A 288,358-nucleotide genomic window follows, 5' to 3' on the forward strand; every position below is an offset into this window, starting at 1 on the left:
CAGTTTCACCTTTCACTTTCTTGCATTGGAGAAGGAAGTGGCAACCCACTCCAGTATTCTTGCCTGGAGAATCCCAGGGATGGGGGAGCCTGGTGGGCTGCCGTCTATGGGGTCACACAGAGTCGTGCACGACTGAAGTGACTTAGCAGCAGCAGCAGCACCACCAGGGAAGTCCTGTTTTTGTATTCCCATACAGCACTACCCCTTGAAGCTCTTATTACCGTACATAATAATAGGACGTTATTCAGTGTAGGTGGAAAGGTTGTGTATTTCAGAATCTCCCTCCCAAAAAAGAAAAGGTGTAAGACTGGACTCCCTGCCAAGTGGCTTAGTGGGATTATCTCTTATATTGTACAGAGTCTTTGTTTCCTTAGGGAAGGTAGAACTTAAGACATTAATTCAAACAGTGACATTAAAAAAAGAGTGACTGGATCCTGTTCTGATACTAATGCCTGTGATTAGGAAGATTTAGGGGCTGTCTAGAATTGGTAATGTGAGGTCTGATTTTTGTTAGTCTCCCTAAACTCAGGGCAACCTGTCAACCTTCATGCATGATTGCAGAATAATCGGGATTAGATGATGCATTTGCAGGTGGACCTCTGGTTCTGCAAAATCCCAGCTTCCTGTTCAGCTGGATCCACCCAGGCCTGAGGCAAGTGGGACCTCTCAGATGGTACTGATTCTTGGCTCTGCTGAGTCTGGGAGGTTTATATGAAGCTCCTTTCCTTCAGTTTAAAGAGACTGGTCCCTCTTGCCTTCTTTTCCTTTAATTTTTTCTCCCAGGCTGTGAACTTACACACACACATACACACATAGACACTTCCACCCACCCAGAGTACAGGTGACTTTTTAAAAAGTCTAAGGAGATTGAAATCAAGACTGATGAGCAAAGCAGGTATTAGATAGCAGAGGGCTCCTGTGTGTTGATTGACCCAAGGCTGCTTTTTAGAGGCAGGTAAACTGGCCCTTCCTGTGCCATCTTCCTTGGGGTGCCCCTTCAGATTATGTTGTGTTTCCTCCCCCACCCCCACCCTCTTCTTTAGCAAGAGATGTTCTACTTTCAGGGCAGTTCAAGATTCAAATTGATCTTGGAATCCAATATGTAGGGAAAGGGAGTAACCTCTGTATTTGGAGAGTTTACTAAAAACTGGCTCCCCTTATCAGAAGTTGACCATCAGGAAGTCAGGATGGAGTCCGTGAGTTAGTGGATGATGGAAATATTCGGGATCCAGGATGGTGTATCTGGTAACACTTTGGTCTCCTAGGCTGAGGTTGATGGGAGAGCCACTCCCTCCAGAGCATAGCAGCTGGCAGAACAGAGATTCTGCCCCTGCTGCCCCTGCTTCAGGGACAGTGCCCGCCCGCCAGAGGCCACAGCTCCCCACTGCTCTGTGTCCTGGGCCATCTGAAGGGAAGCCTGCGCCATCACCAACATCCTGGCCCTTCTGTCCAGTAGGTGCCCTTTGGCAACCAGCAGCAGTGGATTATCTAGACTAATCTCTGCTGCCTCATGTCAGGTAGTTGGAAGGATTCAACTCGAGGATTCCACCAGACTGACTAGCTAGTCTTCCTCTGAAATGTCCGTGGGAGAATGGACAGCAAACTTCCTAGGTCCCTGTTTGTTTTTAATTGAGGTATTTGTTTATTAAGTACATAATTGAAGGATTGATTTTAATTGAAGTATTTGTTTTTAATTGAAGTGTTTATTTATAAGCTCCTAGTTTCTTCCTTTTTATTTAGTTGTATTAGTTTTAGGTGTGCAGCAAAGTGATTCAGTTATACATACATATATATCTATGTATTTTTTCAGATTCTTTTTCCTCATAGGTTATTACAAAATATTGACTATAGTTTCCTGTGCTAAAACGTTAGGTCTTTGCTGGTAATGTATTTTATATGTAGTACTGTGTATATGTTGGGCTTCCCTGGTGGTTCACATGGTAAAGAATCAGTCTGAAATGTGGGAGACCTGGGTTTGATCCCTGGGTTGGGAAGATCCCCTGGAGGAGGGCATGGCAACCCTGGAGAATCCCCATGGACAGAGTAGCCTGGCGTGCTACAGTCCATGGGGTCACAAAGAGTTGGCCCTTCTCCAGGGGATCTTGCTGACCCAGGGATCGAACCTGTGTCTCCTGTAGCTCCTGCATTGCAGGCAGATTCTTTGAGGCTGAGCCACCAGGGTAGTAAGAGCACTGCTGCTGCTGCTGCTGCTGCTGCTGCTGCTGCTGCTGCTGCTGCTGCTGCTGCTGCTGCTGCTGCTGCTGCTGCTGCTGCTGCTGCTGCTGCTGCTGCTGCTGCTGCTAAGCCGTTTCAGTCGTGCACAGTAAGCGGTAATTACGGTCTGGGGGCGGGGCCAACGCCCGGGAGGGGAGGGCTCTGCCACACTTTGCGCATGCGCAACCCCTGGAGTCCGCGCCTCAGGTAAGGTACTTGTGCTGGCCTCTTGCTAGACTTTTGGCTGTAGCTCTTCGTGCCTGACAGGGTCTCCCCAGAGTGAGGAGGAGGGCTGAGGTTTGTAGGGACCACGGCAGAGTTCTGGTATCACAAAGAGGACATTCCTTGACTGTGTTGGTCTGCACGAGGGGCGGACCCGAGTGTTTCCGGGTCGCTCGGTGACCTTGGTCCGGCGACCGGTCAGTGTTCCTTCCGCTGAGCGTGCGTGTGGGCACCTGGCCGGGCCGGAGTGTGCTGGGAGTCCCGGCGGGTCGGGAAGAACCCGGGAGCTGGGAAGATGGCAGGAGCCCAGGCACCGGGGATGCGGGGGCCGCCAGGGGCTGAGGATCCCTGGTAGCCATCCTGAGACCACGCTTGGGGGCCTTGTTGGTTGCTTGGCTCTTGACACTGAAAACCTGGAAAAACTGCTTTTGTTCATTGAACTCAGGGTCGGAGCTGGGAAGCCTTGTTGTTTACAGTGGAAGGAAAGACGTTGCTGTTTGAAATGTTGCCTGGAGATGCTGAGCAGTGTCCGTAGCCGGCTATGGTGCACAGCTGAGGTTTTTTGGAGGCAACATGCGTATTTGTCTTAAGCTTGTGCATCCTGAGTCAGCGTCTCAGCCCAGTGTGATGTTACCCTCATGACACACAGCCCTGCTTTTTTCCCAGCCCACCTGAGGATTGCTTTATTATTTATTTATTTTTGGCTTTGCCCTGCTTGCCAGATCTCAGTCACAGGGATTAAACCCCTGCCACAACACTGAAAGTTCGGAATCCTAACCACTAGACCACCAGGGAACTCTCAGGACTGATTTATTTTAAATGTCACCTAAATTCCACCATTATCCAAAAATCTTGTCTAATCTTATTCCATCTCCACCAGTTAGTAACCTGTTGTGGAATGGTATGCCTTTGGTGTTCATTAAATTGGTTTTATCAGTTGTTATAAACACCTTTTCTGAAGCTGAGGGACTTGGAATGTGAAATGTACATATATCTGTTTTTAAGAAAGGTAAATGTTTTTTACAGTGTTATTTGAACTTTACTTTTTCCCTAGTCTTTTAAAAATTTGCTTTATTTATGGACTTTACTTTTTTGAACCTTTTTCCTTGCTTTCCTAACAAAACAGAATTCTACTTGAATTCCTTACTCTCTGGATCTGCCTGTAAGGCTGGCTTTATGGTGTGTTTGTTTGTTTGTTTGTTTTTTCAGCACTTGAACATTAAAAAATAACCCCAAGATAGCTCTTGTACTGGTTATGGCTTATTTCCTGGCAGTAAATGTGCTTAGTCATGTCCAACTCTTCGGGATCACATGGACTGCAGGGTACCCCCCAGCCCCAGGCTCCTGTCCATGGGGATTCTCCAGGCAAGAATACTGGAGTGGGTTGCCATGCTCTCCTCCAGGGGATCTTCCCAACCCAGGGATCAAACCCAGATCTCCCACATTGGAAGCAGATTCTTTACAGTCTGAGCCACCAGGGAAGCCCAAGAATACTGGAGTGGGTAGTCTAGCCCATCTCCAGTTGATCTTCCCAACCCAGGAATCAAACTGGGATCTCCCACATGGCAGGTGGATTTTTTACCAGCTGAGCTACCCAGGGAAACCTATAATGTACAGCCTATAATGTAATGTCTAGCAGTACACAAAGGAAAACAAATCTTCCTTCCTACTCCCTCACTGCCTCTTAGTTATGTGTAAGTTTTAAACTTTTCTGCTTCATTTCACTTAGGCATGAATAATAAAGTCTTAATCTTTTAGGCCTCAGGGTGATCACATTATCAAAAGGAGAGAAGGGATCTTGGGGGTGGGGTGGGAGGGACACCTGGTAAGGATATTAGTAGGATAATCCTACCAAAGTATTTAATTACCCCCACCCTCAGACTGTTGAAAAGAAGCTAAAATTGAGTGGAATGAGAGGAGAGCTGGGTAGAGTATTACAGGCTGTGCCATTTCACACAGATAATGGAACAGAATGACAAATCATATACAGGACAATGCTGAAATCCTGAGTTTAAAAACCACTGGTTCTCCTGGCCTTCTTGACTTTGAGGCAGAGTAAAAACTTTGGTCTATATTTCATTTATTCAGTTAGAGTCAGATATGCTAGTTTCTTGTTATATAGATCTTCCCTTGTTAGCTTTTACCTTCATGAAAGAGAATAAAGACTCAAGCACTTTCTTCTGATGGGCTTTTATAATACAGGGAGAGAATCAAGAGTTGAAGTCGTCTTGCCACTTAGTGGGTGATTATGGTCAGTGTTTCCCCTCACGTGGTCCAGGAGCCTCTTGTATAAAAGTCACTTGGAGTTGTCTGTAAAAGGGCAGATTACGGGGTGCCAACTCTGGACTTGCTGAATCAGATTTGGGGATTGGGGAATTGCCCGTTGAGGCCCAAGAATATGCTTTTTTTTTTTTTTTGGCTTTGCCTTGTGGCACGTATCTTAGTTCCCCAACCAATTATTGAACCTGCTTCCTTCCCCTGCACTGGAAGCATGGCGTCTTAACCACTGGACTGCCAGGGAAGTCAACAAAGAATGTGCATTTTTAACAAGGCTTTTGGGTGATGTGATTAGTTTGAAAAAACTTAGAATAGCAACTCCTTAGGAGCAAGAACCAGTTTATTGCTCATCTTTATAGAAAATGCTATGAACTATGGCACATACTTCAATATATTACATAAATGAAAACTTCCAGCTATAAAACACATATTGATATAACCACTTACAGAATAATCTTGCTTTTGTAGGCTACTTCATGAAGAACTCCACATATCATACTCATTAGAACATATCTTAATTCCTAGTTTAGCTGAAACTAGGAATTTCTAGTTTCAGCTCCCTATCTCCCACCATTCTATATTCTTAGGCAGTTTAGAAATCTTAGTTCCATAAGTTGTTAGTTTTCACAGTGCCTTCAATTTTGTCTCCTCTCTGCTTTCTCTAATCATGTCTCTGGTTCATTGTGCACCTTAGGCATGGAGATTGAAAACTAGGAAAGTGAGACATGTCTAATACAATTTGCATACACTAACTTTGGGGTTTTATTCCTATGTAATCACTCAAACTATTGAAATGTACTGAAGTTCAATGTTATTAAGTTTGAATATGTTTATTCAGGTTTACATTTATTTGTTAAACTTAGGATGTCCCGTTCTATGGATCCACTGGCAAAGAAGATCTTTAAAGGAGTGTTAGTAGCTGAACTTATGGGCATTTTTGGAGCGTATTTTTTGTTTAATAAGATGAACACAAGCCAAGGTAATCATAATTCAGAAATTACAGTGTTTTTTAGGGGGGTGTACAGTTCACTAACACATTTTAGGTTAAATGGCTTTTTTGGAGAAACTGCTTCTTCAGTCAATGTATTAGGCATTTTATGGGCACAAGGGGAAGAAGCTAGGTGTTAATTATTGGTATTATAGAATAAATGACTGACTTCTCCCCAACCACCAAAAGTTAAATGTCTGTAGACTAAGGAAAATGTTTCATACTTACATGGATTTTCCTAATGGGAAGCATAGAGTAGGTGTCCTTGGTCTGGCTTAGTTTGGGAGTATAGATGGAAAAAATCCGGCCTGTCCCTTACATCTCATTGTTTGACAAACTGAGAAAACAAGTAGCATAGCTGAATTGTCAAGTAACCAGTTGCTCAGGTTAGAGTTCTTCCTCTTCTTCAGCATTAGACACTAACAGCCTTTCTCATGCCACTGGCCATCAAAATCAGGAAGTGCTACTTTCCCTTTCTCTAAAGCAGGGAGTAGTCGTCCTGGGGTGGTGGCCATCTTTGAAACTTGTCATTTATCTTAAAGGATGTAAGGGTATAAAAGAAAACATACAAATGGTATTTAAAAGCAAACTAAGGTTTAAGGTCAACTTTAAAAATTGGGTGTAGTACAGTCTTATTTCTAATTCTCTAGCAAGGTAAAATGGCATCCATAAAACAGTTCATAAAATTACACAAGGGAATTTCACATTAACACTGAAAATCTGCTTTTAAAATACCATTTTGAAATAAATCATATATATATAGGTCAAATCCTAAAAACTCCAAAAATAGCTATGGAAGACTACCTGTAAGTGCAGTTTTGACCCTATTTTAAAAAGATAGTTTCCCTAATTTATAGGATTCCTGTCTTATAGACCCTAAGGCTAGCACTAAATTATGGCTCCACGTGTTAATACAGTGAATTTCTAATCATGCCTAATTTTAAAACTTTTTTTTTCATTAGATTTCAGGCATACAATGAGCAAAAAATTCCCCTTCATCTTAGAAGGTATGTTTTTCCTTAAGTAAAATTTGTGTGTACAAAGCAAGTTCTTCAGGTAAACTTTATAAATTATTTATGACCAATTAAGGGTTAAATCACTTTTTAATTTTTTGATGTCCGTTTCCAAAAATACTGTATATCTCTACTTTCACTCCTTTTGAAGAACACAGTGGAGAAAATTCTCATCGCAGTTACCCAATGAGTTAATCCCAGTGATGGGCTGGATTCTTAATTCTTCCAGTGGGTTAAGAATGTAGACTTTGGAATGAGACTTATCTGAGGGTGATGGCAATCAAATCACTGCTTGAAACTCAAAACTCATGTCTGGTTTGCTACTTTCTTGGAGCTTTTTCTTTCTCCATCAAGTAGAGATAATGCCCATCTCATGAATTGTTATAAGGATTAAAAAAGATAACATTATGTAATTACTTCAAACAGTATCTGGTATAAAGTAATGCTTAGTTAATAGTATTCCTTACAAGGATTAGTAGAGATTAGAGATGCTAGAGCTTACACACAACATATGTATCCTGTCGTCTTTTTCATTTTAGTGTGCAGAAATAAAGGGGAACAGCTGGATTTTTTTTCTCAGTATAGTTTAATTTTAACACTTTTACATGATTTTATAAATGACAGATATTTTTATTTATAGTGTATTACAAATCCATTGAACAGTCTGGAATGTATGGAATCAGAGAGCAAGATCAAGAAAAATGGCTGAGCAATAAAAATTAGGAGTAAGTGGAATTTTACTTTGTAATTTATTTAGAAAACACTGATTTTCTTTGCTTTTTCATTTTTTGAGTGGTTCTTGGCCTCTTTCTGAAATTTTTCTTCCTCTTGATGATGCTTTTCACATCTCTGTTGTGTAACCAGTCATCACGTTCAGCCTCCCATCTAAGCTGTTTGAGACCTTTGCGGGGGAGAAGAAAGATGAGTGCACGGTAGATTCTTGGGGCTCCAGAGAACACCCTGAGTGACAGGAGCTTCCAGTCTGCCATGGCCTATAGTCACTTCCCATCTGCTGCACAAACCCCTGCTTGTTTGCTGCTTTCCTTCTGTATTTATCATCAAAGATTTACTTACAAATAAACAACTAGGACAGGAAAGGAACAAATGCTCTAAAGATTTTCTTTTCTCTGAACACTCACTGGTGAAAGAAGAGCAGCCAGTTAACTATCAATATCAGAAATAATTAAAAGATGTATAAAATATTTATAAGGTTACTTAGCAAATTTATACTTTATAAAAATAGCCTGCCTCCATTAAAAAAAAAAAGTAGTTTCTGTAGGCTGTAGTCTTTTTTGCTGTAGTGTACTTTTTAATCCCATATGCTCTGCAGACAGAAGTGAAAAAGTCATTCCTTCCAGGTTGTAAGGAATCATTTTTCCCTTCTTACTATCAAAAGGTCCTCCAAAAATATTTAGATCTTCAGAAATTATAACTTAAGACTATTTTAAAACCTCAATAAAAATTCAAGTTACTTACTTGCATTATCTTTGTTAGCCATGGCATTCATGCCAATGTTATCAAACTTGGATCCCATATTTTCATCCAATAGGTGGCCAAACTTAAAAAGAAGAGTGGGGGGGGGGGCGGTGCGGAGAATACATTTATTAGAAAACTTAAAAAACAACGTACAACAGTAAGTGCTTAAAACAATATGTTAGCCTTACCTCTTCAGCAGATACAAATAAATTGGAGTCATCAAAGTCTCTTTTCTTTTTTTTTCTCGGTCCTAAAAAAAGTATAAGCCTACATTATTAAGTTGTAAATCCAATAATTTTGTAGAAGTAAGATCTTCAATGTAGTTTTGTTAATATATATTTATTTGGCTTAAAACACGCAGTTATAATTATCTTCTATGAGCATCATTAGGCAGCTGGCATTTAAAGACAGAAAAATAACTTGAGTTAGTATACAGTTTTTTAAGTTAATATCCTAATAGAGCTGTTCAGGTGACAATAGTGTCTTCTTGTCTTTCAGATCTGACCATCAATCAAAGTTTGATTTCAAAGTATTTCAAAGTATCAGGCAAGATTAAAATTCTGAAATTGACGAGGGTGTATTTTAAATATTTAAGGTTAACTGTAAATTTTAACTAAGTAAGAGGTTTTGTTCCTTGGAGTAACTGTGAAGAAGTGATGGAGGGTTTCTTTATTGTGTTATAACTAGAGTTTTGTTTACTACTTGAAATAAAGTGGTTCTTTAAAAAAACCTCCCCTGTAATTCTAAATATGTAAACCTTTCAAAACAGAAGAAATAATAAAACATTTTTAATATATGTTACATTTTTTCATTTCCATTACAGTTTATTACAAGCTATTGAATATATAGTATTCTGTGCTGTACAGCAGGACCTTGTTTCTTATTTATCCCCCACTTCTTTCCTCCTTGGTAACCACAAGTTGTTTTCTGTGTCTGTGAGTCTGTTTTTTAAATAAGTTCACTAATATTTATTACATTTTAACTCACATTTAAAAGCATTATCTAAAACTATAATAATTCAGAGTATTGCTTTTACCCATTTTCACTTTACCTGAAACAATATTCAAACTCTATTATCAATGTTTCTGGTACTAACAGCCACTTAAATATCCCTGGTGCCCATTTGCAGTCCCATGCTCCCTTCCATGGAAGGCTTCGCTTTTTCTGGCTATTTCATGTAAATGGGATCATGTGATATGTGGTTTTCAGCGACTGGCCTCTTTTACTTAGCATAACTTTTTTTTACCTGGCTGTGCTGCGTGGCTTGTGGTAGCTTCCCAACCAGGGATTGAATCCAGGCCCCTGGTAGTGAAAGCCTGGAGTCCTAACTACTGGACCGCCAGGGAATTCCCAGCAAAACATTTTTAAGGCTCATTCACCTTATAGCATGTATCAATATTTCATTCCATTTTATTGCGGAACAATATTATATGGGCTTCATCTATTTTTTGCTTGTACATTCAACAGACATTTGGTTGTTCCTACTTTTTGGCTATTATGAATATTGCTGCTATGAACAGTCATGTACATGTCTCTGTATGGATATACCAGAGCCATTTTTGATAGAAGTTTCTAGAGCATTTCATCTTCCAAAGTGAAATGTGTATTATTTCAGAATTGTGCATAATGCTATTTTTCTCCTAAACTAAAATTTCCACTTGTATAGTATTAGGAAAGGTCTTGGTTTTCATTCATCCTACAGGCATATATCTAAAGCTTCAATTAGCAAGTACTTCTGCTGAACTGCTTCCTTCAAGTTTATTCTTTTTTTAAAAGATTTATTCTTAGACTAGCCAACATTAGCAAATGCAGGGTGAATTCCCCCACCCTCATCAATTCATCTGTTTGCTGCTTCTTTCCTTTTTAAATCCCTTTGTTTCTTTTTAAAAAAAATTAATTCTGTCACATCCTTTAATCTGTATCCAAAACTATTATCCACTGAGATTTGATGTCTTTTCAGGCTAATATCTTCTGAAATGGCACTTTATTAAAAATAAGGTCAATGAGAGAGCATCTTTTAATACAACAGGCTCAGTAGGATTTAAAGCAACATATCTTTTCTGAGAGACTTTGAGGAAAACTGCCTTATGGGCAAATGCTACTATTAAAAGTGTGACCTTCTATCATTCAATGAAAGACAAATTCTGAATGGTAACACATTATGATGTAAACATGCATCAGGTAAATCTAAGAGAACTGTGATGTTAGCAGTATTTAAACTTTGTAGGCATCAACGTCTCTGAGGGACTATTACCCACCCAGAGTTACTGTTGATATTTACTGTCAAAAAGTTTTGTATTATTTAACAAAATATTGTCAAGCGTTTTAAACTTCGCAGGTCTATTTTTATTCATTAGCATTTACAGCTGACCCTTGAACAATGTGTAGGTTAGGGGCATCAACCTCTGTGCAGCCAAAAACAGGAATATACCTTAACCTCAGCCTTCCGCATCCTCAGATTCAACCACTGAGGACCATGTAGCACTGCGGTACGTGTTTATTGGTCCTGTACCAACGGACCCATTCAGTTTAAACTCATGTTATTTAAGGGTCAAATGTACCATAGTACTAGTAAGCAGAAATAAAGAGGCATTATAATCAAAGTTTTTGTTTTGTTTTTTTAAAGGTAGGTGTGTGTGTGAATTTATCCACAAATTAAGGAATATTTGTATTTATTATAGTGCTTTCTACAATTTTATCAAAAAATATTATCACCTGATATATATATAGTGCTTTTTTCCTTTTATTAGTACCGTAGAAGTATTACACTAAAAGGCATAATCTGTTAGGATATACTTTAAAAAATATGAGAGAACAAATTAGCAGAAATGAAAACTCTCATTTTACATATTTTTGAGATCAGAATCATTTTGTCATGGCAGTTCTCATTAAAAAAAGAAAATGATGTTAATAAAGAGCATGGGTTTTTAAATAGATGGATCAGATGGGAAGGTAAGAGTTGATAAAAGGAAAAATGCAACAGGTGTCTATGAAAATCCTGGGCTTACATTATTATTGAAGGTTTAAACATTCATGAAAAGATGATCCAGAGGTATTTAAATAAGAGGAGTGAATTCAGGAAAGAAAATAATTGGAGGATGTGAAAAACAACAATATTTATATATTAAAAATTCATAAAACTTATTACCCAATAGAACAGTTAATTTCCCAAAATGATAATGAACAACAGCTTTCACATGCAGTGCTTAGGTGCAGAAGAGACTAAATACATTTTCTTACCTTGAAATGACCCAGCAAAGTCAAAATCATTTGCACTTTTTCTCTTGTTTTTCTTATTATTGACTTTGAGTCTGACCTCATCCTCAACTTCTGTTACCAAAAACAAAAACATAAAAACTCTGTTGTTATTAAGCAATTTTAAAAAACTGCTGCAGAACTACTATGATGAATATAGATTAACATTATTGCAAATTATCAATCCAGTATTTTTAAAAGGCAGTATAACACGACAGGTCAAGAGGAATAGCATAGACAGCCTCAATGTTGATTAAATAGAAGTCCAAAACAGAACTCAGCTGGTTAAAAACCCAAAACTTCAGTGTCAAGTGAGATGGGAAGATCTTAAATTTCTGGCTGATTTGAGTATAAATCTGAATACAAGATAATATTAAAAAACCTTTAAGAGAAAAACTAGCCTCTGCTAAGGCAGAAAGTTTGTTTAAAGGTTTACCTGGAATGCCCTCATTCTCATCATCTAACACATCCATGAATGTTCCTCCATCTTCCTCAATTTCAGCGAATTCTTCATTCATACTTCCTAAGGAAACTTCATCATCATCCAAATTATCAAGGTCGTCATCTTCTGAATCTTCATCTTCTGAGTCATCCTTAGCTCCTTTTGCTTTCTTCTTCATGTTGCTGAAGAAAAATAACAATTAGTAAAGTAAATGAGGACTCTGTTTTCTAAAGTATGTGTTGGTGACCAGCAGGGTATTAGGCTATTAACAGAATTCAAAGGAAAATTACAGACAGCTCAGAGCCTTTATTTAACATACTAACAAGCATTATAAAAGTCCAAAAATGAAAGTACTATATTTATTTCCCAAAATTCAATACCTTTCTCCTATATAACACATAGTCCTGTGCTCCACTGTTCTGAAAGACAGTAATTTGAGAAATGCTGGGAAAAAAGTTAAAAAAAAAATTTAAGGAAAGCATATTACCTAGCGAAATCAAGGTCATCCTTTCCAGAGGTGAAACAATTATCATCTTCAAATGTGTCTGCCAGAGAGCAATATACAAATTGTGAGATATAGCAAGAAATAACAAATGACACGTCTTATACTAAAATCAACACATATGACTGTTGTTTGTGATATGTAAACACCAAAATGATATACATCTGACACTGCTGGTATTTTATTAATCTACACAAATCCATGTACTATGCTGGCCTTAATTAAATCCCTAAACTAAATGGGTTCTGGTTAATTTTAGCTTCTTTCTACAGTTCTTTTATTCAATGAGGGAAAATGTCAAATAAAAGAGTATTTAGCAATTGCAGTCCTTTTTACTCCATTAGAACTATTTAAGTGCTTATTTTTAGTAGGTGTGATACAATATGCAACAAGTGAGCTCAATGTAAACTTTTCTAATTTCCCAATTTTTGCTTCAGTCTAAATTTCAATAAAAATTTTCAAGCTCTGTGGATTATAAAGGTAAACAAATTACCAATCATCTTTTCAAATTCCTCATCGTCCACATCTTCTATACTTTCTTCATCTTCGTTCCGTTTTTGTTTCACTTTAACATTGGTAACTTTTTTATAATACCTAAAATAAAATGCATGTTATACATTGACATTTGATGATTTTATCAAAGGGCCTGTTGTTCTATGATCATCAAAAGACTTACGGTCAATGCCACAAACAAGTGTAAAAGCTGTCAACTCAGCTGGCATATAAATGACTAAAATTTGTATTATAGAAAAAAGTTTTAAATTCAAAACAGTTGGAAACGTTTGAAATGGGAAGGATATAAATTTCAATGATTTAGGCTTGGTTCTTCATAAAAACACCATAAGTCATCTTAATTAAATGGCACAGTAAAAGGTTATTTTAGTATCAACACTAAATGGTACAAGTATTCTAATGTTAGAAACTGGCTCTAAATGACCTCTAATCTCAATATTTTGTCAGTTCAACCCATTCTATCAAGGACAATGAAACTTAGCATTCTGCTGATGGGATCATACCCTCAAAATTCTTTACACAAAATGTATTTACAAAGCAAATCAAATCAAACCAAATTAACCAATCACCCAGATGAGATAACAGTTCCTTTACTAGGCAAAGAATCAGTAGTAATAACTCTTAATAGTAGGTTTAGGACTTATCTCCATAGTGCAAAAGTGTCTGACTCTTTTCGAGCCTATGGACTGTAGCCCTCCAGGCTCCTCTGTCCATGGGATTCTCTAGGCAAGAATACTGGAGTGGGTTGCCATGCCCTCCTCCAGGGGATCTTCCCAACCCAGGGATAGAAGCTGTGTCTCTTACATCTCTGGCATCGGCAGGTGGTTCTCTACCACTAGCACCACCTGGGAAGCCCTATCTCCACAGTAGTGCAATGAATTTTGCTAATTTTCCTTAGAGCCATGTTTTAGACAAATAACTTATGAGTTATTTATCATTATATTAGATTGATACAGATTTAAGACTTTAAGAAAACTAATATACTAAAACTGAAGATTAAATTTCCCAAGATTCTTAAAATGTGTGCTAAATTGTTAAAAAACAAAACCCTCAAATTTACTTGTTTTAGTTTCATTTAGATATCTTAACATTTAGCAAACTGAACATTTCTAAATTCCTCTAACAAAAATGGAGTGACATATCCTTCAATTTGTCCATAACAGGCCTATGTTAACAAAGCATTTATGAAATCTAAAAATTTTAAATTTAACAGCTCTTCAAATGAACCAGTGAACCAGTATATTACGTATATTACCTGTAGAAAAACACTTCATCTACTGGTATCTGGCTTTCTTCTTTTGCAAGGAACTCCTTACTGTTAACTAGGAAAACAAGTTAAAAATTTTAAGGAATTCTTTTTATGTTCTTCAAGCTTTTAAGACTAAGTACACAATACCTATAAATCTAAAGTCTCAAAATGTAAGGAAGTTGGAAAGAAGTCGTCTTATAATGTGAAGGACAGTCTGGAAAAGTCTGTGTGGAGGAAACCCAACATCTGAAATTTTATCAGCTACAATCATTTGTAGCCAACAGTGATCACAGTGAAAGAGCAGGGTTCTCTTGTCCTCCAACTGCATCCAGGATCCAAACTTTAAGAGAAAAAAAATTAATAATCACTTTTACTGTTTCCTTATCAGCATAAAAATATTCAGAATCATCTTGATTAAAAAGGGTATTTGGCTTCTCTAATTCCAACCCTAACTTTGGTTAAGTCTTTTTATGTCTCTGGACCTCTGTGAGATGTCAATTAAAATTAAATGATTTATAAGCTGTACTTGAACAAAGCTAGTGGAGGTGACGGAATTCCAGTTGAGCTATTTCAAATCCTGAAAGATGCTGCTGTGAAAGTGCTGCACTCAATATGCCAGCAAATTTGGAAAATTCAGTGGCCACAGGACTGGAAAAGGTCAGTTTTCATTCCAATCCCAAAGAAAGGCAATGCCAAAGAATGCTCAAACTACCGCACAATTGCACTCATCTCACACACTAGTCAAGTAATGCTCAAAATTCTCCAAGCCAGGCTTCAGCACTATGTGAACCGTGAACTTCCTGATGTTCAAGCTGGTTTTAGAAAAGGCAGAGGAACCAGAGATCAAATTGCCAACATCCGCTGGATCATGGAAAAAGCAAGAGAGTTCCAGAAAACCATCTATTTCTGCTTTATTGACTATGCCAAAGCCTTTGACTGTGTGGATCACAATAAACTGTGGAAACTTCTTCAAGAGATGGGAATACCAGACCACCTGATCTGCCTCTTGAGAAACCTGTACGCAGGTCAGGAAGCAACAGTTAGAACTGGACATGGAACAAGAGACTGGTTCCAAATAGGAAAAGGAGTGCATCAAGGCTGTATATTGTCACCCTGCTTATTTAACTTATATGCAGAGTACATCATGAGAAACGCTGGACTGGAAGAAACACAAGCTGGAATCAAGATTACCAGGAGAAATATCAATAACCTCAGATATGCAGATGACACCACCCTTATGGCAGAAAGGGAAGAGGAACTCAAAAGCCTCTTCATGAAAGTGAAAGTGGAGAGTGAAAAAGTTGGCTCAAAGCTCAACATTAAGAAAATGAAGATCATGGCATCCGGTCCCATCACTTCATGGGAAATAGATGGGGAAACAGTGGAAACAGTGTCAGACTTTATTTTTTTGGGCTCCAAAATCACTGCAGATGGTGACTGCAGCCATGAAATTAAAAGACGCTTACTCCTTGGAAGGAAAGTTATAACCAACCTAGATAGCACATTCAAAAGCAGAGACATTACTTTGCCAACAAAGGTCCGTCTAGTCAAGGCTATGGTTTTTCCTGTGGTCATGTATGGATGTGAGAATTGGACTGTGAAGAAGGCTGAGTGCCGAAGAATTGATGCTTTTGAACTGTGGTGTTGGAGAAGACTCTTGAGAGTCCCTTGGACTGCAAGGAGATCCAACCAGTCCATTCTGAAGGAGATCAGCCCTGGGATTTCTTTGGAAGGAATGATGCTCAAGCTGAAACTCCAGTACTTTGGCCACCTCATGCGAAGTGTTGACTCATTGGAAAAGACTCTGATGCTGGGAGGGATTGGGGGCAGGAGGAGAAGGGGACGACAGAGGATGAGATGGCTGGATGGTATCACTGACTCGATGGACGTGAATCTGGGTAAACTCCGGGAGTTGGTGATGGACAGGGAGGCCTGGCGTGCTGCGATTCATGGGGTCACAAAGAGTCGGACACGACTGAGCGACTGAACTGAACTGAACTGAACTGAATCTTAGACTCTGAACAAAAAGGAACTGGGATCTAATATGTAAATAAATGTCTGCTGTGAATACAAAGAGAATTAGATTCACAGGATGAGTACTAAATACCCATAGAAATAAGTTTAAAATAACGCTCAGTGACAAAAATCTGTTGTAGTTATTCTGCCAAGCCCATATTAGAGAGCTTAAGATGGTCTGAACTATAAAAGATAATTATATATGGGGGGTGGGGTTGATGTCAGTGACAGAGCTATAGCTTTACCTATGGATGATACAAGAATAGCAAAATGTTAATTGTTAAAAGATGGGTGATGGTTACAAAGGTGGGGTGGGGTGGGGGGGAAGGTCTATCATACCACTTGTGTATATACTTTGGATATGTTTGAAATATTTTGTAATTAAAAAGAAAAAAGGCCCAGTCACAGTAAACTTGAAAATGTATACATTCTTGAACACAAAGATGGATACTATCTGTGGTGCTTAGGTTTTACCCTGATAAGCAGAGCAAAGACTAACACAACCTGTGTGCTACTAACCTGCACTACTGTCAGTTTCAACTGTCCAGGCTTTATACTTACCAGCAAGACTACGAATGTCCTTCATAAAATGTTTTCTTTTTGGCTGCATCACAACACTGTCTGTGTTTTCTGAAATGTAAAATCAAGACAGTGTAATGTAAAACCTAGTTATATATGCTCATGTTGTTTATTAAATATCAACAGTGAAAACGGAAAAGTTCATCAAACAGAAGTATACCTTTGCCTTTATGTGGCTTTGGATTTCGATATACAAATCGATCCAAGAACCTCATTAGTGTGAAATCCTGCAGTGGATCCCCTGAATACTCAATATAATTTCCCTGAAAGATGAGGGGAGGGCATTAAGATCTTAACTTGAAATATATATATATACTCACAACACACACACACACACAGAAGAACAAGAAAAAGACAAGCATCTACTACATTGCTTCAAAGGCACAAATGTGCAATAAAATACCCTTCAAATATCCCTCACATGCACATTATTCTTTCCTTGAAGAAATTAAGCACACACGCATACATATTCTATAATGCACTGCTGATTTTATGAATAGGCAAACAGTATTAATACTGTAGGTCATCTAACCATGAACCAGGAATCAACGCTGAGTGAAAAAAATGGCAAAAGGGAAAGGGGAGGGTAGCCTTTCTCCAGGAGCAATAAATAATCAGGATGTAATAAATAACTGTTGTGGTTCTATAATATACATGTATTTCCACTCATCTCAGAGTGGGAGGAATTATCTGTTGCTCTTTATCAAACAAATCATTGCTCCTTTACAACAGCAGAAAAACATACACAATTCTATCCAGTAGAGAAAACGCTGACCAGTTAGTGACTACTTCAAACAGGATTACTTATTTTCTTTAATTTCTTGTCTTCTGAATATTTGAGACTTACCTGAAGAATGGTCTTTGCAAAAAGGGCCACAGAAGGATGAAAATGCTCAGATAGCTGGAAAGAAATATGTGAAATAAGGTCAACTACCAAAACTGCAGGTTATTTAAGAAAATCCCCCAAACTGAAACTGAAGCCAATACATGAGAAGAGTGACTCTCAACATTCTGGTCTCAGGAACACTCTGTATACTTCAAAATCAAGGACCTTAAGAGCTTCTGTGAGTTAAGTGGGATATATCTACTGATACTTAACTTTATTAGAAATTACAACAAAAGAAAATCTGAACACTTACAGTTCATTTAAAATTAACAATAAACCTATTACATATTAATATAAACAATAACATGTAGAATGAAAAATAACTTTCAAAACAAACATTAGTGGTAAGCGCAGCATTATTTTACAGCTTTGCAAATCTAATGTCTGGTTTAAGAGAAGCCAGCAGATTCTCATATCTACTTCTGTAGTCCATGTTATTTTAGTTCACGTGTGTTTAGGAAATTTGGCCACACACAGATATATACTTGGAAAAAATGGGGGATTAACTAATGGTCTTTCACATAAATGTGGATTTTTTTCCTTTGATACTATACCAAAGATGAGCTGCAATATGGAGTCTGAAACCCTATCAACTTTTGGTATTTGCTACTTAAAATTAACTGGTCTACAGTGGATGAATCTTTTATTCATGTTTGACTTTTAACACTGTGCACTGGTCATTTATAAAATACTGATTTTGTGAATTATGCAATTCTTCAAAATGTTGCTGACATTTAATTAAACATCACAAAAACCATAGTATCACCATGAATTTCATTAGAAAAGATACCAAGAAACTGTTAAGCTTAAGATGGTGGTTATAGGAGTTCTAAAATTTTAACCAAAGCTTGAATTTCATCACTGATAACAGATACTGTCAGCTGTTTCATTTGAAGTAAAAGATTTACTTCATTCATTTTCAAGAAATATCTCCCAAATACAAAAGCATGACCAGTCTGTCAGCCAGTCTTTCATGAAAAAAGTAGCTAGCTGCATTTCCAACAATTATATAGGCACTTTTCCTTGAGATGTGAGAAAACTCTCATATTTAGGTATTCTGGGGTTAAAATAATAAAATCAACAATTTTCCTTGCTTCATCATACTTGTGTGATACTGGCTTTCCTCCTCCCTTTCAAGTATATGGCAATGAAGAATATAATGGCCATCAGTACAGCTTGGTACTACTGTTTTTATTTCTGCTAAAGTCACCAGCAGTTTAGCCATCATTTCTTTAATACCACCAGTGCATCAACAGTGACAAAGGCAAATAATATCTTGGTATCACTTTCAAAGTAGTTGTGACCTTACAGATTCACTAACAAGGTGTCAGGGACCCACAGGAGTCTGCCTAGGAAGACACTTGCGTTAGCAAAACTCCAGAAAGGTTATTAGAAATGAGTTCCTCTTATACATTTACAAGGTAACTTTGCTTGCAAACAGTTCTACTACCACAAAATTTTTCAGAGATACCCAATTGCGGTAATATGGTTGCTAAGTTGTGTCCAACTCTTTGTGATCCCACGGACTGTAGCCCGCCACTCTCCTCTGTCCATGGAATCTTCCCAGCCCAGGGATTGGACCCGCATCTCTTGCATTGGCAGGCGGGTTCACCACCAAGCCACCAGGGAAGCCCTGAGATATCCAATGCGTAAAGCAAAATGTATCCATTTTACAGAGCCATTATATACAACAGCATACTTAGGAAAAGCAAAATTTATTTATAGCCATGAATAATAACCTTATTTTGTACCCACGTTATTTAAGATTTTCTACATATGAATGCAGAAATGTGTAAATTTAATGTTTATTACAGGCAACAGAAATATGGGTTATAAGGCATTACAGCCAGGTGACATATTTCAAATTGCTTATGCTGACTAATTTCTAAATAACTCCTCTATTTATCATTTACAAGAAAAATGGAAAAGAAACTATTAAATCCATGGGGGCAAATATATGGCACAGATGAATTAGGAGACAATTTGGAATTACTTTACCTTTTTGAGTTCCCAGAGACTTGTATTTTCAGCTCCACAGTACAAAGGGTTTCTACTGAATGGATCATATGTGTTTAACTGTTTGCCACCTGTGAACAAAAATAGAGTATTTCTCAAATGCTCTGGTCCTAGCCCAAGTGGTCACTAACCCACCAGGATTAATGCTGTCACCAACAGCGCTCTTAGTTTCTTTTAGGTCAGTTAGATCCTAAGTGTTAAGATGACAAAGGACCTGAAGATGAAACAGGTCTAAATTCTTTTGGAACTTTAGAGTGCAGTGAATATTTGTCATTAAATTATGCCTAGAAGTAAGTATCACTTGGAACAGGTTTCATATTATCTTCTTCATGTTTTTAGCAATTCTGCATTACAAAATTTACAATAAGGAACCTTTAGAACACAGAAGGAACTGTCTACTTCACAATGTACATACTGGTCATCCTTCTAAAGGATTATTCCTAGGTTAGCCCTCTGATGGATTCTTTAAAAAACTTTCCTGGTGGCTACCATACTTTTCTTGTACACTTTACAGGCTAAGGTTCAGACAGGTGAACTACTCTGACCAAGAGTTCCACAAATTTGAAAAATGGGTCTGGCAACTTTTTAAAATATGTATTTTAATTGAAGGATAATTACTTTACAATCTTGTGGTGGTTTTTGTTACACATTGACATAAATCAGCCATGGGTGCACATGTGTCCCCATGCACATGTGTTCATGCACATGCTGAACCCCCCTCCTACCTCCCTCCCAACCCCATCCCTCTGGGTTGTCCCAGAGCACTGGCTTTGAGTGCCCTGCTTCATGCATCAAACTTGGACTGGTCATCTATTTCACATATGGTAACAATATATATGTTTCAATGTTATTCTCTCAATTCATCCCACCCTTGCCTTCTCCCAGGTAGTCCAAAAGTCTGTTCTTCACATCTGTGTCTCTTTTGCTGCTTTGCATATAGGGTCATCGTTAGCATCTTTCTAAATTCCATATATATGCATTAATACACTGTATTGGTGTTTCTCTATCTGACTTATGTCACTCTGTATAACAGGCTCCAGTTTCATCCACCTCATTAGAACTGACTCAAATCTGTTCCTTTTTATAGCTGAGTAATACTCCATTGTTAATACTTCCTTATCCATTCATTTGCAGATGGACATTTAGGTTGCTTCCATGTCCTAGCTATTGTAAACAGCTGGCACCTTTCTTGATCCTCAAGGCTAGTGTGTTTTTCTTTTAGCCTTAAATGAAGAGGCTGCATTTCTACAATTTCTTTTGGCTCTAATATTCTGTTAATAGATTCAATTCAGTTGATGTGTGTATGGAACGCCTAAGTTTCTATTTGAGTTGGCCAAAAGGTTCCTTCCACTTTTTCTGCAACATTGTATGGAAAAACTCAAAGGAACGTTTTGGCCAACCCAACATACCAAAAAGAGTTTTCAATTCTCAAACATTTCTTTAAGGAACTACAGAGGGTAAATATGATGCTCAAACAAAATAACCACAAGTTTTATACTTCATGTGTGTGTTAGTCGCTCAGTCGTATCTGACTCTTTGCAACCCCGTGGACTGTAGCCTGCCAGGCTCCTTTGTCCATGGGATTCTCCAGGCAAGAACACTGGAGTGGGTTGCCATTTCTTTCTCCAATTATACTTCATAATATGTAACAAATACTTTTGTTTGTAAGTCAAACTTTTGTATACACGTGTTTTTTTCATATATGTTCCATTAGGAAGCCTTTACATCTAAAGATCAAGAAACTAAACTTGTTCAAAGGTATAAACTGACTACATTTACAGCTGAAGAAAGAGAGATCTATTGTGCATTTAACATGACCACAGTTTTCTCACTAAATCTTCACAACTCTAAAAGGTATCTGCTTTAATTTCTAGAATTTAATTTAAAAATATGTACTTATTATCTGTGGTTTAGACGCTAAATTGTGTCCGACTCCTGCAACCCTATGGACTGCAGTCTGCCAGGCTCCTCTTTCTATGGGATTCTCCAGGCAAGAATACTAGGGAGGGTTGCCATTTCCTTCTCCAGGGGATCTTCCCAACCCAGGAATCAAACCTGGGTCTCCTGCATTGCAGGCAGATTCATTACTGAGTATGCTACTTATTATCTGTAGTACTGTTCATAAGTAAATCAATGATTCATTATGTTAAAAATTTTAGTTCTAAGACCTAAATATACCTAGTGATGAGAGCTCCCATCTAAAAGAAAACAATATTGAGAACTTCTAAAGTGCATAATGTTAATTTCTATTAAGATCGAAAGGGAATCCTAAGATTCAAGAGAAAACTTTAAAGATTTTAGAAACTCACCTTTTAAATTATCAAAGTGCACCCAAGAAGCAGACTCTACCTTTTTGGTTCCCACATGACTTTCAGACTCAGTTTCTTCCATCTCAGCTTTTTTCACGGTATCTGTTTCTGTTTCTTTATCTACATCAGTGAATTTTTCTGCTTCTTCATCATCTGCTATGTCAATAAAATTTTCTTCCTCATCAGACTCCTAAAAAAATGGTTTAATGAATCTGGTTTAATCAACTGGAAGTCCACATTCAATTATGTGAGGTGGTTTTGAAGAAGACTCGCTTATTGCAATTCTGATGAAACATGAAAGTTCCAAAAATGAAATTTAGATGAGAGGAGATCATATTCTTATTGCTAAATGGAATAAAGTTTTGAATCAAGAATCCATGAGACTTTGAAAGCATTCAGCCCTCAAATAAATTTTTGACTTGTTATAAATTATAAGGCAGGTGATATTATGTCCATTTCACAACTGAGAGACAGGTTTAAGAGATCTACTAGTTCTAAACCCTCTCTGCTGTTGTTGTTCAGTGGCTAAGTCCTGTCCAACTCTTTGCAACCCCATTGACTGCCGCATGCCAAGCTTCCCTGTCCTTCATTATCTCCCAGAATTTGGTCAAACTCATGTCCATTGAGTCAGTGATGCAATCTAACCATCTTATCCTCTGTTGACCCCTTCTCCTCCTGCCATCAGTCTTTCACAGAATCCCACTTTATGGTAGTTTATTACCAGTAAAGGGTCAAGCAATATGCCCACCGAGTTGACTTTACACCAGGGACTAAAATCCAGGTCAGTCTGATTCCAGGTCTCACACTCTGCATGCTCCAGAGAACTGAGTATGTTACTGTCATCATAGCAAAGAAAAATACCAAATACAGTTCAGAACCCACTGGATTTAAAAAGCAGTTGTAAAGTATACCGGATGATCATCCAGTTGACTTCTTAAACCTGGTTTTGCTTTGAGGATCTCAGATACAAGATACAAAGCTCCACATATAAATGGTGGCATCTGTTCACAAGTGACTTGAAGTAACCTCTTCACAAAAGCCTTCACCCTCCGCAACACAATGTCAGCTTTCAGAGACTTGTAGACAAGGTTAAGAAACATGGCTTGCTTAGAACACAACATCAACCCCGGATCCAGCATCTTCCTGCAAAACAGAAACAAGAGCACATGTTTATTTATAAAACATCCCCAAACCCAGCGACTGATAAATATCCTCATCTTAGTTAGGGATAGCCTTCCCACTATTTTAGAACAAGAGATCATTTCTGTCCTAAGAAGTAAGATGGAAGTGAATAACCAGAACAGGAAGAATGATGATAGTACCAGAGGGAAAAACTCCACAGGAGCAGGAAACTTTTCTGGGGTTTCTTTTCTCTTTTCCAAATGGTTTTCCATTCTCTAGACCAACAGGGCACCTCCCTAACAGTATAATTTTCATGGAAGGCTAATCCAAAACCAAACAATGAAAACTGCCCTTTGAAAGCAGTGGACTAGACCAGCGTTCTTATCCTTGCATCACTGCCTACTAGCTGGGTGACCAGAGGCTGCCTCCACACGGTTTGGGTGAAGACCATACATGCGTAGTAGAAAACTGAACTGTGAGACTCCCTTTGAATGTACTAACTGTATAAATCCTTCCTATATGCACTCAAAGAGAGTGCATTATTGCAGATTCTTTACCATTTGAGCTACCATGAAGATCCAATCTCTGATAAAGGGTTAATATAAAAAACACGTAAGGAACCTCATCATAACAGCAAAAATCTCCCAAAAAATCCAACTAAAAAATGGGCAAAGGATCTGAATAGACATTTTTCCAAAGAAGAAATACAAATGGCCAAAAGGTACATGAAACAGGTGCTCAACACCACTAACCATCAGGGTAATCAAAACCACACTGAGATACCAACTGACACCTGTTAGGATGGCTATTATAAAAAAGGCAAGAGATAACATTGAAAAGCACATGGAAAAAATGGAATCCATATACACTGGTGGTAGGAATATAAATTGGCACAACCATTATGGAAAGCTGTAAAGCAGTTCCTCAACAAATTAAAAATAGAATTACCATATAACCCAGCAACTCCACTTCTGGGCATATACCAAAGAAAATGAAATCAGTCTGTCAAGGGATATCTGCACTCCCACATTCACTGTATTATTCACAACAGCTGAAGTATGGAAACAACCTGTGCGTGTGTTAGCAGATGAATGGATGATGAAGATGTGTTATATACACACAATGATTATTCAGCCATGAGAAAGAAGGAAATCCCACTTGTGACATGTATAAACCTGGAGAGCATTATGCCTAATGAAGTCAGTCAGAAAGACTACTACTCTGATTTCATGGATGAACAGAATCTTAAAAAAAAAAAAAATCAAATTCATAGAAAACAGAGAAAAGACTGGTATTTGCCAGCGGTAGGGGGTGGGGAGTAGGGAATAGGGAGATGTTGGTCAAAGGGTGCAAACTTCCAGCTTCATGGTGAATATTTAATGATACTGTACTGTAGACTTGAAATTTGCTGAGAATAGATCTTTAGCGCTCTAACCCCTCCAAGGAGTAACTATGTAACCACATGAAGTAATGGAGGTGTTAATGAACTTGAAAATGGTAAACATCACAATGTATACATGTATCAAATCTTCACTCTGTGTGCTTTAAATAATACAATTTTATGGGTCAATAAATTGGTTACACAACAAAGTAACCTAAGTATACTTTTACAGCCTTTCAAATACTTGACCCTTTACTATAGCTATTATTTGTCCATCCCCCACCCCCCACCCCTTTGGCAGGCTGCTGAACTATTATCTCATGTAACTTCTAAATTCTCTTTTTATCCTGTTTGTTGAATCCTAGAGATGCTCCAATTGGTCTGGACCCCCAGATATTAGGAAACCCAGAATAAACACAATCCTCCAAATATCTACTCCAAAAGCAGAATCATCACTTTTGTTCTAAGAACTTTTATTTTTTTTACTAACACTAGAAATGAAAATATTTAACTTTGTGAAGCATATTTTCGTATTCTTCACCTATCTAGTTTTCCCCATTTTGTCAATTCCACAATTCTAGTACATACTGATGATATTCTGAGATAGTCAATGTCATTCAAATAATGTTTTATTTTTGGCTGTACCACATGGCATGTGGGTACTTCCCTGACCAGGAATGGAACCTGGGGGCTCCTAAGTGGAAGTGCAGAGTCCTAATCATTGGATTGCCTGAGAATTCCCCAAATAAACTTTGATAGTCCAGTTTTTTCTCATTTAAATTTTTTAAGACTTCCATCCGTTCTGCCATTCATTTTTAATAAGTTCCATTACACATCAATAGAAACATTTGAGAATTTACAGGGATGTGTCTCTACCATTTGACAGAGAGTATGTTCCTGAAGTTTTTGATAAATTATGTTTTTGTAAACCAAATCATCTCTTCATTTCTTTTATCCGTCAATTAATAGCACGGAATTTTTACTTAAAGTATTTTTAATACAATCAAGAGAAAATACATACTTTAAAAAACCTTAAAAGGCCTTTGAAGTAATCCATCTGTGAGATCTCTTGGCAAGCAATAATTTGAAGAGTTTAAGAATGCACTCCTCAGACATGTTAGACCCCTGTGTTCAACACTGAGATATTAAATGGATATTAGAAAAATACGTTTTCCAGTAGATTTCAAACTTTCCAAAAACTAGAAATTCTTATGACCCTCAAAAGTTGCTAAAGAACCTAACTCTGAAACCTCTACACTTTCAGCCTTGGAAGTCTTTCCAAACTAAAAAATTAAGGATTTATTACTTAAAATTTTTTTAAAATTTTTCATTTCTGGCTGTGCCTCATGGCTTACAGGATCCTCATTTTCCAACCAGAGGTTGAACTTGGGCCACAGCAGTGAAAGTGCTGAGACGAAACCACTGGACCACCAGGGAATTAGGGCTAGAGTACTTAGACTCTTCAAATTCAAGTTTTATTTTTTGGAACTTTATGGAATTTTTCCCCAAAATATTTTCCATCACCTTCAATTGGCTGAATCCACAGATGTAGAACCTGCTAATAAAAAGGCTAACTGTAAAAAAAAAAAAAAAAAAAAAGAATTATGGAAAGAATTCTGAGATCTTTTTTAATGTATAAGCCCAATTAGTACCATGAAACACCATGAACTCCAAGTCACTAGGCCTGGATTTGCCACCTAAGTTGACTTCATGCTGTGTGTGTGACCTTGCACAAATTATTGTACCTCACAGACTAGAGAGCTTGTAAAAGGATTAAATTAAAGAAATGTAAATGAGCAGTAATAGCAGCCAGCACTTACAGAGCACTGAACTATGTGTTGGGCTGTGTTAAAAGCATAGCTGCTGCTGCTGCTGCTAAGACACTTCAGTTGTGTCCAACTCTGTGCAACCCCACAGACAGCAGCCCACGAGGCTTCCCTGTCCCCGGGATTCTCCAGGCAAGAACACTGGAGTGGGTTGCCATTTCCTTCTCCAGTGCATGAAAGTGAACAGTGAAAGTGAAGTACAGCATACACTGACAATCACATGGGTTTACAAATACAGTAACTCACTATGGCTGATTCATGTTAACATTTGGCAGAAACCAACACTGTGCTGTAAAGCAATTATCCTTCACTTAAAAATTAAATTAATTAAAAAGTACATTAACTCATTAATCTTATTAAAACCTCAGCTCTATCATTGCTTAGCTGTGTAGCTGTGCATAAGTTTCATAATCTTCATTAAAAAACCTATGAGATAGGTGCTTTCCTTTTCATTTTACAGACAAATAAAAGCACAGTACAACGGGATCAATCATGTTTACCAATAGGGATTTAATGAAAATTAAAGCAATTTGTCCTTTGGATAAACTATATAAGTCAAATCTAGGTTTAGATCTAAGATATTAACCAATATATTATGTTTCTTGCAAGCTGTATGTACATAAAATTAGAAAAATGAATTAGAAATAGTTTACTGTACTTCAATACTTTCCAAGTATACAAACTTCAAAATATCTGCCCTGAATGGGTGCATTGCAGGACAGTTGCAAATTCAGTAATTCTAGTACCAAAATCTTAATACTAACATTTTAAAATATATTCCAAAACCGCAATGCTCCTCCTCAACCTTTCTATGTACAAACTTTGTTTACCATTTATTTGTCTTCCCCAACATGAATGAAAGTATTTTAGAGGTGGGAAATTTGTTCACTGTGCTATATCCTGAGTTCTTGAATAGTACCCAGCACGTAGCTGACACTCAAAAAATTCTTGTTGAATGAACAACTAAATGGCAGTGTGAAGGACAGAAGGAAAGAAATATAGGATCAAGGATGGGGACTTCTCAAAACAAAAAAATAATAAATGACATATTCAAAGCATATTAATACAGATGCCCAACAGGGAACTAAAGATTAAGTGACTCAAAAGCTGGTGAAGAGCAAGTTACCAAGGAGTGCCAAAAACCCTACTTTCTTTCTACTGCCCCCGAGACGGACACTGCAGTATATTATACCACATTTTTCTCATTCACGTATTACAATGCTAAGTACTTACCGATACAATGCTGCATAATATCGATCTGATATTGTCTGCTGAGAATTCATGACTTGGAAGAGTAACATTAAAGCCTGCACACTGGTATTAAAATTTACAACATGCAGCACTTTGAACAGCGTATCAACCTGCTCCCTCACTTTGTCATCAGCAGTCTGGGCATAGGGGTATGCCCTATTCACTCCTGTTAAAAGGGCACTGAGCATTTTTGATTCAATATCTTTTTTCTTGATGCAAGTCCGAAAAAAACAAAAATAAAGAGTTATTAATTTGTTAGCTAGTTCACTTTCTTCATGAGAGAGGACCATTTGATTTAAAAAGCAAATTGCATAATACTGGGCTTTGGAGCTGATATTTGAGCGGAACAGCAGTCTCTCTACTTCACCACACACAACTCCTTTCATGTTGGGATGTTTACAAAGCAGTGTCTCCAACAGATGGGAGGCTTTGGTGGCTATTCTGTTCTGAGGATCTCCCAGTTTATTTACCACCTGCACAAGAAAGGCCTTTTCTTCCTCAGGTTTGTTACAAAGAAGCTCGTGAGCCACCACGAGGGCTCGAGTTTTGGTGGCTACTAATGAATCATGACTTAAAGTTTCTAAGACTTGCACAAATTCAGCCACTAAGTGTTTCAGCTGGTGTTCAAAATACCATAATATGAGTCTTCTGTCTCTGGAGTCCCTGTTGCCACTGGACAACTGCTCTAGTTTGTTGAAAGGATGCTGGCTGAAAACCCGTAGCTTTCGATTATCCGGCAAAAGGTCTGTAATGAGTAACTCTTTGAAAGTATCCAAAGCCATGAGGCACTGCTGTTTGCTGCCCTTCTTTTTAACAAGGTTCACGAGAGTTTCCACAAACTGGAGTGTGTGAATAGCATCATCCTGAATAAGAAGAATCATGGCTGCCATTCTGTCACCTAGAGTCCCTGATGATACAATCGCCTTCATCCAGGTAGAAGAGGCTCCCTTTTGGTTATTCGTCTTATTTTTGAATAAATTGATTTCATGTTCATACAACTTCTGAGCCAAGGCTTTGTACTTGGACACAACATCCCGAGGCTGGGGTTCCAAACAATATTCATCGCTATACTCCATATCATACCATTTGCCGCCAGACTTAAGTAACAAAGTCTGTCTCTCAAAAAATTCAAAGATGTCCTGTTGCTTATCTTTCTTTGCTTTTGTTATGGCACTGTTGTTCTCATCAGAATGCTGTTCTGGCCTCTTCTTATTTTTCACCTTACTTTCACTTTCTGCTGCTTTTTGCTTTTTACTATCCACTTTAGATACTCTTGATTCCTTCTTGCTATCATCTTCTTTTTTAGCTGGTTGATCTTCTTCAATTAAGAAACCTTTTGCGTACTTGGCCAAACTAAGATTCTGAATAAATGCTTCCAATTCACCTTGCTGAAAATCATCAATTGCTCCTTTTTTGCCTCCATCCACAACTTCCTCATTCTCATCCAAAGCAGCCAACATAAGATAATCTTGCTGCATAGAAACATATGAAAAGTTAAAAATAAATTACAAATCTAACAGTTTCATTAAAACTTCAAAAGTTAATGATATTTATATTGCTGAAATCAATTATCCATGAAATTTAGTTATAGTACTGCCTGGGCTCCCTTCCACACCCAAAGTACTTGATAAAGCAAAGATTTAAATGCAAAGGGAATTTTCTGGCAGTCCAGTGGTTAGGACTCTGTGCTTTCACTGCCTTGGGCCAAGGTTCAAACCCTGGTCAGGGAACTAAGACCCTGCAGGTCAAGTGGCACAGCCCTACCCCCCCGCCCCCCCAAACAATAAATGTGAAAAACAAAACTATAGAGTAACAGGAGAAACCACAACATTAGGAAAAAAAAAAAAAAAACCAGGGTAGGGAAAAATTCTAAATATGACATAAAACTCAGGTCCCATATGGAAAAGAATGGATAAATTTACCATTCTCTCATATACACAAAACATATACAAAAATCAGAAGACAGATAAGTTGGAAAAAAACAGTAACTGGCAACTTATATCAAAGTAATCTAGCTTAATATTTAATATAAAAGTTCCTCTGCATCAGTTAAGGAAGTGACAATCTGACAGAAAGATGTGCAAGTATATAAATAAATAAGAGGTTTTTAAAAAAAATGAAAAGATGCCTAACCTCACTCACATTGAAAGAAGTCCAAATTAAAATCACAATGATATATCCATTTTTAAACACGTCAGACAAGCAGAGATGACACTAAGACAGGTGGTGCTGGGGAGAGGGTGAAGGAAAAAAGCACTTTCCCATACTGTTGATGCAAGTTCCCTATAGAAAGCAATTTGCCAACTTCAATCAAAATACCTGACAGACATCCTTTGACTGAGTCAAAGTTCCATTTCTATAAATCTAGGTGTATATACATCCACTTACTAATGTGGGTAAAGATATACATACTCAAGGCTATTTACTGAAGCATTATTTAAAATAGCAAAAGACTGACAAATATCCGCAATCAATGGCTGGTTAGATAAACTAACGATTTATGCTGACATAAAACCAATGACAGAACTTTATATACCGATATGGAAGCATCAAATAGTGTAGATATACTACACCTTTTGTGTAAAAAATAACACATACAGGGGTGTGTGTATTTGTTTGAAAGATATAAAAGACACTAAAATGACTGCTTCCTGAAGAGGAAACTGCATGGCTGGAGATTAAAGTGAGAAAGAAGACCTTTCATTATGCACTTGCCCCTTTAAAATGCAACCCAAGTACAGACTAAACTGTCAGTCTGCCCAGGGAAACTGCATTTCTCCTGCCTCTAATCACTGACCCCACTCCGCCCTCTCCCACACTGCTCAGAAAAGTCTACCCTCAAAACAATTAATACAAAGCCGAACTGTCACATATTTGCTCCGAATCTTCTAAAGGTTTCCCATAAAATGAGAGCATAAGTCCACCCTCTTATGTCTCTGACCTCATTTCTTACCGCTCTTCTCTCACTTCACTTGACCTCAGCTGCACTATTTTACTGTTCCTGGGACAACAAAACCAAAAGGGCTCACTCCTTTCTTCCCTCCAGTTTTCTGCTCACTCGCTGGTGGATTCCCCAATCACCTAGTTTAAAACTTTAAGTCCTTTCCCACTCATTATCCTCTCTCGTTTTAGCTTTCGTCATAGCTCTTACTTAGCGTTAGATACACTGTGTATTTCAAAGTTTGGTTACCGTTTCATTAATATGTAAATTCCAAGAACGCAGAAAGATTCTTGGGCGTAAAGTGAGCAAGTGTGTGTACTTAAGATTCTAACACCAGTGGGATCCCAAACACGGATGTCAAGAGGTCGGAACAACAAACAGTCCTCTCCGACCTGATGGAGTGCCATTTATACACTACGTCAATAAAAAGAGAAGATAACCTACATTTTAAGAAAAGACACGGCAAAAAAAAAGTTCAATTCTAAACGACGTTTTTCTTGCAATATTACGGGAAAGAAGTGCAGGAAACGCGCAGAGTACATTTCGAAGCTGGAGTCTGAGCTGTGAGCTCCTGCTCCGCAGCTCGGGGGCTGCTGGGCCACTTAACCCGCTACTCGCGGGGCAATTCCACTCGCGACCCCTCCACACGCCTGTCGCCTTTCTTCGGGAGCCCGCGGCCATTACCTTGGTGCCTCCGAGCCGTAACACTTCCTGAAGGGAGAACGCATCCTCGGTTTCATCGTTATCATCCTCTTCGTCTTCGTCCGGATCTTCTAGCCCTTTCTCCGGGCCCCAGGGCCTCTTGGCATGGAACTCCAAAGGTTTCTCGGCTGCCGCCATAGCAAGCGAAGCACGCGCGCAAGGGCCCTAGCTTTCTTCCGCTAGGCCGAGTGACGTACTTCCTGTAAGGGGCGTGGCCCTCACTGGAAACAGACGCAATCCCCACTTCCGGGCGGAGCTTTACTGCAGGCGAAGTTAGGGATGAACTTCTTGGCGGCAGCCGGCGTTAGGCGGCTGTGCGCAATGCGCGCAGGTAAGAGATTGCGGTGCTCAAAGCCTTGTTGCCTTGGAAACCGTCCGGGACGCCTTCCTCAGTTGAGAGGACTCTGGGGCGCTCTGGGCTGCAGACTGGAGTCCAGCCTAAGACATGGAATGGCTGTGTGGTCTTGGGCCGATTGTGGCCCGAGACCGCTTTCCTGGCTTTGGCTAAGTGAAAGGTTGACGAAGCCGCCTTGAAATCACTCAGGCTGCTGTGTCAACACTTAAGATTTCTAATGAGTTCCGGTTAATGGTTTTTTGTTTTTTTTTTTGCAGTCCTTCCTTGCCTTTGGAGAGGAAAGTACTTCAGCTCTGGGAATGAGCCTGCAGAAAACAATACTGTGACCCCCATGCTGAGGCATCTTATATACAAAATCAAGTCTACTGGTCCCATCACTGTGGCCGAGTACATGAAGGAGGTCTTGACGAACCCAGCCAAGGTATGGGTCGGGGCACCAGGCCACCAGGCCCACTCGAGCAGCGCTGTCAGGTGTGAAACAGGAGGATGTGCGCAGAGGAGCCCGAGGGCCCTCAGCCCTAGCGGGAGCCTCCCAGGGCAAAAGTCAGGCTTGAAAACCTTTAGTTCAGTTCAGTCGCTCAGTCGTGTCCGACTCTTTGCGACTTCATGGACTGCAGCACGCCAGGTTTCCCTATCCATCATCAACTCCTGGAGCTTGCTCAAACCCATGTCCATTGAGTTGGTGATGCCATCCAACCATCTCATCCTCTGTCGTCCCCTTCTCCTCCTGTCTTCAGTCTTTCCCAGCATCAGGGTCTTTTCCAATGAGTCAGTTCTTTGCATCAGCTGACCAAAGTATTGAAGACCTTGGGACAGATAAATCAATCTGTCAATTGGTCAGAGCTGGGTGAAGTCAGCGGCAGTGTCATTAAAGAGAGGACACGTTCCAAAGATGTTAAGGAGACAATGTAACCAATTGGATTTATGAGATGAGGAAGGATGACTTCCCTACTTGGGTTTATGGTAGTTGTTGGAGTTATTTTTCAGGAAGAAGAGAATACAGGAGTAGGAAGAGGTAGGACAGAGTTGAGTTCAGTGGATGAATTTGAAGTGTTTGTGGGACTCAGGTGGCATGTGCAGTAGGCAACAGGAAGTATGGATTTGGTGCTTGGAAAGCTGTGTTGTGAAGGCATCAGCAGGCACTGGAAGCATATTCCATTGAGAATGGGAAGTCTGGACCTTTATGTTACAGCATTAGGCATTGTTACAGCTTTCTGACTTTCGTTTCCTTTCTGCTGTACAGAGCCACTTGGTGAAAGCCTGTGGTTCTTTTATTTCAGTGTTTCACTTTTTGTTGGGTTGAATTATGAGATCTGTGGAATCCCAGGGTTCATCTTCCTTTTGCTTTTGGATGTAGTGGAATGACTCAGGGTCCAGAGGTTTAGTAAAAGAAGGGATCCTTTAATGCCTGTATACAGTGCTACAGTGTACCAAAATTTCAGGTAAGGAGAAACTTTAAAACACGCTTACCTGGGTTAGAGTTGAGATCTGCTCTTCATTTATCCATTTGTTGAGGCACCAACTATGGTGCACACTGTTTCAGCCTCTGCAAATACTGCAGTGGACAGTGGAGCACCGCACTTATGTTCTGGTGAGAAAATGAGCCATAAACAAGGAAGCAAATAATTGCACAAGATCACTGTGGATTGTTTTAATTAATTCTGAGGGTGAAAAAGACAAAACCCAGATTGATAGGGATTGGAAGCAAATAGTGTGGTAGGAATAGGGGTTGTGGAAGTGCCTTAGTTATGTTTTTCTAACAGTTCTGCAAAATGACTGTTACTTTGTAAAATCTAGGTAAAGACACTGTTTATTTTGCTTATTTAGAAGAGAGAACTTTCTTATGAAATACTTGTTTTTCTAGTTGTATACGTTATATAAGATTTTGGAGGGGTGTTTTAAAAAGCTTATTTGAAAATTAATGTTTTCTCCATTTTTTTCTTCTTACGTAGGGCTATTACATGAACCGTGACATGCTAGGAGAAGAAGGAGATTTCATTACTTCACCTGAAATAAGTCAGATGTTTGGGGAGGTAATATTCAATGTAAACTATAGAAGAAACTAATTATTACAAACATTTGAGAAAAAAATCAAGTAGTATTATTCTACAGTAGTGTTTTATAAGTTTTGTTTTTTGTGATTCATGAAGTTTTAATTTTTTAGTGGTTTATATACTGAAAGAGAATAATAGAGGTATATAGAGGACATTTAAAAGGTTTATACTTCATGTAGAAAAGGAAATGTAGTCATATGAAGAACAAAAGGAAAGAGAAAGAAAAGAGACAGAAGGTGAGGCATTCGAAAAGAGGAGAACCAGATGAAAAATGAGAGTGGAAGGATGGAGAGAGACAACAGGTGAGGTGTAAAAGGAAGTTGGGAGTACCCAAGAAGGAAGAGAGAAAAGATTAAAAAAAACACTGAGGAATCAGTGGGATCAAGATGTGTGCTAAAGCCCCTATTTCTTATTTAGCTGTATTTATAGTAGATGTCTCCCTTGAGGAAACTTTGAATTCTTTTCAGGAATTCTAGTTCATTTATTTCCTTATATAATCTTGGATCAATTTAGAAATAGGAAATAGTACACAAAAGGAAGAAGAATCTAGGCATTAAAAAATATTAACTATCACTTAAAGCCATGTAATTATTGAAATTGCATGAATATGAAGAAATGGCCTAATCATACTTCATATGTCTGTTCGCTTTCAAGTACCAGTACCTTTCAGTATGTGTCATGAGACCTTTTATAATGGAGGCTGCCTTTTAGCTAGGTGTTTTCTTCTGTGACTAAGCATCGTAAGTGGTATGTGTTGTACTGCGAAGTTCCTATGTGTGTATACATATATGAACTTGTTGAATAACATGTATAGTTGTTTGCAAACATTTTGCTTTCTGGTATAAAGTCTGTTTACATAGTTTTATATCCTGGTATCCTTTTATGCTTTATAATGCTCAAATGTAGTTCTTTCCTTCTCACAGCTCCTAGGGATATGGTTCATCAGTGAATGGATAGCCGCTGGAAAAAATGCAGCTTTCCAACTGGTGGAACTAGGCCCAGGCAAGGGAACCCTCTTGGGAGATATTTTGAGGGTAAGTAACAAAGTCTCATGTACCTGAATCTTGTTATCTGTTTTAAAAATTAGTTTCATTTATTTTTAACGTGCATGGGCTTTCTCTAGTTACAGCAAATGGGGGCGACTCTCTAGTTGTGGTGCGAGGCCTTCTCACTGCAGTGACTTCTCTTGTTACAGAGCACAAGGTCCAGGGTGCATGGGCTTCAGTATGTCGCGGGGCGCAGGCTCTGGAGTACAGGCTGAGTAGCTGTGGCTCAGGGCCTAAGTTGCCCCACATCATGTGGAATCTTCCTAGACCAGGGTTGAACCTGCGTCCCCTTCATTGGAGGTGGATTCTTAACCACTGGACCACCAAGAAAGTCCAGAATCTTGTTACTTTTAACCGAGGTGAAAACTTTGTTGATTTCCTTGGCTTTCAGCCTTACTTCCTTCTCTCATATTTCTCAGCTAAAATATAATGTCAAGGTAATATAATGAATCATTACTTATTATCTGTTTGTAATCTTAAAAAGTGGGGGTTTGGGGAGAATGTGAGTTAAAAAGTATAAGACATTTAGAAGACATTATGGAAGAATGTATTCATCTTTTGAGTAGGGAGTTTTTAAAATTGATGTAAAAAAGCAGAAGCCACAAAGAAAAAGATTAATAATTTCCATTATGTTAAAATTAAGAACTTTTTTGTTCTTTAAAAAAACTAGGAACTTTTTGTTCTTCAAAGATACCGTAAAGTGACAAGACAAAGCACAAAGTGGGAGGAGTTATTTTTAACACATACAACTAACAAGGAACTGACGTTAGAATACAGAAAAAACTCCTTTAAATCCATAAGAAAGTGACAGAGAACTCAACAGAAGGGCCAAGCCAAAGATGTAAACAGACCTGTCATAGAAGAGGAAATCCATATGATCAACAAATACAAAAAGATGCTCAGACTCATTGGTAGTCAGAGAAATGAAAGTTAAAATCACAGTGAGAAACCATTCTGCTCAAAATTAGAAAGACTTGGTGAGGATGAGGAGCAAGGGGACTCTCACATGCTGCTTATAAGTATAATTTGGTGTAACTCCTGTGACTAGCTATTGGACATTATCTGTTAACATCAAAGTCACTCATATTGTGTGACCCAAAATAAATTGTGAGTTTATTTTGCATGTACGTGACAATTTATGTAAAAAAGAAAAAAAAAAAACACCCATTCAGTTTCGAGAAATTAAAATTTCCTGATGTTATGTAATTTCTGCTTGAAATTAGGAATTGAAATTTTTTTTAAATTTACAATTGTCTAATGAAGAAGAATCATTATATTGTATGGCTCGGAGTGGAAAAGACCTACTGACTTACGTTTTCAGGGGTCAATTTTGTATCTTTTTAAATTGACAAAGTCATTTGAATATAAAATAATAAAATTCTCAAACAATATTGTGTCTCAAGCACCTTAAAAATTAAGCCCACAGGTATTTTTCTTGACATTTTTTTTTATTGAAGTATAGTTGATTGACAGTGTTTCAGGTTATAGCAAAGTGATTATATATATTTATTTTCAGATTATTTTCAATTCTAGGTTATTATAAGATACTAAATATAGTTCCTTGTTGTTCACCTGTTTTATGGTTCTTGCTGGTCCTTGTTGTTCACCTGTTTTATATATATGGTAGAGTGTATGTGTTAATACCACGTCCTTCATCCTTGCCTCCCTCTAATCCAACTGTGAGGTTTGTTTTTTGGAAAGAAAATGTTTGGCTTTATCAATTGCCCTGCCTACGCGTCTTCAGTAGCTACCCTCTGACCAATACAAGATATTCACAACCATTTGCCATACCCTAAATGCTGTGCTCCAAACTATATGCACCAAACTACCCACAGGTCTTAAAAATGTCTTGAGGATGCTTCCCTATTTCAAGTTCTAAGAACTCTGAAACAGCCAAAGAATATAAGGAAAAATAGCCAAAGGTATAATTACAGATGTTTTATTTTTGATCAGATTTCTGAAGGATATTTCTCTTCGCTTCAGTTCAGTTGCTCAGTTGTGTCTGACTCTTTGTGACCCCATGAACTACAGCATGCCAGGCCTCCCTGTCCATCACCAACTCCCAGGGTCTACCCAAACCTATGTCCATTGAGTCGGTGATGGCATTCAACCATGTCATCCTCTGACGTCCCCTTCTCCTCCACCCTCAATCCTTCCCAAATCAGGGTCTTTTCAAATGAGTCAGCTCTTCGCATTAGGTGGCCAAAGTATTGGAGTTTCAGTGTCAACATCAGTCCTTCCAATAAACACTCAGGACTGATCTCTTTTAGCATGGACTGGTTGGATCTCCTAGGAGTCCAAGGGACTCTCAAGAGTCTTCTCCAACACCACAGTTCAAAAGCATCAATTCTTCAGAGCTCAGATTTCTTTATAGTTCAACTCTCAAATTTTTCTGTTAGGAAGAAGTTTTCCATATGTAGTTTCATCTCAAAACTGAATTTGAAAAAGTCGTCTTGTCCTTATCAGTCTGCATCTGCATATACAGATCTCAAAAGTACGATGCATATCACCAGTGAATATTAAATTCAAGTGAAAAAAAATTGATGTACTTACACAGTTAGCATTGAATATTTTGCATTAATGTGTATTGATAAAACATTAGTATATTTGGTTTTTTTCTCCTTATGTTTACAATGGCAAAAAAAACAAAGTATATGTAGCTAAGGAAAAATTGAAATGGAAAGAATCTCAAAGTTAAACTGTGAAGTTATTCAGTTCAGTTCAGTTCAGTTGCTCAGTCGTGTCTGACTCTTTGTGACCCCATGAATTGCAACACGCCAGGCCTCCCTGTCCATCACCAACTCCCGGAGTTCACTCAAACTCATGTCCATCGAGTTGGTGATGCCATCCAGCCATCTCATTCTCTGTCCTCCCCTTCTCCTCCTGCCCCCAATCCCTCCCAGCATCACAGTCTTTTCCAATGAGTCAACTCGTCACAGGAGGTGGCCAAAGTACTGGAGTTTCAGCTTTAGCATCATTGCTTCCAAAGAATACCCAGGGCTGATCTCCTCCAGAATGGACTGGTGGGATCTCCTTGTAGTCCAAGGGACTCTCAAGAGTCTTCTCCAACACCACAGTTCAAAAGCATCAATTCTTCGGTGCTCAGCTGTCTTCACAGTCCAACTCTCACATCCATACATAGGGACCATTGGAAAAACCATAGCCTTGACTAGACGGACCTTTGTTGGCAAAGTAATGTCTCTGCTTTTGAATATGCTATCTAGGTTGGTCATAACTTTCCTTCCAAGGAGTAAGCATCTTTTAATTTCATGGCTGCAGTCACCATCTGTAGTGAATTTGGAGCCCCCAAAAATAAAGTCTGACACTGCTTCCACTGTTTCCCCATCCATTTCCCATGAAGTGGTGGGACCGGATGCCATGATCTTTGTTTTCTGAATGTTGAGCTTTGAGCCAACTTTTTCACTCTCCACTTTCACTTTCATCAAGAGGCTTTTGAGTTCTTCTTCACTTTCTGCCATAAGGGTGGTGTCATCTGCATATCTGAGGTTATTGATATTTCTCCTGGCAGTCTTGATTCCAGTTTGTGCTTCTTCCAGCCCAGCGTTTCTCATGATGTACTCTGCATGTAAGTTAAATAAGCAGGGTGACAATATACAGCCTTGATGTACTCCTTTTCCTATTTGGAACCAGTCTGTTGTTCCATGTCCAGTTCTAACTGTTGCTTCCTGACCTGCATATAGGTTTCTCAAGAGGCAGGTCAGGTGGTCTGGTATTCCCATCTCTTTCAGAATTTTCCACAGTTTATTGTGATCCACACAGTCAAAGGCTTTGGCATAGTCAATAAAGCAGAAATAGATGTTTTTCTGGAACTCTCTTGCTTTTTCCATGATCCAGAGGATGTTGGCAATTTGATCTCTGGTTCCTCTGCCTTTTCTAAAACCAGTGTGAACATCTGGAAGTTCATGGTTCACGTATTGCTGAAGCCTGGCTTGGAGAATTTTGAGCATTACTTTACTAGCGTGTGAGATGAGTGCAATTGTGTGGTAGTTTGAGCATTCTTTGGCATTGCCTTTCTTTGGGATTGGAATGAAAACTGACCTTTTCCAGTCCTGTGGCCACTGCTGAGTTTTCCAAATTTGCTGGCGTATTGAGTGCAGCACTTTCACAGCATCATCTTCCAGGATTTGAAATAGCTCAACTGGAATTCCATCACCTCCACTAGCTTTGTTTGTAGTGATGCTTTCTAAGGCCCACTTGACTTCACATTCCAAGTTGTCTGGTCTAGGTGAGTGATCACACCATCATGATTATCTTGGTCGTGAAGATCTTTTTTGTACAGTTCTTCTGTGTGTTCTTGCCACCTCTTCTTAATATCTTCTGCTTCTGTTAGGTCCATACCATTTCTGTCCTTTATCGAGCCCATCTTTGCATGAAACGTTCCCTTGATATCTCTAATGTTCTTGAAGAGATCCCTAGTCTTTCCCATTCTGTTGTTTTCCTCTGTTTCTTTGCATTGATCTCTGAGGAAGGCTTTCTTATCTCTTCTTGCTATTTGGAACTCTGCATTCAGATGCTTATGTCTTTCCTTTTTCCTTTGCTTTTCACTTCTTTTCACAGCTATTTGTAAGCCCTCCCCAGACAGCTATTTTGCTTTTTTGCATTTCTTTTCCATGGGGATGGTCTTGATCCCTGTCTCCTGTACAGTGTCATGAACCTCTGTCCATAGTTCATCAGGCACTAAGTCTATCAGATTCAGTCCCTTAAATCTATTTCTCACTTCCACTGTATAATCATAAGGGATTTGATTTAGGTCATACCTGAATGGTCTAGTGGTTTTCCCTACTTTCTTCAATTTAAGTCTGAATTTGGCAATAAGGAGTTCATGGTCTGAGCCACAGTCAGCTCCTGGTCTTGTTTTTGCTGACTGTATAGAGCTTCTCCATCTTTGGCTGCAAAGAATATAATCAATCTGATTTCAGTGTTGGCCATCTGGTGATGTCCATGTGTAGAGTCTTCTCTTGTGTTTTTGGAAGAGGGTGTTTGCTATGACCAGTGCGTTCTCTTGGCAAAATCTATTAGCCTTTGCCCTGCTTCATTCTGTATTCCAAGGCCAAATTTGCCTGTTATTCCAGGTGTTCCTTGACTTCCTACTTTGCATTCCAGTCCCCTATAATGAAAAGGACATTTTTTTTGGGGTGTTAGTTCTAGAAGGTCTTGTAGGTCTTCATAGAACCGTTCAACTTCAGCTTCTTCAGCGTTACTGGTTGGGGCATAGGCTTGGATTACCGTGATATTGAATGGTTTGCCTTGGAAATGAACAAAGATCATTCTGTCTTTTTTGAGATTGCATCTAAGTACTGCATTTCGGACTCTTGTTGACCGTGATGGCTACTCCATTTCTTCTAAGGGATTCCTGCCCACAGTAGTAGATATAATGGTCATCTGAGTTAAATTCACCCATTCCAGTCCATTTTAGTTCGCTGATTCCTAGAATGTCGACGTTCACTCTTGCCATCTCCTGTTTGACCACTTCCAATTTGCCTTGATTCATGGACCTGACAGTCCAGGTTCCTGTGCAGTATTGCTCTTTACAGCATCGGAACTTGCTTCTATCACCAGTCACATCCACAACTGAGTGTTGTTTTTGCTTTGGCTCCATCTCTTCATTCTTTCTTGTGTTATTTCTCCACTGATCTCCAGTAGCATATCAGGCACTACCCACCTGGGGAGTTCATCTTTCAGTGTCCTAACTTTTTGGCTTTTCATACTGTTTATGGGGTTCTCAAGGCTAGAATACTGAAGTGGTTTGCCATTCCATTCTCCAGTGGACCACATTCTGTCAGACCTCTCCACCATGACCCGTATGTCTTGGGTGGCCCCACACGGCATGGCTTAGTTTCATTGAGTTAGACAAGGCTGTGGTCCGTGTGATCAGATTGACTAGTTTTCTGTGATTGTGGTTTCAGTGTGTCTGCCCTCTGATGCCCTCTCACAACACCTACCATCTTACTTGGGTTTCTCTTACCTTGGACGTGGGGTATCTCTTCACGGCTGCTGCAGCAAAGCACAGCCACTGCTCCTTACCTTGGACAAGGGGTATCTCCTCACGGTTGCCCCTCCTGACCTTGAACATGGAATAGCTCCTCTCTGCCCTCCTGCACCCACGCAGCTGGTACTCCTTGGACGTGGGGTTGCTTCACTAATAATGTGAGGTTATTAGTGCTGTTCAAATCCGATTTCTTGTGGATACATTCTGATCATCTCGGTGAGACTGTTTTATAGACAGGGAAGCTTTTTAAAATCAAGCCTAGCTCTCTGTCCATGAACATGCTATGTGGCACCAGGTGTCACATATTCAATTTCCAGGTCTTACAAGTAATAAATCTCCATTTTTTCAAAGTTAAAATCAAGGCCATATAAATTTTATTTCCTTGGTCTTTTTTAGACTCCCTAATCTGGATAATTGTTTTTATTGGATGCTAAAGCTTTTATTTTCATTTGTCAGTCATAATTCTAATTTTTATCAGTAGGAAAGCAAATGGTACTGTAGACTGTTCATTTCTCATATAGACTATGTTTAATAACTCCAATAAGTTTTGGTTCTTACAGACTGCTGGAGAGTGACCTGTGTGAAGAAGAAATTTCTCTGAAACCAGCTATTACTTCTACTCTGATACTGACAAATTATTGAAATAAATGGCTAGAAAAACCTAAAATCTATTCAACAGTCTGTATTTTGCCAATTTCTTCTTTTTATATTTAGGTATTTAGTCAGCTTGGGTCTTTGCTGAAAAACTGTGACATTTCACTACATCTGGTAGAGGTGAGCCAGAAATTAAGTGAGATTCAAGCATTAACGTTGACTGAAGAGAAGGTCCCATTAGAGCGAAATGCTGAATCCCCAGTATATATGAAAGGTGTCACTAAATCTGGAATTCCAGTTTCCTGGTACCGAGATCTTCAAGATGTTCCAAAAGGTAATTATTTTACTTTGATTAATGAAAGAATTTTGATCACAGCCCCTCACAGTGATATGTGAGCACAACCTTGTTTTGCAATATAATAGACTGAGTTAGTGCTGCCAATTCCCTTACTTATAGAGATTAACAAACATTTTTTTTCTGGAGAAGAGCATTGTGTTAGAAAATAAAATCACCTAACATTGAGAAGCAGTGAATTTCATGCAGTGTTGCAAAAACCAGACAAAACCAAAATAGGGATCTCTGTTGTATACTTCAGTTTTTCCCGACCCCCTAAGATAGTACTGATGATGAAGCAGCCCAAGGCAGTCGGGCTGAAGGAAGCAATGTTAGGAAATTAGTTTACTTTTTTAGTTAAAAATTATTTATTTGGCCACACTGGGTCTTAGTTGCGGCTCATGGGAACTTCCATCTTTGTTGCGGCATGTAGAATCTGTTATTAATAGTTACAGCATATGGGATCTAGTTCCCTAAACAGGAATTGACCCAGGTACCCTGCATTGGGAGCATGGAGTCTTAGCCACTGGACCACCAGGAAGTCCCTTAGATGAGTTTAATATTGTCGTCTTTGGATTATCCTTACTTGTAAAGGGTGGTGGAGAAATCCTAGTATTCCTCAAGAATGTTATATTGACGAGCCCCAGGTCAAACCTAAAGTGGTATCGCCTGACTCTGGCCAAGGTGCCACAGCCGTTCCTGGCCTTCACCATCTCATTTGATTTTAGGAAATTCAAATCCTCTTCTAGCTAACAGATTTGAGTTCTGATTCATTTCATTCTTAGTGATGCATTAAAGATTAAACTGATGATTGGGATCCTCTGTGTGGACAGTGAGAATAGTGATAGTTCCTCCTGTGTAAGTTCTGCACCGTAGGTTTCCTGTGAAGAGGTGGATGATTCTGTGAAAGTGGTAATTACGCAAGCACCACAACTCCCCATATGAAGAACTATGCATTCTCTTTTTGCTAATGTCCAAAAGAACCAATTTATTGCCTTGAAAATGCTGAAGTGTTAATTTCTCTCTTCTGTTTTTAAATAGAGTACAGCTTTTATCTCGCACATGAATTTTTCGATGTTCTTCCTGTGCATAAGTTTCAGGTACTGATGGGAAAGAAGTCACATTTATAATTGAATAACAAAGGGCCTTTTGTTGTAAGAATAAACATTTATGGTGTTTAATTTTTACTGTTTGAAGCTAGCTATATTTGGAAGTTTGATGACTATAAATAATTGAAAATAATTGAAATGCAAAAGTGAAATATTAAGGATTCTTAATTCTCTTAGGATAATTATTAAGAATTCTTAATTCTTCTGGGATAAAGATGTATGGGAATATGAGATGGTAAATGATTATAGTACAATGAAGGATAACTTTTTTAGGAAATATTTTTAAATTCTAAGAATTAAAATTTTTCTTCATTCTTTCTGTGAGGAAATTTAAAATTTGGTAGCAGTGCATGTGTACTGGTAACTTCTAGGGCTAAGAGTATATGTTAATATTATTATGTAGCAATTTGTTGGTGAAGCTTCTGATTAGTCCTTCTAAGTCTGTTTTCTGTTTTGGGGGCACTTACCATGTTGCTTACTTTCTCCTCCACTTCTTATCTAAGCAACATTAATAGTTTGCATCTGTCAGTCTACTCATATTATTCAAAGGAAATGAAGTAATGCCTTTAAATAATTTCAAGTGGTAAAGTGTTCTGTAAATGTTATTTATCTAGCTTATATATGATAAGAAGAGAAGATTTGCTATTTTGATAAAAGCAGTTTTGAGAACAGACTTGCAGAAATTTCTTTTTTTGTTATTTGTGTTTAGAAAACCCCACACGGATGGCGAGAAGTACTTGTTGATATTGACCCACAGGTTTCTGATAAACTGAGATTTGTTTTGGCGCCATGTGCCACCCCAGCAGAAGCGTTCATACAAGTAGGAATAAGTTTTTTTTTTTTTCGTAAGTTTATTGCCAACCCAATCTTCGGTCTTATTTTCTGAGTTCCTATTTTAGAGTTCCTTGTCACATTTAAGAGCTTTTTATTGATAGTGGAAATCCATAGGATCTGTCAGAATGGGTTCAAGTCATTCCTTGGCTGTGTGAGCTTCATGTAATAAGAATTTAAGTGCTTACCCAGCAAGTTCTGGGTCTGTCTGTCTCCCGCAGTTCTCCATCAAATGGTGACAATATTGTTTACTTGACAGGAAGTTATGTGTCTGTGAAAACAGTGTTGTACAGTGTATAGTAAAGTAGCAATAACAATATTTGTTAAATACCTTGTATTACTCTAGTTTCTCATTCAATTCTCAAAACTACCCTTAGGTCAGTTTTATTATCACTCTCTTTGGGCTACTGTTGGAGCATGCATTTTTTCTCAAATCTAAATTTGGGTGAAAGAGAAAAAAGGCATGCTTCAACAGTATGGCACATGATTCTAGTCTGATTTTAGTCTGCCAAATGGTGGATGTACTGCTGCATAATCTCAAGAGGCTACAGATCTTAGGTTTGGGTTTAATGATTCAAAAATCCTTTACTTCCCAGGCATGTTTGGGCTTTAGATTGCCTGTTTTATCCCACCCACCTCCCCTTTTTTGAGCTGAGAAAAAAAGGATTACTTTCTAGACCATAACTAAGGATTTCTGCCTCAGAAGTTATTGATTTTACAAGCTTTTAAACATAAACCTGTGAATTAAGTTTTCTTTGCAAAGCATAGATTTAAAATATCAGCCTAAGTGTTTGTGAACATTTCTGTGTTTTCATATTGTGGCTACCTAATTTTACCTGAGTGAGAATCAAATTCATAAAGCTTCCAGAAGCTGACCCTCTGAGAGTTGATTGTTGTTAGTTCTTCACTTGAACAGTGTACACTTCGGAGAGATGGGGTGATGACTTCTCCCTCTCATTTGGACGGAGCAAATGGGAATGGAAATCTGTTGTCCTGAAGAGCAAGCAGTGTAGGATGTAAAGAATGCCAGCACAGAACGCTGAGGCCTGTCAGCTTATGCTTGAAACTGGTCCTGTGATTTATGTAGTCACACCACGGAATTTATCAAATAGCATGGGGGGCTTACTTGGTAAAGCCAACTAAGTTAGGATTCCCTGGCAGCTCAGTTGGTAAACAATTTACCTGCAGTGCAGGAGACCTGGGTTTGATCCCTGGGTGGGAAAGATCCCCTGGAGAAGTGAATGGCAACCCACTCCAGTGTTCTTGCCTGGAGAATTCCAGGGACAGAGGAGCCTTGTGGGCTACAGTCCATGGGGTCGCAAAGAGTCCGACATGACTGAGTGACCAACATACACTGGGGGCTTAGTGGTTTATTATTTCATTTAATCCTCACAGTAAGGCTAGAATATGTACTGAGGAACTAGACTGTGAAAGGTGAAGTAACTTGTCTCTAGTAAGCAGTGGATGAGCTGAGACTCACGGGCTGAGTCTGCCTGACTCTATACCTCTTAGACCTGTGCTATTATAGGCAGAGACTTTCTGTTGTTTAGTCACTAAGTCATGTCTGACTATTTGTGACCCCATGAACTGCAGCACGCCAGACTTCCCTGTCCTTCTCCATCTCCCAGAGTTTGCTCAGATTTATGTCCATTGAGTTGGTGATGCCATCTAACCATCTCATCCTCTGCCACCTCAGGGTCTTTTCTAATAGGTGTTAAGAGGGAGCAAAAGTTAATGTATAGTTGCATAATGAAGAAAAAATTTGGTTCAGTAACAGGAATTAGTCAAATTTAATATATACTAATCCAGTTGGCAAGTATTATTATTTATTGTTCATATACTTTCTAAGCCAATATGTACTTCTTGAAGACCCTTAACAGTTGAACATCTTGGGAAATAAGGGCTTCAGGTACATTGACACTGGTTTATAAGCTGGTATTAACTTACAATGTTTAGGGTATATCAGTGGGGTACCTTTTGCCCCCAAAGAAAGCAGATATACTTAATAGGCTCTGTTTTGTTATATTGGATTTATTTCATTTGTTCTTCCAGAACAAGTTTTTAGTGTCTTTTATGTGCCAGACACTGTTCCAGGCAGGCAAAAATCCCTTTCCCATGGTTTCAGCCCAGTGGAATATATTTATATGAATTATGATATAGAAGTAAAATCACTGTAAATAAAATGATAATGTACTTAGCCATCTGGAGGGTTGGGAGGACTTATGGCTTTTTATAAAAGGCATCAAAATAAAATGTGTTTGTAAACTGAGTGGATGGCATCAGAGAACCAAGGAGTTCTATATAATAAAAAGGGTGTCATGTGAAAAGTTGAGTGTAGACAACATATTCATATTGAGAAGGAATTTGTTTTTGTTATAACTGAGAAATGCTCATTGTAGGAAAACCCTAAGGAAACAAGTTTTTTGAATGATGTATTTTGATTCAACTATTCCCTTACTAGAATGATGAAACAAGGGATCATGTGGAAGTGTGTCCTGAGGCTGGTGTTGTTATTCAGGAACTTTCTCAACGCATTTCACTAACTGGAGGTGCTGCCCTGATCGCGGATTATGGTCATGACGGGACTAAGACAGACACCTTCAGAGTATGTATAATCCAGTCACATGATTTATCAGAATTTAACTGGTACAGTTGACGTAGTTGTCATATGTTAGGGTTGAAGTTCATTGAAGATATGTATCTCATTTTGGTTTCTACAGTGTCTGTCCTTGCTGCATTACATATTTTATAATTAATCTATGTTGTTATAATCACCCTTAACCCGGTATTTTACTGTCTACCTTTCCTTTGAACAGGGTCTAGATTGTCTACATTATTCCTTAAGTTGCAGAACCTAGGTTTGCATAGATTCTAGTAAACATCTGAATAATTCAAGTGGGAATTTTCTTAAAAGTTCTTAAAAATTTCTCCTCCCTTCAGTAAAAAAAAAAAAAAAAAGTTTAACTTTATTATTATTTATTTTTTTAAAAGAAAAACCTGGAGAGTTTTTTTTAAAACACTGTTCTCTAGATTTACCTCCAGGATTCTGATTTGCTAGGTCTGGGAAGAGTCCAGTAACGTGTTCTCAGGTGATTACGATGCATATAGCTGATGGATACACTTTGTAAAACACCGTCTCAGTTCTGTTAACCTGAGTTCATCTGGAGAATTCTCTCTTTATCACCATGGGCATTAATGAAAATTTTCAACAGATGTCAAAGGCAGCATGTCCAGGCACTACAACACAGTACTTCATAGTGGGTTTTCCGCATAGTATCTCGTTTGAAGAAAGGGTGCTATGTTGTAAGAGTCTGTAAACCCCTGATGTAGGCCATATATTCCTTTTTAACAGTTATGTAAAGTGGACTACATGATAGCATTTCTTTAATCTTGATGATGATAACCGTAAAAGTACAAAAACTCATCATTTAAAAATTATGTTCAAGGGGTTTTGTGGCCACAGGCTTCATGATGTCCTAACTGCCCCGGGAACAGCAGACCTAACAGCTGACGTGGACTTCAGTTACTTGCGTAGAATGTCCCAGGGGAAAGTAGCTTCCCTGGGTCCAGTAGAACAGCAAACTTTTTTAAGAAATATGGGCATTGACGTCCGGCTGAAGGTAATGATTTATCTTATTTCACTATTACTAACTAGTTTAATTTCATAGTATTTCAATAAGTACTGTAAGTAGTGAGTTCACGTGGTCTCGGTGCTCTTATAGTCCGATGCATGGTGTTGTGGTCTTTTCAGCAGTGTGGGGTTCAGTGTAACCAGACCACTTGAGGGTAGAGCAGATTGTAAGTTTCACGCATCTCTGTAAGACTTCCAAATAGTGTTAATGTTTGTTAAGAAAACTTAACTGCCTGTATGGGTATGAATTTTAGAACTGTCTTAAAGACAGCTTAACACTTCAGCGTAGATCAAACCACCTGGGAATGTTTGTTAAACATACAAATCTGTAGGTTTGAGTCACAGCAACCTATGTCTTTAATAAACAGGCCATGATTCTGAGGTAGAGGCTCAAAATCACATTTTTAAGCAGTTTTAATGAATAGTTAATAGTCATTGTATTACTACATATACCTAGGAATTGTTTCTTCTGGTTATTTTTACTAAGACATTTTTTCTTTTCAGATTCTTTTAGATAAAACAGATGACCCATCATTGAGGCAGCAGTTACTTCAGGGGTATAATATGTTAATGAATCCTATGAAGATGGGAGAAAGATTCAACTTTCTTGCCTTGGTACCTCATCAGAGACTTCATGGTAGAAATCATCAGACGAATGCACGTCAGTCAAAACCCTCTCCATCACCTGTAGCTGGGTTTGGTGAACTTGCTTGGCAGTGATATTTCAGTTTGGACTTTTCACCCCCAAGTTGGCCTAAGAAACCAGAATAAAGGGAACATATTTTATATATCACAGGTAAAATTAAGTATTAAAATATTTTCTCTCTTCATAGCCAATAAAAATAAACCATACAGTACCACTGGAAGTTGATCTTTTAAGGTTGTATTTGATTCTTGGTACAAATGTTTGTTCTCAATTTAATGAAACAAATTATTGAGTATCCTCTAATTAATAAAGCTGGTTGTTATAAAGTGTAAACATGAATACTGATTGGTTTAATAACAACTGGAAACAACTGGCCATTCACAGGGGGCTGATTAAATAGAACTAGTTGCTCCGTGGCATGTGAAAATCTTCTGGACCAGGATCGAACCCGTCCCCTGCATCGGTAGGCAGATTCTTATCCACTGTACCACCAGAGAAGTCCGAAAGTGAAAGAAAAAGGAGTTGTTCAGTTGTGTCTGACATTGTGATCCCATGGACTGTATTCCTCCAGGCTTCTCTGTCCATGGAATTCTCCAGGCAGGAGTACTGGAGTGGGTTTGCCTGTTCCCTTCTCCAGGGAATCTTCCCAACCCAGGGAATCGAACCCAGGTCTCCTGCGTGGCAGGCAAATTCTTTACTGTCTGTGCCACCAGGGAAATCCAAGTATGATGTTAAATGGCCTTTATTATATTGAGATAAGTTCCTTCTGTATCAGCTTTGTTGAGTTTTATCATGAATGACTGTTGAGTATTGTTACTTTTTTCTGTCTGTTGAAATGACTGTGTGATTTTAATCCTTTTATTAACGTTGATCACACTGAATGATCTGCAGATAATGTGTCCCTGGAATATATCCCACTTGATCATGGTATATTGTTGAGTTCAGCTTGCTACTTTATGCGGATTTTTGTGTCTTTATTCATCAGAGATACTGGCCTGTAATTTTCTTTTGTAGTCTTTATCTGGTTTTGGTACAAGGGAAATCGTGGCCTTGTAGAATCAATCTGGGAGTGTTCCATTCTCAGTTACTGGAATAGTTTGAGAATAGGTATTAGCTTTTCTTTATATGTTTAGAATTCCTCTGTGAAGCCTGGAGTTTTGGTTTGCTGGTTTTTTTTATTAATTACAAAGTCAATTTCACCACCAGTGATTGGTCTGTTCAGGTTGTCTTGATTCAGTCTTGGTGGGGTAAGTTTCTAAAAATTTGTGCATTTCTTCTAGGTTGATTTGTTGGCATGTAACTATTCATGGTATTCTATTTTTTTGGTATCTTTAGTATTATTTCTCCTCTTTCATTTATTCTGTTTGGGTCCTCTCTTCTCAGTGAGCCTGGCTAAAGACATATCAATTTTATCTTTTCAAAAAACAAGTGCTTGGTTCATTGACGTTTTCTATTGTTGTCTGGACTTTATATTTCCTCTCTTCCTTCCTTCCATATGCTAAGTTTGGGCTTTGTTCTTTTTCTAATTCCTTTAGATGGTAGATTAGGTTGTTTACTTGAAACTTTTTTTTCTTGAGGTAGGCCTTATATTTGCTATGAACTCCCAGTAATCACTATGAAATTTGCCAGTCTGGTTTGAGGGGTGAGAAGTCTTTTTTAATTTGTCCTCCTTTTTGGTATTTGAATTTTTTACAATATGCTTCTGTGAATTTTATAATTAAAACCAAAATTTGATTAAAAAAATTTTAAAGTCACAGTAAAACCAATCAACCTGACATGTACTTAAAACATGAATGAGAGTAAATGCAGACTTAGGAGAAATAATTTTCTAAAATTAGTTAATTCTCTCATTTCCAGATAACTGTCAAGATTTATTTCTGTAAGTTCCCATTCTTTTGGTTCACAGAACTTTTTAATAATACCAGACATGGACTTTCTGAAGAATTATAGTAATAGCCACACAAATTTGAGAGATTAAAAGAATGTTAGCTGTATATCTTCAATTTATAGCTTAACTATATTGGAAGTTCACTGGCAGAGTGTTCAATGAAAATGTCCATAGTTGGCCCTTCCCAATTATTTAATAGTTTTCATGATTAAGGGGAAAGAGTTAGCCAGTGCTTCTTAAAACCTAGAAAAACATAAATTAACTTACTTAAGTCTTTTGGCAGTTGCAATAGTTGAATATTTAATGGTAGTTTCTGAAAAACTTTTAATTATTCCAAACTTTTAAGAAATGAGACCTTGAGGTAATAACCTCAAATTTTGTATAAAATTGTAATAATGAGTTGTTTTTTATTTTAGTCAGATAAAAAAAATCTGTGTTCTTAAATATAGCATTAGTTTCATTTACAAATACTATTTCCAAAACAGTTCTCTTACTAAAGCCTGGGAAAATAACACAACCAAATACAATTTTCTCTGGATACCTCTACTAGCTCAGGTTTCCACATGGAAAAGTACAGTGATATGGAAATACATTTTATTATCAAACTTCAAGGATATTTACAAAAAGTGGGATATAATTAAAAATGTACTAAACAATGTCATTACAGACTTTGTATACATTATCAAATGTTTCTAACAGTTATTTCTTATACAAACATGATGACTTCAAGACAAAAAAGGTTATGCAGGTTATACAGTAACTGGAGAAAATTACTCAATTCCAAATTATCTGACAGTGCCTTTACAGTTTTTTCTAAGAAAACTTCTCAATAACAAAAACAAAGAGTGCAATTAATTTTATGGCTTTTAAAGTTTTATTATATAAGTATAGCAAACAGCATTCCAGTTAATTTTCATCTTACACAGTAAAACCACAATAGGGTGCCTAGGACTCAGAAATTACTTCATTTGAGCACACTGATTGTATAAACAGACTTAGAGAAATTAGGGGAAGTTACCTCCTATCACAGGGAAAATACATTTCCCAAAGGTTTTACATAATTAATTTGCTTTTAGTTTTTTAAATTCCTGTATGAGAATGAAATAGTGAGAGACACTGTGGAATGTCTTCTGGGAATATCTAACGGTAGGCAGTATAGCAGAATGGTTAGCAATAAGGACTCTGGAGACACACTGCCCGGATTCAAACCCACATCCTAACTGTGTGACCTTAGGCAGCTAGTTAATTTTCCTGTGCCTCACTTTCCTTATCTGTGAGACAAAGTTCGATGACTTATCCATGTCTCCTGTGAGGGAAAAACATGTAAAGAGCTCAGAACAGAGGAGCACTGGTGTTTGCTTCCATTCTCTCAAGGGTATTTTTAGCCCTACACAAGGGAGCAGCTTCAGGGATCTCTGAAGGCCCTCTCATTCTGTTCACAAGAACATTCTTTTGCTATCTCAGATTCCATGGGAAATGACAGTTAACACTTTTATAACTTTTAGCTTATAAATATCTGATCTTCACAACAACATTAAGGAAGACAGAGGCAGGAATTATAATCTTTATTTTATAGATTGAGGAGCTCAAAGCTCAGCCAGGTTGTCACCTGCCGAGGTCAACACAGCTTAAGAGTGGAGCCAGATTTTTGGGCTTCACATCTTTTGTTCTTTTTGGAGGGGGAAAAAAAACATTCACAGTGATTATTTAGGAATCAAGAAACACAAAGCCCCTAGATTTTTTATAAGTGGATAGTCCTAGATCTTTAACTTTTTTGGGGGAAACTATTAGTAACTTTTAAAAGCTATGAAAAAATCTAACCTCTTAAATATGATGTTAGGGTACAAAAACTGTCTTTAGCTGGCTGCTGGAGCTGCAGTGTTTTTAAAAATACTTCATTCTTTCATTTGCTCAGCTGATAATACAGCCCTACTCTTTATAAACTGTTTCATGCTCTACCCCACCCACTCCCCTAAACTGCTGAAAATAATTGATTTAAAAACATTCCAGATATCTGTAAAGCCTTCCAATAAGCTAAGGGAAGAAAAAAAGAATATTGTTTGTTATTCTTTCCTGTAGCATCAACTAACCCTGCACTGTCCCTACTTTTGGCATGTATTTAATTTTCTTCCTCAAATTATACAGTCCCATGTAAAGAGAAATTGTGTGATTAGAGTTCAGATCTGTACCCATTAAATGTTGGAATCTAATGGTGACATCACAACAGCATCAATGGGAATGTGATTATTTAGCAGCAGAGTTGAACTACAGGAAGACGTATGTAACAACTCAGCACTTAGACCAGCAGTTCCTACTCCTGCTTTTGTGTATCAGTTGTCCCAAATAATCTTAGGGGCTGTTGCAACATACAAACAAAAGGTGACAACTTTTCATGTTAAGAGCATATTCAGAATTTCAACCCCAAAGAAATTAGAGCAATACTATTATTTTGGAGTTTAACTGACCTAAAAGAGAAGGGTAAACCAGTTCAGCACTCCCTTTCTAGGCATCTAGGAAAAACCCCTCAGTGCCTCTGTGGTCAGTTAAACAAATGTTTAAAGTCTATAGGAAATGGCATGTTGGTAGCCTCTCAGTTATCTCATAAATGCAAATCTGTTTAGTTATAAACTGTGTAATAACTCTTGTATGATTTGATCAAGCTATGCAATAACTGGACTCTGGCTTGCCTTTTTTCTCCTTTTAAAAAAAATGATGTAAGAACAAGAAAGGAAGATAAATTAAGTGCCACTATTGTACTAAAATGAGCGCTTAGGGAAAAACACAAAAACCAGTTATTGCTTACGTTGTAAAGGTTTATGAAAAGCTTCATCTTGGATTCCATTATGTTTTTATGACTCAGTTTCCCCTCTTGTACCTACTCAGTATGAACTACAGTATCGGTGTCACTGATTCCTTATATTTTCCATATCTTTGCATCCTTTCAGATGACAGCATACAAAGAACAACAGTTACGCAGCAAAACACCAGTCCATGACATGACATGCTTCCTTACTGAAGTTAGCTCACTGATAACTAAGGATCTTCTTCCATGTCGTCTGGATTGGGAGCCATAATGAAGTGCTTTGGGTATACAAGGTTGTGTGTGTATGCATGTATTTCCCAGCGGGCATCGTCACTTTCGTGTGTAATGTAACGTTCACCAATGCGAGTTTCAAATTCTCTAAGGTCAAGCCAAGTCTGATAGTCCTAGGGGAAAAAAAATGAAGATTATGAACAGTAAAAGAAACAAAATACTGTTAACTTGTTTTTTTGCTTAGCACCCTAGTTATGTAATTGACAACCCCTACCCCCTGCTGCTGCTGCTGCTAAGTTGCTTTAGTCATGTCCTATTCTGTGCGACCCCATAGATGGCAGCCCACCAGGCTCCCATGTCCCTGGGATTCTCCAGGCAAGAATACTGGAATGGGTTGCCATTTCAAATACTAGCTATACAATAAGTTCCATTTGTAATACTTTAGGTTAGCAATGTTATACTTTTTCAGATTTAGTCTCTCTCATGAAGGAAGTAACTCTTCTAAAATTAAAAAAAAAAAAAAAAATACTGCCTCAGCCCTCTGAGGTGGTTAATAATAACTATTAATCTGATTACACCTTACTCCTCAAAACAGGGGAAACGTGCTTAGACTCTGTTGTCAGGATAATTTAACAGTTGCTGAGATTAATTATGATTACATCTGTTCTAAAGTTACTTATATCCCTCATTCCCTTTACAGTAATTGTTCTAAAGCTTCTCTCTAGTCTGAAGTTTGGGGGTATCTTTTGATAAATCTATGCAATGGCTTTTAGGGGAATTAAACCAAACATTTAAAATGGCGTATCTGATCTTTTCAATACAAAATATAAACCTTTTGGTGGACATTTTAAAAATAAAATATATTTGACAATATAATGTGTTATGCTCACCTTACAAAAAGGTGAAATAAACACCATAAGGCCCTAAGACATGTAGAATCTGATGATCTATTAAGAGTGGTTTCATTAAGTAAGACAAATCACCACAAACTGCTCAAATGAAGATTGCTAAAGAGAAATACATTGCTTTTACCTGCAGCCAGGGATGACTAAGAGATTTGTCTACGCTGTAACGTTTTCTCATCTTCACTTGAAGTAGGTTGTTTATCAAATCAATTGCTAAGGGAAAAGACAAAATAAGCTATGTGAATCTGAGCACTGACCACCCCAAACCTGTGACTCTGCCCGGAAGGCAGTTCAATCCACAGAAATACACAGTTCAAGATATTTGCTTCTCAAGGACATAGCCTTTAAGCTAACATGTTAGTGACTGATAAATATTTATTGAATTCAGTATACCTGGTTTATTAAGGAGACAGTACAGAATACAAGTTAAAAGTATAGACTGGAGCCCGCCCGCTTGAGCCCAAGTTGTAACTGTGTGTGACATGGGGTCAGTTACTAACTGCACTGTGCCTGTTTGCTCATCTGTAAAATAAGGTTGTTGAGAAGATGAAATAAACTTAATACACACAAAGGGCTCAGAATGATGCTTTTATGTGCTAAGAATTAACCATTACTTTTAAAAATGAATAAAACAGACTCTCTGTACAGTCTGATTTTGTTTTTTTTTTCCCTCCACAATGATGCTATGCTAGTTTTGGGCTTGGAATGGAAAAGAGCCAAAGCCATTCATTGCCTTGCTTCTGCAGATGTAGTTATAGTGAGGTAATAACTTCTTACCAAAAGTTCGTACTTAACAGGTTTTAACAAATAAGTTCATGGTATTTTGGTGTATGTGGTGAGATCTTAGCATGCATATTTTATCCAATTATTTGGAGATGTGGGCTAACTATAAAACCAAAGCAACCATGTAACTACACACTGACAAAATCCTTATGTAACAAGGCCATTGTTACTAAGGTCTGCATCCAGGGATGAGCCACACTAAGGACTATCCTATACTATTTCTAGTTCTATATACTGTCATACCAGTCAAGATTTTCCAGATTTTTTTCCACCCTGTTTTTTCCCCCCAAATTAGTTTAAGTACTAGTTTCTCTATATTCTAAATATCCATTGTTCCTTAAATGGCAGTCTGCTATGTGCATCAGGATCATTCAGTGTGTTTACTAAAATGCATTCCTGAGTAGCAGTACAGCTGGTGAGTCTGAGTCTTAGGGACAGAGCCAGAAGGTCTTTTTAATAACCTCACCAAGTGATTCTGATGTAAGAGGTCTATAGACCACACTGTCCAAGGGGCTCTAAGGTGACTTTGGCAACATCCCCAAACCCTCATATATACTTCTTCCATCGGATCTCTTCATTAACAAGTAAGCCTACTATTTACTATGTTGTCCCTCAAACTTTACCCAGTTGTATTAATCCCTATGATTAGGTCTCATACTGGGCAGAATTTTTAAAAATGTTTTAAGTGGTGTATAAAGAACCTGATTTAGTTCTGAAGGTAAGAAAAGTGACTGTGAAAAGATAGATTACTTCAGGAAAAATATGCCCAACCAGTAGCCTAAGTAGATCATACAGTTTGGAGGGGTTCAGGGAAGACTTCACAGATGAGCCACAAGATCAGGGATCTCTGAAGGGCTGGAAGGGTTTCGACAGCAAGGAGGAGAGCAGGCAGGGGAAAGGTCTAAAGCAAAATGCAGCAAATGACTGAAAGCAGCTTGTGTAGGGCAGCAGTAGCAGAGGAGACCAGAAGGTGAGAACCTGGGCCGCGTCACAGAGACCTACAGCTGCAGCCTGGTTCCAGGGAGGCTGAGGTGTCTGGGAGCACAGTAAGACGAAAGCAGCATTTCCAGGAGACGGACTTGGCACCGGTGACTGGGGAGCACAATTACAAAGCTGTTTCAGTAGTTTCAAAATGAGGCAGTTGGGACCTGGATTAGTGCCCTGCCTGGAAACTTAGGAAGATAAAGAAACCATATATAAAAGGAAGTATTCTTCAAACAATGGTAAATAGCTGAATTTGGAAGATGAATGGGAAATATTAAAAAGAGATGTCAAAACAGGGTGATGTGGAATCATGAAGGTTTTTAAACTAAGAGGCACAGACCAAAAATTTAATTTTTTTTTTTTTTTACCTTCACCAGAAATTTCTCTCCATGGATTTGGTGGGTACATAAATGCAGCATTCTGGATTTGGTCATTTATATCTTCATCTTCATTAAAAGGGAATGTGCCACTGAGGCTCACATAGACGATAACTCCCACTGACCACATATCTAGAGAACGGTTGTAACCTTTGCTCCTGAGAACTTCAGGGGCCAAGTATGCTGGAGTTCCCACCACAGATCTCCTGAATGACTTTTCACCAATGATGCGTGCAAACCCAAAGTCACACAGCTTCACCTGGAAATAAGGATGATGTTAATTTTATATTATTGATATACAGATAAAATATATATCAATTTATTTATAACTACCTGTCCCTAAATATGATATGGAATCATTTAAACACATTTGCCAACTGTATTATGAATGCCAAAAGATTATACATACGGAAATTGTAAAATATCCTTTTCCCAAAAGGAAGATACATTTATAACTCTATGTTCCATTACTAACAGTATGAAGAACTTTGCTAAGAGCTTGTTTCAAACAATCACTTTTGAAGTGTAGCTTCCAGAATGCCAAATACCAGAATGGTGTTATGAGTGCTCATCATTTTTGATGAAATGGAAGGTGCTGATCTTTTATAATTTGGCTTGGAGACCCCTTTCTATCATCTATAAGCAGGAACTGTTTCATTTTTAAATCCATAGTGGCCTCACAGTGCCTGTATAAAGATACTCAAGTGTTTGCTGAATGAAAAATAAGTTATGATATTTAAAAACTTACCCTTTATTTTACTTAATCCTAGAATCTCTCTTCCCAAGGTCACTATATATTGGCAAGTATATATACACACCAGTCCAGGTGTGTTAAAAGGTAACTATTAATGTGGCCAGTAAAAGAGTAATACTAGAGATTGCTTGAAAGAATTAAGAGTAGCTTTTCTATGACTATGGAACAAAATATTGCCAGTTAGATGTTTAGATTTGAAAAGAGTTATGTCTGAGGGTAGCCATAGTCACTACCATGCTCTTTTGGAAAGAAAGCTCTGGAAATGTAATGAGCTTGCTGCCTATCCTCTAGCAGAGGTTCAAATTCTGGTGATTAAGGATACATCCATGCTGAGCAGCAAATGCCAAGTACTTCCCTGAGGGAAATGCCCAGATTCACAAAATGTCTTCACTAAAAACGTTAAGATGAGTTGAGAGATGAGGGATTTGGCCTCTAAAAACCAGTGATATACATAATGACTGGAAAGCAAAGATGGACCTTCATACGTGTTTTTATGATGTTTGTTTTGTGTCATTACTGAATTTGGCTACTTCCTCTGAGATTCAAATCCTATTTGAAGAACAGGATTATCAACCATGAAGAAATGTGAACTCTTTTCCCCCTCATTAAATGCCATATTTCAGCTAACATTTTGATAAAGATGACTTGGCAGTTTGGCAACTGAAAAAAGAGTGGCCATGCCTAGCATTTGATGAAAAAAAAAAAGAGTATCAAATAAATGACATTATTTTCCCTTTGATCCTAATGGAGGTTAGAAGGTTCGAGTTTTAACCTTAGCTGGAGGGGTGTGCATCCTTTGCCCATACTCCTTTGAAGATAAAATGAAATAATATATTGAAGCACTTTATTTAAAATATAGCATCATTAATTAATATTCAATAATTAATATATTGAATTAATAATTGAATAATTAATATTCAAAACAGCACCAGGCATACAGGGATTCACTATTGAATTCTATCAAACTAAAAAAAATAAAATAAAATATAGCATCAATGCTCATGGCACCTTTTTGATCTCATAAAGACAGGGGATTACTTTTATTCTCATATGCATTCTAAGAGGAATATGATTACTTCCTTAAATGTAAAAAGAGTTGAATAATTTTTTAAAATATATCTTTTTCTTTGAAGGACAATCTAAGTTGTATTTACCAACAGAATAGTCATCTGTTGCCCTCTTGTCTAATTGTTTTTTAAATAAATGCACATAAACAATAACTTGGAAATAAATTATTCGAGTTGATGACAGTCATGAGAAACATTCATAGGCAACACTAACGTACAGTCCTTAGGATAAATGATTCAGACTTTGGGTTAAGAACCATTTTTAGGTTATGAGATAAATCTGAATCAAGATGAACACGTTTTAATGAAATAAAATTTAACCAAGTGAAAAACAAAATGAGTATATCACATGCAGGAGACACATTATCAACATACGTATGTGAGCCCCGGTGGTGATGGGAAATGTAATTCTTCCATGGGTTTTGTCGAGAATGTTTGAAATACAGTACTCTAAAGAGGAAGAGTTGGCTGCCTGCCTCAGCCAAAATCTTGTCTTCCCATTTCAGGGTTATCCCTCAGTTTATTTCATAGGGAATTTGTCCTGAGGACCAAGCACCAACCAAGGCTACCTCTTCCTACTATATTCCCAAACTACAGGGGAGTGGTGAACTGTGCACAAATCACAAAAAAATTACTCCTTAAGAACTGGTCTAAAAAGTTATTAGGTGTAAAAAGTCTTCATGAACACAAACAATATATCAATAATTAGTAAAATCTCAATTCAAATTATTCAGGTATAAATCCTCCCTGGTAGTTACAAGCTAAAAACTTTATTTCTGTAGATAGTTATGAACTGAATCTACAGCACTGCCTTTCATTACATGTGTGCTTCACAATGTTGTCACACAGATATTTACAACCATACTTTAAAAAGGTTCTGGAGAATATCTCACCTGAGGAAATGGCTCTGCTGATGCGAGTAGCACATTTTCTGGCTTTAAATCACAGTGCACAATATTCTTAAAATGTAGATTCCTCAAAGCAACAAGTATCTGTTATTGAAGAAGAGAGAATTTTTTCTGTTCCTGGAAAAGTCACAGCTAAATCCTAATTGGACCCCCCTGAACAGTATAATAATTTGGAAAGTCCATTACAGTTCATCAAGATTTAACTCCAAGTGTTATTGTCTTCTTCAAAGTAACAACACCCACAATATCCTGATATGTGAAAAACACTACTATTTCCCATAGTCCTTAATTTTTCTCTAGTTTCAAAAAAAAAAAAAGTTTAAAATACCTGTGTGACCATGAATTTAGTTATTCGTTCTGGAAGTCGACTTTTCTCACTAGATAAAATCATTTCCAGCATATCTCCATGTAGCTTTTCCATCACTACAAAAACTCTTTCCGGGGTTTCGAACATACATTCCAGGTTTACAATCCCAGGATGGTGCAAATTCTGAAGAGTTGCAGAATATTAGGTGACCAACTTGAGTAAAGTTTTACTATGCAAGTATCTAACAATGTACTGCAGTTAACTGTATGGAATAATGGCACAAAAGATAGCTCAGAAAAATAAAAGCAAACAAAAAGGATCATGGAGTTTGATTTTCAAAGTTCTGTACTGAAGAGAAGATGCACGGGAAGGGAAAGAATGTCTCCCCACTTTGATTATATAACTGCCCTTGTCCATTACTGCTTTTCCTTCTTTGTCATCTTTTTAATCTTCTGATGGTACTCTAACTTTATGCTATCCACAAATAGGCACCAACTACCAAAGTTTTAGCCAATTACACAGCTTTGGTTCTTCAGGGCTGTTTGTAAAGGTCTTGGCTCAACAGGTGGCTTTGTCTTGAAGGTAGTCATTTAAGTCCTGATCTCATATTATATCTTGATTTGGTCTTCCCTCTTTCAGGTTCAGCATCTCTACCACCATCACCCCATTTTTCTTAAGCACTATTAGGCGCACAGGTTGGGGCTTCCCTGATAGCTCAGTTGGTAAAGAATCCACCTGCAATGTAGGAGAGCCCAGTTTGATTCCTGGGTTAGGAAGATCTGCTGGAGAAGAGATAGGCTACCCACTCCAGTATTCTTAGGCTTCCCTTGTGGCTCAGCTCATAAAGAATTCATCTGCAATACAGGAGATCTGGGTTGGGAAGATCCGCTGGAGAAGGGAAAGGCTACCCACTCCAGTATTCTGGCCTGGAGAATTCCATGGACTGTGTAGTCCGTGGGGTCACAAAGAGTTGGACACGACTTAGTGACTTTCACTTTCAGGCTCACAAGTTGGAAAAATACAAAGCTGAATGTGATACTGTTTTTTTTTTTTTTTTTAAAGCAAACTATCTTACTGGTATTAAAAACAAAACTTCCTCAAAAGTGAATTTGAGAAACCAGCGATACTCAAAAACATTTAATGGTTCTTTATGGACATAAATCTAAATTTCTGGATGAATTTTAGTATCTTCAATAACCTGGTTTCATTTTTCTTATTCAAACTTAAATATGTTCTTAAATACTGGCCCAAGTGATTAAATGTTTTAATCCTCATTAACAGAAATAGTTTTTTCTTATGCTTTTTTTCTCACACTATGGATATCTAATTACACCAAGAGGGCAAACTTTTTTCCAGCCTGTGTGAAGTTGGGCTCCATGTCTAAAATGTGTTTTGAATCCACCATCATTCTCAGTTCCCACCGTAATGCCTTAATTTTCGCTCACACTACCTCTCCCCTGGACTACTGCAGCAGTTGCCCCTGCACTCTCCATGCAGTGGTACTTATCCCACAGTACTGAATTACATGTATACATATCTTACTCTCTAGTACAGTACTGACAGCAGAGACCGTGTCTTAGTCATTTTTAGCTTAACTTCTGAATCATGGTTGGTGTTTTAAAACTGTTTAGAAAATGCACAGCAAGCACAAAGTAAATATTATTTATAATCAGCTTAAAATAATTTAATGATGGTGTTCCAGGTGGCAAAATAAAAAGTGATACAATCTTAATAGTAGATAAAGTGAAATACCCCAGTTGTGGGGCGTGATAATGGCAGTAAGCAGAGTCAAAACGTCCTAACTCTGATCAATTTAGAGCTATAAGTGTGGCCAGCTGTCCCCTATACACCAAATTACCTCTCAAGTTTCTCACCCCCAACCCCTGCCATCCTTGAGAACATATGCATGAACACACCAAAACAGAAGTATGCTGTAACATAATTCTTATTAACAACGTCTTCTATTTATTTAATGTCCCATTTCCTCTGGAGTCTGTTTTGGTAAATTATAGTTTCATAGAGAATTAATCATCTTCTCCAGGCTTTCAAGTTTACCTAGTAGAGTTGCACAATATAGTATCTTAGTGAGTGAGAGTCGCTCAGTCGTGTCCAACTCTTTGTGACCCCATGGACTATACAGTCCACCGAATTCTCCAGGCCAGAATACTGGAGTGGGTAGCCATGCCCTCCTCCAGGGGATCTTCCCAACCCAGGGATCGAACCCAGGTCTCCTGCATTGCACGCGGTTCTTTACCAGCTGAGCCACCAAGATAGTATCTTAAGATTCCCTTAATTTTTTTCAGTATTTGTGATCATCCTCCCAAAATGTTTTTGTTTTCTTATATTTTGATTCACTTATTTTGTTGTTATCCCACCCACATAGCTAACCAGCTTTTGGATTTACTGTACTAAATTTATTAACTTCCAGTTTTATCTTTGTTAATTCTGTTTTCCTCAGGTTGACTGTTCCTCCTTTAACTTGAGTTGGACTCAATTCATTATTTTCATTCCTTCCTCATTAAGTATTTGACATTTCTATGAGTAGTAGTTTAAAAGCTCTGATAAACAGTATTTTCATAATTATTTTCTAAATACGTGGGTCATGATTTTACTCTCTGATTCAAGAATTAAGACTTTAAAAGTTTTTTTTCAGATGGTGGGAGATTTCTTTTCCCCAATTTTATAATTTATTTGCAGTTTTAGTACATTAAGATAAAAAACTGTTTTTTAGCTAATAAAGTATTTATTTATTTGTGGGTACAGAGTTCAATATAAACTGGTTATATCTACCTTATAATGTTTAGGCCTCTTCTGTTCTTACTTAGCTTTGTCTACTTCATCTGTCATGGACATCTGTGTATTTGTCTGTTCTTCCCTGTATGGTCACTGCTGCTGCTGCTGCTAAGTCGCTTCAGCCGTGTCCGACTCTGTGCGACCCTATAGACGGCAGCCCACCAGGCTCCCCCGTCCCTGGGATTCTCCAGGAAAGAACACTGGAGTGGGTTGCCATTTCCTTCTCCAGTGCGTGAAAGTGAAGTCGCTCAGTTGTGTCCAACTCTTAGCGACCCCATGGACTGGCAGCCCACCAGGCTCCTCTGTCCATGGGATTGTCCAGGCAAGAGTGCTGGAGTGGGGTGCCACTGCCTTCTCTAGTATGGTCACTAGTTTTCCTTTAAAGTTATTGACGTCATTTGGTTTAACGTGATTTGCACTCTTCCACTGAGTGCGCCCTTCTTAATTCACTTCATGTTTTTTCTTGAATTAAATCTTACTAGGTCATGATGCCCCTTCACTTTCTTCTATCTGAGAGAAACCCAGAGAGGCTGTCATGACTGTAGACCTCAGAAAGAGCCAGCAAAACCAGTTCTTGTTGTGATGCCTCTTTGTACATTTGCCCGGTCCATCTCCACTGTTTTTGGAAAAACTTCTACCTATTTTGTATATCTGAACTTTCTATCTATATTAGAGTATGCTTTTCTGTTTATCATTTTTCGTGTACCTTCTGGGTAATTTCCAAGAAGAGAAGGGGAAAATACTGAATTTCCTATTTACATAGGGAGCCAGGAGAGCACTTCATCTTTTCTCCCACTACTCTACTACCCTCTTCAGGCAATAACAAAAGATTTTACATTACCACATTGTTATGAAATGAAAGGAACAAAATCCCCCATACTACAATTATTTAATTCTGTTCCCAGTCAGGCAATATCAATGAAAAGAACCAGAGTGATATAATAATAAAGTGTTTACATTGTATATTACCTGCAAATTCCTAAACTTAGTTTTATTAACATCTGCAGTTGGTAACATGGGAGATATAAGCTTCACTATTTAGTTCAGAACTGTATTTGTGATCAAAGTTACAAGGAGAACTTATATCTGGAATCTAAAGTCTGACACAAATGAACATTTCTATGAAACAGACACAGACTCACAGAAATAAAGAACAGACTGGGGGGAAGGGGTGGGGGAAGGATGGATTAGGAGTTTGGGATCAGCAGATGCAAACCAGTACACACAGGATGGATAAGCATCAAGGTCCTACTGTACAGCACAGGAACTATACTCATTATCCTATGATAAACCATAATGGAGGAGAATATATATGTATGTGTGTGTGTGTGTGTGTGAGTTACTTTGTTGTATAGCAGAAATTAACACAACATTGTAAATCAACTACAATAAAACTTTAAAAAGTGACAAGGAGAAATCAAGTCTTATGAATAAATCCTTAATATTTATTTTTTGCATAAAAACTGGATATTGAGAAAGAGTCCAAAATTAGATATGAAAAAAGATCTCTAACAATATTTTCAAACCCTAATGCAGAGTCTGAATGCTACTATTCAGACTATTTTAAAGGTAGCTTCATAGGAGGAGGCAGCCTTGAAGTGACCACACAGGTAGCTTGTAGACCACCATCTTTTGATCATCTGGGAAAAAGTGAGGCAGGTGTTAGTAACAGTGACCAGTAATGTAATAAATGTAAACTTAATTACATGTTTACAACTTTCTTACCTTCTTCTCCAAAGAAGCACCAAGTTCAATAGGCTGGGTCTTCTTGAACTTCACCCACAAGCAAATAGGGCTCTGACAGCATTAACTATTAACATTTTCTTAAATACCATGCAAAAGCTACACAATGAATCAATAAACATTTGCATATTATAAATTAAATGTATTCAGAAAAATAAAGCTAACTTTTAATCTTCTAGATGACTTCCAAAATAGATAAACATGTTACATGAGAATAAAAACTCATAGTAATTTATTTTATGGAATTTAACTCACTGCCAATATATCTTTAAAAGTATAGCTTGATGGATTAAACTGTTATAATGAAATCCGGTGGTAGAAGTATCAAAGTGTTTTTTATAGTTCATGGAGTGATGAGTTAAGAATGAAATTTGAGCTTTTTAAATTTAACACTTTACTTATGAAAACGTGTTCCCAATAACCTACTACCATAATGTCAGTCCTTTTAACTCCTAGATTACTGTAACGTAATTTTGCCCTTTTTTAAAAAAAGGGAGTTAATTCAGAAGCTCACTGGCCTCTCACTGAGCCAAAATGTTATAAGATGCGAAGAAAGAAAACAAAAACCAAATCTTGCTGGTTCAAAATGAAAACCAATACAAAGCAACTTTTTACCTGTAAAATAGCCACTTCATTACGGAGCTGACTTTCCTGTTTTGTGGGGAATCTCATCTTATCAATTACTTTAATAGCCACATCCCTTCCAGTCTTTCTGTGTTTTCCTATTTTTCAAAAAAGTTCAGGTAAGAAAGAAGATGCAAATTGATGTCACATACAATACAGAAGTTTCATTAGGAAGTCGTCCACAAACTGAAATTGATATGTATTTACTTTTGTATTTCTTTTAGGGGGCAGGCTCATTTTGTTCTTTCTCCATCACTCATCTATAATTACTATAATTTTCCCTTATAGTAACTGCCTCTAATAAAGGCTGTTTTGTTATTTGAAATAGCAGGGAATTTGAATGAACCTGTCTGCTGAAAAATAATCCACCTTATTAAATAAATGAAAATTAACTATGTGACTTAGTCTTCAGAAATTCTGTCAAGATAGAAACACTGTACCATGGAATTCATTTTATTCTAGGTTCTTTGCAGAGTGATTTAACTATATATTAGGGTAAATCTTCAAGCAGAAAGGCCAACTAGTTGTGGTAAGGAATGCAAATGGTTTAACATTACTTTTCTACCTTGCATCATAGCTTGTAAAGTAGCTTTACATACATTAATGAATACAGGCTAGGCTGTATAAGCCCCATTAAACTGATGAAGATACTGAGGCACAGTGAGGTTAAAAGGCTTCGGCAATGTAAGTCAGAGTGAGGTAAGATTTCAGGTGTTAGACCTGATAAATCATGTGTGCCAACCGCAGACAAACGGGCAACTGTGTGGGAAAACCAGTGGGGCACATACTTCAGTAAATGAACTCTCAGAGTCCAACACAAACTTCAAGCCACACAAAGATCTTTCTGTGTAAGCTACAAGAAACGACGAAAACTACTGTGAATTTTCGGATTCTCTGTTTCTTTTTAAAGTTTTCAATTTAAATTAAGAAATTAATACTAAGTTATAGTGAAAAGGACTTATCTAAAACTATGCAGATTAATCTCTGAGGAAGAAACCACTTGCAAAATTGTGAAAACATGCTAACAACTGGCAGATGATTTTTAGATTTCCTAATTTTATACATTATCTACAATATGCAAAAGGCTGCAACTGCTTACTTACCTCCATAGACGATACCAAACTGGCCTGAACCAAGTACCTCATCTGCAAAGATCTGGTAAACGGTACTGATGTCCTATTTGGGAAAGAATAAGTGTTATTAGTTCCATGAAACCATGTCCATATCTCTGATTCTTTTCATTCAAATACTTACATACATTTCAGTTTTTAATGGTTGAGGGATTTCTTTTTCACAAAATACTTTATGAAATACTGACATTCTCTGTCCTAAAAAAGACCAACTTTACTATGACTCTTAATGTACAACTATAATGTATTCTGTAAGACCACCACTGGGGGAAAAATGATTTGAATTAAAAAATATATTTATTAAGTAGTGATCTATAAAAAGTAAATTAACATAAAAATTAAGAAGAAAGTTTTACCAACTTTACTATTAAAGAGATTTGCTATTTTTGACTTCAAAGAAAAACTCAAAGTTTTGTATTTTTGAGATTTGTATTTTTGAGACTTATTTTGAAAGACTGATGAAATATGTGTAACTCATATCCACTCCTCAATCTTCTTCCTTCCCTTTCCTCTTTTTTTCCCATTAGTGGCTGCTGCTGTCAGAATATTCTTAGAAAGCATTCTCCAATCCTTTCCACAGATCCTCAGTCAAGGTCTCATTTGGGTATGTGCTACAGTCTCCAAGACGCCAGGGACTACACTTATTTTGTTCAGTGTTACATTCCCAGACAGTGCTTTCTCATGGTAGTCACTGGATTGAATAAACCAGGCCTCATTCCCTCATTAGTAAAGCAAATATAATAACATCTATCTTACTGGATTTTTAAGTGAATTAAATGAAGATATATAAAGTGTCAAGTCTAGTGCCTGGCATATAAAAATCAGTACTTCCACAAACCCCTCATTTCCACTTAAATTAGGTAATCTTAAATAAGCTGAATTCCCTGGGACTTGGTCTTTTCATCTGTAAAAATGAAATGAGAAAACTTCTTTCTCTCCCCAGTACTCTGGTTCCTTTGCTACCTACCAACCCACTCCAATATTCTTGCCTGGAGAATCCCAGGGACAGAGAAGCCTGCTAGGCTGCTGTCCACAGGGTTGGACACGACTGAAGCGACTGCACATGCACACATGCTGCCTGGACAAGAGACACACAGATCAAACCTCCCTGAAACCCTCCATCCCCCACAACACTACTGGATATCCAGTTTCTATACAATCTTAGAAAACCCAATGATTATGTGTTACTGAACAGTAACAGCTGGATGCCCCAAGTTGAAGAGTAAGAGAGATTTGAATCAAATAAATTTATATACAGCTTTTGGGCTTCTTTTTCTAGCCTTTTTTCTAACTAATCCAGGAGCTGGCAAACTAGGCTTGTGGGCCAAATCCAGCCTGCTGCCTCTTTCTGTATGGCTTCTGAACTAAGAACAGTTTACATTTTTAAATGGTTGAAAAAAAAATCACAATAATGTCATCTTGTAAAACATGAAATTATATGAAATTCAAATATAAGTGTTCACAAAAAAACTTATACTGGAAAACACTCAAGCTCATTCCTGTATGTACTGACTATGGCTTTCTCACAATGGCAGCAGAGTTGAGTTTATAACTGTATATAGTCTGCAAAGCCTAAAATATTTACTTCCATCCCCTTATAGAAAGTATGCTGACCCCTAATGTAAACCCCCACGTGTACCAGCTCAACTGAGTCCTCACTCTGCCTTAAAATCCTGCATTTTCTGCTTCTCTGTACTTTCATGAAATTTTCTCTCACTGCCATCCTCTCAGCACTCGTGTCAAAACTCTTTTTAAGTATATTTCAAGTTCTACTTCCTTTAGGAAGTTTTCCCTGCTCTGACCCAGCAAGTAGCCTCTCTCTTCTCTTTGAACTAGTCTATCACTCTGTAATATACTAATGCCACTTATGAAAAAGTTAACTTTATTTTTATAATTTAAAAGGAAACTGCCTCAGTTTCCTTCATAAAGCAGAACTCCTCCAGGAAGTTACCACCCACACAGTTCAGTCTAGTGTCTTCAGGCAAACTGCACAGTACTCTGGGTTATAAACTTATTTTCTTTCTTTTTTTTTTAAACTTATTTTCTAGTAAGACTTTCACATTTTATTTTCCTTAATTACCCAATCTTCATATTTCAGCTGTAATATTTACTTACCACATTCTCTTGGATCTGACAATTAGATACAGAGATACTGGTAGACAAATCTTCTGTAAAATGAATGATAATATGGGGAAAAAAACTTAGTATATAACTTAGTAATACTAATATTTACTGACATGTGAATGCTTACAGTACATTAAATTTTAAAAACTAGCTAACATACAGATAATAGCATTACATTAAAACAAAATTTATCCCTAAACAATACTGATCCATCAACAGGAAACTGGTAAAATAGAATACACATCCATACAAAAGAATTCTATCTACACATTTAAGGATGCAGGGCTGTAAGTACTGAGTCAGAAAGCTATTTATATTATTAAGTTAAAAAGGTATGTTTCAGGGTAGTGGCATATGAAAAGCAAACAAAATATGATCACTTCTGGTGAGGGAGAGAGATGGGGTTGAGGAACAAAGATTTTTTTATATGCTTCTAGACTGTTTAAAAAATGTATAGAAAGTATGCATTATTGTCATAAAACATTAAAATTATATAAACATATAATTCTGAAATATGACATTAAATAGTTCATAAAATCAAGTTGTAAAAAGATCATACATCTTTTACAACAAACATGACTTTTATGAAAATAAAAATATAACAAGACCGTACAAATAGAATAGACTTCCCTCTTCCCAAGCCACCCCCAAAAGAAATATACACCAAACTATTAATAATGGTTTTCTGAGGGGGGAGATATACAACTGGGAATAGGGGGACACGTCACATGCATATAGGGAAGACATTCTCATTTTATATTACATATTTCTATAAAGTTTAAATGTCTATATTACTTTGGTAAGCAAAGGAAGTAACTGACAAGAAAATTAGAAATGAGAAAAGTAAAGCAAGAGACTAGTTCTCAAACATCTAGAATCTCAGTGATAAAGAAAAAGGTAAGAAATTTCTTTTATAATCCCAAATATAAAAACATAAAACTTCATTAAGAAGAAAATGTAAGCAACTATACATCAAAAAATAAGTAAATGACTGTGGAAACTCCATTTTAAAATATTGTCAATTTAAAAATATTAAGTCAACTTTAAATAACCCCAAAAATCAAATATTAATGCAAGAGACCAAAAAAGCACAGCATCAATAAAATGAATGAGCCTAAAACTCTGCTTTTCAGTAGTTCCAGTTTTCTAGTTTAAGTTAATATTTATTATGTTTCAAAGGCCTCCACTGTCTTAACTCCATCCAGTTTTCATTTCTATCACTTCCCAGGAGAACTCTGCTCCAGACTGGTTGTTATAAGGACAGCAGCAACAGCAGCAGCTGCACAGTAAGAGTGCCACAACTAGGTCAGGAATGGTGCTAAGTGCATCATATGCAATTATTATATCATTCTCCCTTTAGATGAGAGAACTGAAGAAGCCAAGACCATGAAGCTAGCAAAGTGGCAGAACTGGGCTTTCATTCTCCCTTAGCCCTTTTGCAGTCTGTCCTTAGGGGCTTATAATCCTAGGAAGAGTCCATGGATGGGCTTGAGAAGGATCCTAAATCCAATTATATATAAAATTTGTGTTCTGTATCTGCATTATTTTCTGGGGTGAAAGGTCCAACTGAATATCAGACAGTTCTAAAATCCCCTCAAATTTAAGAAACATTGTGATTATCCATTTTATTCATCCTTTCAGAATCAATATTCAACACCAGACATTTTCATGGTCATTACCCTCATGCCTTTGATCACAGGTCCCCTTAATTCCACGCACACCCCTAGGTTGGCTCTGCCTATCCTAACTTATGTGAGATCCAAGGTCAAGGTCCAAATCAGGCTTCTCTATCATGAAGTCTCCACTTACCTTCCTATCTGTATCTGAGTCCTTGAGAAATGCACTGCTCCTTTTTGCACTCTACTGCTTTATGTACCTATTTCCCTGCCTATCTTTAAAAAAATCTCTGTATTTCTTTTGTATTCTAGCTCAGGGCCTAGCATAATGCCAAGATGAGGTATACTAAGCAGCATAGCTTAACTGAAATAAAAGGCATACAGAAACTGGTTGAGGGAATTCCCTGTCCATCCAGGGGTTAGGACTCGGTGCTTTCACTGCTGGGCTCAGTCCCTGGTCGGGGAACTAAGATCCCACAAGCTGTGCAGTGCAGCTAGAAAAGAAAAGAGGCTGACATCTCTTTCAATTTAAATGTATTTGCCTGATGAATGAAAGCTGTTTCACCATAAATGACGTAATGTCAATGGGGGGGTGGGTGCAGGGAAGTGATATTTTACTATGGCTTTGTGATTAAGTATTCACTTGAAACTTAAAACAAATTTAGGTTTTATTTTATAAATTTTGTTGGTGCAAAGCACATGTGTTTCAATATATTTTTTTAATGTTTCTGAATGTTTTAATTCAGTTAAAACGAATGCAGCACTTCTGACTTCATACATTTTATAAGTACTATGTGAACTGCAACGCTTTACAGACTGAAAATCCCACCATGAAGCACCATCCTAATACTATTAGCTTACTTAACCCCTTCTGGTTCTCTTTCATTTAATGCTGACAACTCTATACAGCAGGTTCGTTACAGAAAAGGAAAGTACTTGCCAAGATCACATAACAGGTCAGCAGAGCCAAGATTTAAATGCAGGCAGACTTGACTCTGGAGCCTCGCTCTGGGGACTGCAAGCACATACTATGACCAACATAATTTTATAAAGCAATTGACTAACGGTATTGATTCTAAAAATGAGGCTTAAAATAAATACAGAAACACAACTGCACCCACAAAACACTTAAGAACCAAATGGGGAAAAAGTCATCAAGAAGCTTATTGCTTACTGTGATCTTTCCCTTGGCCTGGAGAAGTACAGACACTGGCTTGAGGCGTCACAGGCATGAGAGCTTGGCGAATTGCTTTTTCCCAGCTCTGTGCTACATCAAGTCCCACTCCAGTGGCAGCAAGAACAGGATTGTGAGAGCTGTCCCCATTGTTCTCACCAACAAAGTATACCATAGTATCAGTGATGATTTCAAAACAGTGTGGGTTGCTGCCTTGTGAAATGCTTGTGAAATCTTGTGGTGAAGATATGCGGAGAATTTCTGAAAGTGGAATTTCCTGAAGTAAAGAACTAAGCGTTAGGAAACATGAATATGTGGGCTTTTTTTCAAATACACTAAACAATCAAAGATATGCATTTCTAATGAATACCACTAAAGACAAACACAAGTATGTGAATGTGGCACATGGACACACAGTCAAGTCTTACGAGGGTATCTGCTCTGAATGATCTGCATGTCCATCAAGGACAAAGGCAGAGAGCATGGAGTATAATAACCAAGCTAGTAATTCAGGCCTGTAGCAGATCATTAGAAAGAAAGGATTTAGAAGGGCGGTTGCTGCTATAGCCAACACCTGCCATATCCCAGCTGTCAGGAAGTCATCTCAACAACAACTCTACTGGCTGCCATCTGCAAGATATGGCCCCAAAGGAGAACGAGAAAGAAATAACAGCAGCAAAGGAGTATGTCAGAATAAGTGTAAGTGCTCTATTCTGGTTCTGTCCATAACTTTAACAATCATTTATGTTTAGTCTACTTCCTAAAGTAGAAAACTTCTTTAGAAAAACCCAACCAATTCAAAGCAATTCATTAGTCTCTATTTTCTTTCTTCCTGATACAATCACTATACTAACAATTTTATCTGGTGTCAACTGGTGACATGGCAAAATGTGGAGCAAGTTGAGCAAAGAGAATTATATAAAAAAGAGCCAAAAGAAGCATCTGGGAATTGGGGTCTAAGGTAAAATGGAAAATGGAAGAAATGCTGAATACCACAATGGCTTCTTCTGATCAGCAATAATCACAGGACTTCTCATAGTCTAATCTAAATCACAGTCTAGTTGTCTTTTCGTATGCAAGGGTCAAGTCCCCTATATAAAATGGCTAGACATCCACTGATACGGAGGACCACCTGGTACCCAGAAGGAAAACAGCAGCAACCTCATAGGCCAGAAAAAAAGAATCGCACAACAACAAAAAAAACTTCGGCAGCAAGGCTGTTGCAAGGGATGAGATGGAGGGGTAGAGGATACTTGCTTTTACAAGGATCTTAACAGTGACTTCTAGAAACTATATTAGGCAGAGCTGTAATCCAATATAACAACTAATAAATATTACTTGGATATATTTGGAAAACACACAGTATTTTAATGTACATATTTTTAAAAGATGTGAAATTTTTACCTTATAATACTTTGATCCAGATTCGTTTTGAAACAGTGTAAGACATTTGCTGTCCAGTCTCCAATAATGCCTTTTTCTCTACAAAGAGCACAAAACTGTAAGGTTCAAAAGTAATGATTCCTCCAAAGTGTCTGAACTCTCCATTCCCTCTCATCTCTTATCTATAAGTTTGTACTGGTATAAAATTCATGAGCTTCAAAATTTGAAAAATTAAAAAGATAGTGAAAAGTATACTTCCATCATCACCCCTATCTCACTCCCACCTTTACTCAAGGCAAACAATGTTACTACATTTTGGAGGTTTCTTTTCAGGAATCTTATGCATGCACACACAAATACTTAATTTATCCGTGGACTAAATTTCTAAAGTATGCCTTACTGGATCAAAAGATAAATGCATATGTAATTTTTCTTGACAGTGTTAAGTTATTCCTCTATTTCTGGATCCAACTTATAGTCTCATCAGTAACATGAGGGTGTTATTTACTCAAACCTTCACTAATACAGCTTATTACTAACCCTTTTCATCCTGTGCTACACTGATAAATAAAAACTAGTATTTTCGTAACATTTTCTAAAATTTATTTAATTGAAAGGTAATTGCTTTACAGGGTTTTGTTGCTTTCTGTCAAACCTCAACATGAATCAGCCATAGGTGTATATATATGTATCTCCTCCCTTCTGAACCTCCCTCCCATCTACCTTCCTATCCCACCCATCCAGGTTGATAAAGAGCCCATTTGAGTTTCTTGAGACATACAGCAAATTCCCATTGGCTATTTTACATATGGTAATGTAAACTTCCATGCTACTCTCTCCATACATCTCACCCTCTCCTCCTCTCTCCCCATGTCCGTAAGTCTCTTTCCATGTCTGTTCCTCCACTGCTACCCTGCAAATAAATTCTTCAGTATCATTTTTCTACATTCTGTGTATGTGTTTAGTTCAGTTCAGTTGCTCAGTCGTGTCTGACTTTGTGATCCCATAGACTGCATCATGCCAGGCCTCCCTGTCCATCACCAACTCCCAGAGCCTACTCAACTCATGTCCATCGCGTTAGCGATGCCATCCAACCATCTCATCTCCTGTCGTCCCCTTCTCCTCCGGCCTTCAATCTTTCCCAGCATCAGGGTCTTTTCCACTGAGTTGGTTCTTCACATTAGGTGGCCAAAGTATTGGAGTTTCAGCTTCAGCATCAGTCCCTCCAATGAATATTCAGGACTGATTTCCTTTAGGATGGACTGGTTGGATCACCCTGCAGTCCAAGGGCCTCTCAAGAGTCTTCTCCAACACCACAGTTCAAAAGCATCAATTCTTAGGCACTCAGTTTTGTTTATAGTCCAACTCTCTCATCCATACATGACTACTGGAAAAACCATCACTTTAACTAGATGGACCTTCGTTGGCAAAGTAATGTCTCTGCTTTTTAATACGCTGTCTAGTTTGGTCATAGCGTTTCTTCCAAGGAGCAAGCGTCTTTATTGTAAAGCTATAGTCACCATCGGCAGTGATTTTGGAGCCCCCCAAAATAAAAGTCTCGCACTCTTTCCATTGTTTCCCCATCTATTTGCCATGAAGTGATGGGACTGGATGCCATGATCTTCGTTTTCTGATCTTCGTTTTCTGAATGTTGAGTTTTAAGCCTACTTTTTCACTCCTCTTTCACATTCATCAAGAGAATGTTCAGTTCTTCGCTTTCTGCCATGAGGGTGGTCTCATCTGCATATCTGAGATTATAGATATTCCTCCCAGCCATCATGATTCCAGCTTGTGCTTCATCCAGTCTGGCATTTCGCACGATGTACTCTGCATGTAAGTTAAATAAGCAGGGTGACTACAGCCTTTCCCGATTTGGAACCAGACGCATTCCTTTCCCGATTTGCTACCAGTCTGTTGTTCCATGTCCAGTTCTAACTGTTGCTTCTTGACCTGCATACAGATTTCTCAGGAGGCAGGTCAGGTGGTCTAGTAACCCCATCTTTTCAAGAATTTTCCACAGTTTGTTGTGATCCACACAGTCAGAGGATTTGGCATAGTCAACAAAGCAGAAGTAGATGTTTTCCTGGAACTCTTGCTTTTTTGATGATCCAACGGATGTTGGCAATTTGATCTCTGGTTCCTCTGTCTTTTCTAAATCCACTTTGAATGTCTGGAAGTTCACGGTTCACGTACTGTTAAAGCCTGGCTTGGAGAATTTTGAGCATTATTTTGTTAGTGTGTGAGATGAGTGCAATTGTATGGTAGTTTGAGCATTCTTTGGCATTGCCTTGCTTTGGGATTGGAATGAAAACTGACCTTTTCCAGTCCTGTGGCCACTGCTGAGTTTCCCAAATTTGCTGGCATATTGAGTGCAACACTTTCACAGCATCATCTTTCAGGATTTGAAATAGCTCAACTGGAATTCCATCACCTCCACTCAGATCAGATCAGATCAGTCGCTCAGTCGTGTCCGACTCTTTGCGACCCCGTGAATCGCAGCACGCCAGGCCTCCCTGTCCATCACCAACTCCCAGAGTTCACTGAGACTCACGTCCATCGAGTCGGTGATGCCATCCAGCCATCTCATCCTCTGTCGTCCCCTTCTCCTCTTACCCCCAATCCCTCCCAGCATCAGAGTCTTTTCCAATGAGTCAACTCTTCGCATGAGGTGGCCAAAGGACTGGAGTTTCAGCTTCAGCATCATTCCCTCCAAAGAAATCCCAGGGCTGATCTCCTTCAGAATGGACTGGTTGGATCTCCTTGCAGTCCAAGGGACTCTCAAGAGTCTTCTCCAACACCACAGTTCAAAAGCATCAATTCTTCAGTGCTCAGCCTTCTTCACAGTCCAACTCTCACATCCATACATGACCACAGGAAAAACCATAGCCTTGACTAGATGAACCTTTGTTGGCAAAGTAATGTCTCTGCTTTTGAATGTGCTATCTAGGCTGGTCGTAACTTTCCTTCCTAGGAGTAAGCGTCTTCTAATTTCATGGCTGCAGTCACCATCTGCAGTGATTTTGGAGCCCCGAAAAATAAAGTCTGACACTGTTTCCACTGTTTCCCCATCTATTTCCCATGAAGTGATGGGACCAGATGCCATGATCTTTGTTTTCTGAATGTTGAGCTTTAAGCCAACTTTTTCACTCTCCACTTTCACTTTCATCAAGAGGCTTTTGAGTTCCTCTTCACTTCACAGTGATGCTTCCTAAGGCCCACTTGACCTCACATTCCAGGATGTCTGGCTCTAGGTGAGTGATCACACCATCGTGGTTATCTGGGTCATGAAGATCTTTTCTGTATAGTTCTTTTTTTTTTTTTTTCTGTATAGTTCTTCTGTGTATTCTTGCTGCCTCTTCTTATCCTCTGCTTCTATCAGGTCCATATCATTTGTGTCCTTTATTGTGCCCATCTTTGCATGAAATGTTCCCTTGGTATCTCTAATTTTCTTGAAGAGATCACTAATCTTTTCCCATTCTATTGTTTTCCTCTATTTCTTTGCACTAATCACTGAGGAAGGCTTTCTTCTCTCTCCTTGCTGTTCTTTGGAACTCTGCATTCAAATGGGTATATATTTCCCTTTCTCCTTTGCCTTTCACTTCTCTTCTTTTCTCAGCTATTTGTAAGGCTTCATCAAACAACCATTTGGCCTTTTTGCATTTCTTTTTCTTGGGGATGGTCTTGATCACTGCCTCTTGTACAAAGTCACGAATCTCCATCCATAGTTCTTCAGGCACTCTATCAGATCTAATCCCTTGGATCTAATTGTCACTTCCACTGTATAAGGGATTTGATTTAGGTCATACCTGAATGATCTAGTGGTTTTTCCTACTTTCTTCAATTTAAGTCTGAATTTGGCAATAAGGAGTTCATGATCTGAGCCACAGTCAGCTCCCGGTCTTGTTTTTGCTGACTGTATAGAGCTTCTCCATCTTTGGCTGCAAAGAATATAATCAATCAATCTGATTTCAGTGTTGGACATCTGGTGATATCCATGTGTACAGTCTTCTCTTGTGTTGTTGGAAGAGGGCGTTTGCTACGACCAGTGTGTTTTCTTTGCAAACTCTGTTAGCCTTCACCCTGCTTTGTTTTGTACTCCAAGGCCACATATGCCTGTTACTCCAGGTATCTCTTGACTTCCTACTTTTGCATTCCAGTCCCCTATAATGAAAATGACACCTTTTTTGGGTATTAGTTCTAGAAGGTCTTGTAGGTCCTTCACAGAACTGTTCAGCTTCTTCAGCATTATTGGTCAGGGCATAGACTTGGATTACTGTGATAATGCATGGTGCCTTGGAAATGAACAGAGATTATTCTGTCATTTTTGAGATTGCATCCAAGTACTGCATTTTGGACTCTTGTTGACTATGATGGGTACTCCATTTCTTCTAAGGGATTCATCCCCACAGTAGCAGATATAATGGTCATCTGAATTAAATTCACCCATTCCAGTCCATTTTAGGTCACTGATTCCTAAAATGTCGATGTTCACCCTTGCCATCTCCTGTTTGACCACTTCCAATTTGCCTTGAGTCATGGACTTAACATTCCAGGTTCCTATGCAATATTGCTCTCTACAGCATCGGACTTTACTACCATCACCTGTCACATCCACAACTGGGTGTTTTTGCTCTAGCAGTACACCTGGGAAACCGAGTGGCCGGGACGAGGAGGTCATTAAGGCACATGGCCCACCTGGGACAGTGCAATCTCCAAGCAGTTGGTCACCTGAGCTGCTCAGACCTGGGAAGGTCACAAAATGCACACCCAACCCACAAAGACTGATCCAGAACTATGTCTGAGTGTCACCTGTGGAGGTACGGGTCAGCAGTGGCCTGCTGGAGGGGCTCTGGGGGCAGCAGACCTGGGTATGGCATAAGCCCTCTTGGAGGAGGTCACCATTAACCCCACCATAGAACCACCAGAACTTACACAGGAACTGAGGAAACAGATTCTTGGAGGGTACAAACAAAACCTTGTGTGCACCAGGTCCCAGGAGAAAGGAGCAGTGACCCCACAAGAAACTGACCCAGACATGTCCATGAGTACCCAGGAGTCTCTGGCAGAGGTGTGGGTCGGCGGTGGCCTGCTACAGGGTTGGGGGCACTGAGTGCAGCAGTGCGTGCATGGACCTTTTGAAGGAGGTCGCTATCATCTTCACTACCTCCACCACAGTTTGGCCTCAGGTTAAGCAACAGGGAGGGAACACAGCCCTGCCCATCAATAGAAAATTGGATTAAAGATTTATCTGAAAATGGCCTGGACCATCAGAACAAGACCCAGTTTCCCCCTCAGTCAGGCTCTCCCATCAGGAAGCTTCCATAAGCCTCTTATTCTTATCCATCATAGGGCAGACAGAATGAAAACCACAATCACAGAAAACTAACCAATCTCATCACATGGACCACAGCCTTGTCTAGCTCAAGCAAACTATGAGCCATGCCTCGTAGGGCCACCAATGACAGAGGGGTCATGGCAGAGAGTTCTGACAAAACGTGGTCCACTGGAGAAGGGAATGGCAAACCACTTCAGTATTCCTGCCTGAGAACCCCATGAACAGTATGAATAGGCAAAAAGGTATGACACTGAAAGATAAACTCCCCAAGTTGGTAGGTGCCCAATATGCTACTGGAGAAGAGTGGAGAAATATGCATTAGTATATGATATTCATCTTTCTCTTTCTGACTTACTTCACTCTGTGTAATAGGTTCTAGGTTCATCCACCTCATTAGAACTGACTCAAATGCATTCCTTTTTATGACTAATATTCCATTGTGTATATGTACCGCAACTTCATCCATTAATCTGTTGATGGACATCTAGGTTGCTTCCATGTTCTAGCTATTGTAAATAGTGCTGCAATGAACAATGGGATACACGTGTCTTTTTCAACTTCAGGGTTTATTCAGGAGTGGGATTGCTGGGTCATATGGTAGTTTTATTCCTAGTTTTTTAAGGAATCTCCATACTGTCTTCCATAAAGGAATCTCCATACCGTCTTCCATAGTGGCTGTATCAATTTATATTCCCACCAACAGTGCAAGAGCGTTCCCTTTTCTTCACACCCTCTAAAGCATTTTTGTTTGTAGACTTTTTGATGATGGTCATTCTGAGCGGTGTGAGGTGATATCTCATGGTGGTTTTGATTTGCATTTCTCTAATAATGAGCGATGTTGAGCATCTTTTCATGTGTTTGTTAGCTATCTGTATATCTTCTTTGGAGAAATGTCTGTTTAGGTCTTTCCCCCACTTTTTGATTGGGTTGTTTGTTTTTCTGGTACTGAGTTGTATGAGCTGCTTGTATATTTTGGAAATTAATCCTTGTCAGTTGTTTCATTTGCTATTATTTTCTCCCGTTCTGAGGGATGTCTTTTCACCTTGCTTATAGTTACCTTTGCTGTGCAAAAGCTTTGAAGTTTAATCAGGTCCCACTTGTTTACTTTTATTTCCATTACTCTAGGGGGTGGGTCATAGAGGATCTTGCTTTAGGTCATCGAGTGTTCTGCCTATGTTTTCCTCTAAGAGTTTTATAGTTTCTCGTCTTACATTTAGGTCTTTAATCCATTTTGAGTTTATCTTTGTGTATGGTGTTTGGAAGTGTTCTAATTTCATTCTTTTACATGTAGCTGTCCAGTTTTCCCAGCACCATTTATCAAAGAGGCTGTCTTTGCCCCATTGTATATTTTTGCCTCCTCTGTCAAAAATAAAGTACCCACAGGTGCATGGGTTTATTTCTGGGCTTTCTATCTTGTTCCATTGGTCTATATTTCTGTTTTTGTGCCAGTACCATATCATCTTGATGACTGCAGCTTTGTAGTATAATCTGAAGTCAGGAAGGTTGATTCCTCCAGCTCCATTCTTTCTCAAGACTGCTTTGGCTATTCAATTAGCATACTATTTGGCTAGTATTTTCGTAACGTTTTAAACTGTATTTTTTTTAATTAAAAATGAGATCAAGATCTTATGTTTAAGAGTAATTTGCATTTCCTTGTCTGAGACCTGTCTGTTCAGATTCATTGCCTTTTTTTCTATTGTGTTCTGGGTTGAAAAAAAACTTTTTCCAGTTTGTTGTTTGTCTTTGTTTCTGTTCTTTGCCATGCAGCATTTGTTTTTTAAACATGTGTCTATAAACAATTTTTTAAAATTAATACTTTACTTTTTGGGAACCATTTAAGGTTCATCGCAAATTAAGGGGAAGGGGCAGAAATTTCCCATATATACTTCCTGTCCCTAGGCATGTATAACCCCAGACCCCATCATCAACACCCTTAACAGAGTGGTACAATGGTTACAACTGGTGAACCTACATTTGACACATCATAATCATAAACGTCCATAGGTTATATAACTCAGCTCACTCTTGGTGCTGTGCATTCTATGCGTTTGGACAAATGCATAATGTCAAGTACCTATCATTGCGGTATTACATAGAGTATTTTCACTGCCCTAAAAGTTCTGTGTTCTACCTATTCATTCCTACTTGTCCCCACCCTGTACCCTCCACAGGTCTGCCTTTTCTGGAAAATAATATAGTTGGAAGCATATAGTATGTAATCTTCCTACATTGGTTTCTTTCATGTAGCAATATAGACTTAAGATTGCTCCAAGTCTTTTCATGGCTTAACAGCTCATTGCTTTTTAGTGCTGAATAACATTCCACTGTCTTTAGAACAGTTTGTTTACCCATTTACCTACTGAAGGAGATCTATTATTTCCAGGTTTTTGGCAATTATGAATAAACCCATTATAAATATCCATATGCAGGTTTCCATGTGAATGTAAGTTTTTATTTCCTTTGGGTAAACAGCAAAGAGTACGACTGCTAGATCATCTGGTAAAAGCATTTTAGGTTTGCATGAAACTACTAAACTGTCTTCAAATGTTAGCAATACCATTTTGCATTCCTACCAGCAATCAAAGAAAGCTCTCGTTGCTCTACATCTTGTCAGAATTTGGTGTTCTCAGTGTTTATGATTTTGGCTGTTCTAACAGATGGGCAGCAGTATCTCACTGTTTAATTTGCATTTGCCCTATGACATAAGATGTGGCGCATCATTTCATATGCTTATGTGCTATCTAGGTATCTTCTTTGGTGAGGTACATGTTAAGGTCTTCAGCACATTGTTTAATCAGATTATTAAGTTTTCTTACTGTTGAATTTTAAGAGTTCTTTGTATATTTTGGAGAAGAGTCTTTTACAGATATCTTTTTTGTAAATATTTCTTCCAAGTCTGTGGCTTGTCATCTCAATCTTTTAATACTGTCTTTTGCAGAGCAGAAGTTTGTGAAGTGAAAGTCGCTTAGTTGTGTTCGACTCTTTTCGACTCCATGGACTGTAACCCACCAGGCTCCTCTGTCCCTGGGATTCTCTAGGCAAGAATACTGGAGTGGGTTGCCATTCCCTTTTCCAGGAGATCTTCCTGACCCACGGATTGAACCTGGGTCTCCTGCATTGCAGACAGATTCTTAACCATGTAAGCCACCAGGGAATACCAATTCTTTCTTTCAGAGATTGTGCATTTGGTGGTGTACCATCAGACTTGCTTTGACTCTGTACTGTTCTACCAATCTATAAAAATAGTACATTAAATAGTCCACCTTTTAAATATTCCTAACATCCTAAATATAAAGATGGTTCTGGTGTACTATGATGTCTTAATATATATCTCATTCTCATTTGGACTTAAAAAACGCACGAAGTAAAGCACATAACAGAGTTTCACTACCATAATAAGATGCCTGTGATTACTGACCAGGGTGTCCCTGCTGGTGTAATGGACCATCCACCCTTCCTTCACCATTGTGCTGCTCTTCCTCTTTGTGTGCTTGATGGACTGGACGACCCTCATCAGCGGAATGTTATTGCTCGTTGATGGACTACAAAATATTTTAAATTTATGACAAATATTTATAATGTTAACTTAAAAGATCATCAATACAGTAAAATCAAACCCTTTTAAAGATAATTAAACTAAAATTCTTCAAAATATCTTACGAAGACAATGGCTTAAGAGGAAAAAGATAAATTAATCCTGTTATGATGATACACAGTTAATTTATAAAAGACAAAGATGATACTGTTAGGGGAAGCATACTGACTGAAACCGCCCACCCTGGTCAGGCTCTCTAGTAACCATTTGCATGAGTTGTTTTACAACAGGAGGTCCTGGTAAGGCATATGGAACTAATAAGCCACTACCAACCAAAAGAGTTCGGGAAAGGTCAAAAGGAGACACCACGTGTCCACCCACTTCCCAGAATCCCTCTCGCTAGCATCCATCTTTGCTGAGCAATGCATGTGGCACCAGGAAGGACTCTGAATCAGAATGATTGGCCAAAGACAACCTGGAAACTAATCTCATCACCATAAAATCTGAGACTACGAGCCACATGGCAGAGCTGTTCTCCTGGGTTCCCTTTACTGCTCTCCACCCGGGTGCCCTTTCCCAATAAAATCTCTTGCTTTGTCAGCACGTGTCTCCTCCGACAGTTCTTTTCTGAGTGTTAGACAAGAGCCCGCTCTTGGGGCCCTGGAGTGGGGTCCCCCCCTTCCTACAACAATACTGTAAATCATCATTATTTGTCATGAATATTTCTGGAGGGCCACAGGACATACGAAAACAATAAACAGAGCAGAAAGAATCCTCTCCGGTTGGCAAATCTGGAGCCTGGGAGAGGGTCTCATTTGGGATTGCTACTAGAAATCATACCCTAGATAACATGACAAATTAATAAATTCATAACAGGACAAAATTCAAATATCAAAGTCCATTATTCATGTTGTCAGCAACAATTACTTACAGAAGACACTGAAAGAAAAATGATTTACAGGTATTAAGAAAGTAAAAATAATAAATAATGAAATGAGTCACATCAGGTAATACTGAAACACAGGTCAGTAACAGTGTAGCTGGAGAGAAAGAGCACCTTGGCAGAAGTGTGTGAAAAATACACTGTTTTTCAATTGAGTCTCAAACAGTTAAATACTTGCTCTTAAACTGTGAAGTATCCATGATTAGGAAACAAGCTTAGTTCTCTTAAGTCTCCAATTTGGGCAAACATTTAGTTAATAATGATAATGATAATAATAGCTATAATTTATTTATTATTTTTTTTAAATTTTATTTTTAAACTTTACATAATTGTATTAGTTTTGCCAAATATCGAAATGAATCTGCCACAGGTATACATGTGTTCCCCATCCTGAACCCTCCTCCCTCCTCCCTCCCCATACCATCCCTCTGGGTCGTCCCAGTGCACTAGCCCCAAGCATCCAGTATCATGCATCAAACCTGGACTGGCTATAATTTAATGATAAGACAAACTGAATAAATGACTCAGCCATATGAGACTGACATATGATGAATTTTCTCTAAACACCTATTTGCTGCCAATGAAAAACAAAACCTGCTTAAAATGTTAACACTGTATCACAAAGTAGTATATCTTATAGGCTATATCTAAAAAAACTGAATTTCTATAAATATAGGAGGATATATAAGTCTCATAATCCAGGAGCATTTTTACAAAGAGCTAATAGATGAATTGCAATATGAAAACTGCCCCCAAATTCATCACCATCATCTCTGTACAACATTCTCAGGTATAGATTCTTACTGGGGTTTGCAACATTAGCTAATATGCCTGTGTAAAGAAACTGGTTGCTTTACCTGAAGTCCAATGCTGGCACTTTGTGAAAGACTGCTACACAGCTAGGTATTTAAATACAGTATTTAAATAAAGCATTTTTCTTTTTAAGAAAACGGGATTCTCATACCTTCTCATCTTGAGTGGACAGCAAGAGGAATATAATTTATTTCAGAAAAATAAATGTACATGTGGTACATGTAAAAGCATTAGCCACAATTTAATTGATTTTAAATTACATTTTAGGGGGTGGAAGGAATTGGGAGATTGGGATCGACAAGCATGTAGTACTGTATATGAAATAGATAACTAATGAGAACCTACTGTAGAGCACAAGGAACTCTAATCAATGCTCTATAGTGATCTAAATGAGAAGGAAATCTAAAAAAAGAGGGATATATGTTTATGTATAACTGATTCACTTTGCTGTACAGCAGAAACTAACACGACATTGTAAAGCAACTATACTTCAAGAAAAAAAAATTTCTTTTTATAATTACATTTCTAGGTTCCACTTAAAGAGATATGATTTGTTATTTTTTAACAGAACTCCTGGACTGACCTTGCATTTGGAAATATCTTGTAGTCCATACCCACGCATTACCTGATTGTTTTAACAGCTTCTTCGTCTCTTTCCACATCAAGATCAGATGGATCCAAGAAAAACATTTTATCTTCTGGAGGAGATGGTTCTTCTGTGTCATCCAAGCCCCGACTACCATCACTGTTCATGTCACTACTGTCAATATCCATTGGTATATCTGTATCTGTTCCCAAAGTAGATGGCTCTGGCAAAGTTTTAAATGAATTCAGAATTTTACATTAATGGAATATCAATACACCTAAATAGAGACAGTACATCAAATGTGAAAACCATTTTTAAAATTCTTAAATGAAATTACAGAAAAATATTTTTATGATTCAAGTTAAAGAAATATTTCTTAGGATGATATAAGTATAAAAATCATAAGGCAGAAAATTAACTTGATTGCATCAGAATTTTAAATTTTGATATGACAAAAGATACTAGAAGCAAAGTAAAAGGTTAGCCACTATATTATAGACCTGGTCAGCTCATTTTCCACAAGTGTCTAAGACAATACAATGAAAAAAGAACATTCTGTTCAATGTATGGTCATAGGACAAATGGATATTTATATGCAAAAAAGAAAAAAAGGAAATTGGGAAGATTTCCTTAAATCAATTACAAAAATTAACTTAAAGTAGATCACAGACCTAAATAATCTATAACACTCTTAGAAGAAAGCATAGGAGTAAGCTTTGGGATTGTGAGTTAGGCAAAGCCTTCTTAGATATACCACCAAAAACCTAAATGACAAGAAAAAACAAATATACTGGACTTCATCAAAATTTAAAACTTCTCTGCTACAAATGACACCTCAAAGAAAGTGAAAAGGCAGTGTACAGAATGGTAGAAAGTATCTGCAAATCATGTACCAAATAAGGGACTTGTATCCAGAATATCTAAAGAATTCTTACAACTCCATAATAAAAAGATAAATAAATAACCTAGTTAAATGGGCAAAGGACCAGAAGAGATACTGCTCTGAAGCAGATGTAAAAATGACCAAGAGGTACATAAAAAGATACGCAATGTCAGTTAGCCATCTGGGAAATGCACATCAAAACCATAATGAGACAACACTTCATACTCACTAGGATGGTGACAATCAAAATGACAGACAATTAACGAGTGGTGGAAAGGATACGTAGAAATGAGACTCCTCGTACACTGCTGGTGGGAATGTAAAATGGTATGGCTGCTTTGGTAAACAGTTTGGCAGTCCTCAAAATGTTAAACAGAGCTACCATATGACTCAACAGTTCCATTACTGGCTATCTACCCAAGTGGAATGGAAACACATGTAGTCAATTGTACTCAAATGTACTGCCTTGTTCATAATAGCTCCAAAATGGACACAACTCAAAGGACCATGGCTGACTGGTGATGAATCAAGTGTGGAACATTCAGGCAGAGGAATACTACTCATCAATAAAAAAACAATGAAGTATTGATACATGCAACATGGATGAACCTTGAAAACATTATGCTAAGTGAGAGAAATTAGTCACAAAGACTATACATTGTATGATCCTATTTATATGAAATGTCTAGAAGGGACAAACTGATACAGATAAAAGTTGACTTAGTGGTTGCCAGGGGCTAGCAGGGAAAAGTGGATAGGACGTGACAACTAATTGGTATGGAGTTCTTCTCAGGATGATGAACACGTCCTAAAATTAGGCTGTAGTGATGGCTGCATAACTGGGAATAAACTAAATGTATGAACTGTATGGTATACAACTCGTATCTCAATGAAGCTGACGAAGAATTAGTAGAATATATAACATGTGAACAAGTAATTTAGAGGGAAAAAACTCCTAATTAAACAGTAAATATCTGAAAGAGATAAACATTAAAATAAATATAAATGTATTTCATATCCATTTGTCAAAAGGTAGACAAGGACAAAAATACATGAACCAGCTAAATCTAGAAAAGACTTCAATCATGTAGAAAAGCTGTATTAATTCTGTGCAACTGAAACGAAGAAACCAATCATGCGCTGTCAATGGTGTTAAACAGCAACCACAGAAAACATACCACGTGAGAAAATGTTAAACTCTTAAGGAGATTAATTTCCACTCCTCATGCTTTTCCTCCTATATCTGTTCTCCTGGTAATCTTCCTAACCTAAGGCTTGAACCTAGGGCTCCTGCACTGCAGGCAGATTCTTTACCATCTGAGCCACCAGGGAAGCCTTTCCTATAGAACTACTTATATTCAATTTTTACCAGCCATGTAATATTAAGGAAAAATTATGCTGCAAGTTTACTCCTTTCTTCCAAAAAAGGTAATCACTTTGAGTGATATAATCTTGAAAAGAGGGGGAAAAAAGGTAAAAAAGCAAGAATGTTCAGCTAAGTGATTATTTGATGGAAAAAGAGAAAGTGAGACAGTACAATGACTTCTAAAGACTATGAACTTAGATGCCAGACCACACAGATTCAAATCCCAACTCTATCACTACTGGTTGTATCTCTTAGGCAAATTATTTAATGTTTCTGTGCCTAAGTTTACTCATCTCTAAGTCCTTATCTCAAAAGGTTGTTCTTAGGTTTAAATGTCAATATATATAAAATGTTTACAACAGTGCCTGGCTTTCATTAAGTAGTTAATAAATACTAGAAATATGCAATAGTTCTAGGGACAACAGCACGGTTATAAAATACGTTTTGCTATGTCTAAAGATAAATGAGAATATGCAGCATCATTTGCCACATATGACTACAGAGTGGTAGGTGGTTAAAGGAGACCAGAGGCATAATTAAAAGTATACTATTAGCGATATCTGTATTTTGCTTGATTATTAAATCAGAAAAAAGTCAAAGAAACAAAGTAAACAAAATAAAATATGCAAATATAACCTTATATAAAGATAATACACAAAAGAATTGTGATCTTTTCTAGAAATTAAGAAAAAGACTTTCACCTCCATTGAAAGTAACCTCTCCAAGGCAGTCTCTCGGTACTTTAGATGCACATCGCTTATGGCAGTTGAATTTACAATCTAAAACAAAATATTCATCTTATTAATTTATGTAAAAAGTCAGGCAGTATCAGATATGGTTGAAGACTTTCTTTACTCACACATACAGTATTATTAATAATGATGATGAAATAATAAAGATTTCCTCTACAAGAACTCAGGTCTTAAAAGGTCTGGTTTCATATTCTGATACCATCTCTTAATAGTTGGTTAATCCCTCAGGGATCATTCAGTCTCTTTATCTGTAAAATTAAATTTATACCACTTGTTTAACACTTTGCCAAAATGCTGCAGATCCATGCTTCCCTCCCTTACGTCGCATTCTTCTTTCTATATCCCCCTTAAAGAGTTTCTCAGGCTGATTAAATCCCTTTCCAACATATGTCAGGCAGTTACTTTCAATTCCTAATTATCAGGACCTGGTACATACGCAGAAAAGAAATTGCAATGCTACACCATTTATTAGGAATTAGTAAGAGCTTTCCCAGACAACCTTGCAAGAAAGGACTGAGCTTCTCACGCATAAGGTCCCCCATCTGTAGTATATAATGGCTCTCTTCAGCCTGCAAGAACCTCAGAGCTGATTGTACTGCAGATGAGTGTCAGTGACGTCCAAGCTGTTCAACACCACTGTGTAACTCATGGTTCTCAAATTGTGGTCACCAGGCCCGGAACATCAGCATCTTTTGAGATGCCCGATCTTGTTTGGGCCCCATCCCTAACCTACTACGTCAGCAGCTCTGGGAGTGAGGTTGAGAAACGGGTACTTTAATGACTTCTTTAGTTAATTAACATTAAAACTGAAACCCACTGCTATAACTACTATCTAACACCACCTTCAAAATAATTCTACCAACAATAAAAGGGTAAAAATAATTTCAAGTCCTGATTTAGAATAATTTTGTAACTTCTATAACTGAAGAAAACTCTTGGTATCATGCCAATAGAATACAGAAAGGTCATTATAAGAAAAAGCTCTATGAAATAATAATTTGGTGGATGAGAAAACCTGCATTACGTAATGTCTTTAAAAAGGTGAGGCCCTAGGAAAATTCACATGAACTAGTATTAACACTGGCATACATTTAAATGTTTTTTATCTCATGAAGTTTGCAAATTGTGAAAATAACAAGGCTTCCCTTTCCCTCTGAAATGTAAAGCCAAGTTTACCACCCATATGCAGCAAGTATGTAGTTCTAATGACAGTCATTTACACTTCTCTATATTCCTGCCCATGTTTTTTATTAATTTATTTATGTTTTCTTTTATCCTATATGTGCTTATATAAGCTGCCCTGAAATTTTAATATAACAAAGTGGAAAATAGATGAATGAATAAATTAATTGCTCTTAGAATTGTACATTTTTCTCAAATGATTCTGCATAACTGTTTTATCTTAACTATTTTTTTTCTTAGCGTAACAAGTGAATGAAAATGTCTATTTTACTTTTGAAGTAAAAATACAGGGATTACTGAATAAATTATGACTTTTTGATACTTTCTGAACCAATATAAGCATAAAACATTATTCTTTTAGAGCTCTAAGAAGTTAAACTACTAAGCCAGTCACATAGTTAATTGATTTTATTTCAAAATTCATTAATCTACTTCCATATTTTATTCTTTTAAAAAGTACTGTGCTTTTTTGCATGTGGTTTTAGAATGTTTCTGTTCTACTCAGCAGAACGGCATATTTACTACCTTTACTAAGATTATCTGCTGGCTAGAATTTGTACATCTGTTCTTAATGTTCTTTCCCAAAACATTCTTTAGTGGCTGCTTGCCAGTACACTTTAGTGTTGATATTTAAAGTATTAATTTATATATTAACTCATATTCAAAAGTAAGCTGTTGAAATAAAATTTCAACATTTAATTAAGCTTGCCTGATGGTTATTAAATATTGGCAACAAATGTACAATGTATTCTCTATGTATGTAGCGAAATATTGCTAAAAATTTTTTTCTTATATACTTATAAATTTATACATAAATTATTTAATTCAACACTGAAAACAGAACTTATTGTTGCAAAGATCTCAATTCCAATGTTTTACCTAGATAAAACTAGGTAATTCAATTCCACAAATACTTTTACATAAAAAGTATGGTATCAAGAAGTAATGATAATTACAGTAATCACATGAAAAATAAATACATAAGATTATAGACAGATTACCTATATCTTATCTTGGCTCAATGCCTAATAACACATTTAATATCTCTATTTTGGTTTTCACATAGTTGTGCAGCACTGTTGAGAAGACGCGAGACAAAAAGATAAAAGCATCTTTTAAAAGCATTAAAACATTATATAACTACAGGAAACCATTACTCTATTAAAAACATAGTTCATTAGAGATGTTTTTGGAATTCTATGACAGTGTTTTGGGTTAGTATCTAAATATAGATGGTCCCCATAATAATTCCAGTAGCTTCTACTATTTCTGCCTGTTTCAGTGTGATTGTTTAGAATGACAATTTTGGTACAGCTCTCACAGCCCCATAATTAAAGCAAAAATAAAACTCTTGTAACATGTTGCTGTGTGTGTGTGTGTATGAATACTTAATGGAAAGTTCAGTTCAGTCACTCAGTCGTGTCCAGCTCTTTGTGACCCCATGGACTGCAACATGCCAGGCCTCCTGTCCATCACCAACTCCCAGAGCTTGCTCACTCATGTCCATCAAGTCGGTGATTCCATTTAACGGAAAGAGGAGGGCATTATTTTATATTTTGGGTAGTGTCTGGCTCTGGAATCAGAAAGACTTAAGCTCAAATATTAGCTTACCTGCTCACTAATGGTTCCATATTGACAATTGTTAAGCAGCCACATCTCACAGATTCAAATTCTAGTTTTTCTGTTTACACTCTAATTTTTCTTTAGCATAGCTCCTGGTACAGAATACACATGTTGCAGATACTAGTCATCATTAATAGATACACATATATGCGTATTTCTTTCTTAACTATGAGACCAATTTATTTGCTTAAGGCTTCTGAAGTAAAAAGTATTTTATGTTATATTTGCTAACAAAAACAAATATGAATTTTACTTCAGAAAATCATGCAATCCTACCTTTACACTGCATTCCCTGGCGAAAGAGGCCTTTCAGTAACCGCTTGCAGTACTGACATATTGTGGGACGGGTGTATGAGTGAACAGCAAACGTGTGTGGGACTTTCACCCTGCACATGACCATCTTTTCCATCCAGATTGGGCGACCACTCCAAGAAGGAATTCTCTTACTAGGTTCTTGGTGAACATGTGACTAAAACATAAGCAATTTCCATAGTGTAAGTCAACATTAAAAACAAAGTCTTCAGATCAGGGTTTGACAAGTCATTTATTTCAAACACTAAAGCCACAAATAAAAAAATGTGGATCTCAGCAGTTTCCCTTGGAAGCTTAACTTACCAACCCTTGAAAATGAAAAGTGTAGAATTTTTTTGCTATTATTTATGCAAGGTATTTTCATCCTCACAGATATGTATCCATTGATTAATTATTATTTGCCAGGCACATATGACATTTCACAAATAAAAAACAAAACCTTAAAATGAGTTTATAACGTTCAAATTCCTTACCAAGAAATTAATTACAGGAAAATTAAGTAAATTTAGAAGGGTTAGTGCTGCTCATGTTGAGCTACTGAACACAACGTCTGAAAATATTTTGAAACAAGTCTTGGTTTTTAAAATCTATTTTAATAAATACTAAAATAAGTATGTAAAAATCTTTCATTAATAACGGCAGATGTAAATTAAAACAACTTTACCCTTAGTAATAATGCTTTAAGAAGTTCCTTGATATTTTAAGTATATTTCAGTTATTTGGTTTTTTCCCTCTCAGGTGAGCAAAAAGGAAAATTAAAGAAGACGTTGGTTAAAAATTTTTGTGCCATTTGAGGGATAAATGGATTTTTAAACTATGACCCTTTTTATGTATACCAAGGAAACAATCAATTTAATTCCAGGTCAGATCAATATAGCCCATCATATTCATTCAACATTCATTGACTGTCCTTTACTATGTATTAGAAATATGAAAATGAATACGGTCCTTATTCTCAAGGACAAAATCCAGATACCTAACTGCCTTCTAGATGCACTGCAGACCTTGCTGTAGCTGCTTGCCTCGTCACGGCCAGGACTGCCTTCTATAACCAGTAATGTGGGTAACTTAGAATTGAGTCCCTGTACATTGATATGTTCAACCAACAGAAGCCAAAAGAAATCAAAAGACAGAGAAGTGTACAGGAGAAATGAGAGAAGAAAATAAAGGGCTTTTTTTCTGAAGGAAGTAGGAGGAAGGAAAAAAGAAAAGGACTGACCACTGGAGGAAAGCACTATAAAAACAACACAAATACAGCCTCTGCTCGATAGTTTTTCAATAATGTGTAGCCAGAAACGTTCTAAAGCAAATTATGAAGCAATTTAAGAAAAGTACAAAAAGAATGTTAAAACCCAAACCAAACTTGCAGACTTCAGCTGTCTAAGGTGTCCTGCTCTAGTCTGGCCCAACCCTCCTCCACGTACAGAGCACCGTCAGCAAAAGGAACACTGAAGTGATTCCTCAAAGCTGATAAAGCAGCCAGCAGGAACCAGAAACGGATGCCTTCAGCTTTTGCTTATCCCTGGGCCCCCAGTCTAGTGGTGACTCAACACTGTATTTCTCTTGCTCTGCTTCAACCACTTAGTCTATGTCTCAAGCTTAAAACAAACACGTGGACTGACCTGAGTTACACCTGGGTCTTCTACTTAGCAGTACAGTGATTCTTAACCTTTTCCCCATCTCAACACCCTTGAGCAGACTGCAATCTAGCCAATAACAGTGGTTTACCATCTACTGAGTGAAGAAGGCAAGAAAGGTACAATAGACTTAATCAGAATTTGGAGGATGGAGAATGCTGGTAGAATTACCTAGAGCACTTGGCTACAACGGGACCAGTGAGAGTAACTAGAGCGGAAGCTCTTTTCTTACATTGCTTTAATGGCCCTCTTTACAAATCACTTATTAGCTTAAATTTTCCTTTCTTTCTTATTGATGTGTAGACAGAAATTTTCTGAAAGTAATCTAATTATTTCCACAATGTGTGTTTAAACTAATTTTGGCTGAATTGCTCATAAAAACTTCATAACAATATTGCCAACTCTCAATCATATAAAATAATAAAGGTGATATAAAAAATTTAAAGGGGGCAATTCCCCAATTATATATATTCGACTTTGGAACATTTTTCAGTGAAAGAAATATCTCCACTTTTAATGTGCACACTTAAGAATCAAGAATTTCTTTCTACCTTGATTCTGTACTGTTCCTGCAGAAATTTTCCCAAATGGGGAACGCCCTGGTGGTCCAGTGCTTAGGACTTTATGCTTTCATAGCCAAGGGTGCAGGTTTGATCCCTGGTCAGGGAACTAAAATTCTACAAGTCACGCAGTGGGGCAGGAAAAAAAAAAGTTTCTCCCAAATGCACTGAGATGAACGTTAGTCTCTCTCATCTCCAAACAGCCATCACTCAACACTGGTTTCTCTAAACCTGGTGGTTCCATTTTAACCAAATTCAATGAACAGTCTATTTTCTTCTGCCTCTCCACCTCTTTACTTGATTCCCTTTACAAAGTGATTTCAGACAATGACAGAAACTGCCTTATTACATGACAACCCAAGGGTCAGATTCAAAGGCTTCTATTCCAAACTGGCCTTCTCTTATGTCAGTAGTCAGTGAAGTTTAATATTTTGACTCCTTAGAAACTTTTCTTCCTCATGCTTTATCTATGAAATCAAGACAACAGCTACATGCCTGCCAGGATTGTGGTGCGGATTACACAAGAAAAGATAAGTAAAGCATCCCAGCATGAAGACTGGCATCTGATAAGTTACAAGGCACTTCCTGCAGCCACTTAGAGTGAGTTCTCTAAACCTGGTTCAGTCTCGGGCGCTCCCATCTCTTCACTGTTTCCTCTACTCCTTTAGACTGTCCGCTTTTACCACTCTTCCTCCCCTCTGATTTTCCTCCATGAGCTCTCAGCTCTTCTTACTGAATGTACCTTCATTTTTGAGATGGTATTCTTTACTACAGTTTCTACTTGTTCTAAAACACTCTGCACAATCTATCCAATTCAAACATGTCACTCTCCTTATACTTCTGTAAAGAATTTTCATCTTCCGGGTAAAATATAAATGAATAAATTAAAACTGAATACCTTATTCATCTGCTCGGTCCTGTTATTTCCTAATCTTGTAATACTCAGTGGGTATGGCTGACAAACCAGTACCATTTGCGGGGTTCTTAAAACAACATATGTTCGTTCTACAGTCCCCAATTCGAGCCAAGTTTCCCTGTGTAGCTTGTGTGTAAAATGCATTAATTTTTCTATTATCAATCTTTCCCTAAACTTTTGCATGTATTTATAATAACTCCTCATTCTCAGTTCTAATGCTATAGCACTCATCTTATACTTTAAAAATGTCATAGTAGGGCTATGCAATATGGAAATGTGGGATTTTTGTGAAAGAATTTCAGAAGCTTCTATTTTAGTTCCTCAATTTAGCAAGATCTTGTGATGAAGCGGTCAAGACAGCAGTCCAATGGCTTGATTTTGCCATTAATATATAGAAGGCCAAAGGGGTTACAGAAATAACTAAATTAAGACTGTAATCTACAGATGGAAGTTATTTAAAGTAGTACCAAATAAGTAAGGCAGTTATTTCTTTCTTCCCCAATCTACTACGTTTGATTTACACATTAGTAGATCTGGGTTAAATTCTAAAATTGCTTACTAATTTCTGTGACTTTAGTCAAGTCACTTGATAATTCTGAGTGCCAGCTATCTCACAGTATACAGACCTCACTGGAATACCGTAAAGATCAGTGATGTCACTCAAACACTTATTCATTTATGGCTGAGCGCCCACTAAAGTACAAGATACGGAGCTTGGGCATGGTGAGGCAAAGACAGACATGAATACTGTCTTCTCTAAATAGTTAAACTCCTTGAGGACAATCTAGTATACAAATGCTGTGATATTATGGTAAAATGCTATACACACCATCAAGGAGGTTTGAAAAGTGGTATGGCATTCAGAAAAATAACTTCTAGGTAAAGGGAAATCAAGTAAGGTAGCTGTTGAGGTAAGTCTAGAAAAAGCATATAGGATAGATAACAAGAGCAAATGTAGGGGGGTGGGGAGAAAGGATGTGTTCAGGGAATGCTGAATACTACAGATTGTCGGAAACGCAGAATATATAGAGGTCTCCTTGAAGGGAGCAATCTAATTGGTTGCTGACTATTAAGCTGTAGTGCAGTGTGGAGAGCAGGAGTCAGGATACTGGTCAGGAGACTGATCTCCTGGTTCAAGTGATAAGGTGATCTCAAACTATACAACATGCAATTCATTGCTACTGGTAAGCCCTGTTTACAGTGATACATTTTAAGTTTCTTAAGTGTAGGAACGCTACTGTTCTTTAGTATATAACTTATGATTTAGGATGACATCATATATACTGTAGAAACATAAAGAATAAGTGGTAAAAATGCCCTGTATTATCTTAGAGTACATACCTCTTCAGTGGGAAGGGCTACATAGTCAGTCTGCAGGAGTCTTGGAACTGAGAGGCCAGGTCCTGGCAGGGATACATTTGAGAGACGTCTCTTTCTTACACCACTACAGTTATTTGGAATCTTGAAGGCACATCGTTTATGATAATTTAATCCACAGCCTAAATATATTTTAAAAGGTTAAAAAAAATTTTTTTAACTTAACCATCTAAGTGCATACATAAAAAAAAAGGTGCTTCTTTTATTTTTTCTGGCAGCAGTAGCTATCCTAATGAAGAACACAGATAACAAGCTAAGAATAGGAAATGTGTAGAAAGGTTTATTTAGAAAGGTTAGGTTAGCTAAAGCAGTGGTTTCTTCAAGTGTGCTCCCCAAGGCAGAACCCAAGAATTTGTTAGAAATCTAATAAATGATTGGGCTTCACCTCAGACCTACTGAATCAGAAACTTTGGGGATGGGGCCTTGCAAAGTAATGTTTCAGCAAATCCTCAAGGTGATTCTGATACATAGTGAAGTTTGAGAACCACTGGCTTAAATAACTTCAGCAAACTGTGAACTATGACATGTGAAAATTACATGCAATTCAGATTTCAGTCTCATAAATAATTTTTTGGAACACAGCATTCTCACAGTTTACCACCTGCCCATGGCTATTTTCATGCTGCAACGGCAAAGTTAAGCCACTGCAACTGAGACCACATGGCCAGAAAAACTTAAAATACCAGTATGTACCCTCTGGTCCTTTACAGAACAAGTTTACTGACAAATCAGATGTGCACCTGCATCCTACCCCCCTGGCATTTCTAACACAGAACAACCAGATTGCTCTGCTTCCAAACCTTGGGTACTACCTAGTCACTGACCAATGATCTTATTTTTTCATTGATGATTAAAGAATGTCATTGTGAAAACTTATTTCAAATTATCAAAAATTTAGAACACATACCTTCACATTTCAGTCCCTGGCGTACCAATCCCCAAAGCATCTCACCACAGTAATCACAGAAAGTAGGCGCTTTGTAAGAATGCACATAGAGAGTATGCGGACGAATCTGGAAGTCTTCTACTGTGGCCAAAGCTTTAAAAAAAAAGAAAAATATTCAAATAAACCCTATACTTGCAGTTGTGATAAGATTAAGAACATCAACCATAGTCATTTATGTCAAAGTATACAGATTTCTTTTTCTGAAACTTTCATCTTTCACCCATAAAAAATTATTTTAAGACTTTAACATCGTGGTTTTCGAACTTTATTTAAGAAGCTGACAAATTTAAATAATTTGATCTCCAAAAGTACGTATTTTGACCTCCAAAAGCATTTTCTTGGAGTTAGATTGCAAATGATTGTCATATTTATTTTAGCTAGTTAAAAACTATTTAACTTATAATGTACTGGGAAATAGAACACTAAATTTTAAAAAATTATAAAACTTAACATTAACTTATAGCAATGTTTCTGGGAGAAATGCACTCAGTCCTCATTTAGGATCCCAGGATACACTCTGTCTGTTCTCCACAGTCCCAGCGGATAAAAAAGAGACTCTTTTCCCCTCTGTGAGCAACTCAACAGTAGCAGATGCATCCATCATCAGACATCCTTTCAACATCACGTGCAACTCACTATGGATATCCCTGTGGGCTGATGTAGGCTCCAGAGCAAAAAAGGAATAGATATGAGCATGACCACTGGGATGACAGGGAGTGAAGCCCCTCTACAATGAAAAGGAAGACAAGGACTGGGATGTGTACAGAATTTGGGGTTGTAGTGGAGAAGATAAACAGTAAGGATTAGAGACTAATAAGGAAAGGTGGTGATCAGAAAGAGTCTCAAGAGTGCAAAGACGAACTGGGAAGAGGGAAAAAAATGGTGGCAGAATGCTGGATCTAGGCCTGGCCTTTCTTCCTTTCCTTCTCTCCCATCTCTTTATTTTTTCCCTCCCTCTACGTCTCTCCCTCCCTCTTTCTTTTGCTGCCAAACACAAGTTCTACAGGCCTACTATACACATTCTTTATTCCTTGCCACTTCTCACTAGCTATCCTGCCCACCTGCTGTCGGATGAGGTAAGAAATAGCAGGGCTAAGGAACAATGGATGGCAAGAATGGGTGAGAGGGGAAAACAGAGAATAAGAAAATGTCCACGAAGAAAAAGAAGAGAAGGAGCATTGTTTAAGTCATGGAATCAACCAATATTGCAGTTTCCTCTTCGACATTTTCATTATTTCTTTTTTTTCCTTCTGATTTTCTTCTCCAAATCGTCACAGAAATGGGAAAAGGAAACAGAATTTCAGTGTAATTGTTTCATTTCTTTGAGTCAAAAGAGGAATATGGTCCTCTTCCAATTCAACTGATAATTCCCTTAGCTTAGTAACACTTTAAATAATTCAGGGCTTATTTTCCTGGGGGCTTCCCTGGTGACTCAGATGGTAAAGAGCCTGCCTGCAATATGGGAGACCTGGGTTCGATCCCTGGGTTGGGAAGGTGCCCTGGAGAAGGAAATGGCAACCTACTCCAGTGTTCTTGCCTGGAGAATTCCATGAACAGAGGAGCCTGGTGGGCTATGGTCATGGGGTCACAATGAGTTGGACACGACTGAGCGACTAACACTTTCTTTCTTATTTTCCTATTTTCTCATCTGTGATGTAACCTTCCTGAAAGTAAAAATCATGTCAGTTCAGTCGCTCAGTCGTGTCCGACTCTTTGCGACCCCGTGAATCGCAGCACGCCAGGCCTCCCTGTCCATCACCAACTCCCGGAGTTCACTCAGACTCACGTCCATCGAGTCGGTGATGCCATCCAGCCATCTCATCCTCTGTCGTCCCCTTCTCCTCCTGCCCCCAATCCCTCCCAGCATCAGAGTCTTTTCCAATGAGTAAACTCTTTGCATGAGGTGGCCAAAGTACTGGAGTTTCAGCTTCAGCATCATTCCCTCCAAAGAAACCCCAGGGCTGATCTCCTTCAGAATGGACTGGTTGGATCTCCTTGCAGTCCAAGGGACTCTCAAGAGTCTTCTCCAACACCACAGTTCAAAAGCATCAATTCTTCGGTGCTCAGCCTTCTTCACAGTCCAACCCTCACATCCATACATGACCACAGGAAAAACCATAGCCTTGACTAGACGGACCTTTGTTGGCAAAGTAATGTCTCTGCTTTTGACTATGCTTTCTAGGGTGGTCATTAACTTTCCTTCCAAGGAGTAAGCGTCTTTTAATTTCATGGCTGCAGTCACCATCTGCAGTGATTTTAGAGCCCAGAAAAATAAAGTCTGACACTGTTTCCACTGTTTCCCCCATCTATTTCCCATGAAGTGATGGGACCAGATGCCATGATCTTCGATTTCTGAATGTTGAGCTTTAAGCTCAACATAGAAGTAAGCAACTATAGTATTTACAAAGTATAATTAAATATAGCATTTAGTTGAAGCACCCCCCTCCCCCGCCAAAAAAAAGGCTCTTTGGGAGGAAAAAAAAGGCAACAAAATAAAAGAAACTATTTACTTACCTGAGAGAACAACTTCTACTAGGTCTCCTTCGTGTATTTCATCTGCTGAGGTAATGAGCTGCAGAATATTTTCTGAGTTCATATCATGGCGAAAAAGAAGAATTTTGTCATACATGCCAAAGAATCCACACTCTGGAAACTGTAGGAAAACAGTCCTGTATCAGTATACTCATTTTGTAAGTAAATGTCTCAATCTTATGAAATAATTTTAAATGTACTTTTGTTGTTGTTGTTTAGTTATCAAGTCGTGTCCAATTCTCTGCAACCCCATGGACTGCAGCATGCCAGGCTTCCCTGTCCCTCATCATCTCCTGGAGACACTATTTGCTAACAATTTTATTAATATCCAAATAAGATCAACCATGTGCTCAAGCATCTTGGTTAATTCTCAAGTTCAAAAACATAAAAGTAAGCAATATAAAGAATTACTGATATCTTAGAGACATTTGTCTCTTAGAAGTGTAGAATTTCTTTACTCAGTTATTGATGAAGAATACAATCTTCAACTTAGTGCTATTCTTACAAAGACTGAGAGATGAGCAGTCTTTCCTGTCCTTTAGAACTGAGCTTCCCATCTAGTCAATTACCAGCCATATTGTTGTTGTTCAATATGGACACATGTAGTTATTTAAACGTAAGCTAATTAAAAATAAATAAAAGTTGAGTTTCTTAGTCTAGCCATATTCCCTGTGCTCAATCACCACGCTTATCTAGCTTGAGTAATACTTTCCCTTAACTTTTACATCTTGATGGTTTACCAAGTTTAATATCTTCTTTATGGAGTCAACTCACTGTATCCTCTAAATAAGATATCCTGACCTTGGATGATTTTTCCTTGTTCACATCCAGTTGGTTTTGTAATGAGCAGTTTGATCATGTAACTAATCAGGTTTTCCTGTTTACTTTGCCCACTGAAAAAGGCCAAGCCAAACTTGTAGCCCACTTCTACATCAATTAGGGATCTTACGGCATATATTTTAGGTGCAGATACCAACCTGGTTCATCTTACTTTATGGCCTTAATTTTCCCATTAAAAATTCTTATATACATCTCTAAAAAGGTCTCAATTCTGGGGGAAAAAGTTAAATTTTTAGGAATTGAAAATAATGACTTAATTAGAAATTTTAAAGTTTACTTGCATTTTAAGAAACCTCAGTTAATAAAGTATAGAAATATTTGGAATTTTTATAATACTATATCTCTTTTCAATATTTGAGTTACGGATATTTTTAAAACTTCATAACATGCTGTAAACAGATCTAACAGCATAAGAATTTTCCATTGAAAAGAGTAATACAGAATCAAAAATTATTTTCATTAGATGTTAACTTTAAATTTACTAAAATTTTACTTAATTATTAAATTGGAAAACATCTAATGGAGAGTAAAACTTAGCTGCAACTAAAATACAACCTTAGTTGCAACAATTCTTAAGAATTAATAACAAAAGGATTCCATATTCCATCCTTATAAAATCTCTAACAAAATATTTGTATGAATAAAACTCATTTTAAAAAGTCACAATTTTTTTTTTTACGTCTTCTAAGTGTACAGTCCTATGGTGTGTAAAGCTAAGAGTCAGTCTTTGCCTTCCAGGGGCTTACAACCTAGTAGAAAGAGAAATAAAACAAATATATAACATAAGAGAAATGCCAAGAATGAAAAAACCCTAGAAGAGGGAATAAAAAAGATAGACTATCCCTTTAAGAGTGCTATTTGAGCAGAATCATAAAAAGAGAAGCAAGATTTCCAAGGGCAGAAAGTGAAAACGAAAGGGTCATCACTGAGAAAGTAGAAGGTAAATGACAGAAGGGAAGTGGACTCTGACGACTGGAGAATGAGGTGGAGGTGGCGGCGGGCGGCGGGCAGGGACAGAAAAAAGGCAAAAATGTACACCGGAGCCCCAGATGGACCATACAGACAGAGAAACTCAGCATCTGCAGAGCTGAGTTCTCAAGCTTTGCAACCTACAAACTATAGCACCTTAGATAAGCTGCTTAACCCCTCAAAGCTCAGTTTCTTGTCTATGAGTTAGGAATAGTAAGACTACAAGCTTTTATTTTTTTTGGTGCACCACATGGCATGCAGGATCTTAGTTCCCAGGGATCGGACCTGTGCCTCTTGCAGTGGAGGCATGGAGTCTTAACCACTGGACCTGCAGTGAAGTCCCCAAGAGTACTAGCTTTAAGTGGTTCTCATCAAAATTAAATTATTTGATGACTATAAAACACTCAGCACTGTGATCAAATAAACACCAGTGGTTCATGTTATTCTATACCCAAAGTGGGAGAGACAAGGGGTGCCAGAGCAAGGCACAAACATGATCAATTTTAAAAGGATAATGCTGACAGCCCTGAGTAGCCAGGACTGGAACAGGAAGAGACAGAGCAAGCTCCTACAGAAGGCAGAGGCTATGGGTCAGGAGAGAGGTATTGGGGTCTGGATTATATAGAAGATAGGAAGCAAGACAAGAAACACTTCCCCCTAGAAACTATATTTGGTAAAGTATATGGATCACTAATACCGTTTTGACCAAATCAGAACTCCCCACAACTAAACATATTAATGAGAGAAGAAAACATAAAAAATTAATGGCTTAGCAAAATTATGAGTATTAAGAATATTTATTTAAGACATACATTGTGTACCAAGCTGGAAAGCCATCAGTGATGATAAAGAACAAAGTAACTTTCTGGACTAGCAAATGTTTATATACTATATTCATCTATATGGTTGAGAAATTACACAATTCTCCAAGGGAAAGAAAATGTAATAAAAACTCTGTGAAAAAGAGTCTTTTGTTATTCATGATTATATAGGTGTGTTTGGTAAGACATTTAGGAATTCTCTGAAAACAAGGGTCCTCACAAAATGAAGTAACAGAAACTAGCCTGAAAAAAAGAGCCAGAGAGAATATTAAATATTGTCACTGAATATCAGGAAACAGTGTTGCCCACCATTAAAAATATTATGAATCTTGAGGCATGAGTATTTCAAAGATAAAACACCTAAAAAGTAGAAACAAGGAAACAAACCATAAACACTCATTTAAAAAAATCTAAACAATTGTAAGGAACAACTCCATAAAAAACAACAACAACAAAAAACTCTGTTAATAAGCTTTGAATTTATAAAGATAGACTGTTGATGATTTTTAAAAATTCAGAAACTGGTTTTCAAGCAGGAATGAATTTGTAACATCATGTCTCACCTTTGGTCACACGCTGCAATCATCTGTGGAGCTTAAAACCATCCTATTTCACCCTAAGCATCTTTATCATTCACTTCTTTGCAGCATTTTTGCCACATAACTTACTGCCCATAAGGCAATTCTGCCATCAAAGATAAAATAACTGGTTGACAGTTTGGTTTCAAAATATATTACCATTTCTTCTAGTTGGCAACATTATCAATGGCTTTACTGAGCTGACAAATGAGTCAGACGCTTTACTGTCTGAGCCACCAGGAAGTCCTGACAAATGAGGATGATTTGCCCCAAAATGATTTGGTTTCTTATTTTGAAATACACTACACATCAGAGGATAAAGAGGCTGAGGGTCTTAAAGGTACAGAACTCATCCCATATTTCTCATGGAATTTTGGCATGTCTACCAACAGACATGTGACAGAAACAACACTGTAGAAGAAAGCTTTCACAACACAATACAAAGCTTGGTTACAAATAGGCATGCCAGTATTTGGAAAAGGACACCTCTCTTAATGAAGGAAGAAATTTTAGTGAAAAAGAATAAGTGCAACGCGGAACGATAAGAAAACTGAATAAGCAAAAAACCACATACAGCTGAACAATCTGTGTGGGCTAGGAGTGCCAACCCCCATCCAGTCAAAAACCTATGCATAATTTGACAGCTGGCCTCTGAATCTGCAGTTCTGCACCGGCAGATTCAACTGACTGCAATCATGTAGTACTGTAGTATGTGTGAACAAAAAACTTAAATCTGACCAAAATGCCTGTGGCAAAGATATCCACAGCAAAGATGCTTAGGGGAAAGTATCAAGAACATTTTAAACAAACAAAACACATGAAGATTATTCCTAGATTTATGGTTAAGCTCTAGGGACTAGGATATGGACACCAGATTTCAAAATTTACTTTTATATTATTCAGTGTATTCAATATTAAATATATATATATGCATGCACGTGTGCATGCTAAGTCATTTCAGTTGTGTCTGACTCTTCGTGACCCTAAGGATTATAGCCCACTAGGCTTCTGTGTCCATCGGATTCTCTAGTTAAGAATACTGGAGAGGGTTGCTATGTCCTTCTCCAGGGGATCTTCCTGACCCAGGAATCAAACCTGAGTCTCTTATGTATCCTGCACTGGCATGTGAGTTCTTTACTGCTCAGTTCAGTTCAGTCACTCAGTCGTGCCCAACTCTTTGTGACCCTATGGACTGCAGCACACCCAGCTTCCCTGTCCATCACCAACTCCCGGAGCCTACTCAATCTCATGTCCATTGCATTGGTGACACCATCCAATCATCTCATCCTCTGTCGTCCCTTTCTCCTCCTATCTTCAATCTTTCCCAGCATCAGAGTCTTTTCCAATGAGTCAGTTCTTTGCATCAAGTGGCCAAAGTATTGGAGCTTCAGCATCAGTTCTTCCAATGAATATTCAGGACTGATTTCCTTTAGGATGGACTGGTTGGATCTCCTTGCAGTCCAAGGGACTCTCAAGAGTCTTCTCCAACACCACAGTTCAAAAGCATCCATTCTTCGGCGCTCAGCTTTCTTTAGTCTTTACTGCTAGCACCACCTATATATATAGCAATAAAGAACCCATACAGGAAGACATAAGACACACACACACACACACATACCTATATACAAACACACACACATACACATTTATCAGTTCAGTTGCTCAGCTTTTTATAGTCCAACTCTCACATCCATACATGACTATTGGAAAACCCATAGCCTTGACTAGACAAACCTTTGTTGACAAAGTAATGTATCTGCTGTTTTAATATGCTGTCTACGTTGGTCATAGCTTTCCTTCCAAGGAGTAAGCGTCTTTTAATTTCATGGCTGCAGTCACCATCTGCAGTGATTTTGGAGCCCCCAAAAATAAAGTCAGCTACTGTTTCCCTATCTATTTGCCATGAAGTCATGCGATCAGATGCCATGATCTTAAGCTTTCTGAATGTTGAGCTTTAAGCCAACTTTTTCACTCTTCTCTTTCACTTTCATCAAGAGGGACTTTAGTTCTTCTTCACTTTCCGCCATAAGGGTGGCGTCATCTGCATATCTGAGGTTACTGATAATTCTCCAGGCAATCTTGATTCCAAGCTTGTGCTTCATCCAGCCCAGCGTTTCTTTTGATGTACTCTGCACAGAAGTTAAATAAGCAGGGTGACAAAATACAGCCTTGACATATTCCTTTTCCTATTTGGAACTAGTCTGTTGTTCCATGTCCAGTTCTAACTGTTGCTTCCTGACCTGCACACAGACTTCTCAAGAGGCAAGTCAGGTGGTCTGGTATTCCCATCTCTTTCAGAATTTTCCACAGTTTATTGTGATCCACACAGTCAGGTGGCTCAGACGGTAAAGCGTCTGCCTGCAATGCAGGAGACCTGGGTTCAATTCCTGGGTCGGGAAAATCCCCTGGAGAAGGAAATGGCAATCCACTCCAGCACTCTTGCCTGGAAAATCTCATGGACGGAGGAGCCTGATAGGCTACAGTCCATGGGGTAGCAAAGAGTCGGACACGACTGAGAAACTTCACTTTCACTTTCTTTCACTTTCACACAAAGGCTTTGGCATAGTCAATAAAGCAGAAATAAGATGTTTTTCTGGAACTCTCTTGCTTTTTCCATGATCCAGCGGATGTTGGCAATTTGATCTCTGGTTCCTCTGCCTTTTCTAAAACTTCCAGCTTGAACATCTGGAAGTTCATGGTTCACGTATTGCTGAAGCCTGGCTTGGAGAATTTTGAGCACTGCTTTACTAGCCTGTGAGATGAGTGCAATTGTGCAGTAGTTTGAGCATTCTTTGGCATTGCCTTTCTTTGGGATTGGAATGAAAACGGACCTTTTCCAGTCCTGTGGCCACTGCTGAGTTTTCCAAATTTGCTGGCATATTGAGTGCAGCACTTTCACAGCATATACATATACATGTACAGAGACATACATATATACTCTTTTTAAAAATGGACTTTAAATAGTTTGACATAGAAAAATTAAGACAATAGCAGAGTGAGTTTCCCTATACCTATACCCATGTACCAGATTCCCCTATTATTGACATTTTCACTGGTAAATTTCTTACACTAATGAACTAATATTGATACATTATCATTAACTAAAGTCCACAGTTCATTCAGATTTCCCTAGTTTTTACCCAATGTCTTTTTCTTGTCCCAGGTTCCTGTTTAGGATACCATACTTCCTTCAATTGTCAGATCTTTTTAGGCCCTTTTTGGCTGTGCCAGTTCCTTAGACTTTGCAGAGTTTTGAAGACCTTGACTGTTTTGAGGAGTACTGTTCAGGGGTTTTCTCAGATGCCTCATTGTCAGAATTTTTCTCATTATTACACTGGAGTTACGGATCTTGGCAAAGAAGACGTCAGAGGTAAAGTGCCATACTCATCATATCAAGTGTTCCTACCATCAACATGATCAACTGCTGTTGACGCAGACCTTGATGATCTGACTGGGCCGTGTCTGTCAGGTCTCTCCCCTGGAGAGCTATTCCCCTCTCCCACTGATAACATACTCTTTGGAAGTAAGTTACTATGAGCAGCCTACGCTTAACACTTGTTAAGGAACAAGTTACTTCCCCTGTCCTTCAGGGCAGAGAAGCTATATAAATTATTCAGAATTCTTCTGTAGGGGAGATTTTTCTATTTCCTACCATTTATTTATTCATCCAAATATATTATATGTATCTCTCAGTATGGATTTAAGGATAATTATATACTTTGGGATATAATATATATTCTTTTAAAATACATTTCTTATTTCTTAGTATGAAATTTATTTCAATGGCTCAAAATTTTACAAGTACAAGAGTGGAGTGCAAAACCTAAGCTCCAGTTGTCCAGTGATCTCCGCCATAGTCAACAACACAGCCAGTTTTCTCAATATCCTTCTGAACATATTTTATACCTAGATAGTAGACATGGATATATCTTTTCCTCATTTTACACAAATGGTGGCCAACTATAAAAAGTGTTCTGTACATTTTTTTTCACTTAGCAACATATTTTAGAGATCATTTAATAACAATATACAAAAATGTTTTTCTTTTTTTTTTTTTTTAAATAGCTGCACAGTTTTATTTTACCAATTCCCTACTGATGGGATATGGGTTGAGGAGTAAAACTAAAGCTAAATAGTCTTGAATTCACTTACAAAGTTGGCCAAGTTACTTAACCTCAGTTTCTCTATTTGTAAAACAATACCTACCTTATAAGGTTATCATGATAATTAAGTAAGTGAATATATGTAAAGAGCTCAGAGAACTCCTGATGTTTTGAATGCCGTATGAATTGAAGATACTGTTCCCAATCTTTTTTATTACAAACAATACACAGTATATAATTTTGTATATACATTTTCCCCCCATCTTTTGAATATATGAGTAGGATAATTTCCTAGAAGTAGATTTGCCATGTCAAAGAACATACACATTTAACATTTTTTGGACACTCCCCAAATGCTCTTTACAGAGGCTATACCAATTATACTTCGAAAAGTAACATATTAAGAATGCATGTTTTTCCCTTCATTTCTCTTTCTGTGGCTGTTCACTATGGTTTGTCTCAAGGCATTTTTAAGTTTCCTCTGGTTGCATCACAGATCCGCTGTTTTTTAGCAACATATTTAGTTTACATGCAGTTGTTGAGATGGAGTGTGCAGGTGGAGAGACTCTTCCTCCAGTCTTAAAAAGCCACCAATCCTCCTGGATTAGAATCTCACCCTGAACATCTTCTTTAACCCTAAGTACCTCCTAAATTTCCTATTTCCAAATATAATTACAGTGAGGGTTAGGGATTCAACAGATGAATTGAAAAGAGGAGCACAATTCAGTCCATAACAAGTATACCATCAAACTTGTTGACTTTAGGTTAAAAAAATGTATTTCAATGTAGTTTTAATTATAAGAAGCGACGTTGAGCATTTTCATATGCCTAAGAGATAGCTATATTTTCTGTAAATTGGCTATTCATTTTTGCCTGTTTCATGGATCCATAATCTTTACAACTTTAAATCCAACCATCCCTCAGAATGTTTCCCATTGTGTGGGACATCCTTAATAAGACCAGAACAACAGACCAAAAAACACAAACAAAACCCCTGTATATTTAGCAGTATATATGTTGAATTTCTCAATATGGTATGATGCCTGTAAAATACCCTATACAGAAAAAGGGAGCTTTTCCAAGATAATGGCTTGTTTTTCTCAGCCAGGCTCCAGTATAATAAAGAAAAAAGGATAACTTCCCCCCTTTCAATTGTATAATTTTTAAGAGGAAGAAATATTTTAGCAAACTAATGAAAACCAATTATTGATTACATTGTGAATTTCCATTTTCAGTGGACTCCTTTCTATTCTCATTCCAGAATACAAGTCTTACCTAATAAAATGGTACAATTCTTTCTAAGCATTCTTTTCTCACAAGGGGGCGGGGGGTGGGTGGGAGCTACTTGTGACCCAGACCAAGATTAGAAAAGGAGGAGAGCTGGTAATAAGCTTAGTGTGAAAGTGAGTGAAAGTGAAAATCACTCAGTGGTGTCCAAGTCTTTGCAACCACATGGACTATGTAGTCCATGGAATTCTCCAGGCCAGAATACTGGAGTGGGTAGCCTTTCCCTTCTCTAGGGGATCTTCAAACATTGGAGGATTCTTAACCAGCTGAGCCACAAGGGAAGCCCATCAGTAATTGTCCTCTAGGAAAGTAGTTCTTAGCTGGGGTAATCTTGCCCTCCAGAAGATCTGGGGCACATCTTAAGTGTCTCAAAAATGTCTTGAGACACTTTTGGTTGCTACAACTTGTGGTACTGGTACCTGGTGGGTACAGGCCAGCGATGCTACCAAACATCCTACAATAAGCACTCCACAAAACAAAGAATTCTCTGGCCCAAAATGTCGACAGCGCTCAGGCTGAGAAATGCTGCTCTGGGGAATAAAGGAGTCAAGAAAATAGAGGGACTGGAATATGTGGGAGGAAGCTGAAAACCTTCTGAAATCTAAACATGCTTTATTTCCTTCCCTTGCCCACTTCAGCCTTGATTAAAAGAAGAAAGAGGAAATGAGAAAAACATCAAAAGAGTTAGCAGGGTAGAAGCAAAAGGCCTTTATTTTAGCCTCTTTCCAAATCCCCATTCCCCCCTTTCTGGATTTTCTTTCTACAACTGTGCCAATGACTTCTCTTGACAGTGCAAATGAATTCTGTTCTCAGTTCATGCGGGAAAGTAACAGAATTTCATCACAAAGTTATCAAATTCTCACCCCTTATGCACCCACTTCGCCCACTTTAGACTCATCTGTCTTTGTTTCTGCATTAAAGATGGCTTCAGGAATAAAAAAACAGATCATCTCATCTTTCTATAACTATCCCGTGAAAGTCATTTTCTATGGTATTAACTTATACTTGTCTTAAGTAAAAAGTTTTTAATACTTGCAAATAAAATTCCTTCAAGTCACACTATATTTTGGGAGTTAATGTGAATAAAGTTCATATCATTAAAATTTTGTCAATAAAATGTTAGATGAAGGCTTCCTTGGCGCCTCAGTGGCAAAGAATCTGCCTGTCAAAGCAGGAGATGCAGGTTCGATCCCTGATCCAGGAAGATCCCACATGCCATGGGAAACCAAACCTGTGCACCAACAACTTCTGAGCTTGAGCCGCAACTACTGAAGGCTGCGTGCCGAGAGCCTATGCTTTGCGACAAGAGACCACTGCCACGAGAAGCTCCCGCACCACAACTAAAGATTAGCCCCTGCTATCCCCAATTAGAGAAACGCCCTCACAGTAACGAAGACCCAACACAGCCAAAAATAAACAAATAAAATTTGGAAAAAAAAAAAACCTGCCACTGTTTTCTGTAACATCTCTGTGAACATTGTTTTTAAAAAAAAAATGTTAGATGAGTTAAGAAGTTTTCAAGTTTCTATTTGATCAAACACAATTTTTACACATTAACATAACAGCTTCAGGATTTAACATTACCTCAACATATAATTTATCACTATATACTTTAAAAAAGGAATATGAGTTTTAGTTTAATGGCAATGGAAAACCATTGGAGAATTTTAATGTACATTAAAAACATTTTTTAAAGGAAGTATAATGAATAAAGTACACGAATGTTAATTAGAAGATAGATAACTCTACACTCTCATGCCACATAAGCAACACCCAGGTCAAGATTAATAGAACATTTCTAGCATCACAGGTTTTTTCATATTCACTTAATTTGAAAAGATGAAATACCAAAGTCATTTGATGCCAAGTAAATCTTCACAGTAAGTCTTTCTAATAATAAACCAGATGATAATAAATAAGTCCAAGAGGGCAAGGGCATTCTCTTTGCAATGTTCCCTACTGAATGCCCAGCACCTAGAACTTAGTATCTAACAGGCACTTACTGAAAAAGACTGTTGACTGCTGAGCAAAGCTAAACTAATTTAACACTAAAATATTTCCCAGAAATAAATATAATTATTACATTAACATCACTTCTTAGGAAACAATTTTATTAAAGAGAAGAATTTCAAGGACTCTGTTCCCATACACAGATAGAAGACACGAAAGTCTAGATGAGTCAACGAGAAAATTATTCAATGTGGACTCTGAATTTCATCATTAATCTCTAACAGAATGTTCCAAATATGGGATGCTAGACAAGTTGCTTCATTTAATACCACTTCTCTTTGACATAAACCAGAACGATCTTTTTTTCATTTTTTCTTTGTTTTTCAATTAGTTCTGATTATTTTTAATTCAAACTTTTTGGATCTTTCTATTCTAGCCAAGGTCTTAACCTGAATATCTAGCAAAATGAAAACAAAACAACCTTCTTCCAGTTTGAGCCTCCAGATTAGTCAATGGTTGCCTGACAGACACTGTTTTGCCAAGATAAAAAAACGCTGGGATAGGGTAAAGAGTAGGATGTCACCTAGCCATTGAACACAGCTGTAATGAAAAGAATAGAGAGGGGAAAAAAAGAGAATGACAACTGGTTTCTAGAACACAAAAGACACAGCTGGGGTTTTCACTCTACTTTGGCAGGACCTGAAAATTACAGCATGTCTGCAGAGACAATGTATTCAGTCAAAGAACAGACCAAAATCCTCCTAAATCAGGATAGGTAAACAAAGAGCCTTCAGGTCTAGTGTCATGTAAATGGTCAAAACTAAAAACAAATGTTTTAAATCAGTTAAAAGGAGACAGTCAGTCTTAGGATCATTTCAATTTCAGTAAACACGATTATAGCTTAAAATGATTTACTGTCTGCCAATTTCCTCTCTTACTCCAATTACATCTACTATCTTCATTCAATAAATTAACATAATAGCAGTAGCGTTACAATAGTATTTCTAAGCCTCTTGGCAATATGAAAGTTGGAAACTAGCATTCATTGAGTGTAACAGTTGCTAAACATCAAGCATTATATTATGCAAAGCACTTGATCTCATTTAATTTCCTCAGAATTCCTAAAACAAGTAACCCCAGTCCTCTAATAAGATGAACATTTTGTCTCCATTTTTAATAGTCTGTCATATGCTAAATACTAAAATCAAAGGTTAGGAATAAAGCTAAGTTACTGTCACGGCTATAGCATGAATGCTATACATGCTTTGGCGTTTACTAAAATTTTAACAACATTACAGGATCAATGATCTTTCCAGATTTAAAGAGATTTTAAAACCATGAATATTACTATTTGGAGGGTACTAACCATGTGCCAGATGATGTATTAAGGGCTTTACATTAATTACATTTTAAAATGGAGGTAAGTATGATGACCCTTGCATTACAGATCAGGTTCAAAAGTCAAGTGACGGAAGAAAGGGTCTATAACCACAAAACACAAAAAAGCTACAGAATCAAAATCTTCACTTGCATCTGTCCCTTTGATTTGAAAACAGTTACCTCTTTCTTAGATTATTAAATCTTTTAAAAACACATGCCAATAACAAAAAATAGAACAGATTTTAAATGCTAATGTAATTTTGACACGGGGAATCCATGCATGAATACTCTGTTTAAATGGGCAAGGCCTGCTCCCTCAGTTTTGATTTTCTCATTTGCAATCTGACTCTCTGGTAGTGGCCTCCTGGCAGAGATCTGATCAGCCAATTTCTGCTTGGCTCAATCCTAGTTCTACCTACTGCTCAGCTCCGTCTGCCTTCTTCTCCTGATTGCCAGTCCTACCAGTTCTTTGGATTTCATCAGTATAAAGAACACTCCCTTTAGCGTATAAACTCCCAGAAGGCAGAGATACTGTGAGTTGTTAAGTTTGCTTTATAAACCAATATGAAGATACAGATATCTAACGCAATGAGGTTAAAAACTTACTTTCTTTGTGTAACTATATCCATATTCATAATGGAAACTGTGTTGTATTTTTAAACACACTAAAGGCAAAATACAAATCCTACTTTAAAGCTCTCAAGCTACAATTCACATCTAGAAGACATTCATATTTACTACTTTACTAAGACCCTACAATAGTACTAACAGAAGTTTTTTATTCCTTCCAACTTCATAGATTTTATTTCTATAGACTCTAACTCCACGTTTTTCAACTTCAGCACTACTGGCACTTTGGACCAGATAATCCTTTGTTGAGGGGATGGGTGGGGCAGCTCTCGCGAGCACTGTAGCCGCATCCCTTCCCTCTACCCACTAGACACCAGTAGCACTTCCTTTGCCTTAACTGTGACAACAAAAACAAAACATTTCCAGACACTACCCAATGTTCCTGAGGGTGGCGGGTGTCAACCCACTTGAGAACCACTGGCTTAATTTAATTGTATATGTTAAAATTAGGTACTGGGGCTGTAGCAGTCCCAATCTACATTCTTGGACATCCCTGGTGTCTCAGTGATAAACAATCTGTCTGCAATGCAGGAGACTGGGGCTCAATTCCTGGGTCAGGAAGATCTCCTGGAGGAGGGCATGGCGACCCACTCTAGTATTCTTGGCTAGAAAATCCCATGGACACAAGAGCCTCGCAGGCTGCAGTCCACAGGGTCGCATAGAGTAGGACACAACCAAAGCGACTAGGCAGTAGCAGCAGCAGCAGCAGCAGCAGCAGCAAGCTACATTCTCACAAGGAATATGAAGTTCACTGGTGTTTTTAGAGTGAAAAACTTTGAGAATTTCAAGTACTTTAGGAGAACCTGGCCTTTTACACAATCCCAGAAAAGACAGAGCTCCAGAAACTAAATATGTGACCACCTAAACTAGTGACAGCAGGTTGGGCAAAACTAAGGCACTGATACATGAAACAGTACAAAAAAGAACACTGGTGTGTATTCACTCATTCCTTTCTCTCTGTGGTTCTAGCAACTTTATGTTGTTTCATCAGGGAAATAATTAGCACTAAAGATTATTTGCAGTATCATGTTTTTAGCAGTAAATGCAGGTACAATGTCTCTTTTTAACAAATGTCTACTGAGTATAAGGCGCTGGGGAGACAGAAAGAGGAATAAGACAGAACCAACCTCAATGTAACGTAAGTGTTGGAAGCATTTCAAATTTTCAAAAAAAGGAAGCTAACTTTTTGGCCAAAGTTAAAGACAACAACAACAACAAAAGACACCCCACCCACTCCACCCTCAGGATGTGTCATGAAATTGGAGTGAATTCAAAGACTGACCACTTTTGGTCACATCCAAGTTTTAAGCAGAGCTCAACTATGAATGATTTGCTTGTTAAAGAGATACATTCTTTGGGGGAAAAAAATCTGTGTACATGTTTTATACTATCTGTGTTAGTTAGAACTTGATGCAGTTTTTAACTTTTGCTTAGAATCACTGATTGCTCTCTGTTTCTATGAGGTTTTGCCATATCTCACCTCTAATGGAAATACCAATTTCACTTTCCCCCTAATTGAACACATAATACCTAACATTTATTTAGTACTACTATATTGAACATTTCCCACGAGCTTCTTTAATCGAATATCTTTGTGAGATATATTTTATATGAATTAACCAAATATTTAGAGATTTCTCTTACTAATATGCAAGCTCTTTACAGAATAAAGATATTAATCCTATGTAATATTTGGTGCAGTATCTCCCTAAACTTCTTTTTATTATTCTTACATCTGCAAATATTACAATTTGGAATATTCAAATCTGCAAGCTATTCTTCTCCTTTGTTTTTTTTTTTACTGTTCTGAAAGTAAGATATCTACTCATAAGTTGATAAATACTCAACTCCACTATATTCTAATTTTCCTTTGATTTGAATTCTCATCAGTTCAGTTCAGTCACTCAGCTGTGTCCGACTCTTTGTGACCCCATGGACTGCAGCGCACCAGGCCTCCCTGTCCATTGCCAACTCCCAGAGTTTACCCAAACTCATGTCCATTGAGTCGGTGATACCATCCAACCATCTCATCCTCTGTCGTCCCCTTCTCCTCCAACCTTCAATCTTTCTCAGCATCAGGGTCTTTTCAAATGAGCCAGTTCTTCCCATCAGGTGGCCAAAGTATTGGAGTTTCAGCTTCAACATCAGTTCTTCCAATGAACACTCAGGACTGATTTCCTTTAGGATGGACTGGTTGGATCTCCTTGCAGTCCAAGGGACTCTCAAGAGTCTTCTCCAACACCACAGTTCAAAAGCATCAATTCTTCGGTGCTCATCTTTCTTTATAGTCCAACTCTCACATCCATACATGACCACTGGAAAAACTATAGCCTTAACTAGATGGACCTTTGTTGGCAAAGCAATGTCTCTGCTTTTTAATATGCTGTCTAGGTTGGTCATAGCTTTCCTTCCAAGGTGTAAGCATCTTTTAATTTCATGGCTGCAGTCACCATCTGCAGTGATTCTGGAGCCCCCAAAAATAAAGTCAGCCACTGTTTCCCCATCTATTTGCCATGAAGTGATGGGACGGGAAGCCATGATCTTTGTTTTCTGAATGTTGAGCTTTAAGCCAACTTTTTCACTCTCCTCTTTTACTTTCATCAAGAGGCTCTTTAGTTCTTCTTCGCTTTCTGCCATAAGGATGGTGTCATCTGCATATCTGAGGTTATTGATATTTCTCCTGGCAATCTTGATTCCAGCTTGTGCTTCTTCCAGCCAGCATTTCTCATGATGTACTCTGCACAGAAGTTAAATAAGCAGGGTGACAATATACAGCCTTGACGTACTCCTTTTCCTATTTGGAACCAGTCTGTTGTTCCATGTTCAGTTCTAACTGTTGCTTCCTGACCTGCATACAGATTTCTCAAGAGGAAGATCAGGTGGTCTGGTATTCTCATCTCTTTCAGAATTTTCCAGTTTATTGTGATCCACACAGTCAAAGGCTTTGGCATAGTCAATCGCTTTTTCAATGATCCAGAGGATGTTGGCAATTTGAACTCTGGTTCCTAACCTTTAATTCCTGTAAAAATTTATCTTGGTGTCAGGTATTAAATGGAGGTCTATGTTAATGCCCCTTTAACTGCTTAGTGAGTTTTCTAAACTCAAATTTCTGAAAAATGATTCCCCTTTATTTCTCTCACCTCCCTTGACATGCACTGAAATGCACCTTGGATCTGTTACTGTGTTTAGTAGTATCTGCTTTCAGTTACTACAGTTTTTCACTTCCCTTTCTCTCTTATTTTTCAGATTTTAAACAATGCTTTTGACTACTTTTTCTCCCTAATGAACTTTAGAAAAACATTATCGGAGTAGAAAGAATCCCAATAAATTTCTTTTCCCCAATAAAATTCTGAGTGGAAAAAATAATTTAATTTGGGTAGTACAAATTATATACTATCAGTCTTTCTTTTTCAGGAATATAATGATACGTTTATTTCACAAAGCCTTTTTCTTAAGCATTACACAAAAATGTTAAATTTTGTTTGTATTTGTATTCATTTAATTTCTTAAGATAATTATCAATAAATACTTTCAATCACTTTTCCCCTAATGGAAATGGTCATGTACTCTTGGTTAGTTTTATGTCCCTCTTGTAATATCAAAAGATCTAACATAGTTTCAATGAGCTCTCCTCTCCCCATATCTTTAAAGTTGCTCTTTCTGGCAGTTCAGTCTTTGGGAATGTTCATACAATACAGGAAAATCTCAATTCCACTGAATTAACCATAGCAGCCTATAACAGTATAGAAACCCAGAAAAGCACATTTGCTCAACAACAGTAAATAACTAGTTAAATCAGTTGAACTCAAAATTATGACCCTGAAGTCATATCTGTAATCACATTAATCTAAAGAAACTTATTCCCTGAGTAATACAATATACTACAATCTTCTAAGACAAAAGTCACAGGTTTTCAGGAGCTAAAAGACTGCACATGAAACTCACACATACAGCCCAAGAACAGAAGATTAAATAAACCACAGAAATGATACATCATTAATCTCCAACTTTCTGCATCAATAAAAAGGAGCATTAGTGGACCTAATAGGAAATTTCAAATAATTCACCCATACTGATCAGGGAAGGAATCAGTTGTCTTATACAAAGTAGAAAACAGATTATGACACAAATGTATATTCCATAAAGGACAAAACCAAAAGTTAACATAAACTTAACTGGCAGGTGCTTTCAGTGATTTCTGGATCACAACTGATTTCTTATAACCCTCAAATGAGAAAGGATCCCAAAGTACAAGGTGGTTAAAGTTCTGTTTAGTTTCATTTGGAAGCCACTAAGATCAAACAGTGGAAACAGTGTCAGACTTTATTTTTTTGGGCTCCAAAATCACTGCAGATGGTGACTGCAGCCATGAAATTAAAAGACGCTTACTCCTTGGAAGGAAAGTTATGACCAACCTAGATAGCATATTCAAAAGCAGAGACATTACTTTGCCAACAAAGGTTCGTCTAGTCAAGGCTATGGTTTTTCCTGTGGTCATGTATGGATGTGAGAGTTGGACTGTGAAGAAGGCTCAGCACCGAAGAATTGATGCTTTTGAACTGTGGTGTTGGAGAAGACTCTTGAGAGTCCCTTGAACTGCAAGGAGATCCAACCAGTCCATTCTGAAGGAGATCAGCCCTGGGATTTCTTTGGAGGGAATGATGCTAAAGCTGAAACTCCAGTACTTTGGCCACCTCATGCAAAGAGTTGACTCATTGGAAAAGACTCTGATGCTGGGAGGGATTGGGGGCAGGAGGAGAAGGGGACGACAGAGGACGAGATGGCTGGATGGCATCACTGACTCGATGGATGTGAGTCTGAGTGAACTCCGGGAGTTGGTGATGGACAGGGAGGCCTGGCGTGCTGCGATTCATGGGGTCGCAAAGAGTCGGACACGACTGAGCGACTGAACTGAACTGAACTGAAGATCAGACTAATATGCCATATTATTGTTGAGCTAATATTTACTGTGTGATTACTATGTGTTGGGTTAAGCATTTTATAAATATAATCATTTAATATACATGTACACACACACACACAAAACCATGAAATGAGTACTATTTTAAACCTCATTTTCCAGATAAGAAACCAAACACGCACTAGTAAGTGGTAGAGACAAACCCAAATTTGACTCCCAAACTCATGTTTAACTACCAAACCACACTGTTTCTAATGGATTCTTTTCTTTACTTATTCAATTAAGAAACATCTGTTGAGCACCTGCTGTGGACATGATGTTTGACCTCACAGAGACGACAGTTTTATGGTGGATAGTTTCAAGTAAAAGGACAATTACAATCAATATGATGAAAGTTAAAATACAGGTTGTACAGGATACCAGCATCTAACCCCAGCAGAGGAGGTCAGAAAAAGACTTCCTGGAGGTGTAAGCAGAGGATATGGCAGGAGAAGGGTGTTCCAAGGAAAAGAACAGCAGACACAAAGCCCTAGTAATAAGACAGAAGATGGCAGATTGGAGCTTAGGAAGTAATCTGGACTAGTGACTTGCCTTTGGAAACCATAAGCATTTTCTCTAAGTATTCTTGCAGTAATACCTTACATAAATAATCACATATTTCTGTTAGTGGCTCACTGCCAGCAACCAGAAATGTTTGTTGAGTTAGTTGCAGGAAGGTGAAGAGAACAGAAATTACCACGAATTCTTGAATAACTAGGTCTAGTGCATATAAAATTTAGAACACTACTAGGAAGCAGAAGCACAGAGCTTTATTCATTTGACTGTGAAAAAAAAAAAAAACTCCATATGTGCACAAATAAGACAGGTTTCTGTTCTTCACTGACTACTAAAGGACGTTAAAGGCATCCTGCTGTATTCATGCTACAAGCTATCAAAGTAGTCCTGGGGCATTGTACCAGCAGCTGAAGTTTAGTTCCACAGGTGAAGGACTACAGTTGGTGATAATAAAAGTAAACAGTAGGGCTGAAAACACTGTCACAACTCCCCAATGAGATGACAGTTCTCCCTCTGAGTCATGTACCATTTTATGCCTTTATTTCAGGACTTAGCGTCATCTATCCTACCAAACAGTAATTTGACATTCACTCACCTTCTCTTTTTCTAGAGCATAAATCACTAGGGGCAGGGAATTTATCCTTTATCTTGATAAGCTCCACAGTAGCGGGCACTGTGATTGAACAGTTTAAGTGTACCACAAATGTCTACTCAACTGCATGGAGTAGTAACAGATAACGGCACTGAGAAAAGGGATAACTGGATTATACTATCTAGCTGTCTGTAATCGGACAAGCAGAAGAAATGAAATCACCAGCATTTTTTTAATATAAGATTTTGAACTGCCATATTAACCTATAATCAGATGTAGACCTTACTGAATTTTTTTTTAATTGGAAGATAATTGTTTTCCAATGTTGTATTGGTTTCTGCCCTACCGAATCTTTGAATTACCAGATGTCTTAAAAATATATTATTTATTACCGGTATGTAGAAAACAATGATATCAAGCTCATACAACAAATTATACAATTTTAAATACTTAGAAAAAATATCTTCAGATTATTACCTATCTGGCCATTTATGCTTGTCAATTTCCATTAAAGTGGAGGTTCCTGATTTGGGCTGCTCACGAGAACCACAAACAGAGCCACAGATGGAGTTCTTATGCAAACTCTGAACCCCCAGGAAGCATGACTTCACTGGTCTAGGAAAGGGTCTGTTAGGCTCCCTGGTTATTCTCAAGTGTAGTTAAGGTTGAAAACCACTGTTACAAACTAAGTCACATTTAAGTTGCACAGAAGTACCCAACCATATACATGGAGCTTGTAAATACTTTTAAAATGTTGACATTAAAAAAAAAAAAAAAAAAGCTGCTCATTAGGAAATGTTCATGAAGGGTAATTAGAAAATTTTCCAGTGTACCTGCTTAAAAGTATTGGATAAGATTTTGTAGGAAAAAGACACAAACACTGAAGTAAAGTCTGCACTGGTCAAAGTACATGTAACCAATTGAAAAACTTATCAAAAATGACTGAATCATGGAAAACTGTGACAAGGAGCTTGGTTTACACTCCAATCTACTTTCACAGTAGGCTGGGATTGAAAACAGTTTTAATAATGCTCTAGCTCAGGTGTAGTCACAGCACAACCTGGAGACAATTCAAATATAGCTTTCTTACTGCACTAAATGGGCTTCCCAGGGGCTCAGTAGTGAAGACTCCGCCTTTCAACACAGGAGATGCAGGTTCAATCCCTGGGTCAGGAAGAAGGAAATGGCAACCCACACCTGGATTCTTGCGTGGAGAATTCCATGGACAGACGGAGCCTGGCAGGCTACAGTCCATGGGGTCAGAGAGAGTCAGACATGACTTAGCAACTAAACAACAACAACTGCACTACACGTTTCAAATCAAAGTCTGGATTAGATAGAAAGAAGACGAGGAAAGCAAACAAGAATTCTGAAAGTGTGGTAGAAATAATACAGGAAAAGACTAAGAAGGTTCAATGAATACAAAATTCTCAAAAGTTGAGGAAATTATATTCTCAAGACCAAGCTTAAATTCCAGCAACAAAACAAAAAGAAAACCACAATAAGGCACATGATATTCAAACCACTGAAAACCAAGAAGAGAAAAATCTAAATGAAGACTGAGAAAAAGACATGTTGCATACAATTCAGATCCAACATTAAGTAATAAAGAGTACTGCAAGTGTTAAACTGCAAGCGTTAAGTAGGTGAGTGGATAAATATAAAAGATCATTTTTCTCGGTTCTAACTTTCTAAAAACCTAATTTACTGTTAAAAGCAAGAATAATAACAACTTACTGAGAGATCTGTAACAAAGGTCAATCCTCATTATTTACAGATTCTGCTTCTGTGGATGTGCCTACTTGCTAAAATTTACTTGAAACCTCAAAATCAATACGCTCTGTGCTTTATCAGTCATTTGCAGACATGCAGAAAAGGTGAAAAATCTGTCACTCTGCATATTTCCAATTGAAACTGAACAAGGTGATGCTTTTGCCTTCTTGTTTCAGCTTTCATAGTGTAAAATGCATGTCCTTTTCATGGTCTATTTAGTGCCATGTGTTTTGGACTTGGGGGCTTTTTGATGGCGACTTCTCTGCTTAAAATGGCTGATGTGCTGTCTGCTGTTCCTAAATGCAAGAAGGCTATAATGTGCCTTATGGAGAAAATGTGTGCTAGATAAGCTCCATTCATGCGTGAGTGACAGGGCTTCTGTACATGAAGTCAATATTAATGAATCAACAATATATACATTAAATAAGGTATTTTTAAGCAGAAACATATACAAAACAAGGTCATGTATTTCCTGGTTGACAAAACTGTATCCTGAATGCTCACAGGGACGTAGCCCTGTGTTTTCCCTGAAGCAATGGTGCAGTATTCACTAATACAATGTTTGAGATCATGTTATAAATACCACAAGTAATGAGACTCAACTGTATGCAGTAATCAAGTATGTGACAACAACAGCACAAATGACGACAGAAAAAAGAAATATACTACTCCAAGGACGCACTGCATCACAGTAGTGATTTACGTCACAGTAGTGCACAGCACAGCACCACGCATTTAAACAGGAGGATGCTGTTTAAAGGCAGTTTATGGTAAGATTATGATAAAGCGACAGTTGGCAAATATTTTCTATAAAAGGCCAGAGAGTAATTATTTTAGGTTTGGTGGCCCATACAGTCTCTGTTACAGCTACTTAAGTCCACTGTTGTTCATGAAAGCAGCCATGGGCAAGATACAAATGAACAAGCATGCCATGTTCCCATAAACTTTATTCGTAAAAGAAGATAATGGGGCAGACTTGGCCCAAAGATGTAGTTTGTTGACCGTTGCACTCGAGCAACTGCTAAAAGGAATTTTAGGAGTATAATAAAACAACAGTTAAAAACAAATGGAATTACATAACATACTCAATTTAAAAGAAGGCAGGAAAAAGAGAAAATGATTCAAGACCTAAAGAGAAAAAACAATATATTTAAATTCATTTATACTAAAACTTGTGTTAAACACAAAGTCTAAGCACTTGAAAAGCAGAAATTGACAGAGTAAATTTAAAAAGCATGACCCAACCACATGCACTCTACAAAAAGCCCACATTACACATGAAGGTACAAGAGAGGTTATAAGCAAAAACATGTGAAAAGGTACCACAATGCAAAAACTAAACAAAAAAAGGGCAGGAATGGTTATATTCTACGAAAGTTGACTTCAGAATAGGATATATAACCAGATATAAAGAAGAAAAGTTATACTAAAAAAGGGATCAACGTATCAAAGGATGTAAAAATCTCAAATGTGCTTGCAAATTACAGAGCTTCAAAAAACATGAAGTAAAAATTGATTAAAACTGAAAGGGAAAAAAACTGAAAGGAGAAACAAACAAAACTAAAATTATAGCTGGGAGATTTTAATACTACTTTCTTAGTACATTACAGAATAAAAAGAAATCCATAAAGATATAGAAAACACGATCAACCACTTGACCTGTTATTTATAGAAAACTCCACTATACAAAAGCAAATACATGTTTTGTAAACTGCAAATATAACACACAGAATATACTGAAGGACACAGTCCTACACCATAAAACAAATCTCAATAAATATACAGGTTGAAATCATACAAAGTATACTCTTGAGCCAAAACTGAAATAAAAGCTAGAAATCAATACAATAGAAAAATATCTGAAAAACCTCCAAATTCTTCCAAATTAAACAATCAATGGACCAAAGAAGATATCATAAGAGAAATCAGGCAGTTAACTGAATAAAATAAAAATATACCAAAGTCTGTGATACGCAGCTACAGTAGTGGTTGGAGGGAAACTTATACCACCAGATTTATAGCACTTATATTAAAGGGAAAAAGACTAAGCTTCTACCTTAAAAAAACTGAAAAAATAAAGCAAGTTAAACCCCAAAGGAGGTAGAAAAAAGGGGGGAGAAAGACAACAATAGAGAAAAATAATTAAAACCAAGAACTACTTCACTGAAAACAAAGTTGATAAAAACCTGTAGCCAGAAAGAACAAGGACTGAGGAGGGGAATAAACACAGAAATTATAAATATTAGGAATGAAAATGACACCATTACCAGAAATCCTACAGATTTTAAAGGATAATGAGAGAACATAATGGATTTGATAACTTGCATGAAATGAAAATTTTCCTCTAAAGACACAAATTACCAAGGTTCACTCAGAAAGAAGTAGACACTTGAAAAGCTCTATGTGCACTGAAGAATAGAAATTGAGTTTAAAACCTCCTCATAAAGAATATTTCAGGCCCAGGTGGCTTCACTGGTGAGCTCTATCAAACACTTCAGAAAGTAATATCAATTTTAGACAAATTTCTTCAGAATACAGAAGAGGGAGGGAAATAATTCCAAAATCATTTTGTGAGACCAATAATACCCTGTTAACAAAACCACACAAAGATAATAGAAGAAAAAAACGACAGGTAAATCTTAAGAAAATATAGGTAAACTGAATCAAACAAAGTATAAAAAGGAAAATATATGGTGACCAAGAGAGTTTGTTCCACAAATGCAAGGCTGGTTCAACATTTCCAAGTAAGTCAATGTAACTCATCATATCAACAGAGAAAAATACATAGACGGAGAAAAAGTACTTGATAAAATTCACAATCATTTGAGATAAAAGTTTTAGCCAACTAGGAACAGGAACTTCCTCAACCTGATGAAAAACATCTAAAAAACTTTATTTCACACCTAATGATAAAAGACTGAATGCTTTACTTTTAATATTGGGAACAAGGCACAAACGTCCTCTCATCACTTCTATTCCATATTGTACTACAGGTTTAGCCTCCAGTACAAAACAAGAAATGAAATATTGGAAGATGAGACATAAAACTGCATTTGCAAAAGACAAGATCATCTATGTAGAGAACCCTAAAGAAACTTAAAAGTTACTAGAACTAGTTTAGCAAGACTGCAGGATAGTGTGATGTACAAAAAAAATTATATTTCTAAATGCTAAAATGAAAAATCAGAAATTAGAAAATTTAAAAACCTCATTTAAAACTGCATCAGAAACATGAAACACAGGTAATAAATAATGTACACAATTCTGGTGGGCTTTTTGATATAAACCACAAAGCTGATTTTAACATTTATATGAAAATGCAAAGGATGTTAATCGGGCTAAACAGTTTTGAAAAAAAGGACAAAGTTGGAGGACTTTACACACCTGACATCATATCGTCATAAAACCAGAGAATTCAAGACAATGTGGAATTCGTTTAAGGATATCCCTCGGGGGGAAGATCCCCTGGGGAAGGAAATGGCAACTCACTCCAGTATTCTTGCCAGGAGAATCCCACGGACAGTGGAGCCTAGCGGCTACAGTCCATGGGATCACGAGAGTTGGGCATACTGAAGCAGCTTAGGACAGACGCAGTTTAAGGATACACACATATGTTGACAAAACAAAACAGTATGACTGTGTCCTTACAAAAGGGAAAAATTTGTAGACACAGTCAGATACTTGTAAATAGAAAACGAAGTGAAGACACAGAGAGAACATGACACACAAGCCTTGGCTTCGCTGGTGGCTCAGCTGGTAAAGAGCCTGCACGCATGTGGGAGACCTGGGTTCCATCCCTGGGATGGGAAGATCCCCTGGAGAAGGGAAAGGCACCCACTCCAGTATTTTGGCCTAGAGAATTCTCCAGTCCATTGCAAAGAGTCAGCCACGATTGATCATCTTTCACTTTCACCAGAAGCTGGGAGAGAGGCATGGAACAGATTCTTGCTCAGTCTTTAGAAGGAACCAACTCTACTGATCCTCCGATTACATGTCTAGCCTCAAGAACTGTCAGAAAATAAACTTCTGTTGTTTAAATTATGTAGCTGTGGTACTTTCATATAGCAGCTCCACGAAACTAATAGATCACCGATAAAAAGAGCTAAAATTAGGGCTTCCTTGGTGGCTCAGTGGTAAAAAGTCTACCTGCCAATGCAGGAGACATGGGATCAATCCCCGATCCGGGAAGATCCCACATGCCACACAGCAACTAAGTCTGTGCGCCAAAACTGCTGAGCATGTGCCCTAGAGCCCACGTGCCACAACTACATGTGCCTAGAGCCCGTGCTCCGCAACAAGAGAAGCCACCTCAGCAAGAAGCTCACGCACTGCAGCTAGACAGTAGCCTCCGCTCACTGCAACTGGAGAAAAACACCCACACAGCAACAGAGACCCAGCACAGCCAAAAAATACATGTAAAAAAAGACCTAAAATTATGAAACTTCTAAAAGGAAAACATAGGACAAAATCTTATTTTCATTTAGGCAAATATGTTTTTCATATGAAACAAAAGCACCATCCATAAAGGAAAAAATTTATTGTACTTCATTAAAATTAGAAACTTTGGCTCTCCAAATAACATTGTTAAGAGTGACAAATAAGAGTATGGTATAATTAAAAGTATTTAACTTATATCAGATAAAATAGAATTAAAGCCAAAAACTAAAGTGGTCAATTCAACAAGAAGATATACATTTGTAAATATGCACCCAAACAGAGATACCTCAATATATAAGCAAACATTTTAAAAAACTGAAGGGAGAAATAGACAGCAATACACTAATAACAGGGGGCTTCAGTATCTCACTGTTGGACTTCCCTGGTGGTCCAGTGGTTAAGAACCTGCCTGCCCATGCAGGGAACATGGCTTCAACCCCTGGTCTGGGAAGATTCCACATGCCATGGGGCCAATAAGCCAGAGCACCACAACTACTGACGCCTGCACGCCTGGAGTCCCTGCTCTGCAACAAGAGACCTCACCACAACGAGAAGCCCTCACACCACAGCAGAGAGTACCCCCACTTGCTGCAACTAGAGAAAGCCCGCATACAGCAATCAAGACCCAACTCGGCCATAAATAAATTAAAAAAAAAAAACCCACTGTCAATAATGGATAGATAATCCAGATGGAAAATCAGTAAGGAATACCGAATTTAGGCTACAAATACACTTAATGAAAATTTACAGAACATTTCATGCAAAAGCAGCAGAATGTATATTCTTTTCAAGCACACAGAGAACACTCCCCAGGGTGGATCAGATGTTACAGCACAAAACAAATCTTAATAAATTTAAGAACAGTGAATCATATCAAGCCATCTTTTCTGACCACAACAGTGTGAAACTACAAATCAATCAGAAGGGAAAACACTGGAAAATTCACAAATACGTGAAGATTAAACAACATACAACTGAATAGCCAACAAGTCAAAGTGAAATCAACAGAGAAACAAAAAAATATCCAGACAAATAATGGAAACACAATATACTCAAATTTATGGGATGCAGCAAAAGCAGTTCCAAGAGGGAAGTTTATAGCAATAAACACCTACGCTGAGAAAAGAAAGATCTCAAATAAAGAACCTAACTTTATATCTCAAGCAACTATAAAAAGTAGTAGTAGTAGTAGAAGGAGGGAAATAAAGATCATAGCGGAAATAAATGAAATAGAAACTAGAAAGACAACAGAAAACAAATCAATAAAGCTAAGAGCTGGGTTTTTAAATAGATAAAATAGAGAAGCCGTTATACAGACTTAACAAGAAAAAAGAAAAGTTTCAAATACAATTACAAATGAAAAAGAAGAAATTACAACTGATACCACATAAATACAAACGATAAGAGGCTACGATGAACAATTACACACCAACAAACTGGACATTTAGAAGTGGATAGATTCCTAGAGATGTGCAACCTACCAATCTTGAATCATAAAGGAGTAGAAAATCTGAACAGATCACTTGATAGTAAGGAGGTTACATCAGTAATCAAAAACCTCTCAACAAACAAAAGATAAGAACCAGAGGGCTTTAATGGTGAATTCTACCAAATGTTTAAATAAGAATAACAATCCTTCTCAAATTCTTCTGAAAAACAGAAGTGGGGGGAATACTTTCAAATTCATTTTATGAAACCACCATCATTATCCTGATAATAAAGCCAGATAAGGACACTACAAGAAAATTACAGCCTAGTATCCCTGATGAACACAAACACAAATACCCTCAACAAGATATCAGCAAACTGAGTTCATTAAAAGCATCATACTCTCTTGGTGAGGGTGAAATAGGAGAGCAAAAATGGCTAGCTTAAAACTCAATATTCAAAGAACTAAGATTATGGCATCCAGTCCCATCACTTCATGGCAAATAGACGGGGGAAAAAAAATGGAAACAGTGACAGACTTTATTTTCTTGGGCTCCAAAATCACTGCAGACTGTGACTGTAGCCATGAAATTAAAAGACGCTTGCTCCTTGGAAGAAAAGCTATGACCAACCTAGACAGCATATTACAAAGCAGAGACATCACTTTGTCAATAAAGGTTTGTATAGTCAAAGCTATGGTTTTTCCAGTAGTCATGTATGGATGTGAGAGTTGGACCATAAAGAAGGCTGAGCACTAAAGAATCGATGCTTTTGAACTATGGTGCTGGAGAAGACTCTTGAGAGTCCCCTGGACAGCAAGGAGATCAAACCAGTCAATCCTAAAGGAAATTAACCCTGAACATTCATTCAAAGCACTGATGCTGAAGCTTCAATACTTTGGCCACCTGATGCAAACAGCTGACTCATTAAGACCTTGATGCTGTGAAAGACTGAAGGCAGGCGAAGCAGGTGACAGAGGATGAGATGGTTGGATGGCATCGCTGATTCAATGGACACGAGTTTGAACAAACTCCAGGGGACAGTGAAAGACAGGGAAGCCTGGCGTGCTACAGTCCATGAGGCTGCAAAGAGTCAGGCATGACTCAGCAACTGAACAACAAGAACAAATAATCAAGTGGCATTTATTCCAGGGATGAAAGGATTTTTTCAACACACCACATTAACAAAATGCAGCATCCATTCACGATAACACCTCTTAACAAAGTGACTGTAGAAGGGATGTACCTCAACATAATAAAGACCATATATTATCAGCCCACAGCTAACATCATATTCAATGTTGAAAGGGTGAAAACTTTTAAGATCAGGAACAAGACAGGACGTCCACTCTTACTACTTTTATTCACCATAGTATTTACTGGAAGTCCTAGTCAGAGCAGTTACACAACAGAAAAAAGGCATACAAATCAGAAAGGAAGAAGCAAACTGTACATGTGCAGATGAAATGACACTATATACACAAAATCATAAAGGCTCCACCAAAAAACCTGTTGGGATTAACTGAAAACTTCAGTAAAGTTGCAGGATACAAAGTCAATATACAAAAATCAATTACATTTCTATTAATATACACTAATAACAAATCATTGGAAAGAGAACAATTTTATGTGCCATGCATCAAAATGCAACTGCAGAAGACATAAATAAACGGAAAGATCTCTATGTTCATGAGCTAGAAGAATTAATATTGTTAAGATGTTCATACTACCCAAAATGATCTACAGATTCAATGTAATTCCTATCAAAATTCCAATGGTATTTTTCACGAAAAAAAAATCTTAAAATCTGTATAGAATCACAAAAGATTCTAAATAGCCAAAGCAATCTTAAGAAGAACAAAGGTGGAGGTATCATGCCTCTGATTTCAAACTATACTTCAAAGTCACAATACTGGCATAAAAATGGACATGTTAAGTGAATGAAAAAGAACAGAGCCCAGACATAAACCCATCATGTATGGTCAATTAATTTATAACAAAGGAGCCAGGAATAAACAAAGGAAAAGGGCAGTCTCTTTGATAAATGGTGCTGGGAAAACTGAACAACCACATGCAGAAGAATCAAACTTAAGTCCAGTCCTACACTATACAAAAAATCAACTGAAAATGGAATGCAGACTTGAACACAAGACCTGAAACCATAAAACTCCTAGAAGAAAACATAGGAGGGTAAACTCCTTCACACTGATCCTAGCAATGATTTTTTGCTTTTGACATGAGCAGCAAAAGCAAAAATAAACAACTGTGATTAAATCAAACTAAAAGCTTCTCTATAGCAAAGGAAACCATTAAAAAATGAACTGGAGAAAATATTTGCAAATCTTATATCTGATAAAGGATTAATATCCAAATCATATAAAGAACTCATAACACACTATCAAAAGAAAACAACAACTAGCCCTACCTATCAATTAAGAGTAAAAAATGGGCAGAGGAACTTAATATCCATTTTTCCAAAAAAGATATACAAATGGCCAACAAGTAAATGAAGAAGTGTTCCATCAATAACCAACAGGGAAATGCAAATCAAAACCACAGTGAGGTTGTCATCTCCCACCTGTTAGAACTGCTATTGTCAAAAGGGTAACAACACATACTGACAAGGATGTGGAGAAATGGGAACCCTGGTGCACTGTCGGTGGGAATGTAAATTGGTACAGGCACTATCCAACAATACAGAGGCTCCTCAACAAATTAAAAATAGAATTACCATGAGATCCAACAATTCCACTTCTAGTATAAAGTCAAAGGATATGAGATTACTATCTTGAATGAAATCTGCACCTTCATGTCAGTGCATCATTATTTACAATAGCCAAGACATGGAAACAACCTCTATCTCCACTGATAGATGAATGGATACAGAAAATGTGATGTGTATATACAAAGAGAGACAATGATATATTATTCAGCCATAAAAGGAAGGAAATCCTACTATTTGCAATAATATGGATGGATCTTGAAGGCATTATGATAAGTGAGATAAGTCAAACAGAGAAAGACAAATACCATATGATTTCACTTACATCTGGAATCCACAAAAACCAGAGCTGGTGATTATTAGAGCCAAGGGGTCAAAGGTGGGGAAATGGATACAGTGGTCAAAGGGTACCAATTTCTTATTATAACATAAATAAGTTCTGGCAATATAACGTACAACATGGTGACTGCAGTTAACAATATTTTCTATCTGAAAGCTGTTAAGAGAATGGATCTTACAAGTTCTCATCACAAGAAAAAAAAAACTATGTGTTTTTTCCTGGTTCACAGCACCAGAAATTGCTGTGGGGATTAAGTAGAAAGTGTGCATGAAGCTCTTGATGTAGAGCAGGCACAAAATAAATGTTGTCAATTATAGTCTTCCTCTTTTCCGCTCCCGTATCATTGCTTACCCTGATTCTTTTGCCTTGGTATATACTCCTTCCCTCCCATATTGCTGAAAGGTTATTAATTCTTCAAGTATCAGATGAAATGCTACATTTCATATGAAGCCTTTCACATCTTTTTATCAACCTGAGAAGAGCACTTTTTATCTTAGCTTCACGTTTTACTTTTCATATTTTACTGTGGTAAATGTTTCCCTTACCAAACTATAAGCTTTTGGAGGGAAGGGACAAAATATGGTTAATCTACTCCCTAAAATTTACCAGTCCTCTATCTTTAGAAGGTTTAATACATAAATTTACTAAGCACAGAAATAAGAAAAACAAGTATGCCCATCAGAGTTTGGGGCGTTAACCTGGAGTTGTGCATGTGCAGGTAGTGAAGTAAGTCATTAGCAAGCAAGAATCCAAGACAAGAGAGAAGATGAAAAGAAGAGAACTTCTGACGTGGTTTTTCCATCTCTCAGATAAGTTAGGGATCCATGAAACCTCTCTATAGAACCCCAGAAACTGAGCTGTCTCCCTTAAGATTTCTTTTCAGTTGGGACTTGAGTACGTTGTTCCTTGATACTCCATTCTCCGTCTCTAGAGTAAAGACCTAAATTTAGATTAAATGATTCAGAATTTCACAGTTGAAATTACATATTAGATAACACTCCAACTCAATCATTTGACAGATATGGAAATGTAATCCACAGAAGTTAAACTATGCAAAGTTATACAGTTAATAAACAACAGATCTGGGGAATTCCCTGGTGGTTTATGGGTCAGAACTCTGTGTTCTCAATGCTGAGGTCCTGGGTTCAATCCCTGGTTGAGGATCTAACATCCGGTAATCGTGTGGGGTAGCCAAAACAAACATACAAACAAACCCACTAAAGCTGACCCATTTACAAGCTCAGTACTCTTTTTCACTATACTTAAACAGTTAGAATTCTAGCATATGTCAAAATGAGTGTATAATATGACCATGAGACATATATGCTATATATTTTTGCCAAATACATCCCCATATTACCACAATACTGATTCAAATTCAGTCCACCATGGTATTCATTTTATGCTGGCTATCTCTGAAATTAATAATTCTATTTTATATTTGCATGAAGTTTACCCTGAGTTATCTTTTATTGAGCTGTATCTTGTCTATTTCTTTGGTGTCACTAGAATTTTTCATGGATTATAATTTCCCAAGCACTTGCCCAATCTGACCCAATTCTCATATCTATATTAATGAAGGAGCAACATTAACCCTATATAATCCTGTAGATAATCAGTATGCCTCTGTAGAAATAAAACAACTAAGTAAAGTTTCCAAAGGTCAAAAACTCAGTAATAAAAACTCTACCAAAACATTAGTTATGATTTCTAGAGGGCTCAAAAAAAGAGAAATAATAAAAGTTACAAACTATATTTAAGTCAAAAACCTTAAAGTTAAAACCCAGCAAAAATATTTATTAAAATCTCTGTTAACAGTTGATGAAAGGGAAACTAAAAGCAAAGACACTTAAAGACATATAGATGGTCTACAGATCTACACAAAGATATCTAACCTTACTTTAGGCCACATTTAAATAGATGTCACTGTTAACACAGAGGAGATATGGGTCATTTTTACAAACCACATAACATTTTTTGACTGTTAATTACTTCTACATTAGAAGATAAGGACAAACCACATGAAGCATAAGGAACTGAAACAAAAACAGTAAGAGGAGGAGCATGAACCCAAATATATTAATCTTACTGATAGAATTTTTAAAACATGAAGTATACTAATTTGTTTGAAACATAGGCTTGGTCCATTAAAAAGAAAGTCATACCAATTCATACTACTTATATGCAGAGTTTTATGATAAAATGTAGAACATACCAGCTCATCCATCAAATCAAGAATACTAAAGAAATTCAGCTAAGAGTCCTTAAAAAATGGCAGGGTATGGGGCAGAGGATGAGGGGATGAAAGAAAATAAAATCACCCTCAATTTTTAAATGTTCATGTATTTTGATATCTATTAAAAACTCGTTTACCTAATTTTTAAGAGACAGACAGAGTGTGGTCCTCCGGCAGTTTAAGTGAAATCAGGATCAAAAGGGAATGAAGAGGGTGTACAAAAGGGCGGCACACAGGGCCCCTGGGAAGAAGAGGTGTGGACCTGGACTCCGCTGCCTGGATGGCTGGGCCCCATCCTCTCGGTAAGTACCCTTGATGCCTTTTTTGTGCCTCCTATTAATACCTGCTGACTTTTCTCTGAAAACAAGTGAGATTGCTAAGTCCTCTTGGCTTTACACTGCTTCTCCTGCTCTTAAAGAGACAAACTGAATTAGTATTTTAAAGCTTGGATATAGTCTCCAGCTATTAGACTCTGACATTTCAGACTATAAGCTTTTAGTCTATTAGGACTCTCTCCCAAACGGTCAGAATTAGGATATAAACACCTGATTCATCCATATGAGTTCACTCATTGTTGCATGCATAATTTATAGAAAAGCAGCAGAAACAATATTAATTAGAAAAACTGTTGACATAAATAGCATGCACAGTACCTTTTGATAAACAATGGAGCAGACAAGGTCCTTGACAGCAGATAAAGATAGTTCCTGGGCTTCGATGGTAATGCTCTCCCGTGTAAGGCCAATCTGCAGCAGAAATGAGACTGTATGCACTGAGCCTCTGGAGTTCGTGAGCGACGGTGCACTGAAGCTTCCATTAGAGAGTCTCGAAGAGAGTCCTGTTTTAGGACTTGAACACGGAGAAGGAGCTGGAAGCACAGCAGGAAGAGTGGCAGGTATTACAGACTTCTGAGCTGATGGAGGAGAACTGTTTGCAGACATCTGCCTTTCTTTAATCTTTTAAAACAGTTGTCAATTCTTTTTCAATGGTTATGAAGAGGCCTTAAAATCACAGCGGTAAAAAAATGACTGTAGTTTTGGATTTAGTTGAAAGCTTCTTTATTTCCTCTTTTAAGCCACTCATGCTGATGATGGCAAGTTCTACAACTGTGAGTTGACTATACCAAAGGTCCCACTTCCCTTAATATCAGTCCCATCAAAAAAGTCTTGTTGTTAGGACCACAACCAGGGTTTTGGGAAGGATTTAACATCACTGAATTATCCTCATCAGAAAAGAGTTGGCATTGTTTATCTACTAAACATCTTCACCTATTTTCTTTTAAGTCTACTCTTGTTTCTCTCTTTTAATTTCAGAAAATACATAATGAATAAGAGTTGTTTTTCTGTCAAATAAAATCCTCCTAGTTTAAAAATTAAAAAGTGTTTAGGATTAATCTATTCAGTTCGTATCCTTTGGTTCATTGATCTAATGGGACACTTTCTCAAATGTCCACACCTTATATCACCTTCTCACATGTCCTCATTTTCATTTTGAAGGAGTAAATTTTTCCAAGATTAAGCACAAAGCTTTTTAAAATAGAACAGGTATGTTCCACTTGATAAACGCGTCCATTGAGAAAGGTTGATGCTTTCTGAAATGTAGGTAGCCTGGAAGAAATTTTTTAAAAACTTTTAGTATTTTATACTCACTTAACGTTATTTTTAAATGGCAAGAATCTTTATGCTTTCTTTAAATAAGTTTTGGTTGTATGTTTATAATTCACCAATAAATTTTAATGGGCAGCCATTTTATTGGGGCCTAGTTATCACAGCCCATAATTTCAGGGACAGTCTGCTGCTCAAAAAACAAAACAGAAACAAAACAGACTCCTGACATTCCTCACTAACACTTGAAACTTAAGGAAGGTCAAAACACTTTATTCCACAAACAACTGAGTTATGAGAAAAACAGAAGGGACAAAAAGAAAAGTAAAACCGATATTGTCATAGAAATAACATAAGTACCACTCGGTTGTACAAAAGATATATAATACTGCCCTAATGTAAATAAGAGTATTCTTCTTTGTATTAAAAGTTTAAATCTAGACAGAAAACTAAAAAAGCATATACTAAACAGTTATACGGCACACAAATAAGTGTAAAAGACATAATTAAGACAGGAAGATCGGAAAAAGTGATCTTGTCACAAAAAGATTTCTAAAAGTAAAAAGGACACTAAGCACGGTTATATTTATCACAGTTTTTCATAAAGACAGTTCAAAAACTAAAAGCACGACCTCATGGCTAAGTGAAATGGCTCAAAAAGAGATGGGTATTTCCATTTAGGTTCCATCACATACCTGTAAACAATCCTAATAACAACAAAGAGTGAAGCACTCCGAGCAGCTGTAGAATGGCTCTCTGGACAGTGGTTAATAGGACTAAATAAATTAGGATGAACATAACATAAGATCAAAAACATACAGATATAGTATTAGGAATGAGAAAGTTCAGGAAAACTAAGTCTTAAGAAAAAAGTGCCTAAAGATAACAAAAGCTTTTAGAACTACATTCAGATAAACAATTTGTAACTCATCTTACATTGTACAGCACTTAACATCTTATAAACGTTTATACACTTTATCTCATGGTATCTCTTTCGAACTTGACAACGCAAATACTACTTTATTATTTTTGCAGATGAGACAACTGAAGAACTAGCAGATAAAGTAACCTGCCCAGCATCACATGGTTATTAAGAGGTGGAGTAGGAATTAGGACCTACTAGGTAGGCAAGTTTCATACTTTCCGACCCAGTGGTATCTCCACAATAACATACTATTTCTCAAAGAGAACAAGGAACTGAGAGAATCACTGCTCAGTGAGGATGTTGTTAAGGTTGAAAGAGCACAGAGAAAAGGCAGAATTGCTCAACTTGTGCTTTGCTTACCTTCTCTCAGTTTTTAAACTAAAACTGTAAAAGAGCACTGAGAACTGAAACTTGAGCCTGGTGAATAAGAGAGACTAAAAGATCTTTGAGAATACAAGTCTTCAGGTCCAGATACAATCTACTCCATATTGCAAAATCAGTAAGTGCAATCACAAATCTGACTCTTACCTTCCTCAAGAAAGAACTCAGAGAGAAATAATCATGGACTGGAGATGGAGCAGAGCTGTTTCAAGTTTTCTGGGCTAGAGGAATAGGGAAGCAATTTCAGAAACTACAGAATATAACCTTAATATTAACCTTCAGTCACACGTGAAAACAGATTATGAAAGCAAATGGTTTCTGAATACTCAGAAAAGCATATTATGATCACTAGAGGTGAGCTTGAATTCAAACAGAATAACGCCAAATCAACTATATTTACATCTTTGAAAAATGTGATTATTAGCCTTTTTAGAAGGAGAAAATAATAACTTACAGTAATTGAGTTCTTTCTGCCAGACACTGTTCTAAGCATTCCATATGTTTCCTCATTTAATCCTCACAACAATTCACTTTATAGTTGAGAAAACTGGCCTAGATACGAAAGTACTTGTCCAAGATTACACATTTAGCAAAGCCAGAAAAAAATTAAGTGTATTCTGGCTGAAACAATATTCAAGATGCTATTCCAGTAAAGAAGTTGCTTAAGTATAAGCTGGATGTTAGTGTAGTTTGCTACTCTTTATCAACTTAAAGAAACCTTTAGGAGAGTGCCTTAGAACTCTGGCCTTGATCCTGTATTATTTTTGATTATTTATAAGATTATAAAGACATGGAAAACATGCTTATAAAATCCTCAGATTGTACAGTCTGAGAGAAATAAACTAAAATTCAAGTGAACTATAACAATGACAAGTATAAAGCTCTGCATTTCAAAAGTTAAATGTGCAATACTGAAATGGAGAAATGCTGACTTAGAACCTGTTCATTAGAGGAGTTATCAACCCAAGAGTTTAACAGCAGCTGCTATTAATAATATGGGTGACTATAACATAAACCCAAATCCCAGGGACACTGAGAACACATCAGCATCAATCAGAATACTGGTTGCTAATCAGGTTACATTACCACAGTTACATTTTAACGGTTACATTACCACGGTTAACTTTTTTAAAGGCTGTATTGATTTTCAAAAACAACAGAGTATATATCCAGATTAAGGTGAAGACAATGTCATGTGACAAATTATGCATAACAAAAATGAATAAAATGATGGTCTTCAAATATCTGAAAAGGTGTTAAGAGAATAACTGTTTTTTCCCCTATTTTTAAATGGATGATTTATTTATTTCTTGTTCTTGGTGACAATATATTCACTTATGAAGTATTATCCCTACTTACACCACACGCCCAAGAAGCTGAGTTGATGGACAACTTGTGGACACAGAGCAAACGTAAGATTAAGGAATTAACAGAATAATTGGTTTATTCAGTATCACTGCAGACGGCAGAAATAGAATGAAGACAACAGCACTATTTACTTACCCTACAGGATGTTACTGAGGACTGCGCGACTATATGTACAGCACACTTCTGGCTTATCGGAGTGCTCAGTAAGTTTTAGCAATTTTCATAGTAATTAAGAGTAAAGAATTAATAATTAAGCTCCCACTTTACATTAAACTCTGCAATTAAGATATACTTTATTAAACCCTTGCTATGACCGCAGGGGAGCTGTTTAAGTGTTTTACAGAAAAGAAGCCAGAGTTTCAGAATAGTTGCTTGCCCATGACTACACAGCTGAAAGTGATGGAACTGCAATTCACATCCAAGTTCCTCTGACTCCAAAGACCATGTTCTTTATACTATTTCATGTCACCTCCAACAATCTGGAACACGTTTTCTAAACATACATACCTGACTTGAGTAGTTTCCAAAAGCTGAACAAACTTCATAAAAACATTAGCAAAATATCTATGAATAATACTGCATGCAGGTTAAATACTTTAAATTACAAGATACTGCTGTGTTCAATAATAATAATTTATTTTTGATGGCTGTCTTCCCACTAAATTTCCAAATAATACCTGCTAATGTTAGCTAAATAACAGTACTTGTCTTATGATTACAATCAATGATCAGTACTATCAATAACCACTGGTAAACTATGTCTTATTTTTATATTAAAGTATTTGTTAAAGTTTCAGCATGAACACAAATAGAAAAAACTAAGTGAGCTGTCTTAGCTTTTGCCCACTCATTCCGTTTTCCCTCTCCCTGTTTTGTTTTATGAACCTTGATTTGATCTGAGATATAGCATTAAACTATTAAGACTAAATACTAAAAAAATCTAATACCTCTAATTTATTTTGTCTTTATGCTTCAATCACAAAACAAATAGTACATTTTACTAATTTATAAATCAATTAGATATGTTTGTTCCTAATAGCTATGAGTTGGCAAGCATTTTTATTTGAAACATCTCAAATACTCTTTTGGGGAATTATCTGTCATATATTTTATTCAAATGAGCATATAATCTGTCACTATTGTTGAATGGAGTAAAAAAGTGGCATACTAAAGGAATCTTGAGTCCAATCTGCCCTATTATTACTACTGGGTAAAAACAAAGGCCCTGGAGGCTGGGGAACTTAACTGAGAGTTACTTCATGGTAACACCACAATTTGAGCTCTCTCTCAATCCTTCCCTACATTTACATTATCTCATTTCTTAGCAAAGCCTCTAATTATAAGAAGTTCAAAAGCAGCATTTTCATTCAACAAATGTGATGGATCAGATAGTAAAGAATCTGCCTGCAGTGTGGGAGACCTGGGTTTGATCCCTGGGGTGGGAGGATCCCCTGGAGTAGGAAATGGCAACCCACTCCAGCATTCTTGCCTGGAGAACTCCATGGACAGAGGAGCCTGGTCCATAATGTCACAGAGTCAGACATGACTGAGCGACTAATACTATACTTTATCATTTGCTAGACTGTTATGAGAAACTCTAGGGTTGTACGGCAGTGACCAAAACACACGTGGCTACTGCTCTCCCTGGAGCTTGTTGTGTGATGTGGGACACACGCATTAAACAAATATTCATATTAATAGTAAAGCAATTACAAATTATGAAAGGTGATATGACAGAGTATCCTGAGAGGACCTGATTTCAACTGAGGTCACAGGCAAGGCACCTTTAAGGAAGCTAAAACCTAAAGGATAAGTGGGAGTCAGGGAAACAGAGAGAGAAGCAAAGAGGATTCCAGAAAGACAAAACAAATCCAGCTAGTAAATACTCCAAAAGGGAAGCTCATTATTTACTGTAGCCAATGTCCTTCTTGTACTCAGTAAAGGTAACAGTGAAGAGGTACAACACTTTCTCTATTCAGAATAGCATAATATTTACCATGACTCTCTACTAGTAACAGGTTTTCCTGGATTGATTTAGTTTTGTGTGCTAGGAATGCTAACGAATGCAGATAATTTTTTTTCTTCTGTTGATAAGCACTGTATTCTTTTAATATGTAAAAAAGCATGTGGCCTTTTTCAGTGCAATACTTTACAGGTGTCCTGAAGTCAGTATCCATGTTCTACCTTGATACAGGCTTGATTTTGCTTAATAATAACCCTGATGGTGCTTTTATAGTGTATAAAAAAATCCAAATAACTTTATTGTTGGTTTTTTAAAAATCATAGTTTCTAGCAATTCCTCCATCTATTTATTTCCAAAAATGTAACTATTACCTTAGATTAATTAAGTACTATTCCTCCTAAGAGCTCAGCATTAACTAAACCGTTGCTGGTAAAATTCTGCTCATCTAAACCATGGGTATTTGCAGTTCAGTCTTTTCCACCGTCAGAGAGAACAGAGAGTAAGCACACCAAGTCCGCTCTCTCAAGCAGTGAAAAGTTTATCTGCTATTAAGCTTACAAACTTCCAGTCTACAAATTTATGTTGGGCTTGATGTATCTACATCACCTCTCTTTGCATCAGTGGTATCTGAGAAATCTGACTAGCTAACAGCCAGTGAGCTATTTCATACGTATGGTCACTATAAACTGACCACAGAAGTGGAGAAAACTTTCTTCTACACTGAAATTAAAATTAAAACATTTCCAGAACATTATCTCAAGTTTTTTCATTAATGAGACAACTGCTCCAAAGAGGCTCACATACAAGTTCAATTTGAATTACATAATCAAAGTACTATCTGCACAGATTATGAATCACAAGCATGATTATTATTAAATCAAATTTAAAACTATATTAGCCAATAATTTCCCAATATCAAGTTCTGTAAAAGTAGTTTCTTTTTAAAATGAGCAATTAATATGGTAATATTTTCATCAACTTTAAATGACCATTTATTCTCTTTCCTCCTGTAGATTTTTCCAATTCTTATATAACTTTAAAAACCTAATGTCCGAAAACTTGATGTATTAAGCTTTTTAGGGGATATGGCAGTTTTTAGGTGAAACACGACCTACTAAGAGATATTTCTATTTGAAACAGGTCACCCCATGAAACTGAAAGCTTATAAAATTTATATATTTAAAAGACTCACTACGATTCATCTCAAGATAATAAACAAGTCAACATTCTTAACTTAGGATGGAAAACTGACTTGTCAAATATTCAAGTTCCTCTGACCAGGTCGACCACCATCTACATGACCTACTGAAGCAAAACCTAACACGAAGGCTTCTGTGACACGTTTTACATACTTTTATTAAAACTTGTAACTTCTTTTTGGCTGAAATGTCCATGCTTGCTCCGAATCCAGATGCTAACAGGAAGGAGAAGCGGGTTCCTCTATTAAGTAAACCTGGCCTAGACCTCAGTCGGGGCAACGAATCCAAAGATATCCCCCCACCCTCGCTGCATTCAAGTTGGTAAGTAAACTTGATCTAAGCAAAATTACAGCCGCTAAAACTTGAAGAACTTAAGCAGTAAGTACAAAGTAGAAACAGTATAAGAATAATACGATAATCGTTTCTAGAGTACAAATTACGGTCTTTTAAAAGTTTTCATTTGCCTCCACAGCTCATTAAGGCTGTGTCGAACCAAGTTCAGGGTGTAACTTATCCTTCCTAATCAAAGATGACACTGATAGTCTTATTTCCTGTGGGGACGGGTGTGGTTGAAGAGACAGTTACGTCCAAGCCATCAATCTGTGTATGGAAAAGTCTGCAGCTCTCACACATGCCGTCGCTCGATTTATATCCGTGCCTGCTGCACACGACAAGGCCTCTGCTTCTGACTGCGATGACTTCAAATAAAATCTCCAACAGGCAATCGAATAGTCTGTGGTTATTTTATTGCTCAAAGAAACAGACGCTCTCCTCAGTGCTTCATCTTAAGAAAAACCTCCCGGGGGTGAGACTGACTCGGAACAACGCGGCAACTTGCAAAACTAAACAAGAGTCAGGAAACTGGGGTGGGGGCTTACGTTCCCTAAGCACCAACGACTCACCACTTTGAGACGGCTGCAAGGAAAAGCGGTGTAAAGAAAAGGGAAAGGCTCATCCCGAATTCGGCAGCGTGAGTGCCGCCCGTCTGGCGTCGGGAGTAGTTGGGGAGGGGGGATCCGCTAAGAGATGGAGACCGAGGGGCCGGGCGCGGTGGTCGCCGGCGTACCGTGACTTCAAGTTGGCGTCGGCGCCCTCGCCGGAACTTGGCCCCATCTGCCGGCCGCGCCGGCGCCCCAGCTCGCCGGGGCGCCCACCGCCCGCTCTTCCCGCCGCGCACTCGGCCAACTTCCCGCCCAGCACCGGCGGCCGCCGCCCAGCCCGGCGCGGGGTCCGAGTCCCGCCGCCCTCGTTGCCGCCGCCGCGTGCGGACGGGTGGGGGAGGGGCGGCCGCCGCCAACGCCGCCTCACCCGACGGGCCGGGAGAACAAAGCGGCGGCCGCGGCGGCGCTAACTTTTTCGGTGTCTGTTCCGCGCTCCCCGAGGCGATTACTTACAGAGCCTGGCTCGGCCGGTCGTGAGAAAGTCCAAGCCTGCCAGCGTCTGGGTACTGGACCAGGAGCCAGCGAGGCTTCACGCGCCTCGCAGAATCCCGCCCGCCACAGGCGCCCCTTCTTCCCTCCCTCCCTCCGCCCCGTCCCGTCCTGAGGCCCGAGGGCGGGGGGCCGGGGCGTGCGAGGCGGGGGCGCGCGAGAGGCGGGGGCGCGCGGCCGGCGCGGGGCCTGCCGGGAGCTGTAGTCTCCCCGCGAGCTCGAAGCCGTGGTGGCCGCGTGGGGCTGTGGCTTGACCCCGCGCGGGAGCAACAGGAGCTTCGGGTGCTTTCGGGCTCACTCTGCACCCTCCGAGATCCGGAGGGGCGCGACCGTGTACATATTCCAGTTACGCACTGTACTTGATACCCATTATTGCTACTGAACTGCCTTTTTCTCTTTTGTCCTCCGCTCTGATGTAGATGATGGTGGCAAGAGGGCAGGAGGTGGTGACAAGTCCGGAACTTGCTAGGGGTCTACAGTAGAGAACAGTTTCCACACTGAGGTATCTTCTCACTGCTCCTCCAGTTTCCCTCCCCAGTGCTTAGCCTTCAGGTGGCCACTTGGCACTGCATCCCAGGGTGTTCCACACCTAGGCAGACACATCCAGAGCCCTTCACCTAAAGCAGAATAAACCGGGTCTGCCTTCAGTATGTTTTGTGTATCCTACTTGTCCATCTTTAAACTTGAGTGTGTCCCCTATCATCGGAGCAAAGTGAAGTCAAGAATCATGGAACCTAGGCTTCCACGTGGCATTGACAAGGGCGACAATGCCAGGTGAGGAGAGACGTGGGTGGAAGGAGATCTAGAGGGAAAATACCTTAGGTGTTGAATTAGACATGTTTTGCGTGGGAGAAAATCCTAAACAGCTCACAAACACACATAGTCCCAGAAACGGCCTAGTCCTCCTGAGGTCCAAATTTCATCCCCACAGTCCTTAAGTAAAATATATTCAAAGAAGCCGATGGGTTGCAGTCAATAATTCATCCATCCAGTGCAGAGGTCGAGGACAGTCTTTTGAGATTAGGAAGAAAAAAAGCCAAATGGGTCCCCACTTTTTATTCCAAGTCATCAATCTTACCGGATGTCCCTGGCTTTAAAGTTAAATGGGAATTTAAAAATAATTTATATTAAAGATGGGGCAAGTAAAATTGTGTATAACTCTGGTCTACTCTGAAGCTATATTTTTAAAAGACATGTCTGAAACATTTTGGGGAATTCGAAGATACTGCATGTCTCACATTCAGTAATATCTAATTCAATCTAATTATATTTTATATGTAGTATTATTCTGCTATTCTTTTGCATTAAAATTGAAAGTAAACCCACTCAAGGTTATGTTTAAAATTAAAAACGTACCTAGGCTCTTACCTAACTTTGCCTTTTTCTTCCCTTCACTTCCCAACTGACGTTTTAGTCCAACCCCAAATATCCTCTCTCAGCAAGACTCCCAGGAGCTCATTGGACCTGTTTACACCCAGTCCTTCTTACTGCTGCTGCTGCTGCTAAGTCACTTCAGTCGTATCCAACTCTGTGTGACCCCATAAATGGCAGCCCACCAGGCTCCCCCATCCCTGGGATTCTCTAGGCAAGAACACTGGACTGGGTTGCAATTTCCTTCTCCAATGCATGAAAGTGAAAAGTGAAAGGGAAGTCGCTCAGTCATGTCCAACACTTCGTGACCCCATGGACTGCAGCCTACCAGACTCCTCCATCCATGGGATTTTCCAGGCAAGAGTACTAGAGTGGGGTGCCATCGCCTTACTAGTGACTTCCATTTTCACTCCTGGTTCTTAAAGAGACAGAAGTTACTCTTTCTAGAAGTAACTTTTCTAAATGAAGCAAGTTGCTATTTTATAGAGGTGCAAATGCATGTGTGTGTGTGTGTATGTATGAGGCTTCTCAGGTGGCTCAGTGGTAAAAAATCTGCCTGCCATGCAGGAGACCAAGTTTGATCCCTGGGTGGAGAAGATGCCCCAGAGTAGGAAATAATAACCTGCTCCAGTTATTTTTCCTAGAAAATTCCATAGACAGAGGAGCCTGGGTGGCTACAATCTATGGGGTCACAAAGAGTCAGACACGCTTAGCACACATGCATGTGTATATATATACATACATATATTGATATATGTATGTATATCTTCATTTCATTTCCACTTTTTCACTTTTTAAAAATAAAATCATCTCCTCCATTCTAGTTGAATCTTTCAACAATATATTTAAGACTATCTGTACCTGTAATTTTTTTGCTTGACATGAACTATAATTTTCTCAAGATGTTCCATTCCTATTCCAAGAGGACTGAAGGAATAAAGATTAGGTATATTAAGTAAATGTGAGATTTTTATACTTGAGAGAAAATATAATCAGACTAAGATGAAAAAGATTTTTCTTCCTGCTGGTGTTTTTTGAAAACTAGGAGTTTAGTCTTTGTCTTCTGTGACTGTAGTTGCAAATATTGTCCTAGATTTATTCCACATACACCCCACTCCGCCTTAATGGTTAACAACATAACCATTCACATATGTTACCTAATAGAAGCAAAGAGAGTCAACACTGCTGTGACTTAAGGTAGCAGAGCATCCTGATTCGGAATCCAAAATGCAGTAAAACATGATTTGTTAAGGCCCCACTGGAAGAAATAGTCATTTAAAAAAAAAATTGAGCTTGTTTTAATTTATATAACATGATTACTGCAAAATTATTTTATTTTTCTGTCTTTTTCCATGACCTTAAAACAAGTGAAAAATTTAGAAAGCAGTTAGGTGCCAATACAGAGTTAGTAAAATAGGTATGGGAAAAAAATACTTCAGGGTCTATTTCTTTTTCAGCACCAATGCTCTTGATATATTCTTCAAAATGTCCTTCTCTACGCTAGTTCAGACCCTCTGTATATGGAGATTTTAGTTGGTCTTCTTCTAGACTAGCATGAACTGTTATACCTTCAAACTGTCTTCTCTGATTTGCAGGCTCTAAATAATTGTTCTGTGCTCTGATAGCCTTGATGGATAATTCTCAAGTTACTTACCACATTTTATTGTGGACTGAGTATATATCAGATCCCCCTGGGCTCTCTGTATCCACCTTTCCCCTTAATGAACTTCGAGAAGACCACTGTCTTCTGTCTGGATATAAAGCCTACTAATAATATCTATCATTTACTAAATACCAGCTCTGGGCCAGGGACATTCATCTTTATTTTTTATAGCCTTCTGAATTTATTCCATATAGCACTTCCTTTTTCTTTACTTGCACCTATATGTAGCTTTATATAATTTACTATTTGATTATATATTTTGTTATTGATATATATGCAGATATTAATATATTCACAAGTATATATGTATACAAACATATATATGCATATATATGCATGTATATTTATAACATAGTGTATAATGAAAGAGAGGTGTGGTGAGGAAAGTTCAACTGAAAGGAGAATTAGAAAAATCTGATAACTAAAAGGAGAGGTTACTGCCCATGTTCTACCTAGGATTTCATATGGTGTCCTTAAAAATTAATATCAGGTAATTTGCAAGAAAAAACAAATTACCTGGTTCATCCACAATAATTCCTGCTTATCTCTGTGCTTGCAAATATATATTCCCCCAAGAAAGAGGAGGGTACATTACCTCCAATGTACCAATGGGCTTCTGGATTTCATTCTGCTGCTAGTTATGTATTAATTTAAAACCTCTGTTTGAAATACTGAAAAATCGGCTAAGCTATATTTAAAATGCCAGTTGAGAAAGAATAAAGGTGCTACAGACCTAGGTAGAGAGCCAGTATTAAAACTCATTTCATACCAGCATTGAGCACAGCAGTGAAGTTAGAGATGCAGACTCCCTCACGCACAACCTGGGAGCTTCCCCAGTCCTCAAGAGCCAACTGGAAGGTAAGGGTTGGAGTAGGACTTTGAAGACAGAGTCCAACCTCAGCTCTGCTATTTAGCAAGTGCATGCTGCTTAATCTCACCAAGAATCTGTTTCTTTACCTATTAAATAAGGGGAGATAATTACTCACCCTATAGAATTTTTGTGAGAATTAAATGAAAAAAAAAAATCTAATGCATTAAACCTGTAATGGGCATTAAGGATGCCTGAGGATGCATTATGAGCCTACCGTTTATCAACCTGTGTGACCATGGGCAAATGAACCTCTATGTGCTTCAAGTCTCATCATCTGTTAACTTGGTTTGTAGTAGTCCTTCCCCCACGATTTGTATAAAGACCAAATGAGCTAGCATATAGAAAAGACCTTAAAAAAATTCACATGGTGAATGCTCAAGAAATAATAGCTATGATTATTCATGTTGAACAGTTAGAGTTTTTCCATCTCCATATCTCCTCCTTTTCAGGCAGCACAGGGAAAGAAAAGTTGCTGAGCTTGAGTCTGTGGAGGGAAACTGAATAACAAAGAGTTTGAAAAGAACAGGAATCCGTATGGCTATAGAGTAAATTCCTTTGCACTTCATCAAAGGAAGATCCTACTGCACAGATTTTCTACACTAGCAGCTTCATGTGTTCGAGTGCAGGATAAAATCACTGAACAGTTTTACCCTTATTGGTTTTATTTTTAATATAGTTAGACTACAAGGACCTGAACATGTTATTATAAATTGTACTCTGATCATGACACCTCAAATTTCACAATCTCAAGTCTTTCCAGAAAGAATTGTGACTATGTAACCTTAGACTGTAAATTGTATCACAGTCACTTATTTGATGATGGAGAGTTTAGCTGAAAATTAGTTGTTATTAATTGTTTGTCTTTTTTTCCTTAGATTTTCCTTGAAACTTAACAATCCTTTATATATTAATTTACTAAACATTTTTGAAAGACTACTATAAGCAAGGCATTTGATAGGATTTATAGATGAAACAACTCTTGTTCTCAAGAACCTAAAGTTTATTAAGTAAGATATGTGAAATCTATTAAATGGAGAGAGAGCAAAATAAGTAGAAGGCAAAATAAAATGTCAGAGAAGTACAAAGCATGCCACCAGCCTGCGGAGGTCTTAAAAAAAAGAGGGTTTTAGCTGGGTTTGGAAGAAAGAAAGAGATTTGAAAATATGGGGGAGAGGAATGGGAGAAAAAAGATTCTGGGAGGAAACAACAGGAGAAAAAGCATATAGGTACGAAAATATGGGGCACATTTTGGATCAAATACTTCAGGTAAGCTGAGCCATAGAATTTTTTTCTCACATTGAAAAATTTGAAATATAATTCACAAACTCTATGGTTCCCCTTTTAAATTTGTACAAACATCTATTTCTGCTTTATTGACTATGCCAAAGCCTTTGACTGTGTGGATCACAATAAACTGTGGAAAATTCTGAAAGAGATGGGAGTACCAGACCACCTAATCTGCCTCCTGAGAAATCTGTATGCAGGTCAGGAAGCAACAGTTAGAACTGGACATGGAACAACAGACTGGTTCCAAATAGGAAAATGAGTTCGTCAAGGCTGTTTATTGTCACCCTGCTTATTTAACTTATATGCAGAGTACATCATGAGCAACACTGGACTGGAAGAAACACAAGCTGGAATCAAGATTGCCGGGAGAAATATCAATAACCTCAGATATGCAGATGACACCACCCTTATGGCAGAAAGTGAAGAGGAACTAAAAAGCCTCTTGATGAAAGTGAAAGTGGAGAGAAAAAGTTGGTTTAAAGCTCAACATTCAGAAAACGAAGATCATGGCATCCAGTCCCATCACTTCATGGGAAATAGATGGGGAAACAGTGGAAACAATGTCAGACTTTATTTTTTTGGGCTCCAAAATCACTGCAGATGGTGACTGCAGCCATGAAATTAAAAGACGCTTACTTCTTGGAAGGAAAGTTATGACCAACCTAGATAGCATATTCAAAAGCAGAGACATTACTTTGCCAACAAAGGTCCGTCTAGTCAAGGCTATGGTTTTTCCTGTGGTCATGTATGGATGTGGGAGTTGGACTGTGAAGAAGGCTGAGTGCCGAAGAATTGATGCTTTTGAACTGTGGTGTTGAAGAAGACTCTTGAGAGTCCCTTGGACTGCAAGGAGATCCAACCAGTCCATTCTGAAGGAGATCAGTCCTGGGATTTCTTTGGAAGGAATGATGCTAAAGCTGAAACTCCAGTACTTTGGCCACCTCATGGGAAGAGTTGACTCATTGGAAAAGACTCTGATGCTGGGAGGGATTGGGGGCAGGAGGAGAAGGGGACGACAGAGGATGAGATGGCTGGATGGCATCACTGACTCGATGGACATGAGTCTGGGTGAACTCCGGGAGTTGGTGATGGACAGGGAGGCCTGGCATGCCATGATTCATGGGGTCGCAAAGAGTCGGACACGACTGAGCGACTGAACTGAACTGAACTGATACATGATTTACAATGTTGTGTTAATTACTGCTATACAGCAAAGTGATTCAATTACACAAATATATACAGTCTTTTTTAATGTTGTTTTCCATTACAGTTTATCATAGGATAATGAATATAGTTCTCTGTGCTATAATACAATAGGACTTTGTTGTTTATACATAAAAACTTACATCTGCTAACCCCAACCTCCCAATCCATCCCTTCCCCAACCCCTTCCCCTTTGGCAAATACCAATCTGTTCTCTGTGGTTTCAATCATGTTCCTTTCATAGCTCCTATGCATAGACACTTTATGCACAACTGTCTCTCTTACTAAACTGTAAGTTCCTTGAGATCAGGGCCACACCTAATTTCCTGTGTTCCTTGCAGGGTGCCTTGCACAAGTCTTAGTATTCCACAGACATGGTTTAATACTAGAGATTTGAAAGTCATTGCATAGGGTGCAGAATGAAAATGTGAGAAGGGATGAAATTATCCTGTAGGAAGATCAGGGACAGGAATTACATTTATTGAGGTCCTATGATGGAGGCTTCCCTGGTGGCTCAGTTGTAAAGAATCGCCTGCAATGCAGGAGACTCAAGTTTGATCCCTGAGTCTGGAGGATCCCATGGAGAAGGAAATGGCTGCGCATTCCAATATTCTTGCCTAGAGAATTCCATGGACAGAGGAGCCTGGTGACCTACAGTTCATGGGGTCCCAAAAAGTTGGACACGACTGAGTGACTGGGCACGGCACACACACACCAAAGCAGTGAATTTAGGAGATAAACAGAGGCTAGAAAGAGGACATAGACAATACACTGGTAGTTCTCAGACTTTCAGATTTCAAGGACCAAAAAATTTACAAAAAAAAAAAACAAAACAGATTGAGTTGCCAACTTCTTGCTTTATCAACTGAGAACAATAAAGCAAGAACTCAAGATCACTAAATCCTTAGGGAAATGCAAATCAGAACAATAAGATACTGCCTCATATCCATCAGGATAGCTACTGTCAAAAAACAAAAAAAGTGTGGCAAGGATGTGGAGAAATTAGAACACTTAAGCACTGTTGATAGGAATGCAAAATGGTGCAACTGCTATGAAAAACAGTATTGGGGTTCCTCCAAGAGTTAGAAACGGAATTACCATATAACCCAGCAATTCTCCTTCTGGGTATATATCCAAAAGAACTGAAAGCAGGGTCTCAAGGAAACCACTAACAAAATGAGAAGATAACCTACTGGATGGGAGAAAATATTTGCAAGTGACAGGATGACTAAAGAATTTGCCTGTAATGAAGGAGACTGGGTTTGATCCCTGGGTTGGGAAGATCCTCTGGAGAAGGGAGTGACAACCCATTCCAGTATTCTTGCCTAGAGAATCCCATGGACAGAGGAGCCTGGCGGGATATAGTCCATGGGGTCGCAAAGAGTCAGACACGACTGAGCGACTAACACTACTACTACTACTATGATGACTAAGGGGTTAATTTCCATACTATATAATCACTCCATACAACTCAATATAAAAAAATGACCTGATTGATTGAAAAATGGGCTGAAGACCCGAATAGACATTTTCCCAAAGGAGACAGCAAGCACATGAATAGATATTCAACATTGCTAATCATTAGAGAACTGCAAATCAAAACTGCAATGATATATCACCTCATACATGTCAGAAAGGCTATCATCAAAAAGTCTATAAATTACAGGACTTCCCTGGTGGCTCAGTGGTAAAGAATCTGCCTGCCAATGCAGGAGACATGGATTCAATCCCTATCCCTGATCCAGGAAGGTCCCACATGCCGTGCAGCAACTAGGCCCCTATGTCACAACTATTGAGCCTGTGCTCTGCAGCCCGGGAGCTGCAACTACCGAAACCCAAGTGCCCTAGAGCCTGTGCTCGGCAACAAGAGAAGCCACTGCAATGAGAAGCCTGCTCACCACAACGAGAAAGTAGGCCCCATCTGCTGCAACTAGAGAAAAGCCCGTGCAGCAACAAAGACCCAGCACAGCCAAAAATAAATAAATAAAATTATTTAAAAGTCTATGAATCACAAATGTTGCTGAGAATGTGGAGAAAAGGGATCCCTCATACACTGTTGGTGGGAAGGGAGGTTTCACACAAAAAAAGATAAAAATAGAACAACCACATGATCCAACAACTCCACTCCTGGAGAAAATGAAAATACTAATTTGAGCAGCATTATTTACAATTGCCAAGATATGGAAGTAAACTTAAGTGTCCACCAGTAGATGAATGGGTAAAGAAGATTGGTGTATATATACAATGGAATATTACTTAGTCACAAAAAGAATGAAATTTTGCCATTTGCAGCAACATGGATGAAACTGGAGGGTAATATGCTCAGTGAAATAAGCCAGACAGAGAAAGGCAAACATGATATGTTATCACTTGTATGTGGAACCAGAAAATGAATGAACGAATATAACAAAACAGAAACTACTGTGTATAAAATAAACTTATAAGGATGTATTATTGTATAGCACAGGGAATATAGCTGATATTTTATAACTTTAAAAGGAGCATAATCTATTAAATATTGAATTGCTATGTTATACATCTGAAACTAATATTGTAGATCAACTGTACTTTAATTTTTTAAATAAAAGGCATTTTCTCAAAGAGACTCAGGTTCATGACAGGCATAAGGCACCCAAGTGAATGAATGGATAAGTAAAATATGGTATAAATATTTGTCAATCTTAAAAATGAAGGAAATTCTGATACATGCTGCAACATGAACCTTGAGGATATCATTCTAAGTGAAATAAGCCCATCACAAAAAGACATCCTGCTTACATGAGTTACTTAGAGTAGTTACATTCAGAGAGATAGAAAGTAGAATGGTGATTGCTAAGGGCTAGAGAGAGGGACGGAGAAGGCGATGGCACCCCACTCCAGTACTCTTGCCTGGAAAATCCCATGAGCGGAGGAGCCTGGTAGGCTGCAGTCCATGGGGTCGCTAGGAGTCAGACATGACTGAGCGACTTCACTTTCACTTTTCACTTTCACGCATTGGAGAAGGAAATGGCAACCCACTCCAGTGTTCTTGCCTGGAGAATCCCAGGGACGGGGGAGCCTGGTGGGCTGCAGTCTCTGGGGTCACACAGAGTCGGACACGACTGAAGCGACTTAGCAGCGGCAGCAGCAGCACAGAGAGGGAGAACAGAGAATTGTTTAATGGTTTAGTATTTCACCTTTCCTAGATGGAAATATTTCTGGAGGTGGATGAGGTGATGGTTGTACAACAATGTGAACGTACTTAATGCCGCTGAACTATACTCTTTAAATGGTTGATGGTTAGTTTTGTGTTATGTGTATTTTGCCACAATTAACAATAGAACATGACAATATAAAACAAACTCTGAAATCTATACCAATTATTATGTTAATTAAAATATGTAACATCAAATATGAAGGAAGAGTATAAGAATAAGTAAAGCTTTTTAATGCAATACAGTTATTTTATTAATAAAACACTTTTTCTTAATTTTCTCATTTTGTAACAGACAAATAATATATATTCATGGAATAATTATATTCATGGACAGGCATTAATATGGAACTGAAATTTGAGAACTAGTGGTGCTAATTATATTAAAAATGGAAGTGAAGGGAAAGAGAACAGTAATTAAAGAAGGTAGCAGGGTCAGGGAAGAACATTGCCTGTGTTGTTGGCTAAGCTGTACTTTTATGTACTATGATGAGTCACCTATTTCTTCGTATTTTGGCAGACACTACTTTGAATAATCATAAGGTATTTGTTTTCAGACATTCAGTATTTTATTGAGAACTTGGTATGCTGCCAGGGCCTTCACTCTTCTAAGGATTATATTATCAAAGTCTTTTACACATAAAAGCATATGCTCAAGATGTGTGTATATGTGTATGTGTGTGTGTGTTCAGTTGCCAAGTCGTGTCTGAATCTTTGAGACCCCATGGACAGTGGCATGCCAGGTCTCCCTGTAATATACTATAAAACAATAGTATTATGTAAAGCCGCATAACTTAAAGATAAACATGAAATAATAGCACACAGAGATCTGTATAATCAGGCTATTGTCTAGCTGCTATATCATATTTCCCCTATATTTTCAGTATCTAAAAATCTTGAATAATAATTTTTACTGTATCCTATGTATGTACGGCACGGTCTTGAATGTCATGTATTTTCTGTCTGAGCCATTAGCTTGTTTTCTGATTGGGATTCATTTTCTCTATTCTAAGAACAGAACTGAAAAGGGGATAATTTTGCAGGGAGGAGTGGATTGGAAGTTTGGGGATTTGCAGATGTAAACTGTTATATACAGAACGGATAAACAACAAGGTCCTACCGCATAGCACAGGGAACTATATTCAATAACCTGTGATAAACCATAATGAAAAATAAAATATATATGCATAACAGAATCACTTTGCTGTACAGCAGAAATTAATGCAACATCGTAAATCAACTATACTTTATTAAAATAAATATTAAAAGAAATAAAGAAAGGGACTGTTTGACTCAGAGGAGAATGAAGACGCACAATTTTGCTATGGCCACTTCCTTTGCTTATGAAATTTCCTCCCAGCACACTTCTCAAATTGCAACATTGCTTCTTCCTAATTTTAATAGATATTTAACCCTGGACTATTAGAAGGATTTTCTTAGAGAACTAAACAAATATATTATGAAAGGTAATTATTCAGTCTCTTTTGCTTTCTTATAGATTTCTAGATACAAACTTTAGTGTTTCCCATAATAGATATATATGATTTTCTGAGCAAAAACCATGAAAGACAGAGGTTTGGCCAGTGACAGAAGGGGATTAGTTTTCCTAAAATTATATGCTGAATAATTTAAGCTCCTTTTAAAGGGAAATTTAAGTACACTTGTAGCCTTGTGTTGATTATGAGCTTTGTGGAAATGCTTTTTAAAACATTAAAATTGAAGGTGAATGAGTTCATCTAATTTATTACAGTCTGAACAATGGAGTATATATAAACAGTAGAGTTGAAAGGATTTTTTATGACCACAATCTGCACTGCCTTAGAATGACTAAAACACTCAAAATACTTTGCTAATTTTTCAAGTATATAAATAAAGCAAACATCATACCTTCATCCTATTTAAGCAAAAATAAAGATATATATATAGGAATATATGTGGTTTAAGGCAGAATTAGAGTTATTTATCCTGCATAAATTTAATCCTAAATTTAGGCAAAAATATATATATATATAGAAACACGTGGTTTAAGGCAAATTTGGGTTATGGTATTATGCTGTAACTTTCTATTATTATTAATAACTATGTGTGCCATAGTCAGCTTCTTCTTTTTTAAATGACTACTGCTGTTTTCTGTGAATTTGTGTCATATTTCTTTGCTGTCTTAACATTCTATTTTTGAATCCCATGGAAAGAGATTTTAGAGCCATTCTTCCTCTTTCATTTGAGACTACTAGGCTTAGCTGAACCTTAAAAACAAGCTTTTTTTTTTTTTGGTACGACTTGAAAATTACTCTTCAAATAATTGTTCTTTTATGAAAAGTCAAAAAGGGCCAATTAACAATCAATTAATGCTGCTTCAAGATTACAAAATTGGGGGAAAGAATGCTTTAACAGTTAAATCTGATTCTGGTCTGTGATCTTTGATCATTAGAAAAACCTCATGATTTCCTATCATTAAAACATACATAAGTAGAATGTAATACCTAAGAAAACCCATAAATGACCCCAAAGGAAAAGACAAACAAGAACTTCAGTCTTCACTTTTGGATTATATTAATTCATATTTTTTTGTGTGTGAAAAATCCACTTTTCCTCTTCCTAATACATATGGTATTAGACATCTGATTAAAGGAGTGAAAGCAATCAGATCAGATCAGATCAGTCTCCCAGTCGTGTCCGACTCTTTGCGACCCCATGAATCGCAGTACGCCAGGCCTCCCTGTCCATCACCAACTCCCGGAGTTCACTGAGACTCACGTCCATCGAGTCAGTGATGCCATCCAGCCATCTCATCCTCTGTCATCCCCTTCTCCTCCTGCCCCCAATCCCTCCCAGCATCAGAGTCTTTTCCAATGAGTCAACTCTTCCCATGAGGTGGCCAAAGTACTGGAGTTTCAGCTTCAGCATCATTCCTTCCAAAAAAATCCCAGGACTGATCTCCTTCAGAATGGACTGGTTGGATCTCCTTGCAGTCCAAGGGACTCTCAAGAGTCTTCTCCAACACCACAGTTCAAAAGCATCAATTCTTCGGTGCTGAGCCTTCTTCACAGTCCAACTCTCACATCCATACATGACCACAGGAAAAACCATAGCCTTGACTAGACGAAACTTTGTTGGCAAAGTAATGTCTCTGCTTTTGAATATGCTATCTAGGTTGGTCATAGCTTTCCTTCCAAGGAGTAAGCGTCTTTTAATTTCATGGCTGCAGTCACCATCTGCAGTGATTTTGGAGCCCCCAAAAATAAAGTCTGACACTGTTTCCACTGTTTCCCCATCTATTTCCCATGAAGTGGTGGGACTGGATGCCATGATCTTTGTTTTCTGAATTTAAGCCAACTTTTTCACTCTCCACTTTCACCTTCATCAAGAGGCTTTTTAGTTTCTCTTCACTTTCTGCCATAAGGGTGGTGTCATCTGCATATCTGAGGTTATTGATATTTCTCCCGGCAATCTTAATTCCAGCCTGTGTTTCTTCCAGTCCAGCGTTTCTCATGATGTACTCCGCATAGAAGTTAAATAAGCAGGGTGACAATATACAGGCTTGACGAACTCCTCTTCCTATTTGGAACCAGTCTGTTATTCCATGTCCAGTTCTAACTGTTGCTTCCTGACCTGCATACAAATTTCTCAAGAGGCAGGTCAGGTGGTCTGGTATTCCCATCTCTTTCAGGATTTTCCACAGTTTATTGTGATCCACACAGTCAAAGGCTTTGGCATAGTCAATAAAGCAGAAATAGATGTTTTTCTGGAACTCTCTTGCTTTTTCCATGATCCAGCGGATGTTGGCAATTTGATCTCTGATTCCTCTGCCCTTTCCAAAACCAGCTTGAACATCAGGAAGTTCACGGTTGGCATATTGCTGAAGCCTGGCTTGGAGAATTTTGAGCATTACTTTACTAGCGTGTAAGATGAGTGCAATTGTGCGGTAGTTTGAGCGTTCTTTGGCATTGCCTTTCTTTGGAATTGGAATGAAAACGGACCTTTTCCAGTCTTGTGGCCACTGCTGAGTTTTCGAAATTTGCTGGCATGTTGAGTGCAGCACTTTCACAGCATCATCTTTCAGGATTTGGAACAGCTCAACTGGAATTCCATCACCTCCACTAGCTTTCTTCGTAGTGATGCTTTCTAAGGCCCACTTGACTTCACGTTCCAGGATGTCTGGTTCTAGGTCAGTGATCACACCATCGTGATTATCTGAGTCGTGAAGATCTTTTTTGTACAGTTCTTCTGTGTATACTTGCCATCTCTTCTTAATATATTCTGCTTCTGTTAGGTCCATACCATTTCTGTCCTTTATCGAGCTCATCTTTGCATGAAGTGTTCCTTTGGTATCTCTGATTTTCTTGAAGAGATCCCTAGTCTTTCCCATTCTGTTGTTTTCCTCTATTTCTTTGCATTGATTGCTGAGGAAGGCTTTCTTATCTCTCCTTGCTATTCTTTGGAACTCTGCATTCAGATGTTTATATCTTTCCTTTTCTCCTTTGCTTTTCGCTTCTCTTCTTTTCACAGCTATTTGTAAGGCCTCCCCAGACAGCCATTTTGCTTTTTTACATTTCTTTTCTATGGGAATGGTCTTGATCCCTGTCTCCTGTACAATGTCATGAACCTCTGTCCATAGTTCATCAGGCACTCTATCTATCAGATCTAGGCCCTTAAATCTATTTCTCACTTCCACTGTATAATCATAAGGGATTTGATTTAGGTCATACCTGAATGGTCTAGTGGTTTTCCCTACTTTCTTCAATTTAAGTCTGAATTTGGCAATAAGGAGTTCATGGTCTGAGCCACAGTCAGTTCCTGGTCTTGTTTTTGCTGACTATACATATGGAGCTTCTCCATCTTTGGCTACAAAGAAGAAAGCAATACAAAATGAGTATTCTGCCTAAAACTTGGAAATAAAATCATTTCAAAGGTGTCTGGTTCAGTAAATGCTTAGTTCAACATATTAAAAATTAGAATTTACTAGCTGCTTAAATCTTCTCCTTTGAAACTGGAAAAGCCTGTATGTTAGAGTAAAAGTATAATGCCTGCATTGAGTTGGTTTTGCATGCCCCTGGGCAGATTATGTGTGGGCTTCCCTGGGTGGCTCAGACTGTAAAGAATCCACCTGCAACCTCCCCATGCTTTAAGTTTCTTAGCAGTAACTAGTAGGATAATAATATCTCTCATTGTATGAATTTATAGAATTAATGGATCTCAAAAAATAAGTTATTGGCACACCTAACTACTTTAATCATATTTTTAACTTACACCATAAAAATTTAGCTAGTAACTTTGAATGAAAACAAGTTCTCAAGCTGACAGCTTTTTGTCTTCCATGTATTATCATTAATATATTCCAGAAATTGGTGCTTTTTCACGTTTTTCACCTTTTTAATCCTATAAGATGCAAAAAAAAAAAAAGTGGAATTCTTTGAATAAAAAGTGAAAATATATACATGGTATGTATATATATTCTTTCCATAACATCAGTTGATTGAACCTTCAACATTGCAGTCAATTTTGATATTGTATATATCAGAGCTGTCCATTCTGTAAGCAGTAAAGACATGAAGTTTCTTATTGATTCTTCATCTTTGATTCTCTTTCTCTGTCCTCATCTCCTTGAATGGATTAAAATTCCTTACTAGAGATTCATTTCTTTGGATCATGAAGACTTTTGGTTTTCAGAGCCCATGGAGAAAAAAACTGGAAAAAAAGAAAAAAAAAGCAAGACAAAATTAGTAAAGGAGTGAAAGGAATTTTGTTTGGATCCAAGATTAGTGCTAGTGAAAGGAATCAGGGTTTGTAGGGAATGTTCTCCTTCCCAGTTAGAAAGGAGCGTGAACTGTTATTCTAAAGGGTTAGAAAGGGAGAGAGCCAGAAAACAAGAGGAAAGGAGATTTTTTTTCCCAACTTTTGTTGCCACCTTGACTTGACCTCTGATCTGGTGTAAGCAGTTGGGAAGATTTACAGGAAATCTGGATTCCTGAGATTTCCAGGGAACAGCAAAAAGTCTGACTCTGTACTACGGAAGCAAACATTTTAATTTTTTATTCCATTATTGAAAGCAGTGGTGGACAGATTTGGGCAGGGCTATAATACGGGTCTCTTTGTATTCTCTGTGGTTTTTGCTAATGTATTTCTCAGAGTATGTGATTAATAGAGTGATTCTCAGCCCTGCTAGAATTACCTTGATGTCCGTACCACACATAGGCTTATCATATTAGAACCTCTAGGGGTGGTAGGTACCCAGGCAACTTCATCTAAAAAAAAAAAAAGCTTTTTAGATAATTCAAATATACAGTTAAAGTTAAAACCATTGGCTTGATATTTTATTTCTCCAGGGTAAAATAGCCTTAACACATGAATTATCAAATATTTCACTCTGTTACAATAGTAACCGTTATTGAGGGCCTCTAGTAGCTTTTGCTTGTGTAGATTACTTCTATTAATATTTATTATATTGAAAATTAAACCAGACATTTTATACATATTTAATTATGGACTTATTTTAAAACAACAAAAGCATTACAAGTCAACACATTCTTATGAAAAAATTCCTATGCTCTCTAAAACAGGGTTTCATGAGAAGACTGGCATTTTTTAATGCTTAAAAAGCGTTATTGACTTATTAGAAAGCAACTGGTTTTGTTTATGCATTCAACCTTCTGTGACATGTTATTTTGGGTTGATGTATATAAAAAAAGTGCAGCCTCCATTGACATGTGGTAGGAAAAGGAAGGAGTGTTTTAATCACCTCTTTAGATAATTATGGGTCATCTTTTTTGTTATTAAAACAAAACATGGGAAATAATAATGTCATTAAGGTTAGCTGTAATGCAGAATCTGAAACCATGTAAACATTTTCACTCCGTTACATTGAAATCCATTGGTTTGTCTTATATTTTGGCTGGACCTTTTCTCTGTGATTGGGCATGGAGTGTTTGGAAAATATTGGTTCACTGAGTTATACTGATATTCCAAATGTTGAACATTTCATTATAAAGTATTTTAAAATCACATTTGTTAAAATAACTGACTTTGTTAGAAAAGTTGTTATGTATCAGGAAACTCTCAAACTTACGGTAGCAGATACAAGTTTTCCTAAGTTGTGTCCTACTCTTGGGACCCCATGGACGGTAGCCTGCCAGGTTCCTCTGTCCATGGGATTTTCCAGGCAGGAAAACTAGAGTGGGTTGCCATTTCCTTCTCCAGGGGATGTTCCAGACCCAGGAATCAAACCCGGGTCTCCTACATTGCAGGCAGGTTCTTTACCGACTGAGCTATGAGGGAAACCCAGTTTTCACTTGAAAGATGCAGTTTTATCATTGACAATAAATACTGTTGGTTATTGTCCTTGAAAGCATAGGCACACTTTATTCATTTTCAAACAGATTTTTACCAAATAGCCAAGTCTGAATAATCAGGATATCAGTCAATTATTCTTTCAAGTAAAAGTAGGATTTTATCAAGAAAGCAGATAGCTCATCTCACATCTCAAACAAACAACTGTGTATGTGCTTTTCCTTGAGATAACATTTGTCCTTCAACGTGTAGCAGAAGTACTTTCCTTGAACCTCACCTTTTGTCAGGCAAAAGGCAAGATTCATAGTCTCAACTTCTGCTTCCAGTCGAGATGGAGTAACAGACTAGATTTATCATTCTATCTTCAAATGTATATCAAGCTGCTACTGCTATTGCTGCTAAGTTGCTTCAGTCGTGTCCGACTCTGTGCGATCCCATGGACTGCAGCCCACCAGGCTCCCCCGTCCCTGGGATTCTCCAGGCAAGAACACTGGAGTGGGTTGCCATTTCCTTCTCCAGTATATCAAACAATGATGTTCAAATATTGGAAAACAGACATCACAGACGAGTCATAAAAGAAGGAAAACAAATGAGATGAACTGGATATTTCCCCCAGCTTGCTGTCTTGAGAGATTTCCCAGTTTGAAAGAATCCAAATGGAGCCAGGTGGTATCTATGAGACGAACAGACAGAGTTGAGAACATGGTAAGGTTGAGTGGATGGCTAAAATATGAACAGTACAGAAGGAGAAACAGGGAGCTTCGAGGTGAGAGCACTTTAGGAAACAGTAAAGATTTCTCCTCAAGTCTTCAACTGGGTACAGATCAGCACATTCAAGTGAGGAAACTACTCTAGGGTGGAGGGTGGGGGAAAGATCTACTGGAAAGAAGCAGGCATAAGAAGCCCTAGAGAACAGATAAGTTTAAGAATATTTTGTGTTTCCAGCAGTCAGAGTGGAAAAACCTTAAAATACAAAATAGGAAATATAAAATGCAAATATAGAATATCCAGAGAGCTTTGCTTCAGTACAGTGTTGAATGATACCTGGATCACATGCAGCTCTGCTCCACTCTAAGAAAACTGAAGAGCAGGCCTCCAGAAGACCAAACTGTTTCCAACTCAACTGTGTCTCAGAACAAAGATGAAGAACATATAGAGGATGCAAATATGCCCAGCACCCCCCAAAAAATAAAAGTCACATCTGGTATCTAATAAAAATATTGCCAGGCATGCAAAGAAGTAGGAGCCTATAATAAGGAGAAAAACCAATCAATAGAAGCAGATATAGAGATGACATAGATGAAAAATTGGCAGACAAGGGTATTAAAACAGTTGTCATAACTATATCCTATATGTTCAAGACAGTTGAGGAGAGGCTGAGGATGTTAGGGAGAGACATGGATGGGATGAAAATCTAAATCAGACATCCAAGAAAGAAAAAGCAATGTCTGGGATGAAGAGTACACTGAATGGAATTAACAACAGTTAACAACAAAGATTAGCCACCACAAAAGAAAATATTAGTGAACTTGAAGACATAGGAATTGAAAAAATACAAAGGAAATAGAGAAAAAAACAGGAAAACTAAACAGCACAGGTGAACTGCTGGAAAACTTCACAGAATTTAGTATCTGTATAATAGGACTGCCCAAAGAAGGATGGGGCATGAAACACTTGAAGAAATATTGGCTAAAAGTTTTCCCAATTTGATAAAAGCTTAAAATCCACTGATCCAAGAAATTCTATGAACCCCACCATAAGAACAGAAAGAAAATTTCACCAAGGCTTATTAAAATTAAATTGTCTAAAAACTGGAATAAAGAGAAAATCTTAAGACAGAGGCACATTACATGTATGGGAACAAAGATTAGGATGACAGCCAATTTCTAATAAAAAACAAAGCAAGCAAGGAGACATTGGAGCAACAGCCTTTAAAGTATAGAAAGAAAAAACCTGTCAGCACAGAATTCCATACTGAGAAAAAATATCTTTCAAAAACAAAGGCAAAATAAAATTTTTATTTTCAAAATACAGAAATTATTACCATACCTGCACTACAAGAAATGTTAAAGGACATAGTTTATGCAAAAGGAAAATGATAGCAGATGAACATATGCATCTACACAAAGGAAGGAAATGGTAAATACCAAATGCAAAATGCCCTTTATTGTAACAATCTCTTTGAAGGAGAATTGTTTAATGCAAAGATAATAATAATGTATGATGTGGTTAATAGCATATTGAGAAGTAAAATATCTGACAATAGACTAAGAAGGGAAATAGAAATACACTATTTTAACATTCTTGTACTGTACATTAAGTGACATAATAGTTCTTGATGGTATATAGTGATAATGTTAGAGATGTATACTATAAATACTAAACCAATCACAAAAACAAAACAATGGTAAAGCTGACAAACTACCAAAGGACATAAAGTAGAATAATAAACAACAATAAATTAATCCAAGATAAATGAGAAAAAATGGTAAAAACAAAAAACAGATGAAACAAATGGAAAACGAGTAGCAGAGTGATACATTTAAGCTTGGCCATATCAATAATCACATTAAGTATAAAAAGTCCAAATACTCCATATAAAAGCCAGAGAATTTCCAATTAGATAAAAAGCAAGACCTAACTATATGCTACCTACAAGAAACCTACTTTACTTGTAAAGAAGAAAATAGTTTAAAAATGATGGAAAAAGATATAACATGCTAATGCTAATCAAAAGAAAGTTGGAATGGCTACATTAATAATAGGGGAAAATAGGTTTCAGAGCAAAGAATTATTACCAAATAAAAATGGGTCATTTCACACTGATGAAGAGGTCAATCTGGCAAAAGGACTTTGCAATCGGAAATACATGCACTTAATAAGAAAACTTAGAGATATATGATATAAAAATTAATAGAACTGAAAGAAGTAGGCAAATCTAAAATTATACTTAGAGATTTCAACACCTCTCTCTTTGTAATATATGGTACAAGTAGACAGAAAATCAGTTATTATATGGAAAATTTGGAGAACATGATCAACTACCTTCACCTAATTGATATTTACAGAACACTCTACCTAATAAAAGAGGAATACACATTCTTTTCATGTCAGAAAAAAGATAGATCATAATTACCAAGATAGATCATATTCTGAGCTACAAAACAATTCTCAAAAAATTTTAAAGGATTCATACACACCAAGTTTACTCTCTGGCCATGATGAAAATAAATTTCAAACCAGTAACAAATAGATACAAGGGAGATCATCAACTATTTGGAAACTAAATTCAGTTCAGTTCAGTTCAGTCGCTTAGTCATGTCTGACTCTTTGCCACCCCATGAACCCCAGCATGCTAGGCCTCCCTGTCCATCACCAACTCCCGGAGTTCACCCAAACCCATGTCCATTGAGTTGGTGATGCCATCCAACCATCTCATCCTCTGTCATCCACTTCTCTTGCTCTCAATCTTTCCCAGCATCAATGTCTTTTCCAATGAGTCAGCTCTTCGCATCAGGTGGCCAAAGTATTGGAGTTTCAGCTTCAGCATCAGTCCTTCCAATGAATATTCTGGACTGATTTCCTTTAGGATGGACTGGTTGGGTCTCCTTGCAGTCCAAGGGACTCACAAGAGTCTTCTCCAACACCACAGTTCAAAAGCATCAATTCTTCGGCGCTCAGCTTTCTTGATAGTCCAACTCTCACATCCATACATGACCACTGGAAAAACCATAGCCTTGACTAGACGGACCTTTGTTGACAAAGCAGTGTCTCTGCTTTTTAATATGCTGTCTATGGGGTCGCACAGAGTCAGACACGACTGAAGCGACTTAGCAGCAGCAGCAGCAGGTTGGTCATAACTTTCCTTCCAAGGAGTAAGTGTCTTTTAATTTCATGGTTGCAGTCACCATCTGCAGTGATTTTGGAGCCTAGAAAAATAAAGTCAGCCACTGTTTCCACTGTTTCCCCATTGATTTGCCATGAAGTGATGGGACTGGAAGCCATGATCTTAGTTTTCTGAATGTTGAGCTTTAAGCTCAACTTTTCACTTTTTCTTCTTCACTTTTTTTTTTCACTTTTTCCAACGTTAAACTTTTTCACTCTCCTCTTTCACTTTTATCAAGAGGCTCTTTAGTTCTTCTTCACTTTCTGCCATAAGGGTGGCATCATCTGCATATCTGAGGTTATTGATATTTGTCCCGGCAATCTTGATTCCAGGTTGTGCTTCTTCTAGCCCAGCGTTTCTCATGATGTACTCCGCATAGAAGTTAAATAAGCAGGGTGACAATAAACAGCCTTGACGAACTCATTTTCCTATTTGGAACCAGTCTGTTGTTCCATGTCCAGTTCTAACTGTTGCTTCCTGACCTGCATACAAATTTCTCAAGAGGCAGATCAGGTGGTCTGGTATTCCCATCTCTTTCAGAATTTTCCACAGTTTATTGTGATCCACACAGTCAAAGGCTTTGGCATAGTCAATAAAGCAGAAATAGATGTTTTTCTGGAACTCTCTTGCTTTTTCCATGATCCAGTGGATGTTGGCAATTTGATCTCTGGTTCCTCTGCCTTTTCTAAAACCAGCTTGAACATCAGGAAGTTCATGGTTCATATATTGCTGAAGCCTGGCTTGGAGAATTTTGAGCATTACTTTACTAGCGTGTGAGATTAGTGCAATTGTGTGGTAGTTTGGGCATTCTTTGGCATTGCCTTTCTTTGGGATTGGAATGAAAACGGACCTTTTCCAGTCCTGTGGCCACTGCTGAGTTTTCCAAATTTGCTGGCATATTGAGTGCAGCACTTTCACAGCATCATCTTTCAGGATTTGAAATAGCTCAACTGGAATTCCATCACCTCCACTAGTTTTGTTCATAGTGATGCTTCCTAAGGCCCATTTAAATTCACATTCCAGGATGTCTGGCTCTAGATGAGTGATCACACCATTGTGATAATCTGGGTCGTGAAGATCTTTTTTGTAGTTTTTTTTGTGTATTCTTGCCACCTCTTCTTAATATCTTCTGTTAGGTCCCTACCATTTCTCTCCTGTATTGAGCCCAACTTTGCATGAAATGTTCCCTTGGTATCTCTAATTTTCTTGAAGAGATCTCTAGTCTTTCCCATTCTATTGTTTTCCTCTATTTCTTTGCATTGATCGCTGAGGAAGGCTTTCTTATCTCTCCTTGCTATTCTTTGGAACTCTGCATTCAAATGGGTATATCTTTCCTTTTCTCCTTTGCTTTTCGCTTCTCTTCTTTTCACAGCTATTTGTAAGGCCTCCTCAGACAGCCATTTTGCTTTTTTGCATTTCTTTTTCTTGGGGATGGTCTTGCTCCCTGTCTCCTGTACGATGTCACAAACCTCCATCCCTAGTTCATCAGGCACTCTGTGTATCAGATCTAGTCCCTTAAATCTATTTCTCATTTCCACTGTATAGTCTATATATAGTCACTGTATGGAAACTAAATAACATGTTCTAAATAACCTATAGGTAAAGATGGAATTGTTCATTTCCTTGATTGTGATGATGATTTTATGGGTGTAAACATATGTTAAAATGCATCAGATTGTATGCCTTAAATGCACTGTTTAACATATTCTAATTCTATTTCAATAAAGTTGTTAAAAAACACACACACACACTTGCTCAAAGGTTGAGATTTAACAATAACCACAACTTTTATTGCTTTGTCAATGATATTCTTAAACTAGACTGGATCTTTTGCCTTTCTTTGGTCTTTCTCTCTTTTTTTTTTCTTTCTTTCTTTTTTTTTTATTGTGCATGCAGTGAAAAATGCAGTGACTAAAAGTAAGTGTTTTTTTTTTAATAGTACAATTTTGTGTTCTGTCTTGGTAACTGACTGAGAAGAAAGCTGAGCGCCGAAGAATTGATGCTTTTGAACTGTGGTGTTGGAGAAGACTCTTGAGAGTCCCTTGGACTGCAAGGAGATCCAACCAGTTCATTCTAAAGGAGATGAGTCCTGGGATTTCTTTGGAAGGAATGATGCTAAAGCTGAAACTCCAATACTTTGGCCACCTCATGCGAAGAGTTGACTCATTGGAAAAGACTCTGACGCTGGAGGGATTGGGGGCAGGAGGAGAAGGGGACAACAGAGGATGAGATGGCTGGAGGGCATCCTGACTCGATGGACATGAGTTTGGGTGAACTCTGGGAGTTGGTAATGGACAGGGAGGCCTGGCGTGCTACGATTCATGGGGTCGCAAAGAGTTGGACACGACTGAGAGACTGAACTGAGCTGAACTGAACTGAAGGTGCCAGAAGTTTTAACCACTATTGCTTTAGCAACATCAGTACAAATTTAATACAGTAAAACATAAACATTGTTTTTGTATTATTGTAAAAATTGATTTGACCTTGCAGACATTCCCCAAAAGGGTCTTGGGGAATCCTAAGGGATCCATGGATCACATTTTCAGAACTGCTGTTTTAATACAACTTTCTGGTGATTACTGCTTTAGTCCAATAGTGTCACTTTAAAGGTAGGACTTGGTATATGAAAATCCTGCCAGAAAACTGCATGGTAAGACCTTGTTTTTAGCAGTTGAGCCCTTAATGTACTTCAAATTACAGTACAGGATCTATACTATAATAAAGATGATAACCATTCCACTTGTGACTAATGCTTATCACTGCATACACAAATAAGTTTTTCCATGGTTAAAAATGGTGCCTGCAATTGTCTAGTTAAATGTAATAGTCATGGGTTATCTTCTATAGAAAGAGTTTGAAGACAGAAAAAGTTGTAGTAGGGGAAAAAATAACAGAAGAGATTTGGAAAGTTTACAGAATGAAGGAGGAGAGAAGAGAAGAATGAATGAAGAAAAGGGGAAGATAGATATTTCGGATATGTTGTTGTTCAGTTGCCAAGTCATGTCCAACACTTTGTGATTCCATGGACTGAACCATGCCAGACTTTCCTGTCTTTCACTATTTCCTGGAGTTTGCTCGAACTCCTGTCCATTGAGTTGGTGATGCTGTCCAACCATCTCATCCTCTGTCATTCCCTTCTCCTCCTGCTTTTAATCTTTCCCAGCATCAGGGTCTTTTCAAATGAATTGGCTCTTCACATCAGCTGGCCAAAGTATTAGGGTTTCAGCTTCAGGAAAAATCCTTCCAATGAATATTCAGGACTGATCTCCTTTAGGATGGACTAGTTTGATCTCCTTGCTGTCCAAGGGACATTCAAGAGTCTTCTCCAACAGCACAGTTTGAAATCATCAATTCTTTGGCACTCAGCCTTCTTTTATGGTTCAATTCTCACATCAGTACATGGCTACTGGAAAAACCATAGCTTTGACTAGACGGCCCTTTCTTGGCAAAGTGATGTCTCTGGTTTTTAATATGCTGTCTAGATTTGTTATAGTTTTTCTTCCAAGAAGCAAATGTCTTTTAATTTCATGGCTGCAGTCACCATCTGCAATGATTTTGGAGCCCAAGAAAATAAAGTCTGTCACTATTTCCATCCCGCTCCCCCATCTATTTGCCATGAAGTGATGGGACTGGTGAAAGTGAAAGAATAAACTGAAAAAGTTGATCAAAGTGAAAGAGGAGAGTGAAAAAGTTGATGAAAGAGGAGAGTGAAAAAGTTGGCTTAAAGCTCAACATTCAGAAAACGAAGATCATGGCATCTGGTCCCATCACTTCATGGCAAATAGATGGGGAAACAGTGGAAACCGTGACAGACTTTATTTTCTGGGGCTCCAAAATCACTGCAGATGATGACTGCAGCCATGAAATTAAAAGATGCTTACTCCTTGGAAGGAAAGTTATGACCAACCTAGACAGCATATTAAAAAGCAGAGGCATCACTTTGTCAACAAAGGTCTGTTTAGTCAAGGCTATGGTTTTTCCAGTAATCATGTATGGATGTGAGAGTTGGACTATAAAGCAAGCTGAGAGCTGAAGAACTGATGCTTTTGAACTGTGGTGTTGGAGAAGACTCTTGAGAGTCCCTTGGACTGAAAGGAGATCAAACCAGTCCATCCTAAAGGAGATCAGTCCTGGGTGTTCATTGGAAGGACTGATGCTGAAGCTGAAACTCCAATACTTTGGCCACCTGATGGGAAGATCTGACTCCTTGGAAAAGACCCTGATGCTGGGAAAGCTTGAAGGCGGGAAGAAAAGTGGATGACAGAGGATGAGATGGTTGGATGGCATCACTGATTCAATTGACATGAGTTTGAGTAAACTCTGGGAGTTGGTGATGAACAGAGGCCTGGCGTGCTGCAGTCCATGGAGTTGCAAAGAGTTGGACATGACTGAATGACTGAACTGATGACCTGAGCTGAACTGATGGGACTGGATGTCATGATATTCATTTTTTGAATGTTGAGTTTTAAACTAGCTTTTTCACTTTCCTCTTTCACTGTCATCAAGAGGCTCTTTAGTTTTTCTTCACTTTCTGACATTAGGGTGGTATCATCTGCATATCAAGAAAAGATAAAAATAAAAAAGGAAGAGACATAAATAGAGTTGTACTGGATTCGTTGCTTATCAAAAAATCTGACCTGTGTAAAAGAATAATTTACTAAAATCAGTTTCACTTACTATGCAAATGTTTTAGGGGTACAGGTACATCATAAGGATGCATGAGTAGTGAATACAGAGATGTACTGTTCACATTCCCTTTATCGAAAGACTCTGCTCCAGTTGCTGGCGTGTTTCTGGCAGACAGCCTCTAGCTGTCAGCTCCTTTGGCTGCAGAGAACTGTTTCTTGTAGGAAGAAGACGAGGTAAGGTTATAAAGCTTCAGCCATTCTGGGTCACGGTGGGACAAATCTTCACTCTGGGTGAAGCTGTGGAAGACAGGGCCACTCCCCTGCTGACTCTTGCCTCCACCCAGTGGAGTTCCACCCTCTCCCTCCCACAGGGGTTTGTCCCATGGGCACTCCCTAATACATCCTGAATGCCTAGCTCTGTCTCAGTCTACATCCTGTAGATCCCAAACTGGAACTGCATCTTACTGACTTAAATATAACCAAAATTGGAGAAGACTTGAGAACCCTAGGCAATGGAAACTAATCATCAAAATTATGTGTTAACCTTTTAACACAAGCATTTATTTTGAATTGCTTATACTCAGCATATTATCTTTAACATTTGTTTTCATATTTCCACCTCCCCTTTCTTGAAGAAATCTTATTGTGGAAAGATAAAAAGGTAGTAAGGTAAGAAAAACAATTATGCTGTTTCTTACCCAGACACTCAGGAAACCCACAATTTCAAGGTTGGCCTAAGCAGCAAAAGAGGAGATGTGAATATATACCAGTAGAAAGTTCTGAGGTTGTCTGATGATCAGAAGTGTTTAATTTTGTTTGAGCCTGAAGATTTGCATGGTTACTCAAAACTCTCAGACATGAACAGGATTAGTCATTTTGATCAGGAAAGTGGGTATTTCCTTCCTGTCTTCCTCCCTGACTTCAGAGGAGGGCAGACAGAGTATTCCCAGGTCAGTCCTCTCCCTTTTCAAACTCTGTTTATAGCCAAGCCTAAAACAGAGTGGGTGAGCCTTCTGACTGTCCATTACCTTCAGACCTTCGCCCTCTGGGAAATAGGTCTGTTTAAGTGTCCTTGTTTTGATTCTTTTTCTGGGATCTATATGTTACTAGGAGATGACTCATGGCAGCCCACACCCTGATCCTCAGTTTGGAAGAAAAAAAGGGTGGTGAAGTAACTGTCCCGACAACTTAGACTAGAAACGTCTCAACTGCCTAAAATTGAGATACCGTTTTGTTTCTAGGATTACCTGGATAACAGTGATCTTTGATGTTACAAAGTAAAGACGATTGTATTTAGCTTTTCCTTTAGGGGTATGGACTGGAGGAGTTGGCCCCTGTGAACATTTTAGATCTCATTTATTTCAATTACTTCAACCATACTTCTCAGCTTGGGAGTATGATTGTCTCCTATAAGGCACAGTAACTATTTGTGAGAAAAAAAGAGAAAAGATATATGGGCTGTTATAAAGGAAATACTCTGAAGGTTCCATTCAGGCTTTGTCTCCTCATCTGTTAAATGCGATTAATACCTACATAACTTGGTTGTGAAGATTCAATAAGGAAACATCAGAAAAGCACCTAGAACAGTGGCTAGTACGAAGTATTCGGTAAATAGCGATCCCTGTCTATCCCTTCTAAATGGGCCGTGGGAAAACAATTCTCAACCTCGCAGGGTCTCCTCCCCTTTCCATTCCCGTCACAGCAGTGGAGATCGTAAAGATGCTTCTCCCATGTCTCTTCTCTCCTTCCCTTCTTCCAAGGAAGTGGCAGTGAGTCCCCGTGGATTCGGAAGCTCGTGCCTCCTAGGACAGCCCAGTCCCCGGGTTGCTAAGGTGGGGGTGGTGGGTGGAGAGCTGCGGCTTTGGCCTGCGCAGAGCGGCGGGGAGGCGACCCGGAGACGATGGGGAGGCGGGCGCAGTCGACCCAAGGGTGGAGAAGGGGGAAGGCGAAGGACGCGCGTTCCCGGGCTCGTGACCGCCGGCGGCTCCAGGAACCGGCACCCAGACAGCCCAGGAGAGATGGCAGGCTGCAGGGACCCGCGCGTCGTGGACACCCTCCACCTGCTGCTGCTGGTGGCCGTCCTACCCCTGGCAGTCAGTGGGGTCCGTCGGGGCGCGGTAGACTGGACCCAAGAGAAGGTGAGAGACTGCTGCTGCGCGATTGTATCTGGGCGGCTCTCTCGCGTGCGGGGACTCAGTCCCGCGACCCCCACCTGGGCAGGATGAGAAGCGGGCAGAACCGAGGTCCCCCAACCCTGCGCCCAGAAGAGTTGGGGCTCTGCGTGCTCGCCAGGGTGCCTGGTTGGCCGCCGGGAGGCTTTGGAGATGCCTTTGGGAGCTGGGTGATGTCACCGGGCTGTGCTCGGCTGCGGTCTGATGCTGGTACTGATAGGCACACGAAGTGTGACTTGCCTGCAGTGGCGGAGCGGGGAGGTGAGGGCGCAGCACCGGCGCATCCGCCAGCTCAGGAGACGCGGGGGCTGGGTCTCGGCGCTCCAGGCGGCCTAGGTGCGGGGCGTGCCTGGGGGTGTGCCACCGCTCCCTCGCCGCGCCGCCGTATCCCGGGACGCCTTCCCGGTGTTGAAGTTTCCAGGCACGGACGTGTGTGTCGGTCTGTTTTAGATTTTTAAACGAATCAGCGCCGAAAGGAGGAGATTACTTGGAGACCCACTTTACTTTAAAATGGTTTTTTTTTTTTTTTTCGTTAAAAGTAAAATACAATTGTTAAAGAAATGTATAAAATTGTAGGTGGAGATTTCATGTAATGAACTTAGGATAAAAGGGATTTGCAAGCTCCCTCTGTGTGAAGTAAATAGGTTCACAGTTATTTCCATTTCTTGTGTAACAGTTTTTCAAAACTGTGTAAAACTGCTAGGGACTTAAGCAAAGGTTGGTATACTTTCAAAGATACTAAGAAAAGCAGCAAAGTAAAGGGACAGAGAATGAGATGGCTGGATGGCATCATTGACTCGATGGACGTGAGTCTGAGTGAACTCCAGGAGTTGGTGATGGACAGGGAGGCCTGGCGTGCTGCGATTCATGGGGTCGCGGAGAGTCCGACACGACTGAGTGACTGAACTGAACTGAACTGAAAGGGATATGACCTTTGACAGCGTTGTTGAACAGATCTCTTAAATGCTTGTGGTCTGCCAGTACTGACTTAGAGGGCTCAGGGCGAATGCACAGGCCCTCTCCGGGCTCACCTGTGGGTCCTGGCCTGCCACAGACTATGGATATCAATAGTCCACTTCAGCTCTCTGGGTGATACTTATAGCTTCACCATTCAAGGACCACAAGGGTGCTCCACTTACATAAGGACATCACTAGCCACAGGGAACCTGGGGACGATGAGGGCAATCGATTCACAAATAACTTCATTATAAGAAAAGCTTCCCATGAGAATTCAATAGGACTAATGTCCATTGATGAACATAGGGTTACAGACTTCCATCTTCTCTTTCCTGCCAGAAATTGGGAAGGGGCATTAACTACCAGAATGTGGAGCCACACCAAATGTGTCTTTATGATCCGTGGAAATGGATGGGAATAAGTGAGGTGGGGACAGAAGGAGCTGTTCTGAGGGGTCATTTACAGGCAGGAGGTATTTGTGGGTGTGAGAAGGTGCTGGATTCTTTGAGTCTTTTAAACTAATGAGACTCTAGCTTTTGAGAAATGTCTTTTAAAGCCCGAATCTCTTTTATATTTAAGAATCTTCTAATCGCTGTTCTATTTGTTTCCTTTCAAGATGTGCAAGCAAATGATGCAAATGATAAAGTCAGCCACGACAATGCCTGATTTCTGGTCCCCCAGCCCCTTACCCTTTAAGGCTTTAATAAGATCTATCAGGTGTCAAGTACAATTTGCAGCCTGGGAAATGAATTAATCCACACTAAAATTCATGCCTTCCTGCTCTGCATGATATTTAGCTATTTTAATCATGTGGGGTGTGCCCTTGGCACACTGGTCTGCCAAAAGGTGAGGTGTGGTAAAGGAAGTACTGATTTTGAAATCCATTTCTTTGCTTTGAAATAAAGGTGTGTCTTTTCCAGTGGGATCTAATATGTAAAAACAGTTCAACCCTACTTTATGGTTGTGTTTAGAAGACTGCGATTTGTTTGAAACCTGTAAACGATTTTTCCATAGAAGTCATATTATATGTTATTTGATTCACAGGTGGGCTCACTGGTATATATTTAGGGGCATTGGCATCTGGGTATCAGGCTTCTATATATAAGCATCTGACTTGAACCTCGCAGTGCCCTTGTAGTAAGAAGGATATATTCATCCCCAATTTACAGATGAGGAACCTTGACCACCATTACAGCTGCGAATTGAAGAGTCCTTGTCTTTCCTTAATTCAACCATGCCTTTATTATTGGATGTTTAGGTGGTTTCCAAACTTTCTTTATCATGAAGCTGGGACCCAATGTATTTTACTTGATAGATTTTCCCTTTGTTATTAACAAAAGTGAAAAAGAAAACTTTAAGTCATATGAAGGATGGAGGAACCTTGTACAGGAGAGTTGGCTTCACCTAGGAGCCCTCCTCTAGGATTGTTCTGGAGGAGAATTACTGCTCTCACCAGAATTCACGTTTTTCCACTTCTGGAACCACATATATTCTAAAACCCCATTAGGTTCCCCTCCTCTGTGGTTCTAAAATTCTTGGCCATCTATCCCTCTGCCCATTATGATTCCTGTGAATCATAAAGCAGCAATGGAGACTCCACTGGCAGGGGCAGAGGGCCAGTGGTAGTCTGCATGTTGGTGGTAAAAGGAGAAAGAAAATGTGCTGTTTTTGAGCTTCTTGCATCTGGCCGGTAAGTACTATGACATCCATTATGCAGATACGGGAGCTTTTCCTGGTCATAGCTAGCAAGTGAGGATCTGGGATTTGGCTCTAAATTGTTGTTTTTAAAACCTGCACTGTTTCGCTTTTAGATAGAGGGCTGCTAGCATTAAAGAAGATAGGACTTTATCATATTCACTTCTCAACTGTTCCACAACTTCATTTATCATATCAGTGGCATCTGACCCAGAAGGAGTTCTATAAATGGGTTGAATTTGAAGTAGACACAGGTGTTAATGTGAGCGCTGTCTGGGAGATGCTCATATTGGATGGAAACTAGAATTGATTTGGCTGTGCTTCTGTAATGTTCTCCCTTCCATTCAATGGTGTGGGACCTCAAATCCATCTGCAAGGCGGGCCAGTTCTGCAAATTGTGTAATTAAAACCCTCTTTGGCCGGGCACCGTGTGATTAGTCCAGAGGAGATGCTGAAGGAGACCTGGTTCACACTTTTGCAGCTGAAAGATTCTTGTCACCCAAAGCAGACTTATTGTCCTTTCTGCCTGGATGGAAAGACAAGGCAGGGGCTGTAATAGAGACTCACTCCTCTGAGAATGCCCGTACCAATGGAAAATTGTCTATGTGCCTTTTAACTGAAATAAACCTAGAGTGGTTTGGGGTTGACATTTAACATTGAGCTCAACACAGTTTTACCTCATTCATTTACTGTCTTTGTGCCCAATTTGCACTTTATTTTCAGGTTTCTTCTCTACTGCTTCCTCTCAGCTGCACATAGATTTTTATATTTATTGAGTTCTGAGAGTCAGCCTCCGTAAAAATCAAACAAATGCTGTTTAGGTTGGAAAAATCAAATGGTTCTCCATTCAGGGCTTTAATGAATAGAAAAGCTTAGGCAATTAACCGATTATGACTGTTTCCCCTTCTCTAGCAGAAGGCAATGGCACCCCACTCCAGTACTCTTGCCTGGAAAATCCCATGGATGGAGGAGCCTGGAAGGCTGCAGTCCATGGGGTCGATAAGAGTCGGACATGACTGAGCGACTTCACTTTCACTTTTCACTTTCATGCATTGGAGAAGGAACTGGCAACCCACTCCAGTGTTCTTGCCTGGAGAATCCCAGGGACAGGAGAGCCTGGTGGGCTGCCGTCTATGGGGTCGCACAGAGTCGGACACGACTGAAGTGACTTAGCTTGGCATAGCATAGCTTTTAATCTCTGTGATTTCACAGGGGCATCTTAACTCCCAGAGAGGCAGGGAGGGGAAGGGCTCTTTACCGAAGTGTGTTCATTTAATGCGTAAGCCCAGGAGACTGAGGATCAACACAGGTAAGTTTCTGTATTCAGGAGCACCAATAGACTTATCTAATGAGCTTACCCTTTACTTATCCATTAAGCATTGTTTGTCAACCATGTTTCATTCACAGTATCTGTAACAGGTAGTGATGCTAGAGGATTATTTTGTTCCTGTTTTTTCCTTAAATCTCTTAAGAACTCTTTTTAAGCCTCCGTAAATCACCTATTTACTTATTTCCCTTCTTCCTCATAATCCTTATTTCCCAACATCTTGGGGCTCATGGGAGTTTCCTTGGGCTCCTGTTTGGCTCATGAATTGTTGGGCTGCGCCCTGCAGGCCTGTGAACCTTGTAGTTGCCCAGTTTCGAGGCCAAAGAAAGAGCCTGGAGATGGTGACAGAGACAATCAGTGATTTATTGAACAGAGGATCTTACATGCCCAAAACAAAGGGTCCTGGAGCAACACTCCACCCTGTTGGGCAAGCGGGCAAGCCATGGCGGCAATCTTTATATAAATCGCCCATTTAAATATCAACTTGATTTCCATTCACTGTGGACATGGAGTCAAGGACCACAGTGACCAGATAGGGTCTGGGATGGATGGAGTAATAAACAGTAAATGAAAAGGAGTCCTTGGCCAGACAGCCTTTGACACAACAGTTCTTGATTGTCACAGTGACTTTCCCAGGCCAGCTCTCAACTCTAAACATCACAAACACCGACTCTCAGAAACTCAAAAAGAACAAAGTCTACCAACATTGAACTACAGCACTTCCTGGCCCTCTGTAGCAGGCAGCCGCTTGTCTTTCCTGGCTCTATAATCTCTGTTCATTCAACTGACTTGGTATATATGATGGGAAACTTCCCATTTTACTTTATTATTATGTACATACCGTCTTAATGAAGTTAGTTTTAGAAAGACAGTTCACTTGTTGATTCCATATTTGATGAGTTAACCCAATTATTATTGAGTGTGCCACGTGAGCTAGGTGCTGTGTGGTTCTGGGGAGAGCATGGCAAGTAAGAGAGATAGTTCCTGTCCTCTTGGAGTTGACATCTTGCATGAAATTAGACATTAAACAAATAGACACACAAGGCCTCTACACTCCAATCTGAAATGAGCAGGAGTTAGCTAGGTGAAGAGGAAGTGGAAAGCCTTCAAGGGTAGAAGGCACCACAATGCAAATGCCCCAACAAGCCTGAGCCTCACTGCCTTGGGTCCTGAAGAATGCCAGGGAGACTGAAGCATGGTGAGTTGGTCTGAGTGGTCCTGCACGGGGCTTGTGGGGCAGCAGGAGAGATCAGAGGCTCTTGTTGTCTGTGTTAAGTAATAATTAACCGTGTGAGTTTTCCAACTTCTTGCCTCCATTCTCTTCTTTTCGCTTCTCACATTTCTATGGTTTTATCTTTTATCTCCCTCTTTCTTCTCAAAGTGCTGTTTGAGTGTTAACAGGAAGACTTAGATCTGAGGTACCAGGGACTTTAAAGGCTACAGCAACAAATTTAGCAAGGAAATATATTTTTAAATGTATGATCAGTAAATAAACACAAACCTTAAGATGTTCAGAAGCAGCATCAATAGACAGTGTTGTGCACTGAAAGTCACAGATAATGCAGGGAGGCAGAGCATGGGATTGGGAATTGACACCACCATGATCCTTTCTCGAACTTACCTGTAACTCTCCTACAACCTTGGGAAAATCAGCTAGTCTCTCTGACTCAGTTTCCACTGACAGCAAAGAGATTGGATTATAATCATCTCTAAGTGACCTTTCCAGCTCAGAATTTTATACCTCTTCAGTGTCTGATAGACAGTAATAGAACTAATAATACTTACCAAATGTTTACTGAGGTAGTTTACATGAGTTAGCTCACTTAGTTATAATTACCCTGGAAAGTAGGTGTTATTACTTCCCTTTTACAGATGAGGATGTTAAGTCATAATGAGGTTAAGTAACCTAGCCAGAGTTATAGATAGTAAATGATGAGGAGTTGAGTTGAGAGGCCAAGTTGAAGGGGGCTGCCTGGACCCACAGCCCCCTATCTTTGTGTGATAATAGCTGAGAGTGCCACTGAGACATAGTGAAGTATAAGTATAATAAGCGTTAGACAATAAAGTGAAGTCGCTCAGTCGTGTGCGACTCTTTGTGATCGCATGGACTGTAGTCTACCAGGCTTCTCTGTCCATGGGATTTTCCAGGCAAGAGTACTGGAGTGGGTTGCCATTTCTTCTCCAATCAGACAATAAGCATGCTCTAATTCCACAGTTTCTCATGGAGTGAAAACACCCATGTGATAACCTGCACATAATCAATTTATACTGGTTTTGGAAAAAGCCATAAAATAGAGAGGGCTCCCATGAGCTCTGTTTTGATTTCCGAAAAATTTATGTTACCTTCATCATTCCCCTCAGAGAAGAAATCAGATCAAGGACTCACTTCCCTATGGGGAGGAGTAACACTTTCTGTCATTGAATGCCTGATGAACATGTAATGAATGAATGATTCATCATTACTGGAATTATAAGAAAATTCAGCATGTATAAAGTAGTATCCAGAATACAAATTTGAATGTTATCTTTGTTCAGCTGCTTAAATTAAGGTTCACTTAATATATAAGTGTATCAAAGAGTGTGAGCATTAATGGAATATTAAAATAATTTTAACTGAAGACAAAAAATGTACTATTTAGTGGATTGTAGAATCATCAATCTCTGACTGAAAAGAATTGCAACAATCATCCGGTTAGAGCTATTCAATAGAAATATATAATGCGAAGCACATATGTAATTTAAAATTTTCTAGTAGCTCTATTAAAAAAGTAAAAGACAATAGGTTAAATTAATTTTAACACTATTTAACTCAATATATCAAATTTTTTCATTTCAACTTTTAATCACTATAAAAATTCTTAGTGAGCTATTTTGCATGTTTTTTCATACGAAGTCTTCAAAATTCAATATGTGTGTTACACATAAAGCACGCTTCCACCTGACTCTCTACATTTCAAGAGCTTAATAGCACATGTGGCTCCTGGCTACCATATTAGACAATGCAGATTTAGCTCAAATTCCTTTATTAGTATTTTAGGGAAATGAGAATTTAAGTGACCTGGCCAAGGTCATACAACCTGTAAATGGCAGCAGAAACTTTGAATCCAGCTCCTCTCACCCCAAGAGTATGCTTATTCCATAACATCACACTGGCTTTTATAGAACAATTATGCTAACAGAGTATATTGTTTTGTTGGCTGTAGTTTTTGCAATATTGAGTTTTCTTAAGATTAGGATATCAACAATTGTTATTTGTAAACCTTAGTTTTACAAAGTAATTGTAGCAAAATTATTAAAAGTTACACAGCTACAAGTGTTAAGCATTAATTCTCAGATTCAAAGCATTATCTTAATTCTGTTTTAAAAACAAGCTGCCAAAACAGTCGAACTTGTAGATCTAAGGGGCCAATTTTAAAGTTGAGTAGTTTAATTTACTGGGAGAAGGCAATGGCAACCCACTCCAGTACTCTTGCCTGGAAAATCCCGTGGACGGAGGAGCCTGGTAGGCTACAGTCCATGGGGTCGTGAAGAGTTGGACACAACTGAACAACTTCACTTTCCCTTTTCACTTTCATTCACTGGAGAAGGAAATGGCAACCCACTCCAGTGTTCTTGCCTGGAGAATCCCAGGGACGGGGGAGCCTGGTTGGCTGCCATCTGTGGGGTTGCAGATGACTCAGCAGCAGTAGCAGCAGTTTAATTTACTATGTTATAATGTAAGAGCTATCCCTTTATCTTGAAGTTCAAAGCAAATATTTTACAATTGCAAATGTTTCAGGATAAATCTTAAATATGTTATGAAATGATGTAAATATTAATGTTTATTTATTTATCAGAATTATCACCAACCAGCCCTTTTGAATGTATCATCTCTTCGGCAAGTTGCAGAAGGCACCAGTATTTCTGAAATGTGGCAAAATGACTTACGACCATTGCTGATAGAGCGATATCCTGGATCGCCTGGAAGCTTTGCTGCTCGCCAGGTGAGAAACAGCACACTACTCTGAAGGTTGTCCAACACATTCCGTTCCCATGAGAGATGATGCTATGCTCAAAATTCTGAGTTGTCTTATATTCAGATCTGTCATCTCATCTTATTAACTAAAATAAGCATCCTAGAAAAGCAGACAACTAAGAGTAAATATCTATTCTGAATTAAGAGATGCATGTTAACCTAAATCAATTTATATATGAATTCTCTGTCTGAGAGGGCCAAAATCAGACAGGGTACTAGGTATCCAACTCTTGATTTTTTCTATAACACACCCCCAGGCACCCAACCAAGTTTTCTTGAACTTTAAACACCCAATCTCAACAGACTTGGACATTTCTTTCTTAACAGTTCTGGGTCAAGAGTGAGTTATGGTCTTAACAGGCCTTTATTCCCCTTTTGAAATTGTATTTTACCTGGAGGGAGAGTTAAGACCAGTGATAAACTACTTTTTCAAGTACAGTGCTTCTCAAGCTTCTGACTCCGACACATGGCAAATATATATATATATATATATATATATATTACATTTTATACACAAAAACATAGAGTTAACTAATAAAAAACTTTCTTAAAAAATACTCCTATTATGTGCAATCTGTTGATGTTGTTCAGTAGCTAAGTCGTGTCTGACTCTTTGTGACCCCATGGACTGCAGTAGGCCAGGCTTCCCTGTTCTTTCCTATCTCCTGGAGCTTGCTCAAACTCATGTCCATTGAGTTAGTGTTGCCATCCAACCACTTTGTTCTCTGTTGTCTGCTTCTTCTCCTGCTTTCAATCTTTCCCAGCATCAGGGTCTTTTCTAATGAATCAGGTCTTTGCATCAGGTGGCTAAAGTTTTGGAGCTTCATCTTTAGCATCAGTCCTTCTAATGAGTATTCAGGATTGATTTCCTTTAGGATTAACTGGTTTGATTTCCTTACAGTCCAAGGACTCTCAAGAGTCTTCTCCAACACCATAGTTCAAAAGCATCAATTCTTTGGCGCTTAGCCTTCTTTATTCTCCAACTCCCACACCCATACATGACTACTGGAAAAACCATAGCTTTGACTACATGGACCTTTGTTGGTAATGTCTCTGCTTTTAATATGCTGTCAAGGTTGGTCATAGCTTTTCTTCCAATGAGCAAGCATCTTTTAATTTCATGGCTGCAGTCACCATCTGCAGTGATTTTAGAGCCCGAGAAAATAAAAGTCTGTCACTGTGTTGATTGTTTCCCCATCTATTTGCCGTGAAGTGATGGGACCAGATGCTATGATCTTAGTTTTTTTAATGTTGAGTTTTAAGCCAGCCTTTTCACTCTCCTCTTTAACCTTCATCAAGAGGCTCTTTAGTTCCTCTGATTTTAATTTTATTTTACTAGTTTTCCTTTTACTCTAGTCATGAACCACTAATCTGATTTCAAGATGCACTGATTTTTGCACTGTAGTTTGGAAGACACTGCTATGGAGGGTGGATTAGGCCATTAGAGGGACTAAACCTGAATGTCTCTCTGACTCCTAAGTGTCTATCCTCTTCAGCAATCTGAAACCCCAGCTCTGAATGCCTGTGTTTTCAAGGTAGCCCCATTTTTAGGGGCAGCTTGGGAAGGAATGGGGAGAGGCTGGCCTCTCTGAGAGTAGCCCACTTGCCTAACTCTTCCAGCAAACCCCTTGGCACTCCACTGCAGTGACAAAGTGATACCCGCAAGGCCCAGCAGCACAGCTGGTGGGCTCTTCCTCTCTATCCAGTATATGACTTCTGCCTCTCAAGGTGAGCCCAGATGCATTGTCTGTTGCCCCATTAGCCTCTTGTCTTCCATCCAAACAGCTCTTGCTTTCCTTAAGGACTTAGGTGGAGGAGACCCAAAGACGACATTAATTTCTTCTAAGCTCTAGGCAGAGAGAGGAATAATGCTGATGATGGCAGACTTTTATCCAGGGCTTTTTCCAGCTCTGTCAGGCACTTGATGGAAAACTTTGCTTGGATAATCTCATTCAGTTCACACGGCAGTGCCACCTTTTTGGGGACAATTATTCTCCCAGTGCTACAGATTTTAAAAGGCTGAGGTATGCAATTTAACTTGCTCATGGTTATACATGTTGTAGAGATGAGGCTGGAACCTGCACTGGGATCTACTTGACTTCTCCATCCAAGCCCTGGAGAGCAGTGGCTGGGCGAGCCTAGCTCTGTGGTGTGTGCTCACGCATGAGTCCAGCTCTGTGTCTTCTCAGGCCCCAGTTGGAGAGCAAGGCACATACCACTCATTTCAATGATCTCCCCTGGGCCTCATCGCTCAAGCATTTTCCAGAAAAGTTCAGGGCACTGACTGGGTCTTTGCAAAATCTTCAGTTCTTCATTTGAAAAAATCTGTGTCTGTAATGCTCACCCATCTCCACTTTTTCACTTCCCCATAGCATTGCTCAGAAGGCCAAATATATATCCACAAAATGTATATGCACATTTAGACCTGAGGTTTCTGGCTGTGTCCTCTAAAAAGCAATAAAGACAACAAAATATTGCTATTTTGATCTTTCTCTAGCTCCAGGAGTATAGATTGCAGAAATAATATACATAGATTCTGTTGTGATTTTAAAACTACATATTCATTTAAAAGTTTTGCAAAATTCATAATAACATCTCCCAATGCAGGTGGGGGTGGAGGCAAGTGAGAAATTTATTGACAGTATTTTGGAATGTGCCGGGAACTGTTGCTGGATTCCCTGCATATAGTTGGCTGCATAGCAGCAGTGCTGACAGAATGGTTGTGTTAGAAATCTCACTTAAGACATTCAGTTTTATAATTTGGGGAGAAGAAAATTACCATGAATTTTAGGAAAGCTGCCCCCCCCAAAATGTGGAAGATAAAGAATTCCCTCTTTTGAAAATGAAACAGATGATACTGAGATATTAGGGGGGAACTGCACTAATGACTTTAATTTGACTATTAGTACCTTTTGCTCTGAACTAAATTTAGACAAGAATGGTGGAAAATTATTTTTTCTCCTGAGGCACTTTTGAGGACCCAGTCAGATAGATGTTTTATAATTTATAGAGTTTCAGGGTCATAACTAAAGAACACTTTAAAAATCTAAAAAAAAATGTAGACTTGGTATAAAATTGATTAGTGAATTAACTTTTATCAGTTATCAATAAAGATGTATATTGCTATGAATTCCCTTTCAGAGGATAATATGGGAGCAATATCCCATAGTCTTCATTTTTATTGTCTCTGATCAGTGGGTCTAATGCTGCCTCTTGGATTTTTAGAATATATTTATTTGAGAAGATACTTTATTTGTAAATAATACTTGGAAGGTATTAAATTTTGGAGGATTCCAGTGATTTCTAGCTGAGAGAGGAATAAACAATGAATTAAAAAGTTAAGATGATAAAGTCTCACTGAGGAGCAAGCCAAAAACTTTGTCTAGAAGCAAGCTAGAAATGTGGTGGTTAAAATCCCCTGTAGATGTCCAGTGTATCTGAGTAGCTGAAGCTGGGCTTCTTTAGTGGAAAGTATGTGTATCCGTGAATGGAGGGCCCTGGTTTGAAAGCCTGAGGGGCTAATACGTGGTCCACCCAAGAGGGAGGAAGTGCCCGGAGTCCCCAGTGGCAGCATCCAGGCAATATTTGCAGACTTATTGCAAATAGCACAGAATCTACTTCTTCCAAACAAATCTGGTCTGCTAATGACAGTGTTTCTCAGACCTTGGAAAGGAGAGTGTAAGTTTAATTAACTTGACCCAGCATCATTCACCAATGTTACCTAAAGTCCCCCACGGGCCTTCCTCCCCAGGAAGCAGGAAGCAGAATGTCATATTTACTTTTATTTTTCTCTTCCTTGCTCTCTCTCCACCCCCAGTCTTGGCCTCTCTTTGTCTCTCTCCTTGTCTCCCCCTCCATCTTCATGTGCTTTTCTTTCTCTCTTTACTCAGTCTCACTCTCTCTCTGTCTTCATCTCTCTGTGTCTTTATCCATCTCCCTGTCTCTTTTCTTCTCTCTCCATTTAAAAAGATAGATGTATAGAAATCCATCTATGTATACCTGTGGTGGATTCATTTTGATATTTGGCAAAACTAATACAATTATGTAAAGTTTAAAAATAAAATAAAATTAGAAAAAAAAAAAAAAAAGAAAGAAATCCATCTATATTCTAAATTACATTTTAGCATGCCTGGTAGGCTGAGGCTCCTGCAACCTGGAGTTTGGGAAACATAGCTGCCTTAGACGCCCTCTCATAGCCAAGCACTCTCTGTTCAGGGGCAGTCTAGAGAGAATAGCAGTAGTTTGTGGAGCCTACCCTGGAGAATTACAGTGGGAACTCGCAAACTAAGTCTGCAAGCCACAAGCACAACAATAAGGGCTATTGGTGACCTAATTAGATTATGCAGCCAATTTGATTGTTTATAAAGAAATTAGTTGCTAAGACAAATAAAAATATTTATACTGAGTAAAAAAGGTTAGTGCAGGGAGAACTCTTTTGGGGGGCATTTGCTGACACTTTTGTGGATTTTAAGATCAATACAGGTATCAGATATTATGGCCAAAACCTGTTCAGGGTTGAGAAATGAGTTTGTGTGTGAGACTTCAGCTGAGCAAAGCTAAGAGATACATATTTTTAAAATCTCAGTTCATTTTGTAAGCATGCAGGCTGCTGTTGGTGTTGAACACATTTTATGGAGCAGTTCATCATCTGGACACCAGATGTTCTGGAGATGTGCTTTTTATTTATTTATTTTTAAAGACTGACCCCTTTTTTATGGAAAAATTTCTTTTCCCCAAAGTCTGGGGATAACTTCTTTTCACATTCTCTGGAACACTTTTCTTAGAGGCAGTGATTTCTCTCTAGTCAAATGATTAATATTCTATACCATATTATTTTATATAGTCTCATTTAGAATAAGTATGAGTTCTAATCAGTCCATATTTACTGATAGCCTACTGTGGACAAAGCCCAACACTAAGCATTGTGGAGAATGACAAAATAAATGAGAGATGAGTAATCATTTCAAAAAGGTTATAATGGTTCAAAAATTATTTTTATATGAAAAAACAGCCTGTAAATGTATCATAGAAAAGGTAAGGTACGTTGTATACATTGCTCTTTAGGCCAAAGTCCACCTCCTGACAGAGAACAAGGAGTAACTGGGAAACGGTTTGTTTATTTGGCTTTTTCAGGACTGACTATAGAATCACTGTCTTCCCTCTGGCTTAGTTTTCCTCTTCCTGGAAGCTTCCTGCCCCAGTTGTTTCAAGGCTCTTGCCTACGTGTCATGTCACACTAGTTAGGGCAGGTCACACAAGACTTGGCTAGGCTAGAAAGTCATTTATTTCCTTGGGGGGGAAGAATTCTCCCATTCTTTTCCAGTCATTATAAGTTATTTGTTTATCACCTCAAGGTCCATCCCCACTGGATGTTCATTGTGGAACAAATTGCCGGATATGTTGATGGGTGACTTAAAAATAATTGTTGTATGACTTGAAAATAAAAAATAATTGTTGTGTGACTTAAAAATAATTTTTTAAGGCAACCTTCAAAGATCTATATAATATTTCAAAATGAAATAAATGGAACGTAGTGAGAATTAAGCAAAGGGAAAATAAAGATAGGAAAGGGCAAACTGAACAGCCATGAACTCACCTGCAACTTCTCACATCACAAACTCTAAATTCTTTAAGAAGACACCTCCAGTCCCTGAAGAGATGTTCCTTTTACATCTGTTGCCCTTCCCTGTCAGACATCATGTTGCTCACAAGGCCCAAGGTGATCAGGAAAGATGGGAAAATAGATTCTTTCTTATCTTCACCAGCATTTGCAGAGGATCTGGACCTGCTTTGAATACAAAGGGAAAACTGCTTGTTATGTCATTATGGTTCAATTCAGTTCAGTCGCTCAGTCGTGTCCGACTCTTTGCGACCCCATGAATCACAGGACGCCAGGCCTCCCTGTCCATCACCAACTCCCGGAGTTCACTGAGACTTACATCCATCGAGTCAGTGATGCCATCCAGCCATCTCATCCTCTGTCGTCCCCTTCTCCTCTTGCCAATCCCTCCCAGCATCAGAATCTTTTCCAATGAATCAACTCTTCGCATAAGGTGACCAAAGTACTGGAGTTTCAGCTTTAGCATCATTCCTTCCAAAGAAATCCCAGGGCTTGGGTTCAGAGTTGCTGATTGATTCTTAGAGCAGTGTGCTGAGGTGCTCAGTCATGTTTGACTCTTTTGTGACCCCATAGACTGTACCCCGCCTGGCTCCTCTGTCCATCGAATTTTCCAGGCAAGATTACTAGAGTGGACTTCCATTTCCTACTCTAGAGGATCTTCCTGACCCAGAGATCGACCCCCGTGTCTCCTGTGTTTTCTACATTGGCAGGTGGATACTTTACCACTAGCGCCACTTGAGAAGCCTTCTTAGAATGGGCAGAACCTCAGATATCCTTCAACCATTCCCTTGTAACCATCCTCCTTCTGTACATTATCCTTAACAGGTGAGCTCTAGTATCTTTTGTTAGTGTTTGTTTGAGGATGAGAATTGCAAATGGCAACTCTTTTTGTCCCAAGCACTTAACATGTGCCCCCAGTCAGCAAATATTCCATAATGTAACAAACACTAACAAAAGATACTAGAGCTCACCTGTTAAGGATAATGTACAGAAGGGGGAGAGTTACAAGGGAATGGTTGAAGGATATCTGAGGTTCTGCCCATTCTAAGAGGGCTTCTCAAGTGGTGCTAGTGGTAAAGTATCCAGTATATCTAATCGGAGAAGGCAATGGCACCCCACTCCAGTACTCTTGCCTGGAAAATCCCATGGATGGAGGAGCCTGGTGGGCTGCAGTCCGTGGGGTCACTGAGGGTCGGACACGACTGAGCGACTTCACTTTCACTTTTCACTTTCATGCATTGGAGAAGGAAATGGCAACCCACTCCAGTGTTCTTGCCTGGAGAATCCCAGGGACGGGGGAGCCTGGTGGGCTGCAGTCCATGGGGTCACACAGAGTTGGACATGACTGAAGCGACTTAGCAGCAGCAGCAGCAGCAGTATATCTAATGTCTCAAATCTGTCTTGTTATCCTGCTAGAAATATTAAAAGTGAGCTGTAATATATACTGAACTGGAGCTATATCTCCTTATGTGCAGAGAGGTCCATTGTTGTTGTTCAGTCATGTCGGACTCTTTCCAACCCCATGGACTGCAGCATGCCAGGTTCCCTGTCCTTCACTATCTCCCGGAGTTTGCTCAAACTCATGTCCATTGAGTCAGTGATGCCATCCAACCATCTCATCCTCTGCTGTCCCCTTCTCCTCCTGCCTCCAATCTTTCCCAGCATCAGGGTTTTTTCCAGTGAGTCGGCTCTTCGCATCAGGTGGCCGAAGTATTGGAGCTTCAACTTCAGCATCGGTCCTTCCAAACAATATTCAGGGTTAATTTCCTTTAGAGAGGTCCATGATACATTGTTAAGTGAGAAGAGCAAGGGGCAGAGCAGATGTAGAGTAGGATTCTATTCCTATAAGAATATACATCCCTCTGCTAAATATACATGTTTGTGTGCTAGTGTATGTTTGTATAAACAAGAAGGGTGTAGATACACATCAGACTCTTAACATAGGTAATATTAACAGTTGGTTGGGTTGGATTGGCAGGGGGAGACTATGGGAGAGGACTAGATTATTTTTCCTTTCAACATCCTTGCTATTAATACAATAAATATGTATTGCATTTTTAATTTGAGAGGTATTACATAAAATTTCTAAAACAAAACTGTCTAGACCTGAAATTTTGGTTTTTGTTTTGATCAGCACATCATGCAGAGAATTCAGAGACTTCAAGCTGACTGGGTCTTGGAAGTAGACACCTTCTTGAGTCAGACCCCCTACGGGTACCGGTCTTTCTCGAATATCATCAGCACCCTCAACCCCACTGCTAAACGACACTTGGTCCTCGCCTGTCACTATGACTCCAAGTATTTTCCTCATTGGGACGACAGAGTGTTTGTGGGAGCCACTGATTCAGCCGTGCCATGTGCAATGATGCTGGAACTTGCTCGGGCCTTAGACAAGCAACTCTTTTCCTTGAAGGTATCTGTTTCCCTCCTGCAGATTCCTGGGATAATAAAATATTTAGCAGTAACTCAGAGTGAATTCTAGTTCATGGGGCATTAAGAAAGCCATCTAGAGATGTAGACTATCTGTGTATTTTGTGCTAATTTATTGCAAAATGAAATGAATTTGAAATATTAATTGGAAGATTGTTGTTGTATAGTTGCTTGGTTGTGTCCAACTCTTTTAGTGACCCCATGGACTGTAGCCTGCCAGACTCCTTTGTCCATGGAATTTCTCAGGCAAGAATACTGGTGTGGATTGCCATTTCCTTCTTCAGGGGATCTTCCCACCCAGGGATTGAACCTATGTCTCTTCCCTTGACAGGTGGGTTCTTTACCACTGAGCCACAGGGAAGCCCAGTCGGAAGATTACATTATTTATAATGTCCACCATGGGCAATGAACCTTACTTAGTACATGAGAGTGTATTTGTTAATTGACACCTGATTTCTTAGTTATGAATACACATCAAATTAAAAACATTTTTTTTTTTGCAAAAAATTAAGAAGGTGTAAGGTTGATTCAGGCATATGTAGGAAATATGTTTATTTCTTCTTGTTTGTATAGCCATGAACATTACAGCCTTCTATTCTGAGAGATGGTGGCCTTGAGTTGGGGGAGGGAGTTTCAGCAAAGTGGTTCTGAAGTAGAGAATGGGTAATTCAGACATATCAAGATGAAAAGCATGAAGAAGAAATGCATTATTGTTTTATCTGTGAATCTCGGCTCAATTTTCTGTAGCATAGCAAAGCTTTTGTTACATTTTCAGTTCAGAATACTTCTGGGACTCTCAGATAATGTTATTTCAGTCTCTGTGTTCTTAAGTGTATATTGGAAAAAAGTGCTACACCAGATGAAGACATTTTGTTCAGATATCACTCATAACTGAATAAACACAGCAAAGCAAAAACAGAAAACTTTGTTCACAGACAACAAATACCTTTTTCCCCCTCAAAGTTTTATGAAGGAGACAGCTTAAGTTGGGGTAAAGAAGTAAAAAAGTTATCTCGTAATGGAAGTAATAGAGATATTTGGTTCTATTTTTGCTGGATATGCTGAACTGAAGAAAGCAAGAATTGTTTATAACCACTCAGTATCCTTTTCACTGTTTTTTTCCATTTGTTTTGTTTTCTGAACCTTCTATATTGTCTTTGTTCCATGCGCTGCCCTGCTTTTAACTAGCATCCTTTGCTAGCAATTGACCGAGAGAGTTCAGAAGCTGATATAAAAGGTTAACTTTTCCTATTTGCATTTCTAGTGTAGGGACATGAAATGAGGTAAAATATGGTTTAAAGACACAGTCTATGCGGTGGGTGTGTTTTCTCTTGGTGAGATCTTTTACCTGTTTCCATGTAATTCACTCCTGCTTCTGGTAACCAGAAGTAGAAAGGGCTGAATGATTTTTGAGTAAGGCTCTCCATTAGCAAAATGCACATACATTCTTTTAATTATCCTTTCTTTTTTAAACAACAAAAAAATTTTAATCTGATCTCCAAGTCCTCATTTTAAGTTTTTTATATAGTACAGTAAAATTTTGGAAATATTTAAATTTTGATGTGGACCTATAGATTGGAAATGGCCATCATAGTAGAAAAGTCTCCCCCATTGTCTCCCAAAAGGCCTCTGGTCTTTCCAGATGATCATTCTATTTTAATAGTTTAAGTTCATGTAGGGATTCTTATATTCCCTGTGATAAGTGTCTTTTCTATTAGAGGTAAACAATGATGTAGGCAATGAAAAATAAAGACTGGTTTTGAATGCAATCCCTGAGAGTATCAGATTTATTCTTCAGTTGTACTTTAGATTTGTATTAAGGAGATATTTTATGTTCTTCAGCTGTCATGAGTTGTGTAAGGGATGATAGAATGTGACCTTGGAGAAGCCTGGATAGGAAAGTAACTGGATGATGGTTCCAATTCTTTGCAGTCTTCCCCTTCTAGTAATAAGATTGTAATTATACTTTCACTTCTCTTGTCTTGTAACTTTGCTGTGCCTTTCCACTTGAGCAGGTGGTAATTCCTCATTCCTTGACTCTGGACTTGGTTACTTGACTTACCTTGGCCAATGGGATGCTAGTAGATAACAAACAGAGGCTGGAAATGTGTTCGTGCAATTGGGCTCGCTCTGTTGTGCCTTGGCCATCACTGTGAGAAGAGCATGACTTGGCTAGCTTGCCAGTCCTAGGAGGAGACTAAGAGGCTTGTGGAACAGAGCCAACCTTGATGACTGCAGGGTGAAACAGAGCTCCTCCAGCCTAAACCAGTTGTCCCCAGTTAACCTGCAGATCCCAGAGAACTCATGATTGTTGTTTTAAGCCACTGAAGTTGGGGTGGTTTTTACACCTTATTTTTATGGCGTTAGCTGATGCAGCCTTGGATGGGGAAAGACTGCAGGTAATGTACTGACTCTACTAACACTGGTAACTAGGCATTTGTCATACTGCCAGAAAGAAGGACTAGAAGACCGTCACAAATCTGGCCATGCATTTTTTCTAGCTCTGAGATACGAGACTGAGTTATTAGAGATTAAAGACCAAAGTTATTTTTCCACCAATCGTAAAAAGAAGTAAAAAGAGAAAGTTGCCTCACAGGACTCAGGGTCATTGTCCAAAACAGTTTACGGCTATCTAAATGAGATGGTGCGAAGAGAAGGGAATGAGAGCAAGCCATTGTACTGAACCGTGGAGTTACCAAACTGTTGACATTTCTGAGGCACCTGAACCTTCAAACTTGCAGAATATGTAAACACTGGGCATGAACAGAGTGTTTCTGGTCCCAAGCCATCTTATTCTGCCCTCGTATTCTATGATTATGCTCTTTGATTTGGAGTTAGAACTTTGGAACCAGTCAAGGCTCTTTGACTGTCTCCACTAATGTTTGTACGATATACCTTTTGCCAGTGAGACAGTCTGTTCCACTACTTCTTCTTGTTGCTCAGTTGCTAACTCATGTCTGACTCTTTGTGACTCCATGGACTGTAGCCCACCTGGTTCCTCTGTCCATGGGATTTCCCAGGCAAGAATACTGGAGTGGGTTGCCATTTCCTTCTCCAGGAGATCTTCCTAGACCAGGGATCGAACCTGTGTCTCCTAGTTCTTATGAAACCCTGAGTGCATATATGTTTCACGGACAGACACATCCTATCTTCAGTACTATCAGGAGTTATGAGAGACTCAAAATATAATAAGCTGTCTTTTTCTTGGGGTATAATTAAGGAGTAATAGTATGACAGTTGAAATGATTACCATACAAAGATAACTTAGTTTTCAGTTGATAATGACATTTTTTTCTCCTTCTTATGAAATCTCCCCAAAACAGTCAAGAAAAATTCCATCTTTGAAGAATTCAGGGAACATCTGTTCATGGAAACCACCATATGAAGACAGAAGGTGAATGGAGAAAAGACAGATGACATATCAGAGTAGAGAGATGTCACATTGCCCAGAGGGGAAGAAGTCTAAGAAGACAGTGGTCCCCTGATGAAGTCCTGACTGGCTCAGGGATAGGAGGGGACAGTAAGGAAGGCAGAAATGAGGTAGGGGATGGAGGAGGAGAGTTTAAGTCTGTATAGGGAGCCCTTAGGTGTATAAAAGGGCTTCCCAGATGGCAGTAGTGGTAAAGAACCTTCCTGCCAATGCAAGAGCCACAGGAGATGTGGGTTCGATCCCTGGGTTGGGAAGATCCCCTGGAGGAGGTCATGGCAACCCACTCCAGTATTCTTGCCTAAAGAATCCTATGGACAGAGGAGCCTGGCGGGCTACAGCCCATAGGGTCACAAAGAGTTGGACATGACTGAACGACTTAACACACACATGTGTATAAGATTTCCACCCCCTACCTGGCAGATAGGTGACTCTTTCACCTGTATCCTTGTAGGAGATGATGGGATATTTTTCTGGAGAAATTGAGCCAGGGAGGTTCTAGATGTGGGGACACCGGAGGGCAGGAATGAGGTACCTCATGGGAATTGGTAAGATGAAGTGAAAGACTACACAGTAAGCAGTGAGCTTCCCCAGCTTTTCCCTGCTTCCAGCCTGAGAAAGCTCGCAGCCAGCTCACTCCCGTCTGACAGGAAACTGGAGGATCCTTCTCTGGAGAATGCAAACCACCCATAGAGAAGGCCCACAGACAGTGACATTTGGGGATCCTCAGTGAAAACCCTCAGTGGGCATCAGACTGCCTTGCAGTGGAGCCAAGCAATCTGTGTCTGTCGTCAGTGCTATCGTGTCTTATTGCTTCATGCAAATGCACACAAAGGATGATCAGATATTTGAGGACCGTCTCCAGCATGAAAGAAAGAAAGAAAGCAAAACAAATAATACAAGTTGAAAAATGAACTCAGAGGAAATAGGATACAGCCACAGAAAATAACTTTAAAGAATGCTATTTTCATGTCCTTAGAGAGATGAGAGGAGAAGTTTTATCTGTAACAGATTAAAGCAACATCAGAGTCAGTTCCCCAGAACTGCCTAGGGCTGGAGAGAGTGAATGGTTGTGTATTTTTCTTCATCCAGGTTCAGGTGCCTGAGTGCAGGCACAAAGCAGGCAGATAGTTGAACTTAATGTTATGTTTTTGCCACATGAGTTTGACCAAGGTGAAGAGAGGCATAGGAACTGAACATGTACGCAGGGAGTAATTAGAATGATTGACTTCAGAATTTATGATGAATATTAGTCCTTCTGGTACCCTAACCCCCACAGTCCTTCAACCCCATTGGAGTCTCTAATCTATTGATATGTTCGCCTTTTCACAGTCTTTCCTTTACCTCTGTGGTGTCCTTACTTCACTCTATGCATGCATGCGTGCGTGCTAAGATGCCTCAAAGTGACTTAGCATGCACTCACCCACGCATAGAGTGAAGGGGGGACAGTTTAGAGGTAAAGACTGTGAAAAGGTGAACGTATAATAGATTAGAACATAATAGATTAGAGATTCCAATGGGGTTGAAGGACTATGGGGGTTAGGGTACCAGAAGGACTAATCTGAAAGGTGAGAGCCGCTGTCAAGACAGTGGAAAGTGTAACATCCATCAGAATCCTACTCATCCTTCTAAGTTCCGCTTAAATACTCTCTTTCCTGAAGTCTTCCTTGACATTCCAAGGATTCCACCTCTCAATCTGCCTGGTTCCTAGAGGACTTTTCTGCTACATTGGTGACCCTTGATAGGGTTTGCCATGGCCACGTATTTATCTTTCCCTAACCCAAGTAAAGTGTAGGTTCCTCTGAGGGAGAGGCTGTAATTACCATTCTTTGTGTCTCTGTTGCATTCCAAGGGCAGACTCTCGAACTCAAAACAGCACTGCAAACTTAACTAAGGTGAGAAGCAAGAAAGACTGGTACTGTTTCAGGTTCAGTTCCCTGGGAGGTGTGTTCTGATGTGGAGGTTAGCATTTCCGTCACTTAGTAGGGAGTGGCCTTACCATCACACCTGTGGCAGGGAGGGGAAAGAAATGGGAGTAGGCAGAGGGAGAAGCCGGGCTGCCACGCAGGTTCAGCAACAGCCTCAGCCAAACCTTGGGGAGCTCTGGAGGTAGCATGGCCCTTTAGAGGGCTCCCATGCCTGCTTAGGCCAGTCATTGCATGTAGGAACCTCCATGGCTGAGCCAGTCCTTAAGGGGACCAACCACTGAAGGCCTTCTGCTGACTCCTCTGCTGGCAACAGGGACAACACATCCTTCTGAAAGGGACCCGGGTGCTGTGTCACAGTGTCCACCATTGTAGTTCCAGAGTTCTCTAAAGAGTAAGAAAAAAAAATGTAAGACTTCTGTTTTCAGAAGGAGTGGAGATGGTGAGATCTATAAGGGTGAAGACTGTAGGATCTCTGATGATTTTCAGAGAGGAAATGGTGCAAAATAAATTCTGACATATCTTCACTTGTTCTGGCTTCTTCCTTTGCTTCATGGCACATCATTTTGTCCAGTTAATAGGAAAGCATGCTATTTTTTAAATTCTCAGAATATTTTCTCTCTTTTTCTGTTTTGTTAAAATTCAGAATATCTCAGACTCAAGGCCAGATCTTTCACTCCAGCTGATTTTCTTTGATGGAGAAGAGGCTTTTCATCTCTGGTCTCCTCAGGATTCTCTGTATGGGTCTCGCCACTTAGCTTCCAAGATGGCGTCAACACCACACCCACCTGGAGCGAGGGACACCAACCAACTGCATGGCATGGTGAGTCCAGGTGTTCTTCATGATGCTGCAACTGCAGACTCTGCTTCCAAGGAGGTCAAAGCTATAGCCAGTTAAAGACCTAAAAATGCCATGGCGTTCTTGGAGCAGAGTGTTTATAATAGAGCATTATTTGGCAGGCACTGGGTTTTTGAGGAATCCCAGAGCTAAAAAGAATGATTCTGGGTTAGAAGTTATGTTTGACTGAGCTTAACTAAAATGATGTAAAAAATCAGAATAAGGAAGCATCAGATTCAGTTTGGTCCCATGGGAGCACATTCCCCCAGTAAGTTTAGAGGTGAAGAGAGCAAGTCCCATCTCTGAGGCCTCTGTCAAGCCAGAGGAGACTGAGGTCTTGGGAAATGGGGTATGAGTGGAGTATAGTATAGGGATGGGAGTGAAGAATTTCCTTGGTGGCTTCAAAACATTATAGTGACTTCCAGTGAGTATAGGAAATTTTGATGTGGCATTTTTGACATGAGGGTAGTGACATTTCAGTGCTTCCTTAAAATTTTGGTCTTATTACCAAGTAGTGGGTGCAACTTATGGCCCCCCTTCATCCCTCATTCTGGCCCCACAACCCATGCCTGGTCCCTTATTCCATATTTGAATTTCCTTCCTATTCTGACTCTCTTCCCATATTTGACATTCACTAACACCTGCATGGAACCCATGAGACTTCAATCTTCCTGTGGCTCCACCCATCCCTGACTCTCATCCTATCTGTGAACTGGTAACCTGTTTCTAACACCCTCCATTCATCTGTGTCCTTTGTCCTATCACTGACCTTCGCCCTGTGAGTCCAGATGGCCACATGCAGTGTCCTGTAAGACTCCAACACATCTCGTGTTGGCTTTCTCTCTATCCTGTTGCCCACTGGCAGCTCACAAGGGGTCATGCGTACATGCTCAGTCACTCAGTCATGTCTGACTCTTTGTGAGCCCAGGGACTATAGCCCACCAGGCTCCTCTGTCCATGGGATTTTCCAGGCAAGAATACTGGAGTGGTTTGCCATTTCTTTCTCCGGGGGATCTACCCGACCCAGGGATCAACCCTGCATTTCCTGCATTGTGGGTAACTTCTTTACCACTGAGCCATCCGGGGAAGCCCCATACGGTGTCAAGAGAACATAATTGACACCTCATTTAATCACTTTTGCTCAAGTGGTTAAAAGGGTTCAAAGGAGGAGAAGAGGCCTAACTGATCAGCAGGAGGAACAAAGTTATTTGTTTACGAGTCCAAATATATGAATTCATAGTGATAGTTAAGACCGTTTTTCCTCCAGAACAAATTCCTAGGAGCTTATCCAACCTGGTGAATATACTCCTATTTCAAACAAGATATTTTTTTCCCAATAAATATATTTAATCATCATTCATGAGTTAATAGATACTATGTCTTAGAGTCATAGACTCTGAAAATATCTATTATATATCAGGATCAATGCTAGATATTACTCATACCTTACCTCACTTAAATAAATCAGGCATTCTTAATGTAGGGGGTAGTCTCCAGGGAGTCCTCAAGCCTGCTAAAGTTTTATGGCTCAAAGAAGAATCACTTGGCTTATTACAGAGGCTTTTAGCCAGAAAGGACCTTTAGAGATCAGCAAGCTAGAGCTTCTAGTTTGACAGAAAAGGAAATGGATATTCAGAGACTAAGCTTACAGAACTCCTAGTCAAGGAAACTCTCTTAGGTGCTGCTTTAAGGAATAAATAGTTCCTATGCAAGTGTTCTCTTTGGCAGTCGTGTTATTACAGGCTAAGGATAAAATGACTGATTAGAATGGAGTAGAAGACAAGACAGGCTTTTAAGCCCATCTGAAAATAAAGCAAATGTATCCTTTTTTTCTATGAAATATTTATCCACGTGTCCTCCTTCTAATTTAGCCTTAGTGATATTGTTCTGGAGTTACAGACATGAAGAATCTACATTTTGCTATTTCTCCACATTGTATAAGCAAGATTTAAAAATCTCCCTCAGATGATTCCTTTACAATGTTATTAAACCTTTTGTTGGTTTATACAGCTCCTCATTTCATTCTCAGTTATTAAAATGCAGTTAGTCTTGACTGATTTTTTTCTATTTTTGAGTATGAAATGTGTTTTGGCAACAGTGATTATATAATATTTTTTCTCCCTTAGGATTTATTGGTCTTACTGGATTTAATTGGAGCTCCATTCCCAACATTTCCCAACTTTTTCCCAAACACTGCCAGATGGTTTGGTAGACTTGAAGCAATTGGTAAGCAGCGCTCTTATTATGGTGGCTCAGATGGTAAAGAATCTGCCTGCAATACGGGAGACCTGAGTTCCATCCGTGGGGGTTGGGAAGAATGGAGAATGGAATGGCCACTGACTCCAGTATTCTTGCCTGGAGAATTCCATGGACAGAGAAGCCTGGTGGGCTACAGTCCATGGGGTTGCAAAGTGTTGGACATGACTGAAAGGCTAACACTTTCACTTTTTCACTCTTAGAGAATCAAACCTGGTTTCTTCTCACTGATAAACACTGCATTATAAAATTCAGAATTTGTGACTTAAGGGTGTGATCAGAGTACACAATATACTTTACTGGCTTTTTTCTTGCTTTATTAATTAATTATTCCTATTCATCTGTTTTTATTTTCCTGCATGAAACTGCATTTTGAAATGGAAACATAAAATACTACATTTCATATATTCATATCCTTAGAAATAGCTTCGAGATATTTTCTCAGAGTCCTGTTTGTAACATATGGAATGCATTTTTAGGGAAAACTCAGCAAAGCACACTGGATAATGATGAATGTTATGTCCTTATAATGATACCAAAAGATATCCTTTAATGTTTCTTTTTTTCTTCTGTTGTCTTTGTCATCTTCTATTTGCTGCCTTATGTAGTTGTGATATTCTTTTAAATTTAGTACCATCTTTGCCTATTTTCTAAAGCAATAAGTAAAGGGGATGCAAGAGAAAGCCAAAATCCTTCAAGAGTCACTTAAGAGAAGGTTTGCTGCTGCTGCTAAGTCGCTTCAGTCGTATCCGACTCTGCGACCCCATAGACGGCAGCCCACCAGGCTCCCCCGTCCCTGGGATTCTCCAGGCAAGAACACTGGAGTGGGTTGCCATTCCTTCTCCAGTGCATGAAAGTGAAAAGTGAAAGTGAAGTCGTTCAGTCATGCCTGACTCAGCGACCCCATGGACTGCAGCCTACCAGGCTCGTCCGTCCATGGGATTTTCCAGGCAAGAGTACTGGAGTGGGGTGCCATCGCCTTCTCTGAAGAGAAGGTTTAGTGACAACTAAATGAGAGTAGATTAGGCCAGATGAGGTTAGGCCAGGTTAGCCAAGGAAACAAAGTTATCTGTGGCTCAGGAGAGAGGCTGGGGGCTTGGAGAAGAAGAATAACTTCTTTCTCTTGTATCTCTACTCCATATACTCCTCCCTCTCCACACACACACACACACACACACACACACACACACACGAACAAAACAAACGATGAAAGATTGGCCTTAGGGAGGGATGAACATGAGATAGATGTTTATTATAGAATTCAAGCCCTGCGCAAAAACATCAGACTAAGAATTCTTTTCTAGCCACACAGACTTCTTGCAGTGGGGTAGGATAGTACTTCCTTCTCAGCAGTGGGGAAAATGCTGCCATCTCAACTCATACTTTTGCCACAATGTGCCTATATCCAGGTCTAGAATATTGTGAAAGAAATGTTTACCTGAACCTCAGATGCTTATCTTTGACAAATTTCAATTTCTAATTTGAAAGACTTGCTATTCTGGTATTAATATAAGCTTTTTGGGACACTTCCTTACAGCATGTTTTCCTTACTCTGAGTAGCCTCAAGAAATTGGGTTTGGCCTTCTGTCATGGGTTTTGTTCCCTTATCTCATTTCTTCCACCAGAATGAATTTATATCAGTAACTCACATGTTAATATAATTTTAACCCATTGTGTAACCCACTGAGTGGTATTTATATTCAAACCGTAGCTCTAATTGTATAAGGAAAAGTTGTATATGAGATAAGGAATTATAATTATGAATAAACAGACGGGAATATTGTGGTAGTAAGGGCTTTTTTGATGTTCCTAAAATCATATTACATACGAATGCTTACCCTTTGGTCTAATTTTACCCTTTAAATTTAGCAATGAATATAACCAATCCTGCAAAATTTCATTTGGTTGTCCTAAACTCTTCTAGTGATCTCTTTTCATCTTATAACATAGGCTCACGTTATACGTAACTCATGTAACACATGAGTTCTATGTTACACTATGACAGGAGTGATGGAATGTAGGTCAATGATTCTCAAATTTTAGTGTGCATTAGAATCACCTGGAAGGCTTGTTACACCACATATTGCTGGACTGCACCCCCAGAATTTCTAATTCAGTCGGTCAGAGGTAGGACCAGATAATCTGCATTGCTAACAAGTTCCCAGGTGGTGCTGATGCAACTGATTATAGACCACACTTTGAGAACCACTGACGCAAGTCATAGTAAGCATCGCTTTTGCAAAGAGAGGTAACTCAGTATAGTACTTCATACCTGTTCTGTCTAAGTTCCCTTTCAAGCCCAGCATCTTTTGAAACACTCTTTGTTCCGGGGTGAAAATCTGTAAGTATCTACACCTGTGTTTTCCCCCTCTGCTTCCCTCTAGTTTTCTCATTCTCCGTCTCTCCACTGTTCTATTGAGTTTCTGACTCTCAGGAGTCAGAAAGCTAAAGTCAGAGGTGACTCCTCCCTCAGAGCTAATCCAAAATGTCCACACCCCAAGTTCAGCTTAGAGGTTTTTTTTTGTCATGGGTACACTACTCACAGTGTTTTAAAACCAGGTGCCAAGATTTGAAACTCTTTTTGCGTTCTGACTGTCGATTAGTTAAAAATACATGTTCATGTGCTGTCTAATTATCATCTGCAGAACATGGACTCCATGAATTAGGTTTACTCAAGGATCACTCTTCGGAGAGGTGGTATTTCCGGAATTATGGTTATGGAGGTGTGATTCAGGATGACCATATTCCATTTTTAAGAAGAGGTAATGTGTGTATGTGTAAATATGTATGCATGCATGCACATGTGTGGTTTTTGCCTATCATATTCGGTGTATTTTATGTGCATTTTCAACAATCTAGAAGTGTGAAGAACCATTAAATTTAATTGCTGATAAATTAAATCATTCACCAATCATCTCATGGCTTTTATTTTTTCATGAAAGTCATTGTAAATCCCTGAAGAGACCTTTTTATTTTTTCCTACATGTAGAATATTTATCAACGCTCGTATGCCTCTGACATCCCGCTTTCCCTTTCACAGACCTAGACTGTATTCTTATACTTTGTGTAACTCTGTTTTCCTGCTAATAAGGAAGCAAAGGGCTTCCTTAGTGGCTCAGATGGTAAAGAATCTGCCTGCGATGAAGGAGACTCAGGTATGATCCCTGGGTTGGGAAGATACCCTGGAGAAGGAAATGGCAACCCACTCCAGTATTCTTGCCTGGAGAACTCCATGGACAGAGGAGCCTGATGGGCTACATGGAGTTGCAAAGAGTCGGACACGACTGAGTGATTAACACTTTCACTTTCATTTCATCCTTTCCATCAGTGTTGGAAGTCTAAATTAACTCAACGATTCTTACAGTAGCCATCCAATTCATCTCCTTCTTTTGGTCTTACCTCCTTATTCTTTATGTATGAGCAAATGTTATCTTTAAAAATTGTCAATCAAATTATGTTATTTCCCTACCTTAAAGCTCTGTTGGCTTGCCATCATGGAGAGTAAGCCCCAAAGTCTTCATCATGACCTACAAGGGCTTCCATTTTCTGACTCCTTTCTTCCTCTCCAGCATCACCTCCTACCTCTCTAATTATTGCTCTGACCCAGTCACACTGCTGTTCCACAAGCAGGCCAAGCACACTCCTGCCACAGGACCTTTGGGCTTGCTAATACTGCTGCCTGGTCATCCCCAGGTCTTCACACAGCTTAGTTTCTCCTTTGTTGCATCTGTGTAAATGTTAGCTTTTCGAAGAGGACTTCTTTGATTTTATTTTTTTTAACTGTAATTTATATGTATTTTTGGTCTTCATTGCTGCCTTCAGGCTTTCTCTAGTTGTGGAGAGCAGGGACTGTTCTCTAGTTGCAGTGCATGGGCTCCTCAGTGCGGTGGCTTCTTTTGTGGCAGAACACAGGCTCTGGGGCCCGTGGGCTTCCGTAGCTGCAGTGCACAGGCTTGGTTGCCCCACAGAGCATGGAATCTTCCTGTACCAGGGATTGATCCCCTTCCTTGGCAGGCGGATTCTTAACCATTGGACCACTAGGGAAATCCAGAGCCATCCTGATTTTAAACTCCTTTTTCTTGGCCCTGCTCTCTGCCCCTCATTCTCTATTCCCTTATCTTGTTTTACTATTCTTTATAAACCTTATCACTTTCAAAAATTATTTTTTGTATTTGTTTATTTGTTTCTTTCTCTAGTAGAATGTAAGTTCTATATGAACAGGGCTTTGCCTTTTCACTGATGAACCTTCAATTTCTAGAATAGGGGCTGGCACATAGTAAGTGCTTTATTATTATTTACTGAATTTATTAATATTTGTTTAATGAATGAATGACTTTGGAGTATCAGGGTAAGATATAGGGACGTACAGAAGTTATTAGCTGAGTTATTAGCTGTGTTTATATAGTACAGAGCTCCCACTTAGACTTCTCTGAAAAATTATACTTTCTAGCTTACTCATGGGAAATATGTACTTAATTACAAGTCATTTCTTTGTGTTAGGTGTTCCAGTTTTGCATCTGATATCATCTCCTTTCCCTGAAGTCTGGCACACCATGGATGACAATGAAGAAAATTTGGATAGAACAACCATTGACAATCTAAACAAAATTCTACAAGTATTTGTGTTAGAATATCTTCATTTGTAATATTCTGGTTTAGTTTACTGGTGAACTAAATATTCTGGTGATTGCATCTAGTATCATATTCAAAAGTCAAGGAATCCTTTAAAATAATCTGACTCTAGACAATGCTGTGTGGAAACTTCTATCCTATAGATTCTTTCTGTAGGTATCTTTGAATATCCTAGATTTATGTCATGTCCAAATTGCTCATTAATTTTCATCTAGTGATAAAGGCAAATGTAAGAAAAACTGAAGATACATATCTCTAAAAAAACTCCTTTAGATAAGAAGCTATGAAGCTAAATCAGGTGCATATAGTTAGTATCATGGTCTTCTAAAATAATATTTAATATGATGGTCAGGTGCAATGTATAGCCTTAGTTTTATGATTTTCTTATACTTGCAAATCTATTGCATATAAAACAAAACAGAGATGCATTTTGAGGACTCAATCTCTTTGAGAAATCTTTGTATGATTTATTTTATGGAAATTAAATCAAAATTAAATGCTATGTTGTAAATGTCTTTCTTTATATATAAATGAAAAAAATCATATGATTTGAAGTATAGCTCAGTTTTATTGTTTACAAATTTTGCATTTTTATTGTAAAATAATATAGTCAGGACAAAAAAACGTAGAAAATAGAGAAAGTAAAAAAGCCATAATTTCATTATATTAACCAAATCATCACTCATTCTAATTTTTCCTCATATATTTTCAATGAAGTTTATATGTGTTTATAATCAAACTCTATCTTCAATTTTTTGGCTTTCTGTCTGTTAAATTATATAATTACCAGACATTTATTTGTTGTTTTGATCTTGGGTTACGATGAAGACAGAGATTGTTGAGTGTGTCCTCCAGAGTCAATATGAAGGTAACACAGAGAAAGCCCAGCAATTATGATCATTTCTGTGTATTGTTGTATAAATTATATGATATTCACATTTGTTTAATTACTTATAGCTAATTCCTTATAGGAGATTCATGGAAGCAAAATTGTTTGGGCTGGAAACATGTTAAGAATTCATAGATTTTTCTTTAGCTATAGGAAACAGTTATCTAGAAATACAGACTTGATCACAGTTAAACAATGATGCGATTCATCCTGCCATATACTAATAGATGAAGTTAATTGGGGGGTTGCTGTTTTTCATGTGTTCTCTGTTCTGTGCAGACATTTAATAAACCTCACTGAGTTAGTGTGCTGGGACTGGATAGGGTGTGAGACAAACTGAGTGGGAAATCAATAGCAACCTCAAGTTCAATAGCAAAGACAGTCATTGGAAAAGGAATTTACTTATGAAAACATACTTTCCAGGTCAAAACAGGGGCTAAAATATAATTTATGTATATGACTTTATATAATTTTATACAAGAATAGCCAGAATTATATACAACTATATCTATGTCTGCAATTTCATGATGGTGAATTTTATTTCATTTTAAACAATTTTTTTACAAGTATTCATTTATTCTTAAATTTTGGCCCTGTCATGCAGCATGTGGTATCTTAGTTTCCTGACCAAGGATCTAACCTGTACCCCCTGGATTGAAAGATGCAGTTTTGACTACTGGACCCTGGTGAATTTTACAGAACTGGATTTTTACAGACTTTATTTTACACAAATCTGCTTCTAAAATTCTATAAAGGGAAGCCATGCATTTGTGAGTTGAATAATATTAAGAACCAACAGTTACTGAGTACTAACTGAGGGTCAATGTTATAGGTGCTGCACATGTTTTTACCAACTTAATCCTCACAACAATCCTAAAGGGTATAGGCTACTATTAGCCACATTTTATGATGCTCAGAGGGCTTCCCAGGTGGTGCTAGTGGTAAAGAACCCATCTGCCAGTGCAAGAGATGTAAGAGATGTGGGTTCGAGCCCTGGGTCAGGGAGATTCCCTGGAGAAGGGCATGGCAACCCACTCCAGTATTCCTGCTTGGAGAATCCCATGGACAGAGGAGCCTGGCAGGCTACAGTCCATAGGGTCACAAAGAGTCAGACACAACTGAAGCGACTTAGCACACATGCATGCATGATGCTCAGAATGGTTAAGTATCTTCTTCAAGATCACGTAGCTAGTAAGTGACAGTGCTGGGGCTAGAACGCAAGTAGCCTGGCGCTACAGCTCATCCTCTGGAGCACTGCAGAGTACCACCTTTTTACATGAAAAGACCTTTGCAGAATATTTTTAATACCAAACACAATGCAACAATGGCGTCTTGAAATTTTTACAGGTTATTCACTCAGTCTGGGAGAGCATTCTTAAACCATTGCTGCAAGGGTTCACATGACAATGTTAGGCTTCAGAGGTGTGTCATTTGTATGCAGAATTATTTCTCTGCCATATCAAAGGCTATTTTTACATAAGCTTGTGTATCATAGAAATCAACACGAGTGGTTCCAGGGCTGAAGAATCTAAGCCACAAAGAAGGATTAAAAAAGGCTGAGTTTTCTGGATTAATTTTCAAATGAGTGAAAACATTTGAAAGGGGTTCAGGGAAAACACTTTTTAAATACCAGAAAAGAAATGATTTAAGTGACAGATATTAAAACAGAATGAAAAGATGTTCTAATAAGGAAACTAAAAGTTAGTTGACAGTACTACATATATAATTATACGCCTAAATAATAAATTTTATTTGAGGCAGAATTAAATAAATAAATCTACTATAATCTTTTGGTTAACATTAGTTGAATTATTTTTAGAGGAGGACGTTGGAGAATATGTTGAAATGAGATAAGAGGGAAAATAAAAACATAAGCAGATTAACTCAGGGAAAGTGTCCTTCCTTCTAAGTGGCATATTCTAAAATTCTATTGACAGAGAATTTGTATGTGTATGGGAAAAGTAATCATGATACCATAAAGGGAAACATTTTAAGGTATTAATCTTGATATTAATCCCTGAAATATGTTCTGTATAAAAATGCCAGTCAGAAATATTACTTTAAAAATCATACCTGCAAAGGCAGGTTTCCATAAACATTATGTTGTATTTGGAATTTTCCTATATACATTTTGGAGCATTTTACTGCCCCTAAGAGAACAATTTGTAGGCTTTGTCTATTACTGTCAACCCTGCAACACACAGGGCTATTTTTCTTCTTCAAGAGAAATGAGTTCAAAGGAAAATATTCATAAAAGAGTATTCATAACCTTGGCATCTAAGAAAAATCATGAGTCTGTTATTGTAGCTTGAGGGTTGTGGCTGGAAGAGAAAAGACAGATCCTTCAAACTGCAGAAATGTTTTAGATGGTGAAGCAGTTGTCATAAGAACAAAGCAGCCCATGCTTTCAGCTCCAACTCCAAATCCTTAATTGTTTATTCCAGGGAGTTTCTTTCTTCCATCAAAGAGGTGCATTCATTCTGATGCTGCAGCAAAGTCATATGAAAACTGAGCATATGCTCAATTAACTTGGCTCAGCTGGAGGCGGTTACTTCTCACAAAGGAGGAAAGGACAAGGCACAAGACACTTCTACTTCTCTGATGTACAGACAGCCCCACAGGAAGCTTGGTCATGGTCCATTCTGCTGAAAATGAAATCTGTTTCTTTACAAGCCCTAAATCTGAGGAATAAAGGTGTGGGAATAAAAGACATAAAAAGAAGATGAGGGAGACTGTTTATGGCAGCCATAGTAATTTAAAGCAAAACTAATGTAGGAAATTTAGGGAAATTACTTCAGTTTGCTGTTCATGATCTGGGGCTGTGCTTTTCACAGCCAACCAACCTTCTCACCAACTTTTGGCTTCAAAGATGAATGTACGAAAGATTGAGGTTTCAGTCAGTTTCAGGGCCACTTTCTACACAGTCTGAAACACTAAAAGTCATTTTGAAGTGGTTTAACGTCCTCCTGGCACTTCTCCCTCTGTCTCACTTCTCTGACTTCTATGGTACATCTTTCTCAGCCTTCAAATAGCTAACCTTTTACTCTGTTGCGAGGAGTGGGTCCCATTGTGTGAATTCACTGCCATGTTTCGTGGAAGGACTCAAGTGGAGAGGGAGAGGTCGTTAGCTGGTTGAGCCAGTAGGGTGCTACGGGACACCCCTATATCCTCCTCAACATGAAGATCAGCCGCAGGGTCCTGGCACACAGCAGCAATACTTTATGGCAGTTTTGAAGGCAGCTGAGATGAAAGGACTGTCTGTCATGGCTGTAGCCTTCAGCCTGAATTTGGTTGGCGTGCTCATGCCGTGTGAAGTCATCTTAGGGTGCTCATATTTCAAAGGAAACACATGGCCCATTCTCCCAACGTATCCATATTTGCCAGGGAGAATTTAGACCATTTGTTTGAGAGTTAATATTAAGAGCACAGAATTGTTAAAAAGAGAAAAAAACTTGACTTAAAACAAAAACAGACAAGCAAGCATGCAAACAAACGAAAAAACCCTATCAATCATCTGAACAAATTAAAACCCCACAAAGATTACAAAGGTAACATTAAAAATAGATTTTAAAACTGATGAATTATAAATGGTACTGAAAACTTTGTTCTATTACGTTTAAAAATTTCTATGGGGTACAAAAGTTCCTTGGCAGGCAAGGATTAAACTATTGTGGTTTTGACTAACAAAGAATGACATGCAGTAAATTTTTTGAGCTGAGAGATTGACACGGAGAAGTGAATGAATCTAGCTGACTGCTGGCCATCAATTGTTATTCATTGTGATTCTCTAAACACTTGGGAAGTAGTAAAATACATTTGTTTGTAAAAAAGGAGTGCACTCCCTGCGTTTCCTAAACCAATTGCTGTTACTGGAGGCATAATTAAAGAGGTCATTTTTGATGGCGGCACAGAGTAGTTTTACACATGATTTTAATCCCTTATTGATAGATGAATTAAGGATAGGAAAAGATCATTAGAAAATTTTAGGGATTTAAAATTATCTTTTTAGGAATTTTATTTTGCTGAATTGTTTCACAAATTTCTAGCCCGAGTTCCTTTTGGCCTAAGTGGTGTTCTAGGTTCATTCTTCACTCAGTCTCTGTGCTGGGGACTGGAAAGCGCTGATAGACTTTGTCCTGTGGGTCATGCCTGCCCACAAAGCTGGGGCGGTGGGGTGTGGGGGGCGGGGAGGTTACTCCCAACAAACCTCAGGGTTGGAGATGGGGATGAAGTCTTTCTCCAAAGGAAGATCTAAAGAATAGATTCTGTACAGATAAGAGCAACAAATGTCCACCAAGGTAAGCATGTGAATTAGGTGACTTATGAACAATATTGCCTTTCTCTTGTCTTACAAAGGATGTGGTACTATAATGTCCCCGTAAAATGAAGATGTACTTGATCCTCCATCAAAGTTCTTAAAATATAGACTCAAAATCTTGGAAGAGGAGCACAGGTGTTATAAGAGTTATATTACGCCTCTTACCACCAAACCAGGTCCATTTGCCATACACGCAGCAAGCCAAATACTGAGATGCTGAGGTTTATAGCCAAGAAATCCCACTCTCTGAAGGTGAGGGTGTCGGGGTGAAGTGAAAGTGAAAGTCGCTCAGTCATGTACAACTTTTTGCGACTCCATGGACTATCCATGGAATTGTCCAGGCCAGAGTACTGGAGTGGTAGCCTTTCACTTCTCCAGAGGATCTTCCCCACCCAGGGTTCGAACCCAGGTCCCCCGCATTGCAGGGGGATTCTTCACCAGCTAAGCCACAAGGTAAGTCCAAGAATACTGGAGTGGGTAGGCTATCGCTTCTTCAGCGGATCTTCCCGACCCAGGAGTCGAATGGGGGTCCCCTGCATTGCAGGCGGATTCTTTACCAACTGAGCTATCAGGGAATTGGATAAGCAGAGTATCTTAGGCATGGGGAGAGGTGATTGGAGGTCAGGAAAAGATGAGGTAATGGCTGTTTTACGCAGGCACATCTGGGTTACATGCGTGTGCCTATTCAGAATAGAGGCATTTAGCTTGACGGGAGGGCGGAATTTCCAGCCCGCCCCCACCCCCTCCGTATCAAGAGACTCTTCATGGGACACCTGTGCAGGCCCAGTTTTAGGGTTGGTGGTCCCAACCAAATCCGGTAGCCTTGCAAGTTCCTGTAAAATGACTGAGCTGTGTGAAGCTCGGAAGGTATGTAGTAAAAGAGAAAAAAGAAAGAAAGAAAAAATAATAACTTCGTGAGAAACGCTGGGCTGGAAGAAGCACAAGCTGGAATCAAGATTGCTGGGAGAAATATCAATAACCGATGACACCACCCTTATGGCAGAAAGTGAAGAGGAACTAAAAGCCTCTTGATGAAAGTGAAAGTGGAGAGTGAAAAAGTTGGTTTAAAGCTCAACATTCAGAAAACTAAGATCATGGCATCCAGTCCCATCACTTCATGGCAAATCAATGGGGAAACAGTGTCAGACTTTATATTTTGGGCTCCAAAATCACTGCAGATGGTGACTGCAGCCATGAAATTAAAAGACACTTACTCCTTGGAAGAAAAGTTATGACCAACCTAGATAGCATATTGAAAAGCAGAGACATTACTTTGCCAATAAAGGTCCGTCTAGTCAAGGCTATGGTTTTTCCTGTGGTCATGTATGTGTGTGAAAGTTGGACTGTGAAGAAAGCTGAGTGCCGAAGAATTGATGCTTTTGAACTGTGGTGTTGGAGAAGACTCTTGAGAGTCCCTTGGACTGCAAGGAGATCCAACCAGTCCATTCTGAAGGAGATCAGCCCTGGGTGTTCATTGGAAGGAATGATGCTAAAGCTGAAACTCCAGTCCTTTGGCCACCTCATGAGAAGAGTTGACTCATTGGAAAAGACTCTGATGCTGGGAGGGATTGGGGGCAGGAGGAGAAGGATGACAGAAGATGAGATGTCTGGATGGCAACACTGACTCAATGGACGTGAGTTTGAGTGAACTCCGGGAGTTGGTGATGGACCCGCAGGCCTGGCGTACTGCAATTCATGGGGTCACAAAGAGTCGGACACGACTGAACGACTGAACTGAACTGAACTGAACTGAAACGAGCTTAATCAACGAAGGCAGTTTATGAACCATGGGGTTCTGACAAGCTGTTCCTTTATCTGTTGTTCTGTAACAAGCTCAGTAATTTGTTAGTTATCAGCTTCTGTTAACTCTATGGGGCATGCTTTTACTTCAGGCTTTAAACATCCGGATTTAGAAGATGCCTAATCCCGCTGCTCATGCTTCATTTCTTTGCAGTTGGATCCTAGTGTTGGAAATGAGTGTTTGTCATAGAAAAAAGTCTCTGTCCCTAAAAGCAGATTTTCTTCAAGATCATTGTGTTTCTTCCCCAGACCTATATTGCAAGCTGACAGCTTCGAAAGTTACATTTTGGCAAACCTAAACTTGTTAACATTTCCTCTGGGGGGTGGGAAGACAGAGAGATGAGAGTATCTGAGAAACCAAGAAAAATTGAGAATACTTAGAAGTTGACCAGGAAAGGTACACTGCTCTGCTGTAGGAGGCTGGCAGTCATGATAAAACCTCATCCGGACGCTGCCTGAGGCCAGACAGACTGAAACTGGTAATGATCAGGGCGGCAGAAGGAAGGGTTTGTTAACTCATGATGAAAGTCTCAGTCCAGCAATTCTCAAAATCAAAGAGTTCAAAGCACTTTGATCAAATAGATGTTCCTTATACCCCTCCTCAAAGGCCCATAAATGTTATCAGACCCATGTAGGAGGGCCAGCCAGGTCACACGTCTCCATCAAAGTCATTGTCAGACTGGAGCATGAGTGGAGTCTGAACTGAGATTGTTGTTCTGGGTTTGGGAACAAGAGGCTAGAATTCAAATGTTCTAGAGCTGAAAAGGGCCTGAGAAATCATCTGCTGTGTGGTTTTCACCCTCAGCTTTAGATTTTACCCTGAAGGTGGTGCTGCAGAAAGAGCGCCTCTCCACAGTCATGTCTCTGTCTCAGTAGTACAATGTGCTGCAACAGATTTTTAAGTTGTATGTATGAAATAGTAGAACCCTTTCTTTAGAGATCTCCCATGGAACCCCAAACTCCAGGTGATGAGGTTGTTTCCTATCCTCTGTTCTAGACAGTGTTCCTCCCTAGGGATGGGGCAGAAGTGGAATCTTTGTGGTCCCATGCCCTCTCTCTTCTTCCCATTCTTCTCTGCCAAACTCAGTGTGTTTGTTTTGGGCTGAAAGTGATGGATAGCAGGGAAAGTGATGGATAGCAGGATTTAGTAAAAACATTTTTAAATCAAGAGATTAAACTCTGGTAACAATGGAATTCCATCCATTCAGATCAGATCAGATCAGTCGCTCAGTTGTGTCCGACTCTTTGCCACCCCATGAATCGCAGCCTCCCTGTCCATCACCGACTCCCGGAGTTCACCCAGACTCACGTCCATCGAGTCAGTGATGCCATCCAGCCATCTCATCTTCTGTTGTCCCTTCTTCTCCTGCCCCCAATCCCTCCCAGCATCAGAGTCTTTTCCAATGAGTCAACTCTTCACATGAGGTGGCCAAAGGACTGGAGTTTCAGCTTTAGCATCATTTCTTCCAAAGAAATCCCAGGGCTGATCTCCTTCAGAATGGACTGGTTGGATCTCCTTGCAGTCCAAGGGACTCTTAAGGGTCTTCTCCAACACCACAGTTCAAAAGCATCAATTCTTCAGCGCTCAGCCTTCTTCACAGTCCAACTCTCACATCCATACATGACCACTGGAAAAACCATAGCCTTGACTAGAGGAACCTTTGTTGGCAAAGTAATGTCTCTGCTTTTGAATATGCTATCTAGGTTGGTCATAACTTTCCTTCCAAGGAGTAAGCGTCTTTTAATTTCATGGCTGCAGTCACCATCTGCAGTGATTCTGGAGCCCAGAAAAATAAAGTCTGACACTGTTTCCACTGTTTCCCCATCTATTTCCCATGAAGTGATGGGACCGGATGCCATGATCTTCATTTTCTGAAAGGTGAGCTTTAAGCCAACTTTTTCACTCTCCACTTTCACTTTCATGAAGAGGCTTTTGAGTTCCTCTTCACTTTCTGCCATAAGGGTGGTGTCATCTGCATATCTGAGGTTATTGATATTTCTCCCAGCAATCTTGATTCCAGTTTGTGTTTCTTCCAGTCCAGCGTTCCTCATGATGTACTCTGCATATAAGTTAAATAAACAGGGTGACAATATACAGCCTTGACGAACTCTTTTTCCTATTTGGAACCAGTCTGTTGTTCCATGTTCAGTTCTAACTGTTGCTTCCTGACCTGCATACAAATTTCTCAAGAGGCAGATCAGGTGGTCTGGTATTCCCATCTCTTTCAGAATTTTCCACAGCTTATTGTGATCCACACAGTCAAAGGTTTTGGCATAGTCAATAAAGCAGAAATAGATGTGTTTCTGGAACTCTCTTGCTTTTTTGATGATCCAGCGATGTTGGCAATTTGATCTCTGGTTCCTCTGCCTTTTCTAAAACCAGCTTGAACATCAGGAAGTTTACAGTTCGCATATTGCTGAAGCCTGGCTTAGAGAATTTTGAGCATTACTTTACTAGTGTGTGAGATGAGTGCAATTGTGCGGTAGTTTGAGCATTCTTTGGCATTGCCTTTCTTTGGGATTGGAATGAAAATGGACCTTTTCCAGTCCTGTGGCTGCTGCTGAGTTTTCCAAATTTGCTGGCATGTTGAGTGCAGCACTTTCACAGCATCATCTTTCAGGATTTGGAATAGTTCAACTGGAATTCCATCACCTCCACTAGCTTTGTTCGTAGTGATGCTTTCTAAGGCCCACTTGACTTCACGTTCCAGGATGTCTGGCTCTAGGTCAGTGATCACACCATTGTGATTATCTGAGTCGTGAAGATCTTTTTTGTACAGTTCTTCTGTGTATTCTTGCCATCTCTTCTTAATATCTTCTGCTTCTGTTAGGTCCATACCATTTCTGTCCTTTATCGAGCTCATCTTTGCATGAAGTGTTCCTTTGGTATCTCTGATTTTCTTGAAGAGATCCCTAGTCTTTCCCATTCTGTTGTTTTCCTCTATTTCTTTGCATTGATTGCTGAGGAAGGCTTTCTTATCTCTCCTTGCTATTCTTTGGAACTCTGCATTCAGATGTTTATATCTTTCCTTTCTCCTTTGCTTTTCGCTTCTCTTCTTTTCACAGCTATTTTTAAGGCCTCCCCAGACAGCCATTTTGCTTTTTTGCATTTCTTTTCTATGGGAATGGTCTTTATCCCTGTCTCCTGTACAATGTCACGTACCTCATTCCATAGTTCATCAGGCACTCTATCTATCAGATCTAGGCCCTTAAATATATTTCTCACTTCCACTATATAATCATAAGTGATTTGATTTAGGTCATACCTGAATGTTCTAGTGGTTTTCCCTACTTTCTTCAATTTAAGTCTGAATTTGGCAATAAGGAGTTCATGATCTGAGCCACAGTCAGCTCCTGGTCTTGTTTTTGCTGACTGTATAGAGCTTCTACATCTTTGGCTGCAAAGAATATAATCAATCTGATTTTGGTGTTGACCATCTGGTGATGTCCATGTGTAGAGTCTTCTCTTGTGTTGTTGGAAGAGGGTGTTTGTTATGACCAGTGCATTTTCTTGGCAAAACTCTATTAGTCTTTGCCCTGCTTCATTCCATATTCCAAGGCCAAATTTGCCTGTTACTCCAGGTGTTTCTTGACTTCCTACTTTTGCATTCCAGTCCCTTCCATTAGTCAGTGTATAAATCAGATTGTAGAGCTGATGCTTTAAAGGTATTTCCATGTTCTCAGAACTGCAGACATGGATTCCTAGACATTGTTTCTTTCTGAGGGCAATTTCAGCTTGTTGCCAATAAGGATATAAGGCAGGACTCTTGCAGGGGTAATAGGCATCAAGTCTCAACTTGTAGGATGCTCTGGGCTGCTGAGTCTGTCTCTTTCCCCGGATTCTATGCCTCACCTTCTACATATAGCTGAGCTCCCACACGCTGCATGACACCCTGACAGTTTGCCCCAGACAGGCTGGCTTGAATTTCTCTCATGCTGTGTTTTGACAGTGTTGGGTAGGGTGCAGTCTGTGGGGATCTGTTTGGAGTGGCGGTCTCCTCTGGACATGGGGCGTATCAAAGCAGCAGACAGGCTGCCTGCCTGGGCCATTTTCCTGCCATCAGGGCTACTGCTCTTGGCTGCTGTCAAACATACATGGTAATTACATGGAAAGGGCTTGAAATGGCTGAGTATCAAATGCAAAGGAAAATGCACTCAGAGGTATGGAATTTATTTGCACTGGTCCAGGGAACCAAAGAAAAAAGTTATTGGAGAACAAAATATTCTTGGCCTGTGTGCAGGCCTTGTCTTACTGAATCTTCCTGGTTCTACTCCAGTCCAGTTGGATCTTTCCCACGTTCTTTTGCTGATTGCTCTTCATCTCCAGACTGGTTAATATCCACAGGCCCAGGGCTCAGCTGTGTTGGTCCTCTTTTCTTCTCCATCTCTCTTAGTTCATTCTTGACCTCATTCAGCTTCAAGTCTTTACCTAAGAACTGATGACTTCCAGAGCTCTCACCTGCCTTCTGGTCTCCCATTTTCAACTGCCTGCTGAGCAGCTCCAGGTCACATTCAACATGCCTTCACCGAACTCCTGATCTTCTCCCTGCTTACCTGCTCCACCTTCTTCCTCTCCCTAGCTTCATTCTTTCTATGGCTGAGCCAAAAACATTGGAGTCACTCTTGATTTCTCACCTTCTTTCACATATCCAGTTAGTCAGGAGATAGCCAGTCAAATGTACTTTCAAAGTACATCTAGATCCAGTCACCTTTTACCACCTCCATTGGTGGTGTACTGATCCAAGCCATCTTTTTCTCTTGCTTCGATGACTGTAAGAAGCTCTCATTAATCTTCCTACTTCTATCCTAACCCCGGCAGTCTATACTCAATGTAGCAACAAAAATGATCCTTTAAGGAAGTAGGTCAGATTGTGTTACTCTTCTCAGAACTCTACAATAGTTTCTTATTTCACTCAGGAGTAAATGTCAGCGTCCTTACAGGGGCCTGCTTGACCTCCTGTGATCTGTCCACTAACACCACTCTGACCTCACCCCTGACCAGTCTCTCCGTTTGCTCGCTGGAGCCAAGCTCCAGCAACACTGGCCTCTTTGTTGTTTGTGCAACATGTCAGACTGGATTCTACCTCAGGATTTTTATGAAGGCTGTTCCCTCTGCCTGGAGTACTTTCCCTCTAGATACCTTTGTGGTTAATTTCTTTATCTTTTTCCAAGCTTTGGTAAAGTATAACTTTTCAGTGAAGTATTTCTTGACCCCTCTATTTAACAGTTTAATCTTGTTCTGTTCAATGTTTTCTTTTATCATCCTCTAATATACTCTACAATTTATTCACTATGTTTGCCTTTTTATTGTCTGCTTTCCACTTTTAAAATGTAAGCTCCACAAAGGCAGGGATCTTTGTTCATTTGAACAGTGCCTGGCATATGGTGGGTTTGTTAAATAAATGAATGAGTGAAATGCAGTGAAACCAAGGACAGTCTTACAAGGCAACTAAATGAAAGGTGAGCAGCAGAGGCTGCAGAGCATGGATGTCTCAGCTGTGTCCAGGTATGGTTGAGGACCAGAGAGATTCAAAGATGTAATCAGAGCCAATGTTTTGGGCTAGAATGGTCAATTCAGGAACCCTCTGGGGTCTGCTGCATGGTCATTGATAACAAGTTGCTGCTGCTGCTGCTAAGTCACTTCAGTTGTGTCTGACTCTGCATGACCCTATAGACGGCAGCCCACCAGGCTCCTCCATCCCTAACGGATGGAGTACAAGAACACTGGAGTAGGCTGCCATTCCCCTCTCCATGACAACAAGCTAATCTGACCAAAAGAACAATCAGTCATCCTACTGGTTAGTCCCCATGAAGAGACCTGACTTGTAGATTAGTGTTTCTTCTCACCTTGGTTATTGGAAGGCTACAACATACTTCACGATGCAAAATAATCTGATTCTTGATTAGAATATGGAAATAGATACTTGTTACATTGTTTAACATTCACACAGTCATACAAAGTGTAAGGGAAAGTGAACATTTCAGAGGGAAATGCTACATTCATAGAATTGCAGCTGGAGTAAACTAAATGGAAATTGTTTTGTGGTGAATTTTATTCCCATGCGTACTTGGTGTATAAGTTGACTTTTAAGTTGTTTCTGACCTTTGCATATACTACAGCCACGTCTGTCGTAGCCTATGGGCTGGGGTACAGCACCAGAGAAGTGACAGTGATGTATTGATGAAGAGCAAGTCATTTGACTGTCTCAGGACCACAACCCAGAGGGATGCTCAAATCCAGCTTGCTTTTCCTGCCTCTAGTCTCAGACCCTTGGACTTCTGGTACTCTGCTCTTCGCTAGCTTCTCCTTCCATTCGGTGCTACATTACCCTGTGGATATGGTGACTATAATTATTAGTAGCATTCCCTTCCACTCTCAAGGTACTTACTTAAAGTGATCATTTGGGGGCACCTCCTACATCTAGGGTTCTGATTGGCTGGTGACCTTGGAGCCTCCTGCTGGTGGCCTCTCTGCCCTTATGCCCCCTCCCATAGGCTTTGGCAGTTGGTGAAAACTTCATTGTGTGGAAGTTCACTTTCCCCAGAAGTTTCAAAATTTCACTCGGTTCAGAGTGTGTAATTTGGCCATTGAATAACAGGGTGGATCCAAAAGTTTCTGGTTACGAGAAATGGAGAAGCAGAGCTAACTGAGGACAGAAACCACAGCCCTCTCCTTGGGCTTGGGTGACCAGGAACTACATTAGCTGGCAGACTGTGGAAACGATCTTGGTATTCTGTGAAGTTTGTGGTGTTTTTGATGGTTATAAGGGCAAGTCATGTCCCCTCTCTGGGTCCTGGTGCCCTCATCTGGTGCAATCATGTAGACTGTAGTTCACATGCTACAGCTAAGAGTTCAGATGTCACAACTAGAGATCCTGCATGTTGCAACTAAAAACCTCAGATGCTGCAACGAAGATGGATGATCCCATGAGCGAAACTAAGACCTGGCACAGCCAAATAAATAAATAAAAATAAATTCTAAGAAAATAAACTCTAGGGATTCACCCTAATAATCTGGTGGATGCCTTCGGGTGCTAAAATGCTATGCAGTAGTACGGTATAGTGTTAAAGAGCCCAACTTTTGGAGATTGAACTAAATCCAAATCCTCGCTCTGCAATGTAAAAGCTGTTCAATTTTGAGCAGGCTATAAACTCAGTTTTGTTTTGAGTAAAACGGGTGTGACACTCACTCAAGCTTTTTATGGTGACTAAATGAAACAGGTGAGAAAAACACCTTGTGGAGTGCCTGACACATGATCACTCAATCAGGGATGTTGGTCACTGCGGCCTTGGTTGTGGTTTGTGTGCGATATTTTCAAAACACATGATCTCATGCAAAGCTCACAGCTGTGGGACTTTAGCAAGTTGGCTGTTGTCATCTGTATTTTATCAATAAGAAAAGTGAAGTGCAAAGATGTCAGGCGATTTCATGGAGCTGGTGTTAGGGGGAAACCTTGCCAGTTATGCTGGGGGAAGCAAGAAGGGCATCATTTGGACATTCATTAAGGAGACAGAGCTGCAGTCACTCACCTAGCAGGACAGACCTTCAATAACCATCATTCATGTAAGAAAATTCCACAGAGACAACTGCAAAGGAGAGCCACTTGTAAAGAGCCTGATGACGAGCCCAGAGAGAACAGAACACTTTGTGCTTTTCAGACAATGAAATAACCTCATACTCGCATTCTGTTGTTCCACTGTCCAGCCACATTGCAGTGTTGGATGTTGCTAACGTCAGACTGCTTCTCATAGTCTCTCTGATCATAGTTCTTGAGATCTGAGTGTCAACTCTTCACCTCTGATCTTCACCACTTTTCCATCTATCTCTTCTGGGGCCTCTCTTCTCACTTAAAATGGCATTGAAGCTCTTTTTCCTTTTTAAAAAATACTTTTTAAAGAGAATAGATCTTAAATGTTCTCACAATACACACATACGCAAATTTTAATTATGTGAGGTGATGGAAGCGTTAGCTAACCTTATTGTGGTAATCATTTTGCAATATATGTATATAAAATCATCAAGCTGCACACCTTAAACAGTGTTATAGGTCAATTATATCTCTATAAAGCAGGAAAAAATAAATAATTTTTACTATTTTGCTTTCTATTCACTAAGCTAATACATGCTTGTTGCAGAAATGTTGAAAAATACATAAATATATAAATAAGAAAATACTAACCTCAGAAATGACTGCTATTAATATTTTTACATTTCAAACCATATTTCTCCTCTGAGCATATAGATATTGATTTTACTAAATGAATATTCTATATATGTTTGTTTTATGATCTTATTTTGGCATTAAAATCTTTATGTTAGCATTTATTCATGTTATTAAAATGATTTGAAAACAGCTTAACATGGATGACTAATGGTCCGTTACATGCACATGCCAAAATGTATTGAACCCATTTCCCAAATGTTGGACTAAGTCTTTCCAACATTTCACTTTATAAATAATACCTGATGAAGACTCTCGAATGTAAACTCTTGTCCACATCTCTGGTTATTTCCTTGACAACATTTCCTGTGAATGAATCTGAAGGATCAGTCCTTGGAAGCAGCTGAGCAACAGGAATGGCCTGTGCAGGAGCCATGCTCTGCCAGCAGGTGTCATCTTTGCCTCATGGTTTCTGCTCTCATCTATTTTCCTTAGGATTGTTTTTGAAGGCCAGGAATAGAATAAATTTGCAAGTCAATGGAGTTCAACTCCAAATTTTAAAGTCTCCTACAAGAGACACAAATCAACAGTGCCTTGAGGGCTGCAGGCCTGATTATTTTGTTTTCTCTGCTTGGGTTTATTTCATCCAACCCAGCAGTGTGTTTGCTGCTGACCTAATTCTAAGAAAGAGTTCAATCAGGATTGCTGGCAAAACACTACCCTTTTAGACTCTCTAGGAAAAAAAAATATACAAAAGTGTGGGGGAAAAAAGCGACTGCTTACTGACTGCTTTCAAAAACCATATGGTTAATTAAAAATTCACAAAATTTTAAAAAGGTAACGATTATCAAAACCGTATTTTGGATGTGGAAACTGAAGCTCGGAGATACTTTCTTGGCCAAGATGCCATGACTTATTTATGGTCTAAGGCAGCATGCAAACCCAAATAGATTTATTCTGAAGGCTGTAATTTTATCAATTTTCCTATTCTAGTTAAAAATACGGATTCCAGGGATTTCCCTGGCGGTCCAGTGGTTGAGACTCTGCAATCCTAAAGCAGGGGGTCTGGGTTTGATCCTTGGTCAGGGAACTAGATCCTACAAGCTGAAACTAACAGCCGGTGCAAATTTAAATGTAAATACACTCTGAGCTCTGTCCTAATTCTGTTGGGCAAGAATACCTGGGCCCAGGAGCTTAGACTTTGCCTTTAAATGACTTCCTTGGGAGATCTGTTTGAGCACTAAAGGGAAATGCTCATTTCATCTATTCAGTGACCAACTTAACCAACTAGAGGTCATGAGTGGAGAGGCAGGGTTGATCTTGGGTGGTCTGAGTCTTGAGTCGCTTGTCCAATTCCCATTTTATGTCAGCAGCAAAGGTCTTGAAATACTCTATGGCTGATTTGGCTCAGAGCACATGATATATTTTGAAACTGAGAGCTTTGTTGCCTGGGCAACTGTTATCCTTTCTTTGTTAAAAAGATTCTCTGAAACCCTTTTCATTCCTTAGCCGATCAACAGTGTGGCTTATGGACTGGGTCTCTGCTGCTAAATCAGACAGATTTAGATTTGCATTCTAGCTATGCTACTGATGATTTGTCTGATCCTGGCCAGATGACTTAAGCTTGAAGTCTGAAAAATGAATATATTTATAACAATGTTATTGAGTTGAAGTGAATATTAAATGTTACAGTAAAAGTAAGATAACTAGGACTTGTCTCATAATTTGTTATTCAGTAGCTCAGTCATGTCTGACTCTTTGCAACCCTATGGACTGCAACACACCAGGCATCCGTGTCCTTCACCATGTCCTGGATCTTCCTCAAACACATGTCTGTTGAGTCAGTGATAATCCAGCCATCTTGTCCTCTGTCGTCCCCTTCTCTTCCTGCCTTCAATCCTTCCCAACATCAGGGTCTTTTCTAATGAACTGGCTCCATGCATCAGGTGGCCAAATTATTGGAGCTTCAGCTTCAACATCAGTCCTTCCAAGGAATATTCAGGACTGATTTCCTTTAGGATTGATCTCCTTTTAGTCCAAGGGACTCTCAAGAGTCTTCTCTAACACTATAGTTCAAAAACATCAGTTTTTTGGTGCTCAGCCTTCTTTATGGTTCAACTCTCACATCCATACATGACTACTGGAAAAACCATAGCTTTGACTATACAGACCTTTGTGAGCAAAGGAATGTCTCTGCTTTTTAATACGCTGTCTAGGTTTGACATAATTCTCAGAGATTATGGCCTTTCCCTCTAGATCCATTATTAGAAGTCAAGGTTCTTTATGGTCTATCTCCATGAATTACTGCTTTTTTTTCCCTTTGAGGATATCATCCTGTGGGTGTTCAGCCTTTATCAGGAGTCCTTCATCCAGCATCTTATCTTCCTCAGGACACAAGCCTTGTTGCTTATGGCTCATTGAAATTTACTCTCTAGTTTATCAAAAATCACTGGATACTTGGGGGTAGCTTTTTGCTTCAATGTTTAGTTATATTGCTGAATTTGTGCTTTTTTCTTTTTTTTAACAAGTTTGACCATGAAGGATTCCTATTACTTTCTTGCCAACCCTGTTGCTAGGCATTTAACGAAATGCTTTGTATATTTTTTCAGCATTGGTAAGTGTTTTTTATTACGAGACATTTTCATTATGCTTAGTCAGCTATTTTGCCAGAAAGAGAAACTTTATTTATTTATTTTTTCTGCTTTTTTTTTAAAATTTTATTTTATTTTTAAACTTTACATAATTGTATTAGTTTTGCCAAATATCAAAATGAATCTGCCACAGGTATACATGTGTTCCCCATCCTGAACCCTCCTCCCTCCCCATACCATCCCTCTGGGTCGTCCCAGTGCACTAGCCCCAAGCATCCAGTATCGTGCATCGAACCTGGACTGGCAACTCGTTTCTTACGTGATATTTTACATGTTTCAATGCCATTCTCCCAAATCTTCCCACCCTCTCCCTCTCCCACAGAGTCCATAAGACTGTTCTATACATCAGTGTCTCTTTTGCTGTCTCGTACACCGGGTTATTGTTACCATCTTTCTAAATTCCATATATATGTGTTAGTATACTGTATTTATGTTTTTCCTTCTGGCTTACTTCACTCTGTATAATAGGCTCCAGTTTCATCCACCTCATTAGAACTGATTCAAATGTATTCTTTTTAATGGCTGAGTAATACTCCATTGTGTATATGTACCTCAGCTTTCTTATCCATTCATCTGCTGATGGACATCTACGTTGCTTCCATGTCCTGGCTATTATAAACAGTGCTGCGATGAACATTGGGGTACACGTGCCTCTTTCCCTTCTGGTTTCCTCAGTGTGTATGCCCAGCAGTGGGATTGCTGGATCATAAGGCAGTTCTATTTCCAGTTTTTTAAGGAATCTCCACACTGTTCTCCATAGTGGCTGTACTAGTTTGCATTCCCACCAGCAGTGTAAGAGGGTTCCCTTTTCTCCACACCCTCTCCAGCATTTATTATTTGTAGACTTTTGGATCGCAGCCATTCTGACTGGTGTGAAATGGTACCTCATAGTGGTTTTGATTTGCATTTCTCTGATAATGAGTGATGCTGAGCATCTTTTCATGTGTTTGTTAGCCATCTGTATGTCTTTTTTGGAGAAATGTCTGTTTAGTTCTTTGGCCCATTTTTTGATTGGGTCGTTTATTTTTCTGGAGTTGAGCTGTAGGAGTTGCTTGTATATTTTGAGATTAGTTGTTTGTCAGTTGCTTCATTTGCTATTATTTTCTCCCGTTCTGAAGGCTGTCTTTTCACCTTGCTAATAGTTTCCTTTGATGTGCAGAAGCTTTTAAGGTTAATTAGGTCCCATTTGTTTATTTTTGATTTTATTTCCAATATTCTGGGAGGTGGGTCATAGAGGATCCTGCTGTGATGTATGTCAGAGAGTGTTTTGCCTATGTTCTCCTCTAGGAGTTTTGTAGTTTCTGGTCTTACGTTGAGATCTTTAATCCATTTTGAGTTTATTTTTGTGTATGGTGTTAGAAAGTGGTCTAGTTTCATTCTTTTACAAGTGGTTGACCAGATTTCCCAGCACCACTTGTTAAAGAGATCATCTTTTCTCCATTGTATGTTCTTGCCTCCTTTGTCAAAGATAAGGTGTCCATATGTGCGTGGATTTATCTCTGGGCTTTCTATTTTATTCCATTGATCTATATTTCTGTCTTTGTGCCAGTACCATACTGTCTTGATAACTGTGGCTTTGTAGTAGAGCCTGAAGTCAGGTAGGTTGATTCCTCCAGTTCCATTCTTCTTTCTCAAGATCACTTTGGCTATTCGAGGTTTTTTGTATTTCCATACAAATTGTGAAATTATTTGTTCTAGCTCTGTGAAGAATACTGTTGGTAGCTTGATAGGGATTGCGTTGAATCTATAAATTGCTTTGGGTATTATACTCATTTTCACTATATTGATTCTTCCAATCCATGAACATGGTATATTTCTCCATCTATTAGTGTCCTCTTTGATTTCTTTCACCAGTGTTTTATAGTTTTCTATATATAGGTCTTTAGTTTCTTTAGGTAGATATATTCCTAAGTATTTTATTCTTTCCGTTGCAATGGTGAATGGAATTGTTTCCTTAATTTCTCTTTCTGTTTTCTCATTATTAGTGTGTAGGAATGCAAGGGATTTCTGTGTGTTGATTTTATATCCTGCAACTTTACTATAGTCATTGATTATTTCTAGTAATTTTCTGGTGGAATCTTTAGGGTTTTCTATGTAGAGGATCATGTCATCTGCAAATAGTGAGAGTTTTACTTCTTCTTTTCCAATTTGGATTCCTTTTATTTCTTTTTCTGCTCTGATTGCTGTGGCCAAAACTTCCAAAACTATGTTGAATAGTAATGGTGAAAGTGGGCACCCTTGTCTTGTTCCTGACTTTAGAGGAAATGCTTTCAATTTTTCACCATTGAGGATAATGTTTGCTGTGGGTTTATCATATATGGCTTTTATTATTTTGAGGTATGTTCCTTCTATTCCTGCTTTCTGGAGAGTTCTTATCATAAATGGATGTTGAATTTTGTCAAAGGCTTTCTCTGCATCTATTGAGATAATCATATGGTTTTTATTTTTCAATTTGTTAATGTGGTGTATTACATTGATTGATTTGCAGATATTGAAGAATCCTTGCATCCCTGGGATAAAGCCCACTTGGTCATGGTGTATGATCTTTTTAATGTGTTGTTGGATTCTGATTGCTAGAATTTTGTTAAGGATTTTTGCATCTATGTTCATCAGTGATATTGGCCTGTAGTTTTCTTTTTTTGTGGGATCTTTGTCAGGTTTTGGTATTAGGGTGATGGTGGCCTCATAGAACGAGTTTGGAAGTTTACCTTCCTCTGCAATTTTCTGGAAGAGTTTGAGCAGGATAGGTGTTAGCTCTTCTCTAAATTTTTGGTAGAATTCAGCTGTGAAGCTCTCTGGTCCTGGGCTTTTGTTTGCTGGAAGATTTTTGATTACAGTTTCAATTTCCATGCTTGTGATGGGTCTGTTAAGATTTTCTGTTTCTTCCTGGTCGAGTTTTGGAAAGTTGTACTTTTCTAAGAATTTGTCCATTTCTTCCACGTTGTCCATTTTATTGGCATATAATTGTTGATAGTAGTCTCTTATGATCCTTTGTATTTCTGTGTTGTCTTTTGTGATCTCTCCATTTTCGTTTCTAATTTTGTTGATTTGATTTTTCTCCCTTTGTTTCTTGATGAGTCTGGCTAATGGTTTGTCAATTTTATTTATCATTTCTAAGAACCAGCTTTTGGTTTTGTTGAGTTTTGCTATGGTCTCTTTTGTGTCTTTTGCATTTATTTCTGCTCTAATTTTTAAGATTTCTTTCCTTCTACTAACCCTGGGGTTCTTCATTTCTTCCTTTTCTAGTTGCTTTAGGTGTAGAGTTAGGTTATTTATTTGACTTTTTTCTTGTTTCTTGAGGTGTGCCGGTATTGCTATGAACTTTCCCCTTAGGACTGCTTTTACCGTGTCCCACAGGTTTTGGGTTGTTGTGTTTTCATTTTCATTCGTTTCTATGCAAATTTTGATTTCTTTTTTGATTTCTTCTGTGATTTGTTGGTTATTCAGCAGCGTGTTGTTCAGCCTCCATATGTTGGAATTTTTAATAGTTTTTCTCCTGTAATTGAGATCTAATCTCACTGCATTGTGGTCAGAAAAAATACTTGGAATGATTTCTATTTTTTTGAATTTACCAAGGCTAGCTTTATGGCCCAGGATGTGATCTATGCTGGAGAAGGTTCCATGTGTGCTTGAGAAAAAGGTGAAATTCATTGTTTTGGGATGAAATGTCCTATAGATATCAATTAGGTCTAACTGGTCTATTGTATCGTTTAAAGTTTATGTTTCCTTGTTAATTTTCTGTTTAGTTGATCTATTCATAGGTGTAAGTGGGGTATTAAAGTCTCCCACTATTATTGTGTTATTGTTAATTTCTCCTTTCATACTTGTTAGCATTTGTCTTACGTACTGTGGTGCTCCCGTGTTGGGTGCATATATATTTATAATTGTTATATCTTCTTCTTGGATTGATCCTTTGATCATTATGTAGTGACCTTCTTTGTCTCTTTTCACAGCCTTTGTTTTAAAGTCTATTTTATCTGATATGAGTATTGCTACTCCTGCTTTCTTTTGGTCCCTATTTGCATGGAAAATCTTTTTCCAGCCCTTCACTTTCAGTCTGTATGTGTCCCCTGTTTTGAGGTGGGTCTCTTGTAGACAACATATGTAGGGGTCTTGTTTTTGTATCCATTCAGCCAGTCTTTGTCTTTTGGTTGGGGCATTCAACCCATTTATGTTTAAGGTAATTACTGATAAGTATGATCCCGTTGCCATTTACTTTATTGTTTTGGGTTCGAGTTTATACACTGTTTTTGTGTTTCCTGTCTAGAGAATATCCTTTAGTATTTGTTGGAGAGCTGGTTTGGTGGTGCAGAATTCTCTCAGCTTTTGCTTGTCTGAAAAGCTTTTGATTTCTCCTTCATACTTGAATGAGATCCTTGCTGGGTACAATAATCTGGGCTGTAGGTTATTTTCTTTCATCATTTTAAGTATGTCTTGCCATTCCCTCCTGGCTTGAAGAGTTTCTATTGAAAGATCAGCTGTTATCCTTATGGGAATTCCCTTGTGTGTTATTTGTTGTTTTTCCCTTGCTGCTTTTAATATTTGTTCTTTGTGTTTGACCTTTGTTAATTTGATTAATATGTGTCTTGGGGTGTTTCTCCTTGGGTTTATCCTGTTTGGGACTCTCTGGGTTTCTTGGACTTGGGTGATTATTTCCTTCCCCATTTTAGGGAAGTTTTCCACTATTATCTCCTCAAGTATTTTCTCATGGTCTTTCTTTTTGTCTTCTTCTTCTGGAACCCCTATGATTCGAATGTTGTAGCGTTTAATATTGTCCTGGAGGTCTCTGAGATTGTCCTCATTTCTTTTAATTCGTTTTTCTTTTATCCTCTCTGATTCATTTATTTCTACCATTCTATCTTCTAATTCACTAATCCTATCTTCTGCCTCTGTTATTCTACTATTTGTTGCCTCCAGAGTGTTTTTAATTTCATTTATTGCATTATTCATTATATATTGACTTTTTTTTATTTCTTCTAGGTCCTTGTTAAACCTTTCTTGCATCTTCTCTATCCTTGTCTCCAGGCTATTTATCTGTGATTCCATTTTAGTTTCAAGATTTTGGATCAATTTCACTATCATTATTTGGAATTCTTTATCAGGTAGATTCCCTATCTCTTCCTCTTTTGTTTGGTTTGGTGGGCATTTATCCTGTTCCTTTATCTGCTGAGTATTCCTCTGTCTCTTCATCTTGTTTAAATTGCTGAGTTTGGGGTGTTCTTTCTGTATTCTGGCAGTTTGTGGAGTTCTCTTTATTGTGGCGTTTCCTCACTGTGTGTGGGTTTGTACAGGTGGCTTGTCAAGGTTTCCTGGTTAGGGAAGCTTGTGTCAGTGTTCTGGTGGGTGGAGCTGTATTTCTTCTCTCTGGAGTGCAATGAAATGTCCAGTAATGAGTTATGAGATGTCTGTAGTTTTGGGGTGACTTTGGGCAGCCTGTATCTTGAAGCTCAGGGCTGTGTTCCTTTGTTGCTGGAGAATTCGCTTGGTATGTCTTGCCCTGGAACTTATTGGCCCTTGTGTGGTGCTTGGTTTCAGTGTCGGTATGGAGGCGTTTGATGAGCTCCTGTCAATTAATGTTCCTTGGAGTCAGGAGTTCCCTGGAGTCAGGGTTTGGACTTAAGTCTCCTGCTTCCGGTTATCGGTCTTATTTTTACAGTAGTTTCAAAACTTCTCCTTCTATACAGCACCATTGATAAAACATCTACATTAAAGATGAAAAGTTTCTCTACGGTGAGGGTCACTCAGAGAGGTTCACAGGGTTACATGGAGAAGAGAAGAGGGAGGAGGGAGTTAGAGGTGACCCAAATGAAATGAGGTGAATCAATAGTGGAGAGAGTGGGCTAGCTAGTAGTCACTTCCTTATGTGCACTCCGCAACTGGACCACTCAGAGATGTTCACGGGGTTATACAGAGAAGAGAAGAAGGAGGAAGGTAACAGAGGTGGCCAGAAGGATAAAAGGGGGGAATGATAAGGAGGGAGACAGATCCAGCCAGTAATCAGTTCCCTAAGTGTTCTCCACCGTCTGGAACACACAGAAATTCACAGAGTTGGGTAGAGTAGAGAGGGGTTAGGGAGGAGACACAGGCCACCTGGTGGAGAAAAAGCAGAGTCCAAAGGGAGAGAGAGCAGTCAAGCCAGTAATCTCGCTCCCTAGTGAAAAATGGGTCCTGAAGATTGGGTTCTTAAAGGTACAAAATTGGTAACAAATACATAAAAGCAAAAATTAAAAATTTAGAGTAGAGTTTGGAATTTCAAAAATACGATGTTAAAGAAAAGAAGAAGGAAAAGAAAGAGAGAAAAAACGAACAAACAAAAACAAACAAGGTCGCGAAAATTATAAAGAAAGTACAGGTACAAAATTGATAACTAATACCAAAAAGCAAAAATTAAAAATCTAGAGTAGAGTTTGGAATTTCAAAAATACAATGTTAAAAAAAAAAAAGAAGAAGAAGAAAAATAAAGAGAGAAAACAAACAAACAAAAACAAACAATGTCACAAAAATTATAAAGAAAATACAGGTACAAAATTGATATCAAATACCAAAAAGCATAAATTAAAAATCTAGAGTAGAGTTTGGAATTTCAGATATACAATGTTATATAAAAGAAGAAGAGAAAGAAACAGAGAAGAAGAAAAAAAAAAGTCACAGAAATTATATAAAAAAAAAACTATAGGTACAAAATTGATAACATATACCAAAAAGCGAAAATTAAAAATCTAGAGTAGAGTTTGGAATTTCAAAAATACAATGTTAAAGAAAAGAAGAAGAAGAAAAAAAAAACAAGGTCAAAAAATTATAAAATATATATATATGAAGTTTGCTGAAGAAGAAAAAAATAGGGTCTTTTTTTTTTTTGCAAAGTAATAGGTTATAAAAATGAAAATTAAAGGAACAATAGAGGACTTAAAATTTTTTTTTAATTAAAAAAAAAAAGAAAGAATGATCGTAAAAATAATAAAAATATATCTAGGACTTTCTTGGTTTTGTTGTGGGTGTTGTGGGTTCAGTTCATTTTTGGCTAGTTCCTTGGTCAGACTTATATTTCTCAAGATCTATAGGCCCCTTCCTATGTAGTCTGTAGTAACCACAGGGTTTTGATCTATTACCTGTAGCTTCCTAGGCGTTTCCCTCTGTTATATCTTCTTCTGTTTGCTAGTCTCTTCAGTATCTGGTTTCTGCCCTGACACAAAGGGGACGGTGGAGGACACTTTTTTTTTTTTTTTTTTAGGCTTACTTGTTCAGTCGCGCTGTGGGGAGGGAGGGAGGGATGCTGCAAACAAATAACACTGGCGCGGGCTCGCAGTGCCTCAGCCACCCTGGGGCTGCCCCCGCTCACGGCGCGTGTAGCCACCCTGCCCACACTGCTCGGGCTCTAGGTTGTTCCGCCGGGAACAATCCGCGGCAGGCCCTGGGTTGCATGCACCTCCCAGGTCCAAGCTGCTCAGGTTCAGGCACTCAGGTAGTCCTCAGAAGCGCAGACTCAGTTGGGCCTGCGTTTTGTGCTCTTCCCAGGTCCGAGCAGCTCAGGTGATGAGGTGTTTGGCGAGCACCAATGCTGCGACTTATCGCCTCCCCGCCACTCGGTTATCTGGGTGTAAAACTGGCGCACCTTCTCAGGCAGATGTTGACCGTCCAGACCCCCAAGAAGTTTTAGTTAGCAAAGAAGCCTGCTTACAGTTTTATTGATAATGTCTCTCTGGGGCTGCGATTGCCCCCTTCCGGCTCTGGCTGCCTGTCACCGGAGGGGGAAGGTCTGCAGCCGGCTATCTCTGTTCAGTCCTTTGTTCTGTGCGCAGGCCTGGCGGTCTTAGGTTAGGGCTGGCTTTTCGCGTGGTAGATATCCCACAGTCTGGTTTGCTAGCCCAAATTATTTCGCTCAGATAGCGCTCAGGGTATTCAGGCCAGATTCTTACTCTCAGCGATGCAGCCTGCGCCGCGCCTCCCTGCCCAGCCCCCGCTTGCTAATGGCGGATGCAGGCGTCTGCGCTGCTTCTCCGCTGGGGGAGTTACCACAGGGCTCACAATCTGCGAGTTTTAATTGTTTATTTATTTTTTCTCCCTGTTATGTTGCCCTCTGTGCTTCCAAAGCTCGGCACAGATTCAGCAGTGAGAAGGTTTCCTGGTGTTTGGAAACTTCTCTCTTTTTAAGATTCCCTTCCCGGGACGGAACTCCGTCCCTCCCTGAAAGAGAAACTTTAAACGGTTTCTTAGAATTTTTAACATACAAAGAAAGTGAATTTGATATTAAACGTGAATTTCTTTGGGCTTTTCATGTTTTTAGCCTAATGTTTGTAAAGGGATTTAATTTGAGGATTTTAATTTCTTTCTAGGAACTTCATGGTAAGCAGGCTTAAATTTATACATAGAGTGTCTAGCGTATTTGGAGTGTTTTTTTTTTTTTTTTTCTTAAAGGATTTTCTTTGTGTTTTGCAGAACTATTGGTAATATATTTTGGACACTGTGGATGGACTAAAGTGAAAATAGAATAAGGTATGAATGTTCTCCCTTGGATGAAAAGTGGCATTGGGATCAATTTAATTGGTGAACTCCTAGGGACTATTTTAGAGCCTTCTGGGGGCAAAACATTGTTCAGCAGAATCTTTATTAATAATATAGGTGCTAATATGCTCTGTATCTGTTTTACTCCTTTCTCTATATAAATTTAGAACTTTGGCAGAAGAGAGAGTGTGATTTATTGGGTCCTCTCAAGCTCCAGTAATGTTTTTCTTAAGTATATTACTCAACAATGTTATAACACTGGATAAAAATAAATCCTTTTTTATTATTTGGTTAGTATCAGGACGTTTAAAATGACTTCCTTCCCACTTCACCCACCATTTCCCAGCCCAAGGTTTAAAATCATTAAATTGAGAGAAATTCATAAGCACTCCAAGTTCATTTCTCATCCAATGGCTGATTCCTTCCAGAAACTCTAGCAGCATCCCTGCAATAAAATAAAATTAGATCAAAAGTATTATCAGTTTGGTGGGTGTTATCAGCAACAGCTGAGTTCTGTCTCAGAGGAACAGTTGAGTTCCTCTGTCCTCAAACAGAGGAGTTCAAGGATACTTCTTTTGATAGTAGGGAAGAATCTGGATGCTCCTCAATGCTCTGGCAAGTGTTTCCCTATCTAAGGCTGATAAGGAAAAGAACAAGAACGGCTTAACCAATTGTTTAATGATTGTTTTGCTCTATCTGATTTTCTGAGTAGAAAAGATTTAATGGAGTAACTGCTGCTGCTGCTGCGGCTAAGTCGCTTCAGTCGTGTCTGACTCTGTGCGACTCCATAGACGGCAGCCCACCAGGCTCCCCCATCCCTGGGATTCTCCAGGCAAGAACGCTGGAGTGCCATTTCCTTCTCCAACACATGAAAGTGAAAAGTGAAAGTGAAGTCGCTCAGTTGTGTCCAACTCTAGCGACCCCATGGACTGCAGCCTACCAGGCTCCTCTGTCCATGGGATTTTCTAGGCAAAAGTACTGGAGTGGGGTACCATTGCCTTCTCCGAATGGAGTAACTAGGACTGCTGAAAAGGCAAGTTGATGTCATTCTATGACAAGTAGAATAAGTAGATCTTTGTTCTTGACTGGTAGTATAGGAGTGTTGAAGCCCACTGCATTGATCTGCCTTAGCCTAAAGTTTTGTCTCTGGGACTGAATTCCTGTACAAGCCTGGAGTTACTTGTTGGGGATGGTTATTCCTTTTTGTAGATGAGGACACTGACCTTGAGAAGCTGGGTGGGATAATGTCTGTAAGGTACTTAGAGCACTCAATAAATCAGAGCTGGAGTGAAGACATTACCTTACAATGTAAACTTTTATCAAGTAAGCACATTGCCAATGGGCTTGGAAAAGACAGAACAGTTTATATAGGGTTTTGTGTGGCATATTACAAATCATATGCACTCACTATCTGTGTATTAAGAAATTAAGAGGTGACTTTCAACATTCTTAACTCCCCTCCCTCCTCTCAGTTTGGTCATACTAGAGCCTTAACAATTATATTTCCTCCTAATGTATGGCTATATTACTGTAATTTCCATTTGTGCAGACCCATATCATTCTGAAATTTAAGACTTGCTTTTCTTTAATATATCATTGGCTGCATATATTATCTTTTGCTGAATTCTCTGTTCTGACCATCTCTATACTTTGCTATCCTGCTAACTTGTGCTATGATGGTGGGAAGGATTTTGTAATAGCGAGAGAAGAGTAATAGCATCTGAAAAGGATTCTCCATAACCCAGTTCTATGGTGCTCCTGAAGCATCCACATTGTACTGCTGAAGTAACTCAGGATTTTACTATTTGCCTATATCCTATGTACTGTTATGTTCAAAGTGAAGATCTCAAAATGGTCTATGTGAAAACAAAAGAACTACTATTTACATTTAGTTTTTAATTTCTTCCTTTAAAAATTCTAAATTTAGTATATTTTAACATATAGTATCCATATATATTTTATAAATAATATACAGATACTGTGAATACCTAACACACATTATTTTTAACTGATGGGACAGTAATTAAAACAAAATTTGGAGACCACTGGTATAGATTATATTTGCAGAGTTGATCATTATCAACTCTAATATATTAATAAAGGCAAAACTCATCTTTAGTAATAAGATTATCCAAAGTTTACATATCATTTATATCCAGTAATAGCTGAACTTCTATTACTCAGATTTTTATTTTTTTAATTTTTATTTGTTTATTTTAAAATTTTAATTGGAGGCTAATTACTTTACAATATTGTGGTGGTTTTTGCCATACACTAACATGAATCAGCTATAGGTGTACATGTGTTCCCCATCCTGAACCCCACCCCCCGCAACCTCCCTCTCCATCCCATCCCTCAGAGTCATCCCAGTGCACCAACCCTGAGCACCCTGTCTCATGCAGCAAACCTGGGCTGGCGATCTGTTGCACATATGATAATATATATGTTTCAATGCTATTCTCTCAAATCATCCCACCCTTGCCTTCTCCCAGAGTCCAGAAGTCTGTTCTTTACATTTGTGTCTCTTTTCCTATCTCGCATATAGGGTCATCGTTACCATCTTTCTAAATTCTATATATATGCGTTAGTATACTGTATTGGTGTTTTTCTTTCTGACTTACTTCACTCTGAATAATAGGCTCCAGTTTCATCCACCTTATTAGAACTGATTCAAATGCATTCTTTTTAATAGCTGAGTAATATTTCGTTGTGTATATGTACCATAGCTTTTTTAACCATTTGCCTGCCGATGGACATCTAGGTTGCTTCCGTGTCCTGGCTATTATAAACAGTGCTGTGATGCACACTGGGGTATACATGTCTCTTTCAATTCTGGTTTCCTTGGTGTGTATGCCCACCAGTGGGATTGCTGGGTCGTATGGCAGTTTTATTTCCAGTTTTTTAAGGAATCTCCACACTGTTCTCCATAGTGGCTGTACTAGTTTGCATTCCCACCAACAATGTAAGAGGCTTCCCTTTTCTCCACACCCTCTCCAGCATTTATTGTTTGTAGACTTTTTGATAGCAGCCATTATGACTGGCGTGAGCTGGTACTTCATTGTGGTTTTGATTTGCATTTCTCTGATAATGAGTGATGTTGAGCATCTTTTTCATGTGTTTGTTAGCCATCTGTATGTCTTCTTTGGAGAAATGTCTGTTTAGTTCTTTGGCCCATTTTTTGATTGGGTCGCTTATTTTTCTGGAATTGAGCTGCAGGAGTTGCTTGTATATTTTTGAGACTAATTCTTTGTCAGTTGCTTCATTTGCTATTATTTTCTCCCATTCTGAAGGCTGTCTTTTCACCTTGCTTATAGATTCCTTCATTGTGCAAAAGTTTTTAAGTTTAATTAGGTCCCATTTGTTTATTTTTGCTTTTATTTCCATTATTCTGTGAGGTGGGTCATAGAGGATCCGGCTATGATTTACATCAGAAAGTATTTTGCCTATGTTTTCCTCTAGGAGTTTTATAGTTTCTGGTCTTATATTTAGATCTTTAATCCATTTTGAGTTTATTTTTGTATATGGTGTTAGAAAGTGTTCTAGTTTCATTCTTTTACAAGTGGTTGACCAGATTTCCCAGCACCACTTGTTAAAGAGATCATCTTTTCTCCATTGTATATTCTTGCCTCCTTTGTCAAAGATAAGGTGTCCATAGATGCATGGATTTATCTCTGGGCTTTCTATTTTGTTCCATTGATCTATATTTCTGTCTTAGTGCCAGTACCATACTGTCTTGATGACTATAGCTTTGTAGTAGAGACTGAAGTCAGGCAGGTTGATTCCTTCAGTTCCATTCTTCTTTCTCAAGATTGCTTTGGCTATTCGAGGTTTTTTGTATTTCCAGACAAATTGCGAAATTATTTGTTCTAGTTCTCTGAAAAATGCCTTTGGTAGCTTGACAGGGATTGCATTGAATCTATAGATTGCTTTGGGTAGTATACTCATTTTCACTATATTGATTCTTCCGATCCATGAACATGGTATATTTCTCCATCTATTTGTATCATCTTTGATTTCTTTCATCAGTGTTTTATAGTTTTCTATATATAGTTCTTTTGTTTCTTTAGGTAGCTTTATTTCTAAGTATTTTCTTCTTTTCATCGCAGTGGTGAATGGAATTTTTTCCTTAATTTCTCTTTCTGTTTTCTCATTGTTAGTGTGTAGGAATGCAAGAGATTTCTGCGTGTTAATTTTATATCTTGCAAGTTTACTATATTCATTGATTAGCTCTAGTAATTTTCTGGTGGAGTCTTTAGGATTTTCTATGTAGAGGATCATGTCATCTGCAAATAATGAGAGTTTTACTTCTTCTTTTCCAATCTCAATTCCTTTTATTTATTTTTCTTCTCTGGGCTAAAACTTCCAAAACTATGTTGAATAGTAGTGGTGAGAGTGAGCATCCTTGTCTTGTTCCTGGCTTTAGGGGAAATGCTTTCAATTTTTCACCATTGAGGATAATGTTTGCTGTGGGTTTATCATATATGGCTTTTATTATGTTGAGGTATGTTCCTTCTATGCCTACTTTCTGGAGAGTTTTTATCGTAAATGGATGTTGAATTTTGTCAAAGGCTTTCTCTGCATCTATTGAGATAATCATATGACTTTATCTTTAAATTCGTTAATGTGGTGTATTACATTGACTGATTTGAGATTATTGAAGAATCCTTGCATCCCTGGGATAAAGCCCACTTGGTCATGATGTATAATCTTTTTAATACGTTGTTGGATTCTGTTTGCTTGAATTTTGTTAAGGATTTTTGCATCTATGTTCATCAGTGATATTGGCCTATAATTTTCTTGTTTTGTGGCATCTTTGTCTGGTTTTGGTATTAGGGTGATGGTGGCCTCATAGAATGAGTTTGGAAATTTACCTTCCTCTGTAATTTTCTGGAAGAGTTTGAGTAGGAGAGGTATTAGCTCTTTTCTAAATTTTTGGTAGAATTCAGCTGTGAAGCCATCTGGTCCTGGGCTTTTGTTTGTTGGAAGGTTTCTGATTACAGTTTCGATTTCTGTGCTTGTGATGGGTCTGTTAAGATTTTCTATTTTTTCCTGGTTCAGTTTTGGAAAGTTATACTTTTCTAAGAATTTGTCCATTTCTTCCAAGTTGTCCATTTTATTGGCATATAGTTGCTGATAGTAGTCTCTTACGATCCTTTGTATTTCTGTGTTGTCTGTTGTGATCTCTCCATTTTCATTTCTAATTTTGTTGATTTGATTCTTCTCCCTTTTTTTCTTGATGAGTCTAGCTAATGGTTTGTCAATTTATCTTCTCAAAGAACCAGCTTTTAGCTTTATTGATTTTTGCTATGGTCTCCTTTGTTTCTTTTGCATTTATTTCTGCCCTAATTTTTATGATTTCTTTCCTTCTACTAACCCTGGGGTTCTTCATTTCTTCTTTTGCTAGTTGTTTTAGGTGTAGAGTTAGGTTATTTATTTGATTTTTTTCCTTCTTCTTGAGGTAAGCTTGTATTGCCATGAAACTTCCCCTTAACACTGCTTTTACTGAATGCCATGGGTTTGGGTTGTTGTGTTTTCATTTTCATTCGTTTCTATGCATATTTTGATTTCTTTTTTGATTTCTTCTATGATTTGTTGTTTATTCAGAAGTGTGTTGTTTAGCCTCCATATGTTTGTATTTTAATAGTTTTTTTTCCTGTAGTTGACATCTAATCTTACCGCATTGTGATCAGAAAAGATGCTTGAGATGATTTCAGTTTTTTTGAATTTACCAAGGCTAGATTTATGGCCCAGGATGTGATCTATCCTGGAGAAAGTTCCGTGTGCACTTGAGAAAAAGGTAAAATTCATTGTTTTGGGGTGAAATGTCCTGTAGATTTCAATTAGGTCTAACTGGTCTATTGTATCATTTAAAGTTTGTGTTTCCTTGCTAATTTTCTGTTTAGTTGATCTATCCATAAGTGTGAGTGGCGTATTAAAGTCTCCCACTATTATTGTGTTACTGTTAATTTCCCTTTTCATACTTGTTAGCATTTGCCTTACATATTGCAGTGCTCCTATGTTAGGTGCATATATATTTGTAATTGTTATATCTTCTTCTTGGATTGATCCTTTGATCATTATGTAGTATCCTTATTTGTCTCTTTTCACAGCCTTTATTTCAAAGTCTATTTTATCTGATATGAGTATTGCTATTCCTGCTTTATTTTGTCTCCATTTGCATGAAATATCTTTTTCCAGCCCTTCACTTTCAGTCTGTATGTATCCCCTGTTTTGAGGTGGGTCTCTTGTAGACAGCATATATAGGGGTCTTGTTTTTGTATCCATTCAACCAGTCTTTGTGTTTTGGTTGGAGCATTCAACCCATTTACATTTAAGGTAATTATTGATAAGTATGATTCCATTGCCATTTACTTTGTTGTTTTGGGTTCAAGTTTATAAACCTTTTCTGTGTTTCCTGTCTAGAGAAGATCCTTTAGCATTTGTTGAAGAGCTGGTTTAGCGGTGCTGAATTCTCTCAGCTTTTGCTTGTCTTTAAAGCTTTTGATTTCTCCTTCATATTTGAATGAGATCCTTGCTGGGTACAGTAATCTGGGTTGTAGATTTTTCTCTTTCATCACTTTAAGTATGTCCTGTCATTCCCTCCTGGCCTGAAGAGTTTCTATTGAAAGATCAGCAGTTATCCTTATGGGAATCCCCTTGTGTGTTATTTGTTGTTTTTCCCTTGCTGCTTTTACTACTTATTCTTTGTGTTTGATCTTCGTTAATTTGATTAATATGTGTCTTGGGGTGTTTCGCCTTGGGTTTATCCTGTTTGGGACTCTCTGGGTTTCTTGGACTTGGGTGGCTATTTCTTTCCCCATTTTAGGGAAGTTTTCAACTATTATCTCCTCAACTATTTTCTCATGGCCTTTCTTTTTGTCTTCTTCTTCTGGGACTCCTATGATTCGAATGTTGGGGTGTTTAACATTGTCCCAGAGGCCTCTGAGGTTGTCCTCATTTCTTTTAATTCTTTTTTCTTTTTTCCTCTCTGCTTCATTTATTTCCACCATTCTATCTTCCACCTCACTTATCCTATCTTCTGCCTCAGTTATTCTACTGTTGGTTCCCTCCAGAGTGCTTTTGATCTCAGTTGTTGCATTATTCATTATTGATTATTATTGACTCTTTTTTATTTCTTCTAGGTCCTTGTTAAACTTTTCTTGCGTCTTTTCAATCATTGTATCCAGACTATTTACCTGTAACTCCATTTTGTTTTCAAGATTTTGGATCATTTTTACTATCATTATTTGAATTCTTTGTCAGGTAGACTCCCTATCTCCTCCTATTTTATTTGGTTTGGTGGGCTTTTATCGTGTTCCTTTACCTGTTGAATATTTCTCTGCCTTTTCATCTTGTTTATATTGCTGTGTTTGGGGTGGCCTTTCTGTATGCTGGAAGTTTGTGGTTCCTCTTTATTGTGGAAGGTTCCTTCCTGTGGGTGGGGTTGGATGAGTGGCTTGTCAAGGTTTCCTGGTGAGGGAAGCTTGCGTTGGTGTTCTGGTGGGTAGAGCTGGATCTCTTCTCTCTGGAGTGGAATGAAGTGTCCAGTAGTGAGTTTTGAGGTGTCTATGGGTTTGGTGTGACTTTTGGCCATCTGTATTTTAATGCTCAGGGTTATGTTCCTGCTTTGTTGGAGAATTAGCTTGGTATGTCTTGATCTGTAACTTGTTGGCTCTTGGGTGGAGCTTGGTTTCAGTGTAGGTATGGAGGCTTTTGGATGAGCTCTTGTCGATGAATGTTCCCTGGAATCAGGAGTTTTCTGGTGTTCTCAAGTTTTGGATTTAAGCTTCCTGCCTCTGGCTTTCAGTCTATTCTTACAGTAGTCTCAAGACTTCTCCATGCATTCAGCACTGATGATAAAACATCTAGGTTAATGGTGTAAAGATTCTCCACAGCGAGGGACTCCCAGAGTTACATGGAGAGTTACATGGAGAAGAGAAGAGGGAGGAGAGAGATAGAGGTGACCAGGAGGAGAAGAGGGGGAATCAAAAGGGGAGAGAGAAATCTAGCCAGTAATCAATTCCCTATTTGCTCTCCACAGTCTGGAACACTCAGAGAGGTTCATGGAGTTACATAGAGAAGAGGAGAAAGAGGAAGGAGATAGAGGTGACCAGGAGGAAAGGAGGGGGAGTCAAAAGAAGAGAGACCAATCTAGCCAGTAATCAGTTCCCTAAGTGTTCTCCACAGCCTGAAACACCCAAAGAGATTCACAGGGTTAATTAGAGAAGAGAAAGGGGAGGGAGGAGATAGAGGTGACCTGGGGGAGAAAAAGGAGAGTCAAAAAGGAAGAGAGCAATTAAGCCAGTAATCACACTCCAAGTAAAAATGGGTGCTGAAAATTGGATTCTTAAAGGTACAAAATTGATAACACATACCAAAAAGCAAAGATTAAAAATCTAGAGTAGAGGTTAGACTCTCAAAAATACAATATTAAAAAACCAAAATAAAATTGCAAAAATTATTAAAAAAAATATATATATATATGAAATTTGCTTTAAAAACAGGGTCTTATTTTTTGCAAGGTAATAGTAGGTTTTAAAAATGAAAATTAAAGGAGTAATAAAGAACTTAAAAATTCAAAAAAATTTAAAAATGATAATAGTAAAATATATCTAGGAATTTCTCTGGAGCTGTTGAGGGCAGTGTGTGGTCAGTTCAGTTTCAGATAGTTCCTTATTCCAGCGTAAGCTTCTTTTCAAGGTTTATAGGCCCCTTCCAATGTAGTCAGTGCTAATTACAGGGTTTTAATCTGTTGCACCTTTCACTTCCAAAGCAGTTCCCTCTTCTTTGTTTATTTTGGCTTCTTCTATTTGCAAGTCTCTTCAGTGTCTAATTTCCGCCCTGACACAAGGGGGCGGAGGTGGTCATTTATTTAGGCTCTCTTGTTCAATTGTGCTGCGGGGAGGGAGGAACACTGCAAACAAATATCACTGGCATGTGTGGGGAGTGCTCACAGTGTCTGGGCCACACTGGGTTTGCCCCCACTCACGGCGTGTGCTTTCCTGGTCTACACTGCTCAGGCTCCAGGTTGCTCTGTAGGGGAACTGTCTAAGCGAGCCCTGGGTTGCTTGCACTTCCCAGGTCTAAGCTGCTCAGGTTCAGTTTCTTGGGTACTCCACAAAGGCCCAGATTTGGTTGGGCATGCATTTTGTGTCCTTCCCAGGTCTGAGCAGCTCAGGTGACTGGGTGCTTGGCGAACGCACTCTCCTCAGGTGGAGCCGTAGGTCTTATCACCTCCCTGGTCCCAGCCCCTTGATTTCCTGGATGTGCAGTGGGAGCACCTTCTCAGGTGTGCTGTGTGTCTCCTCTGGAGAGCCGATCTCTGGCTGCAACCCTCCTGGTGGATGTCAACCGTCCAGGATCCCAGGAAGACTTAGTTAGCAACTGGGAGCCTGCTTGCAGTTTAGTAGAGGATGCCATCTCTGGGACCGAGTTTGCCCCTTGCCTTCTGGCTCTGGCTGTCGCCCGCCTGCCTCTCTGCCTCTGGTGGGGGATGGGCTGGTCCGATGCCAGCTAGCTCTCCTCTGGTATTTGCTCAGTTCTTTGTTCTGTGAGCTGGCCAGGCAGTGCCTTAGGGTTAGAGCTTTTCGTGGGAAAGTTCTCTCTCTCTCTGGCTATCCCACAGTTTGGGTTGCTATCTCACATTAGCTCCCTCAGATTGTCCTCAGGGCATTCAGGCCTGGTCCTTACCCTAAAGCAACGCAGCCTGTGTGTCCCTGTTCAGCCCCCGCTTGCTGGTGGCTGACGCAAGCGTCTGGGCTACTTCTCTGCTGGGAGCTGCGGTTAGGCGCGTACTCTGTGGGTTTTATTTATTTTTTCCTCCCAGTTATGTTGCCCTCTGATATTCCAAAACTCCTCACAGACCCACAGGTGAGAGGGTTTCCTGGTGTTTGGAAACTTCTCCTCTTTTATGACTCCCTCCCCAGGACGGGTCTCTGTCCCTAACTCCTTTGTCTCTCTTTTTATCTTTAATATTTTGTTCTACCTCCTTTTGAAGACAATGGGCTGCGTTTCTGGGTGTCTGGTGTCCTCCACCTGCATTCAGAAGTTGTTTTGTGGTATTTTCTCAGCGTTCAAATGATCTTTTGATGAATTTGTGGGGGAGAAAGTAGTCTCCCCATCCTATTCCTCTGCCATCTTAGGACCGCCCCCTCCTACTCAAATTTTTTATTTTTTTTATTTTTTTTTTTAAATCATGCCTAAATTGTTTGGTAGCAATAAATAAACTGAAAAAGTGTTAAGTAGAAAGGAGACAGGACTAAATCTCTTCAGAGATGTTGTTGTTCAGTCACTCAGTTGTGTCTGACTCTTTGCAACCCCATGGACTGCAGCATGCCAGACTTCCCTGTCCTTCACCATCTACTGGAGCTTGCTCAAACTCAAGTCCATTGATTCAGTGATGCCATCCAACCATCTCATCCTCTGTCATCCCCTTCTCCTCCTGCCTTCAATCTTTCCCAGCATCAGGGCCTTTTCTAATGAGTCAGCTCTTTGTATCAGGTGGCCAAAGTATTGGAGCTTCATCTTTAGCATCAGCCTTTCAAATGAATATTCAGGACTGATTTCCTTTAGGATTGACTGGTTTGATTTCCTTGCTGTTGAAGGGACTCTCAAGAGTCTTTTCCAACACCACAGTTCAAAAGCATCAGTTCTTTGACACTCAGCTTTCTTTATGATCCAACTCTCACATCCATACATGACCACTGGAAAAACCACAGCTTTGACTGCATGGATCTTTGTTGGTAAAGTAATGTCTCTGATTTTTAATATGCTATGTTGGTCATAGCTTTTCTTCCAAGGAGCAAGTGCCTTTTAATTTCATGGCCGCAGTCACCATCTGTGGAGATTTTGGAGCCCAAGAAAATAAAGTTTGCCACTGTTTCCATTGTTTCACCATCTATTATTTGCCACGAAGTGATGGGAACAGATGTCATGATCTTCTTTTTTTTGAATGTTGAGTTTTAAGAGATACTAGTTAGCAAAATTTTGAAGGAAAAATACTTTTTTTTTTTTTTAAACTTTTTCCCTAAAATGAAGTATCCCAGGGTGGTATGAAATGTATTTCTAAGAGATTCACATAGAAGTTTCAAATGTCACACCCTAATTTAAAAACAGACTTTCATTTAAATGTCTGTTTTGGTTTTCCATATGCAAAAGAGAGTTTGTCTCTTTTAAGCTCTTAAGTGGGGAAGAGAGGAGGAACCAAGGAGATTGGAGGTGATTCCCAGTGGAGAGAAAAGGTAACTGTAGTATTAAGAGAAAGAAGCCAGCCATAAAAGGAAGAAAAAGAACTGAAGTTCACCCCTTCTTGTGAAATTTTAAAATTCTCTGCAGTGTGGGAGAGCATTCAATATGGTCTGAAGTATGGGAGCTCCCTGTGGTAAAGATGGTCTGAAGTATGTGAGAGAATTCATGATGGCTACTGTCTTAGTTTCCTTGGGCTGTTGTAACAAAGGACCACGAGCTGAGTTGCTTAAACAATGGAAATCTGATCTCTCAAAGTTCTTGAGGCTGAAAGTCTGAAATCTGAAAGGTGTTGGTAGAGACATACTCCTTCCAAATTCTCCAGGGAGAGATCCTTCCTTGACTCTTGAAACTTCTGGTAGCCCAGGTCTTCCTTGACTTATGGCAGCCTCACCCCTGTCTCTGTCTCCTCACCATTTTCCCTCTTCATCTCTGTTCAAATTTCACTCTTCTTGTAAAGCTATCAGTCATTCTGGATTCGATTCTACTCTAGTATGGCACCATCTTAGCCAATTACACTCAGTAACCTTGTATCCAAATTCTGAGGTATTGGTTGTCATTTTTTTTTTTTTTTTGGTGGCGGGGCAGGGTGGGTGGTGGTTGGAAATACAACACATAACAGCTGTTGAGTGTTCTATAGTTTCTTGGGAGGAGAGAGGGAGGGATCATGTAGTGATTTTGGATTTTCAGGCTGTGAGTGGGAGGTGAACTATAAAGCATGGGAATGGAGTGGAGATGATTAGACATTCTAAGTCAGGACATGAACTTGGAGATCAGGAAAAACACTGTGGGGAATTAGGGAAGAGAGAAGTTGCCCACATTCATTGCTAGCTATCACATTAATATTAAATCGATGCTCTTGTTCATTAACCGTGTGGAGTAGTCCTGGAAGGTTTGTTTGCAAGTGGGTGGGTGAGTGGATAAGTGAGGGCCACTGTTAACCAGACTCTTCCTCCCCTTGCTGCAAGGCCACACTCCCTCTGCCTGGCTGCTGCCCAGTCTATTTAGCACATAATCAATGCTGATTGATGCCATTTAAGTTGTTATATCTCTTAAATAACACCCCTGGGAATAACTATTTAAATAAATTATCACTCTAAGTAGTGAGGTGGAGTCAACACAGGAAAAAAATTTTTTTAGAGTTATTTAAAAAAAATAATTTATTTTTGGCTGTGCTGGCTGTTCATTGCTGCATGTGTTTTTCTCTAGTTTTGGGGATGGCTGGGAGGGCCATTGTTTGTTGCAGTGCATCAGCTTCTCACTGAAGTGGCTTCTCTTGTTGCTGCACGTGGGCTCAATAGTTGTGGTTCCCGGACTCTAGAGCACAGGCTCAATAGTTGTGGTGCAAGGGCTTAGTTGCTCTGAAGCATGTGGGATCCTCCTGGATCAGGGACGGAACCTATGTTTCCTGCATTGGCAGGAGGTTTCTTTACCACTGAGTCACCAGAGAAGCCCAGGAAAAATTTTTTAAAAATTGGTGGTAAAAGGAAGGTTATGGTGGTTTGATGTGAGAACATGTTATTTTATTTTAAAATTTTGTTAAATATTTTTAACTTTAATTTTTAAATGATGACATTTGAATGTGTTTATTGCCCAACGGGAGGTCTTAAGACCCTGCTGTGGGCAGGAGAGTTTGGGGTCAGGCACATCTGGGCTGGGTTAACACTGGAAGGCAAGTAAGTGTTCCTATTTGGGAACATTTAACATTTTACTCAAGGCCTGACCTTTTCTCAAGTGTCCTCCAGGCTCTGAGACAGGGGAGCTTGGATGAGTGTCCTAATTCATGGATGCTTTCTTAGTTTGGAATCCACCCTGGCCATCTGGCAGGCAAGGATATGACTGTTTTCTCCTCATGGGGACCATGGCGCTCGGGCATGCTCACACATACTACCGCCAGGGGCAAGCAGCTTGGGAGAAGCCAGGGCCATTCTTGATTTCCTTCTTGTTTTTCTATCCTTCAGTGGCCAACTGACCTAGTTTTCAACGGGAATAAAGGACCTATTGGCTTGATTTAATATTTTTACCAGAATAATTTTATCTAAGAGCTTTATGCTTTTGAGTTAATAGAATTTATTTTAAAATTAGATCTTCCTTCTACCAACTCTGGGTTTAATTCTTCTTTTTCTAGTTCTTTGAGGTATAAAATTAGGATGTCTATTCTTTTTTTTCTTTTTTAATAGAGGCGTTTATTGTGACAACCTTCGTTCTTAGAATTGCTTTTGCTGCATCCCCTAAAGTTTGGTATGTTGTACTTGTGTTTTCATTTGAGTCAAGATACTTTTAGATTTCCCTGTTGATTTCTTCTTTGATCCATTGATTGTTCAGGAGCATTCTGTTTAATCATGACATATTTGTGAATTTTTCAGTTTTCCTCTTTGGATTGATTTCTAGTTTCATACCATCCCCAGTTTCTGAGCTTTTCTCTGAGTGAATTGCTCCATATATATTTGTAAATTTGTTTCATGAGTGGAGGGAATTTTATGAGCTTACTGTGCTGTCATCTTGGTTCCTATTAAATTCTAAATCTATCTTATTATTTTTATAACAAATTAATATCTTGCAATTCAAGAAATTTTTGAAAATTGAAAAATAGAAAAAATGACACTAAGTATTACCATCCTTCTCCGGGAGGAGAGGGTGACAACAGAGGACGAGATGGTTGGATGACATCACCAGCTCAATGGACATTGAGTTTGAGCAAGCCCTGAGAGATGGTGAGGGACAAGGAAGCCTGGTGTGCTGCAGTCTATAGGGTTGAAAAGAGTCGGACATGACTGGAAAACAACAAGAATTACTATCCATAAAAAAACTACAGTTAGTGGTTGACTTCTTTCTTTGCATTGTCAATATAGTTATGATTATACTGCATCAACAAAATTTTTCCCTGTCTTAAAAAATTTGTTATAACATAAACACTTTCCATGTTATCACAAGTTCTTTATAAACATTTTGGTGGGTGCATAACATTCAACCATGTGAATGTGTGACACCTTATATAACTACTCACCTATTTTGCCATCACATAAAATTGTGGGCACTGTCAAGGACATTCTTGTGCAGTGTGAACAGGATAACTGGAGAACTTGACGAAAATGTGTACATCTGTGTTGAGAAACAGTGTCCCCTAGGAGATGCACCAACTTTGGGGTAGAGCCCATGTAAGAAGGCTAGTTCTTTAGCTAGTTCCTTAGCTCTCATGGGACTCTGATCCTGCCTGGGAAGGGACCTGGGGATTGATTAGGATAGGAGACAGCAAAGTGGCCCTAGAGACTGTTTACTAGTCAACAGTATTTTCTTATAGTTTTAATTTAGGTCATACAAAACACACTGTCTTGTAGCTCTTGTACTCAGAAGACTAGAGGTAAGATTTCATTGGCCCTCAATTTCCTTAATGACTCTTTATAGAGAAGCTATGCTTACTATTTGTCCCTTTAACAGTGAAGTGTCTTGGATTGGCGAAAGAAACTGAAGAAGATACAAATAAATGGAAAGATATCCCATGTTTATAGGATTAGAAGAGTTAAAATTGTTAAACTGTCCATACTATCCACACACATCCATAGATTCAATGCAATCCTTATCAAAATTCCAATGGCATTTTTTAATAGAAATTTTAAAAAATACTGAAATTCATATCAAATTACAAAGATTTCACGTAACAATTTTGAGAAAGAAGAACAAAGCTGGCAGCATCACATTCCTGATTTCAAACTATACTGCAAACAATATGCTTAGAACAATATGTTACTAGCATAGAAACAGACATGTAGATCAATGGAACACTATTGAGAGTCCAGGAATAAACCCATACATGTATGGTTAACTAACATTGACTAGGGAGTATTCACTCAATGGGTAAAGAATAGCCTCTTTAATAAATGGTGTTGGGAAAATTGGATATACTCATGCAAAAGAATGAAACTGTACCACTGTGATACACCATACACAAATTTCAACTCAAAATGAATTAAAGACTTGAACATAAAACCTGAGACTTTAGAATTCCTAGGAAAAAACAGAGAATTTGCTTCTCAACATTGCAGTATTATTCACAATAGCCAAGACTTGGAAGCAACCTAAGTGTCCAACCATGGATGAGGGAAAAACAAGATGTGAGATATACACATACACACACAGAGGATTATTATTCAGCCATAAAAAGGGAAATACCTGGTCTTTACAAGGATGTATCTTGCCTGAGGACAGTGTTATCTTAAAATGTAAATTATGGGAGTAGGTCGGAGGAGGTCTTTACAACCTCCAGACAGTCTTTGGATTATATAACCTCATTAACACTAGCAAGCGGGTACTCTTTCTGCCCCCTTTTGATGCCTATGTCAGAAGCTTTCTCTATCTCCTTTATACTTTAATAAAACTTTACTACACACACACACACACACACACAAAAGGGAAATCCTGCTGTTTGTGATGACATGGATAGATCTTGAGGGCATTATGCTAAGTGAAATAAGTTAGAAAGAGAAAGACAAATACTATACAATCTCACTTATATGTGGAACCTAAAAATATTGGACTCTACCGAAACAGAGACAATGGTAGTTGTCAGGGGCTGAGTAGAGGAAACGGGGAGATGCTGATCAAGATGTACAGTTTTTTTTTAGTTCAAATGTATAAGAAATAGTACAGCACAGAGACGTTCTATATGCAGGCTGAGTGATATTCCTGCATGGGTTGGTGGAGCTTTTGAGACTCCAACAAGATAATGATGTAAGGGTCTCAGCAAAGGGCCCCATGTCTAGGAGAATGGGGGCAGGAGAGTGAGGTGGGCTGAACCAGGAGGCTGTGTCCAGGTCACCCAGGGTCACTAGAGGACTTTGCTTTTTGCCAGAACAATGTGAAACAATTACAGGAAAATGTACAAACTTTTGATTGTAAGATGAGTAAGGTCCAGGAATCTGGTGTATAGCACAGTGACTTTAGTTAACAATACTGTGTTATAAAGCTGGAAGTTACTCTGAGAATCGAGCTTTCATATTCTCACCATAACAACAAACTGGTAATTGTATTAGTTAAATATATATTATTGTGGTAGACATTTCACAATATATACATGTATCAGAGTCACATTGTACACCTTAAACTTACACAGTATGTCAATTATATCTCATTAAAGCTGGAGAAAATCCCCTAACTAACCAAACAGAAAGAAAACCCAGTGAAGTGTCTTGCTATGTTCTCAGGTCACCCTCGATGTTTGAATGACTGCTCCAGTTTCTCTCTTACTCAACGTAAAGGATGAATTTTGTGAGTTATTCTAGGAGATCACCACTAGGAGATGCACAAGACTCAAGGAAGTCAGAGAAAGCAAAGCTAGATGATTTTTTTTGTTTCAGGTTTATCTGAGTTTTGCAGGCTCCTTTTGTTCTAAATCTATTGAAAACTGAGGGCAAAATATCAGTTTCGCAGATCCCATTAACTCCCCAAAGTGAAAAAGTGGTTTTGCCCTTCGTTTGACCTAGTGAAATAGATGGAAGGAAAGGGCAAACCAGACTCCCTGTGATAAGGATAATAATAAATGCAGCACTTGATTCCTTTTAGGGAGATGTGAACACTGTTTTGCCCCTTTACTATTTGACCAGGAGATGATGATGATGGCAATGCAAATGGCTAACATTTATTGTGTTTTTACTTTGCTTCCTGCCAACAAATTTATATCCTTTGTTACCTTTTGTTCCCATGTACATTGTTTCAGTTCATAGATACAACAGTGTTATTATCTGCATTTTGCAGATGAGAAAACAGAAGCCTAGAGAAGTCAAGGAACTTAACCCAAGTTACCCACAAAGTAAGCAGCTGAACTGCAATTTAAACTCAAATCTCTGACCCCAAAGCTCTGACCCCTTAACTCTAAAGGGGTTGAACTATAAACTATCAGTTCAGTTCAATTCAGTCGCTCAGTCGTGTCTGACTGTTTGTGACCCCATGAACCACAGCATACCAGGCCTCCCTCTCCATCACCAACTCCCGAAGTCTACCCAAACCCATGTCCATTGAGTCGGTGATGCCATCCAACCATCTCATCCTCTGTCGTCCCCTTCTCCTCCTGCCCTCAATGTTTCCCAGCATCAGCTTCCTGGCTGTTTTCCCAACTTGATAAATGAGAATACATGTGATAGAGGTTAAGCCAGTTACAGGACTTGTGCTGGGCTCCAGATGGCTCACGGAGATGTCTAGACTTGGTGTTCATTCTCCTGATCCAGAGGTTTCCAGTTCTTTGTCGTGTAGGCTCATCTGAAAAGGGACATGAGGGAATAAAGAGGAAGAGGTGGGACTTTTTGGTAGGGATACACTAAGGGGATCTTAACACAGAGGAAAAGCCAGAAGGCTGATGGTTGGCATACCCTTCTATCATCAGGTCCTTGTGGGCTACAGCCACCTTGACCCTGGCTTGGGTCATGAACTAACTGGAGACTGTCTACATTTTGGTGTTGGGTAGAACAACCCACTCCAGTGATCTTGCCTGGAGAATCCCAGGGGTGGGGGAGCCTGATGGGCTGCCGTCTATGGGGTCGCAGAGTCAGACACGACTGAAGTGACTTAGCAGCAGCAGCAGAATAAGCTGGGGCAGATGGGGCAGCTTGAACAAAAATGTGTAACCTTGTCTGACCCCTCCTGGCTTTGGAACTGCCTGGTCAACAGTGGGTGGCAGCAATTCCTTCCTGGAAGGGACAGGTGCTTTGGGTTCCTTTCTGCCACTCTTGCTTTATTTTGTCCATAGTGCTGGAACACAAAGTTTGATGATCTTATTATCTTATTCCTGTGTTTGTAGGGATTTGTTTTACTCTGCCTAGTCTTCTATCCCCTTGCTGCTTGTCTTCATGAGAGAGGCTCACAGTTGTCGCTCAGGCAACCTTCACACTTACCCCACCACATCCTTGCCATCATAATCAGCTGCCTTTGCATGGAGACTTCACCCCCACAGTGATCCAAGACTTCACCCCCACAGTGATCCAAGACTTTGCCCTCACAGTGATCCAAGACTGAAGCTTGGCAGAGCCTCCTCCTGTGGTGGGTTAAGACACTGTCCCAGGGGTCTCTTCTGTAATATACTGCACTGAACTACAGGGAGAGGTGGCATATTTATCTTCTCTGGAGGGGATGAGGGGACAGACTAGCTAGTTGAAATCCTTAATTCTCTGGGAGGGCTGCTCTCTGATAGAGAGGAGTGGATTCTGGGGCAATGAGAAGGGGTCCCCAGTATTTCTATCTGTAAATTATGAATGAGAAAACCAGGCTCTAAATCCTTTCTTCCTTCCTTTCTTCTTCTTCTTTTTTTCTAATAGACTTGTAGGCACACAGGCATGTATTTCAGTTACAGTCAACAGTTTCGGTGACCTTTGTAACTTAAAAAACTATTGGACTATGGGAGGTAGTAAAGCTAGAATTAGAATAGAGCTGGCTCAACTAGTGTATAAACCATTCTGGCTGCCAGTTTCGTTTTCTGAAAATTAAAGATTTGGACAAGGAGAACTTTTGGACATTTTAAGACTTGTTAATTCCAACATTCTATTTTGGGGAAAAAGTGGAAATTTCAAGCTGACTTTTGGGGTAAGACAATGATATAAATCTTTAAAAACATAAAGTGGAGAAGGGTGTGGGGGTGGGTCTTTAATTTCCTGGATTTTCGTGGATTCAAAGAGTCAACTCTTGTCACAGCCACCTACGGGGTATAACCCATTATAGGTTTCTAAGCTGAATCCACATAGAATACTCTTCAGACTTGTGTGGTAGTTGTACAAAGCTGACCATTTATAACCTGCTGGGGCTTACTTATGTGTCTTAAACACTCTTAAGACAAATAAATTGTCCTAGTGGTCTATATTTGGTGCCTATTTTTTTTTTTTGCATCCCAGTGTACAGAGCTGGACTGAGCTGGCTGCTTGTTCTTGATGCAAATAAATATAATGGCCCAATTGTCTCCTCATGCCAGGGGGCGGACTTTGAGCACACCCAGAGCCCTGTGGGAGCCCACAGAAGGGAGGTGGCTATTTGGACATTTAGTCTGTAATGGAGACAAGTTAACGATCCTGCCTGGGGCATTCCAGAGCTTACTTAAGGATAAAATTGGACTCAAATTCTTCACCAGGGCTTGTAAGTTCTGTGCAATGCAGGATGGGGTGAGAGTGTAGTTAAGCACACATCCTAAAGGCATTTTAGCCTGTGAGGAAATGGCAAATCCCCTCTGTGATTTGAAAATCCCCTCTATTTTAGTATGTGGCAAGACATTGCCTTGAAAACACTGACTGCGCTGTGAGGCAGAGGGGATCAGACAAAGGCATTAGTGACTTGGTACACTTTTTGGCAAATGATGAAGCAAGGCAGGGCCTTCAGATACAAGAGGGACTAGGTCAGGAATGAGAGAGATCCATGGAAAGAACAGGTGAAAAAGAGGTGAGGGAAGAATGTACACCGCCAGGAGTGAAGTCTGTTGTAAACAGCGTATGAATATGGGCTTACCTGTAGTAACAGATACAAGCATAAAGTTAATAATTGGAAAAACTGGGGAGGCAGGTATATGAAAACTCTATACTTTTCCCCAAATTTCTGTAAACCTAAAACATCTTCCTCAATAGAGTCTACTACTTAAAGAGACAGAGGAAGAGAGAGAGAAGGGAAAAAGAAGAAGAGGAAGAAGAAAGAAGAAGGAAAGAGAAGAAGGCTGTGGGAAAGCAGAGAGCCCTTGTCTAGGGTTGATGTGTTAAGTCTAATTGAGTGGAAAGCAGAGAAGTTTCTCAATGAGTTGGAGAGATAAAGTAGAACATACCCTTGGCAGGAGAGAAAATGCAACGTTGGTTAGAATTTCCACAGGATCAAGGGAGCTGGGCTGCAACAAGATCAGTGCACTCAGAGAGGAGAACTTGCATCTGGCATCAAAAAGGACAATCATTCTGTGAAACTGAGTGGGAGCTAGACCTCAGGAGAAACACGTGGATGGTCCGATTACCAACAGTAATGACACTCAATTCAGTTCAGTAGCTCAGTCGTGTCCGACTCTTTGTGAACCCATGAATCGCAGCACGCCAAGCCTCCCTGTCCATCACCAACTCCCGGAGTTCACCAGGACTCACGTCCATCGAGTCAGTGATGCCATCCAGCCATCTCATCCTCTGGCGTCCCCTTCTCCTCTTGCCCCCAATCCCTCCCAGCATCAGAGTCTTTTCCAATGAGTCAACTCTTCACATGAGGTGGCCAAAGGACTGGAGTTTCAGCTTTAGCATCATTCCTTCCAAAGAACACCCAGGGCTGATCTCCTTCAGAATGGACTGGTTGGATCTCCTTGCAGTCCAAGGGATTCTCAAGAGTCTTCTCCAACACCACAGTTCAAAAGCATCAATTCTTCGGTGCGCAGCCTTCTTCACAGTCTAACTCTCACATCCATACATGACCACAGGAAAAACCATAGCCTTGACTAGACGAACCTTTGTTGGCAAAGTAATGTCTTTGCTTTTGAATATGCTATCTAAGTTGGTCATAAGTTTCCTTCCAAGGAGTAAGCGTCTTTTAATTTCATGGCTGCAGTCACCATCTGCACTGATTTTGGAGCCTAAAAAAAGAAAGTCTGACACTGTTTCCACTGTTTCCCCATCTATTTCCCATGAAGTGATGGGACTGGATGCCATGATCTTCATTTTCTGAATGTTGAGCTTTAAGCCAACTTTTTCACTCTCCTCTTTCACTTTCATCAAGAGGCTTTTGAGTTCCTCTTCACTTTCTGCCATAAGGGTGGTGTCATCTGCATATCTGAGGTTATTGATATTTCTCCCAGCAATCTTGATTCCAGCTTGTGTTTCTTCCAGTCCAGCATTTCTCATGATGTACTCTGCATATAAGTTAAATAAACAGGGTGACAATATACAGCCTTGACGTACTCCTTTTCCTATTTGGAACCAGCCTGTTGTTCCATGTTCAGTTCTAACTGTTGCTTCCTGACCTGCATACAGATTTCTCAAGAGGCAGGTCAGGTGGTCTGGTATTTCCATCTCTTTCAGAATTTTCCACAGTTTATTGTGATCCACACAGTCAAAGGCTTTGGCATAGTCAATAAAGCAGAAATAGATGTTTTTCTGGAACTCTCTTGCTTTTTCCATGATCCAGCGGATGTTGGCAATTTGATCTCTGGTTCCTCTGCCTTTTCTAAAACCAGCTTGAACATCAGAAAGTTCATGGTTCACATATTGCTGAAGCCTGGCTTGGAGAATTTTGAGCATTACTTTACTAGCGTGTGAGATGAGTACAATTGTGCAGTAGTTTGAGCATTCTTTGGCATTGCCTTTCTTTGGGATTGGAATGAAAACGGACCTTTTCCAGTCCTGTGGCCACTGCTGAGTTTTCCAAATTTGCTGGCATATTGAGTGCAGCACTTTCACAGCATCATCCTTTAGGATTTGAAATAGCTCAACTGGAATTCCATCACCTCCACTAGCTTTGTTCGTAGTGATGCTTTCTAAGGCCCACTTGACTTCACATTCCATGATGTCTGGCTCTAGGTAAGTGATCACACCATTGTGATTATCTGGGTCATGAAGATCTTTTTTGTACAGTTCTTCTGTGTATTCTTGCCACCTCTTCTTAATATCTTCTGCTTCTGTTAGTTCCATACCATTTCTGTCCTTTATCGAGCCCACCTTTGCATGAAATGTTCCCTTGGTATCTCTAATTTTCTTGAAGAGATCTCTAGTCTTTCCCATTCTGTTATTTTCCTCTATTTCTTTGCACTGATCGCTGAAGAAGGCTTTCTTATCTCTTCTTGCTATTCTTATCTCTTCTTGCTATTCAGTAATGACACTAGTGCGTGCTAAGTTGCTTCAGTCGTGTCCAACTCTTTGCAACCCTATGGACCATAGCCGACCAGGCCCCTCTGTCCATGGGATTCTTCAAGCAAGAATGTTGAAGTGGGTTGCCATGCCCTCCTCTAGGGCTCTTCTTGACCCAGAGCTCGAACCACAAGTCTATTACATCTTACTCTTTGGCAGGCGGGTTCTTTACCACTAGCGCCACCTGGGAAGCCTAATGATACTAGTAACTGTCCCTTATTAAGCACTTTACCCTTGGGCTTTCTTGGTGGCTCAGACGTTAAAGAATCTGCCTGCGATGTGGGAGACCTGGGTTTGATCCCTGGGTTGGGAAGATCCCCTGGAGGAGGACATGGCAACCCACTCTAGTATTGTTGCCTGGAGAATCCCATGGACAAAGGAGCCTGGCAGGCTACAGTCCATGGGGTCACAAAGAGTTGGACATGACTGAGCGACTAAGCACAGCACACTGTTTTGTTAAGTAATCCTTCCCTTGAAAACCCACCACAGTGGGCATTGTTTTTTTTTTTTTTTTTTTATCTCCACTTCTTGAATGAAGAAGTTAAGTAACTCACTGAGGGTCACACAGCTCGCAAGTGTCAGGGCCAGGGTTGGAATGAAATTAACTAGTGTTACAGGCTGAGTCCTAACTGTTGTGCTTTATTCCTTGAGAGTGGCTCTCAGAATAGTTTCTTGCTTCAGAAGCATACTTAAAAGCTCTTAGTCAGGGTGCCTATCATGAAATTGTGCTTTTAATATTTTGCCTCTCTGATTTATTTCTGTGGTAGAAATAAATCAGAGAGGCAAAATACCTCTCTAATAATTCCCACATACCTCCTTATGCTACAAAAAACTTCAGTTGTCTGATGACCTCTGTTTGCTTGTGCTGGAGAGAAACACAGGATGAACTATGCTGTCAAAGAAAGAGGCAAAAACAGTGGCTTTCTTTTTTTTTTTTTTTTTCATAGTGAAAAATCAATCCCTGTTTGTTGTAATCAATTTTGAATGATAAGCATAAAGAATAGGCCCATGGTTATTATTCCTAATTTTGAAAGGGGAACAGGATTCCTTCTGACAGCTGTGTGTGGTTAAGCACGTGCAGTAGATTTACTGAGCCATGACGTGTGCCCAGCATTGGACCTGGTATGGAGGAAGGAAAAATATACCAGGCCCAGTCCCTGTTCTAAAGGAGATCATGATCATGACAAATGTGTGGAAACAAAGAACTCTACTTTGCATGATAAACTTGCAACTCTGTTTAATACCCACATCCCATGCAGTTCACACCACTTCTGACCGCTGAGAACTCACAGGCTGGAGGCACCACGTCTTCTAGAATACATTGTAGCACCAGCTCACAGCTGCTGAGTCTTCATTCTGAGTCAATATCCTGGTGATTTACATGCTGAACGAAAATGGCCCAGATGAGGAAGTCAAAGCTGCGTGCAAAACCAAACCCACACATACTCCTGGTATCACGCTTCGCTCACACCCCATTCTTGGCTGCCTCCCGTCTTGGAGAGACATAGAGGAGGAGGCGACTCAGACCCTGATGGATTCAACTTCAAGTCACTCTAGATGCAGAGGGTTTGTTCTGTGCCAGATGTGATGATGACAGGCTGGGTCCTGGGGAGCCAATAGGATTTGGCTCACCCAGCCATGGAGTTCCCAGATGAGTCAGTCCTAGCTTATCCACCATGCCTTCTATTGAGGCCCAAAAGAATTACCATAAACCCATGGTGACTCGAGGAGTGGTGTTCTCAGAGACTTGATGTGAATGCAACCTTTCCCTCAGAGTTCACAGGGACCAGTACTGAACAGGTCAGCCACATGTAATCCAGACTAACGTGTCTAGCTGCCAGCCACAGAGCTGTGCAGGCAAGAAGACCCGTAGGTACACACTGGACATGCATATGTTTTCAGAGACTTGGGTGGTTGCTCACTCCTCTAAACTGATTACCCATAATTTGGAAGTATACTGCTCATGTTGAATAATTCATTTAGCAAATATTATTATTTTTTTTTATTTTTAAAATTTTAATTGGAGGCTAATTACTTTACAATATTGTAGTGGTTTTTGCCATACATTGACATGAATCAGCCATGGGTGTACATGTGTTCCCCATCCTGAACCTCTCTCCAACCTCCCTGCTCAGGGTCATCCCAGTGCACCAGCCCTGAGCACCCTGTCTCATGCATTGAACCTGGACTGGCGATCTGTTTCACGTATGATAATATACATGTTTCAATGCTATTCTCTCAGATCATCCCACCCTTGCCTTCTCCCAGAGTCCAAAAGTCTGTTCTTTACATCTGTGTCTCTTTCATTTAGCAAATATTATAAACTGTTTTGTATCATACACAGTTTTAGGTGCTGGAGATATAGTAGTGAACAAAATGTTAGCCATTGTGCATGTCAATTTTATCTCAGTAAAGTGTTTTTTTTTTTTTTTTAATAATTTTATTTTATTTTTAAACTTTACATAATTGTATGTTTTGCCAAACATCAAAATGAATCCGCCACAGGTATACATGTGTTCCCCATCCTGAACCCTCCTCCCTCCTCCCTCCCCATACCATCCCTCTGGGTCGTCCCAGTGCACTAGCCCCAAGCATCCAGTAAAAAATATGGAACGCTTCACGAATTTGTGTGTCATCCTTGCGCAGGGGCCATGTTAATCTTCTCTGTATCATTCCAATTTTAGTATATGTGCTGCCGAAGCGAGCACTGTTTTTTTTTTTTTTTTTTAATGTAGCCATTGTGGATCTTACATTCGAGTGTGTGTGTGTACGCGTCTGTGTGTGTCTATGTGTGTGGGTGTGTATGAGAGACAGAGAATCATTCAATCAGTTAAATGTCTAGCATTTTAGATGATAAGTGTGATATAGAAAAATTTTAAATGGACAAGAGGGGAAGAGGATGGTCTTGGTATCTGTGAGGTGGCAGTTTTCAATAGAGAGACATTCAATGGAAGTGATTAAGTCGTGTGATCATTTGTGGAAGAGCATTCTAGGGACTTCCCAGGTGGTAAAAACCCACCTGCCACTTCATGAGACATTAGAGAGCAGGTTCGATCCCTGGGTTGGGAAGATCCCCTGGAGTAGGGCATGGCAACCCACTCCAGTGTTCTTGCCTGGAGACTCCCATGGACAGAGGAGCCTGGCTATAGTCCATGGGGTTGTAAAGAGTTGGACACGACTGAAGCAACTTGGCAGACGCATGGCGCACATGCATTCCAGGCTGAGTAAAGAGCAGAGGCTCTGAGGAGGGGCTTGGATAGTATATTCAAGGACCCCAGGGGAGAGTGAGGGAAGGGCAAAGAAGGGAGATGAGGTTAGAGAGGCCAGACTGGCTTTGGCTTTCCCTGTGAGAGAAAAAGGGAGCAACTTTAAGATTTGGGAGGGTGTTACATGATCTGACTTTCATTTTAGAAAGATAAAGCTGGATGCTCTGCTGAGAAAAGACTGGGGAAGGGGTCCAGGGTAGAAGTAAGGAGATAAATTAGAAGCTATGGTAACATTCTGAATGACAGACGATGAATACTTGGACCACAGTGGTAGCAGTGGAGGTGGTGACAAATAGATGGATCTGGATACATTTTGTAGGTTGTGTCAATAGGATTTCACAAGAGATCAGATAGAAGATGTTAGAGAAAGAGAGGAGTCAAGCGTCTGAGCAGCAGGAAGGGTGAACTTGATGTTAACTGAATATGTGGAAGAAAGGGGAGGAGCAGACTTGGGGGCAGATATCAGAAGCTCAGTTCAGCCCATGTAAGTTCGAGATGTTTATGAGACATCCTAATGGAGATGGCTATTTTATACAAGTCTGGAGTTCAGAGGACAGGTCTGGGCTAGAGATAAATTATGCTTTGCCAAAGAGGGGGGGTATTTACAGCTATAAGCCTGGATGAGATCACCAACGTGGTGAGTGTAAACAGAAGAAGCCAGCACAGCTTCTAGGGCTCTGCCTTCATTCCAACCAGTGCAGGCACACGAGGGGCATGGGCTTTCCTTTAGTTGTGTAGTTGTCCCACGGGAGTAAGACTGTCTTCAGCTTTTACCCTCTGCTTGAATGAATGGTTATTTCAGCACGGGTGGTCAGGACTGGCTGGGATATTAGAGATCATTTCAGGTAGAATCACCTTATTTTGGAGATAGAGAAGCTGAGCCATAAAGAAGTAAATTACTCTCTGTACTTAAGCTCACTGTAGAAGGTGTGTGTGTGTGTGTGTGTGTGTGTGTGTGTGTATACTGTGGTAGGCATGGAGGTGCTCCCCAGGTGTTGGGTGTCTTCTCCCACTTGCTAAGCAGGTAAGTGACCCTGCCTTTTTTCAGTTGTGGACTCCTCCAGAGTCATTGGATCTGAGAAGTGGAGGTTAGGCTTTGGAGCTGAGATGGGGTCAAACTTTAAAGTTTGCTTTTATCCCTTCTCCTCCTTTTGAGATGCAAGTGCTCTTAGATTCTGTAACAGGTTCTCTTTGAGAGATGATTAGATCTTGCATCTTAAATACTTGGGTGGATCTTGTATTTTCTGTGCTAATTCTTTCAGGAATAATTGCACTTGAAATCTTTAACCTTCCACAGTGGAGTGGAAGACTTGGCAGTGCTGGGGTTGCAGCTGAAGGGGTGACTGATAGAGTTGTATAAAGCACTCAATTCATGGTCTTTCCCTTATACTTCCCTGAGATATGGAAAGCATACAAGAGTGACATGAGATGGGCTGCTTTAGCCTACATTATGAACCACACTACAGAGATTCTGGGCACCCAGGGCTGGAAGCTAGGAGCTTAAATCAGGAAATAAAACAACAGTAACAGAATTTGTGGTTAAGACTATGTATTGTTTACATGCATTAACTCAATTATTTAAAACATTCCATAAAGGGAGATGTCATTTTCTTTATTTTACGAATGGGGAAATTCAGGTTCAGAGGTAGTCAGAAGACAAATAACTAGAGAGGAGAAGAAGCAAGTTTTGAACTCTGGCCTCTAAGACTATACAAAGCCACACTGAGTAGTAGCTGTAAAAGGATTAAATCTATTACATATCACGAAAGCATAAGCTTTGAAACAAAACAGTTGGTTTTAAATCCTGGCTCTGCCATTTACTGGGTGTGAGATCTTGGGTAAGTCATGTAGCTTATCCTGGGTTTCCTGTGAAGGGTTGCTAGGAAGATTTAATGAGATAATGTATGATTAAGACATAGCATGGTGCCTGTTTACCTCAGCTCGTAAAGAATTCGCCTGCATTGTAGGAGACTCTGGTTCAATTCCTGGGTCAGGAAGTTCCCCTGGAAAAGGGATAGGTTACACACTCCAGTATTCTTGGGCTTCCCTGGTGGCTCAGACAATAAAGAGTCTGCCTGCAACGCAAGAGTCTTGGGTTTGATCCCTGGGTTGGGAAGATCCCCTGGAGGAGGGCATGGCAACCCACTCTAGTATTCTAGCCTGGAGAATCCCCACAGACAGAGGAGCCTGCTGGCCTATCCTCCACGGGCTTTCAAAGAGTCAATCAGACTGAGTGACTAGGCACATAGCACATGGTGCCTGGTGCTTTGTACGTGATGAATTAATGGTAGAAATAGCCAAAATTCCAGTTGCCAAGAGGCTGGGCTGCAGCCCGATCATCCCCTGGGATGATACTGGTTATTTAGTGTGAGCATCTGCATGAACTGGTTGATGCTTATGGTCTGGAGGGTTCAGGAAAGACTTGAGTCTTAACTAGGGCCTTCAAAGATGGGTAGAATTATTTTTTCACTGAGAATCAAAAACTTACCAGAAAATTTCATCATTCATTTTTCTGCTATCAATTCATTTTGAAAAGTGTTTATTAGGTGAGAAAATGTATTAGGCATTTCTTTTTTTGAACTGGTTAGCTATACATTTTGGGGGCTTCCCAGGTGGAATAGTCATAAAGAATCTGCCTGCCAATGCAGGAGATGCAGGAGACATAGGTTTGATCCTTGGGTCGGGAAGAGACTTTGGAGCAGGAAATGGCAACCCACTCCAGATTTTTTGCCTGGGAAATCCCATGGACAGAGGAGTCTGGGGGGCTACAGTCCATGGGGTTGCAAAGAGTCGGACATGACTGAGCATGCACGCACAGCTATACAATTTGAAGAATCTTTAAATAGAAAATATTTGGGTCACATTTTAAACAGAAACCCTGAAAGTATAATCCATTAATTTAGTTCTTTCACTGCCTGACAGTTTCAGGAAAAGAGAAAAACTTTTCTTGATTTATTGTTTTATATATTTTAGTCAGGACTAAAAATGGGCTCTTGATATTTTTACTGGTCTCTTTAGAATATCTTGTGTAGAAGATTTTCATGAGGAATTCATCTCCTCAATTTTATCAATCAGTTGTAAAACAAAAACTATTTAAATAGTGAAAGGGTTCCTGAACCCAGTAAACCTGTCAGGCTGTTAGGGCTCTGATAATGACGCTGGAGTTAAATATATCAAAACTGTTGCAACACAAAGCAAATTTTCTCCTTAGGGGGCTCACAGCTGGCTTATTTCGAATTTACTGAGGTTTCAGACATTCTGCTGAAGTCAATTTAAATCGCCCTGACTCACTCTCCAAAGTGTACATGTGGGTCTTTGTGATTGTTGTCAGTGTTAAGATTCCTAGCTCTTTCCTTTGCCAGCCTCAGGGGACCCCTCATCTCTGTGTTTTTGAGGTAACCACAAGAGCTGAGCTCACATTTGTAATGGTAATGGACTGAGCAATCAAGAAGTTGGAATTATCAGGATGGATAAAAGGGCAAGACCCAACTCTGTATGACTAGAAGAGATGCACTTGGAATATAAAAATACCAAGAGCTTGAAAATAAATGACAGGAACAAGATGTACCATAAAAATGGCATATGAAGGCTGAGGTGGCTATGATTAATATCAGATAAAATAGATTTCAAGAAAGAATGTTGCCAGAGATAAAAAGGAATGATAAGGAAAACAAACCAAATATAAATGTGTATGTCCTTAAAAATAGCCTCAAAGTATAGAAAGTAAAAATGGGCATAAATATGGGGAGATATTCCAGAATATTTAGTAGGAGATTTTATTAACGGTCTCTTACGAATTTATAAGATGACTAGCCAAAAGTCAGTAAAGACAGAGGACCTGAACACATAATCAACTATCTCAGCCTAATTGATAATTATAAGATCTTTCACACAATAACTGCAAAATAAACATGTATTTTAGGGCACAACCCACATTTGTTTTATTGTAGATGATTTATTTACCAATATGTACCATATTGGGGCCATACAAAACCTTACTAAATTCATAAGGACTGAAATAGTACAGATATATTCTTTGACCACAATAAAATTAAATAGAAGCCAGTATTAAGATGGGCTTCCCAGCTGGCGCTAGTGGTAAAGAACCTTCCTGCCAATGGAAAAGATGTAAGAGACATGGTTCAGTCCCTGGGTTGGGAAGATCCCCTGCAGGAGGGCATGGCAACCCACTCCCGTATTCTTGCCTGGAGAGTCCTATGGACAGAGGAGCCTGGAGGGCTATAGTCCATAAGGTCACAGAGTTGGACATGGCTGAAGTGACTTAGCATGCAAGCAACATTAACATATCTGGGTGAATCCCAAATATTTTGCAATTAAAAACCATGTTTTAAAATATTAATGATCCAAAGAAAAAGTCACAAAATAAATTAGAATATATTTTAACTCAGTACCACATATCAAAATTTGTGAGTTGCAGATGAAGAAGAGTTTAGAGGGAAATTTATGGTTTTAAATGCTCATAATAGGAAAGAAAAAAAAAAAGAGCATGATGTAAGGTGCCACTTAAAGACACTAAAGAAAAAGAAGAGCAAAGTAAATCTAAAGTGTGTGAAAGGAAGAAAGTAATAAAGACAAGAGCAAATATCACCAACACAGAAACAGATGATTCAAAAGTAGGCTCTTTGAAATGACTAGCAAAATGGATATAAACTCCTAATTAATTAAGGAAATAAACATAAATCACCAATACTGGGAAAGAAAGAGGAATTATCACTATAGATCTTACAAATCTTAGAGCAAAAGTAAGAGAATATTCTGAAAAAAATGTATGGCAATAATTAGATATTTTCGATGAAATAAATTCCTTGAAAAATACAACTAAAATTGATATAAGATGAAACAAAATGTGAATAGTTTCTTTAGTAATGGAATGGAATTCATTATCAAAAATCTTGCTACAATGAAAAAACTTCAAGCTCAAATGGTTCACTGGTGAATTCTATGTACTATTCAAAGGAATATTAACCCAAACTCTTTTGAATAAAGGAGAATCTGTTCTAGCTTGTGTTTTGAGGCCAGCATAACCCTGATACCCAAACTTGAGAAAGAGAATAAAGAAAAAACTCCCCCGAACAGACCATTATTCCTTATAAATCTGACTGCAAAAATCCTAAGATTTAGTAAATTGAATCCAATACTATATAAAAAGGATAATACAAAATTGAAGCACTGATTTTAAAATTTGTATAGAAATGCAAATGAAAAAGCCAAAGCAAATTTAAAAAGAAAACAAAACAAAGTTCAGGGGCATATACTACCTTATTTTAAGATTTACTATTAAGTTAAAGTAATTAACATTATAGTATTTGTGAAAAGAGAGTCATATAAGATCAATAGAAGTAAACAGCTCAAGAGTAGGGAATAGAGTCCAGAAATAGTTGTACATAAGTATGTTCAACTAGTTTTCAGCAAATGGTGCTGGAGTAACTAATCTCCATAGGAAAAGAGAGAGCATCAGCCCTTATTTTTTTCCATACACAAAATTAACTCAAAATTAATCAGACATAACTGTAAAAGCCAATAATATAAAAATTTTAAAAGAAAACATGAAAGAAAACTCTCTGACTTTGGGTAGCAAGAATTTCTCAGAACACATGAAGGTCAAACCACAAAAGAAAAAAAATGATAAACTGGATTTCATTAAAATGAAAAACTTTTGCTTATCCACAGACACCATTAGGAAAATAAAAATGCAGGACATGGAATAGGAGAAAATTTTTGCAATGCATATATCTGACAATGCATATATCTGATTCAGTTCCAGAGGATATACAGAGTTCATCTTGCAACTGAATGATAAGATGTACAACTCAGTTTTAAAAATGAGCAAAAGATTTGCACATAGAAATATAAAATGGTTCTATTTTGGAAGAGCACACAGTGTTTTAAAAAGTTAAACATATACTGATTTACCAACCAGATAACTCTCCTAGGCATTAACCCAAGAGAAATAAAAGCTTGTATACACAAAGAGGTTTGTACACAAAATGCACGTAGCACCATTATTCATGATCACCCAAAGCTGAATGCCACCCAAATGTCCACTGGTGTTTGCTGATTGGAAAAGCAAAATGTGATATACCAGCAGAAAATTACTATTGATAAATTACTCAGCAATTAAACAGAATAAACTCCTGGCAGATGTAATAACATGGTTGATCAAGTCATTATGGTGAATGAAAGAAGCCAGATGCTAGATTACATATGGTATGATTATATATATTTTATAATATATATAATATGTATAAAATTATATACTTTATATATAAAATTCTAAAAAATATATAAAATATATATAAAACTCTAAAAATGAAAACGAATCTATAGTTATGAAAAGTGGAGGCTGGGGTGAAGAGAAAGAAGAACCTTTCAAAGTAATGAAATGTTTTATGTTTTTTGAAGGGTTGTTTAGAGCATATATATACAGTTGTCAAAAGTCATCAATTCTAAACTATAAGTGGTTTATAATATTTAAATTATACTTCAATAGATTGATTTAAAAAAAGAAATTCTTCAAAGCAAGAAAAAGAAGGTATTAACAAAGAGTGCAATTGATAGTTCAATCAATTAATAAAATAATAGATGGCTGAATCTGTACCACAGTCCTTTAATTAATAATTAATTTTTATTTTCTACCATTGATATCATGAAATTCCATGTTAGAATAGTTAACCTAATGAATAAATTAATGAATTACCATGTATATCAACATTATAATAGAAACCCCACAATCAATTTAAAGATTTCAGAGTTAAAAAACAGAAAATATATTAGTGATTAAAACCAACTGACTTTTGTATATTGAGAATAAAGGTTAAAAACCCTGCAATGAATTATTTGCAGATAAATGTTTCTAAATGGTACTTGAAAATCTTTTCTTGTATGTCTTTTTTAAAAAAAAACATAAAATCATAAAAACAAATTCTTAAATTTTTAAAAACATGAAATGTAAGAATTTTAATATTGGGTCACAATAACAGTTTTTGATACCAGAACACATAATTAAATTTCATCTATAGTTTCATAAATATTTAGACCTAATTCAAACATGCAAATATGGTGTTTTAAAAATCATTTTGAATGTTTTTACATGTGTGTGTGCAAAGTCACTTCAGTCCTGTTCACCTTTTTGTGACCCTATGGACTGTAGCCTGCCAGGCTCCTCTCTCCGTGGGATTCTCCAGGCAAGAATACTGAAGTGGATTGCCAAGTCCTCCTCCAGGGGATCTTCTAGATCCAGGCATCAAATTTGCACCTCTTATGTCTCTTGCATTGGCAAGTGGGTTTTTTTTTTTTTTTTTTTTTTTACCACTAGTACCACCCAGGAAGCCCCTGAATGTTTTATAAGTCATTTAAAAATCTATATGTCAAGAATCATATTTTATGTCATATAATTAACTTCAGCATTCTATCTTTGTTAAATGGCGAACAGATGGATGTTTTCCTTGATTTATTAAAAACATTCAATATAGTGATAAAATCTATTTAATGCAACTTTAGTAATATAATGATCTACATGAAATAGATGTAATAAGTAGATACCTGGGAGATATCCTCTAAACTCTTGGAATCTCTAGAGTGATAGAAATGTCTCTGATACTCAGGATGGGACCCTCAGATGATACCTAGTAATTTATGATAATGAAGTGACTTAGGCTGGGGTCTGGTCACCCAAAAAGATCAACTGTATGATTAAAAGGTTCGGGCTTTGAGCTATTTATCATCAGCCCAAGTTCCATAATAACAGTCTGATCTCTGTTCCACAGAGGGGTGGAGAAGGAGGTACATGGCCAATGATTCAATCAAACAGGCCTCTGTAATGAAACCCTAAGAAAATCTCTGGAAACTGAAGCTCAGTTGAGCTTCCCTGGTTGGCAGTATCCTTTGAGGACTGTCACACTTCAATATCAGGAGGTAATACATCCCTGAAAGTGACTGAAGCTTCACATTTGCAACCCTTTCAGAAAACTTACCCCTATGCAGCTCTTCCTTTGGCTGATTCTAATTTCTGTCCTTTTGCTCTAATATAACAGTAAATGTAGTGTTTCCTAAGTTCTAGTGTTACTAAAGCTGAAGAAGTCTGTGGGGCCCCCAAGTTTGTAGCTAACTGGTTTGAAATGAGAGTGACTTTCGGGACTCCAAACTTATGACTCTTGTCTTTTTTTTCCCTAAAGATTTTTTTTTTTAATGTGAACCATTTTTTAAAAAAGTCTTTGCAGAATTTGTTACAATATTGATTCTGTTTCATATTCTGGTTCCTTGACTGCTAGTCCTGTGATCAAACCCACAACCTCTGCATCGGAAGGTGAAGTCTTAACCACTAGACTGCCAGGTAAGTTCCATGACTGGTGACTTAAGTGAGGGCAGTCCTCTAGAGAATTGTGTCCTCAGAATTTTTAGTTTGGAGAATTCTTTGCAAATAATTTAATTTAAAAATTGTTCACATAAAATACAAAAATCATACAATGTTTTTTGAAAATTCCCAGGAGAGATCCCTAAGATAATATGTACATTGTATGAAAAGGGTTTAAAAGTAAATGGGCAAATGTAACCATTGCCCAGGGAGAAGCAGATTCTCAGCTCCATAATGTAAATGTGCTGCTACCTCCTTAGTTGTGTCCGACTCTTTGCAACCCATGAATCGCACCACGCCAGGCCTCCCTGTCCATCACCAACTCCCGGAGTTCACTCAAACTCACGTCCATTGAGTCAGTAATGCCATCCAGCCGTCTCATCCTCTGTCGTCCCCTTCTCCTCCTGCCCCCAATCCCTCCCAGCAACAGAGTCTTTTCCAATGAGTCAACTCTTCGCATGAGGTGGCCAAAGGACTGGAGTTTCAGCTTCAGCATCATTCCTTCCAAAGAACAACCAGGACTGATCTCCTTTAGAATGGACTGGTTGGATCTCCTTGCAGTCCAAGGGACTCTCAAAAGTCTTATCCAACACCACAGTTCAAAAGCATCAATTCTTCAGCGCTTAGCTTTCTTCACAGTCCAACTCTCACATCCATACCTGACTACTGGAAAAACCATAGCCTTGACTAGATGGACCTTTGTTGGCAAAGTAATGTCTCTGCTTTTGAATATGCTATCTAGGTTGGTCATAACTTTCCTTCCAAGGAGTAAGCGTCTTTTAATTTCATGGCTGCAGTCACCATCTGCACTGATTTTGGAGCCCAGAAAAATAAAGTCTGACACTGTTTCCAGTGTTTCCCCATCTATTTCCCATGAAGTGATGGGACCAGATGCCATGATCTTAGTTTTCTGAACGTTGAGCTTTAAGCCAACTTTTTCACTCTCCTCTTTCACTTTCATCAAGAGGCCTTTTAGTTCCTCTTCACTTTCTGCCGTAAGGGTGGTGTCATCTGCATATCTGAGGTTATTGATATTTCTCCCGGCAATCTCGATTCCAGCTTGTGCTTCCTCCAGCCCAGCGTTTGGATGGCTTTGTGTGTGTGTGTGTGTGTGTGTAGATATTCACATTATTTCATGGCTGTGGTGGCCATATGCTATTTTAGCTTATTATTGTTGTTCAGTCACTAAGTTGAGTCCAACTCTTTACGACCCCATGGACTGCAGCAAGCCAGACTTCCCTGTCCTTCACCATCTCCTGGAGTTTGCTCAAATTCATGTCCACTGAGTTGTCCATTGAGCTGTCTAACCATCTCGTCCTTTGCTACCCTCTTATCACTTTGCCTTCAATTTTTCCCAGCATCAGGGTCTTTTCCAATGAGGGTCTTTCCAATCAGGGTCTTTTCCAATTTCTTCACGTCAAGTGGCCTTACTTAGTCCTGGAGCTTCAGCATCAGTCCTTCCAATGAATATTCAGGGTTGATTTCCTTTAGGATTGATTGGTTTGACCTCTTTGCCGTCCAAGGGATTCTTAAGAGCCTTCTCCAACATTACAATTCAAAAACATCAATTCTCTGGTGCTCAGCCTTCTTTATGGTTCAACTCTCACGTCTCTACATGACTCTTGGAAAAACCATAGCTTTGACTGTGTGGATCTTTGTCACCAAATTAATGTTTCTGTTTGTTAATACCCTGTCTAGGGTCATTGTCTATTTGTCATTGCTTTTCTTCCAAGGAGCAAGCATCTTTTAATTTCATGGCTGCAGTCAGCATCTGCAGTGATTTTGGAGTCCAAGAAAATAAAATCTGTCACTGTTTCCACATTTTCCCCTTCTACTTGCCATGAAAGTGATGGGACTCAATGCCATGATCTTAATTTTTTGAATGTTGAGTTTTAAGCCAACTTTTTCACTCTCCTCTTTCACCCTCATCAAGAGGCTCTTTAGTTCCTTTCACTTTCTGCCATTAGGATTGTATCATCTACATATCTGAGGTTATTGATATTTCTCCCAGCAATCTTGATTTCAGCTTGTGATTCATCCAGCCTGGCATTTCTCATGGTTTATCCTGTATATAAATTAAATAAACAGGGTGACAATATACAGCCTTCACGTACTCCTTTCCCAATTTTGAACCAGTCCATTACATGTCCAGTTCTAACTGTTGCTTCCTGACCTGCATGTAAGTTTCTCAGGAGTCAAGTAAGGTAGTCTGATATTCCCTTCTCTTTAAGAATTTTCCATTGTTTGTTGTGATCCACACAGTAAAAGGGTTTAGCGTAGTCAATGCATCGGAATTTTTTCTGGAATTCCCTTGCTTTCTTTATAATCTATCGAATATTGGCAATTAGATCTCTGGTTCCTCTTCCTTTTCTAAATCCAGCTGTACGTCTGAAAGTTCTCAGTTCACGTACTGTTGAAGCCTAGCATGAAAGATTTTGAGCATTACCTTGCTAGCATATGAAATGAGCACACTTTTGTGGTAGTTTGAACATTCTTTGGCACTCTCCTTCTTTGGGATTGGAATGAAAACTGACCTTTTCCAGACCCGTGGCCACTGTTGAGTTTTCCAAACTTGCTAACATATTGAGTGCAGCACTTTAGCTGCAGCATCTTTTAGGATTTTAAATAGAATTTAAACGGTAGTTTATTATTCCCCTTCTATTTTTGTAATAGACTCTAATTGCTGTTCAGAATTTACCCATCCCCTTCTTCCAAGCCCCTCATCCCATACATACCTCTGTTTCTGAGACATAACCTCAACTTATTTCAGATCTGGAGTGTCCCCGTTTAGGTTTAAAATCAGTACGTTCCTTTCCCCTGACCACAGTGATTGACTCATGTGACCCATTTTGGTCCAGTGAGCTGTGGAGAGACATTTGATAGGTGCCTTTGGGAAAGAAATTTTCTTGAAATCTCAAAAAGCCTTCCTGAAAAGACACTCTTTTTCTGCTGGATGTTAAGAAGAAAGTAAGTCACTCTCGGTATTCATCTCCCAACCACAAGATGAAACCTTGGGATGAAGAAGATGATGAGAGAGACAGTCTTTGGTATCAATATTGAACTTCTACATCAAGCCTCACCTGAAGGTCTTGTAACCTCTGAAACTCTGGGTTATGATGGTCAACGCATTCCCTTTACTTTTGCAGTCAGTTTGAATCAGCACTTTCTATTACTTGCATACAACATCTTTCTGAGACAATTGTTCAGTATGGAAGGTGATGATTGTTTTGGTAGGGAATATTATCAAATATAAAATAATATCATTCTTACAGTAGAGAAATATGTGATATATTGGATCTATGTGGTAGTTTAGGCACACTTGATCACTTCTGGCCCCCCATCCCCCACCCTGCCCCAAATCCTTTGAAAAGAAAGAAAGATATATATATGCACTAAAGACTAGACCCACCACAATCAAGGAAAACAAGGGCAACATCAACACATCAGAAATTGTGAAGAATTTCCTGGAAGATGGAGAGTAACAGGATTGAACTGATCAGGGTTGAGAAAACTCCAGCCTAAAATACACAGAAAATGGCCATGGAGACAAGAGCAGGTCCTGAGAAATTTTTAAGAGAACAAAGAGCATTTAAGGGACTATATAGCAATAGGCTGATTATTATTACTGAACAGGGGGCAGTTGTGTCCACAAACCCCTGGTCATAGGGGTGGGGGCATGGGAGAGGGGCATAGATTCCAGGCTAAAACACCAAGATCTGCTTGAACACAAGGGCATAAAATGCTGCTTGGGAAGGGCTCCTCAGAATCTGGGAACCTTCTAGAGAGTGTATGTCAATCCTCCCATTCAGGCAATTTGGGGTGGGGATGAGGCAAGATCTCTACAACTGCAAAGCTATCCAAATAAAGCTTCCCAAGCCATCATTCATAGAGATGAGTGGGTTATCCAGGAATACCAGCTATAAAGGGAAAACCAATGGCAAGAAGGAGAAGATCAAAATGATTAAACAGATGAGTGGACTCTAGAGGAGACAGGAAATTCAGAAAACCAAAAAGAATTCCACCCTTAAAAGAATTCCACTTTCTATCTTTGGGGACATAAAACCACCCAAAGTATATTACATTTATTTAAAAAAAAGAATAGGCAGCTATAAGAAAGTAGTAAATCAGAGAATGAGAGACTTTATGAATACAGAGAATAGGATTGTAAGAAAAATATTCAACACAAGGTGTAAATAATAGAATGATCTCAATTCAAAATTGAAATAGTCATCTGGAAATAAGAATGGGAGTAGGTGGGCAGCAAGGGGAATTTTTCTTTTTTCTTTTATATATCTCAATGTTATTTGAATCTTTAAAAAGAGAAAGCATTAGTTGAGTATGAAAAGGAAAAAATTAAAACTAGAACTCTGACCCAATAGTTCTATTTTTGGTATTTAAAAAAATTAATTTTAAGATCACTCCAGCTGCAGATTAAAATGTACATGAAAAGGTATTTATTACACTTTTATATTTATAACAGCAAAATTAAATATTACAAACAGACTAAATATTTAATAACAGCAAGTGGCTTAATAAATTGTTAGACATCAGTATGCTGTTATTAAAAAATCATGCTTTTGTAGAATATAGCTAAAGGTGGATAAAATTTGCAAAGTATATTGACAAAAATAGAATAAAAACTATACACAGTTTATTTAAGATAGAAACTACAACCAAATGTCCACTGTGATTATTTCTCAATGATGTCAGTTTTTATTTCTGTATTCTCTAAACTTTATTTTATGTCTATCACTAATTTACTTAGAAAATTCTCTTAAAAAGAAGAGGAAAGGAAAAGATGTGTTAACAATATGGTTGGTGTCCATATAGTCCTTCTGGGTCTCTCTCTTTGAGCTGAATATCTCATTTCATGTATGAGCTGGACTATAGAGAAACCCTAGATGGAAGAAGATTCTCTTGCTTCCAGCAAGAGAAAGTTATGTCTGCTCTTTTGTGTTTGGGGGGATTTATTTTGTTTTCATTCAGAGCAACATTGACATGCATTCACTCAAATAAATCATATTTATCTCAACCAACCCATTTAGTAAGAACAAAATCTTTATACACTCCTGTATGGGGTGACACAACCATTTTACACACATACAATCTATTAATATGTTTTCTAGTGAAAGAGTGTTGGCAAGTGTTAAGCTTTTCTCCATTTTTTTAAAGTCCACATCTAGCAGTTTAAAAAGTATGTGTGCATTAAAGCAGTTTGCAAACATATAATTTTTCTTTGGTCTAAGTTTTATAAAATTCTAATTAAATGATGCTTTCTCACATTCTAGCTGTTTTTAAGAATTAAAGATGGTTTACTTATGGATTAAAAACATTTTATTTTTCTTTATGAGTTGCTATTTGATGTTTGCAATGCTCCTGCAACACAAAAGGATTCTACTCTGTTTTCCCTGAAGTAACTTGATTAGAATAACATAATCATCATCATAGAGATCACATTCATTTTGAGAAGTCCATTGAGACAGATCATTGATTTATTTGGAACTGGTTTTTAATGTAAGGATTTGGGGCCACTCAACACACTTATGGAGGTTTATTTTCTTTGCAAATCCATTTGATAAATCACCACTTTATGTTTAAATATAAGAGCTTTCATCCACTCTGTCTTTCCTGGTTTTCATGAGATCAGTTTAGTAGCAGAAAAAACATGGGCTTTGGGGTCAGACTAGCTTGAGCTAGAAGTCTGCTCCACCATGTCTAAACTGTATGATTCTGGCGAAGTTACTTCGCTGAGCCTCAATATATTTATTTGTAAAACAAGGGTAATATCAAGGACTAAGGAGAATGCTATTGTCAAAGGAAAAAATACAAACTAGTACAGAGCTTGGATCTGAGCTGGTTAACTGTTTCGAAGTATATATGTCACTATTACTATATTATTTTTCAATATTGAGAATTTGGTATTGTGTTTCACTGAATTAGAAGTTGGGGAGCTTAGAATCTAGTCTGTTTTACTACTGTGCTGGAGTGACCATGAGCCTGTTTCCTCACCTATAATATGAGGAGATTAGGGATTTCTCTGGTGGTCCAGTGGCTAAGACTCTGGACTTTCAATGCAGGGGGCCTAGGTTCGATTCTGGGTCAGGGGATTAGATCACACATGCAGTAACTAAGAGTTCGCCTGCTGCAACTAAAGATTCTGTGTGCCACGGCTAAGACCTGGTGCATGCATGCATGCATGTTAAGTCGCTTCAGTTGTGTCTGATTCTTTGAGACCAATGGACTGTAGCCTGCCAGGCTCCTCTGTCCATGGGATTCTCCAGGCAAGAATACAGGAATGGGTTGCCATGCCTTCCTCCAGAGAATCTTTCAGATCCAGGGATTGAACCTGTGTCTCTTATGTCTCCTGCACTGGCAGGCGAGTTCTTTACCACTAGCACCAAAAATATTTTTAAAATATATGGGGAGGTTAGAGGAGATTACTGAAGCTCCTCCCAGTCCTTAGGGGGAATTCTGAATAAAAATCTTTTACTTCAAATGGTCACTTATGTGATGGGCATTATGACTATGTCAGAGGTAAGCGTGGGTCAGGCTGGCCTGTGGAATTAGCAACACCACTCTTTTTTGTTGTCAGTTAACTAACGTGACTGTGCTGGGTCTTCATTGCTATGCAGGCTTTTCTCTAGTTGCAGCGAGTAGGGGCTACTCTCTAGTCGTGGTGCACAGGCTTCTCATCGTGGTGGCTTCTGTTGTCGTGGAGCATGGGATTCAGCAGAGCTTTCAGGAGTCAGTGGTTGTGGTGCATGGGCTTAGCTACTCCTTGGCGTATGGGATCTTTCCAGATTGGGGATCAAACCAGTGTGTCCTATGTTGGCAGGCAGATTCTTCAACCACTGAGCTGCCAGGGAAGCATAACTCTTTAAAAAAATTTTTTTTTTAATTGAAGGATAATAGCTTTACAGAATTTTGTTGTTTCCTGTCAAACCTCAACATGAATTAGCCATGGGTATACATATATCCCCTCCCTTTTGAACCTTCCTCCCATCTCCCTCCCCATCCCACTTCTCTAGGTTGATACAGAGCCCCTGTTTGAGTTTCCTGAGCCATTCAGCAAATTCCCATTGGCTACCTATTTTACATATGGTAATGTAAGTTTCCATGTTACTCTTTCCATACATCTCACCCTCTCCTCCCCTCTCCCCATGTCCGTAAGTCTATTCTCTATGTCTGTTTCTCCACTGCTGCCCTGTAAATACGTTCTTCAGTGCCATTCTTCTAGATTCCGTGTATGTGTGTTAGCATATGATATTTATCTTTCTCTTTCTGACTCACTTCACCCTGTATAATAGTTCTAGGTTCATCCACCTCATCAGAACTGACTCAAATGGGTTCCTCTTTATGGCTGAGTAATATTCCATTGTGTATATGTACCACAACTTCTTTATCTATTCATTTGTCAAGGACATCTAGGTTGCTTCCATGTTCTAGCTATTGTAAATAGTGCTGCAGTGAACAATGGGATACACTTGTCTTTTTCAATTTTGGTTTCCTCAGGGTATATGCCTAAAGTAGGATTGATGGGTCATATGGTGGTTTTATTCCTAGTTTTTTAAGGAATCTCCATACCGTCTTCCATAGTGGCTGTATCAATTTACATTCCCACCAACAGTGCAAGAGTGTTCCCTTTTCTCCACACCCTCTCCAGCATTTATTGTTTGTAGACTTTTTGATCATGGCCATTCTGACTGGTGTGAGGTGATATCTCATTGTAGTTTTGATTTGCATTTCTCTAATAATGAGTGATGTTGAGCATCTTTTCATGTGTTTGTTAGCCATCTGTATGTCTTCTTTGGAGAAATGACTTAAGTCTTTCCCCCACTTTTTGATTGGGTTGTTTGTTTTTCTGGTATTGAGTTGTATGAGCTGCTTGTATATTTTGGAAATTAATCCTTTGTCAGTTGTTTCATTTGCTATTATTTCCTCCCATTCTGAGGATTGTCTTTTCACCTTGCTTATAGTTTCCTTTGCTGTGCAAAAGCTTTTAAGTTTAATCAGGTCCCACTTGTTTACTTCTGTTTTTATTTCCATTAATCTAGGGGGTAGGTTATAGAGGATCTTGCTTTGATTTATGTCATCGAGTGTTCTGCCTATGTTTTTCTCTAAGAGTTTTATAGTTTCTGGTCTTACATTTAGGTCTTTAATCCATTTTGAGTTTATCTTTGTGTATGGTGTTAGGAAGTGTTCTAATTTCATTCTTTTTACATGTAGCTGTCCAGTTTTCCCAGCACCATTTATTGAAGAGCCTGTCTTTGCCCCATTGCATATTCTTGCCTCCTCTGTCAAAAATAAGGTACCCATAGTGCATGGGTTTATTTTTGGGCTTTCTATCTTGTTCCATTGGTCTATATTTCTGTTTTTGTGCCAGTACCACTGTCTCAATGACTGTAGCTTTGTAGTATAATCTGAAGTGAGGAAGGTTGATTCCTCCAGCTCCATTCTTCTTTCTCAAGACTGCTTTGGCTATTCGGGGTCTTTTTTGTTTCCATATGAACTGTGAAATTTTTTGTTCTAGTTCTATGAAAAATACCATTGGTAATTTGATAGGGATAGCATTAAATACGTAGATTGCATTTGGTAGTATAGTCATTTTTACAATATTGATTCATCTTACCCAGGAACATAGACTATCTCTCCATCTGTTTATGTCATCTTTGATTCCTTTTATTAGTGTCTTATAATTTTCTGTGTACAGTTCTTTTGTCTCCTTAGGTAAGTTTATTCCTAGATATTTAATTATTTTTATTTCAATGGTGAATGGGATTGATTCCTTAATTTCTCTTTCTTATTTTTCATTGTTAGTATAGAAATGCAAGTGATTTCTGTGTATTGATTTTGTATCCTGTAACTTTGCTAAATTCACTGATTAGCTCTCGTAATTTTCTGATACTATCTTTACAGTTTTCTATGTACAGAATCATATCATCTGCAAACAGTGAGAACTTTACTTCTTCTTTTCTGATCTGGATTCCTTTTATTTCTTTTTCTTCTCTGATTGCTGTAGCTAGGACTTCCAAAACTATGTTGAATAGTAGTGGTGAAAGTGGACACTGTTGTCTTGTTCCTGATTTTAGGGGGAATGCTTTCAGTTTTTCACCATTGAGAATATGTTTGCTGTAGGCTTATCATATATGGCCTTTACTATGTTGAGGTAGGTTCCTTCTATGCCCATTTTTTGAAGAGTTTTAATCATAAATTGGTGCTGAATTTTCTCAAAGGCTTTTTCTGCATCTATTAAGATGATCATATGATTTTTGTCTTTCAATTTGTTAATATGGTGTACCACATTGATTGATTTGCGTATATTGAAGAATCCTTGCATTCCTGGAATGAACCCAACTTGATTATAGTGTATGAGCTTTTTGATGTGTTGCTGAATTCTGTTTGCTAAAATTTTGTTGAGGATTTTTGCATCTATGTTCATCAGTGATATTAGCCTGTAGTTTTCTTTTTTTGTGTTGTCTTTGTCTGGTTTCAGTATCAGGGTGATGGTGGCCTCGTAGAATGAGTTTGGAAGTGTTCCTTTCTCTGCAATTTTTTCAAAGTTTTAGAAGGATAGGCATTAGCTCTTCTCTAAATGTTTGATAGAATTCTCCTGTGAATCCATCTGGTCCTGGGCTTTTGTTTTTTTTTTTTGAGAATTTTGATCACAGCTTTAATTTCAGTGCTTGTAATTGGGTTGTTCATAATTTCTATTTCTTCCTGGTTTAGTCTTGGAAGATTGAACTTTTCTAAGAATCTGTCCATTTCTTCCAGGCTATCTATTTTATTGCCATATAGTTTTTCATAATAGTCTCTTATAATCCTCTGTATTTCTGCATTATCTGTTGTAACCTCTCCTTTTTCATTTCTAATTTTCTAATTTGATTCTTCTCTCCTTTTTTCTTGATGAGTCTGGCTAAAGGTTTGTCAATTTTGTTTATCTTCTCAAAGAACCAGGTTTTAGTTTTTTTAATCTCTACTATTGTTTCTTTCATTTCTTTTTCATTTATTCCTCCTCGGATCTTTATGATTTCTTTTCTTCTACTAATTTTTTTTGTTCTTCTTTTTCCAGTTGTTTTAGGTGTAAAGTTAGGTTGTCTATTTGATGTTTTTCTTGTTTCTTGAGGTAGGATTGTATCACTATAAAATTCCCTCTTAGAACTGCTTTCGCTGCATCCCATTCATAGTTGTCATGTTTTGAATTGTGTTTTCATTGTCATTTGTTTCTAGAAATTTTTTGATTTCCCTTTTGATTTCTTCAGTAACCTGTTGGTTATTTAGAAACGTGTTGTTTAATCTTCATGTGTTTTTGTTTCTTCCAGTTTTTTTCTTGTAATTGATGTCTAGTCTAATAGCGTTGTGGTCAGAGAAAATGCTTGCTATGATTTAAATTTCCTTAAATTTATTGAGGGTTGATTTGTGACCCAAGATGTAGTCTATCTTGGAGAATGTTCCACATGCATTTGAGAAGAAGGTGTATTCTTCTGCATTTGGATGGAATGTCCTGAAGATATCAATGAGACCCATCTCATCTAATGTATCATTTAAGATTTGTGTTTCCTTATTAATTTTCTGTTTTGATGATCTGTCCACTGGTGTGAGTGGGGTGTTCAAGTCTCCTACTATTATTGTGTTACTGTCAATTTCTCCTTTTATGTCTATTAGTGTTTGTCTTATGTATTGAGGTGCCCCTGTGTTGGGTGCATAGATATTTACAATTGTTATGTCTTTGTCTTGGATTGATCCCTTGAGTGTCCTTCCTTAGCTTTTGTAATATTCTTTATTTTATGGTCTATTATATGAGGATTGATACTCCAGCTTTCTTTTGCTTCCCATTTGCATGGAATATATTTTTCCATCCTCTCACTTTCAGTCTATATGTGTCTTGAGGTCTGAAGTGGATTTCTTGTAGACAGCATATATATGGGTCTTGTTTTTGTATCCATTCAGCCAGTCTGTGTCTTTTGGTTGGAGCATTTAATCCATTTATATTTAAAGTAATTTTTGATATATATGTTCTTATTTCCATTTTCTTAATTGTTTGGGGTTGATTTTGTAGATGTTTTTCCTTCTCTTGCGTTTCTTGATTATATGTGTCCCTTTAACATTTGTTGTAAAGCTGATTTGGTGGTACTGAATTCTCTTAATTTTTGGTAGTCTGAAAAGCTTTTAATGTTTTCATCAATTTTGAATGAGATCCTTGCCAAATACAGTAATCTTGGTTGTAGATTTTTCCCTTTCAGTACTTTAAATATATCCTGCCATTCCTTTCTGGCCTGCAGAGTTTCTGCCAAAAGATCAGCTGTTAAGTGTATGGGATTTCCCTTGTATGTTACTTGTTGTTTCTCCCTTGCTGCTTTTAATGTTCTTTCTTTGTGTCTAGTCTTTGTTAGTTTGATTAGTATGTGTCTTGGTGTGTTTCTCCTTGGGTTTATCCTGTATGGGGCTCTTTGTGCCTCTTGGACTTGATTGACTATTTCCTTTTCCATGCTGGGGAAATTTTCAACTATAATCTCTTCAAAATTTTCTCATACCATTTCTTTTTCTCTTCTTCTTCTGGGACCACTATAATTCGAATGTTGGTGCATTTGATATGGCCCCAGAGGTCTCTGAGACTACCCTCAGTTCTTTTCATTCTTTTTACTTTATTTTGCTCTTCAGAAGTTATTTCCACCATTTTATCTTCCAGCTCACTGATTTGCTCTTCTGCTTCAAATATTCTGCTATTGATTCCTTCTAGAGTATTTTTAATTTCAGTAATTGTGTGGTTTGTCTCTGTATGTTTATTCTTTAATTCTTCTAGGTCTTTCTTATTTGATTCTTGCATTTTCTCCATTTTGTTTTCAAGGTTTTTGATCATCTTTACTATCATTATTCTGAATTCTTTTTCAGGTAGTTTGCCTATTTCCTTTTCATTTATTTGGACTTCTGTGTTTCTAGCTTGTTCCTTCATTTGTGTAGTATTTCTCTGCCATTTCATTATTTTTCTTTTTTAAATTATTGTGTCTGAGGTCTTCTTTTCTCAGGTTTCAAGGTTGTATTCTTTATTCCTTTTGCTTTCTGCCCTCCTAAGGTTGGTCTGGTGGTTTGTGTAAACTTCCTATAGGGTGAGATTTGTTCTGAGTGTTTGTTTGTTTTTCCTCTGATGGGCAAGGCTGAATCAGGTGGTAATCCTGTATGGTGATGATTGGGTTTGTGTTTTGTTTTGTTTCTTGTTTAGATAAGGTGTCTTGCATAGGGTGCTACTGGTGGTTGTATTGTATGCCAGGTCTTGTATTCCAATGGTTTCCTTTGTGTGAGTTCTCACTATTTATTACTCCCCAGGGTTAGTTCTCTGGTGGTCTAGGGTCTTGGAGTCAGTGCTCCCACTCCAAAGGCTCAGGGCTTGATCTCTGCCACGCAGTTGATGTTCACCAACCTCTCCTTGGATTTTCTAGGAAGAGGCAGAAACACTTTCGTGACTTCCATGGCCCTGAAGAAGTTCATGACCATGCATCATTTGTATTCAGTCATGGGGATGAGTTCTCCATCGGTTGGTAAACCAAGGACTCTGGCATTGTTGATCACAGCCCACAGTCCTGTGATCAGCACTGCCTTTTGGTCCACAGGTAACAATTCTTGGCTAGAAAAGTAAGTATCAAGCCTAACTCTTATTTGCCTTATATTTGGATCAGTCTTCTAATGGTCTTTCCAAGTTGGGGGGCATTTCTTAACATCCCAACTATTGTAGATTATTCAGGTAATAAGACTTCACCATATTTTTTGATTGCTTGGAGCCCAAGAGTCTTATTAGGAAAAAGCATGTGAACTCTGTCTATTTTTGGAGTTTTGATATGTATTGAATTTTCTGATGTGCTCAGGGATCTGCAGGAAGCCAGGGTGAAAAGAGACAAAGCTCTGTTTCTGAAAACAAAAAGCAAAAAACCCCAAAACCAAAAAGAAATCCACTTTGTATGAGAAGTAATTTGGCAATTTGACTGAGCAGCAAGGCCTAAATATCAGAGTTCAGAGGTGACATGCATATCAGCTCATACATGGCCTTTCTTCCTCAAATATACCTGCTTCACCACCAGGGCCCCTTTCTTACCCTGCAGTGCCTGTGACCCTATGGAGAATGGGCTGTGACACAGTGGAGAGAACCAGAGGGACTCAATAGCACTGTGTGGGGATCCCTTCTGTAGGAGTTCTTATGAGAAGCAGATGTCTGGAGAGGGAGAAGAATAGCTGCACTTGGAGGTTTAGAGGAAACCAGTTGGCCTGGAGTGGGTAGTGTCCTGTGAATGAGGGAGCTACAGTGGTTAACAGGGCAGGATGAAAGAGGGCAGGCTGAGACCATAATCCTTCATGTGACACCCCACCCTTTTCTTCTGGCTCCTAAGGGATACAAGGGGATTCCCTGGTGGCTCAGACAGTTAAGAATCCACCAACAACGCAGGAGACCTGGATTCGATTCTTGGGTTGGGAAGATCCCCTGGAGAAGGGGATGGAAACCCACTCTAGTATTCTTGCCTGGAGATTCCTATGGACAGAGGAGCCTGGAGGGCCTATGGTCCATGGGGTTGCGAAGAGTCGGACATGACTGAGCAACTAACATGACTAACATAAGGGATTCTACTAACTAGTAGATATCTGGGTTATAGCCTTGGAAATTCTTTGAACTGATTGGGGAAGGTAATTCCAAAAAAAGACTGGACTTCCTACTAGGAAGTAGGCATGTGCCTGTGAGGGAAACTGCTTCCTTCCTCCTTAGATATTTTTCCACAGATAATGTGCGTCGTAGGTTAGAGCAGTTCTAAAATATTGTTTTATTGTTAAAAATATTTTTATTTGAGAAACGTTAGAACAAATAGATAAGCAAAAAAAAAAAAAAAAAGGAAGTAAGAAGAATTTTCCACTTGGAGCTAACCACTGTCAACTTGGTATGAACTCTTATAGTCTCCTTTTTATGCATATTTATTCTTTTAACAAACACTGAGTAGGCTGCATTTACAAAAATTAATCACCCTGCATATGCAGTTTTGTAATTTGCCTTTTCACTTAACAATACATAGTGAACACTTTTCCATGTGTAAACTTAAGACTGTTCCTTTCTTGGGTTTTGCAAATCTCCTGCTACTTTCTCTTGGGGATGCTCTTTTTATGAAAACTCAAGTTCCATATGCAGCTCTTTCACTTCTATCTCTAAATTTGCTTATTCCAAGAAGTACATTTGTTAAAAATTATAAACAGAAGGATTGAAAGAAGAGAAATCTTTCTTTCCATTTAAGAACCACATAAAAATGCTCTGAATGTATATTTGACGTTATCATCTGCTTCACAGATTTCTTTGGCCAGTATCCATTTTAATTGTTTTGCTGTCTGCCGTGTGGACTCTACAAAACTATCAGATCGCCTCTGCTAGGGAGATGTGGTAGAAGAGAGCTGAGGTGTTGGAAGGTGGGAGTGGGGGCAGAGAGAAGAGTTGAGAGTAACCATCACTTACTTTTTCCTGATCTAGGGACTGGGGTTCATGCGAATGTCAGCATTACTCTAGTGAGAAATCATACACTGAGAAGATTGACTTTAGAGGTAGATTTGCCTTTATCTTCAAACCAAACAGAATCTAAATGGCCAAATGCAGCCTTTTCTTTTTTGAGGGCAATGTTTTCTCCAGAATATTAATAGGTGTCATACCTAACAAAAAAGGATTCTGGGATCAAGCAAATTTGTGAAACATTGTATTTTAGATAAACACGTGTCTTCAGTGCAGGACATCTCAGAACATTTAGCAAGTTAATATGCACCATGATGGCCTGGGAGAGGAAAGTAATCAACGTTTCCTAAATTCACACACTCTCTTTTGAGGTAGGGTACATGCATATCGGGGTTCCTTGATGACAGTTCATGGAGTCACTGAGAATTAGACAAGACTGAGGTGACAGCACGCACGCATGCACCTGTGCATGTTAACGACTTTGGGAAATGCTAGCCCAGAAGCACAGTACTCTGTGCGTGAGTGCTAAGTCACTTCACTTGTATCCAACTCTTTGAGACCCCATGGACCGTAGCCAGCCAGGTTCCTCTGTCCATGGGATTCTCCAGGCGAGAATGCTGGAGTGGGTTGCCATGCCTTCCTCCAGGGGATCTTCCCGACCCAGGGATCAGGCCCGTGTCTCTTATGGCCTCCTTCATTGGCAGGCAGGGGTCTTTACCACTAGTATGACCTGGAAACTGATACTAAAATCAGGAAAAAAAAACAAAAGTAGTTTCATTGTTCTACTTAGGATGGAGATGCTGTCTTATAATTTGCCTTCTAGGAGGTACTTTAGTCAAAAACTGCCTTCTATGTGGGGTGTGAGAGAGTCATTCTTGGTGATTTTAAGTGAGAAACTCTAAGCCAAGATGCTTTCTTGAGCAACTTGTAACATTCATTCTCTCTTTGCTTTGCTTACTTGCAAAATAACAGGTGCTGGCTGAGAGATGAAAAGTGTGTTTATAAGTCTTGATTTCTTCCCTCTTATGTTCCTCAAACTCTTCTTGATCCTGGGGACAGTCATCCTGGAATGAAACCAAGGCAGCCTTCCTTTCTGAAGCCAACTAAAGGGCGCTCTGGTTGCCCTCTCACCCAACCTACTTTTCCTGCACCCAGTGATTTACTGCCTTAGGCGGAGTTGGGGAAAGTCCTTAATGAGCCGTAAGGCTTGGAGCTGTGCTTGGAGCTCCCTCTAACCACAACTATTCTTATCAAAAAAATTTACCAGAAAATGAAGACCCCAGAAGAGGTCCTCTGATGGAGGAGGAGTGGTGGGTATTTGAAAAAGGGAGGCAGGGCAGCATTCCTGGTCATCCGTAAATTAAAACAAACAAAGGAAAATCACATCCAACTGTAGTCAATTGCTCCTGTAAGAGAAGGAGTATAATTCAAAGAGGTTTATGTATTTTGGCGGAGGATGGGGTGTGTGTGGGAGTTTAAAAGCATAGAATAACATGACTGGGAACCAGTTCCAGCCGCTGGCCAGCTTGTGCTTCCTCACTCTGTCCAGCTAGTTGTGCCTTGAGCCAATTTTTTTTCCCTCCCTTCTTTATCCCTATTTGATCTCTTCCATGTCTGAGACACCAGGGGGTGTTGAAAGAAGGGCTGCATGTGTCCGCGATAACATCTTACATTTCATAATTAGTAACCATTTCAAAGCACAGTCCTGCATTGTGCTTTGTCTTGTTCTTACACTAAGCCTGTGAATGAGCACAGGATTTGTTCCCATTTTATAGAGGAGGAATTGAAACATAAAGACAAGCCTGAAAACATAAAGCAGGTTAATGGCAGAGCTAAGAGGGGAGTCTGAGTTCCCAGCCAGGGGTCTAGGCTTTTGTGGTCTAGAGCTCTCTGGGTTGCCACACTAGCCTCTGGGCTATCACATCTCAAATGAGAAAGGACTAACCTTTGGTTATGATAATCTGCCCACTGCAGGCTGAATTGAGAATGTGAAGGGTGTTTATTAGAAAACTTTGAGTCATCTCTCAGCAGCAGGGCTTGAGTTGAGGTTGTGGACATAGATGAAGGCTATCCAGGCAAAGGCTATTTATTCAGTTTGCTGTCTGTCACAAGGGAATCATTTACCATGATTTGCTCTTGGCAAAGAAACAGGTGGAGGAGTGGGAAAACTTTATAATGGGAAAAAAAAGAATGCTTTAGGTAAGTCCTGTTGGCATGGGGAAGTTTCGGTAGGCTAACTAGAAGTGGGGCATCCTATTTGCCTAGATAGGAGACTGTATTTGGCTTTCTCTTGTTGGTCCTAAGTTAGAAGTGGGAGCAAAAATTAGAGAAATTGTCAATTATTAATTGAGTCTTGGCCATTTTGGCCAAGTCAGGGACTGATGACTGCGGGCAGTAGATTGGCTTCTTTGAGTTGGTTTCTGTGGGTGGTGGGTCACAGTTGTACTTTTATATAAAGTCTCACCATCATCTGTTTGTATATTCAGTTTCTTAGGATTGAGTGGGGAAAAGGAACAAGGATGGGATCTTGGCAGTGCATCAAAGTGGCCAAGAAGAATGATCCCTTTTTGGCTTCAGAGTCTCTGATCAAGCATATCCCATGAATCCTGGGTCCAGACTTTAAAAAGGTGGCAAATTGCCTTCCTTGCTGACCCATAATGAGAATATGGCAGCCAAAGGTGATGAAGTCAAGTCCACCTTCAAGTTCCAGATGAAGAAGATGCCATGTCTGGCAGCGCCTGTTGGCCACATGGTGATGACAGATGATGAGCTTGTGTACAACGTCCACTTAGCTGTCAACTTCCTGGTGTCCTTGCTCAAGAGAAATTGGCAGAATGTTTGGGCTTTGTACATTAAGAGTGCCATGGGCAAGCGCCTGTACATGGCACAGCTTAATAAACCATACTGCCATTTATAAATAAAATAAAATAAATTAAAAATTTTCAAATATTTGACTAAATTTGTACTGATCTAAAATCCTGGTTTGTGGAGGGGGTGGGGTGAATCCCTAGGATTAGGTAATTTGTTTGCAAATAATCTAAAAGCCTTAATATAATTGCATAATCTTTGATCCAATCCATGAATTGATTTTACTGAAATATTCAGATGAGTTTTCAAAGATGTGTGCATGAGGATGTCTTTTAAATATGATTTATGATGGTGAAAAATGAAGAAAACAGGAAAATAATTAAATAGATGTTAATACATTTAAGCTAGAACATATTATGCAGCCTTCAAAATAATGCTGTAAGTATATGCTAACTTAGAAAAGTGATGCTTCCTAAGGCCCACTTGACTTCGCATTCTAGGATGTCTGGCTCTAGGTGAGTGATCACACCATCGTGAGTATCTGGGTCATGAAGATCATTTTTGTATAGTTCTTCTGTGTATTCTTGCCACCTCATCTTAATATCTTCTGATTCTTTTAGGTCCACACCATTTCTGTCCTTTATGGTGCCCATCTTTGCCTGAATTGTTCCCTTGGTATCTCTAATTTTCTTGAAGAGATCTCTAATCTTTTCCATTCTATTGTTTTCCTCTATTTCTTTGCATTGATCGCTGAGGAAGGCTTTCTTATCTCTCATTGGTATTCTTTGGAACTTTGCATTCAAATGGGTATATCTTTCCTTTTCTCCATTGCCTTTTACTTCTCTTCTTTTCACAGCTATTTGTAAGGCCTCCTCAGACAACCATTTTGCCTTTTTGCATTTCTTTTTCTTGGGGATCATCTTGATCACTGCCTCCTGTACAATGTTATGAACCTCTGTCCATAGTTCTTCAGGCACTCTGTCTATCAGATCTAATCCCTTGAATCTATTTGTCACTTCCACTGTGTAAAAAGTTCTGTCTAGTCAAAGCTATGGTTTTTCTAGTAGTCATGTGTGGATGTGAGAGCTGGACCATAAAGAAAGCTGAGCACTAAAGAATTGATGCTTTTGAACTGTGGTGTTGGAGAAGACTCTTGAGAGTCCCTTGGACTGCAAGGAGATCCAGACAGTCCATTCTAAAGGAGATCAGTCCTGGGTGTTCTTTGGAAGGACTGATGCTGAAGCTGAAACTCCAATACTTTGGCCACCTGATGAGAAGACCTGACTCACTTGAAAAGACCCTGATGCTGGGAAAGATTGAGGGCAGGAGGAGAAGGGGACGACAGAGGATGATGTGCTTGGATGGCATCACTGACTCTACAGACATGAGTTTGAGTAACCTCCGGGAGTTGCTGATAGGCAGGGAAGCCTGGCATGCTGCAATCCATGGAGTCGCAGAGTCAGACACGACTGAGTGACTGAACTGAAGTGAACTGAACTTAGAAAAGACATCCATGGAATAATGTGAAGTTTTAAAGACAAGAGGTATCTAAACCATGCATAGAATATGTTTCCATTTTAGTAAGAAAATAGATATTCTAGCTAAATATACAATAGTTATATTCCAAATGTTTGTACATACATAGGAACATTATATATAATAATAATATAAATATATATAATGCTTTTAATGACTTTTGTGTAAACATCTGGAAGATTACATAGCAAGTACCAACAGTGGTTTTATCTAAGTTGTTTGATATGGCTTCTTTGTTTTTTCTTTAAATATTTCTCTGTTTTCTGAATTTTGTTTTTGCTATGAGAAAATAGAAATTCATTTAAAATGCTTACATTTGTAAAAAGAAATAGGATAATTTGACCCTCTTGGAACTACTTTGTCATAAAAAATATTTACTCTCTAATATACAGATATAAATATTTATAAATATATTAATAAATTATACACATTTATATATAGTGTCTGTTTGGGATCCAGTAGCTAAACATACATACCTCTTCATAAAAAGGCTACATATGCACAACTTAGAAGACCTAGAAAATATGCTTTTCTGATGTGGTTAAATTTCCTTTTGCAAGAAGATTGAGTGACTCTGCATAATGGTCTGTTTTTCCCTAGAAATTATGGTCCCTTCTAGGTAGGAAAAATCACTACCTTAGCTCTGAATCTTTCAACCTGAACTTTGGAGGGTGGTTGCATAGCAACTGCTGATGCTGTAAGTGACTGCTCTTGGTTCTCTGGGGGGTTGATATTGATTTGTACAATAAAACAGTGCATTCAGAACCTTTGCTAGTTATAATAGGATAAAAGAGCTACATGAGATGGGACCTTTTAGAAGCCCTTTGAACAAAGACTGAGTCAGGTGAAGGGCATTGAGTTGGTTCCATTGGAGATGGTGGATTGAATACAGGACAACTGTGAGCACTGAAATTCAAGGATGCTGATTCTTCAAGAAATGCATTATTTCCCTTCTTTTCATCAACATTTACTGATTTCCTACCTGGGGCCAGGCACTGTACTAGTCATTGCTGCTGCTAAGTCACTTCAGTCGTGTCCGACTCTGTGTGACCCCAGAGACGGCAGCCCACCAGGCTCCCCTGTCCCTGGGATTCTCCAGGCAAGAACACTGGAGTGGGTTGCCATTTCCTTCTCCAATGCATGAAAGTGAAAAGTGAAAGTGAAGTCGCTCAGTTGTGTCTGACTCTTAGTGACCCCATAGACTGTAGCCCACCAGTACTAGTCATTAGGGATACAATAATGAAACTTGGTGGTCTCTATCACCTGGAAGCTCTTACTTCAGTGAGGAAGAAAAATTGAAAAATTAATAACTTCACCACCTAATGCTAAGTGATGGCAGTATGTGTGGGGCTGTTATGGGACACAGAGAAAGGGTATCTAAGGCCACCGAGGGATCATTCTGCAGTCATTTCTTGAGCAGTGACTGTATGTCTTGGCATTGGAGGTAAAAAGATGAATGAGACTTGGCTCCTGGTCAAAAGGATTTTAACTGTCTGACAAGGGAGACAGGAAAAAACAATTCTATCTAATACAATGCGGTAAATATTCAGCTAGCACAAGGATTTAAGTATGAGAGCACAGAGGTAGAGATTAATGAGTGATTAATGCCTACTTAATACTCTACTGTTTGCAGAGCTCTTAAAAACATACATTACCTCATTTGATGTTTATGAAGATGTAGGATTTATCTCTTTTTTATTGATGAGGAAACTGAGGCTTGGAGATGTTGTGACTTGTCTAAGGTTGTTGTATCAGTAACAAAATACCATTGATTGAGTGGCCTAAAAAACAGACATTTATTTTCTCATGGTTCTGGAGGCTAGAAGGCTCAGATTAAGATATGGCAGGGTCAATTCCTGATGAGAACCCTTTTCTTGGCTTGCAGTCTTTTCTGTCCCCACAAGGCAGAAAAAGGAACTGAGCCCTCTGGTATCTCTTCTTATAAGGACACTAATCCTGTTGGACCAAGGCCCTATTCCTGTGATCTCATTTAACCTGAATTGAGCTTCTCTGGTGGCTCAGTTGGTAGAGAATCCACCTGCAATGCAGAAGACCAGGTTCAATTCCTGGATTGGGAAGATCCCCTGGAGAAGGAAATGGCAATCCACGCCAATAGTGTTGCCTGGGAAATCCCATGGACAGAGAAGCCTGGCAGGCTACAGTCCATGGGTCACAAGAGTTGGACATGACTTAGCGACTAAACCACCACTTCCTTAGAGGACCCATCTCCAAATATAGTCACAGTGGTGTTCAGTGCTTCAGCACATGAATTTTGGGAGACACATTTAGTCTATAAACAGCTGAACTGTGAACGTAGGCTTTTAATCTCCAAATCATGGGTGTGTGTGTGTGTGCACATATATATTTCTACACCATACTAGAGGCATTTTTTCCAACATGATGCATCAGTGACTCTAATAACACAGAGAACAGTTGTGGTGTTATGAACATTGGGGTACATGTATCTTTTTGAATTAGTTTTTGTCTTTTCCAGATATATGCCTAGGAGTGGGATTGCTGGATCATATGGTAGTTCTCATTTTAGTTTTTAAAGGAACCTCCATACTGTTCTCCATAATGGCTATACCAGTTAACAGTCCCACTAACAGTGGAGGTGGGTTCCCTTTTCCCACATCCTCTGCAGCATTTGTTATTTGTAGACTTTTTAATGATGGCCATTCTAACCTGTGTGAGGTGATACCTCATTGTAGTTTGATTTGCATTTCTCTGATACTTAGTGATGCTGATCATTTTTCATGTGCTTTTTGGACATCCATATGTGTTCTTTGGAGAAATGTCTCTTTAGGTCTTCCGCCAATTTTTTGATTGGGTTGTTTATTTTTTTATATTGAACCGTATGAGCTGATTGAATATTTTAGAAATTAGGAGTTCTGACATTTTGGGTCTCTGTTTATGCTTCCTTCTCCAGTTTGTCTTCCTTACTTACTGGGTGTGGTCCTTTCTGTGGTGCCTGGAGCTTATACACAGTCCAGCCATATTCATGTGGGACTTGTCACGAGGAACTCTAGTTTTAAGGTGAGGATCCCATGTGGGAGGTGGGGATAGGAGGCAGAACAGGGCTTGTGAGGACTGGGACTGGGACACTGGGTAGAAAGTAGAAGAGACTAGCTCTGTTTTAAAAGAGGAATATACTTGAGCAGGTTCCCATTGCCCAGTCGAAGATGAGACCACAGGCTGCTCCAGGATGATTTGGAGGAGTAGGAGGGGATGGTGTAGGCGGGCCACAGCCAGCAGTGAGGACTACAGGCTGGGAAAGGACGTTTTGACAACATCAGTAGGTGTCACACCATGTTTCATTTCCCATCCTCTTACCTTCCCCTTCTAGAAGAGCAAGATGCTTCTTCCTGCTTGTGTGAGGCTGATGTTGCTCCTCTTGACCTTCTCCAGCCTTGTGATCTTCAGATCTTGGCTATACCTTCACATCACCAGGGGCACAATTAAACAATCTTTGTACTCATGACCCATCTTCAGAGATTCTGATTTCACTGGCTTTCTATCTTTTTATTTTTTTATTTTTTTCAGAGGGATGGCTTATCTTTTGAAAGCTTTTCAAAAGATCTTGACGTGAGGCCATGGATGAAAATCAGATATATTCCTTCTGTCCCATTCTGGAGGGTGTGGGGCATAAACTGTGATTCCCAAACTTTTGACAACCTCATCCATTTTAATCCTCTTAAGACCTGGGGAGCAGACAGGTATCATGACTTTACAGATGAAAACCTGAGACTGCCTTTGGCCTGTGAATTGGGAAGTTCTAGTTGGTAGCCAGGAGGCACAGACAGAACAGTCTTAGTATGAGGAATCAGGAAGGAGTGATTTTAAGTTCCTCTGCTGGCTTGGGCAGACACAGCTGCATTCATTTATTCATTGAACAAATGTTTGCTGAACGTCCACACGTACCAGATGCTGTACAAGGTGCTCAGTTAAGAACTACCTGCGGCTTGTGGTAGGGGCTGGCGATGGTGGCACAGGTTGGGGGCCACCCCCTCGGGGGCCCAGCCTTGGTAGTGGCTCCCCGGAGAAGTGTGCATTGTCAGAGCGTTGTATAACCGGAAAAGATACTGCCGGTCACAGTTTGCTTTGCCTACATGACTCACACACTGAAAGAATGAATTGAATTTGTTTTTCCATTTAAAATTAAGCCTAGTCAGAATCTACAGTCCTGTTGGGATGAAGGTTAATAAACTGCAGCAAAGGATAATTATGGCAGAGTTGAACGTATGGCATGGGGACCACAAACAGAGAACACATAGCTTTAGCCTCACGTATTCTATTCTGGTGAAACTGACTGCTCTGACACCCACTGACGTCCACCCGGCTCTGTGCGGGGACATTCCGCTGAACAAAGCCAGTGGATATCTCACATTCTGCAGATTTTTCACATACTATTACTGAGGCCTTTTCCACTGTTTTGTTTTAATTCAAGTAGGCTTTTACTTAAGACGTAGAGGTCATAACTTTTATATCCTCAGGCTTGATTTAAAAACTAGCCATGACAGATAGTAAACAGTGGTCTCGTTTTCTTGGAACAATAGTTTATGACATTGTGGTTAGGAACTGAAACTTGGTGGCTAAACATCAGGGAAAGCGTATGGTCTTTGAAACTGAACAGATCCAGAAATGATTCCTGATTTTGTCGTTTTACTTCACTGGGGTCTAAGACAAGTTACTTGACCATTTTGAACCTCTGTTTCCTCATCTTTAAAGTGGGATTGGTGGTGGTGGTTTAGTCACTAAGTCATGCCCGACTCTTGTGACCCCATGGACTGTCGCCTGCCAGGCCTCTGTGCATGGGATTTCCCGGGCAAGAATACTGCAGTGGGTTGCCATTTCCTTCTCCAGGGAATCTTCCTGACCCAGGAATCAAATCCGGGTCTCCTTCACTGCAGGAAGATTCTTTACCGACTGAGCCACCAGGGAAGCCCTTAAAATGCGGCAATGTGATAAAGTATATGTATGCCTCACATAGTACCTAGAATGAAATTGAATGTAATTGACTTTTACGAATTGTCCTTTCTTCTTTTGTGTTGACATGATATATCAATTTATAACCTTAGGGCTTAGGTTTGAGGAGAGGTAGACCATACAGCTCTTAGTTGACATTCCATATTGGAAAAAGAGACCACATAATTTCTACCATAGATTATAAATATCTAAGGAAGATAAACAGCATGTTTTTCACTTGTGTAAATTACATTTGGTTTTGTCTGTTTGTGAATTGCTGAATGGTAGGCAGACACAATGTTGAAGTAAGAAGAAAAACAATACCTGTCAAGAGAGTCTTATCTACATGCCAGGCACTTTTCATCTGTTATCTGACTTTATCCTCACAACAAAGAGAAGTATTATAATCTCTATTTATTTATTTTTTGATAAGAGTTAAAATTTAATATGTAATCCTGATAAAAGTTTTAGTAAATAAACTATAGTTGAAAGAATATCTCCCTAACATGGTAAAGAATAGCCAATCAACAGCCAGAAATATTCTTTAAAAAAAAATTTTTTTTAATGTAAATTTATTTATTTCAATTGGAGGCTAATTACTTTACAATATTATATTTACATGCAAAAAAACTAAAAAATAAGACAAGTTCATTGCTTTCCCAAAGTCATACACTCAGTGGCAGAGTTGGGATTCCAAGCCAAGGGATAGAATCCTTGAAGTAAATCATTGAAGATGGTGGCTGTTATTATCAATATTATTATTTTTTGATTTATTTTCATCATGAGAGTAACATTCCAGTACTGATACGCTGGAACTTGCTGAATAAATGAAAAATAGAATTAGTGCCTGCAGGAAGGGTGTGCTTAACTGTCCAGGGTGATTATTCACGAATGGAGGCACAAGCTGAGTGAATGGAATAATTACCCCTAAAGAACCCAGGGCTCTTTGGGCTGGTAACATCCACAATGTAATGACCACACACTAATAATCTTAATGTTTGCCTAATAGTTCATTGACTGAAGGAACAATGATTTCCTTAATTGTTTTGCCTTTGCTTGACATTTTGTTTGAGTATTAATTTTCCATATAATCAATCTTTTAAATATTTTCCCTATAACTTATTTGACTTATTTAATAGTCTTTACAAGTGTGTCTTTTGGGTGATATGTACCGTGTTTTGACATTTATGTTCTCAAGACACGTAAAGGCTTTAAGATTTATAGCAAGGCGAGAATTCATCCAGTGACTACATCAAGCAACAACAGAATATCCCCTATGTAATGATAAAAAGTGTTAATAATTTTTCTGTAGTCAGCCTAATGATTTCAACAACTGATCTTTAATATATGTGAGCTTAATTACTATTAAGAACAGAAGGCTTAGATGCCTTTCAGGTCTCCCTTCACACTTATCTTCAATAATTTAATCTTTTTCTGAGCATCAGCCTGTAGTTGGTTATGTTTTCTCCATTTATGTGCATTTATCCAGGTCAAAATGTGGTTAGAGTGATGACATAGAGAGGAAATTCAGGACTCTTGACCCAGTGCCAGAGGCCTGAATAAACATTCCCGTGTCTGAGATTTTGTGGTTGGGGAAGGTCTCTGGACCTGTCCTCTCAAAATGTCAGGAGCTTACTGAAAATGTAGCCTTTGGTGATTAAAAAAAAAAAACATAGTGGTCATTACATGGACATTGGAAATATCTGTTTCTTTTAAAATTAGGCAGATGATTGTTGGTGGTGGTGTTGATGAAAGAGAGAGTGCTTGTTAAGAAGGATCTTAGTAACCATCCTTTACTGGGGCAAGCAAACAAAACCCATAAACACAGTGTATGGCAAATACTATTAGAAGCACAGCAACCCAAAATTCACAGGGCTCCCCAAGAATACACCTCAAAAGGGACTGCAGCCCTCTTGGTTAACATAATCCCAGAAAAGATCCAGTAAGGAGATTAATTGTCTGCAAAAGATATACATGGCCAAGAGGAACTGACAGGTTCAACCTCCAGGAGTCTTCACATTTTTGGTTTCCCATCAGATTTTTATCTCTCGTCTCAAGCAGTAGGATCTGGCAAGAGGGATACAAAGACTCTGTGATTCAGCTTTCAGAAAAGCTGAGGGAAGAACGAGGCCATGGATCTCTGTTAACAATCCTCTGTGCTTTAGACCACAGTGTGAGAACTTGGAGGCGTAAAGGCCAGAGGAACTTACAGCAGGAATCTTGGCCTGAAATAGATTTTAGGGAGTTTTGCATAAAGGTATTTACTTTTGGAAGATAATATTAGTTCACTTATTTCCTATGGAAACTGGAAAATAAACACCCACTTAAAATAAACACATGCACATACTTAATTTCTTTGTCTACCCTTTCCTCAACTAGTGAGTAAGGAAAGTGTGTGTGTGTGTGTGTGTGTTTGTAATACATTTTTGTTTGTTTCAACTTCTTTCATGGTGGCTGCCAAGCAGACATGGATGGATGGATTTTGATCAGGATAAAGGCAGTTTGCCCATTACCTGCCATGCTGGGACTTATGCCTACCAGCGGGTAGGCCTCCCTGAAGTTCAGCTTGTCTGTCAACATGCCGATGCAGCGAGATGGATGTGTTTTGAGGTGGAATTATTTTTCAAAGTCTGTTTGAGCCAGTTCCTGGTCTAACGCCAGGTCTTACATAATAACGTATATCACGAACCTTCACTGAGAGGGAAAACAACAGGCCCGTGTTTCTGAAAGGTGCTTCAGCTTAGGCCAATCCTGCTTGCCCATTTACTCTGGGTAAAATTCTTTTTCCAGAAACCTCCAAGGGAGTCCAGGGTGCAGAAAAGAGAAATGTGTTTGCTTGTGGGTTTAGCAGTTTATCTGTCACCACTCCTATGAAAGAGCCAGGCTGTCTCACTGGTGATTAATTCAGTGCCACTCTTCTTGCAGAGCTGGGCGCCACTCACTGCGTGTGTTTTGGCAGTCTCTGAAGTCAAAGGTGTGCTGATTTCTACATTGGAGCAGTGGGTCTGAAGAGAGTGGAATAGTTCTAGAGTTATTAAAAAGAAGGATGACACAACACCCCCTCCTTTCATTGATTCTGAGCACTGTGTCAAGTGTGGTGTTGCTTGGGTGTTGTACTGGTTACTTATTCTGCACCTCAGATTATGCCTCAGTTTCAGCCGGTCAGAATTTGGGAAGGGCTATGATGGGTGGTTCTGGCATCATCCATCTCAAGGGATGGTAGTTAAGTGATGACTGGAGCTGGAACAGCAGGTGCCTGTAGGAGCTAGGGTTTGCCTGGGCATCTTTCTTTCTCTCTCCAGGTGGTCTCAAAGCGTCTCTGTGTGGTCTCTCCTTGGGATAACTTGGGCTTCCTCACAGCATGGTGGCTTCAGAGAGCTGGCATGTTACATGGTAAACCAGGCTTCTAAGACTAGTGCTCCAGTGAGTCAGGGGGAAGTTATGTCACCCTTTCTAACTTAGCTTTGGAAGGCATGCAGAGTCACTTCTGCTGCATTTCTGTTGGTTCTAAGCAAACCCAAGTGTACTTAAGGGGAGGCAACACAGATGCTACTTAAAAAAAAAACAAAACTTTTTGTTTTGTATTAGAGTATAGCTGATTAACCATGCTGTGATAGTTTTAGGTACACAACAGAGCAACTCGGCCATACATATACATGTATCCATTCTCCCCCAAATTCCCCTTCAAGCCAGACTGCCACATAACTTTGAGCTGAGTTCCCTGTGCTATAAGTAGGTCCCTGTTGGTTATCCATTTTAAATATAGCAGTGTGCACCTGTCAGTCTCAAACTCCATAACTATCCCTTCCCCCTTGCAGACCCCAGTTTTTGATGGGAGAAAGACCAAGGTCATAATGTAGTATGATCTGTGGGATGCTGCTGTGTTTGGAAAGTACAATTTGTCGTAGGTGCAACACTGCTCAAGACAAAAGAATCATAAGGACAGTCCAACTGGAAACAGGTCCCTATGATCCAAAGTCTCATATACCCATTTGAATGGTAAAATAGACAGTGGTCATTCTATGAAATCTTATCTTTTTGTATATAAAATAAGTTATATTGAGATATCCTTTGTATTCAGTAAAATGCACACATTTAAAGTGTACAGTTCAATAAATTTTGATTGATGTATGCAATTGTGACAACCACTCCAATCAAGATACAGAATACTTTTTATTACTCTCCAAGTTCTTTGTTCCTGTGCCATAAATCCCTGTCAGTCTTGGCTCCTGGCAACCATTGATCTGCTTTCTGTTGCTATTGATTAGTTTTGCCTGTTCTAGATTATCAAGGAATCTTACACTGTGTACCTTTTGTTGGCATTTTTTTGTTGTTGTTGTTGGCATTTTTTGAGATTCATCTATTTTGTTGTGTATATCAACATTATTGTTGAGCAGAATTCCATTGTATGTATATTCTGCAGTTTGTTTATCCATTTTCCAGTTTGTAGACATTCTGATTGTTTATCGTTTTTAGCTATTATAAGTGAAGTTGCTTTAATGATTCATGTTCAAATTTTTGTGGAGTCATACATTTTCATTTCTCTCGGATCAATACCCAGCAGTGGGATTTCTGGATCATATAAGGAAGTTCATATGTTGAGCTTTATAACTGATATTCTATTTTCCGAAGTGGTTGTTCCATTTTGCAGGCCCAGCAATGATATCTGAGAGTTCTAGTAGCCTCAAATTCTCACCAAACTTGATGGTGTCAGTCTTTATTTTTAGATAATTCAGTGGTGTGTATAGGTTTAAATATACATTTTCCTGATGATAAAAGATGTTGAGCATTATTTCATGCATTTATTGGACACCTGTATATCTTCTTTTGTGAAGTGTCTGTTGTTAAAATCTTCTTAATATTTTTTTGTCTTCTTCCTGCCAAATTGTAAGAGTTATTTAAATTTTCTTGACATGAGACCTTTATTATGTATGGGCTTCCCTGATAGCTCAGTTGGTAGGGAATCCACCTGCAACACAGGAGACCGTAGTTCAATTTCTGGGTTGGGAAGCTCCTCTAGAGAAGGGATGGGCTGCCCACCTCAGTATTCCTGGGCTTCCCTGTGGCTCAGCTGGTAAATAATGCATCTGCAATGTGGGAGACCTGGGTTCGATCCCTGGGTTGGGAAGACCCCCTGGAGAACGGAAAGGCTACCCACACCAGTATTCTGGCCTGGAGAATTCCATGAACAATACAGTCTGTGAGTCAGACTCATGGACCGCAAAGAGTTAGACATGACTGAGTGACTTTCACTTTCACTTTCATTAAGTATGTGTGTGATGAATATTTTCTACCCATCTGTGGATTGTCTTTATTCTTTAATGATATCTTTGGACTAGGAGTTTTACATTTTAAATTTAAGTTTAATTTATAATTTCATCTTTTATGTTTTGTACTTATTTGCTCTATCTAAAAATATTTTACCTATCCCATGGTCACAAAGATTTCCTCTCATGTATTTTTCTAGATCAATTTCAAGTTAATTTTTTGTGTATGATGTGAGGTAAGGGCCAAGGTTTATTTTTATGTTTTAAATGTGGTATCTGAGTTTTCTAGAACTATTCTAGAAACATTATCTTTTACTAATTGAATTACCTTTGCACTTCTGTTGAAAATCAGCAATGTCTGGTTCTATTTTTGAATTGTCTATTCTGTTCCATTTATTTATATACCTATGTAAATGCCATACTGTCTCCATTTCTATAGCTTTACAGACAGTCTCAAATTCAAATAGTTTAAGTTTTCCAAGTTTGTGATTCCCTTTCAAAATTTCTTTGACTATTCTAGGTCCTTTATATTATATTATTGTTTTAAAAATAGCCTGTTAATTTCTTTAAAAAGCTTCCTAGGACTTGATTGGAATTACATTGGACATATAGATCAATTCAGGGGAAGCTGACCTATGTTTAATACTTTTTGAATAACTGAAATCTTGGCAAGCATGTTTTCTGATCACAATGGAAATAAATTATAGATAAATAAAATAAAAATATGACTTGAGGATTCCCACATTTTTTGAAATTTTGTAAAACATTCATATAAGCCATGGGTCAAAGAAGAAATCACAAGGGAAATTTGAAAATATTTACACTGAATGATGAGACATACACACACAATATATAAAACTGTATAGAAGTGTTTAAAGGGATACAGCTCTATATGCTTACATGAGACAGAATAAGCTTTAAAACCAATAATTTAAGTTTCCTACTCAAGAAGCTAAATTAAGCCCTAACTAAATAGAAGAAAGGAAAAATAAGGAGCAGAAATCAATGAAATAGAAAAGCAATAGAGAAGTCCCCCTCACTCCCAATTCTATCACTCAGTCTGGGGGAGTTCAGTTGTCAACATTGTTAAGAGGCCCAGGTGGTGAAGAACTGAAGGTATACTTCCAGATGACTGAAGCCCTAGTCAATGTCTTTACTAAAACCTCATACTGTGATCTGAGACAAAACTACCAGCTAAGCTACTCCCAGATTCCTAACCCACAGTGACTGAGATAATAAATATTTGTTCTTTTAAGATGCTTTTAAAAATAGAGAACATTAATAAAATCAGTGCTGTCTTTTTTGGAACACCTACCTAGACTGATCAAGAAACACAGAGAAAAGATTCAAATTATCAACCTGAGGAATTATATGACATCAGTATGTATCCCACAGAAATTAAAAAGATAAAAGAATATTATACACTGTTGCATATTACTTGATAACAAAAAAATTGAAAAACCTAGGTGAAATAGACAAATATTTTGAAAGGCATAAATGACAAAAACTGGCATAGAAAGAAATTGAAAATCTGAATACCCCTAATTCTTTTAACAACATTAAATCTGAAACTTAAAAACTTTCTCCAAAGAAATTTCCAGGCCTGGGTGGCTTCAGTGGTAAATTCTGCTGCTGCTGCTGCTGCTGCTAAGTCGCTTCAGTTGTGTTCGACTCTGTGGGACCCCATAGACGGCAGCCCACCAGGCTCCCCTGTCCCTGGGATTCTCCAGGCAAGAACACTGGAGTGGGTTGCCATTTCCTTCTCCAGTGCATGAAAAATGAAAAGTGAAAGTGAAAGTGAAGTCGCTCAGTCGTGTCCGACTCTCAGCAACCCCATGGACTGCAGCCTACCAGGCTCCTCCATCCATGGGATTTTCCAGGCAAGAGTACTGGAGTGGGGTGCCATTGCTTTCTCCGTCAATGGAAAATTCTAGCGTATGTTTAAAGAAGAAATAATATCAAACTTATTCAGAAAACAGAGCAAGAGAGAAGTATTACCCTAATACTAAAATCAGAGCAAGATAATATATACCGATCAGTCAGTCAGTCAGTCAGTTCAGTTGTTCAGTGGTGTCTGACTCTTTGTAGCCCCATGGACTGCAGCACGCCAGGCTTCCCTGTCCATCACCAACTCCTGTAGCTTGCTCAAACTCATGTCCATTGAGTCGGTGATGCCATCCAACCATCTCACCCTCTGTCGTCCCCTTCTCCTCCTTCAATCTTTCTCAGCATCAAGGTCTTTTACAATGAGTCAGTCATTTGCATCAGGTGACCAAAATGAATATTCAGGACTGATTTATACCAACAGCCTTTATTAACACATTTACAATAAACATTAATAAAACACTACAAAATAGAGTTCAGTTTAGTTCAGTTCAGTCCCTCAGTCGCGTCTGACTCTTCACGACTCCATGAATCGTAGCATGCCACGCCTCCCTGTCCATCACCAACTCCCGGAGTTCACTCAGACTCACGTCCATCGAGTCAGTGATGCCATCCAGCCATCTCATCCTCTGTCGTCCCCTTCTCCTCCTGCCCCCAATCCCTCCCAGCATCAGAGTCTCTTCCAATGAGTCAACTCTTCGCATGAGGTGGCCAAAGTTCTGGAATCTCAGCTTCAGCATCATTCCCTCCAAAGAAATCCCAGGGCTGATCTCCTTCAGAATGGACTGGTTGGATCTCCTTGCAGTCCAAGGGACTCTCAAGAGTCTTCTCCAACACCACAGTTCAAAAGCATCAATTCTTTGGCGCTCAGCCTTCTTCACAGTCCAACTCTCACTTCCATACATGACCACAGGAAAAACCATAGCCTTGACTAGATGGACCTTTATTGGCAAAGTAATGTCTCTGCTTTTCAATATGCTGTCCAGGTTGGCCATAACTTTCTTTCCAAGGAGTAAGCGTCTTTTAATTTCATGGCTGCAATCACCATCTGCAATGATTTTGGAGCCCCCCAAAATAAAGTCTGACACTGTTTCCACTGTTTCCCCATCTATTTCCCATGAAGTGATGGGACCGGATGCCATGATCTTCGTTTTCTGAATGTTGAGCTTTAAGCCAACTTTTTCACTCTCCACTTTCACTTTCATCAAGAGGCTTTTGAGTTCCTCTTCACTTTCTGCCATAAGGGTGGTGTCATTTGCATATCTGAGGTTATTGATATTTCTCCTGGCAATCTTGATTCCAGCTTGTGTTTCTTCCAGTCCAGCGTTTCTCATGATGTATTCTGCATATAAGTTAAATAAGCAGGGTGATAATATACAGCCTTCACGTACTCCTTTTTCTATTTGGAACCAGTCTGTTGTTCCATGTCCAGTTCTAACTGTTGCTTCCTGACCTGCATACAGGTTTCTAAAGAGGCACGTCAGGTTGTCTGGTATTCCCATCTCTTTCAGAATTTTCCACAGTTTATTGTGATCCACACAGTCAAAGGCTTTGGCATAGTCAATAAAGCAGAAATAGATGTTTTTTGGCAGTATATAAAAAGATAATACATCCTGACCAAATGAGAATTATCTCAGGAAAGCAAGTTGGTTGCCCTTAGAAAGCAATGAATGGAATACATTGTATCAAATAAAATCAAGGAGAAAAACTCTATGACCATCCTGATAAATGCAGAAAAAGTATTGGAGAAATTCAGTGACCATGCACATATATTTGTTAAGTTCCTTGGCAAACTAGGCGTAGAGGGAAAGTCCTCAATCCAATTAAATGGCATCTACAGAAAATGATGAATGTTTACCCCCTAATACTGGGGATAAGGAAAGGATATACATTCTCATCACTTCCATTCAGTATTGTAATGGAGATCTTTGCCAGCTCAATAAAGCAATAAAAAGATAGTGAAGGCACACAGATTGGAAAGGAAAAAGTAAAGCTTTATTTGCAGATGACATTGAAAATACTGAACATATTGAAAATTTTGAAGAATCAATGATAAAAACTATTATAATAGGTGAATATATCAAGGTTGCAAGATGCAAATTAATATTAAAAAATTTTTTTCTATTCTGTATACTAGCCCAATGAACAATTGCAAAATAAAACCTGAAAACAATGTAATTCACAGTAGTATCAAAAAACATAAATTACCCATAAATTTAAGAAAAATGTCTAAGACCTCTAAAATAAAAACTACTTTCCTATTACTGGACAAAATTTGAAAGCCCTAAATGAATAGACATCTATGTTCATGGGTCAAAAGACTCAATTTTGTAAATAGATCCAATTTCTCTGAATTATCTATAGATTCAGATTTTAAAATGAATCTATAGATCCAAGACCTTAGGAAGCTTTTAAAAAGAGATTGGTGGATATTTTAAAAACTTACAATGCTACAAAGCAAATGACCTAGAATAGATGCTGAAATCTAGAAATAGAAGCTAAAACTATAAAACTTCTATGTGTATTATAGATCTCTCAATTCATTGTTATCATTTTTGTTTTGAACCATATGTTAACTTTTTTAGAATTTTTAAAATGTAAAAATCTGTTTTGTATTTAATTGTATCCTCAGCATTTCTGGAATTCTTTGTTCCTTTTGCAAATCTGAATTTCCTCCTGTTATCATTTTCCTTCAACCTGAAAAACTCCCTTTCATATTTATTGTAATTTGTATCTCTTGATCATAAATTCTCTCAACCTGCATTGAAAATGCTTTCATTTTATTTTTATTTTGAAAAATATTTTTGATGGATATAGAATCCTAGATTTACTTTTTACCCGTCCTTTCAGTTCTTTAAAAAATGTCATTCAGTTGGCCATTTTGTTTCTGATATGAAGTCAGTGATTTTCTTATTTTTGTTCTTCTATATTAAATGTGTGTTTTTTCCCTCTGGCTACTTTTAAAGTTTTCTCTCTATTTCCAGCTTTCAACAATTTAAATGTGATGTACCTGAATGTGTTTTTCTTTGTGTTTATACTCTGAAAGCTGTATTGTGATCTAAAGGTTTATATTTTTCATTAAATTTTGAAACATTTTGGCCATTATTTCATAATTTCTATTTTTATGTCTCCAAATTCACTGATCTTTTCTAGTGTAATCTGCTATTAATCTCATTCAATAAATTTTTATTTCAGATAATGTATTTTTCAGCTGCAAAAATTCCACTTGATTCTCTTTTATATCTTCAATTTCTTTCTTTGGTTTGTATTTTCTTTGAAATCTTTGAACATATGTAGAATATCACTTTAAAAACTTTTGTGAATTCCATCACCTCTGTAATTACTATGTGTGTTTCTGCTGACTTACTCCCCCCACCATCCCTGTCATTCCCCAGCCCCGCTCTGACTACAGGTCCCATTTTCCTACTTCTTAGCAGGGCTAATACTTTTTTAAGAGAATTTTTTATTGGAGTGTTTTTGATTTACAATGTTGTGTAGGGCTAATAACTTTTGACAGGACACTGGACATTGTGATTGTCATGTTGTTAAGTGGATTTTGGTTTCTTCTTAAAAAAGTGTTGAATTTTTTTGG

General features: G+C 38.8%; 4 protein-coding genes, 1 long non-coding RNA gene and 1 other non-coding gene across 11 annotated transcripts; 3 read left to right on the plus strand and 3 right to left on the minus strand.

Annotated features, from left to right (window-relative positions):
* Positions 1-2,383: 2,383 nt before the first annotated feature.
* On the plus strand, positions 2,384-8,986 carry CEBPZOS (CEBPZ opposite strand). Its single transcript, XR_236319.3, has 5 exons — positions 2,384-2,421; positions 5,577-5,692; positions 6,664-6,708; positions 7,355-7,439; positions 8,689-8,986. It is a non-coding gene; the product is annotated as a CEBPZ opposite strand (long non-coding RNA).
* CEBPZ (CCAAT enhancer binding protein zeta) lies at positions 7,293-31,358 on the minus strand. The gene is given in 16 exon segments (NM_001083386.2): positions 7,293-7,615; positions 8,191-8,272; positions 8,379-8,440; positions 11,431-11,520; positions 11,882-12,069; positions 12,375-12,432; positions 12,883-12,983; positions 14,158-14,224; positions 16,729-16,797; positions 16,907-17,009; positions 17,594-17,647; positions 19,631-19,719; positions 21,958-22,147; positions 22,869-23,100; positions 27,520-29,009; positions 31,163-31,358. Coding segments are annotated over 16 exon segments (3,183 nt in total). The 5' UTR covers positions 31,319-31,358; the 3' UTR covers positions 7,293-7,463.
* Positions 31,359-31,400: 42 nt separating this feature from the next.
* On the plus strand, positions 31,401-54,267 carry NDUFAF7 (NADH:ubiquinone oxidoreductase complex assembly factor 7). Of its 2 annotated transcripts, XR_236306.5 has the most exons (11): positions 31,423-31,511; positions 31,793-31,956; positions 33,488-33,568; positions 34,513-34,623; positions 41,360-41,573; positions 42,615-42,673; positions 43,392-43,502; positions 45,975-46,118; positions 46,960-47,133; positions 47,649-47,940; positions 52,624-54,267. XR_236306.5 is itself a non-coding variant. In NM_001101049.2 (10 exon segments), coding segments are annotated over 10 exon segments (1,326 nt in total). In that variant the 5' UTR covers positions 31,401-31,459; the 3' UTR covers positions 47,865-48,123.
* Positions 50,259-137,233, minus strand: PRKD3 (protein kinase D3). Of its 5 annotated transcripts, XM_015473443.3 has the most exons (20): positions 137,078-137,233; positions 131,301-131,374; positions 128,897-129,850; positions 96,665-96,803; positions 94,112-94,243; positions 93,169-93,326; positions 88,679-88,871; positions 85,547-85,624; positions 82,636-82,819; positions 80,138-80,261; positions 71,406-71,483; positions 70,002-70,278; positions 67,203-67,255; positions 65,061-65,133; positions 63,949-64,055; positions 58,819-58,980; positions 58,476-58,574; positions 55,753-56,020; positions 53,745-53,830; positions 50,259-52,885 (listed from the first exon to the last, which is right to left on the minus strand). In XM_015473443.3, exons 3-20 carry the CDS (start codon positions 129,182-129,184, stop codon positions 52,712-52,714), a joined length of 2,673 nt encoding a protein of 890 aa, XP_015328929.1. In that variant the 5' UTR covers positions 129,185-129,850; positions 131,301-131,374; positions 137,078-137,233; the 3' UTR covers positions 50,259-52,711. The 5 variants fall into 5 exon arrangements, with proteins under 5 accessions (XP_015328929.1, XP_005212705.1, XP_059747349.1 ...); XM_005212648.5 differs by lacking the exon at positions 131,301-131,374; XM_059891366.1 differs by lacking the exons at positions 131,301-131,374; positions 137,078-137,233 and adding an exon at positions 136,750-137,022.
* A 27,200-nt stretch (positions 137,234-164,433) lies between these two features.
* QPCT (glutaminyl-peptide cyclotransferase) lies at positions 164,434-194,724 on the plus strand. Its single transcript, NM_177506.2, is given in 7 exon segments — positions 164,434-164,640; positions 172,489-172,635; positions 180,422-180,700; positions 186,716-186,892; positions 189,034-189,133; positions 191,809-191,925; positions 193,664-194,724. Coding segments are annotated over 7 exon segments (1,086 nt in total). The 5' UTR covers positions 164,434-164,520; the 3' UTR covers positions 193,810-194,724.
* A 50,073-nt stretch (positions 194,725-244,797) lies between these two features.
* On the minus strand, positions 244,798-244,904 carry LOC112448958 (U6 spliceosomal RNA). The gene has a single exon (XR_003037407.1). It is a non-coding gene; the product is annotated as a U6 spliceosomal RNA (small nuclear RNA).
* Positions 244,905-288,358: the final 43,454 nt, after the last annotated feature.

This window comes from Bos taurus, chromosome 11, assembly GCF_002263795.3.
Source record: "Bos taurus isolate L1 Dominette 01449 registration number 42190680 breed Hereford chromosome 11, ARS-UCD2.0, whole genome shotgun sequence".
NCBI lineage: Eukaryota > Metazoa > Chordata > Mammalia > Artiodactyla > Bovidae > Bos > Bos taurus.

Excerpts from the sequence above, each read along its gene's own strand:
- PRKD3 (XM_005212648.5), bottom strand. The coding sequence starts at position 129,184 with ATGTCTGCAAACAGTTCTCCTCCATCAGCTCAGAAGTCTGTAATACCT. Across the intron at positions 88,872-93,168 it reads TAGCCCTTCCCACTGAAGAG|TCACATGTTCACCAAGAACC; the intron begins GTATGTACTCTA and ends CTTATGTTTTAG. Across the intron at positions 80,262-82,635 it reads GAAGCTGTTAAAACAATCAG|TCCATCAACGAGCAATAACA; the intron begins GTAATGCGTGGG and ends AATATTTTGTAG.